This window comes from Choloepus didactylus, chromosome 15 (assembly GCF_015220235.1).
Source record: "Choloepus didactylus isolate mChoDid1 chromosome 15, mChoDid1.pri, whole genome shotgun sequence".
In the NCBI taxonomy this organism is placed as follows: Eukaryota; Metazoa; Chordata; class Mammalia; order Pilosa; family Megalonychidae; genus Choloepus; species Choloepus didactylus.
In genome coordinates this window covers 41,199,849-41,455,077 of record NC_051321.1, presented here as the reverse complement: position 1 = coordinate 41,455,077, position 255,229 = coordinate 41,199,849, and the positions used below count along the sequence as shown (strand labels likewise).

At 37.2% G+C, this 255,229-nt stretch overlaps 2 protein-coding genes and 1 non-coding gene across 4 annotated transcripts; 2 read left to right on the top strand and 1 right to left on the bottom strand.

The window, feature by feature from the left end:
• Positions 1 to 15,470: 15,470 nt before the first annotated feature.
• BTAF1 (B-TFIID TATA-box binding protein associated factor 1) lies at positions 15,471 to 147,336 on the bottom strand. Of its 2 annotated transcripts, XM_037804151.1 has the most exons (38): positions 147,204 to 147,336; positions 136,392 to 136,515; positions 130,268 to 130,382; positions 128,532 to 128,678; positions 109,143 to 109,306; positions 106,846 to 106,982; positions 103,044 to 103,173; positions 102,702 to 102,770; positions 101,481 to 101,570; positions 100,725 to 100,820; positions 100,450 to 100,626; positions 94,656 to 94,796; positions 91,949 to 92,073; positions 89,369 to 89,489; positions 72,100 to 72,204; positions 71,183 to 71,332; positions 70,749 to 70,891; positions 69,718 to 69,892; positions 68,063 to 68,266; positions 61,006 to 61,432; positions 59,661 to 59,851; positions 58,021 to 58,174; positions 57,542 to 57,651; positions 55,932 to 56,133; positions 54,744 to 54,892; positions 45,236 to 45,388; positions 44,881 to 45,002; positions 44,623 to 44,790; positions 42,992 to 43,069; positions 42,746 to 42,875; positions 40,830 to 40,971; positions 40,611 to 40,741; positions 38,802 to 38,927; positions 37,156 to 37,308; positions 24,441 to 24,652; positions 23,003 to 23,162; positions 22,439 to 22,609; positions 15,471 to 18,106 (listed from the first exon to the last, which is right to left on the bottom strand). In XM_037804151.1, the coding sequence occupies exons 1-38, from the start codon at positions 147,215 to 147,217 to the stop codon at positions 17,963 to 17,965; spliced, it is 5,550 nt and encodes a 1,849-aa protein (XP_037660079.1). In that variant the 5' UTR covers positions 147,218 to 147,336; the 3' UTR covers positions 15,471 to 17,962. The 2 variants fall into 2 exon arrangements, with proteins under 2 accessions (XP_037660079.1, XP_037660080.1); XM_037804152.1 differs by lacking the exons at positions 106,846 to 106,982; positions 109,143 to 109,306; positions 128,532 to 128,678; ... (1 more) ...; positions 136,392 to 136,515; positions 147,204 to 147,336 and adding an exon at positions 105,625 to 105,795 and having other exon boundaries at positions 17,963 to 18,106.
• Positions 147,337 to 149,506: 2,170 nt separating this feature from the next.
• Positions 149,507 to 149,613, top strand: LOC119511035. The gene has a single exon (XR_005212124.1). It is a non-coding gene; the product is annotated as a U6 spliceosomal RNA (small nuclear RNA).
• Positions 149,614 to 168,840: 19,227 nt separating this feature from the next.
• On the top strand, positions 168,841 to 170,177 carry FGFBP3 (fibroblast growth factor binding protein 3). The gene is made up of 2 exons (XM_037804870.1): positions 168,841 to 168,972; positions 169,321 to 170,177. The coding sequence occupies exon 2, from the start codon at positions 169,416 to 169,418 to the stop codon at positions 170,157 to 170,159; it is 744 nt and encodes a 247-aa protein (XP_037660798.1). The 5' UTR covers positions 168,841 to 168,972; positions 169,321 to 169,415; the 3' UTR covers positions 170,160 to 170,177.
• Positions 170,178 to 255,229: the final 85,052 nt, after the last annotated feature.

Here is a 255,229-nt window from a genome sequence, read left to right as displayed (position 1 = left end):
GACATAGAGAACAAAAAAACAATAGAAAGGATAAATATCACCAAAAGTTGGTTCTTTGAGAAGATCAACAAGATTGACAAGCCCCTAGCTAGACTGACAAAATCAAAAAGAGAGAAGACCCATATAAACAAAATATTGAATGAAAAAGGTGACATAACTGCAGATCCTGAAGAAATTAAAAAAATTATAAGAGGATATTATGAACAACTGTATGGCAACAAACTGGATAATGTAGAAGAAATGGACAATTTCCTGGAAACATATGAACAACCTAGACTGACCAGAGAAGAAATAGAAGACCTCAACCAACCCATCACAAGCAAAGAGATCCAATCAGTCATCAAAAATCTTCCCACAAATAAATGCCCAGGGCCAGATGGCTTCACAGGGGAATTCTACCAAACTTTCCAGAAAGAACTGACACCAATCTTACTCAAACTCTTTCAAAACATTGAAAAAAATGGAACACTACCTAACTCATTTTATGAAGCTAACATCAATCTAATACCAAAACCAGGCAAAGATGCTACAAAAAAGGAAAACTACCGGCCAATCTCCCTAATGAATATAGATGCAAAAATCCTCAACAAAATACTTGCAAATCGAATCCAAAGACACATTAAAAAAATCATACACCATGACCAAGTGGGGTTCATTCCAGGCATGCAAGGATGGTTCAACATCAGAAAAACAATCAATGTATTACAACACATTAAAAACTCGAAAGGGAAAAATCAATTGATCATCTCAATAGATGCTGAAAAAGCATTTGACAAAATCCAACATCCCTTTTTGATAAAAACACTTCAAAAGGTAGGAATTGAAGGAAACTTCCTCAACATGATAAAGAGCATATATGAAAAACCCACAGCCAGCATAGTACTCAATGGTGAGAGACTGAAAGCCTTCCCTCTAAGATCAGGAACAAGACAAGGATGCCCGCTGTCACCACTGTTATTCAACATTGTGCTGGAAGTGCTAGCCAGGGCAATCCGGCAAGACAAAGAAATAAAAGGCATCCAAATTGGAAAAGAAGAAGTAAAACTGTCATTGTTTGCAGATGATATGATCTTATATCTAGAAAACCCTGAGAAATCAACGATACACCTACTAGAGCTAATAAACAAATTTAGCAAAGTAGCGGGATACAAGATTAATGCACATAAGTCAGTAATGTTTCTATATGCTAGAAATGAACAAACTGAAGAGACACTCAAGAAAAAGATACCATTTTCAATAGCAACTAAAAAAATCAAGTACCTAGGAATCAACTTAACCAAAGATGTAAAAGACCTATACAAAGAAAACTACATAACTCTACTAAAAGAAATAGAAGGGGACCTTAAAAGATGGAAAAATATTCCATGTTCATGGATAGGAAGGCTAAATGTCATTAAGATGTCAATTCTACCCAAACTCATTTACAGATTCAATGCAATCCCAATCAAAATTCCAACAACCTACTTTGCAGACTTGGAAAAGCTAGTTATCAAATTTATTTGGAAAGGGAAGATGCCTCGAATTGCTAAAGACACTCTAAAAAAGAAAAACGAAGTGGGAGGACTTACACTCCCTGACTTTGAAGCTTATTATAAAGCCACAGTTGCCAAAACAGCATGGTACTGGCACAAAGATAGACATATAGATCAATGGAATCGAATTGAGAATTCAGAGATAGACCCTCAGATCTATGGCCGACTGATCTTTGATAAGGCCCCCAAAGTCACCGAACTGAGCCATAATGGTCTTTTCAACAAATGGGGCTGGGAGAGTTGGATATCCATATCCAAAAGAATGAAAGAGGACCCCTACCTCACCCCCTACACAAAAATTAACTCAAAATGGACCAAAGATCTCAATATAAAAGAAAGTACCATAAAACTCCTAGAAGATAATGTAGGAAAACATCTTCAAGACCTTGTATTAGGAGGCCACTTCCTAGACTTTACACCCAAAGCACAAGCAACAAAAGAGAAAATAGATAAATGGGAACTCCTCAAGCTTAGAAGTTTCTGCACCTCAAAGGAATTTCTCAAAAAGGTAAAGAGGCAGCCAACTCAATGGGAAAAAATTTTTGGAAACCATGTATCTGACAAAAGACTGATATCTTGCATATACAAAGAAATCCTACAACTCAATGACAATAGTACAGACAGCCCAATTATAAAATGGGCAAAAGATATGAAAAGACAGTTCTCTGAAGAGGAAATACAAATGGCCAAGAAACACATGAAAAAATGTTCAGCTTCACTAGCTATTAGAGAGATGCAAATTAAGACCACAATGAGATACCATCTAACACCGGTTAGAATGGCTGCCATTAAACAAACAGGAAACTACAAATGCTGGAGGGGATGTGGAGAAATTGGAACTCTTATTCATTGTTGGTGGGACTGTATAATGGTTCAGCCACTCTGGAAGTCAGTCTGGCAGTTCCTTAGAAAACTAGATATAGAGCTACCATTCGATCCAGCGATTGCACTCCTCGGTATATACCCGGAAGATCGGAAAGCAGTGACACGAACAGATATCTGCACGCCAATGTTCATAGCAGCATTATTCACAATTGCCAAGAGATGGAAACAACCCAAATGTCCTTCAACAGATGAGTGGATAAATAAAATGTGGTATATACACACGATGGAATACTACGCGGCAGTAAGAAGGAACGATCTGGTGAAACATATGACAACATGGATGAACCTTGAAGACATAATGCTGAGCGAAATAAGCCAGGCACAAAAAGAGAAATATTATATGCTACCACTAATGTGAACTTTGAAAAATGTAAAACAAATGGTTTATAATGTAGAATGTAGGGGAACTAGCAGTAGAGAGCAATTAAGGAAGGGGGAACAATAATCCAAGAAGAACAGATAAGCTATTTAACGTTCTGGGGATGCCCAGAAATGACTATGGTCTGTTAATTTCTGATGGTTGTAGTAGGAACAAGTTCACTGAAATGTTGCTATATTATGTAACTTTCTTGGGGTGGAGTAGGAACATGTTGGAAGTTAAGCAGTTATCTTAGGTTAGTTGTCTTTTTCTTACTCCCTTGCTATGGTCTCTTTGAAATGCTCTTTTATTGTATGTTTGTTTTCTTTTTAACTTTTTTTTCATACAGGTGATTTGAAAAAAGAAGGGAAAGTTAAAAAAAAAAAAAAAGAAAAGAAAAAAGACAAACAAGGGGAAAAAAAAAAAAAAAGATGTAGTGCCCCCTTGAGGAGCCTGTGGAGAATGCAGGGGTATTCGCCTACCCCACCTCCATGGTTGCTAACATGACCACAGACATAGGGGACTGGTGGTTGGATGGGTTGAGCCCTCTACCATAAGTTTTACCCTTGGGAAGACGGTTGCTGCAAAGGAGAGGCTAGGCCTCCCTGTATTTGTGCCTAAGAGTCTCCTCCTGAATGCCTCTTTGTTGCTCAGATGTGGCCCTCTCTCTCTGGCTAAGCCAACTTGAAAGGTGAAATCACTGCCCTCCCCCCTACGTGGGATCAGACACCCAGGGGAGTGAATCTCCCTGGCAATGTGGAATATGACTCCCAGGGAGGAATGTAGACCTGGCACCGTGGGACGGAGAACATCTTCTTGACCAAAAGGGGGATGTGAAAGGAAATGAAATAAGCTTCAGTGGCAGAGAGATTCCAAAAGGAGCCGAGAGGTCACTCTGGTGGGCACTCTTATGCACACTTTAGACAACCCTTTTTAGGTTCTAAAGAATTGGGGTAGCTGGTGGTGGATACCTGAAACTATCAAACTACAACCCAGAACCCATGAATCTCGAAGACAGTTGTATAAAAATGTAGCTTATGAGGGGTGACAATGGGATTGGGAAAGCCATAAGGACCAAACACCACTTTGTCTAGTTTATGGATGGATGTGTAGAAAAGTAGGGGAAGGAAACAAACAGACAAAGGTACCCAGTGTTCTTTTTTACTTCAATTGCTCTTTTTCACTGTAATTATTATTGTTGTTATTTTTGTGTGTGTGCTAATGAAGGTGTCAGGGATTGATTTAGGTGATGAATGTACAACTATGTAATGGTACTGTAAACAATCGAAAGTACAAAAAAAAAAAAAAAAAAAAAAAAAAAAAAAAAAAAAAAAAAGAAAGAATGGGGAAAAAAATTGAAAAACTCGAAATGGACCTCAGGGATATGATAGATAATATGAAACGTCCGAATATAAGACTCATTGGTGTCCCAGAAGGGGAAGAAAAGGGTAAAGGTCTAGGAAGAGTATTCAAAGAAATTGTTGGGGAAAACTTCCCAAATCTTCTAAACAACATAAATACACAAATCATAAATGCTCAGCGAACTCCAAATAGAATAAATCCAAAAAAACCCACTCCGAGACATATACTGATCACGCTGTCAAACATAGAAGAGAAGGAGCAAGTTCTGAAAGCAGCAAGAGAAAAGCAATTCACCACATACAAAGGAAACAGCATAAGACTAAGTAGTGACTACTCAGCAGCCACCATGGAGGCGAGAAGGCAGTGGCACGATATATTTAAAATTCTGAGTGAGAGGAATTTCCAGCCAAGAATACTTTATCCAGCAAAGCTCTCCTTCAAATTTGAGGGAGAGATTAAATTTTTCACAGACAAAGAAATGCTGAGAGAATTCGCTAACAAGAGACCTGCCCTACTGGAGATACTAAAGGGAGCCCTACAGACAGAGAAACAAAGAGAGGACAGAGAGACTTGGAGAAAGGTTCAGTACTAAAGAGATTCGGTATGGGTACAATAAAGGATATTAATAGAGAGAGGGAAAAATATGGCAAACATAATCCAAAGGATAAGATGGCCGATTCAAGAAATGCCTTCACGGTTTTAACGTTGAATGTAAATGGATTAAACTCCCCAATTAAAAGATATAGATTCGCAGAATGGATCAAAAAAAATGAACCATCAATATGTTGCATATAAGAGACTCATCTTAGACACAGGGACACAAAGAAACTGAAAGTGAAAGGATGGAAAAAAATATTTCATGCAAGCTACAGCCAAAAGAAAGCAGGTGTAGCAATATTAATCTCAGATAAAATAGACTTCAAATGCAGGGATGTTTTGAGAGACAAAGAAGGCCACTACATACTAATAAAAGGGGCAATTCAGCAAGAAGAAATAACAATCGTAAATGTCTATGCACCCAATCAAGGTGCCACAAAATACATGAGAGAAACATTGGCAAAACTAAAGGAAGCAATTGATGTTTCCACAATAATTGTGGGAGACTTCAACACATCACTCTCTCCTATAGATAGATCAACCAGACAGAAGACCAATAAGGAAATTGAAAACCTAAACAATCTGATAAATGAATTAGATTTAACAGACATATACAGGACATTACATCCCAAATCACCAGGATACACATACTTTTCTAGTGCTCACGGAACTTTCTCCAGAATAGATCATATGCTGGGACATAAAACAAGCCTCAATAAATTTAAAAAGATTGAAATTATTCAAAGCACATTCTCTGACCACAATGGAATACAATTAGAAGTCAATAACCATCAGAGACTTAGAAAATTCACAAATACCTGGAGGTTAAACAACACACTCCTAAACAATCAGTGGGTTAAAGAAGAAATAGCAAGAGAAATTGCTAAATATATAGAGACGAATGAAAATGAGAACACAACATACCAAAACCTATGGGATGCAGCAAAAGCAGTGCTAAGGGGGAAATTTATAGCACTAAACGCATATATTAAAAAGGAAGAAAGAGCCAAAATCAAAGAACTAATGGATCAACTGAAGAAGCTAGAAAATGAACAGCAAACCAATCCTAAACCAAGTACAAGAAAAGAAATAACAAGGATTAAAGCAGAAATAAATGACATAGAGAACAAAAAAACAATAGAAAGGATAAATATCACCAAAAGTTGGTTCTTTGAGAAGATCAACAAGATTGACAAGCCCCTAGCTAGACTGACAAAATCAAAAAGACAGAAGACCCATATAAACAAAATAATGAATGAAAAAGGTGACATAACTGCAGATCCTGAAGAAATTAAAAAAATTATAAGAGGATATTATGAACAACTGTATGGCAACAAACTGGATAATGTAGAAGAAATGGACAATTTCCTGGAAACATATGAACAACCTAGACTGACCAGAGAAGAAACAGAAGACCTCAACCAACCCATCACAAGCAAAGAGATCCAATCAGTCATCAAAAATCTTCCCACAAATAAATGCCCAGGGCCAGATGGCTTCACAGGGGAATTCTACCAAACTTTCCAGAAAGAACTGACACCAATCTTACTCAAACTCTTTCAAAACATTGAAAAAAATGGAACACTACCTAACTCATTTTATGAAGCTAACATCAATCTAATACCAAAACCAGGCAAAGATGCTACAAAAAAGGAAAACTACCGGCCAATCTCCCTAATGAATATAGATGCAAAAATCCTCAACAAAATACTTGCAAATCGAATCCAAAGACACATTAAAAAAATCATACACCATGACCAAGTGGGGTTCATTCCAGGCATGCAAGGATGGTTCAACATAAGAAAAACAATCAATGTATTACAACACATTAAAAACTCGAAAGGGAAAAATCAATTGATCATCTCAATAGATGCTGAAAAAGCATTTGACAAAATCCAACATCCGTTTTTGATAAAAACACTTCAAAAGGTAGGAATTGAAGGAAACTTCCTCAACATGATAAAGAGCATATATGAAAAACCCACAGCCAGCATAGTACTCAATGGTGAGAGACTGAAAGCCTTCCCTCTAAAATCAGGAACAAGACAAGGATGCCCGCTGTCACCACTGTTATTCAACATTGTGCTGGAAGTGCTAGCCAGGGCAATCCGGCAAGACAAAGAAATAAAAGGCATCCAAATTGGAAAAGAAGAAGTAAAACTGTCATTGTTTGCAGATGATATGATCTTATATCTAGAAAACCCTGAGAAATCAACGATACACCTACTAGAGCTAATAAACAAATTTAGCAAAGTAGCGGGATACAAGATTAATGCACATAAGTCAGTAATGTTTCTATATGCTAGAAATGAACAAACTGAAGAGACACTCAAGAAAAAGATACCATTTTCAATAGCAACTAAAAAAATCAAGTACCTAGGAATAAACTTAACCAAAGATGTAAAAGACCTATACAAAGAAAACTACATAACTCTACTAAAAGAAATAGAAGGGGACCTTAAAAGATGGAAAAATATTCCATGTTCATGGATAGGAAGGCTAAATGTCATTAAGATGTCAATTCTACCCAAACTCATCTACAGATTCAATGCAATCCCAATCAAAATTCCAACAACCTACTTTGCAGACTTGGAAAAGCTAGTTATCAAATTTATTTGGAAAGGGAAGATGCCTCGAATTGCTAAAGACACTCTAAAAAAGAAAAACGAAGTGGGAGGACTTACACTCCGACTTTGAAGCTTATTATAAAGCCACAGTTGCCAAAACAGCATGGTACTGGCACAAAGATAGACACATAGATCAATGGAATCGAATTGAGAATTCAGAGATAGACCCTCAGATCTATGGCCGACTGATCTTTGATAAGGCCCCCAAAGTCACCGAACTGAGCCATAATGGTCTTTTCAACAAATGGGGCTGGGAGAGTTGGATATCCATATCCAAAAGAATGAAAGAGGACCCCTACCTCACCCCCTACACAAAAATTAACTCAAAATGGACCAAAGATCTCAATATAAAAGAAAGTACCATAAAACTCCTAGAAGATAATGTAGGAAAACATCTTCAAGACCTTGTATTAGGAGGCCACTTCCTAGACTTTACACCCAAAGCACAAGCAACAAAAGAGAAAATAGATAAATGGGAACTCCTCAAGCTTAGAAGTTTCTGCACCTCAAAGGAATTTCTCAAAAAGGTAAAGAGGCAGCCAACTCAATGGGAAAAAATTTTTGGAAACCATGTATCTGACAAAAGACTGATATCTTGCATATACAAAGAAATCCTACAACTCAATGACAATAGTACAGACAGCCCAATTATAAAATGGGCAAAAGATATGAAAAGACAGTTCTCTGAAGAGGAAATACAAATGGCCAAGAAACACATGAAAAAATGTTCAGCTTCACTAGCTATTAGAGAGATGCAAATTAAGACCACAATGAGATACCATCTAACACCGGTTAGAATGGCTGCCATTAAACAAACAGGAAACTACAAATGCTGGAGGGGATGTGGAGAAATTGGAACTCTTATTCATTGTTGGTGGGACTGTATAATGGTTCAGCCACTCTGGAAGTCAGTCTGGCAGTTCCTTAGAAAACTAGATATAGAGCTACCATTCGATCCAGCGATTGCACTTCTCGGTATATACCCGGAAGATCGGAAAGCAGTGACACGAACAGATATCTGCACGCCAATGTTCATAGCAGCATTATTCACAATTGCCAAGAGATGGAAACAACCCAAATGTCCTTCAACAGATGAGTGGATAAATAAAATGTGGTATATACACACGATGGAATACTACGCGGCAGTAAGAAGGAACGATCTGGTGAAACATATGACAACATGGATGAACCTTGAAGACATAATGCTGAGCGAAATAAGCCAGGCACAAAAAGAGAAATATTATATGCTACCACTAATGTGAACTTTGAAAAATGTAAAACAAATGGTTTATAATGTAGAATGTAGGGGAACTAGCAGTAGAGAGCAATTAAGGAAGGGGGAACAATAATCCAAGAAGAACAGATAAGCTATTTAACGTTCTGGGGATGCCCAGAAATGACTATGGTCTGTTAATTTCTGATGGATGTAGTAGGAACAAGTTCACTGAAATGTTGCTATATTATGTAACTTTCTTGGGGTAAAGTAGGAACATGTTGGAAGTTAAGCAGTTACCTTAGGTTAGTTGTCTTTTTCTTACTCCCTTGCTATGGTCTCTTTGAAATGTTCTTTTATTGTATGTTTGTTTTCTTTTTAACTTTTTTTTTCATACAGTTGATATGAAAAAAGAAGGGAAAGTTAAAAAAAAAAAAAAAGAAAGAAAAAAGACAAACAAGGGAAAAAAAAAAAAAAAAAAGATTTAGTGCCCCCTTGAGGAGCCTGTGGAGAATGCAGGGGTATTCGCCTACCCCACCTCCATGGTTGCTAACATGACCACAGACATAGGGGACTGGTGGTTTGATGGGTTGAGCCCTCTACCATAAGTTTTACCCTTGGGAAGACGGTTGCTGCAAAGGAGAGGCTAGGCCTCCCTGTATTTGTGCCTAAGAGTCTCCTCCTGAATGCCTCTTTGTTGCTCAGATGTGGCCCTCTCTCTCTGGCTAAGCCAACTTGAAAGGTGAAATCACTGCCCTCCCCCCTACGTGGGATCAGACACCCAGGGAAGTGAATCTCCCTGGCAACGTGGAATATGACTCCCGGGGAGGAATGTAGACCCGGCATCGTGGGATGGAGAACATCTTCTTGACCAAAAGGGGGATGTGAAAGGAAATGAAATAAGCTTCAGTGGCAGAGAGATTCCAAAACGAGCCGAGAGATCACTCTGGTGGGCACTCTTACGCACACTTTAGACAACCTGTTTTAGGTTCTAAAGAATTGGGGTAGCTGGTGGTGGATACCTGAAACTATTAAACTACAACCCAGAACCCATGAATCTCGAAGACAGTTGTATAAAAATGTAGCTTATGGGGGGTGACAGTGGGATTGGGAATGCCATAAGGACCAAACTCCACTTTGTCTAGTTTATGGATGGATGTGTAGAAAAGTAGGGGAAGCAAACAAACAGACAAAGGTACCTAGTGTTCTTTTTTACTTCAATTGCTCTTTTTCACTCTAATTATTATTCTTGTTATTTTTGTGTGTGTGCTAATGAAGGTGTCAGGGATTGATTTAGGTGATGAATGTACAACTATGTAATGGTACTGTAAACAATCGAAAGTACAATTTGTTTTGTAAAAAAAAAAAAAAAAAAAAGTAAATGAATAATATGGGGGAGGAGGGGTATGGGATGTTTTGGGTGTTATTTTTACTTTTATTTTTAGTCTCATTTTTGTTTTTTGGAGTAATGAAAATGTTCAAAAATTGATGCGGTGATGAATGCACAACTATGTGATGATACTGATACTGTGAACAATTGTTTTATACTTTGGATGATTGTATGGTATGTAAACATATTTCAATAAAAAATAAATAAACACACACACACACACAAAAAAAAAAAAAAAAAAAAAGAAGAAAGGAAGAAGCATGGGTGGTGGGGTGGCATGTAATGTGTTTGGGTTGAAAGTCCAGATTCTCCCTGACCTTGCTAGATGCCAGTGGAGGTCACATGACCCCCCAGAGCTAAGCTTAGGCCTCTTTCCTGTCATGAAGCAGCATGTTGAGAAAGAGATTTTGTTTTTTTACTAGAACATTTCATTGATGAGGTAAAGAGAGGCTTTCCCTTTGAGTTCTTTATTGAGTTTAAGGAATTGCTTTTTATGAACCACTGTGTTTTTAAATGTAGAAAACGGTTTTTTAAAGTGTACATATAATTTCTAAATCCGTAGATGCAGGTTCATTTTAAAGGCCATGTAAAAAGTGAATGTAATGCCATATCATGCCAATTTATTCAGACTATGTACATCTTTATACTGGGATGAAAAATTAAAACCTCACTGTAAAACTTAAGTATGTTTTTAAGACAAAACTATAGCTTTTCTTCATTGTAGAGTTATTAAGTACCTTATAGAACAGGATCTTAACCTGCTTTTGCTTTTCCGCTTCCCCCAAAAGTTAATACAATTGTTGAGGCTTTTAACCAAGAAACAGCTTAAGGAAAGAACTAGGGTATGGCTGCAAGTCTTTCCCCCGTTTGGATATTGCTTAAATATGGTAAAAGCATTTCTAGTTTTTATTACCAAGTTGAAGAAAATGATTTTTATTGTTGGCTTATGGATTTCTGTGGTCACTGATGCCAAACATAGCTGATCTGTGGTATAAAAATGGCTCCTGTTCTGCATATTTATTCACATGCCAGAAATAGTATATATTATATAAAAAGTATACAGTTTTCAGAAGCCTTTATATGTCAAGCTCTTTATTTAAACACTTGGAATTTGTGATGTCAACTTTCTTTCATTTATTTAATAAACTTGAGTAATAATAATAATAAAAAGAGTGCATTGTTTATTTCCACTGTGAATTTTTCATTTCTCTACTACTAGCCTCATTCTATTGTGGTCAGAAAAGATATTTATATTTCAAGATTTTTGAATTTGAGACTAGTTTTGTGACCTGACATATGGTCTATCCTGAAGAATGGTCCATTTGTACTAGAGAAGAATGTGCATTCTGTTGCTTCTGGGGTGAAGTGTTCTGTATACATGTGTTAATTCTAGCTGGTAGTATTGTTTAAGTCATCTATTTCCATACTGATCTTCTATCTGTATATTCTACTCATAATTTAAAGTGATATATTGAAGCTGCCTACTCTTAATGTGGAATGGTCTGTTTCTTTGTATTTGCTTCATACATTTTAGGACTCTACATTAAGTACACATAAATTTATAATTGTTGTGTCTTGTTGAATTGACCCCTTTATCAGTAAATAGTGGCCTTCTCTGTTCCTCGTAATATTTTTTCATTTAAAGTCTATTTTATCTGATGTTAGAATAGCTACTCCAGGTTTCTTGTGGCAGCTATTTGCATGAAATATTTTTTTTTCCCATCCTTTCAATTTCAGTGTACTTGTGTCTTACGATTTAAGGTTGCATGTCTTGTAAACAGCATATAGTTGGGTCACGCTTTTTAATTCATTTTTCCAATCTCTAACTTTTGCCTGGAAAGTTTAAACCACATACATTAAAACTATTAATAATCCAGGACTTCCTTCTGCCATTTGCTATTTGACCTTTGTAACTCTTATACCTTCTTTGCCCCTTAATTTTTCATATAGATTTGATTTTTTTGTTGTTGTTTTGTACCATTTTGAGTCCCTTCTCATTTCTTTCTGTATATATTTAAATATTTTTTGTGCTTACCATGGGACTTAAATTATCATCCTAAACCTATAACGATTATGTTTGATTTATACCAAGTTAACTCCAATAGCATACATATACTTTGTTCCTATACCCCTCCATCCCTCCACTATTGGGTACTTATTACAAATTGTATCTTTACACATTGTATATCTAAAACAATAGATTTAGCATTTTTAATGTATTTACATTTTAGAACCTGTAAGAAGTAAAACGTGGAGTTACAGATCCAAAAGATACAATAGTACTGGCATTTAAAAGTAACCTATATGGTTACTTTTACTGGAGGTCTTTCTTTATGCTGCTTTGGCCCATTATCTAGCATCTGTCCTCTCCTCTCAGTCTGAAGAACCACCTAAAATTAGCATTGCTTACAAGGCAGGTGTAATGGTTACTAACTTCCCAGATAAACACAAGCTAAGGAATATCTTAATCTCTGCCTCATTTTGGAAAGAAAGTCCCACTGAATATAAAGTCTTTGGTTGCCTCACATTTTCTCTCAGCATATTAAATATTGTGTCAACTGCCTTCTTGCCTCAATGGTTTTTTATGAGAAATTAGCACTTAATCCCTCTGGGACCCGACCCCCTTGTATATAACATATTGCTTTTCTCCTACAGCTTTCAAAACTGTCTTCTTGACCTTGGCATTTCACGGTTTGACTACTATGTGTTTGGGCATGGTTTTCTTTGAGTTATTCTATTTGGAGTTCATTGGGCTTCTTACATATGCTTATTCATGTCCTTCGTTAAATTTGGGAAGTTGTATTGCCATTATTTCTTTAAATATTTTCATTCTCTCACTCATTCTCTTTCTTTCTTCTCTTTCTGGGATGTCCATAGTGCTTGTATTGGTACACCTGGATGTGTCCCACAGGTCTCTTAGGTTCTGTTCTTTTTTTTCATTCTTTTTTCTTCTTCTCAGCCTGAATATTTTCAGTTGCCTTGTCCTTGATCCTTTTTTCTTCTTCTTTCTTCTTCCAACTCTAATCTGATGTTGAAATCCCCTAGGGCATTTTTTATTTCAGTTATTGTGCTCTTCAAGTCCAGTATTTCTGTTCATTTTATTATTTTTAATTTTGTAACTTTATTTATAGAAAAATTACAACAAAAAAAGCCACAACATTTCAAACAAAACAAAGGATTAAGAAAAACAAATAACCTAAAATAACTACTTTGCTTACAACATGTTCCTACCATATACCAAGAAAATTAATAAACCATATCCAAACTGTTCATTTAAAAAATTTTCTTTATTGAGGCTCTTACATCATTCATTCATGGTTTTCCTGAGATCTCCTGAGCATACCGAAGATCTCCAGTACGTCCAAAGTCTGCCTTATTCATTCTTTTCCTGTTCCTTTGGATGGACCATCATTTCCTGTTTGTCTTGTAATATTTTGTTGCACACTGTATGTTTTAATATTTTAAAGTGTAAATTCTGTGATTCAGTCTCTGAATTGCCTTTTCCTTAAGTTTCTGTCCAGTTAGTGATATGACATATATTCCCTTTAGTGCCAAGAGATAAAAAGAATCTGGGCAAAAAAACACCTTGCATAGTCTTTGCACACTTGCTTTGTTCTCCTTCACAGTTTTAGCACTCCTAATGAGAAGATCAGCCCAAGGCAAATGTGAAGTTCAGGGTTTTCTCCATCTTCTCTTGTAGTTGCTCATGGCCTTAGGTATTCTCCTGTTTAAAGGTATTTGAATAACCCCCTTTACTCCCTAAGAAATACTTTCTTCCTCTCCCAGCTACTCTAGTTTATGACTTAAAGCAGGTAACCCATTGTCCCAGCCTACTTTGACTTAATTCTTATTCTGCTTTAGCTGTCTGTAAACACTGCTTTGCCTGTAGGAAACTTCTGAGGCAGTAAGCCCCAGGCAAGTTTTCTGGTTCCATTTTTCAGGCCGCCATCCAACAGATTGGCACCAATGTACAAGCACCCCAGTATGGTGGTTACTGTACTACCCCTGGAACAGGCCCAGGGACCCATAACGGGAGTGCATATTGGTTCCATGCTGTGCAGGGGCAGGGTTTGGGGAGAGGCCAGCAGGTGCATGATGGGTTTCTTCTACCATTTTTAAAGCTGTGTTTTCTTGATTAGCAACCTGTCCAGTTACTGCAACCCTTTAACTGTTAACTGGCATGTTGGGGAAGACGGCTCTGCCAGCTTTTGCAAGTTGTTCACAGTATCTGTGAAAGAACCATATCCTGGAGTATTTTACACCACCATCTTGGTTGACAGAAACCCTAATACCTAATTATTTTAAACATATTTATTTCACGATGTTCGGATTATTCTATTTGTAGTTCTTAAAGAACTGTTTCTTCTATTTGTATCTCCCCATTCTTACTCCTATTGTTCATTTCCTCTTGTAAATCGTGTGTATGTGAGGGTGTGTTTTTGAGTTTAATCTTACCAAGAATTATCCCCCTCTGGTAATTCTGTGGGACCATGTCTGAAGTTGACCATATAGGATAATTCTGAATCTCCACTGATTCTGCTGGGGTTCCAGAGTTGCTTTTTCTTGTCTTATGGTTCTGATAGTATACACTTAATATAATCCCACACTTTAAACTTACCTGCAGGCCTGGGATTGTGGTATTTCATAAAGGTGTTTTTGGGCCCATGGACAGTTTTTCTAGTCTCTCTGAATAAATAAGCCCTCTGAGAATTTATTAAGTGTTCCCCCATTTTCTCCCACAGGCCTGGAACCCTGTCTCTTTTCCCTACATGAGCATTAGGATCTCAGCCTGTATATTGTTGTTCAAATGGTCTGAGTAAATTTGTTGGAGATTCTTATGGATGCTTTCCTGTGGCAGGAGGCCATTTTATCTCAGAGATTGGTGGCTGACACTGCCACGAGTACACAGCATACATTTTCTGTTGATCGGTTTAACTGAAATTTTTGTTTCACTGGTTTACAGTGAACACTCTTTTGCACTTGCTAACAGACATTCTACCAATTGATTAAAACTCTAGATTCCACTTATGTTAGCATGTTTTTCTAGAAAAAGACTGCATTGGGATTGTATATTTGGGGCATATGTGTGACATTATTTTACTATGATTTCTATTATGTTCCTGTAGTTTCTCCACTTTTGCCTCTAAGTGGCCCATTATCAAACAGCTTTACTTGAATATTTATTTATTTACTTGTGAATAAGCTTATGTAAAGCATCCAGAAGGAATAAAGTTAGTTCAGTCAGTCCCTATTAGTCGCAAAGGCGTTCACCCAATGTCACCAAACATAACAAGATCTTATTGAAAGACTAAAATACTTTTTAGATTAGTGTATGTGGATATATGTACATTTAAATGTAAAGAAAACAAAAATTATACCCAGAAACCCAAGTTTAATATCTTTAGTGCTAAAAACTTAAGATTCTCCTCCAGTAGACACTATTGATGGCTCTGTTAATCTCTGAATCTATAATTATTATTTTTACTGTATGATCACACCCACAAAATTAACAGCATTTCTTTAATATCATTATTCAGTTCAACTTCCCCCATGTATTCATTATTCTTAAGCTGTACAATGGTGACCCTAACTGGGTCACTTAATTGAGAATACTTAGTTCTTACCTGTTTATGTTAAAGCTGGGACAACATTTTATTTTTACAATTCAAAAGATTACGTATTTTTTTTAAAGTTTACTCACACTAAGTATTCCTCTTACCCTGATTCCCATGTCCCTCTCATAGGTAACCGCTATTACCATTTTCTTGTCTATCCTTCTAGAAATACTTTATTTAAACATATACACACACATTTTCAGATTAAACTCTTAAATTTCCTAAATATCTGACTTCCATCACTGTCTGACCCTAAAAATTGCAAAGTACTTTAGCCCTTTTTGTTGTGGTTTCTTCTGCTTCCTCCTATTCCTTTAATGATATATTGTTCCCTATACATTCTTAAATACAGTAAGAATTTAAGAATGTAAATTCTGTATTCCTGCATTCTGGTCTAAGTGGAGTACATGACAATAAGTGGGGATAATCAGCAACCTAGCACACCAAACTAAAAGAGAATTTTCCTAGAGAAAAAACAGAAAGAGTTAGCAGCCAAAAAGGATAAGGCCACTGTCTCTTTGGTCCTTAGAAAACTACTAATTACATGTCTGATCACCAGCAGCCCCCTCAACCCTGCCCAATCTAAATTCTACTTTATATTCAAGATCAAGGGAAAACAAAGTACCTCATACATTACTTATCAGAAAATACCAACTACTTTGGGCTATTTTAAATAGCTGGTTTATGAAAATAGCAGGTAAATGGTTAATAAAAACACTCAGTGCAAGTATACTGGCTTAGCTCCCCAATGCTCTGTACAATTGATGGTCTACATAAAGTCAAGAGGTTCCTTTTGGTTTCCTACAATTTGAATATAAATCCTAAAGAATTAAGAGATAACATTTTTCATTTAGTAATTCTAATTTTTAGAACCTTTATATCTGAAATAATAATTCCAATGTTTCGCTTTTTTAGTGATCATTTCCTAAAAATAACAACACAGTTGCATATATTTTACAGTTCCAATCTTATTTTTTTTATTCTCTTGTGGAATGCTAGGTTTAATGTTACAGTATGGTTGTCAAAGCAACTGAGATGTCCATGTCTAAATGCTGCAGAACAGTATAACTTTAATGATTTTAAATAAACAACTGAGGTCTGGTTGTTTTTAAATTGATGCCTATGGGTATGGCCAGCCACAAACCTTGAGGATGCTTATTATGTCTACATATATATAACAAATATAGCCTGTACATATGTGTACACATAGGCATGTATTAATTTATGAGTGTGAAATTTATAAAATTATATATATATATATATACATGCATGCATATCTATATACATATACCCACACTCACGACTGAGCTCACTTCTCTAACACTAGTTTAATCAGTTCCATGCCCAATTATTATTGCTGCCCAGTACAACTACATGATTTTAGTGCCAATACTAGGCACTTTTTCGGAAGCAGGATAGGTATATCTGTGCATATAGGTATGTATATTATGTATGTTTTTGTATATAAAGTAATTATTTCTCCCTTTTATACTTCAGTCCTGCATCACTACAATAAACAGTTTTTTCGACATAGGTTTTAGAATTCTAAACAGTGTAAAATCTACTTCTGGAAAACTGTTCATATATGTTCATAGTTACAAAAAATATATGTGTATGCATGTGTGTGTGTATATATATATATATATGACTGAAACCTACTGAGTACATACTTCTTTGAATCTGGCTATATCCTAGCCATTAGATAAATTAAAAACCACCCTCTTAATAGGATGTTATGGTAGCTTTAAATAGACCATTACCTGTGTTTAGAATAGTTGATATATTTTAGAAGTTGACAAAATGATGTTAAAGATTTGAAAAACACTATGCATCTGCATTAAATATATAAAGGTTTCTACTAACAGCTGGTTCAATTCATTGTCTAAGATTCTTTCATGTTCCAAGACTGACCAATATCGCAGTCATTATTCTTAAAATTATGGCTCATTAAGGCTTTTATACAAAGAAAGCCTACTTTTTAATTAATTAGAAAAACAAGTTCCATTTGAAAGAAAAAAAGTACACGAACACTTAAAGTACTCATGGATATTATCCTGTACAAAGTGACTTATGTAAAGATAGGAGGCTCTTTCCCAGTAAGAACACCTCTTGGTAGCACATGTAAACCTGGTTTGGTTCTTCTGCTCTGCAGCTATTCAGCAAGTAAAATTTAAACCATTTCACATTAACATTTAATTTAATACAGTGCAAATATCTGAGAATAACTTGCTCCCTCCAGTGAAACAAGTACCAGCATTATGCTGAGTTCTCTTCAAATCTATTTACACATTGAGCTAAAAGTTTGCAATAAACTTTCAAATTTGCTGAATATCAGCAGAAATGTAACTAAACTAGCAGCAATTGCTTATACAATATTTGATAATTACTTGAGAGAATGCATAAAATTTTCCAGGCTGTACTCTGAATCATACTGCTCTTGATCCCAAAGATCACTCAGGTTTTCAAGAATTGATTTCATACTTGCTTTTCCAGAAGTAGAGGTGTCAGCTTTTTCTGCTTTACCATCCTTAAGGAAAATTGAATGAAAGAAAAAAAATGAAAAATTATTAACTTTAGAAATTATATTTTCTATTAAAATATCACACTTTTTTCTAACAATGCGCTTATCAGTGTTGAACACTTCAAATGACTGGGACGTTCATGATCTCCATTCTATTTTCCCATAGCTTTAATAATTATTTTTAGCTTATTTGGAAAAATTTCAAAATTATAAGAACATTACAAAGACCTCATTAATTCTGTCATATTTGCATTGCCATTCTCTCTTGCATTGTCATATGTATGTATTAGATATACAGCTCAATAGCTATTAGTTTTTTTCCTAAGTCATTTGAGAATAAGTTGTAGACATTATGCCCCTTTATCAGCATTTATTCCTAAGAAAAGGTACATTCTCATAACCACAGTACAAAGATGAGATTATGGGGAATTTAACTTCGATATATTAAAATTATCTAATATATAATTTTTAAATTTTTCCAGTGATCCCAACAGTGTCCTTTAGGGAAACAGCTCCTGCTTCCCTGGAACATACACCTGAGCCCAGTTTTGTTCCCTGAGAGTCACCCTTAAGAATATACTCTCAAACAGAATAAAAGATATTTGGAGATAACTATCTGGTTTCTTTGAGCCTTCTTTTTTTCTAGGTTAAACATACCCAATTGTTTACTATAATTTAGACTGTGCGTAATTGATTTTCTGAACCTATGAAAGATTTTAAATTCAACTTTTACATTATTAGATTTACCAGTATTTCCAGCTAGTACTTCCTTTTAATTATGGATTGTTATCTAATGTATTAGTTCCATCTCCTAACACTATCATGCACATATACTACGTACCCTTCCTAAGTGCTTACATATATTTCATTTTATTCTCACAGCTGTGTATAAAACAGGCATTGTTAGCCTCCCAAGGGCTTAGATGCACAGGGAAGTTAATTTACCTAAGACTGCCTGTTAATAGGAGGTAGGGCTAGAGAGTCTGACCCAGGTCCAGAAATAGGCTGTCCTTTAGCAGGAAAAGAATAAAGAAAGAAACCTTGGGACAAGACATGGAGACATCAATCAAAAACTCAAAACTCCTAACACCCTCTAGTTGCCTAAGCACCAAAAATTTCTTCAAGGTGGTATCTAGTAGATACTAAAGTGAATATCTTTTGCTGCTCCTTTATTTTATTTTGAAATAAATTCAAAATTACATGAATAGTTGCAAAAACAATACTAGCCCCATACACAGAATTCCATCATACCCTGACCCCCCTCCCCCAATAGCTCAATCCACCAACTTTAACATGCTGTCACATTGTTATTTCTTTCCCTCCCTCCCTCCCTATCTTTCATCATATATTTCTCTGTCTTCTGAATATATGAGTTAGCTGCACACATCCTTGAACAGCCACTATAATTCACGTATGTACTCCCCATGAACAAGAACATTCTTTTATGTAATTCCATTAAGCCCAGCTAAGAAGTATAACAGATTCAACAATGATACAATGCTTACATTCTATATTTCCTTTTCCTTATGTCTAAACTGTGTCCCTTCGAGCCACCTGTCCTCCACCCTCCAATCCCATCCAAGTTCATCCTTAGCATTCAATTGTCTAGTTAGTCTTTTTTTTTTTTTCTTTTTTCAATTGTGGAAACATATATACAGCCTAAATCTTCCCATTCCGCTCCTTCCCTAGCCTTCCATTAGTGGGATTAGTTAGTGGGAATTCTAAATTCCATTTAGAATGATGTTATGCTCTTTCCCACCATCCATTACTAGAAATTTCCCTTCACCTCAAACAGCAACCCTACACTCCTTTCTTAACTTCCAGTTGCCCCTTCCCCCATTTCTCTTAATCCAGACTCCACTTTTCATCTCTATGGTTATATTCTCTGATAATTTCTTTGTGTTTACTGTGGGGCTTAAAATTAACCTCTTAAATCCCTATCAATCTGGTTTTTCTTTGATACCACCTTCACTTCAATAGGGCACATAAACTATGTTCCTATACTCCTTCATTCTCCCACCTTTATATAGTTGTCTAAAATTACATATTTTACATTGAGTTCAAAAACCACTGATTTGTCCTTAGAGTTTGTGTATTTTTTATCATGTAGGAAGTAAATAGTGCAGTTATAGTTCAAAAGTTATTGACTTCTATTTGTATTCCATTGTGTTTGGAGAATGTTCTTTGAGTATATTCAGTTTTTTTTTTTTTTTCTCAAATTTCTTGAGGCTTGTTTTATGTCTCAGCTTATGGTCCCTTCTGGGGAAAGATCTGTGATCACTAGAGAAAAATGAGTGTCCTGGTGATTTGGGATGTAAGGTACTATATATGTCTGTTAAAATTCTCTATATCTCTTTCTCCTTTGTCTCTTTGTTGGTAGGACTTCCTTTAGAATCTGAAGTAGGGCAGGTCTTTTATTGGCAAAGTCTCTCAGCATTTGTCTGTCTGTGAAAAATTTAAGCTCTCCCTCAAATTTGAAGGACAGTTTTGCTGGATAAAGTATTCTTGGCTGGAAATTTTTCTCTCTCAGAATTTTAAATATGTCATGCCACTGCCTTCTTGCCTCCATAGTGGCCACTGAGTAGTCACTACTTAGTCTTATGTTGTTTCCTTTGTATGTGGTGAATTGCTTTTCTCTTGCTGCTTTCAGAACTTGCTCCTTCTCTTCAGTATTTGAGAGTCTGATCAGAATATGTCTTGGGGTGGGTTTATTTGGATTTATTCTATTTGGAGTTCACTGGGCATTTATGCTTTGTGTGTTTATATTGTATAGAAGGTTGGGGAAGTTTTCCCCAACAATTTCTTTGAATACTCTTTCTAGACCTTTACCCTTCTCTTCCCCTTCTGGGACACCAATGAGTCTTAAGTTTGGACGTTTTACTTTATCTATCATATCCCTGAGATCCACTGCGATTTTTTCAGTTTTTTTCTCCATTCTTTCTTTTGTTCTTTCATTTTCTGTTCTGTGGATTTCTAGGACACTGAGATGTTGTTCAGCTTCCTCTAGTCTTGAATTGTGAGTATCCAGAGTCTTTTTGATTTGGCCAACAGTTTCTTTTATTTCCATAAGATCTTCTATTTTTTTATTTACTCTTGCAATGTCTTCTTTATGCTCTTCTAGGGTCTTTTTTATGGCGCTTATATCCTGGGCCATGGTCTTCTTGATGTCCTTTAAATCCTCTGCCATGTTTTCATTCTTCGATTGTAGTTCTTTAATTAATTTTGCGAGGAATAACGTTTCTTCCGAAATCTTGATTTGTGTGTTTGGAGCTGGATTCTCCATATCATCTGGTTTTATCATATGCATTAAGATTTTCTGTTGTTTTTGGCCTCTTGGCATTTGTTTTGCTTGATAGGGTTCTTAAAGGATATCGATCTAATTTTTCAGAGACGCAGCTTGGTGACGTGCACTTTCTCTAGGTAACCAGCAGATGGCGTCTGTGAGCCACCTATATCCCTCCAGTCAGTAGTGTGGGGAAATGATTCTTGTATGTTCAGTTTGAGAGCTCAGCCTGGGTGCGCCGCTGGAGTCGCCCGCCCTGAATGTGGGGTGTGCGCACAGGTGGTCAGGGAGGAGGGGCAGCTCTCTCTCGGTGTCCCATAAACCACCAGACGTGGTGTAGCGCCTCTGGGTTCTCCGAGCGGATCCCCCCTCCCAGCCGCAATCCTCCCTCAGCCGAGAGAAAATGCCGTGCTACGTCATCAGTGTGTGCCGTCCCTCTAGGGAAGGCCTGGGCCGCTTGGCTGTGCCGCGGGGCTCTCAGCTCGCCTCAGAATGCAGATTGTGTGAGGCCGTCTCCACTGCAACTCCTTGTGGCCTGAGAGCAGCCGAGGTTTTCTCCAGAGAGAGAGAGCGGGAGACAGAATATTTCCCCCGATTCTCCCAAGGTCAGCCATCCCCAAAAGCCTCTGTCTGCTTGTTGAGGATTCGCTGTCTGTATTGAGCTGTTATCAGTAAAACCTCACTTGGAGCTGGGCTGAGAAAGTGCACGGCGCAGCTTTCGTGAGGGAGGGGCTCCCGGCTCTAGGTTCTCGGCTCTCAGCGCGGGTCTGCAATTTTACTTACAGATTTTATGCTGTGATCTCAGGCATTCCTCCCAATTCATGTCAGTGGATGTTGAGTGTACAGTCACATTTGTCTCCCCGCTACCATTCCAGGTTATTTACTGTTTTTTTGTTCATTTATGAATTGTTCTAGGGGAGACTAGGTCTTCCACCTCTTTCTATGCCGCCATCTTCCCAGAATCCCCCCTGCTGCTCCTTTTAATACTTTCACTAAGCAGTCCCAAGGAACCTGGGAACTCATTAAAGATACAACAAATTGTACAAGTACTTTACCTTATCAAGAGTAAACAGATCAAGAAGTTGATCAGTTCCCATACTTTGCAAACTGGAATTCTCTTGGCTAATAACAGTATTTGCTATGTTCATCTTGAATTTCTGCAAACCCATTATTTTCTCTTCCAGTGTTCCTCTGGTTATCAATCGGTACACGTTAACCACACGTTTCTGAATGAGAAAAACAGTTAAGCAATAGTACACAAAGAAACTGAAGTTCTGAAGTCCACCAAGTTAGAGGGCTTGCATACTCTTGTACTGTACGTACATAGTATTATATAATTAGGGTTGGGTTTTCTTTATTTGTGTCTGGCCCTCATAAGCTCAAAATGTTTGCAGAGAATCACAGAATATTAGCACTGGACAGTATCCCAGGTTTTCTTAGCTCAAGCACCTCTTTGAACTCATGAAGAAGTAGTGACCCAGAGAAGAATTAAGTGATTTGCCCAAAGGTCACAGCACTTTTTAATATCAGAGCAGGGACTTTAACCAAGGCTTCTTGACTTTTTTGGGGAATATTTTTCCCAGTGTGCAGGTTAACACCTGTGAGAGGTGACTCTTTACCTGCCCAATGCGATGGGCCCGGTCCATGGCTTGTAGATCTCGCATGGGATTCCAGTCATGCTCCACAAATACCACTGTGTCAGCGCCTGTTAAGTTAAGCCCCAGGCCACCAACGTGAGTTGTAAGTAAAAGGACGTCTATGGATGGATCATTGTTAAACCTAAGGTAATATTAAAAAATAAAATTAATACACTTTTTTCTAAGGCTTCTATAATAGAAACTGGGCAGTTTAATAAAAATTGAAGAGCATACATGAGAACACTGCTTTAAAAATCTATGATGTAGACATTTCCATAACCACTTGAAATGAAAATATACATAATGTCTTCATTAGTGGAAAGACTATATTCTACAACTTGTCAAAATTTCATAAACAGAAATAATAAGGCCAACTGGGTTCTATTTTAGGATAAAGACAAAGTTATAAAAATATTACTAAACACTAAAAATAAAACTCAACTATGAATTTTTAAAGTATGGAGACAGAAGGGATATATCATTCAGGAAAGGTAGAAAATGAGGGTGTTAGGTACTGCTATCCTTGTACTAGTCCTAGAAGATATATTGACAAAGGGCAACTAGTAACTTCCAAGAAGAAATACTAACTTTACTATTCCCTAACATTAATAACAGCAGTTACCAAGCTATCACTTATTACATTTTACTACCAGACAAGTAATGGGTTTTATACTTTAAATGCATTACCTTATTTATTTGTTTTAAGTATAAGGATATTATTATTATGCACATTTTAGATAAACTAAGGCTGTGTGGATGACAAACAGGCCCAAGAGAACAAACCTTAAATAGAAGAGTCAGGAGTCAAATCTGGGTCTGTCTGCTTCCAAAGCCCATTTAAGGGCCTCTAACTATTTTGTGCATAACAATCCTATAGAGATGCTTGTTAAAAATGTCCACTCTTCAAGTATGCACTTCTGAGTTAGAACCAAGAATCTGAATTTTTAAAACACAACCCCTGAGATTTCTAAAGCAGAAGCTATAGCCCATACTTAAGAAACACTGCACAAACCAATTCTGCTTCCTAACTGGGGGTAACGTCCAACTTGTTTTCAGCAGAGGAAAAGGAATGAAGAGATTGATTTTAGCTAAGCCAACAAACATTGTTTGTTTCTTACTCCCAGCAACCCTAAAAGATGAGGTGAAAAGTAGTTGTCCCTATTGTTTGTTGATGCCTTAAATTTCTTTCATGCCCTTCAAAGTTCTTTCCTGATGCAGTCACACCTTTTCATTTACTAAACAAACTATTCAATTATTTCTCTAGTTCATTTTAAAAAGGGTTGACTTATAAAAAAAAGAAAACACATTTGCAAATATCTTATTTATCCAAAGAAAATACTTCATGGAGCAAATTTTTATTTAAGTAATAATAAATTTACTATAGCTTAATTTATGAAATAGAGTTTTACTAGCCACTTACCGTGAAACAATGGAATGCCTTTGACCAGGGGGTATGCTGCCATCTAATCTCAAATAAGTGACAGAGGGCAAGTGAGGTTTGAGAAGATCATGTTCTACAATATCAAGCATGCTTTTAAGCTGACAGAAGATCAGTATCCTGTGCTGGGCCACAACGGATTCTGTGCCGCTCTCTGAAGTGCTACCATTTCCCAAACCACAATCCAACAACAACTTGGAAAAAAAAAATGAAAACAACTGTTACATGGGTGTTCAATAAAAGTAGAGACAGACATCTCCCTTTGTGGTGATAATAGGTTCAATTTACCTGTAACCTGGATTCTTTTAAGTATATCCAAATGAAATTAGCACTTTGGGCTGCAGTCTGTCAGCCTGGAGCATCTGTAACTAATTTTTGAGGTGCTTAGGCTTAGTATTCTTAGAATTTCCTGGTCACCTCTTCAGGAGGTTATCTAATGGGCCTCTCTCCTGTTAGAGGGAGACTAGAGGGAACATATAGGTGGTGCTCAGTAACTACTGAAAGCAATGACAATGAAGATGCTCTGGGAAAAATGTTTCATAAAGGATTATGAAAGTACAGACTGTGAAGAAAAAGTAATGGTGCAGCTAAATTTGGCAAAGATCAAAACTACAAAAAGGAAAGAAGAGAACCAAAAACATCTAGCTAGATCTTCTAGATCTCCTGGATCCCAGATAAGATAGATTACTATGATGTCTGCAGACCAAGATCTTTTAATGGCAAGAACCACACTGCTATATATCTTTTGCATTTCCTATTACTTAACTGGTTCAGTGCCTGAGACGTAGCAGGTACAGTAAATAGTTCAGTGAATAAAATTCAAGAAAATCAGGTGATTATCACCAAGGTAATGGATTAAGACGCAACAGAATCTTTAAACAACTAGTAAAAACTAGCAGATACATCCTTCTTAGAGGTGTGAAAAACAGTAAAAGAGTTGTGGTAACTGAGTAGTGCTGAATCAATAAAAGGCAACTGTGGTGCTATTGGCCCTTCCCTCACCCTCTCCCTGGCATGGTGTTGAGCCAGCTTGTATTCTCAGTGAGGGTTCCTGGCCCTGATCCTTAGGGAGCAAGTAACCCCTATGGACATACTGGGGTGCATTTATGTTTGTACCAGTCCATCTGGTGACAGCTTGAAAGACTGAACCAGTATTCTTGTCTTTGGCTTGCCATCCCAGAACTTACTCTACACGCAGAAGCAGCTTGTAGATGGCTGAATCAATGTTAAGAAACAATCAAACTGTGGCAGCCTAGGGCAAAGGATTACCAGCTTTAAGAAATAAATACAGTGCCCATAACTGGGACGAAGGACTATTTAATAGAGATGAGGGGGCTTACAGATACTTCTAAACAGGAGAATTCCTAAGGCCACAAGCTCATGCCCGGTACAAAATGCATGCTCAGAAAAGACTGCAGTAGGCCCTATACTTTTTTGTTGTTGTCGTTTTTCCATCACCACAATTTTTTTTTTCAATTTTTAGAACATTTTCATTACTCCAGAAAAGAAATACAAGACACACAAAAAAGGAAACGCAAATCCTCCCATACCTCTAACCACCCCCCTCCATTACTGATTCATAGTATTGGTAGAGTACAGTTGTGACTGTTGATGAAAGAATGTTAAAATACTACTAACTATAGTGTAGTTTGCAAAAGGTATGTATTTTTTCCTATATGCCCCTCTCTTATTAACTTCTAGTTATAGTGTCATACATTTGTTCTAGTTCATGAGAGAGATTTCTAATATTTGTACAGTTAATCAGAGACATTGTCCACCACAAGATTCACTATTTTATACATTCCTATCTTTTAACCTCCTACTTTCCTTCTGGTGACATACGTGACTCTGAGCTTCCTCTTTCCACTACATTCACACACCATTCAGCACTGTTAGTTATTCTCACAACATGCTACCATCACCTCTGTCCCTTTCCAAATGTTTAAGTCCACCTTAGTTGAACACTCTGCTCATAATAAGCAACCGCTCCTCATTCTTTAGCCTCAGTCTATATCCTGGTAACTTACATTTCATGTCTATGAGTTTACATATTATAATTAGTTCATATCAGTGAGACCCTGCAATATTTGTCCTTATGTGTCTGTCTTATTTCACTCAATATGGTGCCCTCAAGATTTCTTCATCAACTCATTTTTTTAAGACGGTTTTATTCATGCACCATACATTCCATCCTAAGTAAACAATCAGTGGTTCCCTGTATAGTCATGTATTTATGTATTCACCACCATTGCCACTATCTATATAAGGACGTCTCCATTTCTTCCACAAAGGAGGAGGAAGAGCCCAAGAAGGTAAAGAGACAAGAGAAAAGGAAAAAGAGAAACAAAACATGACAGCTAGGAGGCAACAAAAGGAAAGACAGCATTAAACTAAAGTAGAATAAAGAGTCAGACAACACCACCAATGCCAAGAGTCCCATAACCTTCCCCTATGCCCACCCCCTCCATATGCATTTAGCTTTGGTATATTGCCTATGTTATATTAAAGGAAGCATAATACACTGTTTCTGTTAACTGTAGTCTCTAGTTTGCATTGATTGCATTTTCCCCCAGTACCACCCCATTTTTAAGACCTTGCAATGCTGACATTCATTTGTTCTCCCTCATGTAAAAACATATTTGTACCTTTTATCACAATCATTGAGCACCCTGTTTTCACTGATGATATAGTCCCAGTCTTTATCTTTCCTCTTTCCTTTTGCTGTCCCACATGCTCCTAACCTTCCTCTTTCAACCATACTCATAGTCATCTTTGTTCAGTGTACTTACATTGCTGTACTACTGTCTCCCAAAATTGTATTCCAAACCTCTTACTCCTGTCTTTTCATTTCTGTCTGTAGTGCTCCCTTTAGTGTTTCCTGCAGAGCAGGTATCTTGTTCACAAACTCCGTCATTGTCTGTTTGTCAGAGAATATTTTAAGCTCTCCCTCATATGTGAAGGACACTTTTGCCAGATACAGGATTCTTGGTTGGTAGTTTTTCTCTTTCAGTTTCTTAAATATGGTTTGTAGTTTTTCTCTTTCAGTATCTTAAATATATCACCCCACTTCCTTCTTGCCTCCATGGTTTCTATTGAGAAATCTGCACATAGTCTTATCAAGCTTCCTTTGTATGTGATAGATCGCTTTCTCTTGCTGCTTTCAAGATTCTCTCTTTATCTTTGACGTTTGATAATCTGATTATTAAGTGTCTTGGCGTAGGCCTATTCAGATCTATTCTGTTTGTGGTACGCTATGCTTTTTTTAGATCTGTAATTTTATGTCTTTCCTAAGAGATGGGAAGTTTTCATTGATTATTTCCTCTATTATTGCTTCTGCCCCTTTTCTCTTCCCCTCTGGGCCACCCACTACACGTACATTCCTGCATTTCATTTTGTCCTTAAGTTCCCAGAGATGCTGCACATATTTTCCATTCTTTTCTCTATCTGTTCTTTTGTGTGTAGGCTTTCAGGTGCCTTGTTCTCCAGTTCCTGAGTGTTTTCTTCTGCCTCTTGAGATCTGCTGTTGTATGTCTCCATTGTGTCTTTCAACTCTTGTGTTGTGCCTTTCATTTCCATGGATTCTGCCAGTTGTTTTTTCAAACTTTCAATTTCTACCTTATGTACACCCAGTGTTTTCATTATATGCTTCATCTCTTTTGCCATACCTTCCCTAAACTTTTTTAATTGATTTAGTATTAGTAGTTTCAATTCCTTTACCTCAGTTGAAGTGTAAGTTTGTTCCTTTGACTGGACCATAACTTCATTTTTCTTAGTGTAGGTTGTAGTCTTCTGTTGTCTAGGCATCTGGTTTCCTTGGTTACCCCAATCAGGTTTTCTCAGACCAGAAAGGGCTCAGGTAGATTTTCTGCTGTGATCTCGGGTATTCCTCCCAATTCCAATTGGTGTATGATGAGTGGACGGTCACGTTTCTCCCCCTATAGTTATTCCAGATTATTTACTAGTTGTTCCTGGTTGTTTATTAGTTGTTCCAGAGGGACTGACTAGCTTCCACTCCTCTCTATGCTGCCATCTTCTTCCGCCCTGGATGCTACACTTTTGCCTCAAGCTGCTCTTCAGTTTCATTGTTAGGAAAGCTAAACTCTGAGTGAGAGCACCAACCAATATGGAGCCAATCTGCAAAGACTGTGAAGGGTGTATTCAGTTTGTTTTTGTTAGTTCTTGGCATTCAAGGAAATCTCTATCATATCACTACCTAGATACAAACTTAAGAAATAGATGCCTTATTCCAGAGCTAACACATTAAAATATTAAGAGGTACAGTGTGCAAAAAAGATTTCAAGGCATACCAAGAAATGGGAATTGATGGCCCATCAAATAAGCAAAGGAAAACATCAGAAGCCATCAACGAAGAATACCAGACTTTGGGCATCCTAGGCACTTAAAAAAAATGGCCTTAAATATTTTCAGAAATTTAAAGGAAAGCATGAACAAAAGAGCTAAAGGATATCAGGAAATCAATACATGAAATTGAGAATTCCAATAAAAGAAATTATAAAAAGGGACCCAACAGAAATATTGGAGCTGAAGACTACAATAATCGAAAGAAAGAATTCCATAGAGGGGTTCAACAGCCCATTGAAGCTGGTGGACAAAGAATCAGTGAACCCAAAGATAAGACAATTAAAATCAGTAGGAGGAGCAGAAAGAAAAAAGAATGAAGGAAAATGAACAGTGCCTAAGAGACCTGTGTGACACCGTCAAGGAGTCAATAGTGGCATTATGGAAGTCCCAAAAGAAGAGAAACAGAAAAAGGCAAAAAGAGTATTCAAAGAAATAATTGCTGAAAACTTCCCAAGTTTAATTAAAAACATGAATATACACATTCAAGAAATTCAACGTATCCTAAAAGGATACCCTCAAAGAGACCCACACCAACACACATTTATAATCAAACAGTCAAATGCCAAAGATGTAGACTCCTGAAAAGTGCAAGAGAAAAGCAATGCAACATGTACAAGGTAATCTTAATAAGATCAAGTACCAATTTCTCATTGGAGATCATGACTGCAAAAGACAGCAAACAACATATTCAAAGTGCTGAAAGAAAATAATTGCCAACTGTAAGAGAGAGGTTTCCTGTAAAGGTAAGTACATGAGTAATTATAAACACGAGTACTATTATATCATGATTTATAACTCCATTTTCATTTATTACAGGATGTGAAATTCTAATGCATAAAAAGTAATGACCAATCTATGGTCTTGGATACACAATGTATAAGGATGTAATTTATGAAAGTATGTAATTTATAAAGGTAGAGAAAAGGGGGTACAGGACAACAGATTGTATATGCTATTTGTTCTAGTGTGCTAACGCTGCTGGAATGCAAAACACCAGAAATGGATTGGCTTTTATAAAAGGGGGTTTATTTGGTTACAAAGTTACAGTCTTAAGGCCAAAAGTGTCCAAGGTAACGCATCGACAATTGGGTACCTTCACTGGAGGATGGCCAATGGTGTCCGGAAAACCTCTGTTAGCTGGGAAGGCACATGGCTGGCGTCTGCTTGCTCCCAGTTGCATTTCAAAATGGCATTCTCCAAAATCTCTGCATCAACTTCCAATGGCCATCTTCAAAATGTCTGTCTGAGCTACAGCTAGCTGTAAGCTCCTTCTGTCTGAACTTTTATAGAGCTCCAGTGAACCAATCAAGGCCCACACTGAATGGGCAGGGCCACGTCTCCATGGAAATTATCCAGAGTTATCACTTACAGTTGGGTGGGTCACATCTCCATGGACACAACCTAATCCCAAGGTTCCAACTTAATCAACACTAATATGTCTGCCCCCATAAGATTGCATTAAAGAATAGGGCTTTTTCTGGGGGACATAATATATACAAACCAGCACACTATTGAATTTAAGTTGGTATCAAATCAAATAGATTTTTATAGATTTAGGATGGTAAAAATTTAAGTCCCACGGTAACCACAAAGAAAATATCGGAAAATATTCACAGAAAAAGACTCTAAATACTTCACTACAAAAGATCAACTAAATAAAAACATAGTCTATAATGGAATAACTAGGGTACATAAACAGTATAAACATGACTTACTAACACTGAAGAGCACAAGGCAGATGTCCTGCATTATTAATAGCTACTTTAAACATAAATGGATTAAACTCTCCAGTAAACTGGCAGACATTAGCAGAATACAAAAGCATGACCCAACTAAAAGCTGTTAAAAAGAGATTCACCTTAAATTCCGATACTAGAAGGCTGAAAGTGAAAGGTTACAAAAAAAATTTTCCAGGCAAAGAATAACTAAAGAAACCTGGGGTGTGGGAAAAAGAATCTTATATATTGATAAACAGGTCAATTCATCAAGAAGAAATAACAATTATAAATATATATGCACTTAACAGCAAGCCCAAAAACTATGATGTAAAAATTGACAGATCTGAAGGGAAAAACAGATGGTTCTATATTAATAGAGGGAAACTTCAATACACCACTTGCAGTGATGGATAGAACATCTAGAAAGAAGATCAATAAGGAAGCAGAACACCTGAACAACACTTAAACCAGCTAGATATAACAGACATATAGAACACTTCACCCAATAGCAGCAAAATACACATTATTTTCTAGTGCACATGGATCATTCCCCAGGATAGGCCAAATGTTAGGTCACAAAACAAGTCTCAGAACAATTGAAAAGACTGAACTCATACAATGTAACTTCTCTGACCATAATGGAATGAAGCTAGAAGGCAACAGCAGAGAACTGGAAAATTCACAAATCAGTGGATGTGCCGGTTTGGATGTATTATGTCCCCCAAAACACCATGTTCTTTGATGCAATCTTGTGGGGGCAGACATATTAGTACTGATTAGATTGGAATCCTTTGAGTGTTTCCATAGAGATGTGACTCAATCAACTGAGAGTGAAACGTTTGATTGGATAATTTCCATGGAGGTGTTACCTTGCCCATTCAGGGTGGGTGTTAATTGGATCACTGGAGCCATATAAAAGTGTTCACAGACAGACAGAAGTGCTGCAGCCAAGAGGGACACTTTGAAAAATGCACAAGAGCTGAGCAAGGAGCTGAAACGTAACCTGGGAGCAAGCAGATGCCAGCCATGTGCCTTCCCAGCTAACAGAGGTTTTCCAGACACCAGTGGCCTTTCTCCAGTGACGGTACCTGTTGTTGCTGCCTTACCTTGGACACTTTGTGGCCTTAAGACTGTAACTTTGTAACCAAATAAACCCCCTTTATAAAAGCCAATCCATTTCTGGTGTTTTGCATAATGGAAGCATTAGCAAACAGGAACAGGAAATATCAGACAACATGCTCTTAAACAACCAATTGGTCAAAGAAGAAATAACAAGGGAAGTTATGACATATCTTGAGGCAAATGAAAATAAAAACACAACATACCAAAACTTATGGATGCAGCAAATGCAGTTAGCTATAAATCCATCCATTAAAAAAGGAGATCTCAAATCAGAATCCTTACCTCACAGCAGGGGGTACTAGAAATGGAATAGCACACTAAACCAAAGGGAGAAGGAAGGAAATAAGATTAGAGCAGAAAGAAATGAAGAATAAAAACAAAAACAGAATTAACAAAACCAAAAGTTGATTCTTTAAAAAGGTCACTAAAACTTACAAACCTTTAACTAGATGAACAAAAAAAGAGAGGATGCAACTAACTAAAATCAGAAATGAAAAGGAGGACATAACTACCAACCCCACAGAAAAAAAAAGGATTATGAGAATACTATGAACAACTGAATGCCAACAAATGGAAAAATGACAAGAAACACAATTTAACTAAAGTGATTCAAAAAGATATAGAAGCCTCCAGAGACCTTTAACAAGTAAAAAGAGACTGAATAAATAATCCGAAACTTTGCAACAAAGACAAGCACAGGACCAGATTTCTTCACTGTCAAATTTTGCCAAACTTACCAAGAATTAACACCAATCCTGCTCAAACTCTTCTAAAAAACTGAAGAGGAGAAAACACTCCCTAACTCATTCTATGAGGCCAACATCACTCTAATACCAAAGTCAGATAAAGACATCACAAAAATGAAAATTACACACCAATAACCCTTATGAATGTAGATGCAAACATCCTTAACAAAATACTAGCAAACAATCCAACAGCATATCAAAAGATCAAGTGGGATTTATCCCAGGTATGCAAATGTGATGCAACATAAGAAAATCAATCAATACAACAATCAAAAGTCCAATAGCCATCTTCACAGAACTGGGAAAGCCAATCATCAAATTTACATGGAAGGACAAGGGGTGCAGAATAGTGGAAACCATTGTGGAAAAGAACAACAATGCTGATCTTTGACTTGAACTTCCCAATTTTAAAACTTACAACAAACAAAGCTGCAGTAATTCAGACAGTGTGGTACTGGCACAAGGACAGACATATAGAATAATGGAATAGCATTGAGATTTTGGAAATAAACCCTCACATATGACCAACTGATTTTTTTTATGAACTTTAACATATATACATAACAGTGATAACTTTCAAAGCATGATTCAACAAGTAGAGAGCAAACTTCAAAGAATGTCATGGATCACAGCTCCACAACTTCAACTACCTCCATTATTGTAAAACATATCACACACAAAAAGATGTTAACTTTTGATGTACAGCTTGACAAGCAGTTATACAGGTAATTTCAAAAACTGTTATGGGTTACAGTTCTACAGTCTCATTTCTTTCCCTATTATGCAATATAAGATATACAAAAAGGTAAAGACTTTCAAAGCACAATTCAATGAGCAGCTATAGAGCAAATTTCAAAGGATGTTATAGGTTACAGTTCCACCATGTCATTTTCCTCCTTCCAGCTATTCCAACACCCAGTATCTAAAAATATATATATATTTATATAAAGTTTCACTATTCATAGAGTTTCGTTAAATCTTATCTTTTTCGTTGCTATCCCTTCCTCTTACTTAAGTATGAGACCTGATTTTTGACAAAGTTGCCAAGTCCACTTAATGGCAAAAGAATAGTAATTTCAACAAATGGTGCTCAGAAAATTGGATATCCATATGCAAAAGAATGAAAGTGAACCCCTAAACCTCACACCATATACAAAAATGAACTCAAAATGGATCAAAGACCTAAATATAAGAACTAAATTATTAAAAGTCCTTGAAGAAAGAAAAATATCTTCAGGACTTTGTATTATGCAATGGATTGTTATACTTTACACAAAAAACATGAGCAACAAAAGAAAAAGTAAATTGGGTCCCATCAAAATTAAAAACTTTTGCATCTCAGAGGACATGATCAAAAAAGTAAAAAGACAACCTACAGAATGGGAGAAAATATTTGGAAACCATTTTTGATGAGGGTTTAATATATAAAATATATAAAGAACTCTACAACTCAACAACAAAAAGACAACTCAATTTAAAAACTTGAATAGACTTTTCTCCAAAGAAGATACACAAACGGCCAATAAGCACATGAAAAGATACTCAACATCAAAAGATGCTCAACATCACTAGCCATTAGGGAAATGTACATCCAAACCACAATGAGATATCACTTCACACCCGCTAGGATAGCCGTTATTTTTATTTCGAAAAAAGGGAAAATAAGTGTTGGTGAGAATGCAGAGAAATAAGAATACTCATTCATTGTTGGTGGGAATGTAAAATGGTTCAGCCACTGTGGAAAACAGTTTGGCAGTTTCTCAGAAAGTTAAGAATAAAATGTACCATATGACCTGGCAATCCTACTTGTAGGTAAATACCCAGTAGGAACTGAAAGTAGGGACTTGAACAGACATTTGTATACCAGTGTTCATATCAGCATTTATTCACAGTAGACAAAAAGTGAAAGCAACCCAAATGTCCATCATCAGATGAGTGGATAAATAAAATATGGTATATATATACATACAATGGACTATTATTCAGCCATAAAGAGGAATGCAGCTCTCAGACATGTTACAACATGGATGAACTGTGAAGATACAAAAGAAAGGATATCGTATGATCTGATTTACATGAAATAACTCAATTATGCAAAAAGTAGATTAGAGGGTGCTAGTCAGGGGTGAGCATGGGGAATGAGGTGTTAATACTTAAAGGTACAGTTTCTGTTTGGGGTAATGGAAATGTTTTGGTAATAGACGGTGATGGTGGTACAACATGTGAACATAACTGTATAAAGTGTTTGAAATGGAAAATGTTGTTTTGTACATGTTACTACATTAAAAAATTTTTAAAAACCCAAGAGAATCATGTTTATAACACTTAGGGAAATTAGTGTATGCACTAGTAATCTCTTTCATCCTCAGGATCTTAGATATTGAATTATGCTCAAAATATAATACCTTAAGGCAGATACTTTCTCTGATTAATAGAAGTTACTTAGAAAACCATTATCCCAGATGTGAAAGATAACCAAAGGTCATTCAGGCAATCTCCAAATTCGATATAAAATCTTACTGAAAAGAGTTAACATGGCAGCCCTGAGATTGCCATCTTTAGAAAGGCCTGCTTGCAAGGTTGGCTGCTGACTGGCAAATAAGAACTTCATTTGCAGAGCGTTCCCACCATTTCCTTACTGAAAAGGGTGGTTTACTATGCCTAAACTGTTTGTGCAGACCATATGATTTATGCTGAACACGTACTTTCCTTCTAGCAGTCTGGAATTTTGGTATGTGCTAGACAGAGGGTACCTATCCAGCCCCCAATAAAAACCTTGGGCCCTTAGTCTATAATAAGTTTCCTTGGTAGACAAAACTTCAAACGTGTCACAATTCGATGCTGGACGAATTAAGGGTATCCTGTGTGATGAAGGCTATTGGAATCTTTTGCCTAACTTCTATTGGGCTTCACCATATGTGCCTTTTCTCTTTGCTGATTTTGTGCTGTATCCTTTCACTATAATAAATCATGGCTGTTTGTACGATTATGCTGAGTCTTTGATACATATCAAATCTCCAAGCCTGGGGGTAGTCTTGGGGATCCCCGTCATATATATCACTAAAGATGGCCCCTTATCCTCTGGGTAAACACTTATAGTGGCAGAGGTCCTTCTTTATATTCTATAACATCTCAAATAAAGAACAAAGAACAAATTCTTTCTCTTCTACCTACCTAACAGAGCTTACAATTTGAATTTTTACTAGATTCCCATAGGGTTTTCCTTTCCCTTTTAGATAGTATGTGTATGATAAGGCACTCCTCTAAAAGAAATAAAGAAATTTGATAAGTGTACTATCCCCACTCCTCTCTCCCAAATCTGTAATCTGGTTACTATCAAAGCTACGTTTTTAAAAAACCCCTCCTAAACTGTCTCAGGAGAATATGACTGAATAAGTCCCCAATGTGTGGTACCCAATATAAAGGATATGATATCATCAGTGGGACAGTCTGCATGAATTCTATAAAAGGAGAGTTCCAGTGATAATTTGTCAGTATGTCTGTGTCAAGCACACTCAATTTATCGCAATAATTACTTATTCCCAATAACCTCTCATAATCTGTGTCTGCCTTGAGACACTGATGAAGTCTAGGTATCCTGATAAAATCTAGTTTGGGCCTTGAAAAGCAGATTACTAGATTTTAGAAAATCGTTACCAAGACCACTTTCTATGGATGTCTGAGAGGCCAGCTTTTGCCTCTTAAGATATAACACTTCAGGTTTATCTTGACCTAAATTCAGTATAGGCTAAATTACCCCAGGCTTTCAATTATTCCCCATATAAAATGGTTTCTAGACCTCTTACCATTCTTATCTTCTATTTAAAGTATAGTGCTCTGAAATATAAATGATGCCCAGAATTTGGCCTGATCAGTATTGAATACAGTAGAACTACAATGCCCTCAGTTTGGCCATTACACTATTATTAATTCTATCCAAGATCGTATTAGATTTATTTACTGGCAACTAGATACTATAGGCTTATAGTGAACTTGCCATCAAATCAAATTCAACTTTCCCCCTCACCTAAAATATGTGCCAAGTCTCATAAAATCTATATTTACCTAAATGTCTTTTAAAATTGATTCTTCTTATCTCCATTAAATTCCATGTAGTTTCACTTCATCATTCCAGTACCCTGAAATTTTTGAATTTTGTCCTTGGCAAAATTAAAAGCTTCTCCTGGCACTATTATTTGCTGATAACATATTGCTATATTTCTAGTGACAGATTTTTAGAAAACAAGACTTCTCCACTATTTCAGAGAATAGATATGTTTAGGTTAAAAAAAAGAAGAAATTTCTCTCCTAAGATAGAACTTTCACTCTGATGGCTAAAGTGAAATAGAAAATGGAAAAGAAAGCTACCAGAAAAGCCTTCCATGAGTGTGGCCAGAAAAAATGTGGGCTTGAATATATCTCAATAAAATTGCATTAAAACACACACACACACACACACACACACACACACACAAAGACTAGCTATAGCTAAATGGTTAAAACTAACATTTTGTTGCTTGAAATTAGTTCAATTAAGCCTTTTGAAATCTTAGAATTTTTTTAAATTCCATTTCTAAAAGCACCCAAAATAAAACTGCACTTATTACAAAACAAAAAGCCAAACCAAATTAAAAAAAAAAAAACAAAATAAATAATGAAACACCTCAGTGATCTTTTGGAAAGCAAATTTATGTAGTGTTAAGATCAGGAATGCATGATACACATCAAACACTTAAAAGTTATACTCACTTGTTTCAAAGCTGAGAGTTTAGGAGCATGTTGAATATCATGAAGAGAAGAATTCTGAGTAGCCAGTTTTTCAGTCGTGTTCTTGAACTCTGGATGTTGAGGTGTCAATACTAATGCTGGATGGTTGCACAGTTTACGTAAGTACTGTAATGCCTTTAAGAGGAAAAAAATGCAAATACAAGTCCACTCACATACCAAATGCTTGTAACTTTTTATCTTTTCCTATACAACTCCATGCAACTGGAAAGCCTTTCTTCCTCTTTTTGTTTTGCAAACTACTACTCACTCTTTAAAAATCAACTCTAATGTCTCATCTCTGATGCCTTCCTCAATTTCCCTCTGTGCTTCTTGCTTATATTTATTGTACTGTTTATTTCTATCTTCCTCTGCCCCTTGTAGACAATGAGCTTCTCATGGAAGAAAGAATATCTTATTCATCATCTCCTATAGCTAACCGTCTCCCACTCCAAGGGCCTGATAATGCTTACAGAACCCAGCACCATTTCCTAAAAAAGCATTTCTCAAATTTATTAAATTGCAAATCTCTTCCTTCTACACATATTCTGACTTGGTAGGTCTAGGGGGAGGGAGACAGGTGATTGTTTCAGGTGGCTGTGATTGAGAAACAGAATCCTAAAAGGTGTCTTCCTTCTTTTCTCTGATTCAGCTACACCCTTTCTTTTTTGCTTTTACTTGGCTCATAATCTGGGTCTCACTTTTAGCACAGAGTTTTGTATTACTAAGCTCTGCTAACAAGGCTCAAGAGACTGCTGACCATTACAGTAAAAACTCTGGGAGTGGTATATAAGCATTCAGAACCATCTTTTCCCTTTCTTATGTTTTAAAGTGCTATAGTTTTTAGTTTTATTGGTGGCAAGGGGGCTTGGGAAATTTTCTATGGTAGAATATTTCAAGAGGTAAAGAAGTGAGTTGACATTTTCTACCTCTTTTTCATTGGTGTTCCCTCAAGAACATAAGGCATGCTCCTGTCTCGGAACTTCTGTATTTTTTGTATCCTTTGCCTGGAATCCCTTCCTTCTAGATATCTGAATGCCTCAGTCCCCTTCAGATCTTTGCTCAAACATCACCTTCTTGGTGAAGAATTCCAATTCCTCTATTTTAAATCACAATGTAACCTCCAACCTACCCTTACACTCTATAACCTCCCTCTCTCTACTTTATTTTCTTAAATAATAATGTATTTTACTTCTTTATTTTTCATCTACTCTTTCTAGAATATTAACTCCACAATGGAAGGAAACTATTTTGTTCATTGCTTTATACACAGAACTTAGAAAAATTACTGCCATGTGATATGTGTTTTAATATTTTTTGAATGGATGAATCAATTGGATGAATGAATAAAAGCAAAGATCTCTTATTCTAAAACCCCTCTTTTCAGACATGTAATATACAAAACTATTGAATTCTGTACATTTAATTTTAACATACAAGTTCAAACTAGAAGCTATTTTAAACAATTTGCCAAAGTGTTTTCTGCATGTATACCTATTTTCAAGAATATATATATATATACAATATTGAAAAAATTTAAAATAAATTCTTATTTCAGTGTTCCATGTAAAAAGTACCCCATTAAAGAACACTCTAAAATTACATTTAAACAAAAGGACTGTAATCTATACCTGGAATACATGGCCTGTAGCCTTAAGCTTTGGTTTTTCAGTTTCTTCAGAAAATGCAGCTGAAGAAACTGTTTCATCGACATCACACTTGGCACGAGACTTAGCAAAATCTTCATAGAGCTGAACCTGTGAAATTATGAAAATGCCCCCATAAAAGCAGTAAGCATATTTTCCATCTTCACGTCTTATAACTAGCAAGTTCCAATAAGCACAGTAATGTTCAGCCTGCATTAAAGGAAATAAATTGATACCTATACTTGACTACTGACATTACAGATTACTCACTGCATCTTGGTAAGTTTCTCTGAAATAATATTTAGAAAGCGAATATAATATATTATGTTTGGCTGCTAAAATATTGAAAATACTAATCAAGTGATCTTAAACTCAATATTCCCACTCTTTCAGAAAGATAAATATTTTATCTAAAAGAACCTAAACTCTTACAAATAGAAGAGAAAATATTCCTTACGTGAAGTTATATGGTCAAGACTCCATACTATTTTCCAATAAAACCAAATTTTAAAAGAATATTAGTGCCAGCCTAACTCCTATCAAGGTATTACCTTGGGGTCTAAGTTCCTATCTTATTCATACTAAAATAATGTGAAAGAGAAGAAAATCTAGAAAGCTAAAGAACAGAAATTAGTGAAATCGAAACTAAGCCCAAACTTCACTTCACTCCCCAGCTCCCTTCCTCTAGTCTAATAAAAGCTGCTTTATGCCTATATTATAGCATCACCACAGACTTTTCATATGGTACCTTTTCTTTATTGTACTTAATTTAAAAAGTCTTCATCTCATTACCCTTAAACTATTTCTTTCAAGAAATGTTAATTAAATTTTTTACAAATGAAGGAATGGAGGCCCAGAAAGATGCAGTAGACAATACAGAAGATCTCTCTGCATCTAGACTAGTGCCATGCCTACTAAACTCAATTTGAATAGATAAATACAGGCTAACAGGTTTACTGTCTATCACTAGAAGGGAAAAAGATAAGTTTCTGGATGTGTCTGTATATTTTTTATTCATTTGACTATATTAAATCAACTCATAATACTGAAATAGACTGATACATACTAACCTACAGCATAAAACAAACATGAAGCAGAAAATTCTGACTAGCGGACCATGTCTTACTAAGACGAAAGAAAGCTTCTTTTTATATGCTTAGAAAAGTACAACACAATGAAAGGCACATAATGTATCCTTGGATACTAGTCTCTGTGTACAAAATCAGGTCTGCGCAGAAGCCAACATTTATACAAAATAGTTACAGGCAATGTAATAATACTTCAAAAGGGATGAGGTCCCACTTGACTACATTTGAAGGCCAGCTCTGATATATGTTAGCTGTAGGATCTTGGACAAGTTACTTAACCTTTCTGAGCTTCACTTTACTTGCAAAAATGGGATTTAATAATACCCATGCAATTGTGAGGATGATATGACAACATTAATAGGCAAATATTTGGCCCTTATAAACCATGAAACCATGATTTATTTCCTCATCAGTTTAATTATGCAAATTTTCAATTAAATAGTCATATTAGAAAGCAACTATGATACTGGATTTTGTTTTAATCCTATATTTAAATGCACATATGCAAGCAGATTCATTTGGACCTTATCTACATCTGCTTGAAACAAAATATTCCTAGTCTAGGGAAAGAGAAGCTAGATTAAAATGATAAGGCCAAAGGCTAACCCCTTTGCCCAATACCTTTGTGTTCAAAGTATTAGACTACTTTATCAAACATTCTTATGATAAACATACCACCAACCACCACAGTCACCATATTCCTAACCTGGAGAGGACTAAGTGTACAATAATAGTCTTGAATAATTTTGGGTGGAAGATCCTGCAAAACATCTTCTTTCATTCTTCTCAAAAGAAACGGAAGGACTTGGCGGTGCAGTGCATCCATTGCAAGAACGCCTGTTAAAAACAAGATAAAATGGTTTTTAATAAGTTAAGAATAAGTTACATTCACTTTCATAGAATTATAATTATATCTCTTTCATACCTGCTTCTTGTTCTCGACTGGAGCTTCGAGCATCCCTACTTGCTAATATAGGTTTACCATATCGAGCAGCAAACTGGCGTTCAGTACCCAAAAATCCTGGCATAAGGAAATCAAATAATGACCAAAGCTCCAAAACGTTGTTCTGAATACAAGAAAAGAACACAGGTTATCTTTTCTACTGAGAATATTTCTTATACTTAAAAAAACAAAAAAACTCAGAACATTAACAAAGGCCCATTATGATTACACAGATGAGAAATGATCACCACATTTTAGGTATATGGTGTACATCTATTTGTTAACGTGTAAAATTCAGGTCGGTATCCTTGGAGAAAATAATTCTGTGCTATTTAGGAGAAATTCTCAAGTCCTCTCCACTAGAATAAGTCTTGGTCCATGGTATTTATACTCACTGTTGGCATCTATCAAGTAGTAAATAAAAGAGTAGAAACATGTATAAAACTTTCTGATTATTTTTGAGACTCAAATTAACAGCTAGATTTAAGGAATTTGGCTAACATCACTATTTCTTCAACAAAAGAAAACCTAGTAATTTATAGCAGGTTACAGATAGGTTGTAGGCTGGTTATAGGTTATAGTAGGTTATAGATCAAACCTACCAAGAATTTCAGTGCCATGAGGCAAAGGCAGCCATCCTTTCCAATTCTACTGCTGATGTTTTGTGAACCAAAAGAAATCAGGACTTTTTCATTTTGAAGGTTTTCTCAACAGGTTTGGCACTGCCTACTGAAGCTGTCCACACCCTGTTCAGGGTCTGGCCTTACCATGCTGGGCTGCCTCCTTTGTGAACAGCTGTTCTAATCCAACACAAATCTCTGTCACCCACTCTGGGCCACATACCCCTGAAGTGCAGAGACCCACATTATAGCTTTAGAATTAAATTGTTTTGGTAGATAAGTGGGAAAGAGGGCCTTTAAACCAACAAAAAACCAAAACAGTGTTTTAATGATATCTAAACCAAGTTAAAGCAATACCTTACTTAAGAAAAGTCCAATTTAAGTAACCTGTGAAGTTTCCATTTAAGCTTAAATCAAAGCAAAACAAATCTTGATAATTCATGCCTAAATAGTCTATTTTCTACTTTACTATTTAATAGTCTGTTTTCCCCTTTTGTTAAATTTAGAAAGGCTTATAATTAAGTTTCTCTCTTGTGGTTGCTAAAATCCATAGTGTTCACTTAATAGATACAACCCTAACACTTTCTAATGATTAGTTCTTCGCCAAAAATAAATTTATAAGAAAAAGCAATAAGTAAATAGCCATCAATTCTTGGATTTGAAAAGATCCTTACAGGTCACTTGATGTTTACCACAATAATAGAATGATTGAGGGTATCTTCCCAGGATAGCTGGCTATGAAGACAGGTATGAACATTTCCAACTAAGCTCTGGTTCCTCTGGAGGAGAAAAGAATCTCTCAAAAGATCTAAAGACATCTGTATACCCACCCATTTCCTTCTACTCCTTTTTCCAATGTAAACTTCTACAACTGCTTTCTATCAAATGTTTCCTTATATGAGACACTCAGATCTTTGCTATATAATGATTAATCTGTGAATCAGCTCTAGCTTTTTAATGCTAAATAAGACTGTGGTGTAACACTATAGAAGGGGAATGGCCAGTTTGAAGTAGAGTCAGACTAATCTCTCACATATTTTGGACACGAGATGATTTTATGTATATAGTCTAAAATTATATTTTAAGTATGAATTTGAAACTTGGTTTGCTCACATACTACTATGTACTAAAAGAACTGTTATGAAAGCAAGATAACTGCTAGAAAAGTATCACTGCTGGAAACTTAAAAATCGACTTCTGTAATTCACTGCCAAATGCCAAGTCGACTTACCACATAGCAAATGTAAGAACAACATAGAAAGAGTAGTAAATAATTACCTGGATTGGTGTTCCAGAAAGAATAATCCTATAATTAGCAGTCAGTTGTTTTACTGCTTTTGACAATTTTGTTTTTCCATTTTTGATGATATGCCCTTCATCAAGAATACAGTAGTTGAATTTAATATTTCTAAGGGAGAATAAACAAAATTTTAGTAATGTTTACTATGTCTGGAACTTAATGAATATAAATTATGTAAATCTTCAAACTTGATACTGTCTTCCTAAAGAAATTTTTAATCTTACCTAAAGAAATCTATGTCATTCCTCACAACATCATATGAAGCCACTATCAGATTGTGCCTTTTTACTTGATGCTGTAACCTTTATTTAAAAATAAATAAAATAATGAAACAAGGAATTTGCAGAGTCTGTAATATAGACAATTTCAAAGGGACAACTATAGCTACCCATCATATAAGATGCTTTCAATCCGCCTTCTATGGCCAACATTCTCTTCTGTTTACTCTATATCCATGACCCCACCCCACCCCCACCTGAAAGCCATTCTTTTTATGACTTAGACCTGCTGCCCTATCTCAGACTAATTAGAAAAGAGATGGGCTCCTGACACGAAATGTGGTGGACATCTTAACTTGATCTGCCAACATCTCTTCCTTGAGGGCGCTATTCCTTCACCACCTTGTCCTGCAGAGTTATCAGTCACATGCCCAAAAAATCACCAAAGAGAAGAGACATTTGAACCAGGTTGAGTCATTCACAATATTTTATTCCCTGACCACAATGGCCAATTTGGAGGCATGACCCAAACAAGGCCAGGCCGTCATCTCTGGTATTGATATATGCACGATGGTGGAGGAATATCTCTGTCTACTGTAAGTGCCAAGCTAGGAGGACATGGTCATTTCACTCACCAACTGCAGAATGAAGTCTAGCAGAGACAAACAGTATAAGTAATGCAGAGAAAGAGTGAGTGAGAGCAATGTAGCTGTGTCCAAAGCAATTAAATGAGTTAATCAATGTCCTGTCTGCTCAAGCTAGTTTATGTTGCTTTTCCATTGTTTGCAAATGAACAAATCCTAACTAAGAGGTACTACAGTAAATTGGTAAAGACTGAAAGTTGTTGAGCTGTCTGCATTCAAATCCTCACCATACCCACTTAACTAGCTGAGTGACTGTGGACCCAGGTCATGCCTTAGACAATAATAGTACTTATACCTCAAAAGTGTATTATGAGCACAAACAATACACAATTTTACATATGTGTTAAATTTCTTAGAATAGTGCCTGGCCAGTCAGTGCTCAAAACATGTTAGCTATTATTAATATAAAGGGCAGCAGATCAATGGTCCAAATGTTAAAAGAGGAACTGAAATCAATCAGCTTCCACTCTTCAAAATTTATATTTAGGAACATAACAGATGTATTAGTTAATAGGGAGGAGGTAAAGCTAAAATAACACACTGAATGTTGCCATGATATAGGGGCAGCTAGAGCAGCTACTGCAGACAAAAAGTAACTAACTTTTGGGGAGAGGGAAGAAGGGGTAAGGAGTGAGGGGTGAAATGAACCAGAGCCCTTGTGGAATTAAAGAGAGTGACAACAAAAGCACCAAGAGCAGAGATAATCACATCGTTCCCAAAAAGGGCATACAGTATGACCTTAGTTCCTGATAGTTTCCCTGTTTCACTAATCTGGAAGCCCAACTGATTGTGCAATGGCTCAAGTCCTTAAAACTTTATGAACCTCACTGATCATATCTTATTAATGTATAGTCATCGTTTTTAAATAAATTGAGGAAGTTTCTATCATAACCAAAAAACCTAACTAGAACATTCATTTCATTTAATAAATTTTATTCTTTTAAATTACTTAAAATAAAAGATGAAACATGTTTTTGGTTGTACAGCTATTACCTTACTCTTTCAGTGGGAGGTCCAGTATAGTGCAATGGATTGAGATATTCTCTGGAACAAAATTTACCTACTTCATCCACCCAATGACCTGTTAAAGTTGGTGGACAAACCACCAAGGAAGGAAGTGGCATACATTCTGCCAATTTCGATTTTGCATATTCCTGAGCCCTTTATAACAAAAGCAAAACACAATAAATTAACCAGCATGTTTACATTTCTCAAAATCTGGAAGCCTTATTTCAAAACATTTAAAGTTACCTGTGACAGTGATCTCCTGCTAGAATGCAGATGGACTGTAAAGTTTTTCCTAAACCCATGTCATCACACAGAATTCCATGAAGTTTATATTTATTAAGAAATGCTAACCAGTTCACTCCATCCTATAAGGTTAGGGAGTGAGAGAAAAATTACAAATGTGAAGAGATCATAACTTTTTTAAATGTAAAAAACATGTATGCACAAATCAAAAATCTGTAATTTTAAAGATAAAGGAAAAATAACTGGGTATAAGACACCAAACACAAGATTTTACTAAACCAATTCAAAAGCGCTTCAAGATAAATCTGAAAGGAAAAACCACTATTCCTTTTTCAAGATAAGTATAAAACTTTACCTGCTGATATTTTCTGAGTTCAGCTTTGATTGGTACTGGAATGTTGTAATTTTCTAATTTCTTCCCATCTAGCAATTGCTCCAAAAAGTGTCGTTCCTTGGCTTTCAACTGGATTAATTCTTCAGACATATTTGGAGGATCTGGAATGCCTGCCTAAAATGATTTTTAAATTGTGTATTAAAACTATTTATTCAGAATTCAATTGTAATCCTAAGTATCAAATTATTTCAAGACTTTTTTAAAAAGTCTTATTTGAAGAGTCATTCAAAATCGTATAATTTTGAAGGCAAACAAGTTGAGTTTAAAGAATATGACAGAGGGTCAAAATGCTATAATTAGACTACTAAATAAATACATTTAAGGTATTTTAAAGAAAACAGCTACAATTTAATTTTCCCACACAATGCATTCATTGATAAAAAAACAAAGTTGTATAATAAAATTAGGACATTATTTTCCCTTTTCACTGTGTTGACATTTGCACTGATCATGCAAAAGTATGGTGGGTAAAACTGCTGATGCCTCAGCAAGAATCAAGGCAATGGCATTGAAATGTCCTAGAAGTCGCTGTATTCCTCACTAGTAGTTTAAAAAAAAAAAAAAAAAGCCAGTTTCACTTAAAAACGTCCTTGATGAAGCAGCAAAAGTGATGAATTTCATACATCAAAATGTGAAGAACACCTAAAGTAATTCTATAGCAAATCAAAGTACATAGTCTTGAGGAAAAGCACTTGTGAGACTGTTTAAATTGCAAGCTGAAGTAGCCCTTTCACAAGGAACAGTCCTCTCACTTAAAGGACTGACAAACTATGGTTATCTGCCTAACATTTTCTCACAAATGAACAAGATGGAGCCTGTCACTTCAAAGAAAACAAGTGACATACTGTTACTGATGATAAAATTCAAGCACTAAAGAGAAACTTAGAATTGTGAGCTTGAGAGCCTTCCAATATTTAAAAAGTTTCTCTAGGTGATGTTAATGAATGTAATTTTAAAAATAACATATGATTAGAATGTGTTGACCTTAAAATATCTACATAATACAATGAACTAATATTTTCCATATGATAGATACATAATGTCAAAAAACATATGGCTAAATATCTATTCAAAAGTACAACATATAGCAATGAATTATAATGTAACAGTATGAAAAGTTCACTGATGGGATTTTAGATTCTGGAATGCAAAAAACATTTAACAAATTTCCTCTTTTCAAGTTTTGGCATGCTATCAGCTAGAAGAATATCCACAATTATCTAAAAAGGCTAATAAAATACTGCTCCTTTTTCCAACTACATGTCTCTTAAAGCTGGATTTTCTTCATATGTCTGAACCAAAACAACATATTGCAACAGACTGAATATCCAATTACATGTGAGGATCCAGCTGTCTACTATTAAGCCAAACAAAAGAGATTTGCAAAAATGTACAATAATGCCATTCACTAATTTATTTTTGTATTAGAAAAGTTATTTTTTCTTTAAAAGTGTCACTTATGATAACAAGTAATGGGTTTATTGTTATTTAAATGAATTAAATGTCTCTAAATTTCTCAATTTTCATTTCTATTAAAGAAAATATAATAAACAGAAGGTATTTGGTTCTAAATTTTTAAGTGTAAAAGCTATGCTGAGAACAAAAAATTTGAGACTATTGCTCTAGGGTGTCTCTAAAGTTAGAAATGTAAAATTCTGAAAAGAGAATTTCAATTAAATTTAATTAAAATGTATATTCCAGGATGGTGGAATAGGAAAGACAACTTCTCCGTAAAAAAAAAAAAAGGAAAAAGAAAAAAAGGCAGAAAATGCATGAGAGACCTATTCCAGAGGGGCTCCAAGCGGTCAGAGAAGGACTTCTACAACACATAATGGAGACTTGGCTGAAAAGTGGAGATATCATGTCTGAAAGAACTGGGTGAGTTTATTCCACCTGGACCATCGCCAGGGGCTGCCAGCTGTGAGCAAGCCGCCTAGCAGAGGAGGGAGCAGCTATCCACTCCCACATACCCATCTCAGCAATTAGCTGAGGAGATAATCCTCCTCAGGCCCATGACTGTGAAATAGCGGACCTGTGTTGACCCCATTTACTCTTCTTCCATGGAAGTAAGAGGAGTGCACAGGCAAGAGGCAGGGATAAGCAAAGGCGCCACGTGGAAGCACCAGGAGCCCCTCCCCTAACCCAGAGGCTTGCAGCCACACAGCAGACAAGAAAAGAGCACATGTGAACTCGATGGTGTGAGGTACAGCCCTACAGCCTGGGAGTGATCCACTCAGAGGCCTGGGAATCACCAGACCAATGTACCCATAAGCGGACTCCCTGCCGAACTGCACAGGGTCCACCCCCTACCCCAGGGCTAGCAGTCCACAGTGCACACAGAGAACGGGTTTGCTGATTGGATTTCCACCTAGTTTGGACTCTGATCAGCACCCATGCACAGTTGGGGAAAAGCTGTCTTGAGTGTAAGAGCTGGCTCAAGAGCACCATCAGCTGGGAAGACAGGGAAGTGCACTCCAGCAAGCTGTGGTTCTGCCAAGTTTTAAATAAATGTCCAGCTAATCCTGCATTTCCCAAAATAACCTTATCAAGATAAGCAAATGCAGAAGTCAACAGAAAATCACAAAGCACATGAAAATTCAAGAAGACATGAACAAGCCAAATGACCAAATTAAAAAGCCAGAGGAGACATAAAAATTGGAGCACTTAATCAAAGAAGTACATACAAATCTCAAAAACAACTTCAGTGGGTTGGCTAAAGACATAAAGGACATCAAGAAGACTCTAGAAGAGCATAAAGAAGAATTTCAAAGAGTAAATTAAAAAATAGATTTTATGGAAATAAAAGACTATAGATCTATTTAAAAATATACTAATGATATACAACAGCAGATTAAAAGAGGCAGAAGACAGAATAAGCAAATTAGAAGACAGGGTAATTGAATGCGAATGCACATAAGAAGAAACGGTGAAAAAAATGGAAAAGGGAGCTCAGGGAAATGATGGACAACATGAAGCGCATGAATTTAAGAATCACTGGTGTCCCAGAAGAAAAGTAAAAAGCTAGGAAGAGTATTTGAGGACAGAGTTGGGCAAACCTACCCAACTCTTATAAATGACATGAATACACAAATCAACAAAGCCCAATAAACTTCAAACAAGATAAATCCAACTAGATCTACTCTGAGACAAATACTAATCAGACTGTCAAATGCTGAAGAAAAGGAGAAAGTCCTGAAAGCAGCAAGATAGAAGTAATTCACCACATACAAGGGAACCCATATAAGACTAAATACTGTCAACCCAGCGGGTACCATGGAGGTGAGAAGGCAGTGTATGACATATTTAGGAGTCTGAAGGAGAAAAACTGCCAGCCAAGAATTCTTTATCCATTAAAGCTCTCCTTCAAAATTCAGGGAGAGGTTTAAATTTTCACAGATGAACAAATGCTAAGAGAATTTGTTAGCAAGTGACCTGCCCTGCAAGAGATACCAAGGGAGTTCCACCAGCTGAGAAAAAAAGAAAGGAGAGAGAGGTATGGAGAAGAGGACAGAACGGAAGACTATTAGTAAGGGTAACTTAAAAGAAAAAAAAGAGGGGGCAGGGAATAGCTCTGAAAAATAAAAACCAAAGGATAAGACAGTTGGTTCAAGAACAGCCCTCACAGTAATAACTTTAAATGTGAATGGATTAACCCCCTAATTAAAAGACACAGACAAGCAGAATGGATTAAAAAGTATGACCCATCAATATGCTGTGTATACGAACTCATCTTAGACCCAGTGACACAAAGAGATTGAAAGAGAAAGGATGCAAAAAAAAATTCCATGCAAACTGAAGCCAAAAGAAAGTAGAAGGAGCTATACTAATGTCAGACAATATAGAGACTTTAATGCAAAGATGTTAAAAGAGACAAAGAAGGACACTATATATTAATAAGAGACAATTTACCAAGAAAAAATAGCAATCATAAACTGTTATGCACCCAATCAAGGAGCTCCAAAGTACACAAAACAAACATTAGCTAAATAGAAGGAAGCAATAGATTTTTCTATGATAATACTGGGAGACTTCAATACACCCATCTCTTGTATAGATAAAACATCTAGACAGAGGACCAAAAAGGAAATAGAGGACCTGAACAAGGTGATAAATGAAAAAGACTTAACAGACATATATAGATCATTATACCCCAAAGTACCAAAATATACATTCTTCTCTAGTGCTCATGGAACGTTTTCCAGGATAGGTCAGGTGCCAGGGCACAAAACAAGTCTCAATAAACATAAAAAGATGGAAATTATTCAAAATGACATTCTCTGACCATAATGGAATGCAGCTAGAAATCAATAAGCACCAAAAAACTAGAGCTTTCACAAATATATGGAGGTTAAAGAACACAAAGACATTTGCACACCGATGTTCACAGTAGCATAGTTCACAATTGCCAAGAGATGGAAACAACCCATGTGTCCCTTAACAGACAAGTGGATAAATAAAATGTGGTATGTACATACACAAAGGAATACCATGCAGCAGTAAGAAGGAATGAGTCCTGAAACATACGACAACATGGATGAACCTTGAAGACATAATGCTTAGTGAAATAAGTCAGAAACAAAAGGAGAGATACTGTATGTTATCATTAATATGAACTCCCTGAACAAGGTAAAATCAGTCTTATAATGTAGAATACAGGGGACCTAGAGTATTAGTGTAGCTAGAAGGAAATAACAGACATGGTGGAACTGGAACCCATAACCTCCTTTGAAATTTACACACTAACTCCTTGTTATATCATACTTTGAAAGTTATCACTTTTCTACATATATATTTCACAATAAAAAATGTAATATATATATATATTCCATATAATACCAGAAATAGTAGTGAGGAAGTGAATTAGGTACATTGAGTCTTCAAAATGAGTGAAGGGTATATTTTCAAATTATTTTAGATTTAACAGCTTTATCTAATAAGATCAAAATATTTTAGCACACTAACAATATAATGATAATCATCAAAATGAAGCTTTTATGTACAATGCCTTACCAAGAAATTACAAAATTTTCAAACATATATATCCTCCTGGAATTTTTAATAAATAACAACCAGACATAAAACCATATCTAAGTCTATTCCCTAACAATGAAACCCAAGGCTCAAGAGTCATAATTTTGCTCAATGTCAGGAACCTCTAAGTGTCTTCTACAATACAATTCCTATATAAACAGCAAGAATCAGAAACAGTTCAGGTGATTAGAGTTCACTTATCTTCATTCTTTCTCCTTTCTGCTCCTCAAACTGCATAATAATTGTCTTATCTTCAAGTTTATTTACTCTTTCTTTTGCCAGCTCCAATCTGCTGTTAAACCTCTCTAAGGAATTTTTATCTTCTGTTAACTGTGGTCTTCAGCTGTTGGGTTTCTTTTCATAATTTCCATTTTCTATTAAGATCCTCTTTGTGCTCATCTATCGTACATGATTTTCCTGATTCCCTTTAGTTCTTTGTCCATGTTTTCTATTAGCTCTTTGAGCACCTTTAGGACCACTTTTTAAAAGTCTTGGTCTGGTATGTCCCAGGTTTGGTCCTCCTCGTTGATGGTTTCTAATGCTTTAATTTTTTCTTTTGCCCTGGGCAATCACTTCCTGTTTCTTTGAATGTTTTATAATCTTTTGTTGGAACCTGGACATTTTGGTATTTTAATGTGATTATCTTTAATGTGTAGGCTCTGAGGCATCTGTTCCTTAAGCTTGTATCCAGCTAGTGCTATAAGAGAGCTTTCCTTGGATGCCAAGATCTAACCCAAAAAAACAGAACACCTTTCCCAGTCTTTCTAAATTGACCTGTGCTCTAGTGTTCTCCTTCAGGGCTTATCCATACACAGGGTTTAGAAAATGTATAGCCCAAAGCATAGCAGCCTCCCTGATCCTTTCTATGAGTGCATCTTGTCTTGGGCATGCACGTGTGGCCTTGGAATTCCTCCATGTACACAAATACAAATGTCCCTTGTTCCTTAGGGAAGTTTCCATTGCACTGTATGTCCTATAGCCAGCAATCCATTTCCCCAGGCAGCAGGACTTGACTCTTCTCCCACAGCAGTCTGTAGGTGAGTTCTTTATGTCACTTTCCACAGACAGGGCAAGTTCTGGGACAGCAAAATCCTCAGACCATCACCAGGAAAAATGCGCTAGACATACCTGCTCCCAGTATTTACCAAAGGGTTACTCTGCTGCTCCCTCTAGAACCTGGAACAGGGATCTGTACATTGGAGTATGGGCTGGCTCCTCAAGCCCGTGAGGATTGGGGGAGGAGCCAGCTAGGGTACCAGGAGATCCTATCACTTTTAAGTAGCCTTTTTCTTGATTCAGTACTTTCCCTGTTAACTGTAGTCCTTATTCTTTTTTCTGGAGCTTTGAGAAAAAGATATTTCTGCTAGTTCTTCCTGGTTGTTCAAACTTCTGTGGGAGGACAAAGCCAAGAAGTATCCCACATCACCATCTTGATTGTGGCAGGCCCTATGGAATGTATTTTAAAGTTCTTGGATACTAATTCTATCTATCATCTAGGTCATTTTGGGGTCTCTTTCTATTGACTGATTTTTCTCCTTGTTATTTTCATGCCTGGTAATTTTTTAGTTGGATGTTAAACATGGTAAATTTCACATTGTTGTAAAATGTCTGATTTTACTACATACATTTTATATTTGGATTGTTTTATTCCTTTAAATATTTGGAGGCTATTTTCTTGGAACATGGTTAAGTTACTTGAAATCAGTTTGAACCTTTCAAGGCTTGTTTTAAACCTTTGTTAAAGCAAGTCCAGTTCAGTATTTAGTCAAGGGCTAACTTGGTCCCACTACTTAAGGGAATATATTCCTGAGGACTCTATCCCGTGCCCTGTGTGGTACAGTGTCTTTCTACTCTGCTAGGAGGGAACATAAACTAGTCCATAGGCCTTATCTGAACTCTGAGAATTACTACACTTACTCTTTTCTGGTGATTCTTTCCTCGGCCTCTGAAGCATTCTCATTTGCATGCACAGATGCATACTCAAAATCAAATACCTGAGGGCACACCTGTGCAGACCTCTGCAGGTTTCCCTCTGTACTGCTACCTCCTCTTTGGTACTCTGCCTTGCAAACTGTAACCATCTTGTGTTCCTGAAACTTCCAACTTTTGACTCTTCAATTCAGCAAGACTACTGGGCTTTATTACGGTTTCCCTTCCCTGTGCTTCTGGTTCTTCCCTTGCTTCAAGCCACTTCTGTTTCCTACATTAGCCCCAGATATTATTTCTGCCCTGTGAACGTACACCAAAATGTTCCAACTTCAGCCTAGTTCTAGTTTTGTCCCACATGCCCACCATGATTTCATTTGTTTTTCAAGTTTCAATTATCATCTCTACTCTAAAATTTACCTTTCATCTAAACTTCAGTTTAGGATCTTTTTTTTCCCCCCACAGATAAATACTATTTTGTTGGGTATCCTTCTATTTCTAAAAACTTGGTTTTGAAACCTGCTTTTTTCACTCTATAATTATAAATACTTTCTTATGCATTCAATGCTCTTCTGAAATCTCATGTTTAATGGCTGCATAGTATATTCCACTCTATGGACTCTCCATACTTATATAAGTAATCCCCTATTGTTCAATATTTTAAGTGGTAGAAGCCACTTAAGTGGTAGTTTTTCAGTGTTATAAATAATGTGGAATGAATATTCTTGATCCAACATAAATCTGTGGTAGTATTTCTGATTTCTGTGTTTTTTGTTTGTTTTAGTTATGGTAACATATATAAAAAACACAAAATTTCCAACCCAGATTCTTTACCTAGATATCACAAGGAATCTTAGGAACTTAATGTTTTTCTATTTTAGAATAGCAATGAATTATTATTCTTTTTCAGGAATGATAAAGTCTGATTTCTTCGTTTATTTAAATCAAAAATGGTCACACACTCCCTATCAAGTTTATGGGCAGATGAGTAATAAAGACAAAAAATATATAAATAATAGGGGGAAATATGGGGTATGGGATGTTTGGGAGTTCTTTCCGATTTTTATTTTTTTATTTTGGAGTAATGAAAATGTTCTAAAATTGATTGAGGCAATGAATACACAACTATATGATAATACTGTGAGCCAATGATTATAAACTTTGGATGGATGATATGGTGTGTGAATATATCTCAGTAAATTGCATTTTAAAAATGGTCACAAAAGAAAGAAGAATGTAAAATGGTACAACCACTGTGGACAACAGTTTGGCCATTCCTCAGAAAATTAAGTATAGAACTACCATATGACCCTCCAATCCCACTTCTAGGTATATACTTAGAAAAATTGAAAGCAGGAACTCAAACAGGTATTTGCACACCAATGTTCATAGCGACATTATTCATAATTGCCAAAAGATGGAAGCAGCCCAAGTGTCCATCAACTGATGAATGGATAAGCAAAAATGTGGTATATACATAAAAAGGAATATTACATGGCAGTGAAAAGGAACAGGGATCTGATGCATGTGACAACATGGAAGAACCCTGAAGACCTCATATTGAGTGAAACAAGCCAAATACAAAAGGATAAATATTGTATGCTATCACTGACATGAAACAATGAAAATAAACAAATTCAAAGAGTCAGAAACTAGAATTCAGATTACCAGGGATTGGGGAGTTAGAGAAGGGCAAGTTAAAGCTTAATTGGTACAAAATTTCTCATGGGGATGATGGAAAAGTTGTGGCAATGGATAAGGGTGACAGCTGCACAACACTGTGAATGTAACACCAATGAATTATGAATCTGAATGTGATTACAGAGGGACAATTTATGTTGTATTTTGTTACTAAAATGAAAATTAAAAAAACAAAAGATCAGTAGTTGCCAAGGGGTTCAGATTGGGAGGGATGAACAGGTGAAGCACAGGAAATTTTTAGGGCTGTAAAAACTGTATGATACCGTAATAGTGAATACCTGACATTACGCTTTTATCAAAACTCACAGAACTATGTAACACAGAATGAATCCTAATGTGAACTAATGTACGCATATCAGTTCATCAATTGTAACAAATGTTCCATGCTAACGCAAGATGTTAATAACAGAGGAAGCGATGTGAGGGAAGAGGGACCACATGGGAAATTTATACTTTCTGATCAATTTTTGCGTAAATCTAAACCTGCTTTAAAAAGTAAAGTCTATTTTTTAAAAAGTCACAAAGGGTTTTTATATTAAAACCCTGTGTGATAAAAAAAAAAGAAAGAAAAAGGTACCCATTGAAGTATGAAAATCTTCATGCTTATAGTGTAAACCTTTCCAAATGCCTTTTTTTTCCCCAATCTGATATTTTTTTGAAAAGGGTTACAACCTGTACACTTTGGAGGATTGTATGTTATGTGAAGATATCTCAATAAAATTGCATTTAAAAAAAAAAGAAAAGGGTTACAATTATTATGGATGAAGTTATAGAAAACGTTAAGTCCATATACCAAGTGTCTTCAACTTACCTCAAGTGGCATGAGTCTAATTAGCGTTGCAAAGCATTGCGTAGCCATGAATCTTACACTGTCTGTTTGATCACTCATTCTTCCCAACACAGGCACAACTAAAAGGACAATATATGGAACAATGCCAACATCAAGCTGTTCCATTACACCTGAATAAATGATTAAGGAAATTTCCAAATGGTTCTCAGATGTTTTCTCAAACATATCGATATACAAGATTTTCATTTTTGATTGAAAACACTGATACATAGGTTTTCATTTTTTCATCTATATTACAAGGGAAGAAACTGTCTTTTACGCTCCATGATTCATTTAAAACAGTATTTCCACACTGCTGCTCCTCTGTAAACATGATTAATAACTTTCTTAGGATTAAGAATATAAAATTATGTTTTTCACCTGGGAAAGAATGGGGGAAGATTTACTAATCAAAATTTTTCATAAGGATATTCCTATGAGCTTCTAGAATTCCAATGCCAAAAGAAAGAGAGTTGCTTTGCAAGTAAGGGAGCATAACTCAGTGTCACTCAAAGATTAATTCCAAATTTCCCATCAGGATCTTGGATCTTGACAATCAAAAAGTGGACAAATAAGCTCAGTCCTTCTGCAATCTTTACCATTTTTGAGCCAGAGAGTTTCTACTGACATGTTCTTCAACCAACTTTCTTGTTCTTATAAAGATCTTTCAGATATTTTGAGTTAAAAGAATGTCAGTGGCTGTTATGCCCTTGGCAAAAGGCTTGCCTGTTTATTTCTAGTATCTAGTACTTTTTGTTCTTCCTCCCAGATAATGGAAACATAATGTTTATAATATGGGGACTACCTACCTATATAGTAATAGTCCCTGATTAGTATTAATAGCATTGATAATTATTAATTAGCATTGATTATAAACCGGAAAAAAAAAAAAAAAACAGATCAGTTGCCAAGAAGATATACAGTTCATACAAGTACATAAAATTATTTTTGCCTATTAAAAAAATCTATTAAGGTTAATAGTAATTCTCCAAATTTCCTATGGGAAAATTTTCATAATAAAATGTTATAAAAAATTAAAAGTTGTTTCCTCTTTGGAACAAAGCAGATTATTTATGTGCATATTTGTATAATTAAATCACTTTAATTTAGTCACTCTGAAATAACATTACTATCATTTCTGAATAGTTTGTCAAAATAAAAAAAGGATACAGGCAAGCGCTTCAATTGCGCCTTCTTGTTTGATATTGTCATCAATTGCTCCCAGCCACGGAAGAACCTTCTCCAAAAAAATATTCATTGTTTCCATAGTAGCTATTTTGCTCATGACACCTATACAACGAGCAGCCATGTGCCTCACTGCAGTGCTGGGGTACTGGAGGCACATGTAAAGATGAGGCAAATGCTGTACCAACTGAAAAAAAGTTTAAAGAAATCAGAATACTCAATAGGGAATCTCCTGTTTAAAACGTAACTGTAATAGCCCATACCCACAGACGTTCTCAATATTCAAGTGACTCTGAATCCAAGAACATTTCCAATAACCTCAAAACACAACCCACAAAACAGCCTCAACAGAAAATCTAAATCCAGACTCATGTAGAGCTCTTTTGAAAAGAAAAGAAAGAAAAGGTACGGAACTTCTTCCCTGTCCTCTCTTTGGCAACCAGGAAAGCTGGATTTCTTTCCAAAATCAATGGGGAACATACCAAAAGGCACTTGGAACATTCTCCTACTGAAGCTGGAAAATGGCACCACACATCACCAGTCCCCTCCAAATCTGGTAATACTGGGTTAGGTTTAGGTACATACTTTTTTTCATTGAGTTGAGTGTTCCTGATTTTGTTCTAGGCACCATACTTCAGTAGGTATTTTCCACTTTAACTTATTGGCTTACCATAGTCATGATTATGCCATAACATATCCCATTTTAATTGCCCACTGCATGGAACACCAGGATTAATGTTGGTGAGAGCCAGACACCTGCTCAGCAATCAGACTAGCCTTACAGCTCAGTTGAATGCATGCTGCTGATCATAGAAGATAACAGCATATAGATGGATTCTGTGTCTTCTTTATTAATAACAAATTAGCAAAATTTTAACAAGCAAAAAGACATACTTTGTTAAACAGAAAAAAAAGTCATTCTTCTCTATTCTCTCCTAGATTCTCCCTTTTATGTTAGACAAAATAGCTTGTAGCCTTTATAACACTATAAACGGCAGAGCTTCCTATTTCAGATGTATGGAAACAATAATACTCTCATCTCTGGAAAAAACAGATAATTAATTCTTTAGTTCATTTTTCCCATACCCTCTGTCCTAATTCTTTGTGTAAGAAATATTTTTAGAAACAAAAATCACAAACCAGTGTTTCCTCATTACCATTGAGTAGTTTTCTCTTAGATGACTTCCTTCTACCTTTATACTTATTTTGGAAAGAGGTTTTATTACCTGTGATTTCCCTTTCTTGGAACTATATTATTAAGAATGTAAGGCTGAATAAAAACTTAGGCTGTAGCTTTCTTCCCTGTTCACCCCCTGAATCCTGTGTTATCAGAGCCCTGTCCCCACTGCCCCATATTCTGAGCTCCCCAGAGCAGATTTTCTATCATTCATGCACCCAGCTCTACTTCAAAGCCCACAGCCAAGAGTTGTGCTATCATTAAAGCGGGGAATCAAGTTATACCATATTAAAAAAAAAAAAAAAATGCATGCAATTACTAGAGATGACACAGGTGGTACATTTTTCAAGTCTTAAGACTTTTTAATAAGACCATCTACTATATGAGAAGAAATACTGTACTTGTTTTAGTTACCAACCAAGGGATGAAGCTCAGAATCCATTGAAGCTGCTGCTGTTTCAAAAACTTGCAGAGAATTCACCAATTCTTGGGCAGGACCATCTCCCTTTTCCAGGAGGGACTTTCCATCTATTAAAATACATTATTTTAAGTCCGTAGCACCTTGCGAATAATTTTTCAAAATCTAGAGACCTCAAACATTTTTATCACCTCCCCATCTAGCAAGGGAGAGTCTATTTTGCTTTTTAATGTAAAATTTAAGTGGCATGCCCTCAATTTAAACCAAAGAAGTTTAACATAATGATCCATTTCAAATGTCTCTTTTTAAATTTGCAACAGAAAAAAATAAAAAGTAAAATGAACGTTTTTAATAACCTTACATTTTAAAAATTACCAGGCTGGTTTGGGGCAAATAGGTATAGGCATTTTTATTTTATAGGGTATATTTAATTGACATCCATTCAAATTTATTAAAAAAAAAAAAAAATGTGTACACACCAAAATTATTTATGTTAATTGTATTCCTCAGTGGGCCAACCATAGCATCCCAGAGATGGGGCAACTTCACTGCCATTTCACTACCAAAATGCTTCACTATTGTTGTCAAGGCAAATTCAGCTCCTCTCCGTTGTACCAGGTAAGGCTTCTGGGCCTAAAATTCAATGTTAGTTGAAAACAGAATTTCAGAAAAAAATATAATGCATTTGAAATTATCAAGAGAATTTAAAAGTCACTAAGAATTCAGTGTTAACATTATCCAATTCAGCAATGATTAGACATTTATCACAGCTGTAAACATTTTTCAATAATTAAATTTACACGGGCAAAAAACTCCAAACTAGATTTTTATGTCCAAAAAAAATAATAATAATACTTTTTTTTGGTTGGGAGTGAGGAATAGAAGGATATGAGCTCCTGACAGAGACAAACCTGTGACAAGATAGTTTTTCTTCTACCTACCCCAAAGGAACTTACCAGCTAGAGAGAATATAGGGAGATAAAATGATTTTCCCTATTTATATTCACTTAAGAAATAGACTAACTGTTCACGCTAACCCTAAGACAAATAACTTCTTATTCAGCAGCAATTACAATCCATAAAACTGTTCCAAAAGAGAAAGATACATAACTATTTTAAAAATTATTCTTCAGTGAAGTATGTAAACCACAGAGTTGCATAAATATAGAAATCAAAGTAAAATTTTGATTAAAATTATTAAGGGGAGGAATGGTCAGTAAAAAAAGCCTTCATTCATAGACATTTAAAAGATATATAAATCAAAAGCTAAGATTTTAATTTTAAAAAGAAGCTTAAAATAGACCTATATTTTACTGAAATGTATTGAACACAGCTAGGTTACTGATGAACCCAGGTATTTCTTATGTCTTGCAGTCAAAAGAGCTAACTAGTGTATTCATTTCATTCTTTAAAATGTGCTTGTATGATTTATAAAACCAAACACTTTTTTGATCATTGCATATTATCCGTCATTAAAGAAGACTTTACTGTAGAACAAGTAGACCAATTGAAACAGCATACAAAGCCCAAAAAGATCCTCATATATATGAAGCATGATATATAATTAAGCTGCCATGATATATCGGGGGGAAAGAATTTGGTAAGTGGGGGTGGGATAGCTGGCTGTTCATATGGAAAAGTAAGTTTACGTCTAAATCCTGACCTCACACGACATATTTAATAAATTCCAGGTTGACTAAAAGTTAAGTGAGTGACAATTATTTGACATTTATAAACCTATCCAATAAGTATCCAAAGAAATTCCTGAAAAACATAAGACTGGGGAATAGTTGGCCTTCACTGTCATTTAACTCCTCTCTGCAGTCATTGCTATGATAGTGAATTATTTTGTATTTATGAATAACTTACCCACTATCTAGAAGGTTTCTCGCCTACAAAGATGAAGTTAAGCTGGGAAAAATTACAAGAGCATGAAAAATTTGAAGAAGTTTGCAGTTTTTCTGGATCATGGTATTGGAGTACTCCAAAAGCTTATTTAACCCCCAGTCCTTTTACTTAAAAATACAGTTGTCGAAGCTGACATAAAAATTTCAGCTCTCAATCTTGGAGCCAGATACTTATTTAAAAATCATAGCATTTAAAAGAAAAAACTATTTACCTCATCAAGTTCAACAAGGATATTTCCGCTACTTCCTGCAGGAAGATCTGCTATTTGAGCTTTTACTGCTTTGGGGGTAGGACCGCGCCTACTTGTGATAGCAAAAGCAGCTTTTTGATGCCTATAGAGTGTAATTATACCTCTGTTCTTGGTGACAGTATGGTGCATTCCATCTTTTTCGGAATTGGATCCTAATAAGGAAAAAGTTAAAGAACCTTCTTTTAATCATAATATAGGTGACCAAAAGCTTCCTAGCTTCCTCCTCCAAAAGAGACACAACATGTTTTAAAACTATGTCTTTTAAGCATCAATTTTTATAGGCCAATTGCATTTTCTTTAGACAATGAAATGGTAACAAAAGAGCCTATAATGCTTCAGTTAAATGTTATACCTTTGCAACGACTCATACCTAATATACACAAGGTTGCAGAATTGTTATCAAGGAGGAACATCACATGCAAAAACGATTGTATCTATTAAACTTCAGTTAAAGTGTATTAATTAAAAATAAAATGAATGATTCTGCCTAGAAATAACAAGAAACACTAAAAATCTTTTAAGCCCAGTTTTTTCTAAAATAACTGTCCACAGTCACCATGAAGTCAAAAAAAACATCACCCATTGCAAAATATTACTGCCTCACATAGCATTAGAGGAAAAATAAATCACCCTATAAAATTTTGAAGATGTTAATATTCAAAATGTCCATTTTCTTCTTCCAGTTCGTTGTATTTTTCTCAAGATCTATATCATGCCCAAAATGTAAATAAATCTATTACATTCCAACAACTTGTTTTTCAAAAATCTTATTAACAAAAATAATAATAATAATAAATTATATAGGACTTAGTCACAAAGAAACACTGGTCCTTGGGACCAGTCTACAGTTTTTATTTTCCATATAAATTCTCCATATGAAAACAGAAAACCATTACTTGCAGAAGGTAATAGAGTTCACATATAAGACATGCACTAAATCTAGAAAACCAGAGGTTATATAGAAAAAATTTTTCTTTCAATAACATTTGATAAAATTAAGTTTTCTAGCCTCAGTTACAGTAAATCCTATAATGATGGTTTTGAAAAAGGTAAAGGTAAACACTTAACAGATTTCAATCATCTTATATCACATATCAGCTCTCTTATGAATGGCTTATTTGACTTTAGGAGGCTGTACAAATTCATGTAGCAAGGAATTTTGTTATAACTAAACTTTTATTCTCAGAATGGTAAAACACTCTAATACAAATTGGAAATGTGCTTAAATTATGCCTACAAATACCTGAAAACAAACTTAAATGGTTAAATTCTTTCTCTATCTGAAATGATGGTTTATAATATATACCTTTAGAAGTTTCCTGGCCACTTTGTGTTGGTACTGGACATGTGACACAAGGAGTCAGATATGGGTCCACACAAAGTGAGCTACACAGGTTTTTAATAATCTTTGAATTGGGACAGGGCATCCTTGCTGTGCACTGCTGGAGTAGTTTAGCTATGCACTGAGCTGCATAGTTTTGCACTAGTGTATTGTCTTCTTTTTTAATTGTCTCCATTAATGGTTTTATGACAGGATTTAATTTCTCTGGAAGCTGCTGCAGGCTCACAACCGCACATGCTGCAAAAGTATGCACTCTCAACTGCAACACTTGCCACTCCTGGTTGGTCTCTGTAACTGTCATTTGCACCTGCTGTCGTTTACCATCTAACTGCTGTAACACTTGAGGATTTAGATCAAAAGATGATGTGACTTCATTAAAAACAGTAGTAACCTATTTAAAAAAAAGAAATTAAAAACCATTAATGCTGTATTACCTCCAAAGAGATTGTAACTTCCTAAAGGACACAAATCAAGCATTCTGTTTTGACTGGAAGTTCCACAATACCTATTATAATTTTAGTACTCACTAAACTAATACCTAAACATTCCCAACTAAACTTTATTTTAATCTCACTTAATGTAATATTAGCATTATTTTCTTCAAGAAAGACACATTTTCTTGAAAAGAACAAAATTACCTATCCTTTAAATATATCTAATGAGTCTGAGGGAAAATCACACTCAATGACCACACAGTACTTTGGTGAAATGAGAAAAATATGAGCACATATGAACTGTTAATTAAGAACCCCAAATTCAAACTTCCTTTTAGGGAACAGGACAAGTACAGGAGTATTTCCAATTCAAAAACTTTTAGGGTAGCTGTTGCTAAGTGGCCAGGTGCTGCTGATGGGAGTACTTTCTTTCCTTCTTGGACCTCCCTCATGGTGCCAGGCAATTGGAGGGGAAGGGGGAGAAAAGATGGCAAAAGTAATTAACATTTTAATTTCCAAGAGCCATCTAGATTACAAGGCTATTTATTGCATTAAACCACTTTACAAGTCCCATTAAAAGACTGTTCAATCCATCTTTTATAACAGCTTTACTAAGAAATAATTCACATCACATACAATTCATCACTTAAAGTGTATTATTCAATAAAGTGTATCATTCAATGGTTTTTAGTGTAGTTATAGAGTTCTGCAACTATCACAATTCTAGAACATTTTGATCACTCCAAAAATGAACCCATACTCATTTGCAGTCACTCTTCATTCACACTCCATTTCCAGCAATGTGCAACATGTCTACATTCTGTCTTTATAGATTCGCTCATTCTAGACATTTCATATAAATAGAAACATACATTATGTCCTCATTGTGATGTTATAGCATGTATTAGTACTTCATTCCGTTATGACAAATAATACCACATTGTATGGATATGCCACATTTTACTTATCCATCGGTTTACAAATGCTTGTGTGTTTCTATTTTTGGCTATTATAAATAATGCTGCTATGAACATTTATGTACAAGCTTTTGTGGAGGTGTATGTTTTACATTTCATTGTTAAACCACCATTTAAGATTATGTAATGGCCTACATAAAAAAACTAATCTTGTTTGATAGGTAATCATCAGAGCCTTCATAAATAGATCCAGTCTGAAAAAATAAAAATAAAAAAATAAAACACAAACCAGAAAAAATAAAAAAATAAAAAAATAGATCCAGTCTGATCAATGCTGGTCAAAAAGCCCTGTAACACTGGAGAATCTAATTTGTAAGACTTAGAAACTATCAATTCCATTACGGATAATACTGATAATGCTGGCCTTTTATTATGAAAATACAATAGGCACATAAAGTATTCTTTTAGCACTATAAAACATCAAAGACTTTAAATTGAGCTATACCTGTTTAACCTTTTTGATCTGCTCACCACAAAGGAACAAGATCACATACATTCTAGCTTATATGCTATACTGTTTTTGTCTGTTTTATATATTTGAGCTCTGCATAAAATTTATTTGAAACAGGTTTTCACTAAAATTTTGAAAACATCCTTAACAAATATCCTCCTATCAATTTTCAGTCATTCTAGGCAATGAAGAAAAGCTTTCCAATTACCCCCATATGAATTAAGTAGCTCATACAACCAATATTTATTGAGTGCGTAATAAAAGATGAGTAAGACCAAATGTCTTAACATACTCAAAAAAAGTGCAGAGGAGGGAGGGTGGGGCAAGATGGTGGCATACGGAGATGTGGAATTTCGCTAGTCCTCTAGAGCAACTAGCAAATAGCCAGAAACAACTAGTAAATAATCTGGAACAACTGTTTGGGGGACATCCATGACTGGACAGACATTGTACACCAATCTGGAATAGGTGAAAGGACTGAGACCACAGCGCAAAACTGTAAGTAAAGCCCCCAAAACCACAAAGGTGGTGCCCACCCCTCCTACCCCTCCCACCCCCCCACCCCCACTGGCACAGCAGGCTGAGTTGGAACACTTCCCTGTGGGAACAAGGAGGAGTCTCTGCTGGGAGCAAGGGAAGGTAACTCAACTAAGCTCCGACTGCAGTTTTAATTAACAAATTTTTGAATACAAGCTACAAGCACAGATAAATCCGGAGCAGCCAGGAAAGGAACCCTGAGATCTCTCTCCACAGAGAGGAGGTAGGGTTGACAGAAAAAAAAATAATAATTAATAAAAACAGAGGCTTTTGGAGGTGACTGAACTCAGAATACTGGAAAACAGTTGTGTCTCAAGAAAACGGGCACACAGAACCAGGTACCAACTCTGGCTCTTGACTAGGGGGCTGGGGACTGGGGACTGGCTCTGAAAAGGGGATTTCTTTCTTTTTTCTTTCCTTTTCTCTAACTAGCTCATTAGAGAAAGCCTCAGCCATTTTCAATTGTCAGCTGACACAGAAAAGGGTGGAGTTAAGAAAATCAGAGAGACAAAAGAAGTTAAATGAAGGAGATAATTCCCTCAAGGGCATATCTTCCCTAAGAAAAGAGTGGCTGCCCTCCCTTAGAAAATTCATACCTCAGGGCCTAGGGTGGGGGTAAACAGAAACAGTTTAAGCTTGGCTTCTGACCACCCTCCTCCTGAGAAGGGACAGGGTCTGCTGAGAATTAAAGGCACCACACCTCTTTTCACCAGTGAGGAGGTACATGCTGAGAAGCGCCACCTGCTGGGCAGGATAGGAAAAGCACAGAGTCTAGAGGCCTCACAGGAAAGTGACAATCTGCTGGGACACTTCCTCAGGGAAACTTGATACTGATTACACTCTCCTCCTGAGACCTAGGCCCATCTGGTCTGGGAAAATCTGACTAGGGTAATCAAGGAAACCAGAAGCCTAGACAACAAAAAATTACAAGTCACATTTGGAAAAATGAAGATATGGCCCAGTGAACAGAAAAAGCTTACACTTCAAATGAAATACAGGAGTTGAAACAACTAATTAAAGATGTTCAAACAAATATGCTAAATCAAATCAACAAGCTGAAGGAAAATGTGGCAAAAGAGATGAAGGATATAAAGAAGACACTGGATGGTCATAAGAATTCGTAAGCTTGAAAAAAAAATGGCAGAACTTATGGGAATGAAAGACATAACAGAAGAGATGAAAATCACAATGGAGACATACAACAACATACAAAAGCAGATTTGAAGAGGCAGAAGAAAGGATTCTTTAACTATAGAACAGGACATCTGAAATCCTACGAACAACAGATAGGGAAAACAATGGAAAAACATGAGCAGTCTCAGGGAATTCAGTGACAACATGAAGTGCACAAATGTACATGTCATGGGTGTCCTGGAAGGAGAAGAGAAGGGAAAAGGGGCAGAAAGAATGATGGAGGAAATAATCACTGAAAATTTCCCATCTCTTATGAAAGACAAAATTACAGATCCAAGAAGTACAGCATACCCCAAACAGAACAGATCCAAATAGACCTACTCCAAGACACTTAATAATCAGATTATCATTTATCAAAGACAGAGAATTCTAAAAGCAGCAAGAGAAAGGTGATCCATCACATACAAAGGAAACTCGAAAGGACTGTGTGGATTTCTCAGTAGAAGGCAGTAGTATGACATATTTAAGATACTGAAAGAGAAAAACTGCCAACCAAGAATTCTGGCAAAACACTCCTTCAAAATGAGGGTGAACTTAAAATATTTTCAGGAAAACAGACACTGAGAGAATTTGAGAACAAGATACCTGCTCTACAACAAATACTAAAGGGAGCACTACAGGCAGATAAGAAAAGACAGGAGAGAGACATTTGTAAGGCTAGTAGTATGTATGACACCAGAAGGAAAGATAGAAGATAATGAATGGAATTGTATAGTTTAGTGAAACCTAGAGTAGTCAATGATGGTGACTGAATGTACTAATATAAGAATGTTTTTACATGTAGAAGAACAAAAGAATGTCAACATTGCAAGGTGTTGAAAACTGGATGGTACAGGGGAAAAAATACAATCAATGCAAACTAGTGTCTAAAGTTAACAATATTATTGCAATATGCTTCCATTAATTGTAACAAAAGCAACATACCAAGGCTAAATGTAGGTAAGACAGGTAAATAAGGGAGTGGTATGGGATTCTTGGTGGTGGTGTTCTTGTATGACCTCTTAACTGTATTTTATTTTAACTTTTTCTTCTATGTTTTATTTTTTTATTCCTCATTTTTTCTTCTCTTCTTCCTCTTTCTTTGAAGTAGAAATGGAAATGTCCTCATATAGATCGTGGTGGTAAATGCATAACTATGGGATCATACTGGAAATCAATGATTGTTTACTTAGGATGGCTGTATGGTGTGTGAATTAAACTTTAAAAAATAAACAGAGGGATACAAGTGCTGGAGAAAATGTGGAGAGAGGTATGTACCTATTCACTGTTGGTGGGGAAGCAGAATGGTGCAATAAGGTGGGATGGGGGGATGGAATGTTTTGGGTGTTCTTTAATAATTTTATTTTTGTTCTTATTTTCATCTTTCTTTGGAGCCGTGAAAATGTTTAGAAATTGTGATGATGTATACTGTGGATGATTGTATGGTATGTGAATATATATCAATAAAACTGAAGTTTTAAAAAAAAATGATGCTAGAAATCTTCATATCTATATGAAAACAAACAAAATTCAACCTCTACTTTACACTATATACAAAAGTTAATTTAATACGGGTGAGAGACTTAAACATAAAAACTAAAACTACAAAACTTTATAAGAAAACATATGCGAATAACCTAAACCACTTGGGGGATGACAGAGTTTCTTTAACCAGAAGATCTGAATAAACACTTCAGAAAACAACATGTACAAATGGCCAATAAGACATAAAAGTGTTCAACATCATTAATCATCAGGGAAACACCAACTAAAACCAGAATGGTAAAAATGAAAAAGACTGAGAACATCAAATATTGGTAATAATATGGAACAACCAGAACTCTCATAAATTGTTGGTTGGAGGGTAAAATTATAACCAATTTGAGAGACAGTCTACAGTTCTTTAAAAAAACTAAACACATACCTACCCTATAATCCGGCAATCCCACTCTTAAGCATTTACCCAAGAGAAATGAAAATACATGTCCACAAAAAGACTAGTACAAGAATGTTAACAGCAGTTTTATTCATAATAGCCAAAAACTGGGAACAATTCAACCAAGTATCCATTGATAGGAGAACAGCTTAAACTAATTGTGGTATATTCATACAACGGAATAAAATTCAGCAATAAAAAAGTATAAATTACTGATATATGCAACAACAAGGATGACTCTCAAAAGTATGCCGGGAAAAATCCTGACACTAAAAAGCACATAGTGTATGGATCCATTTATATGAAATTCTAAAACTGGTAAAACTAATCTATGGTTGTTAAAAATCAGAAAAATGGTTACTCTGAGGCAAGGAAATGGAGACACTGACTGGGAAGGGATGATGGTAATGTCTTCTATCTTGCTAAGGGTTTGGGTTTCATGAGTGTCAAAACTCATCAAAAACTCCATTTAAAACTTGTACATTTCATGGTATATAAATTTTATCTCAAAGAACAAAAAACAATCACAAATACTGAACTCTAGTTGATATACATATTGCAGTGCTTAGGAGTGAAGTATACTGATGTCTGCAACTTAGAAATGTGTCAAAAAAGTAAGACAGATTGATGGTCAGATGGGTAGATAGAGGAATAAAGATGTAACAAAGCAAATTTAGTAAAATGTTACATGTATAATCTATTTGGTGGATATATGTATTCATTGTGTAACTGTTTCACTTTTTCTGTATGCCTGTATATTTCTATTATAAAATATTGGTGGCTGTTTAAGGAGAGTAAAGGTCTATAAATACTTCATATCTTAAATAGATTAACTGTTTGGTTCAATTTCTTACTTTTTTTTATTAAATATGTATAATTCTAAGAGTTTTATTGAAGTTGCTCACTATAGTTGCATTTCTAAAATTTTAAAACATATTTAGCAACTATGATTTTGATACATATACTTTTAGGACTGTTATATTTTTTTCCACATACCATGTTACATATCATACATTATGCCATTCTTCATCTTTCTTAGTGATTTTAACCGTTAATTGTACCATATCTGATATTATTGTCACTTGACTTTTTTTGTATTTGCATTTGCGTGATATCTCTTGGCCAATCAATATGTTTGCAAGCTTAATTAAAAAAAAAAAAATGTTGAGTGTAAGGAGAAGAATAAAGAAATACCCAAGGACTTGTTAAAGCAATTTTTCCTATACTCTGCCAGTCTTCAGGCTAAGAAACGAGGGGGGGGAAAAAACGTAATAGCTTTTCCTAACTAAGGTACATTTGTTTGTCAGAATGAGAGGGAAAATATTCCTCTCCCATCCTTTTACTTCATAAAGTCAATACAACGAAATAACCTTTCTAAAAGATAAGAGTGAGAGGCTGCCAAGTCACAAACAGACTCAACAAATTAGTGTGATTATGCGTAAAGATGACAGGACAAATCTCTAATTTTATTTTACGCTTTATCGAAAATTAAGAAAATTATTTCTTTACTCACCAGGTCATTAGCTTGATCTATTGTAAAAACACTGTGGTTTACTCTACTACCAACTTCAATATGCGCATCAGCTAATGATGAAATAAGCTGTTTACACTCATTCTGCATTCGTGTGAATGGAATGGCAATTTCATCATAATATAAATGTTCTGAAAGGATATCAAGTAAACGTGGCTGCACAGCTAGGGTAACAGCTTTACACTCCTAAAATATAACAAACAACAAATAGTCAGGACAAATATATATAAACAAAATTTTATTGATGCTTAAATCTTCAGTTGCAGATTGTCAACTTCTAAATTCCTATTGAGCTTGAATCTATCTTCTGTAATCTCCCAGAACAAAATAGTTGCACAAAGAGAAATGGTATTACACTCAAACTACTCTAAAATTTTAATATGAATGACTATAGAACATGCACATGGAACTCTTACAGTTCCATTAAATTTTCTACCCAATTATTCTCACTTTATTCTAAATAATTTATAGCACAGATTTTCAAGTACAAAACTGTAAAAACAAATCTGTCAGAAAAGAACACGTAGCATGCAACTAAAAATGTTATTTAAAAACTCATTATTTAACAGTTGAGCCCATAGCTTCACATGCCATATTGCAGAAATGGATATATAATTTAAAAGCTACTCACCTGCCCCCAAATTTAACTAACCCTTCTCCCTCTCTCTGGTTGTTGCCTGCCCCAACCAGAGGGGGAATGGCCTCAGTGGTGAGCCATGAGGGGTTCTGTGAGATCTGGGTGATCAGCCTGGGCTTCACAGAGTAAGTCCAGAGAAGCTCTGTGAGGGTCCAGAAACCGAACTGTCAACACTTGCTGCTGAGTCTGAGAGGCACAAAAACACAGCATCACTGCCTCTCCAGCACACCGAGTCCTGCCTAAAATCAGATAGATGAGCCTTGCTTCTTTCCAGAGGCAAAGCTGGGGTCTCAGTTACAACAGAGCATGGCTCAATTACTTTTAGACACAGTTTGACATACTGCTAAGAGGCAGTAATAGGCAACTCTCACAGCACACAGCAAGTGCAGACAGTTAAATTTCTAGAATTCCAGCCAGTGGAATAAACAAAGCCTGCAGGAGTTTCTTTGATTTACAAAAGCAAGTCTTATACAAAATTATACATCTTACTTTCGAAGTTAAAGGGACTACAAGAGAATGGCTTATTTGGAAACATGAAGATTTTGAGTTAACTGTGGAGGTTTTATTTTTCCTGTGACCAGAAATTCTGTCCTTGCTACTACTAACACAAACGGACCTCTGATATGCAAAGCCTCTTTTGTAGTTTTCAGTGACATCTGAGAGATCTACAGGAATGAATGAACAACAGTTTCTGGACTACCTCCATACATACACGTTTTTAATAGTGACATTTTTTAACAAACTGTACAATTAGAGCAATTATTAAGTAGGGCATAACTAGTCTCAGGTTTGCAAGCAGGGGTCCTATGAAAAAAGTCTGGAGTTAAAAGTAAATAAGAGAAACGTTTCAAAATAATTTGGAATACTTTTCTTTAACTGTTGAATTTTAGAGAGAAAAATTTCACTTTTCTGTTATAAAATATAACACAAATAATCCTAACCACTACTGGAAATTGGTTTACTAAATTTGTCTTTATTACTTTTTTTAGCAAAATCTTACCTTTTGTAAAGCAGCCCATTCATAGATTACCAAAGCAACACTAATCCTCTGTAAGGCAGATTTGGAGTTCAAATGGAAGAGTAATAACTGGCCAAGGGATTCAGCTGGTTTGATTTCTTGGGTTACTGTGTTTACACCTGGATCACAAATACAGCAACAGAGTGCTCCTAACAACCTAGTAGGGAGAAAAGAAGGAGTTACTATAAAAATTAATTGATACATATTCTTATACACTATACAGATAAACATTTTTTAGGTTTTAGTGTATTGGAATAGCTAGAGGTAAATACCTGAAACCATCAAACTCCAAGCCAGTAGCCTGGACTCTTGAAGAAGATTGTATAACAATGTAGCTTACAAGGGGTGACAATGTGATTGTGAAAACCTTGTGGATCGCACTCCCTTTGTCCAGTGTATGGATGAATGAGTAGAAAAGTGGGGACAAAAAACTAAATGAAGAATGGAGTGGGATGGGGAATGATTTGGGTGTTCTTTTTTACTTTTATTTTTTATTCTTATTCTGATTCTTTCTGGTGTAAAGAAAATGTTCAAAGATGGATTGGGGTGATAAATGCACAGCTATATGATGATGCTGTGAACAGTTGATTGTACACCATGGATGACTGTATGGTGTGTGAATATATTTCAATAAAACTGAATCTAATTAAAAAAATTAATTCACACAACTAAGTGATAATACTGTAAGCCAGTGATTGTATACTTTGGATGGTTTGTATGTGTGAATATATCTCAATAAAACTGCATCAAAAAAAATTAATTGATGCAAAACTGCCCCTATTGAAGCCATAACTTTTCCCAAGGAACAGATAACTCCTATCTTATCTCATAAAATGACAGAAATCCTGTTCTAAAATTTCAAAAAACATTTTTAAATTTCTTGTTCTTTAATTCTTTCTTACTCTGTATCCAGTATGACGGAGAAAGGATTGATATACAAGTCAAAGGAATCATCTGGCCCTTGAGGGCCAGAGTAGTTCATTTATGACACCCAACACATGGTGTATACTCACTTGGCTGCCATCATTCTGGCCCTCATAACCACAAAATCCCTGGTGGCTGAGTCTTCCATGATGGTGTCTGCACCTGCAATATACTCTTGAAGTACTTCTTTACTCTGGCTTTGGCCTTGGCGTACCTTGCCACCTGTTTTTTCCTAGACAGAAAGAGGAAAAATAAACCCCAATAATTAAAAAATATTATCATTAAAATTTGACAAGACTAAAAATACTATCATCTGTTATAATTCCAGTAAAATACAGTTCTTTTCACAAAATTTTAATGATAAAAACACTATGCATTTTGTCAGGCTTCTAATAATTTCCCCTTATTTATGTTAAATTAATGAAATTACACTTATAAAATATCAATACACAGTTCTGACAGAGTTAGCATACTGACAATTATGAGCTGAATGTAAAAACACTCTATATTCCTCTACACTTACCTTGGCTCTAGCTTTTACTTCCAGCAACATATTTAAATCAATAGGTAAATGAGATGGCTGCATCATCAAGCAAAGCCAAGCACCCATCCATGGGCAAGCAGCTGCTACCACATACTGTACTGAAGCTTTGCTCAATAGTTCCATCCAAACCTACAGATTAAAACAGAAACATGAAAGTGGAATTCTTCTAATAAATCCCTGTAAAACCTAACACTTATTTTTAGATATTAGAAAAATAACAAAAATAAGCAGGAAATAGCACAGAGATTAATTTTAAAGTTCAATAAAGAGGCCTTTATTTATTGAAATAAATAAGCCTTTATTTTGAAATCTGTAATTTTTAATAGGTACCGAACGTTAAATGGGCTAGGACCAGAATATAGAAATAACACCAATGTTAATCCAAGTCTGTTGATGAGCCACCTCATAGGCCACAATTCAAGACTAACAGATTCTAAAGGTACAAGGTGCCATTTCCTCTATAAATGCTATTCAATAGCAAATGGCTCTTCCTTAAAAGACTCCAAGACATTATAGCCAATCTTGCTTAAAAAGGTAGACATCAAACTATGAAAATCATATTCTATTTATCACCAGTAGATTCCAAAAGATAGTCTTCAGGATCAATAATAGAGAGATTGAGAAATGAACAAAGAAAAAAAGCAGTCTTCCCCTTCATTTTATGTTTTGTATTCAGGATATCAGAAAATACTTCACAGAATAAGAGGAGGAAGAAGCATGGCCAATAAGGACTTAAATATTATATTCTGTAAGAGCCTATTTTCTCATCTCATTCTTGTAGATAGCCACACTTTCCAGATCTCTTGGGTGATTACTAATTTCTTAAAACCCATGACCAACAGGACGGCAATTATGAGAACTGTCTTTTAAAAATCTACAACTGTTTCAGCATGTACCTTGTGAATGAGGTCCAGAATTTCCTGGCTGCTTTCTAAAACGCAAAACTGAAAAATGTGTCGCAGCATATCAGGTAGGATAGGTATGAGCCAAGATGAAGAGTTCTGAAAACAAAAATAGATCAAATTTATGGCATTAAATTCTTGGGTGTCAGCTTACCCAACATCTTATAAGCCAAATAACAGAAATATTACCATGAAAAGATTGCATGGTTTTATGAAAAAGGTTCAACTAGTGATAAATTTTGACAAGATTTTGTGGTATTAAGTACCTTATTTATTATTCCAATGGTTTAGAGAAATTAAATAGCATATAATTACAGTGGAGCTGAAGAAATCTGATTATGACTAACACCAGTGAACTTTGCCTCAAATAAGTTCCATCTTCCATATGTAACCAGCAATATCTCCTTGGTTACATTATATATTATTACTTTGTTAGTGAAATTTGAAAAGATTGTCATTGCTGTGCTAAGTGATCAGAGTTAAGTTCTATGTACTCACCAATAATCTAAGTAAGGAATTATAAAATAACACCCAACCTAGAAAATTGTATTTTGTGTTCACTACAAAGTTAAGGCAAATGTTCTTAAACTATTTTGGGTCAGGAACTCTTTGAAAATCTTATGAAAGCTACGAACACTCTCTTCTTAGAAAAATGCACATGTATACAATATTTTGCTTCCAGTTTCAGGTTGTTCTGGAATCCCATTAAGCCCCAGGTTAAGAACCTCATTCTAAGGGATTTCTCAATAATTTAACAGCCCACCTAAATCATGCAACCAAATAGACAAAGTCTAGAAAGCGTTAATGTCGAATATTATTAGCCTAACTTAGTGAAAACCAAATACAGAAAAATTTCTACTCAAGACTGTTTACTTCACTAAGTCTAAATAACTGTAATCTTGACCTCCACAACTCTAATTATAATCAATTCATGTTTTAAGGGTTTTTTTAAAATTTATTTTTCTTTGTGCTACATAATCAACATAATATTAGCGTCTTACGCTAACGTTAAAATGTATTTTATAGTCCCTAACTTTTTTGTAATGATGATCAGAAGGGAGTGGGTATGGGGGGCTTGAGAATTACTCAGGGAAATAAATGACAGTTGTTAAGTATAAGACAGGGATGGGGTACTCTCATCCTAGCTGCTTTATTCAGATTATTGTGACCTCCTGTGTTCTGCCTTACTGAAATTCAGACTAAGGATGGCTAATGATGAACAGAAGTAAGAGTGTCAGCTGAAGCTTCCTCATACTCTGCCCTCCAGCCAGGCTAATTTCCTTTCACTTCCTCATTAGTGTCAGCATGCTCTCTCTTACCTTCAGACATATACTGTTCCTTCCTCTGACCTGGGATTTTTACATTCCCACTCATCTTTCAGGCCTCAACTTAAACTTAACTTCTAACAGGATGCCTCCCCCTGACCATCACCCACCCCACCAGCTAGAATATAATAGCACCTCCTACTTCCCCTACAAGATACTTACCTCATTATGTTATTACAGCTTGTTTAGTTATCCGAGATATCTTGTTTAGTTTCCTGTTTTAAGCTCTGAAGGTCAGAGACTGTGCATATCTTATTTACAAATATCTAGAAAATTGTAGTCGAAGTAGCCCTTAAATATTTGTTGAATAAATCCATCTTGCCTACTAGAAATGGTTCAAAGTCACAGGGAGTAGTTGGAAATGTGCAAAATTTCCAGCAATTGTAGTTAGTAATAGATCCCTAGCTGGGAGAATTGGAATTGGCACATTACGTGGAGTAAGCTCTTGCCAGTATTCTTTTGCTTTGTACTCCCCCCACCTCTACTTTTTTAAATCTTCCCACAAGCGTTCTCATAAAATGGGTAGATGTGGAAAAAAGCAATGACCTGATAATCATTATCACAAACACCTGATTCCTGCCTGCAGGCAAATTCATTATAATTTCTACCAGCATTTCAAATGTTCTTGGATGACAGGGAAGGAGACCAGGACAGAAGCTACAACTCACTGATGAATCACATTGAGTCCTTTCACTAATTTTCTCCAAAACCCTATTTGTCCCACTGCCAAAAAAAAAAAAAAAACCTCCATTATTTAGATGATTTAAATGCTTTCTTTTATTAATTTGTCCAACCAACATTTATTGAAAGTCAACTAAACATTTAAACTTCGTTCTTTCCTTTTTGTATCTTCATAAACTCGAGACGATACCTAACTATGCTAATGGTATCTAAGGTCAAAGTCTTAGTCAAGTCGATTCTTTTGATCTGTGTACCCTTCTCTACATATGTATAGCTTAAATTTTCTTGTATCCTAGATTAAGTATGCCTCAGATTCCAACTCAATCTCATGTATATCTTTCATGCAAATGACTAAGCTTGCCCTTCAAATAAAAGTCACTACCAAATGCATTGGTAACTGAAATTCTGGAATGACTCTCAAGTGACTGTAGTGCAAATGGAATGCAAAAGTTGATCCAATCAGAACATGGCAAAATAGAAGATCAATGTCTCGGAGTGTATCTTTCTAGATCCTGCCGTCCAGTACTGGCTGTAACAGTTAGTGGTTATCATGACTGCTTATTTCAGTAGTTTAGTGATAAAGACATTCATAGATATACTCTTGTATATAAACACAGTCATAGGCTAAAGAGACAATATAGAAAGGAAAAACAAGTGGTAAATTCCCTAACTTTGATTGCCAAGCTGCTTGCAAAAAAGATTACACCTTGATTATAAGTCAGTACCAAATGAAAGTAGTTTGGTTTTCTTAAGAATTCCTATTTCATACTCCCCAGGAAGTCAAGCTAGCCAATACTTTCACATTAACATCACTGATAAAGGCACAGGGATTAAACAATTTATTTTCTGAGATGCCACAGGATGCTGCAGTGATATATAATGGAAATAACATTTCATAATATTTCATAAGTAACTTTATGGTTCCATTTAAGGACATTTAGAGGTATGCATGCCTGCACCTGCATATTTATGATGGGATACGTTTTATGAATAAGCTCATCATCCTTAAAAGTTTTCTGGTTTTATAAAGCAAGAAAAAACAAAACAAAAAAAGAATTATTAATGAAAATCAAAAGGATACTTTCAGAGCAACAGAAGCATTAGTCTTTATGAGGTAGAGATCCATTAAGCTACAGCCAAGTTTGGCTTCACCAAATTACTCTGGAATTACTGAAAGAGCGTGAAAAGTTAGAAACTAAAGTCAGAACAGAGCTATTAATAATTCAGAGATGAGGTTCACTTTTTCACTTTGAATGTAAGATGATTTTATGTTCACATGTGGGGAAGCAATTCAGTAGACATTTAATCCATTTTGTCTCCAGGTATAAATTTAGTTAAAAGCTGAAAGTCAGTCAGCATTGGATTTGAATCTGAGCTGAGCCATTTACTGTGACTGAGCTGTGAGCTTGGTAAAGTTTCTTAATATATGATCATTAATTCTCTCACCTGCACAATAGGAATGACAGTAGCCATCTTATTAAAAGTGCTTGGCAGAGTCTCTAGCATAAAGCACTCAGATTAGCTCAGATTATTATTATCACAATTAAATATTATTCCTACAACCCAAAATATAAATAAGATGTCTAAATTGTTAGAAAAGAAGTCCCAAAAGTAGAAGTGCTAATTCTTGTTCTTACTACCCGTATTATTATGTATATTTGTGTAGCATTAACATTTTTGAAGCACTTTCATATACATTATCTCACTTGAACCGCATAACTCTGAGAAACGCTGTTTGGGAGTTAAGTAAACTTGACCAACGTCATAGTTAATAAACGGTAGAACTAGAGTTAAAACCTACAGCCACTGTCTAGTAGAGGGATCTTTTCATTACAACATTGAAAAGGTAACAATAGTGATAAAAGCCCTAGTAGACTCCTCTTTACATTAAGATTGCTTCCATAAGAGAATGCTGACTAATTAGCAATACTAGGCAGGGATCAAAAGGCAAGACTGCAGGGCAGAAGTACAGGAAAGACAAGTTAAAGTGGGGGTAGATTTTATTATCACCACAGGCCCATCATCTCTCATCCATATTCCCTGGGGCCAGATGTGTCTTGGAATTCAGGATTTCTCAAATTTTAGAACAATGAGGTTGTATATGCCAAAAGTTATATAATATCCCAAGCAGGGTCTGAATAAAATGTATTAATTTCTGAAACAAAATGTACAAATAGGCAAGTTATGTGGGATAGAGAATACAAACAGCTTCTTTTCACACTGGTCAGGTTTTGCCACCAAATATGTAATTCTATAAGTTGACCCAACTTACAAAAAAGCTTTGGATTTCAAAACTGTGGACCTGCATACAAAAGCAGGTTTGTACACAGCTGTGAATCAATCAGTAAGTAACCATGAGGCACTGTGATGGAAAGGAGTACAATCACAGAAAAAAGCATCATATATAGTTATTCTGATTACTCCTCAGAGAGCAAATAATGTTGCTGGGATCATAAGATTAACAATGAACATTAAATAAACAAGTTTTTTTCTGCATAATAATAACTTTAAATAATAGATTAAAGAAAAATCACAGTGAGTTGTAGAATTTGGAACAGCTTGTGACACTAGAGATTCGGTCTGTTCCTTGTAAGAAAGGAAAGAGACAGGAAGAAGAGGGATGGGAACAAGAAGTTATGACCCATGTGCAAAGACACTTGTATCAAATGAACATAACATGCTTACAGCTCAGAAATGGGCATGGGTTGGGGAATTTTCTTGATTTCAGCATCTGTATCAGGAAATAGTAGGGGAAAAGATTGACAAAGGCTGAAAGACAGAAATTTAATTAAAATGTAGGAGGCAAAATAAAATTCTATCAGTTTGAGTGTAACTGAGGCTATGGTCCCCAAAGTCATCCTGAGACTCACCGCAGATTCTCTCGTTTTAGAAATATTATGACTGTGTAGAAATTAAAGATACTAAGCCTGATTCTAAACTTTTTAAAATAAATATATAGAAAGAAGAGCGGGTGGATTAGAAAACAAGTGATAGTCTAAGAGGATTACAAGTTTAAAATAAATTTATTACCAAAACACAAAGCAATTAGCACAAAACTGTAATTAATGACAATTATGGGTGGTGGAAACATAAAAATTTGATTTTGTACTATTATTTGAAAAAAATAGAATGAGAAAATGAACAAAACTAATGAAGGTTACATGTGAGGGCCAAAAGCAGAACGTACTGAGGGTGGGTAGTTAGTGCCATAGCCATAGTCTCCAAGGGTAAGGATACTGAAAAGCAGAGCTCAGGGCATCGACAAGGCACAAAATGATCTACACACATCAATATTAAGTTACCCTGATGTTACTTCTTTCAGTGAAGAGACACTCTGAAGATAGAAACTAGATAGAAACAATGGGAAATTTCATTAAGGATGCTACTAAAAAGGTTAAAAGGGAAGAGAAAAAGAAATCAGAGGCATAGATAATCAACAAAAGCAACAGATTATAGGAAATGCAATAAGTATTAAGATCCAAAAATCAAAGGATCATGAATATACCAGAATAATTAGAAGGAAAATATGGAAGGAGAATATATTTAAAAATCTAAAGAGAGTACATGGGAAAAGCTCTTTTGGCCTCAAGCATACGCTGTACACTTTCCAAATATGAAACTGACATATTACTCAAAAAAATGAGAGATATTCATGAAACACATACAGAAGATACTATATTAAACAGAGAGAGGTTAAGAAAGATTAGTTTTCTTGGAACCTTTATGACCCTAATCCTCCTGATCTTTCAGCACCCAGTCTGCTTTTCAATTCTGCTTCCTTACATCTCTCATATTCTGGTGTTATATTATTTAACTCTTTTCAGAGGTTATCAAACTTATCATGTAAATGACTCATCATAGGCACACTATAAAGTTTTCCAAGATAAGAACCATGCAGGCTTTTTTTTTTTTGGTATTTCCTAGAACACCCAGCATATAACTTCATATTAATTAATTCAGCAAAATACTGAGGGCCTGTGAGTAAGTGGTAGCTGACATACCACAAATTACATACAAAGTGAATGGAGTTCTAGTACAAGAAATGATAATGGGTCACCATCATCAATTCTTTATATATGCTTGGCCAAAGCCTTCATTTACAAGCCAGCAAAGGCAAATTCAAAAGACAAAGAACTCTTGGACTGAAAATCAACACCAGAGAACAGGAAGAGATGTTTTCATAACCACATATTTTAATAACCAATATCCACAATCATCGAGGAGATTTGGAACCATCTTGCAAGTGTTATTGAAATTGTAAAAATTTTTAAAACAAGGGAAGGGGGCACCAAATTACAAGTCAGGACTACCAGAAGTGAGAATCACGATTCACAGTTGAGAGAAGAAAAACCTTGGTAAAAGCAATTGAAAAAGAAAAGCAAAGCCATTGAGTAGTGACTCTCATCAATCAATATTCCCATAGTATACCATTATATAATCAGCACAGGATGAGGAGAAAAATAGGGGAAGGAAACAAACAAACAAACAAACAGAGGTACCCAGTGTTCTTTTTTACTTTAATTGCTCTTTTTCACTTTAATTATTATTCTTGTTATTTTTGTGTGTGTGCTAATGAAGGTGTCAGGGATTGATTTAGGTGATGAATGTACAACTATGTAATGGTACTGTGAACAATCAAATGTACGATTTGTTTTGTATGACTGTGTGGTATGTGACTATATCTCAATAAAATGAAGATTAAAAAAAAAAAACAACCAGTAACCAGCAAATAACATGGATGACTGATCCACCAAAAAGTGTTAGTTTCAATATAATTTAAGATGATGATCAGAGTTGTCTATCATTTTAATGGGTAAACTGTTTCAGTGCTAACAAAGTATGTTTCAATTACTTGGAAATTTAAATAGAATACATTATTTCCTAAAAATGTCAAATAAAGTTGATGTTACTATATAAATAATAAAAGGCCACAAAAGTAAATTAAAAAGAGCCTGCAGGGGGTTTAATCATCTTATAAGGAACAGAGGGCATAAAAGAACAATGCGGAAGGAAGAAATTTGATAATTTCATGAGGTCAACCTGAAGTAAACTTTAATAAAATACTTAAATCAAAAACATTTAGGTAAATAATAATAATAATAATAAAAACATGTAGGCAAAATCACAAAACTAGAGAAAAAATGGAATGAAAATTCAGAATTACCCATGCAAGTTTTGTCAGATTAGCTCATGCCTGATCAACTGAGTATTATGAAACAGATATAATTTTTCCTCAAAGAAGATTCTGATTAGACAAAATCAAAAGGATACTTCAAAACAAAATTTACAGATGTTGATTCCCAGTTCAACACAATATCATGCTGCAGACTAAAGCAAATCTACATGGAATATTCCAAATTCACATTGAAACACAAGGTTAGTGAACACAACAAGGACTTTAAACATGCCATAATCTATTCTTTTAGAAAATTAACCACTTTGCTTTAAAAGATGATTGGCACCTGAAAGTCAGAGCTAGAGCTAGGCAGACATGAATGCCAGTATTAATGCATACAGCAACTGTTAAGAAAGAAAAAAAAAAAAAAAGCTGAAAAACAGCCCAGACTTCAATTAGAGATATGAATGAAGCAGATCTGGTTAAGACTAGGGCAAATCAGGCCAAAGGGTAAAGGTTGAAACTGACTGTGTGTTAAAACTTCAACTTCCATGTGAGACCAAGGGAAGAGATGTTTATTTGGTACAGGATCTATATTTTCTAAACAATATAACTTCTACAATCAGTTTGTTCAAACACCACAATTGCATGGAACTTGGAATAGGAAATGAAATATGGTAGGTTTGTATAGGTTAAAGTGAAATAGCAACACATCCCAAAGTAATTTGGCCGGAGAATAACAATATATATATGCCGGGGCCCCCCTGAGGAGCCAGGGGAAAATGTGTAAGTGTTGGACTTCCTCACCTGTATTGTTGCTGATGTCCTCACAAACACTGAGAACTGACAGCTTGGTATGCCAAGCCCTCTGTCTTGGGGCTTGCCCTTATGTAGCTTGTTACTGCAAAGGAGAGGCTAAACCTGCTTATAATTGTGCCTAAGAGTCTCCTCCTGAGTGCCTTTGTTGCTCAGATGTGGCCCTCTCTCTCTATCTAAGCCACCTCAGCAGGTGATCTCACTGCCCTCCCTGCTAGATGGGACCTGATTCCCAGGGGTGTAAATCTCCCTGGCAATGTGCAGGATATGACTCCCGGGGATGAATCTGGACCTGGCATTGTGGGACTGAGAACATCTTCTTGACCAAAAGGGGGATGCAAAATGAAAAGAAATAAAGCTTCAGTGGCTGAAAGATTTCAAATGGAGTCGAGAAGTCACTCTGGTGGACACGCTTACGCACTATACAGATAACACTTTTTAGGTTTTAATGTATTGGAATAGCTAGAAGTAAATACCTGAAACTATCAAACTCCAACCCAGTTACCTTGCCTCTTGAAGATGACTGTGTAACAATGAAGCTTACAAGGGGTAACAGTGTGATTGTGAAAACCTTGTGGATCCCACTCCCTTTATCCAGTGTATGGATGGATGAGTAGAAAAATGGGGACAAAAAACTAAATGAATAATAGGGTGGGGGGGGGGATGATTTGGGTGTTCTTTTTTACTTTCATTTCTTATTGTTATTCTGGTTCTTTCTGGTGTAAGAAAAATGTTCAAAAATAGATTGGGGAGGAGGCGGGGCAAGATGGCAGACTGGTGAGCTGTATGTTTTAGTTACTCCTCCAGGAAAGTAGGTAAAAAGCCAGGAACTGCGTGGACTGGACACCACAGAGCAATCTGTCTTTGGGCATACTTCATACAACACTCATGAAAACGTGGAACTGCTGAGATCAGCGAAATCTGTAAGTTTTTGCGGCCAGGGGACCCGCGCCCCTCCCTGCCAGGCTCAGTCCCGGGGGAGGAGGGGCTGTCAGCTACAGGAAGGAGAAGGGAGAATTGCAGTGGCTGCTCTTATCAGAAACTCATTCTACTGATTCAAACTCCAACCATAGATAGACTGAGACCAGACACCAGAGACTCTGAGAGCAGCCAGCCCAGCAGAGAGGAGACAGGCATAGAAAAAAAACAACATGAAAAACTCCAAAATAAAAGCAGAGGATTTTTGGAGTTCTGGTGAACACAGAAAGGGGAAGGGCGGAGATCAGGCCTTGAGGCGCATATGCAAATCCCGAAGCAAGGCTGATCTCTCTGCCCTGTGCACCTTTCCTTAATGGCCCTGGTTGCTTTGTCTATTAGCATTTCAATAACCCATTAGATCTCTGAGGAGGGCCGTTTTTTTTTTTGTTTTTTTTTTTTTTTTTAAATCCTTTTTGCTTTTTCTAAAACAATTACTCTAAGAAGCTCAATACAGAAAGCTTCAAAGAATTGAAATTTGGGCACGTCAAGTCAAGAGCAGAACTAAGAGAGCTCTGAGACAAAAGGCAATAATCCAGTGGCTGAGAAAATTCACTAAACAACACAACTTCCCAAGAAAAGGGGGGTGTCCGCTCACAGCCACCATCCTGGTGGACAGGAAACACTCCTGCCCATCGCCAGCCCCATAGCCCAGAGCTGCCCCAGACAACCCAGTGTGACGGAAGTGCTTCAAATAACAGGCACACACCACAAAACTGGGCGTGGACATTAGCCTTCCCTGCAACCTCAGCTGAATGTCCCAGAGCTGGGAAGGGGGAGCAGTGTGAATTAACAGAGCCCCATTCAGCCATCATTTGAGCAGACTGGGAGCCTCCCAACACAGCCCAGCAGCCCAGAACTGCCCTGGGGGGACGGCACTCACCTGTGACATAGCACAGTCATCCCTCAACAGAGGACCCGGGGTGCACAGCCTGGAAGAGGGGCCCACTTGCAAGTCTCAGGAGCCATACGCCAATACCAAAGACTTGTGGGTCAGTGGCAGAGACAAACTGTGGCAGGACTGAACTGAAGGATTAGACTATTGCAGTAGCTTTAAAACTCTAGGATCATCAGGGAGATTTCATTTTTAGGGCCACCCCCCCTCCCCGACTGCCCAGAAACACGCCCCACATACAGGGCAGGCAACACCAACTACACACGCAAGCTTGGGACACCAATTGGGCCCCACAAGACTCACTCCCCCACTCACCAAAAAGGCTAAGCAGGGGAGATCTGGCTTGTGGAGAACAGGTGGCTCGTGGACGCCACCTGCTGGTTAGTTAGAGAAAGTGTACTCCACGAAGCTGTAGATCTGATAAATTAGAGATAAAGGACTTCAACTGGTCTACAAACCCTAAAAGAACCCTATCAAGGTCAGCAAATGCCACGAGGCCAAAAACAACAGAAAATTATAAAGCATATGAAAAAACCAGACGATATGGATAACCCAAGCCCAAGCACCCAAATCAAAAGACCAGAAGAGACACACCTAGAGCAGCTACTCAAAGAACTAAAGATGAACAATGAGACCATAGTACGGGATATGAAGGAAATCAAGAAGACCCTAGAAGAGCATAAAGAAGACATTGCAAGACTAAATAAAAAAATGGATGATCTTATGGAAATTAAAGAAACTGTTGACCAAATTAAAAAGATTCTGGACACTCACAGTACAAGACTAGAGGAAGTTGAACAACAAATCAGTGACCTGGAAGATGACAGAATGGAAAATGAAAGCATAAAAGAAAGAATGGGGAAAAAAATTGAAAAACTCGAAATGGACCTCAGGGATATGATAGATAATATGAAACGTCCAAATATAAGACTCATTGGTGTCCCAGAAGGGGAAGAAAAGGGTAAAGGTCTAGGAAGAGTATTCAAAGAAATTGTTGGGGAAAACTTCCCAAATCTTCTAAACAACATAAATACACAAATCATAAATGCTCAGCGAACTCCAAATAGAATAAATCCAAAAAAACCCACTCCGAGACATATACTGATCACACTGTCAAACATAGAAGAGAAGGAGCAAGTTCTGAAAGCAGCAAGAGAAAAGCAATTCACCACATACAAAGGAAACAGCATAAAACTAAGTAGTGACTACTCAGCAGCCACCATGGAGGCGAGAAGGCAGTGGCACGATATATTTAAAATTCTGAGTGAGAGGAATTTCCAGCCAAGAATACTTTATCCAGCAAAGCTCTCCTTCAAATTTGAGGGAGAGCTTAAATTTTTCACAGACAAAGAAATGCTGAGAGAATTTGCTAACAAGAGACCTGCCCTACTGGAGATACTAAAGGGAGCCCTACAGACAGAGAAACAAAGACAGGACAGAGAGACTTGGAGAAAGGTTCAGTACTAAAGAGATTCGGTATGGGTACAATAAAGGATATTAATAGAGAGAGGGAAAAATATGGCAAACATAATCCAAAGGATAAGATGGCCGATTCAAGAAATGCCTTCACGGTTTTAACGTTGAATGTAAATGGATTAAACTCCCCAATTAAAAGATATAGATTCGCAGAATGGATCAAAAAAAATGAACCATCAATATGTTGCATACAAGAGACTCATCTTAGACACAGGGACACAAAGAAACTGAAAGTGAAAGGATGGAAAAAAATATTTCATGCAAGCTACAGCCAAAAGAAAGCAGGTGTAGCAATATTAATCTCAGATAAAATAGACTTCAAATGCAGGGATGTTTTGAGAGACAAAGAAGGCCACTACATACTAATAAAAGGGGCAATTCAGCAAGAAGAAATAACAATCGTAAATGTCTATGCACCCAATCAAGGTGCCACAAAATACATGAGAGAAACATTGGCAAAACTAAAGGAAGCAATTGATGTTTCCACAATAATTGTGGGAGACTTCAACACATCACTCTCTCCTATAGATAGATCAACCAGACAGAAGACCAATAAGGAAATTGAAAACCTAAACAATCTGATAAATGAATTAGATTTAACAGAGATCTACAGGACATTACATCCCAAATCACCAGGATACACATACTTTTCTAGTGCTCACGGAACTTTCTCCAGAATAGATCATATGCTGGGACATAAAACAAGCCTCAATAAATTTAAAAAGATTGAAATTATTCAAAGCACATTCTCTGACCACAATGGAATACAATTAGAAGTCAAGAACCATCAGAGACTTAGAAAATTCACAAATACCTGGAGGTTAAACAACACACTCCTAAACAATCAGTGGGTTAAAGAAGAAATAGCAAGAGAAATTGCTAAATATATAGAGACGAATGAAAATGAGAACACAACATACCAAAACCTATGGGATGCAGCAAAAGCAGTGCTAAGGGGGAAATTTATAGCACTAAACGCATATATTAAAAAGGAAGAAAGAGCCAAAATCAAAGAACTAATGGATCAACTGAAGAAGCTAGAAAATGAACAGCAAACCAATCCTAAACCAAGTACAAGAAAAGAAATAACAAGGATTAAAGCAGAAATAAATGACATAGAGAACAAAAAAACAATAGAAAGGATAAATATCACCAAAAGTTGGTTCTTTGAGAAGATCAACAAGATTGACAAGCCCCTAGCTAGACTGACAAAATCAAAAAGAGAGAAGACCCATATAAACAAAATAATGAATGAAAAAGGTGACATAACTGCAGATCCTGAAGAAATTAAAAAAATTATAAGAGGATATTATGAACAACTGTATGGCAACAAACTGGATAATGTAGAAGAAATGGACAATTTCCTGGAAACATATGAACAACCTAGACTGACCACAGAAGAAATAGAAGACCTCAACCAACCCATCACAAGCAAAGAGATCCAATCAGTCATCAAAAATCTTCCCACAAATAAATGCCCAGGGCCAGATGGCTTCACAGGGGAATTCTACCAAACTTTCCAGAAAGAACTGACACCAATCTTACTCAAACTCTTTCAAAACATTGAAAAAAATGGAACACTACCTAACTCATTTTATGAAGCTAACATCAATCTAATACCAAAACCAGGCAAAGATGCTACAAAAAAGGAAAACTACCGGCCAATCTCCCTAATGAATATAGATGCAAAAATCCTCAACAAAATACTTGCAAATCGAATCCAAAGACACATTAAAAAAATCATACACCATGACCAAGTGGGGTTCATTCCAGGCATGCAAGGATGGTTCAACATAAGAAAAACAATCAATGTATTACAACACATTAAAAACTCGAAAGGGAAAAATCAATTGATCATCTCAATAGATGCTGAAAAAGCATTTGACAAAATCCAACATCCCTTTTTGATAAAAACACTTCAAAAGGTAGGAATTGAAGGAAACTTCCTCAACATGATAAAGAGCATATATGAAAAACCCACAGCCAGCATAGTACTCAATGGTGAGAGACTGAAAGCCTTCCCTCTAAGATCAGGAACAAGACAAGGATGCCCGCTGTCACCACTGTTATTCAACATTGTGCTGGAAGTGCTAGCCAGGGCAATCCGGCAAGACGAAGAAATAAAAGGCATCCAAATTGGAAAAGAAGAAGTAAAACTGTCATTGTTTGCAGATGATATGATCTTATATCTAGAAAACCCTGAGAAATCAACGATACACCTACTAGAGCTAATAAACAAATTTAGCAAAGTAGCGGGATACAAGATTAATGCACATAAGTCAGTAATGTTTCTATATGCTAGAAATGAACAAACTGAAGAGACACTCAAGAAAAAGATACCATTTTCAATAGCAACTAAAAAAATCAAGTACCTAGGAATAAACTTAACCAAAGATATAAAAGACCTATACAAAGAAAACTATATAACTCTACTAAAAGAAATAGAAGGGGACCTTAAAAGATGGAAAAATATTCCATGTTCATGGATAGGAAGGCTAAATGTCATGAAGATGTCAATTCTACCCAAACTCATCTACAGATTCAATGCAATCCCAATCAAAATTCCAACAACCTACTTTGCAGACTTGGAAAAGCTAGTTATCAAATTTCTTTGGAAAGGGAAGATGCCTCGAATTGCTAAAGACACTCTAAAAAAGAAAAACGAAGTGGGAGGACTTACACTCCCTGACTTTGAAGCTTATTATAAAGCCACAGTTGCCAAAACAGCATGGTACTGGCACAAAGATAGACATATAGATCAATGGAATCGAATTGAGAATTCAGAGATAGACCCTCAGATCTATGGCCGACTGATCTTGATAAGGCCCCCAAAGTCACCGAACTGAGCCATAATGGTCTTTTCAACAAATGGGGCTGGGAGAGTTGGATATCCATATCCAAAAGAATGAAAGAGGACCCCTACCTCACCCCCTACACAAAAATTAACTCACAATGGACCAAAGATCTCAATATAAAAGAAAGTACCATAAAACTCCTAGAAGATAATGTAGGAAAACATCTTCAAGACCTTGTATTAGGAGGCCACTTCCTAGACTTTACACCCAAAGCACAAGCAACAAAAGAGAAAATAGATAAATGGGAACTCCTCAAGCTTAGAAGTTTCTGCACCTCAAAGGAATTTCTCAAAAAGGTAAAGAGGCAGCCAACTCAATGGGAAAAAATTTTTGGAAACCATGTATCTGACAAAAGACTGATATCTTGCATATACAAAGAAATCCTACAACTCAATGACAATAGTACAGACAGCCCAATTATAAAATGGGCAAAAGATATGAAAAGACAGTTCTCTGAAGAGGAAATACAAATGGCCAAGAAACACATGAAAAAATGTTCAGCTTCACTAGCTATTAGAGAGATGCAAATTAAGACCACAATGAGATACCATCTAACACCGGTTAGAATGGCTGCCATTAAACAAACAGGAAACTACAAATGCTGGAGGGGATGTGGAGAAATTGGAACTCTTATTCATTGTTGGTGGGACTGTATAATGGTTCAGCCACTCTGGAAGTCAGTCTGGCAGTTCCTTAGAAAACTAGATATAGAGCTACCATTCGATCCAGCGATTGCACTTCTCGGTATATACCCGGAAGATCGGAAAGCAGTGACACGAACAGATATCTGCACGCCAATGTTCATAGCAGCATTATTCACAATTGCCAAGAGATGGAAACAACCCAAATGTCCTTCAACAGATGAGTGGATAAATAAAATGTGGTATATACACACGATGGAATACTACGCGGCAGTAAGAAGGAACGATCTGGTGAAACATATGACAACATGGATGAACCTTGAAGACATAATGCTGAGCGAAATAAGCCAGGCACAAAAAGAGAAATATTATATGCTACCACTAATGTGAACTTTGAAAAATGTAAAACAAATGGTTTATAATGTAGAATGTAGGGGAACTAGCAGTAGAGAGCAATTAAGGAAGGGGGAACAATAATCCAAGAAGAACAGATAAGCTATTTAACGTTCTGGGGATGCCCAGAAATGCCTATGGTCTGTTAATTTCTGATGGATGTAGTAGGAACAAGTTCACTGAAATGTTGCTATATTATGTAACTTTCTTGGGGTAAAGTAGGAACATGTTGGAAGTTAAGCAGTTACCTTAGGTTAGTTGTCTTTTTCTTACTCCCTTGTTATGGTCTCTTTGAAATGTTCTTTTATTGTATGTTTGTTTTCTTTTTAACTTTTTTTTTCATACAGTTGATATGAAAAAAGAAGGGAAAGTTAAAAAAAAAAAAAAAAAGAAAGAAAAAAGACAAACAAGGGAAAAAAAAAAAAAAAAAAAGATGTAGTGCCCCCTTGAGGAGCCTGTGGAGAATGCAGGGGTATTCGCCTACCCCACCTCCATGGTTGCTAACATGACCACAGACATAGGGGACTGGTGGTTTGATGGGTTGAGCCCTCTACCATAAGTTTTACCCTTGGGAAGACGGTTGCTGCAAAGGAGAGGCTAGGCCTCCCTGTATTTGTGCCTAAGAGTCTCCTCCTGAATGCCTCTTTGTTGCTCAGATGTGGCCCCCTCTCTCTGGCTAAGCCAACTTGAAAGGTGAAATCACTGCCCTCCCCCCTACGTGGGATCAGACACCCAGGGAAGTGAATCTCCCTGGCAACGTGGAATATGACTCCCGGGGAGGAATGTAGACCCGGCATCGTGGGACGGAGAACATCTTCTTGACCAAAAGGGGGATGTGAAAGGAAATGAAATAAGCTTCAGTGGCAGAGAGATTCCAAAACGAGCCGAGAGATCACTCTGGTGGGCACTCTTACGCACACTTTAGACAACCTTTTTTAGGTTCTAAAGAATTGGGGTAGCTGGTGGTGGATACCTGAAACTATTAAACTACAACCCAGAACCCATGAATCTCGAAGACAGTTGTATAAAAATGTAGCTTATGAGGGGTGACAGTGGGATTGGGATTGCCATAAGGACCAAACTTCACTTTGTCTAGTTTATGGATGGATGTGTAGAAAAGTAGGGGAAGCAAACAAACAGACAAAGGTACCTAGTGTTCTTTTTTACTTCAATTGCTCTTCTTCACTCTAATTATTATTCTTGTTATTTTTGTGTGTGTGCTAATGAAGGTGTCAGGGATTGATTTAGGTGATGAATGTACAACTATGTAATGGTACTGTGAACAATCGAAAGTACAATTTGTTTTGTATGGCTGCGTGGTATGTGAATATATCTCAATAAAATGATGATTAAAAAAAAAATAGATTGGGGTGATGAATTCATAACTATACGATGGTACTGTGAACAGCTGATTGTACATCATAGATGACTGTATGGTATGTGAATATATCGCAATAAAACTGAATTTAATTAAACAAAAAAAAAAAAGATGACCCACTCAAACTATAGAACTTATCTATAACAACATTCTGGAAGAATGGATTCCTTACTGATGTTTCCCCAAATACAAGAAATTTGTTTGCCTCCATTCACACATTGATATTACATGAATGATCTCTGTAACCATTTCATTGTGACTCCCTAAAGTACACTATCCTTGAAAATACCATGTCTTAAATTTGAGTAATCCTTAGGAGTCATATTGCAGAGCTATAAAATACAGCCTTCAAACCTGGGATGAGTTCTGCCAACCACCCAACTACTGATCATACAGAGAATGTAATAACAGGACCCCAACAGGAAGGGACTATTTAATCAATCATTCATCCAACAAATATTTACTGAGGATCTCCTATGTGTTATGCATTATTCTAAGTGCCAGAAATGTAACTCAGCATGTAACATTAAAATACTTCTGCTATCGTGATGATTATCTTCTTATGTATTTACATAGTCAGCACACCATTTCTATCAGGCCCACACTCTCCTGATCTTTGAATATGTAGCAAGAGTAAGCTGGTGGTTGTTTTATTTTATAAAATTAATTTATATAAATTTCAAGATTGCTATACCTAGTTGTTAATTCTTACCTGGTCCTGTGTTGATAATAACGTAAACAGAGTTTCCAATGCTGCTCTTCGAACTGATGATATAGTGTGATGCAGAAAAGGCCAGACACGTGGAACTAAAACTGTGAGTGACTGTTGAATGCTAATAAAGAAGATACAAGTTAATCTTACTCATTCTCAGTTGAAACTCTGTTGATACATTATCTAAACATAATTCCCCTGTGGACCTAGCAATGTTAACATTAAGTATATTTTTCATAAATAAAGTAAAAAAGATAATAAATTTTCATATGAACATTCATTCAAAACTAGCATTAGAATAGCCAGAGCAAACAGGGCCATAAAAATGGGTAGAAATATCAACATTAGGCACATCTAAAGCATGAAAGCCATGAATTATTTTTAAGTTAGAATTTTCCAAAATAGCTGCCCCTATTCCCAATCTGTTCTTACTGAGGAAAAATGGGACATAGATCCTAGTTAATCAAGAGCCTACAAGATCAGCATTGCTAATGCCCGTGGGTAATCACTAGATGCACATAACTTCCATCTCCTTTGGGGCCATCTCTGCCACATATCAAATAAGCAAGAGGTGGCACAGTGGAAGTTTTCAAATTTGTTATCCCTGATTTAGCATTACCAACTTAGGAAAACTCAAATTTCTTCCCTTTTACAGAGCAGATTTTAAAGGGGAAGCAAGCAAAGCCAAGTTTAGGCTAATTTGGACCACAGGATTCCCGTCACATCCACGAGTCGTGTACAAAAGTTACCTGGAATTAGGAAATGAATCATAAGTAGTATCTGAAGTATACACCTCTGAAGAAAAAGGCATGGACAAAAAAGAATATAACAGTGTAACTACTATTCTCCTTTGGTGGTTCCTCTTAGGAGGCCTATCTTTTAACATTACTTTCATTACTTGCAGGTTTGTATGTAGCTACTTCTTATCACTTTATTTACACATTTAGTATATATTCACTTATAAAATTCTAATTTAGACATGCACACACGGACATAAAACAGACTCAAAATACATAAAAGCATTATAACAAATTTTTGTTAATAATGTAAATGTTCATGCTCCAAATGGCATGCTGCATTTCATCTTCCATAAGCTGGAAAGTATTTGTCACATTATCATAATATAAGCAGCAAATTTTCTAATATGGCAATTTTGGGGGGAAAAAATGGTCAAAAGCTATGTTATTTCACATTGAATTAAAATTTTCACTACATTCTTTCTTTTTTTAACATTTATCTTCTGATACCATCTACCTGATGATTTAAAAAACTACGATTAAGTCCCTTATTTAGGGAAAATTATGGCTGATAGGTTAAACCCAGACTACTCCTTTTTTTGTCAAATTGTACTGGGACACAAGTCATGTTCATTTCTATAGGTACTGACCATGGCTACAACAGTAGAGCTGAGTAGTTCTGACAGAAATTATATGGCATACAAAGCTGAAAATATTTGTTATCTGGGCCTTTACAGAAAAAGTTTGCCAACCTCTGACTTAGGATAATTAAAAACCCCTATATTTTGCAGTTTGAAAAGAGCTTTCACATATATTAACTCATTTAATCCCTATCGCTTTCATTACTAATAGACCCATCTGAAATTAGAAAAACCCATATATGCACCTCCACTTCAACTTTCTCTTCTGCTTTTCAGACATTTAAATTGCTATACCAATTTGTGGACTACTCTACTAGACTAAATTTAGCATTAAAGTACTATCAGTCAATATTATTTGAATTACTCTCTACATGTTTTTCATACATCTATAATTTTAATTGAAAACAGACTCATTCATAGAGCCAGAAATCATTTATAATCATAATCATATGAACATTCACTTAACACCCTCACTAGGATAAGAACAGTAATTACTTTTCTCATCTGGAAATTTTTAAAAGTAGCAAAAGAAAGAATTTTTCTTCAATATCTCCAAAGATACTGTTAATAGAAACAATAATACAAAGGAGCCAGTATAAAAGGTAGGGAATGCGTTAATTTGCTAAGTTTCACATCAAATAACCATACAGGAAAATAAGTTGTACTTTAAATTTTTGGTATATGATTTTGGTTTCATTAGAACTCCGCCTTTAGATAAATAATACATTATTATGTATTCCCTTCCTGATGAATAATTACTGAAATCAAGAATAAGAATTGAGAAATAAACATTACAAAGAAAAAGCTCCCAGAAGGGCAAGTTTTAGAAAATGTAAATCTGATGGTCAATTATACCATACTACTAACAAATGTCGTTAAATATGCTAAAATTCTACATTCTGGGGCTAGAACTGGAAATAATATATGAATATGCTTCTAAAGTAACCTTTTATAAGACAAACAAGATTAAGAATTACATAGGAAGTAACTCAAAGGTAAACATGACCTCTTTCAGCTCCTGCCTCAAATGTGCTGGTGGCTAGAGCACAGAAGAAAAGTCCTCTTGAAAACAGTAGTATTTGGCAGTACAGTATTTTACAGTCCTGTTCTTAAAGGTGATAGGATATTATGTTTTTAGGCTTAATTATCTGGAAATGTATGTGAAGACTTTCCTCTGTATTACACTATTTAGAAATAATTACCTGCACTGTTGGACTTGAGGATAAGTTAACAAGGAAGAAAGAAGAGTCATAATACTATTTGTTGAAGCTGTCAGATCATCGAGTTCCAGAAGAGCATCCCATAATGTATTTATAATGAAGGGCACCTGTAAGATCAGTTATCAAGAAAACAGTTATCAATTTTATAAATACAAAATATTCACAACCCTTCCAAATTACATCCCAGGAGTCCCTATTGCTTCAACAAAATGTACAACCCCTATATCCTGGACAGTGCCAGTTCTGAGTAAAATTAAGGAGATAGTATTTGCTTTTAGCAATTCTCTGTCTTTCCTTTTAGTGACATTCCAGTCTACTTTGGCCATTCCCTTCCTAACCAGGCTCACAACGGGCAGGTAAATTAAAAAAAAAAAAAAAAAATTATTTTATGTAAGAAACTTAACTTTTTTTTTACACCCTTCTATGTAAAGCAATTTTAATGCATTTAAAATTCAACTAAAAATGAGGAAAAGGCAAATTTATTTTTTGAGTTTTTAAAATATGGCTTGCAGCACTTCCAAATATATGTATTTTGTTTTTGACAATACAAAAGAAAGTCAGCTAGACCTTAAAAGAGGCAATTTTTTTTTTAATTCAGTTTTATTGAAATATATTCACAAACCATACAGTCATCCATGGTATACAATCAACTGTTCACAGTATGATCACATAGCTATGCGCTCATCACCACAATCTATTTCTGAACATTTTCCTTACATCAGAAAGAATCAGAATAAGAATAAAAAATAAAAGTGAAAAGAGAATACCCAAACCATCCCCCCATCCCACCCTATTTGTCATTTAGTTTTTACTCCCATTTTTCTGATTTTTTTTCAATTTTTTAACTTTGTCTATCAAAAAATTAAAAACAAACAGGCAAACAACAACCAAAAAAACCCCACAACATTTCAAACAAAGCAATGGATTAAGGAAAACAAATAACCTAAAATAACTACTTTGCTTCCAATATGTTCCTACCATACCCCAAGAAAATTAATAAACCATGTCCAAACAGAGGAGTAAGAAAAACAAATAATCTAAAATAACTACATTGCTTCCAACATGTTCCTACCATACCCCAAGAAAATTAACAACCCCTAAGAAAACAAAGGAATAAGAGAAAAAAAAAACCTAAAATAACTCTATTGCTTCCAACATGATCTTACTATATCCAAGAAAGTTTACAAACCATAATCATTCCTGAGCATTCCCATAACATTGAGATTACCCTCCATAGTTTGTCTGTTCTTATTAGATTATCATTCCCCCTCCACTAATTGGTATCTCTAGGTCCCCTACATTCTATAGTATAAAACATTGTACATTTTTCACAGAATTCACATTAGTGGTAACATACAATGTCTCTTTTTTTGTGCCTGGCTTATTTTGCTCAGCATTATGTCTTTTTTTTTTTTTTTTTTTTTTAAATCTTCATTTTATTGAGATATATTCATATACCACGCAGTCATACAAAACAAATCGTACTTTCGATTGTTCACAGCACCACCACATAGCCGTACATTCATCACCCAAATCAATCCCCGACACCTTCATCAGCACACACACAAGAATAACAATAATAATAATTAGAGTGAAAAAGAGCAATTGAAGTAAAAAAGAACACTGGGTACCTTTGTCTGTTTGTTTCCTTCCCCTATTTTTCTACTCATCCATCCACAAACTAGACAAAGTGGAGTGCGGTCCCCATGGCCCTCCCAATCCCCCTGTCACCCCTCACAAGCCACACCTTTATACAACTGTCCTCGAGATTCATGGGCTCTGGGCTATAGTCTGATAGCTTCAGGTATCCACCACCAGCCACCCCAACTCTCCAGAACCCAAAAAGGGCCGTCTAAAGTGTGCGTAAGAGTGCCCACCAGAGCGACCCCTCGGCTCCCCCTGGACTCTCTCTGCCACCGAAGCCCACCTCATCTCCCTTCACATCCCCCCCCCGGTCAAGAAGATGCTCTCCGTCCCACGACGCCAGGTCCACACTCCTCCCCGGGAGTCACACTCCACGTTGCCAGGGAGACTCACCCCCCCGGGCGCCCGATCCCACGCAGGGGGGAGGGCAGCGATCCCACCCCTCAAGTTGGCCCAGCCAGAGAGAGAGGGCCACATCCAAGCAACAAAGAGGCATTCGGGAGGAGGCTCTTAGGCACAACCATAAGGAGGCCTAGCCTCTCCTTTGCAGCAACCGTCTTCCCAAGGGTAAAACCTGTGGTAGAGGGCTCAACCCATCAAACCACCAGTCCCCTATGTCTGTGGTCATGTTAGCAACCATGGAGGTGGGGTAGGTGAATACCCCTGCATTCTCCACAGGCTCCTCAAGGGGGCACTGCATTAAAAGAGGCAATTTAAAAAATGAGACCAGATTGAAAAACCAAAAAGCAAAAGCAAAATCAAATCAAAACCCCGTATGTCTAAAACCCAGTAGTAAAATAAAGGAGAAATGACTGTGTTCTTCTCAAGGAAGTTCCCTATGTATTGAAAGAGAAGTACATTAATACAGACACAATTCACTATGCCGAAGAATTATACATATATGTGTGTATATATATATAAAATGTCTGCCATAAGAAAGTTGAAAATGAAAGGGAAAAAAGAACTCAATGTTTTTCCTAACACTCTAAACCCCAAATGTAAACAAGCCTTATATAAGGAGAAAATGCAAAAAGATTTAATTTACCTTTTGTGTCTGAAGATAAACAAGGCTTTCTACGACAGGTACTAATGATGCTGCAGCAACAGCTCTTACATCATCATCAAGGTCTTGGAGTCCTTCAATTATTCTAGTTAAAACTTTAGGCAATAAAGTATTAATTACATCCTGTAAAACAGTGCATCAAAATAGATTACTTTCCTAGAGTACAATTTCTGTGCTCAAACATGTTATTAAATTTGCCATATCAAAACATAAATGCCAGAATTTTTATTTATTAAAATAGGATCACATAAAAAGAACGGAAAAATAACACCAACAGAAGCCTACATAACTAATCCCATTTAAAAAAGACCACAGTGGCATCATGTACGTTATTCATTGTAACTTAACATATCAAAATTTGTTTTCTAAGTAAGACTATAAAACACAACTAGAATTTCCTGTGTGAACACATACACATACATAACCCATGCTAGAACCTTAGCTTCGAGTTTTAGTTCTTATTAAACACCACAGAAAACCCAAAAGGGACATAACAGAAGGATGGGAAAGCCATCCTTCCCTACTTCTCACTATTCCAATCTACTTTTTCTGCATTCACTCCAACACAGCCAGCCAAATAGGGGCTACTCCTGTGATCATAAACTAGGAATCTTGCTGAGAATTGGTCTTGCTATGAAACAGATTCCAGCTTTTCAAAAAACCAGTAAGTTATTTTCCATTTGCATGTATTTCTGCTATTTTCCACAGAGGTTAGACAGCAGGAGATAGAGAAAAGCTGGGTGTTTTTATTTGGGAAGAGGAACTGTCAAGAGAATAAGGGGCTAAAAGAGGTCAGGAGAAACAAGGAAAGAAACAGAGGTGGAGAGAGAACATGAATCTAAGAGCAGAATCAGAAGGGAACACTTTATTGCTGCAGTTAAAAAAGAAAAGAAAACCTTCGAAAAGGCCTGTGAGCTTGTCTTTAGGAATAGTATGGGAGGTTCCATTCTGTCATGGAGAGAGCAAGGGAAGAGAAAAAAAGCTGGTCCCAAGCTTTAAGTAGTCATTATGGAAAGCGAAATGGGTAGGCTAATCTCTGAGGCCCTGACAGTGTTGGCCAAATCTGTGAAGTATTCAGGGGAGTTAACTATAAAAGGTCCTGGTCTCTTCCAGCTCCTCATTCATAATCTCCCCTCTACTTTCACTCATCTTTTTTCTCCTCAACACACACGCATGCACGCACACACACACACACACACACAGACTTCGCTGGCACCATTATCTCCAGCTCAAGGCAACTACTTAGGACACTGGAAGTCCCTAATTCAGAAACCAGATCAAGAGTGGGTAAATAAGGCTAAAAAAGAAGTTTTACTGTTCTCTCACATTGGAATTCTGAACCATTCTCCCACAAAACCATGCTAAATATGTAGCTAGACCATATAATGCTATTCGTTAGTAATAAGACTTCAGATACATTAGAAATGAAATACTTTTATGGGCCAATCTAAGAACCTACTACATCTTGGCCATAACATGAGAAAACAGCATCAGAGTTTTCAATAACCTACTACTAAGAGCATAAATGCCAATAAGTAGGAGACTAATTACATGTGTGTATTTGCATCCTAGATGAAATATAACAATATAAGAAATACTGGACTAGAAGACACACAATCTAGTTCATAAGTTCTGGTGCAACCGCTATCAAGTTTGTGACCTTGAGCAAGGCATCTAACCTTTCAGAACCTGTTTCTTTACAAGAAAATGGTAATACTAACTGCAATTCTTTCATAGAAGACTTACTATAAAGGATCCAATAAGAAAACACTGACAGTAATTGTGAAAAGTACACAGCCATACTGGCTGCCTGCTTTTACACCTACTCAAAAAAGTTTCCTGAAGTAGGTTTTATGTCTCTTTTAGTTGAATATATCCCTGTGTCACTCAGTACAGTGCCTTAGAGCCCTCACAGTATGTATTCAAGATTAAATGAATCAAAAGTTAAGCTAATCACAAGTAAAGACATCCAATCTGTCTTCAAAAAGCTCTCTGCAAATAATAGCCTACGGCCGGATGGCTTCAAAGGGTAATATTACCAAACATTCCAAAAAGAACTGACACCATTTCTGCTCAAACTCTTTCAAAAATGTGAAGAAAAAGGAACACAACCTAACTCATTTTATGACACTAACATCACTCTAGTAACAAAACAAAATAAAGATACTATAAGAAAGGAAAATTACAAGCCAATCTCCCTAATGAATAAAGATGCAAAAATTCTCAACAAAATACTTGCAAATCAAATCCAAAGACACATTAAAAGAATCATACACCATGACCAAATGGGGTTCATCTAGGCATGCAAGGGTGGTTCCACATGAGAAAATCAATTACTGTAATAAAGTACATTAACAAATCAAAAGGGAAAAATCAAATGATCATCTCAATAGATGCTTAAGCATTTGACAAAATTCAGCATCATTTTTTTTTATAAAATCACTTCAAAAGGTAGGAATTGAAGGAAACTTCCTCAATAGGATAAAGGGCATATATGAAAAACCAACAGCCAGCATAGTACTCAACGGTGAGAGACTCAAAGCCTTCCCCCTAAGATTGGGAATAAGACAAAGATGCCCACTGTCACCACTATTATTCAACATCCTGTGAGAAGTTCTAGCCAGAGCAATTCGGCAAGACAAAGAAATAAAGGCAACCAAATTCGAAAGGAAGAAATAAGACAGTCATTACTTGCAGATGACCTTGTATTTGGAAAATCCTGAGAAATCAACAACAAATCTACTTGAGCTAATAAACAAATTCAGCAAAGTGATGGGATACAAGATTAATGTGCAAAAGTCAGTAATGTTCCTATACACAGGAAATGACCTGAGGACACTCAAGAAAAAAATTCCATTCACAATAGCAACTAAAAAAAATCAAGTACCTAGGAATTAACTTAACCAAGGATGTAAAAGACCTCTACACAGAAAATTATAAAACGTTACTAAAGGAAATCAAAGAGAACCTAAACAGATGGAAAGATATTCCATGTTCATGGATAGAAAGTCTAAACATCGTTAAGATGTCAATTCTACCCAAATAGATCTACAGATTCAATGCAATTCCAATCAAAATTCCAACAAACCACTTTGCAGACTTGGAAAAACTAGTTATCAAATTTATTTGGAAGGGAAAGGGGCCTCAAATTGCCAAAAACATTCTAAAAAAGAACAAAGTGGAAGACTTATACTTCCTGATTTTAAAGACTAGAAAACCACAGTGGTCAAAACAGCATGGTACTGGCACAAAAACAGATACATTGATTAAATGAATCAAACTGAGAGTTCAGAAATAGACCCCCAGATCTATGGTCAACTGATTTTTGATAAGGCCCCAAATCCACTCAACTGGCACAGAACAGTGTCTTCAACAAATGGGGCTGGGAGAACTGGATATCCATATCCAAAAGAATGAAAGAGGACCCCTACCTCACACCTTATACAAAAAATAACTCAAAATGGATCAAAGACCTCAATATAAGACACAGTACCATAAAACTCCTAGAAGATAATGTAGGAAAAAATCTTTAAGACCTTGTAATAGGAGGTACCTTAGACCCAAAGCACAAGAAACAAAAGAAAACAATAGATAAATGGGAATTCCTCAAAATCAAAAGCTTCTGCGTCTCAAAGTGATTTGTCAAAAAGGTGAAGACACAGCCAACTCTATGGGAAAAAATATCTGGAAACCATATATCTGATAAGAGACAGACACCCTGCATATATAAAGAAATCCTACAACTCAACAACAGTAGTACAAACAGCTCAATTATAAAACGGGCAAAAGATATGAAAAGATGTTTCTTCGAAGAGGGAAAAAACACAAGAAAAAATGTTCATTTTCACTAGCTATTAGGGAGATGCAAATTAAGACCACAATGAGATATCATCTCACACCAATAAGAATGGCTGCCATCAAACAAACAGGAAACTACAAATGCTGGAGAGGATTTGGAGAAACTGGAACTCTTATTCATTGCTGGTAGGACTATAAAATGGTACAGCCACTCTGGAAGACAGTTTAGCAGTTTCTCAGTAAGCTAGATATTAAATAACCCTATAATCTGGCAATTCCACTCCTTAGTATATACTCAGAAGATCTGAAAGCAATGACACAAACAGACATTTGTACACTGATGTTCATAGCAGCATTGTTCACAATTGCCAAGAGATAGAAACAATCCAAGTGTCCTTCAACAGATGAGTGGATAAACAAAATGTGGTTTATACATACAATGGAATACTATGCAGCAGTAAGAAGGAACAAGGTCCTGAAACATCTGATAACATGGATGAAACTTGAAGTGAAATAAGTCAGACACAAAAGGAGAGATATAGTGTGCTATCACTAATATGAACTCCCTGAACAATTGAGAGTGATGATGCTTGTACAACTAAGTAAAGATAATGTGAGACAGCAGTGATTGTTTATCTAGTACAGAATATATGCTATGTGAAATTAGGAACCCCCTACCCAATTAAGTCAAACCCTCGATCTTGAGGCTTGCTCTTGTGAAACTTATGGCAGTAAAGGGGAGGCTAAGTCTACCTATAATTATGTTTTGTTGCTCAGATTGTGGCCTTCCTCTCTCTAAGCCCAACTTGGCCAATAAATTCATAACTGGGACATGACTCCCAGGGAGTGACTCTCCCTGGCAATATGGGACACAACTCCCAGGAAGGAGTCTGGCCCTGGCATCAAAGGATTGAGAATGCCTTTTGACCAAAAAAGAAAAAGAAAGGTAACAAAATAGGTTTCAGTGGCTAAGAGATTTCAAATAGATTAAGAGGTTATCCTGGAGGTCTCTTAAGCAAGCCCCAGCTAGTTATTCCAAATGCCCACAGTATGCCAAGCCCTAATCAACAGTAATCCTGAAAATACTAAAGAATACCTAGGTCCCTATCTGAGACTCTATAAAAGCTTCACCCACTAAGTTTACTTTTCAGAAACTTAAATCCTCCAGTGTTCTTATGCCAGGTAAGTCCCAAAACTCAGAGACAACAGCCTCTCCAAGAACATCACCCAGATGCATTGCCCTTCCATGATGTTGACACCCCTTTTCAATATGAACAAGTTAGGGTGGTCCCTGCCCAGATATCCCTGAAGATTGACAAACTGATCAAACAAGAGAGAGGGGTAGCAACAGACATGATACAATTTAACAAAGGATTACGAATACTAAATCTTTACAATACAAATTTTATTTTAATTTCTGGGATACCAGAATAGCTAGAAGAAAGAAATGACATGGTGGAACTGTAACACATACCATGCTTTGAAATGTGCTCTATAAGTACTTGTTAAATTGTACTTTGAAACTTATCACCTTTCTGTAGATATATATTATATCTCATAATAAGGAAACAACTGAAATTGTGGAACTGTAACCCATAACATTCTTTGAAATTTGCTAACTACTTGTTAAATCGTACTTTGAAAGTTATCACTTTCCTGTGTATGTGTTATATTTCACAATTAAAAAAAAAAGTTAAGCCAACCACAAGATGCACTGGATTAATTGTAGTAATGAATTAAAGGAGGAAAATAATACTTGACATTAAAGAGCTAGCACCACAACTAATCACTTTGTACTTAAACTCTTATTAGCATCACCTATTTCTATGATAACACCTCCAGAAGTGAAATTTTGAAAGAGTGCCTTATCTGTAGCACTGAGAATATCTAGGGCCATTTCATATAGCCAAAATTAATGAAAATAAACTAAGGTTGGGGGGGACCTTTCAACACATGCATCAAAAACTGAAATGTTTACCTGACGAACTGCCAAAGCATATTTTATTCCGAGCAGACCACCATGTCTAACTTCCCATTGTTCCTGTGTGAGTAATTTAAGCAGCACATCCACAGTCTTATGAACTCCTGTTTCATTCATGTGTTTTAACACCACACCTAATGTTTGAGCACAAGTTTCACGAACAGGTGCCACAACCTACAAGTGAGAAGGAAAGAAAACTCACATTTGCAAACAAATTTATTTTGTAGAATTTGAAATTTGATTAGGCAAAGCCTCCCTCAGGTGATACTTACTTCATCAGAAACAAAGTCTCCAAATCTATCTAATGCAAAAACACAAAGGAGTCTAATAACCAAGTCTTCCAACCACTCCTGATGCTGCTGAATCATCTATTAAAATATAATCGTTTTTAATAATAGACATAAATTATACTTTGAACTAGGGGATGGAGAATGGGGGAGGGGACCTTAGGTTCAACATAAGAAATAAAATATTAGGGATAGATTACTTAGCTGTAGGAACCAAAATCTAAAAGCAGACTAGTCCAATTAATATCTTTACTATTAACCACATCCTCTTTGATGATTACTTTGATTCAGATAAACTGTACCAACATCCTTAAAATTAATGGATTCTGTTATGTTACTTGTACTCAAAATGAAATTAAGAAACTGCTTAAGTCTCCTCTGATATCAACTATGTCTATCACTTATCTACTTTCTCTATTTACCAGTGACTTCATATGCCACACCACTCATATTCTTGACTGACCTTTCTACTATCTTCTTATTCATCAAATTCTAGTCCATTAAATCCTCCTCAAATATTCTTGCTTCTATATGTTTTTCCACTCAATGTTTCTGAATGTCTTTTCCATGAACATAGTCTTCCCTCTGTCTATAAATAGATTTCTTCCTATCCTTATCTTTCTTCCTCATATTCACCTTTCCCTATTTCTTCCTCTCCATTTACCTCTCATTTCTACTTCATGACACATATTTGCCTGTCTTAGAAAAAGAGGCCAACTACTGTTGCTTTAATACACTTACCTCTTCTAAAGTGCTGTCTCCCATTTTACCACCACTTTTCCCATGAGCTTTAAGGATTTCCCTAAGTCCAGTGCCTGCACCATGTCGAACCTACAAGTAAAAGCACAAGAAGTTAATGTCAGAGGCTAAATTCTTAAGAAACTGAGTTGAATTTTTCTTAATATTTTTTCATATCAAAGAAAAGAAATTAGAATAACAAAGTGACCCCATACAAGTATTTTTCTTCTATCCAAGGGGAACTACATATATTAATTTCATAATTTTTAAAATTTATTTTTAAATCAAAATAAGAAAACAGTTGCTCTGAAATCCTTCTGAGATATAAATCCATATGGCTGTCACTCCTTTACTCTCTACTTGCATTTAACGTTATCTACAACAAGGATGTAGAAGCAAAGTATCATATATTGTTTTTCATAGCCCCAACACCAATTATTTTTGAAACATACGCATAAAAGTTAAGCTCTAAAGCTCTCAGTTGTAAGCACTAAAGGAAGACAATTCTAACAAAATGTCTCATGACTAAAGCTTTACTATAGCCCTAGGGTAAATTGCCTTCTTAGATAAGGTGAGGATATTTCTGCAGTGTCATCTGGAAGAGATGAAAACAGGCCACTGACACTGCACCCACTTATTCAAGACCCATTAGAGTTAAAACTTGAATAGCTTTAAATACAAGTACTTTAAGGAGCAGAAAGGCTGCTAAAAGATATTCCAAACCAATTTTTTTTTTTTTTTTTTTTTTTTTAATTAACCAGGGGCCAACAGAAGAGAGACAGAATAGCTTTAAACACCAATCCCCAACTTTGACCAGAGTTGCTTCACTTTCATCTCTATTACATATTGGGATGTGTTCAAGACTTTCTTTGAAGAAATATTTCTGAGGCTAAAAAGCTAGTTTGGAAATTACTGCTCTTCAGCAATCAAAACTGTTTACCTCCAAAGGAAAACAAAGCAATTTTTACTGCCTGGAAGCTTTAGATTATGCCTAAAGAATGAAAAGAAACAATCAATTCACTAAAGAAATATGATGAAAAGGTATTTAAAAAAGAGGTGAAAATTAGTCTAAAGTTTTTCTACTAAGAAAGTCAATGACATGAAGTGCCCTGAAAGGGACACAAGAGAAGAACCAGGACTCTGCCAAAGTAGATTATTCTTGACATTGTTTCCTTCCATGCACAGAAAATAGAGCTGATAAAAATTGTAATGAAGAAATCTTACCTCCCAAGATGGATTAAAAAGGTCATTACAAAGCTCTTCACAAAAGCTTTCCAAAGGCCATTCATTTGTCTGTATGAGAAAAATAGAACAGTAACTCAAAAGGTCTATTTTATGCTAATAATTTAAGTAACTTAATAAATTGTATTTATAAGTCCAGCAATAATCAGCCTTAAAATTTTAAAAAAATTAAGATTTTTACTAATAAAATACTTAAATATATGATAAGATTTTTACTAATAAAATTTCTTTCAATTGACAAATCAGTAAATACTGTCTACTGAAACATTAGTTTGAAAAAATTATAAAAAATTTAATGGACACTTCAGGGCATTTTAGCAGTACCTCTTCAATTAAGGAAGAGCTGTCTGGAACATTATCAATCAAAACTTTGGAATCAGCTGCAGACTGATTAATTACAACATTCGCTATTTTCCGTCTCTTTTCTTCTGGCTCCCCATCAGTGCTATCATTGCTAAAAAATAAAAGTCACTATTTAAAAAACTGAATAAAGGATAACATGAATCATAATGAATATAAAAGAACCCATCATACGAACAAATGTTTAACCATATTCTGCTTATATGGTTTACTTAAAATTTCATGTAACAAGAAGTATATGGGAACTCGGTACTTTTTATATGACTTTTCCATAATTCTACAGTTTCTCTAAAAAATTCATGTATCAAATATCAAAGATTAGCTGCTTAAAATATTTTCAGCAAAAAATATCCTCCATTTATTGCTGAATACAAAATAAGTTAGGAAATTCTTGCTTTCAAATTGGATCTCAAATTTATCAAGTCTCTGTTTCTCTCCCTCCCTACAACCAGACACCCTCCTTTTTATTACAATCCTTGGCCCAACAACCTAAATCTGGCCCAGCACTAATTTTAGGCTTTTGAACTTGGGAGAAAATTGATATACTGAGTAATAAAATACAACAATCTTTATTTGTTCCTATCACTCTTCCCCTAATTCTCTCTAATCTAGTCAGACTGACCAGTCACATTACTGTCTAAACTTGTTGGGCAAGCTTCCACCTCTAGGCATCTGCCCTTACTAGTCCCTCTGTTTGGAAAGCTCTTTTCCCAGACATACACATGGCCAACATCCTTATCTCTTTCAGATCTTTACTCAAAATTCACCTCTGTGAAGACCCCCAATCATCTATCTAAAATTTCAAACCCTCTCCTTACAAAATATTTCATATGTTCCTCCCTTTATTTATATTTTTTTCTCCCCAGCCCTAATCATTAACATACTACATATTTTACTTCTTTATTTTGAATCTGATCTATCCTTCCATCCAGAATGTAAGCTCCACAAAGGCAGACAGTTTTATCTATTTTATTTGCTATTCTACCTCTAGGGCCTGGAACAGTCCCTGGCACACAGTAGGTATTTCAATAAATATTTGTAGAATGAATAAACCATGAACTCTGAAAAACAAGGTCTAATATTTCTAATAATTCACACCTTGGAATAAAAGTACTTCTATGAATAGAGGCCAGTAGAAACACTTACAAGGGTACTATATGATTTTCATGAGCTGTTAACCTGATAGTTACTGAGCTCAATAAAGGGTATATACTTAAAGGAAAATCTTAATCCCAAGTAGAAATTTCTATCAAGTAAATGTACATTTTTATTTATCCACCCTCTTTGTGCCCATTTGTTAAGTAAACCCTGTTTTAGCTTCTTGTGAATGGAAAGGACAACAAGAATGATGGCAAAACCATATTTTCACAGCTTTTAAGTGTTCATTAATTCATCACTTACTCAAACACTTCTTGAACACCACTAAAGATTCTGATTTAACAGATCTTAAAGGGGTCAAAGAACTGCATTTTAACAAGCCCCTCAAGACACATTAAAGCAAGTTGTTTTTGTTTTTTTTTTGAACTTTTTATTGTATATATTTTCAGTAATATTTAATACTGTAAACTTATTTGGCTTTTGAAATAAAAAACATAATTTTGCTACAAGAACAACTAGATAAGCAAAATAAATATTTCTCCAAATTGAGCACAGCAAAAATTGGTGCCTTACAGTGACTTAATAATTGTCAAGTCTTCTGATTTACCATTTTTAAAAACATCACTTAGCATTTTCATTAAGAATATTCAGATGAAAAAACAGAAATGGGGACACCCATCTCCATCAAGACAGCAGAGTAAGATACTTCAGGACACCCTCCCTCCACAGAATCTTTCAACAACCAGCAAGTATTGACAGAAAGATCTTTCTCAAAGCTTCAGAAAAGAGTTAAAGGACTACAGTAACAGGGCAAGAGCAAAATTAATAAACAGGCACTTAGAAGTGATAGAATGTCATGGGCCACTGACTGGCCCCTCCACCATGTCTCATGAGCTTAGTGCTGAACCAGTCCACACTACCAGTGTGGGCCCCTGGTCCAGGTTCCAGAAGGAGCACAGTAACTCTGAGGCACACACTGGGAGCATGTATGTCTGTACCAATTTGTCTGGTGGTAGCCCAAGAGACTCACCATCCCAAAAATTGCCCTGTGTGTAGAAAGTAGCTCAAGAGACTATCCTACAGAATGTTGAGGGAGGGAAATCCAAGATGGTGGGATTAGGAGAGACAGAGCAAAATTCTCCTCTGTGAAAAACACTACATAAAACACAGAAAGGGCTCCTATTCCAGGGTTCCACCAGCTAGGCAGGGACTTTATATATCCATAGAGATTGAGCACTTGGAGAATCCAAGAGACCTCGTTTGGAGTTGTGTGTTTGATCCAGAGGGCAGCTGAGGAAACAGCAGCCAGACTCATGCTGTGGTGGGGAGAAACTCAGACTGTGTTTGGAGGCGGGCTGGAGTGGGACCCTAGAAGCAGACAGGGAGCCGGCAATGGGAGCCGCGGTCAATCGCAGCAGGGAGTGCCTTCCACATCCCAGGCACCCACCTCGGTATCTGGCATGGGTGATAAGCCTTTGGAAACCCACAGATGAAGGACCCCGAGCCAGGGATGAGCCACTGCAGCAGGCAGACGATCACAGAAGTGGGTGGTTTCCACACCCTGGGCAGCCATCTTTGCAGAGGGCTGGGAGACACCCTTTCGTAGCGCCGGGGCGAAATGCTTCCTTAAGTGAATTCAGGATTTGGCCAGCTTCTGGTGGCACACACTCCTCCAGAGAAGCCCATGGGGTGCACAGCCTAGAGACAGGGGTGCCACACGGAAGTGACCCTGAAGAATGGTGATGGCATCTGGAACACCTCTGTCAACTGGGAAGGCATGTGGCTGGTGTCAGCTGGTCCTTTGCTCCTGGACTGTGTTTCACAATGGCTTTCTCCAAAATGTCTCTGGGCTTCTGTCTTCGCTTCTCTCTCTCAGTTCCTGTGAGTCCTTGCTTCTTTCTCCTGGGCTGTTTCTCTCTGAGTATCTGGGGGTCCTCTCTTGGCTTCTCTGGGGCAAACTCTGAACTTCATCTCGTAGCTTAGCATCTTCAAACATTCTTCTGTCTGCATCTCCAAGCATCTCCAAGAGTTAACTTTGTTTTGTTTTCAAAGCATGTTGTTTTGAACCACCCTTTGGGAAATGCTCCTACAAGCCATGCACAGATATCACTTTTATACATCTATTAAGAAACTGAGAACAGTAATTTTACCCACATAATTCATTCCTACAACAGGAGGTAAATTAGCCTAGATTGATACCAAGTACTAGGTATGGCACGCAGCCAAGGCAATAGGTGACATTACACTGTAACAATAGTTTTCACTTTACTAATGCAGTATTCTTAACTTATGGCCCTAGACCACCTCTCTCTGACTTCTCTACTACTCTCCCTTCTGCCAACGTACTCCAGCCATAATTAACCTACTTTCTGTTTCCTGAATATTCCTTGATTAAGGCATTTACAGTTTTTCCCCTGCCTTTGAAGTTTTTTACCCCTCATTCAGAGCTGATAATCAGTAAACAAACAAACATGTATGCGGGTTTTTCTGGGAAGGTAGTCCTAGTCACTAGTAATAGTAAATAAGACTCCCTGACAATTGAGCAAGACAAACCAAAAGGAATTCCACAGTTAAAGACAATGAGAGCAAAATGTTTTATATCAAGCTGACAAAGATAAAGCTACAGAGCATTTCTATTTTAAATGAATAAGCATAAAAAGATTACTACCTCTTCTCATTAGTTTCCACTGCATCTCTGGATCTCTGTTTTGCAAATAATTTGGCCATTCTTTTAGCTTTATTCTTTTGTCTATTGCTCATTCCTGCTCGAAATTCTGAATCAATCAATTCAGCTGCCTGGAGAGTCTAAAAGAATAAAAAAATGCTGAGTTTGAACATCCGACGTTAAAATAATCAGAGTGTCAGCCTCAGAAAAGGATTGAACCTATAAATTTCAATATCCTAACCCACAGATAGGGCTTTGAAGAAGTGTGACTTCAAAATAAACATAATGTCACCCAAAAGTTACGATGCCAGTAAAAGAAACTGATGATGCCCATCATCTGTTAAGAAAAAAAAAATTATAACCATAAGTGAACAGTCCAGCATCCTGGTCATTTAACCCATATGCTCTGTTCCTCTCAACCACTCACTACCTTTTGTTCTCTTTTCCTTTCATGAGAGGCACTATAAAGGCTGTGTGACCTAAAACTGTGCACCTAACTGTAAAATTCACCTGAATTTTACAATTCTTAAATCAATGTGTGGATGCCCTGCAGCAGTTTTGATCCAGGAATCACTGGAAAGGCAGCAGAGATGAGTCTATGGCAGCAACTAACCTTAAGCAACTCCCCACAAAGGTCTATGACATATAAGACCAATCTGACCTGGCTCCTACAAGTCAAATTGGTTGTTCGCCATCCCACATCCAACTATTCTGATGTCTGTAGCCCACTTTCTCTAATATACTTGCCCATTCATTTTCTTATACCTTATCCAATCGCCATATACTATGATCACATTACTGCATTTTTCCGCACTCTTTCTTTTCTTTTCTTTACCTATGCTTACATGTTATGCTTCTTCCCTGCAGACACCATGTTTCCTTCCATTACTTCCTGGTTGCCATTGTATTTTCTGTCTCTTTATATTTTCTCCTTTTTTTCCTCCTGTACCTGCCATTGTTTTCCTAAGAAGTTATTCATCACATCATTACAGACATCCCCAATCCTAAAATATATCCTTTATGAATTCCATTAGGTTAGAAGGGAATTAGTATAAAGGCAAACAGAATCATTCTTCACTTAAGCAAAGGAAATGAGAAGATAAAGGATTCAAGACTGAAAAGCAGGAATTCTTAATAGAGTCCACAGGCCCCTAAAAGGATTGGGCCTTTTAGAAGAATAGTTTACTTTTAGAAGAATAGTAAACTCCATGAAATGTAATTATTTTACTGTATGTCTTTTTTATGAGGAGAGATCAGCAGCTTTTACTGGAACTTCAAAAGAATGTGTGCCACAAAAATAGTTAAGGAGCAAATGAGCATATGTGGGACTGGATAATTAGGGAAGAAGGAGAAAGAAAGAGTGCAATTATTTCAGGCATACAACAAAATAGCATGAAGCTGTCAGAAAAGATTATGATCAAAGGTCATGGCAGAATGACTGCAAATGGCCACAAGGGATCCTTTTGAGGTGACAGAAATGTTCTAAAATTGGATTGTGGTATTCATAATCCTTTGTTAAATTCATTCTTGTCTGTTGCTACCCCTTTCTCTAGTTTAATCGCTTCCCCAATCTTCAGGGATGTATATAATTTTCTTTTTCTTAGTTGCTAGGGTATTAGAATAGCTAGAAAGAAAGAACTGAAATGTTGGAACTGTAACCCGCAGCATCCTTTGAAATTTGTTCTGTAGCTACTTGTTAAATTGTAATTTGAAAGCTATAACTTTTTGTATGTATGTTATATTTCACAATAAGGAAATAATTGAAACTATGGTACCATAACTCATAATAATTTTGGAAATTTCCTATATATCTACTTGTTAAAATCATACTTTGAAAGATATTACCTTTTTGTATATATGTTATATTTCATAATAAGGAAATAACTGAAACTGGAATTGTAACCTATAAAATCTTTGAAATTTGCTCTCTAACTACTTATTAAATTGCACTTGGAAAGTTATCACTTCTATGTATATATGTTATATCCCACAATAAAAAATATGATAAAAAACAAAACAAAGGAAAGAACAATCAGTGCACTTAGGATCTTAATTGCTAGCTAGACGTTCCTTGAGGGTCTACCACTTTTACCTAATAGTCCAGTGTCCAGGAGGTAGGCTGAACTCCTGTCTCTGTAAAATCTGTCACCAGACATCCAATTTATGAACACACTAAATTATGGTGGACTAAGCAGCAATGAGAATTAAAGCACAGCATTGAAAAAAAATTGCAATTGCATAAGCAGAGGAAACAAACTCCGTGCATTATTTGCAATCAAACAACCAAAGGTTTTACCTACAGGTTGTTTATTTACAAGGGCTGCTGAAGTTGGGGTATAATCCAAATCTTCATCATTGAAGAGCTCTTCAGTACTCATTCCAATGGCTTCTCCCATATTAAGGCCAAGTTTCTTCTGTAATAGTTTTCGCTGACGTGCTATCCTTTCTTTAGGATCCACTTCACCTTGAAACATATAGAAATACATCCCCCACTCCAAATTAGTAAAGGTGTTTTCTAATTTATGTGTAAATCAGATTCCATTAAACACACACACACCCTTATTAAAACATCTTGAGTGCCCAAAAAACAAACCACATTCACAATCTATGAACATACCATAAACTCTACTAATTATTTAATCATGTTTGGAAAACAGTATTCTACCTAACAAAACAACCTAAGAGTTTTCATTGAGATTCCCCCATTGCCACACTGTTAGTTATCAAGTATCTATAAAGTAAAGAGGTTAATTTCCATCCAAATAAATCAATCTTATTTCATGACTATACCTTGTACCCTCTGAAAGAATATCTAATTAGGCTTAAAAAAAAAAAAGAAAAGAAAAGAAAACACACAAACAAAACTAATAATATGTTTGGAGAAAAAGATCTCAACAAATAAATGTTTATTCCAAGTGCTGACTTTATGTATTCTGAGATGACATAGTTCTAACAGCCCAAATAACAAAACTATAGGAATAAAATTATACAGATTTTGAATGTCTCAAATAAAACTTTCATTACTTCAGTGGAAAACAAGAAAACAGCACACACTGCAAAAACTCTGGCCTTAACGCAGTTAAGCTGCAAAAAAAGGGCTCTGTGCTACTGAAAAAAATACTTAGCATTTTAAAAGCAATGATTTGTTTCCAATAATGGCTGGGTAAATTCCTATTGGACTAACCCTCCAACAGATATCTATAAACTGTGGGCAAAATATAAAAACCAACTACCCAGGAGGCACTGGAAAGTGAACAAAAGAAGGCATATACTTAAAGAGGAGAGGAGTAAACACTTGGAAGAAAGGCACGGCACTAGGTGAGTTTCACGTTTTTCTAGCTTTTAGAGTAAGAGTAGGTTAGCTAAAACTTGGATAAAAATTCTCCAGTCTTTCTAGTTTCAAAGTTAGGGGGAACTAAAGCCCCTGGAAGGTTGAAAGAGAAATCCCAGAAAGGAGAGAGCCAGAAAGAAACCCCATATTCTGTATAAATTTGGCCCAAATCTCTGGCTAACACCTTAACCCTAAACAGGGCACACTCTAAGCAGCCCTGCTAAAGTTAAAAGAACTGAATTGAGATTTTTGAGTTGCTGTCCACTGCAGGGTACACCAAGTTTGCAATCTGAGTTCAGCCAAATTAAATGCCTGCTAAAACAAATAGCCAGGAAAAGAGTCAAAACTCTTTGAAGGAATATAACGAATCCAATCTCCATAGCACAGTAGTCACAATGTATAGGACAAGATCCAAAATTAACCAACATACAAAGAAACAAGAAAATATAACCCATTCTCAAAAGGAAAAATAATCAATGGATCAACTCAGACATGACCAGATGTCGGAACTGAAAGACAAGATTATAAAGCAGCTAATATAATGATACTCAATTGAAAGGAAGACATCATAACAATGAATAACAAACACAGAAAACCTCAGCCAAGAAATAAAAACTATTAAAAAAGAACCAGATCTCGATTACTAGGATCAAGATGGTGAAGAGAGAAGTTTCAGTGCTCCCTCCCACCACAAAAGTACTGAACAATTAGCAAGAATTGGCAGAAACATCCTTCTCAAACCTCCAGAAAACAGAAAAAGATCTGAAGGAACAGGGTGAGTGCTGAATCATGGCACCCTGGCTTCCCTCTTCTACCCCTCAGTAGCTCCATGCAAAGCAACCTGAGTTCCCAGTGCAGCTCCCTTGGTCCCAGTACCTGAGGTGGCAGACTAACTTTCGTTCACATAATGGGAGCATGTATGTCTAGTCCAATCTGCGGTGGCCTGAGGGACTCGCTGTCTGACAACTTGCCCTGCTCACAGAAGGCAGCTCACAGAGCTCTCCTACAGACTGCTGTGGGAGAAAAATCAAGTGAACCTGTAGAAAGGAATCACTGGCTACAGGACATATAACAGTGCCCAGGACCATGAAGAAACTCTTTCCTAGGAGTAAATGGGTAAAAACCTGGAGCCAAACATGCACACCCAAGACAAGATGTACAGGCAAAAAGGCCCAGAGAGGCCCTATACTTTGGCTTGGAGCTATTAAGTAAATTCTTTGTATGGATAAGCTCTGAAGGAGAGCAATCACACAGGTCAATATGCAAAGACTTAGAAAGGTGTTTTCTTTTTTCCTAATTTTATTTTTTTTGTTTTTAGTGCCTGGCATTCAAAGAAAGCTCTGCTATAACACTAGCTAGATAAAAACTTAAGGAACAGAAACCTAAGAGACTAAATTTCAGCAATAACATATTAAAATATCAAGATATCCAAGTTTCAATAAAAGATCACAACACATTCAAAGAAACAGGAAGTGATGGCCCCAGCAAAGGAGAAGATTAAAAAATTAGAAACCACCAATGAAGAGGTTCGGATCGGGGACATTCCAAATACTTAAAAGAAAGTGTGTGTGTGGGGGTGCCTAAATATGTTCAAAGAGATAAAGGAAAATATGGCCAAAAATTAAAAGAAATCATGAAAATAATAGATGAAAACAAAGAGAATATCAGTAAAGAAACAGAAATTATGAGAAGGAACCAAACAAAGCTGAAGACCACTGTAATAGAAATTGAAAATTTCCTAGATGGTTTCAACAGCAGCTTGGGACTGGCAGGAAAAAAAAAAATCAGACAACCAGAAGACAAGACAACTGAAATCATTCAGTCCAAGAATCAGAAAGAAGAATGAAGAAAAGTGAACAGAGTTTGAAGAACCTGTGGGATACCATAAAGCGTACGAATACATGCACTGTGGGAGTCATAGAAGAAGAAAGAGAGAAAGGAGCAGAAAGAATATTCAAAGAAATATGGCTGAAAACTTCCAAAATTTAACAAAAGATGTGAATATACACAACCAAGCTACTCAACAAATTCCAAACAGGATAAACCCAAATAGACCCATACCAGGCCGTGTTATGCCAAAGATGAAGACTTCTGAAAACCACAAGATAGAAGCAGCATGTCATATGCAAGACAGCCTCAGTAAAAGTGCTGATTTCTCACCAGAAACCACAGAGGGAAGAAGGCAGCAGGAAGACATATTTAAAGTGCTGAAAGCAAAAAACTGCCACCCAAGAATTATTCATCTGGCAAAACTGTCTTTCAAAATGAAGGAGGGGTATATACCCCAAAGAACTGAAAATAGGGACTTGGACAGATATTTGCACACCAACGTGTATCACAGCATTATTCACAATAGTCAAAAGGTGGAAGCAACCCACCAAGAGATGAATGCATGAACAAAATGTCTATTCATAAAACAAAATATTATTCAGCCATAAAAAGAAGTCCTGGTACATGCTACAACATGAACCTTGAAGAATCATGTTGAGTGAAATACGCCAGACACAAAAGGACAAATATTGTATGATTTCTCTTATAATGGTGAAAGTTACACAGTATTGTCAATGTACTTAACGTCAAAGAATTGTCACTTAAGATGGTTAAAATGATCTTTGCTGTATATACTTTACCACAATTAAAAATAAATAACTTATTTAAGAAAATGGAGGAAAAAAAAATGAGGGAGCAATTAAGACATTCCCAGGTAAACAAAAGCTGAGGGACTAGATCACCAGCCCTACAAGACTGGCCATAAAAGAAATGATAAAAAGAATGAAGGATGAAAGAAAAGGACACAACAATAGACAAGAACCATGTGAAGAAATAAAGATCTCCAGTAAAGATAATAACATGAGTAAATGTAAATACCAATACTATTGTATTTCTGATTTGTAACGTCACTTTTTACTTCCTACAGGATCTAAAGAGCAAATAAATAAAATGTAATGATAAACCAGTGTAGTTTTGGATTCATAATATATAAACATGTAATTTGTGAAAAGGTGGGGTGACAGAAGGGTATAGGAAAATAGTTTATGTGTGCTACTGAAGTTAAGTTGGTATCAAAGCAAACAAGATTGTTACAGATTTAGGATGTTAAATATAAACCTTCGTATATTTTAAGCCAGAGTCTCTATTTGGGATGATGGAAAAGCTTTGGTAATGAATGGTGGTGATGGTAGCACAACATTGTGAATGTAATTAACAGCACTGAGTTATATATTTGAATGTAGTTAAAAGGGGAAATTTTAGGTTGTATATATGTTACTAGAAGAAAAATTAAAAGAAAAAAATCTATGGAACTGAACAACACAGAGTACCCTAAGTTACATCATGTACTATAGTTAATAGAACAATTATAAAAACGTGCTTTTATCAATTGTAATAAATGTCAATGCAAAGTGTTAATAATAGGGTGGTATATGGGAAAATGTATTTTATGCATGATTGTTCTGTAAGCCCACAGAAATAAAAAAGGAATAATTTGTAAAACTATGTAACTGCAATATCTATATTTGAGTTGGTGAAAATACTGAATGGCATAAAGGTCCACCTTTAATGGATAATAGTTGCAGGAATTGTTTTTTAAAATAATTTGTAGAGTTCTAGTGTTCACTTCTGAAACTTAAAAGTTAAATAAAGTACTTTAGAGATGCCCTTATATCTATACTGTTTGCCTCAACTGGAATCCAGCAGTTAGAGATACTCAAAAAAGTTTATAGAGCTGAAATGAGACATCGATCATATATCTATTTTATTTCATTACAAAAAATGAAATACACATTAATGAAATTCTCTCATAAAACAAACAAAAATTTAGGCCTCATTGTAACCAGAAAGAAAATGTCAGAGAATATGCAAACCCATACAAACAGAAAGTAGAGTACAGGTTACTGGGTGGGCAAGAGGCCAATGGAGAGTTAATGCAAATAAGTAGAATTTCTGTCTGGGAGAAGGGAAAATCTTAGTAATGGATGGTAGTACAACACTGTGAATATGATTATTACCACTGAATAGTACGCTTGGCAGTGGATGGAATAGCAAAATTTGTGCTGTATGTATTTTCCCACAATTAAAAAAAAAAGAAAGATAAACTTAAAGAGATAACGACAATTAAATGCAACACATGATATTGGATGGGATTTAAGGACTAGAGGAGAAAAGGCTAAAAAGAACATAACTGGGGCATAAGAAAAAACTGGAATATAGAATATAAGCTTTATATCAATGTTCAATTTCTTGAACTTAATAACTGCACTTGAGGTGATTACATAAGTGAATATCCTTTGTAGGAAATGTACATGGAAGTATTATGTTCAAGGACTGCCATATGTGCAATCTATTCTCAAATGTTCAGTGCATGGATGGATGGATGGATGGATGGACAGACGGACGGACAGATGGATGGATGGACAAGCAGGCAGGCAGACATGCAGATAGAAAGAATGACAGAATGATACATAAGAGGTGGCAAAATGTTAAGACTGGTGGGTTTGGGGAGATCACCGCAGAGCCCAGCAGTGTCAGAGACTATTGAAACTCGTGAATAAGAGTTTCTAATTTCGCACACTCGCCAATTTGTGGAAGATGATCAGAAATGGAAAAAGAATAAGAGGATCTATCCTGGAGAATGATCCCTGGGTGCTAGAAAAGGATGTGTGTTCAGTCCTTGTTGGGGACAGTGGTAGCTCTGAAGTTCATCCACTTGACAAAGTAGCTTGACCTCATCTGGTGTGACTAAAGCTCTGGCCACCCCACGGTCCAGCAGTTCCAATCCCAAGAAAACTTGCACACACACACAACCATGAAAGAGACTTGAGATTCAGAGTAGCACCGCCCTGGAAACAGTCAATACCCCTCAAACATGGAGTGGACAAACTAATACAGTGAAGAGAAGCAAAGCCCAGTCATGCTCAACAATGTGACGGTTCTTACAGGAGAGATGTGGAGCCACACATGCAAAGCACAGTGTGGACGTTTAGACTCCAGTTCTACAGGGATTTCTGAAACAGACAACATAAACTCAGATTTGGGTGAAATAAAAACTCTACAGAAACTCAAGCAAGTCATTCCCATTACACTTCAGCATCCCTGAGGGGTAACAGGAAGGGTAAATGGAGCAGCCCTGCTCTGTTTCTCAACTGCATGGGCTCTGTAGTTATTCGCTCTACTAAACTTTCATTTTAGACATGTTTTTCTATTATATTTCAAAAAAATATTTTTTTAATTAACTAAAGTCCATCCTTTATTTTGGGGTTCACTCATTGTGTTGTACAGTTCATTGGGTTTTGGCAAATGAATCAGGTCATGAAGCCATTACAGTATCATACAGAAATAGTTTCCCTGCCCTAAAAATCCCGTGCTCCACCCACTCATCTTTCTCTTTCCCCAAGCCCCTAGCAACCACTGATCTTTTTACTATCTCTACAGTATTTGCCTTTTCCAGAACATTATAAAGTTAGAATCATCCAGTAGGCAGCTCTCCAGACTGGCCTGTGAAAGAACAAAAAGAGAAAAAAGAGAATGAATCCTGTACATGAGGAAAGCTGCACCTAAGTAACAGAAGTCATAGGAAAAGCTACTAATGAAGCTGAATGTGTGGTCAGGAAACTAGCCCCACTGCAGGACACTTCCTAGTTTCAGGCTCATGCAGGAGGCTGCCTGTTTGAAAGCTTGGCAGCTCACATGGGGGAAGCTGCTGCTGCTGAATTTGTGGTCATGAGTCACTAAGGATCCTACTGGTTCAAGGTCTGGGAGGAACCCATGGCATCAGAATGAGCAGTAGCGGGGCGGAGCTGCTCCAACTACTGAAGAAGCCTCTGCAGCATTTGAGAGCAGGGAAGGTTTTGTGCCATGGCCAACTTTCACTGTAGTTCCAAGTGGTGTATCCTGGGGAAGCAAATGCCTGATAGAACTTTTTTCAGCAAGAACCTCAAAACTGGAGTATGCTGAAACTGCATGAATATCCTGCTTCTCACTGGTGGAAATAATGTCAGGACTGAAAGCTTAAATCCCTTGTGTCCCTTCATCTCCAGTACAAACAGGCTGATGAAGCTCTTGGAATCCAATGTCTTTATTATAAGAATGTCAATGTCTAGATTTTTACTCCACTGGGTGGTGGGCATCTTTCAAAGATGGCCCATGGCAATCCCCATCTCCTGGTCTTCACATCCTCAGGCAATCCCCTCCCTTTGAGCGTGGGCAAGACCTTGTGACATGCTTCTGGTACACAAAACAGGGCAAATATGAGGGGACGTTCCTTTCAGGAGGAGTCAAAAGGCTGGGACATCCCACTTGCTGGACTCTATTTAGCCCTCTCAGCTGGCATGTTTTGATGAAGTGAGCTGCCACGTAGGAGAGTCCTATGGGGCAAGGAGATGAGGATGGCTTTTAGCTAACTGCCAGTAAAAAGCTAAAACCCTCAGTCCAACAGCTGCAAGGAACTTAGTTCTGCCAACAGCCACCTGTGTGACCTTAGAAGCACAGCCTTCTTCAGTTGAGCCTTCAGATGACACCACAGTCCAGCAACCGCCGCTAAAGATCCAGCTAAGCTGCACCCAAATTCCTGACCCATAGAAACTATGAGATAAACATGTTTTCAGTCAAAAAAAAATTGACAATAGGGGATACAAAAATCCAATCTGAGAAACAGAGGGAAAAAAAGACTTTTAAAAATTCAAAAATGAAATTAAGAAAGCAATTTCATTTGCAATAGTATCAAAAAATTAGTAATACATTTAACAAAATATGTACAAAACTTACATTCCAAAACTACAAAGTATTGTTGAAATCAATTTAAATAATCTAAATAAACAGAAAAGCATGACACTTGTTAAAATGGGAATACTTCCCAAATTAATCTACAGATTCAATGCATTTCTTATCGAAATCCTAGCTGATTTTTTTGTAGGAAATGACAAGCTGATCCTAAAATTAATATGGAAATGCAAGGAATGTACAACAGCCAAAACAAATCTTTAAAAAGAACAAAATTAGAGGACCAGCCATTTTCTCTTTTAAACATTTTTTTTGGTACAGAAGTTCCAAATCTACAGAAAAATCATGGAGAAAACAGAATCCCATATATTTTTCTCCCTCATTAACACTTTACATTTGTGTGGTAACATTGTTACAAATAAAGAAAAAATATTATAACTGCCACTATTGATTGATATTATGGTTCCCTGGTTGTATCATATAGGCCTATTTTTTTAAATTTTTATTCTATACAACCTAAAACATATATACAACCTAAAATTTCCCCTTTTAACCACATTCAAATATATAACTCAGTGCTGTTAATTACCTTCACAATGCTGTGCTAACATAATACCTTCTATCACCAAAACTTTTGTATCACCCCAAATGGAAATTCTGTACAATTTAAGCATTAACTCCATTCCCTACCACACCCTGGCTCCTGGTAACCTGTATTCTAGTTTCTATCAATTTGCTTTTATTCTAATTATTTTGTATCAGTAAGATCATACAATATGGTCCTTTTATGTCTGGCTTACTTCACTCAATATGATATCTTTGAGGTTCATCCATGTTGTAGTATGTATCAGAACTTTGTTCTTTTTTGTGGTTAAATAATATTCCACTGTATGCACATACAACATTTTCTTTACCCAATGACTGACACTTGGGTTGTTTCCACCTTTTGGCTATTGTGAATAATGCCACTTGGAATGCTGGTGTGCAAATATCTGCTCAAGTCCTGCTTTCAATTATTCTGGGTATATACCTGGAAGTTGGATTGCCAGGCCATACAGTAATTCTACATAACTTTCTGAGTAACCGCCCAACTATTTTACACAGCTGCTGCAGCATTTTACATTCCCACCAACAACGAACAAGTGTTCCTATTTCTCCACATCCTTTCCAACACTTAGTTTCCATAGGGGTGTGAAAAGTATCTTACTGTGGTTTCCATTTGCATTTCCCTATTGGCTACTGATTGTGAGTAACCTTTCATGTGCTTTTTTGCCATCTGTATATATTCTTCAGAGAAATGTCCATTCATGTCTTTAGTCCATGTTTTAATTTGGTTGGTTGTCCTTTTTTTGTGGGGTTGTAGGATTTCTTTATATATTCTGGATATTAAACCCTTATCAGATACATGGTTTCCAAATATTTTCTCCCACTGTGTAGGTGGTTGTTTTACTTTCATGATAAACTCTTTGGATGCACAAAATTTTTTAATTTTAATAAAGTCCCATTTATCTATTTTTTCTTTTGTAGCTTATGCTTTTGGAGTAAAGTCTAAGATACCATCGTCAAACATGAGATCCTGAAATACTCCCCTGTATTTTCTTCTAGAGTTTTATTATATCTAGGTTTTGATCCATTTTGAGACAATTTTTCTATATGGTGTGAAGTAGGGGATCTTCCTTCCTTCTTTTGCATATGGATATCCAGTTTTCCTAGCACCATGGGTTTTTTTGTTTTGTTTTCACTATTATTGTTTTATTAGAGAAGTAGTGGGTTTTCAGAACAATCATGCATAAAATACAAGATTCCCATGTACCACCCTATTATCAATATCTTGCATTGGTGTGGTACATTGGTTACAACAGAAGAAAGCATATTTTAAAAATTGTACTGTTAACTACACTCCATGGTTTAAATTAGGGTTCACTCAGCACCATGTTTTGAACAGTATTCTTACCAATTGAGAGGATTTGGCAGCTTTGTCAAAAATCGATTGGCCATAGATGTGAAGGTCTATTTCTGAACTCTGAATTTAATTCCATTTGTCTATATGCCTGTCCTTGTGCCAGTTCCTGATGTTTTGACCACTGTGGCTTTAAAATAAAAGTTTTAAACTCAATAAATACGAGTCCTTCAACTTCATTCTTATTTCCTATAATGTTTTTTTTTTTTCTCTTTGGGCCCATTTACCCTTCCATATAAATTTGATGATTGGCTTTTCCACTTCTGCAAAGAAGGCTATTGGAATTTTGATTGGGATTGCATTAAATCTGTAAATCACTTTGGGCAGAATTGATATCTTAACAGATTTAGCCTTCCAATCCATGAACACTGAATGGTCTTTCCATTTATTTAGAAATTTAAATTATTAAATTATGTAGAAATTTAAAAATTTTTTTAGCAATGTTTTATTTCCGCACATAAGTCCCTTAAATTCGTAGACACTTGATTCTTTTAGTTCATATTGTAAATGGAATTTTTTTTTCTTGATTTCCTCTTTGGATTGTTCATAACTAGTTGTGCCAGTCTGAATGTATCATGTCCCCCAAAACACCATTATCTTTGATGCAATCTTGTGTGGGCAGATGTATTAGTGTTGATTAGATTGTAATTCTTTGATTGAGTGCTTCCATGGAGATGTGACCCACCCAACTGTAGGTGATAACTCTGATTAGATAATTTCCATGGAGGCGTGGCCCTGCCCATTCAGCATGGGCCTTGATTAGTTCACTGGAGCCCTGTAAAAGCTCAGACAGAAGGAGAGAGTTTGCTACAACCAAGAGGGACACTTTGAAGAATGCACAGGAGCTAAGACAGGAGCTACAGCTTACAGAGACATATTGGAAACAGACTTTGAAAGCAGACTTTTGCTCCAGAGAAGCTAAGAGAGGACAAATGCCCCAAGAGCAACAAAGACTGACATTTCTGAGGAGCTGCAGCCTGGAGAGGAACATCCTGGAAGAATGCCATTTTGAAACCAGACCTCTGGAGCAGACACCAGCCACATGCCTTCCCAGGTAACAGAGGTTTTCCAGACACCATTGGCCATCCTCCAGTGAAGGTACCCAATTGTTGATGACTTACCTTGGACACTTTATGGCCTTAAGACCGTAACTGTGTAACCAAATAAACCCCCTTTATAAAAGCCGATCCATTTCTGGTGTTTTGCAAAAAGTCAGCATTAGCAAACCGGAACACTAGTGTAGAGAAATACTACTGATTTTTGCATGCTGATCTTGTACCCAGCCAATTTGCTGAATTCATTTCTTAGCTCTAGTAGCTTTATTATGGATTTTTCAGGACTTTCTATACAAAGAATCTGCAAATAAGGAAAGTTTCCCTTCTTCCTTTCCAATTTGGGTGTCTTTTATCTCTTTTTCTTGCCTAATTGCTCTGGCTAGAACTTCTTGTACAATGTTGAGTAGCAGTAGTCAAAGTAGGCATCCTTGTCTTGTTCCTGATCTTAGGGGAAAAGCTTTCAGTCTTCCACCATTGAGTATGGTATTAGTTGTGAGTTTTTAATACATGCCATTTGTCATGTTGAGAAAGTTTCCTTCTATTCCTAGTTTTTGACATTATTTATCAACAATGGGTGCTAGATTTTGTCAAATGCCTTTTCTGCATCAACTGAGATGATCATGTGTTTTTTCCCCTTCATTCTGTTAATGTTGTATAGTATACTAATTTCTTATGTTGCACCACCCTTGCACACCTGGGATAAATCCCACTTGATCACGGTGTATAATTTTTTTAATGTACTATTAGATTTGGTTCACTAGTCTTTTGTTGAGGATTTCTGCATCATAATTCATAAGGGATACTGGTCTGTAATTTTGTTTTCTTGTAGTATCTTTATCTGGTTTTGGTACGAGGATGATATTGGCCTCATAGAATGAGTTAGGGTATGCTTCCTCCTCCTCAGTTTTTTTGACAGAGTTTGAGCAGGACTGGTGTTAATTTTTCTTGGAATGTTTGGTAAAATTCACCAGTGAAGCCATCTCATCCTAGGCTTTTCTTTATTGGGAAGTTTTTTTTCGTTTTGTTTTGTTTTTTAATATTCATTTTAATTGAGATATATTCACATACCATGAGGTCATACAAAACAAATCATACATTCGATTGTTCCCAGTACCGTTACATAGTCGTGCATTCATCACGAAAATCAATCCCTGACACCTTCATCCCCACACACACAAAAATAACAATGATAATAATTAAAATGAAAAAGAGCAATTAAAGTAAAAAAAGAACACTGGGTGCCTTTGTTTGTTTATTTGTTTGTTTCCTTCCCCCATTTTTCTACTCACCCATCCATAAACTAGACAAAGGGGAGTGTGGTCCCTAGGGCTTTTATTGGGAAGTTTTTAAATTACTGATTCAATCTCTTTACTTGTGACCGATTTAAGATCATCTATTTCTTCTGAAGGCAGTGTACATAGTCTGTGGGTAGACTAGCACTGAATGGTGTCAAACTTACTACAAAGCAATAGTAACTGAGACAGTGTGGTACTCATCTAATGACAGACATATACACCAACAGCATATAATTGAGAGTCCAAAATTAAACACATCTCTGTAGTTATGTGGTCAAGGTCAACTGATTTCTGAAAAGGGTGCCCCAGCCATTAAATAGGGAAAGAACAGACTTCTCAACACATGACGCTGAATTACTCAATATCCACATGCAAAAGAATGAACTTGACCCTTATCTCACACCACAAAGAAAAATGAATCCAAAATGGATCAAGACCTAGATATAAGAGCTATAACCATAAAACTCTTAGAAGAAAACATAGGGTTAAATTTTTATGACCTTAGATTTGGCAATGAATTCTTAGATAAGACACAAAAAGTACAAGAAACAAAAAAATAGATAAATTGGACATTGTAAAATTTAAAAACTTTGTGCTTCAAAGGATTTTGTCAATTAAATGAAATGACAACCCACAAAACTGGAGAAAATAATTGCAAATCATGTACCTGATAAAGGCCTTGCCTCTAGAATATGTGAAGAATTCTTAAAACTCCATAATAAAAAGAAATATACCAATTTTTTTAAAAAGGCAAAGGATCTGAATAGACATTTCTCCAACAAACACATAAAAAGATGCTCACCATCATTAGCCATCAGAGAAATGCAAAGCAAAACCATAATAAGATACTACTTCACACCCACTACAATGGCTATAATCACAAAGTCAGATAATAACAAATCTTGGTGAGGATGTAGAGAAATCAGTACTCTCATACACTAACAGTAGGACTGTAAAATGGTGCGGTCACAGTTCCTCAAACAGTTACCATGTGTCCCAGCAATTCCATTCCTAGGTATCTACCCAAAAGAAACGAAAACATATGTCCATCGAAAAACATGAATGCTTACAGCAGCATTACTTGTAATAGCCAAAAGTTGAAAATAATCCAAATGTCCACTAAATGATGAATGGATAAGCAAAATGAGATAGCCATACAATGAAATGTTATTTGGCCATAAAAAGGAATGAAGCACTGATTGATGCTACAGCATGGATGAACCTTGAAAACATGGTAAATGAAGGAAGCCAGTCACAAAAACCACATACTATATTATTCCAAATTTATAGACAAATGGAAACTAGTGGTTGTTTAGGACTAGGGGAAATAATTGCTAAAGGGTACAGGGTTTCCTTTTAAGGTGGTAAATACGTTCTAAAATGTACTGTAGTAATGGTTACACATAGCTCTGAATACATTAAAAACCAGTGATCTATACACTTTAAATGGATGAACTGTATAGTATCTGAAGTATATCTTAATAAAGCTATTAAAAAAAAAAAAGGAGCCTCAGGACCCGTGCGACAATATCCGAGGGTCTAACACACATATAACTGGAGTCCTAGGAGAGTAGAGAGAATGGGGCAGAACCAGTAGCTGAGGAAATAATGACCAAAACCTCCTGATTTTTGGTAAATGAAAAACACTGACAGATTCAAGATGCTCTGCAAACCCCCAGCAGAATAAATACAAAGAAATCCAGACTTAAGTAGTCAATTGCTGAAAACTAAAGATAAAGAGGAAAAAAAAACTCAAAAAGCAGCCAGAGAAGAACACCACACTACATACAATGATTTGAATGACTGCTGACTTCTGAAGCAGTGGAAACCAGAAGCCAGAAGTACAAAACAACTATTCATTTGATCCTATATCAGAGTTTATAATTTTTTCCTTATCTCTTTCCAGCAGAGGAATTAATTATCTAAAACAGATAATTGGCAGTATCCATAGAAATGAAATTAAGTGATTATTACAAATTATGCTTTTGTAATTCATAACCTCAAGCAACTAGAAGTCTTCCTTCAGAAAGTGAGAGCAATAACCAGGGACAGCAATTACACAGACAGGAAGCAAAAGGAAAGGACATAATTCTGAAGGGCTCTCAACCCCACAGCAGCAGAAAGTCCTCTCACTACAGGAGGATGGACGCTTACTAATTACCTTCTCTAAAGGATAGTAGCTAGACAGAAAATCCTATAAGCCTAACTTAACATGGGAAAAGGTCAAAGAAAAAAGGGATGCTTGGTTTCAAAGCACATGAATATATTTTACCTCTGATGAAAACAATGAGACATGACTCGTTTTTTACCATTAAATTAATATGGGGCTAATACAGCACAATGCTATATAAAGCATTAAAAATAAATAGGAGAGGAGGGGGCAAGATGGAGACATAGAGAGGTGTGGAATTTAGTTAGTCCTCTAGAGCAACTAATAAACAACCAGGAACAACTAGTAAATAGTCTGGAACAACTGCCGGGGGAAAACCACGACTATCCACACATCGTACACCAGCCTGGAATGGGTGGAATGGCTAAGATTGCAGTATAAAAGCAGTAAGTAAAAACTGCAGAACTGCACCAGGAGTCCCCTCCCCCCACCGCAGGCTGAGTTGCAAGACCTCGATGTGGGAGAAATCTGCAGTCCTGGAGCAAGCGAATATAGCTCAACCTAGCTCCAACTGGGGTTTTAATTAACAAATGTGGACTGTTGATTAAAAGCTACAAACACAGACAAACCCCTAACAAGCAGCAAAGTACCCTGAGGTTGCTCCTGGTGGAGAGGAAGTGGGACTGACAGAAAAAGAAAAAAAAAAAAAAAATACAGAGGCTTTTGGAGACCGTTGACCTTAGAGAGCCGGAGGGCACCTATGTCCTAGAAAGGGAGCCCAGGAGACTGGTTGCTGTCTCTGGCTGATGAGCGAAACCAGGGGGCTGTGGACTGGCTCTGAAAAGGGGCTTTCTTTCCCTTTTTTTCCCTCTCTCAATCTGAGTGGCTCGGTGGAGAAAACCTCAGCCATTTTCAGACCAAAGCTAAATGCCTATAAGAGGGGGATATAAGGGAGGGTATGGCACTCTTGGCATTGGTGATGTTGTCTGACTCTTTTATTGTACTTTATTTTAATTCTATCTTTTCTTTTGTTGCTTTTTAGCTGTCATTTTTTTTTCTTTCTTTTAATTTTCTTTTGTCTCTACCTTTTTTGACTCTTCCTCTTTCTTTGTGAAAGAAATGGAAAAGTCCTTATATAGATACTGGTGGTGGTGGTGAACGCATAACTATGTGATTAAACAAGGAATCACTGACTGTTTACTTAGGACAGAATGTATGGTGTGTGAACAAAAGTGTCAAAAAAACAAAAAAAACAGGTGGATGAATGAACCTTGAGGGCATTATACTGAGTGAAATAAGTCAGACACAAAAGGACAAATTTTGTATGGTCTCACTGACATGAACCAATTATAATATATAAACACATAGTCACAAAATATGGGTTACCAGGACATAGAATGAGGCTAAAGAACGGGGAGCAGTTGCTTATTATGAGCAGAACGTTTAACTAAGCTGAACTTAAGTGTTTGGAAATGGACAGAGGTGACAGTAGCACGTTATTGTGAGAATAACTAACAGTGCTGAATAGTGTGTGAATGTGGTGGAAAGGGGAAGTTTAGAGTCATGTATGTCACCAGAAGGAAAGTTGGAGGTTAAAATATGGGAATGTACAAAACAGTGAATCTTGCGGTGGACAATGTCCGTGATTAACTGTACAAATATTAGAATTCTCTTTCATGAACTAGAACAAATGTATGACACTATAACTAGAGTCAATAACAGAAGGGAATATAGGGAAAAAATATACCTATTGCAAACTACGTATACTACAGTTAGTAGTATTTTAACATTCTTTCATCAACAGTAACAAATGTACTACACCAATACTATAAGTCAATAATGGAGGAGGGGGGTGAGGATATGGGAGGATTTGAGTTTTTTTATTTTTATTTCTTTTCTGGAGTAATGAAAATGCTCTAAAAATTAAAAAAAAATTAATTGTGGTGACGAATGCACAGTTACGTGGTGGTGCAATGAGCAACTGATTGTACACTTTGGAAGATTGTATGGTATGTGAATAATCTCAAAATTGAACTTAAATTTAGGAATTTATTCAGATATGACAGAACATGGAATTCAAAAGGCACAGGGTAAGAGTATAAAAAAGGAAATGGATAAGTCTATATATTCCCATCTATTATCACACCTGATACTCGGGGAGCTATTATTACTTACAGTATGAATAACTGTGGCCCTGTAGTATAAGAAGGTCACCTGTTACCTGACTGAACAAGAATATCTTGGAATCATTTCAATTCATATTCGCTGATGCCCAATTCAGTTGGTCAGGAAGTTTTCTGTGAGTAATCGTGTGTCTTTGGGTAGTGGGGGCTTGTGTATGGCATATATCATTATCCACTGAAAACCAAAGGTACTTTTCTAAAACAATTATTTTCTTTGTATGGCTTTTTAATTCTCATACATGTATGCCTAGGAATTAAAACAAAAAAAAAAGAAAAACTTAAGTATCTCTATTTCAAATGTCATTTTTGAAGTGAGTGATTTTGTTTTCAGAGTCCTAAGAAAAGACTTCTTAAGCCCTTTTATTATTTCTTAAATTCTTTCCTAAAGCATAAGTCTGGATCAAGACTGCAGACTAAGCATACTCACTGTTCTCTCTCAGCCCATATCCCTTAAAATGGCAAATACATGTGTGTAGTAAAAAGAAGAATGGACTCATATTAATGTTTAAAAGGAGATGGAGATGTGAAGAGTACAGTAAGGAAAGAGGGAAAAAGAGTAACTGTACAGTAGAGAAACGTGATGGACTACCTAAGCCAGGTGATCAAGGTCAACATCAACAGCAATAAATCACGTCAATAATATGTACCCTTAATATGATACGATGTAAATGGCATTTTACCTCTGTGGTTTTCCTCCCCAAAACTCACAGCCCTAGTCTAGTCATGACAAACACCAAAAAATTTACAATAGAGGGGCATTCCACAAAACACCTAAGCACCACTCCTCAAGGAAACCTGAGAAGCCAAGAAGACATGACAACTACATGTAATATGGTATCCTAGATGGTATTCTAGAATAGAAAAAGGTCATTATAGAAAAAGCAGGTAATCCTGAATAAAGTATGAGCTTCAGTTAATAATAAATATTGGTTCATTTATTATAATAAATGTACTATACTAATGTAAGATGTTAATAATGGGGGAAACTGGGTGCAAAGTATATGAGAACTCTCTGTACTACCTTCTCAATTTTTCTGTAAATCTGTAACTACTTCAAAATACAAAATCTATTTAAAAAAAAAGGAAGAGATGCAATCAATAAACTTAAAAATATAAAGAACTCTCAGAAGACAAAACAAATGGCATTATATTGACATGAACAGAACAAACAAAAGTCCAAGTATACATATAAGAACAGAGCTTAGAAATACTATTAAGGTCAAAGTGAACAAACAGAGAAAGGGGCCATGGACCATAGTCATCAAAGTAAAGTTTGTTTTTGTTTATGTTTTTTTTTGTTTTTGTTTGTTTGTTGTTTTGTGAATGTAAGGTTTTCACTACCTAATAGGGAAGGAACTAGTTGGACCTAATCCTCTTCCCCATTTCTATTCACGCTGAGCTTTGAGAAGCAATAGTATTTGATCTCAAGGCAAAATATCAGAGCTATGCTCTAAAGAAAATGAGGTATCTGCCTATAGAGAGTCCCTAGAATGAATACAGAGGCCAAGAGATAAGTAATGCAAAGCTGAAAGTAACCTGGACCTTCACAACAGACACAGAAGAGGATTAAAAAAAACAAAGAATGCTCTATCCAGGAGGGAAAAACACAAGGCAGACAAAAGTGAACCCTGCTGATTCACAGCCCCAAAACACTTACACAGAGCCCAAACCTGGTCCTGCCATTCTAGAAAAAGTTCTAATAGGAGAAATAACCTACACAACTGCAAAGGAAACTCAGACCGGCATCTATAGTAATCATACGTGTGTCATTCATAAGTAAGACAAACCCAGATTGGCAGACATTTAAGGAAAACCTAGTTACAGGGTTCTAAATGAGCACTATTCAGCACTCTGTGATTTATCAGAACTAAAATCTGAGTTCCCAGGAAATTAGGGTTCCCAAGACTGATTACATATCACAGTCAAATTTCCTACACCTCTATTAAATTGGAATCTCAAGAATAAAACACAAACATACATTTTTTTAAAGGAGCACAGGTGATGCTGATTTTTACTCCTGGGTGTAGACCAATGACTTTTGATAATGTTTATGGGTATATCAGTAACACAGCTAAGCTCAGTAATCTTACAATTTAAAGCACTTTTCTTCAGATGTATAGTTTTTGAAAAAAGTTCTACCACCCTTATTAGAAAAACTATACTTTTCTTGAACTTAAGCAAATTCTTCCTCTTAATTTCCTTCAAAAATAATTAAACTAAAATAAGTAAATAAACAAACTAGATCTTTCAATAGGAAGAATGGGTATTTGACCTTTTTTTAAAAAAAGAACAAATTGAAAATTATTGCAAGATTAACTAACTTAACACAATATGCTCTGAATAATGATTAATTAGCAACCAAACAAAACACTGTTCTGTTTTGGTTTTTAGTCAAAGGGGCAATTTATTTACTTACAGAAATCCATTAAAAACATCAAGGTTTTTTCCACTCAAGGCATCAATCTTGAATGGCCAAAACATTTGTTTTATATCCAGATGGATTCTGTAAGTTTAAAGATAATAGGACAATTACCTATCCAAGTTTTATTTTTTATTTTTATTTTTGCTTTGGTCACCAGCATGAGATACAACAATATTTAAAACACTTGTGATAAAAATAAAACTATCATATAGCCTCTCAAATATCCAGAACTGTGAAAACATTACCATGCTCTATACTAATCCTATCTCTTAAAAAATCTATTAACTGAGGCGCTTGGGTAACATACTTCACAATTCCTATATCACAAAATTATTACTGAAATATTCATATTTTTCCATTAATAGTGCATACATATAGTACACAGACATTCATGTAGGGGAAGAAAAATAATCATACATCAGTCAGTTTTATACCCAATACTTCTGGTTACCTTCCCCACTCACAACACCCCCCACCCCGCCATCTGCAAATTTCAGTCATTTTACACTTGATGACATTTGTTAGATCATGCATAGATGATACATAGCACAAATGACAAATTAGTTTGCAAAATACACAAGTATTTCAGACTTTATTCTATAGAACTACTACATACCTGATTTTTCATCTTGGACTTCAAATTCTGCACCAGCAGACCCCAAAAGTGATGCCCCATGTTGTAACAATCTACATATATCAAATCTGTCAAAGTTCAATCGATCTGTAGTAGATGAATCTTCCATAGAACTTTCTGAAGTAGGTTCTAAGATGAGATTTAAAAACATTTAATTTGACTATACAGAAAAAGTGTACAATGAAAGAAAACAGCATATCATTACTTGGGGTGGCTAAGTAATATTTTAAAAAAATTAAAAGTTGGAGAAGTAGAAAAGATAGTGTTAATTTATTTATGATCAGTTCTTAGTTATCTGTGAATAAACTATTTAGTTAGTAACTCCCCTTCTACAAACCATCAAAACATTAGTGGGTGTATGTGTAACTGTTTTTGACTATGAAAGCACAATGTTATATGAAAACTGCATTCCTCTGTAGAAATATTTATGTTAAATGTATCTCCCCTTAATGTAACAGTTTAAAAATCCCAAGGTTAACAGCATGAATTCACTATAGTGCTAAGTTAGAAGACAAAAATTTCACTAAATATATTCATAAAAAAGTCTAACAAGCATCGTTGATCCCTATACCTGAGGAATATATCTAGGACACAAAGACACCACTCATTCAATAGGACCTCCTACTCATAATCTGAACAAATTACAACCTCCTGGAAAACTGCTAAAATTATATATCCATCCGAGGCCCAAAAATATCCACAAAATTTTCTGTATTCCTCACAAGAAAAGGTTATACATTTATAAATTTTAAAATATATTGTAATTGTCCAATCATTTAATAGTTTCTTTACCTAGCATTTGCATCTAACTCATCTGTATTCTTAAGTATTATTGTTTATCTTAGATTAAAAGAATGGTTACAGATATTCTGTAAGTTTACTAGTAATGACAAGCAACCTCACTTACTATAAATTTTAATGCTAATATAACTAATTAATAATTAAAAAAAAAGAATTTGAGGTCTAATATCTCTATATACCAAAATAAGCAGGGATAATAAGCTGGAAAAGAAAAAGATCTTTCCTAAAACAAATTGTAACTTCTGCTTATATACTTTATTTTGAGAGAAGACAAAATGAACACAATCACTCAAAATAATAGGTAGCAGCAAATCAAAGCAAAAATTCCAGGCAAGCTATGACTTATGACAGAAGTGATGTTATATTCAAAGTGACTTGGAAATGAAATTCCAGTTGTGTCATACTAATAAACTTTCACTTAACTAAAATGTACACCTTTACAACTTTTCAAAAGCATAAATCATTTTCAAATATCATTACATACAGCCAGAAAATAATTTTCCACTACAAGACATCTGAAGGGCACACAAAAAACTACGTACCTACCTCTCCAATTTCCAAACCCATTGTGCTTAAATTTTGAAAATAAATTACACAGTCCTATTGATCCAACAACAAATAAGAAAAAATGAAGACTGTTTTCAAAAATTTATACTACACGAATTTAATTTCTTTTTTTAGGATGTAAATTCCTTGAGGGAAGAAATAATCTATCAATCAAGCACACTCTAGAATAATTAAAAATATATATGCACATGATACATAAATAATAGCACTCATTTATCCAGCAAGGTCTCACCTAAAAACATGAAAAGTAGGCTTTTAAATTAAAGTTATTGAAACATAAGATGTATATTAGAATTAATTCTACAATTAGGTTTTCACTGCAAACTATTACTTTTGCCAATTAAAAGCACCTTGTTTTGTTCTTGGCACTGGATTCCACTCAGGTACATTTTTCACTATAGCTTCAACAGCTTGTCCTGCTGCAATTCGGGTATCCCAATTTGCACTCCTCAAATATATCAACACCTTAAAAATTTATAAAAATAGAATAATTACATACCAAAATACATTGTTTAAGGCAGCTGAAACAGAAATAAAAATTCACTTGTTATTAATTTATAATTTAGCAGCCATCCAAATATATACAAAACACCATGGAATTATTAAAATCATTTACAAGAGTCTATCAGTCACAGAAAATATTACTATCATCTTCCAAAAGGGAAACAGGAAACTTTTAATAAAAGAATGCGAGATTTAATTTAAAAACAGTATAACTACTTAATATACTAAAAGGCAAAGTACATATTATTCATTAAGCCCCATTACTTATTGCAGGGTTAAAAATTATGTAAAATCTATTAACAAAAAATTCAAAAACAAAATTAATAACAAAAAAAGGAAAAACAAAGAAAGAAACTAATAGAAATAACCAGAGTTTAGCAAGGTTGCAGGATACAAGATCAATATGCAAAAATCAACTGCATTTCTATACTGTATCAATAAAAGATCTAAAAATGAAATTAAAACAATTCCATATACAATAGTATCAAAAAGAACAAAACACTTGGGAGTAAGTTTAACAAAAAAAAGTGTAAGATTTGTACACTGAAAACCACAAAGCATTCAAAATATTGTTGAAAGACTTTAAAGATCTAAGTAAATAGAAGACATCACATGTTTATGGATCGGAAGACAACATTTTTAAGATGGTAATACTCTACAAACTGATCTAGAGATTCAACTCAATTCCTATCAAAATCCCAACTGGATTTTTTGCAGAAATTGACAGATGATCCTAAAATTCATACAGAAATGCAAGACACTGAGAAATGCCAAAACGATCTTGAAAAAGAAGAGTAAAGTTAGTGGGCTTGCATTTCTTGATTTCAAAAGTTACTCAAAGCTACAGTAAGCAAGACAGTACAGTGCTTGCAAAAGGAAAGACATACGGATCAATGGCAAAGAATTGAGGACCCAGAAATAAACACACACACTGATGGCCAATTGATTTTTGAGAAAAAAAGCAAAGACAATTCAGTGAAGAAAGAACAGTATTTTCAACACATGGTGCTGGAATAAATGAACATATGCATATAAAAGAATGAAACTGAACCTCCACCTCACACCATCAACAAAAATTAACTCAAAATGGATCATAGGCCTAAATGTAGTGCTAAAACTATAAAACTCTTAGAAGAAAACATAGGCATAAATCTTTGTGGCTTCTGATTAGACAACAGATTCTTAGATACAACCCCAAAAAGAGAAGTGATAAAAGAAAAAACAGATTGGACTCATTAAAAGTAAAAAACTTTTGGGCTGCAAACAATATCTCAAGAAAGTAAAAAGACATACTACAGAGAAAGAAATCATTTGTATATCATATATCTGATAAGGGATTTGTGTCTAGAATATATAAAGAACTATTACAACCCATAATAAAAAGACAAATAAAACCCAACTTAAAAATGGTCAAAGGACTTGAATAGATATTTATCCAAAGAACAAATACAAATAGCCAATAAGCACAAGAAAAGATGCTCAACAGTATTGGTCATCAGGGGAATGCAAATCAAAACCATAATATCACTTCACACCCACTAGGATGGGCTATTATTTTAAAAAACAGGAAATACAGGTGTTGGCGAGCATGTGGAGAAATAAGAAGACTCACACATGGCTGGTGGCACTGTAGAACGGTGTAACCAAAGTGGAAATCAGTTTGGCAATTCCTCAGAAAATTGAAAACAGAAATATCATTTGGCCTAGCAATCCCACTACTTGGTATATACCCAAAGGAACTAAAAGCAGCAACTTGAACAGATATTTGTCTATCAATGTTTATAGCAGCATGATAGCCAAAAGGTGGAAACAACCTAAGTGCCCATCAATGGATGAATGGATAAACAATATGTGGTTGCTTTAATGTATTTATCTTGTACAGATAAGCCCAAAAGAGAAGTGCTCACTAATGGAGTTACATTACCACAATGTTCTCTTAATAGGCTGTTTACAGCGTAAACTGTTGAATGATATTATTTGAGCTATTTAAAGCTTAATATATTTTAGTATGAACCAAATGATGGTTAAAACATGATTTAGAAAAATGCACTGATTTTTGCAATATATGTACAGTATTGGACAAAAAAATGAAAGTTATACTTATTTATGACATTGCTTAATGTGATATATATATATAGTGGAATATTATTCAGTATAAAAATCAATGACGTTTTGATGCATGCTACAATATGGATAAACCTTGAAGATATTATGTTGGATGAAATAAGCCAAACACAAAAAAACAAATATGGTATGATCTTGCTTTTATGAAACACTTAGAAGAAGCAAACTTTATAGAAACAGATGGTGGTTTATAGGTTATCAAGGGCAGGGTGGAGGGGCAGGGCAGAAGAGCGCGTTAATAGCTTAAGTGAGTAGTTTCTATTTAAGGTGACGAAATAGGAAGGGTAATGGATGTCACTGATGATAACACAATATTGTGAATATAATTAATACTACTGAATTGTACATTTACATGTGTTAAAATGGGAAATTTTGTGCTTTATGTCGGTTATTACAATAAAAAGTTACAAAAGCAGAACAGCAAAGCAGCTGAATATATGTTTCTCCAAAGAAGATATACAAATGGCAATAAGCATATCAAAAGATGTTCAACATCATTAGCCCTTAGGAGAATGAAAATCAAAAACACAATGAAAAACCACTTCACACTACCAGGATGGCTATAATCAAAAAAGTGCTGGTATGCTAAAACATGGATGAACCTTGAAGATATAATGTTGAGTGGAATAAACCAGACACAAAAAGATAAATAATTGTATGATTTCACTTATATGAAATAATTAGAATATGCAAATTCATGGAGTCAGAAATTAGAATACAGGTTGCAAGGGTGGGGTGGGGAATGGAGAGTTAATGCTTACTTGGCACAGAGTTTCTGTTTTGGATAATGGAAAAGTTTTGGTAATGGATGGTGATGATGGTAGCACAGCGATGAATTGTATACTTGAAAGTGTGGCTAAAATGATTAATTTTAGGTTGTATATACGTTATCAGAATAGAACTGCACAACACAAAGAGCAAACCCTAACAAAAATAAAGGACTATAGATAATAATATAATTATATTGTCTCATCAATTGTAACAAAGATACCATACAATGCAAAATGCTAATGAGAGGAAAAACTGTGAGGGGGTGGGGGAGTATATGAAACTCTGTACTTACAATCTGTATGATTTTTCTGTAAACCTACAACTGCTCTAATAAACATTTTTTAAAAAAAAGTGTTGGTGAGAATGTGGAGAAACTGGAAACATCACGCACTGCTGGTGGAAAGATAATATGATATAGCCATTTTGGAGAATAGTCTGGTAGTTCCTCAAACAGTTAAACAGAGTTACCATATGACCCAGCAATTTCACTCTTAGGTATATACCTAAGAGAAATACAAACAAATATAATATCCACCCCAAAATGTGTACACAAATGTTCATAATAGCATTATTCAGAAAAGACAAAAAGTGGAAGCAAACCCAAACATGCATCAACTAATGAATGGATAAATAAAACACGGTATATCAGTATATTATATCTATATTCATAAAAGGCAACTGAATATCATTTGGCAACAAAAAAGAATGATGTACTGATACATGCTATAATATGGAAGAACCATGAAAACATTATTCAAAGTGAAGGAAGCCACTCACATAAGATCACATATTATGATTCCATTTACATAAAACGCCCAGAATAGGCAAATAGAGACAGAAAGTAGATTAGTGGTTGCCTAGGAATAGGTATGAGAGGGGGAATGAAGAGTGATGGCTAATGAGTACAAGGTTCTTTCTGGAATGACAGAAATGCTCTAAATTTAGGTGGTGATGATGGCTGAACAACTCCGTCAATGGACTAAAAACCACCGAATTATATATTTTAAATGGGTGAACTGTATGGTATGTAAATTATATCTCAAAAAAGCTGTTTAATAAACAAAACCGTAAGACAGCATGAAAACACTGAGGGCAAAGAAAAGAGGACAGGAGGTGAGAGTGTTAAAGACGAACTCCGCCTCTCATAATTCTTTGATGTCAGCCAGTTTGCTGGTGTCTAAGTTAAGACAACTAGAACTCATTTGGAAGGCTGGAAACCTTTTCCCAATTCAGCACAGGTAGTACTATTCATTATTTCCAGTTTCATCTCTATCCCCCCGAATTACACATGAGTAAAATACTGCCTAATATGTGTCCTCCATTCTGAGAATGTGTAGCTAGTAGGTATCATATCACTGTCTCTCCATCCACATCTTGGTTAGAAAGGTCTGAAGACAATTTCTAAGTGGGAAGTATGCTAGAAAGAGTCATTCTTAGCCCTTATGCCAGCAAAAGTGCAGGTCTGTGTATGTCAAGAAAGGGCTTAGAACTCCTATCTTCCCACTCCTACCAGTCAGGGAGGGACAAATGAGAATAAAAAAAGGGGATCAGACTAGGTAGGAGACATATCTTGGGGCTTTCACTATCTGGGCAATCATACTGTTCCCCCACATTATCCTCTAATCAATTCCCCCCACCAACCCACACACATACAAAGCACTCCTGTTTTACTTTGCATGCCAGGGAATTAAAACACATGGAATTTGCTATTAACTATACAGACACAATTCTACAGCCCCAAAGAGTTCAGTAAAAATACAGCTATTGCTTCGGGAAAGAAGATGGACTAGGATCACGAAGACACTAATCCACCAAAGCAGAGAGCATTCACTTTCACACAGTTCATAAGAATGTAATATGGCAACTAGCTTTTCATATATTTCAATCATTGCCCATGAATACCATCCATTTGAAGATAGTCAACTACAATATAATTATTAGACAGTTAAGACCAAGGAGACTACTAACAATCCATATTAACAATTCAGTTCATTACCAAATTGGGTCAGATTCAAATTTATGCCCAAGGCAAAAGATTTGATATTGTCAGATCCTTTAAACAATTAAATTTGAGACTCCCTGCAAAAATATTTTAAATCTCATGGCAAACAAAAAAAAAGGTAGGAATAACAAAATTTTAAATATATACATTTGACATGCTAATACATGGATGAATCTTAAAGACATGTTGAATGAAATAAGTCAAGACACAAAAGGACAGATATTATATGATTCCACTTAAATGAAATAGCTAGAATATGCAAATTCACATAGACAGAAAGTATAATACAAGACTGCAGCAGGGAGAATGAGGAATTAATGCCTAAAGGGTATAGGGTTTTTGTTTGGGGTGATGGAAAAGTTCTGTTAATGGATGGCGGTGAGGATAGCACAGCATTGTGAGTGGGATTACTCTCAATGAATGGTATGCTCAGGAGTGATTAAGAAAGGAACATTTCTGTTGTATACAGTTCACACAATTTTTTAAAAGTGACTAAAGAGACCATGGCAATTAAATGCAACACATGATCCTGGACTGGACCTAATAATGGAGGCCCTAAAGGACATTATCAGGACATATGAAAAAACTGGAATATAGACTGTAAGCTTTATAGCTAACGTCAAATTTCTCGAACTTAATAACTATACTTAAGGTGGTTACATAAATGAATATCAGAAATGTACATGAAGTATTATGATGCATAAAACCTACTCTCAAATGTTTAGAAAACAGATAGACAGACAGAAGGACTGATGGATGGGTGAATAGATGGATAAACAGACAGAATGACAGAGCAAATATAGCAAAACATTAAAAGTTGGTGGATCTGAGTATCTAGGGTAGGAGGAATGTTGGTGTCCTCTACATGGGTTTTGTATTATTTTTGCAACTGTCTTGTAAGTTTGAAATTATTTCAATATAAATAGTTTATTAACAGTAAGATATTTAATGGAATTTGGAGATCAGGAATTGTAACTAAAATAAAAAAGACAATTTCTACCTTTATTTCTATGCTCCTATTCATGGATAAATCTCTACAATTGTATTATATTTTAAAAAAAAAGAATTCTTACTTTAGATAAGAGACTATTTAGTTCATGCGGATGAAGCTTCACCACTTCTCCAAGTTGCTGTGCAGCAGCTTTTCTTGTAACTGGAGTAGTGCCAGTATCCAGTAAGATAAAAAGACGATCAAGCCTGAAACAACAAAAATATAATGAGTTTTCTCATATTTTGAAATTCTGAGTTATTCTGAGTTTTCTCATATGTAACATTTCAGTCAATAAATGTACTGAGAATCTATGAACAAAGATCTAGAGCTGAAGATACCTAATCTCTCCCTCTAAAGGAATTTGCCATGGGTGGTGGAGGGTAAGGCAAGTATATAAATAATAATATGGGGTACAATAAAATATGTGTCATAAAAAAGTAAAAAATGCTTGGAGGAGTTGTCCAAGAAGGGAGCAAATACTGTATCCCCATCTGCGTATCACCAAAATGGTTTCATGAAAGAAATCTATATGAAATGGACCTTAATGGTAGAATAGGATTTCAATACTGGTAGAGATGAGGTAGGAAAAGGGAAAGGGGGAGAAACATCTAGAAAAGGGACTATCAAGAGCACAGCGATAAGAAAAGAGGGGGTATATTTAGAGAAGAATGAATGACATAGCTTGGTTGGAATTCAGAGTAAATTTAAGGGAACATTGGAAGATACAGCTACAGACGGGTAGGCTGGAGCCCTATAGTGGAGACCTCTGAATGTATAGTGTGAACATGAAGGTCTTGCTTGGGTCAAGAAACTGATGGGCATGGAGCTACACTTTAGGAAGATTAATCTGAGAACAATATGAAAGCATGAACTAAAATGGAAGGAAACTCATAAAAAATTTTAGGCTAAAAGTACAGACCTGACCTAGAATCATGGTAAGAAAATTAGCAAATAAAAATAAACAAAAAGAAAAACTAAAAAAAGAAAAAGTTGAACAGAAGTTAGAAGAAATGATAAAGGAAACACACACCGTGTAGTAACAGTGAAATGTCAAACATGTATGGTGTGGTAACTAAAAGAAATGTCAAGGGTATTGGGAGGATTCTAAGATTTTTAATATTATGGAATGAAGACGTCATTTTTTAAAAATGGGCAAAACTAGTGGAGAAAATGTTATGGGAAAAGATGATAAGCTCACTAGTGGCAGGGGTAAGAAAGATAGGAGGCACCAAAGGATAGTTGGAATAGAGATCTAAAGTCAGGAGAAAGTTGGCACTAAAGGTATATAGGTATCTGAATCATTTGTAAAGAGGTGATAAATATGGGAATAAATAAAATCCCTGAGCAAAGAATTTATGGCACAAATTCCAAAACCACAGTGCTTAGGTTCAAATCCCAATACTGCCACTAACCCAATGAACAAAGTTTGGGTAAAATCACAATGCCTTATATGCAGAATAAGTGGGGGAAAATGGAAGACTATTGCTTTTTTTCTGGAATACAGGAAAATTCTAAGATTTTAGAGAGGCAAAGTCACGAGTAAGTACCACCATCTGTCCATATATCACATAGGCCTAACTCTCCCACCACACTACTAATCAGGTTCAATGAGGCAAAGTGGACCCACAGGTAATGAAAGGAAGGAGGCTTTAGTCTTGAAATAAATTACTTTGAACAAGATGGAAGGTGACAAAGGACAAAGTTATACTGTCTCTGCCCAATCCTATGTGAAGGAAGATTTAAGTGAATAGGCCTTCAAATCTTATCAAATGAAGAAGAGAAAGAAAGCAAGGTCCCAGGGCTAAGCATGAGCATGAAGCATTAGTAAACTGCAAAGAGGCTCAGATTTTACTTCTGAGATTCTTTTTCTTTTACAAAAAGCTAAAAAGTTACAAAGCAAATCTGAAAGCCTTTTATAAATAAAGATAAGACTAACAGGGGGCAAGGCAAATGAAAAAGGCAGTTTTTCCATCAAGGTGCTATGAAAAGTTTTCAACTGCTTCACACAAAACACCAAGAGGCAAGGTCCAAAGTTAATAAGTAACGGCATATAAGAAATATTTCTAGAAAAATATTTTAGTCAATTAAGGTTAGTGACAAAAAGAAAAAAAGAGGAATGCAACACAGTTTTTCCTTCCAATATACTGAATGGCACACAGAGTAATTATAAAGCAATTAATTTTCTTTATAGTTACATTGTGCACAGACACATCCCACTTTTTGATATCACAATTCTCCTTACTCATTCAAGGCTATCTGAAACACTTGTCTTTACCCATTCATCACTTTTCTCTATAGAATTCCTGTGAACAGTGATTCAGAGATGAGAAAATGAAGGAAAGGGAGAAAAAAACTGTTTTCTGACAGTTGGCATTCCTAAAAAGTTCTAAGACTCAGTTAACCCCCAAATCCCCCTCCCTACATGACGACTTCCCTTATCCATACCATATATAACCCTTAGGATGCCTTTTGACTTATTTTGTCTTTAAGGCAGGCTCTGATGTTAAAGTTCATGAGAACAAAAATCCTTAGGAATGCCAACAACTATCTGTATACTGTAATGATTTTAAATGCCTCTATTCAATGAAGAAAAATTTGCAAACAGAAAAGAGATCATTTTAAACATCTATAAACAATTTTCTGTAAGTATCAAGAGATAAGTTTTCATTTTAAATCTTCTACATTCTATAGCGGCAAAATTATCAAAACTTAAGTATTTAAGTTTTATTTTAAAGAATGTATTTGTCTTAGGTTGAATTTATGTTACAGAGGTTTTATATTTGTATATGCTACAGATACTCTTTAAAAAATACGGAGCTCTCTTGTAAAATGCATACAGTTCACTTAGATCCAGGACCTTCCTAAAAGCAGCAGCAGTAAATGGAAAAAGAACTAGACTAGAAGTTAGGAGACCCTTAAAAATCCTACTTTTGTCATTCAGAGGACTTGGGCATGCTCATTTATCTTCTTACTCAGGAGGGTAAAACTAGATAATCTAGCAACATTTTATAGTTTTATATCATTACAATGATTTTTTTCTTATATAACAATGTTTGTTATATCCTTGACTTATTTGATGCCTTAGACTGTACCTCTGAAAAAATTTTAAGTACTTCATAATTCCTTTTCCATGATGGATTTCTACTTATTGTGACCAAAAACAAGGCTGGTTGCAAAATGAACACTCTAAGGAAGTGACAATACTAACCTGTTTGTAAATCCATATGTAAACAAGTTAGAAGAAAATCAGTAGGTTCCACAAAGATGTCTCAAATAATTTCTACCTCCCTCAAGCCCTAATTACCATTCCCTTTTCCTTAAATAGGAATGGACTAATTCACTGAGTAGATTTTTAGGATATGAAACACAAATTATTTCATGTTCTGTCCTTAATACCTCTCAAAGTTGGTCTCTACACTTATCTGCTCTTTCTATTTCAAATGAAAAGACAGTCCTCACTCTTCTTCAAGATTTAGATATTGTCCTACTGTTTTCCTGAAACCATCCCCTTCTATTATCTTTCAATTATTCTTTCTCCAGTATCTTAAATCAATGCTCTATTAATTGATTCTCTTCTGTCTTCCAATATGCACAGGTCTCTATTTAATGAGCAAACGTGCTTGACCTCCATCTTCTAGAACACTTTACTGACAAAATGTTTAAAACCACTTCTTTTATGTCCTCACCAGAGACTATTTAATCCTTGTAAATCGAGTTTCTATCCTACTACACTATGAAAATAGCATACTTTAAGGTCCACCAATGAACTCTTAAATCTTCAAAGTCAATTTTTTAATATAAATCAAATTTTTCTTGACTCTTCTGCAATATCTCACAGCAGTAAGCACTCCATTCTTAAAATACTTTCCTTCCTATGTTTTCACATCAGATAACTGATGATTCCCTGAACTCAACAATTCTTCCACTGGTTCTCCTACTCTTACCACTGTTAATATTCACATTCTCCTAGTTTCAACCCTTGGCTTTTCATCTCCTTTTACCAATTTCTCCTCAAAGAAATTGTATTGTTATTTGGTTACCAATAACTCAATACAAGTAATTCCCAAATCCAGCCCATCTGGGAGCTCCAGTGCCACACTTCCAACTGCCTGGTGAGCATAACCCCATACTACATGTGATACTGTGGCACCTTTTGATCAAATCACTTGTATTCCTTCAAAATGTCCACTTTTCCCTAAACTCCCCATTAGACCCTGCTACCTAGCTTCATTTAGAACAACACTCCTGCCAAAGGCTTCAGGACTATTCTCTAATTGAATGCTGATCCTGTTCCACAGCCACAGAGTTCTTCATGGCTCTCCTTTCTGCAGAGCCTTTTATCCCAATGTCATGTCATGTCACCTCTGCTACCTACCAGCCAACTGCCCTGAAGGTAGCAGGTCAGCTTACTCTCACATCCAGTTCCAGGCCTGTTCATCCGTACATCTTCCACATTAATGGTAGCCAAACTTGCCTCCCTGAATAAAGCCTGAATGTTTTTTCTGGCCCTCTTGACTCAAAGCCCCTTTGAAGCTCTCCATTCCTCTCACCAGGACAACAGATTAGACACCACACAAAAGGAAGGAGCAGACCAGAAATCTTACAAGAGGGCAGTATGAACTGTTACCCCAGTGCAGCCAGCTCTGAGGCAAGCAGGTAAGCACCAAGGCTAGGCCACAGTGGAAAAGCAATGGAAAAGGTTGATGCAGTTATCTGGTGGGGAAGGGGGAGAGGCATGAGACCGAGTCAATATTATGTTAGAGCGCAGACAGGACCCTTGATGAGGGAGAGGTCTGAAGGAGGCTAAGTAGTCAGAGAAGGGAAGTTAAAAGAAGAACTGACTGAGGGAACACAGTAGTTACCATAATACTTAATTTGGCTAAACTTTGTCTAACAGAAAAAAATACATAATTTTTAATTCTCTGAAGGATGAAGACAGGGTAACAGATGTCAAGCTAAATAGAAGGTTTAATGGTACCAAAAATGGCAGAAGAATAATTTAAACAAAACATAAGGCAATTATATTTTGATAATATCCATTGGTTATTAATCTATTAATGATAAGAAATCTGGTCCATTTTCAATTCGGATTTCAATTCAGAGAGATAACTACGCAAGAGAAAATTTATATTTATTTTGCCAACCTGTGATTTCAGGAAAATGCTCTAAAGAATGCCTAGAAAAAGGAAAGAGTAAATGGAACTTTATAGAGGCTATGCTGGCAGCTGCATTCTAACCTTCATTCTCTCCAACTGTTTACATTATGATAATAACAACAGTAAAGGTATAGAAAGAAACTGAAAGTAGTAGTATACATTTTGAACTATGAAACCTACCCTAGATTACTAGTTCATAGTTAATTAACAAGTACATACTGTCTTTCCACTTGAAGGCCACTTGGGAGATGAATAAATGAATGAATGAATCAATGAATGTGACCCAACTTCCTCAACAGACTTCCAACCTCAGTGATAGTCTCAGAATAAATTAATCTCTCAAAAACTGTGGAAGGTGGAAGGTCAACTGACAGAATACCTCATAAAGACAGTTGTGTAGCTTTAACTAGGAAAATGATCAATCAAGTTTGTCCATTTTGTTATTCATTTTTTATGTTTGGTGGAAGTGTAGTAAAATTTAAAATAGAGACTGTTACTTGAATTTTTACTTTTCTGTTTTACTTAGGGAATTAGAAAAGTGAATGGATATTTGATATAAACACTGCACTAAGTTTCACATATCACTAGGGAAGAAAATTATGGTCAAAATAAACAAATTCTAAGAAATTTTCTAGCCTAGTGTTCGGATATGTAAATATCCTAGTTCACACTTTGAGTAATGTGAAACTATGTAATGAATGGTTCCTTTAAACAAAAAGTAGATCAATTTAAGATGCAAGTTAGGACACTAAGAATAAATACGATGATGTGAAACACCACCAAAGCCAGGGGCAAGGCCTGGTGCACAGTAGTCAAGTACATTTCTACCACTAAGACATAAACTCCATGAGAATGGGGACTCTACTTTTGTTCACTATTGTATCTCAGCACCTAGAACACAGAAGGCATTCAGTAAATACTTGTTAATGAATGCAAAACTCTGTAAAAGTACAACCAAGCTGTGTTATTTGCTTCAGTATATTTTTTCCTACCCACCATCCTTGACCCAACAACACAAAGCCTCTTGCATCACTTTTTCTTAAAGATAAAATATACTAGTCCAGGTTCTTTAGCAGAAATATCTAGTTTTAAAACTTCATATGAAATTGTACTTTAAAACAGTTAAATGGTGAATTTTATGCTACGTGTATTTTACCAAAATTAGAAGAAAGAAAGGAAAGGGGGAAAAATACTTTCTATGACTATTCTGAGTAACAAACCAGGGATGGGGAGGAATTTACTATAGAGGTTGAAATGGAAAAGCTTCTATAAAGCCTCCTCTACCTTTCCTGGCTTTTTAGAAAATCCCTAAATCTTTTACATTTGAAATATTCAATGTATATAATTTATAATATTCCCTCCTGTCAATCTTACAATAAACTGAATGAACAGTAAGGGAAGAACAGCAAAGACAAGAAACCTATGCTGTCCTAAAGGTTAAGATCAGTTTTTTCTACATTAGCATTTCCCCTGTTAGTAGAAAGGATCTCATCTCTGGAACTTCCCCTACATCATGAAACTTCTCTTTATTTAGCAGAACAGACATGCTAAAACAATATTTCTCTTAAGTATCAGCAGTGCAGAGAGAACAAAATTGAGCAAATTTCTGTTCAAATGTAGCAATTTGTTTCTTCTATAAGAGGGTTTGTTCGGTTTTTTTCTGCATCCTTACTAAACAACTGTTATCATTTTTTGAATGCAAAAATAAATGTCAGGGGCCTAGCATATGGCTTCTAAAACAGTCAAATCACAAGTACTCTAGAAATGTTCAACATGACCTTTATAGCATAGATCAATGAGGAAAAACTATCTAAATTGTATTTTTAAAATTCTCCCTATAATGTATGATCAAGAAAAAAAGATTTTCACATTAGCTAGCCAATGTACTAAAGTCAACTCAATCGACTGTAGTATAAAGAGGTATCAAAACGATGTTAAAAAACAAATCTATATTAGGTCCTGCAACCCTACACAGTCAGTCACAAATTCAACGTTTTCCGTAATGAGCATAAATCTTAACCCCTCCAAGGATGCCTTCACTGTTGTTGGCCCAACCCCAACCAGGTGACAGATGATAGTGGGAGAAAAGCTCACAAAGCAAAGAGGTATTCAAAGATTTAACAATTCTGATTTCAATTGTTTGCAAGCAATACTGATAGCCTGTAACATATAAATTTGTCTTTTTGCTGAGGTTTTTTTTATGGGAGCAAGTCAAGAAGCTAGTGAGTGAGCTTAGCTAACTTCCCAGCATCCACATCTTAAGGGCAACATTGTTCTCCACTCCTACATTTGTAATGGGGTCTCTTTCACTATGGGTCTAAAAATGTCATATATTTTGCAACATTTTAGGGACAACATCAAATGATAAGATTGTACTTGCAATTTTAGAGCAACACAAAGTTATTTGGAAGATTTAATTCACCCATGGATCAAAAGTTGACTGTGTATTTTATAATTTGCCACATCTTAAAGTACAATAAAACTCGGCCTTTATAAAGTTCCAAGTGGGGTTTAAAAAATTCGATCATACAAAATGCAGGGTTATGTTTATCCAATTCACATTATAAAAGGCCTTGTTATCACAGAATTGTACTTTTATTGCAGAACTTTAAACTTTAAAAAAAAAAGATTCTGACAATATTTACTATTTTTTTAACTGGCATTTAAAATTGGTATCACAGAATTTTAAAGTTTAAAAATGGTTCTGGTGATATTTACATATATATATTTGTATATATATACATACATATATATGTAAATATATAATATTTATGTAAATATGTAATACATAAATATTATATAAATAATATATAATACATATATTTAAATTATAACCCTGACCAATATTCAAAGCTATAGTGAAAGTCTTTCTGAGGAAAAATTATAACTAAACTCAGAAGCACTCATTGAAAAATATTGGAAATATTCTACTACACATAAAATATGCTAAATCTTTACAGATGGTTAAATCAAGAAGTAAAATTTTTTTAAACGTATTGAGTACTTAGTAGGTGCCAGGCACTCTGCTGGAAATCGAAAAAACCAGACACATTCTCTTCTCTTACAGAGTTTATCTTAACCCAGCAAGGAAGATAAACAATCAACTACAAAGTATGATAATTACTATGACTGACAGTATGCTTTGGTGCAAATAACTCAAAAGTAAAACCAGAAAAGGTTTCCCAAGCAACATGACATACAGGCTTATAGGCAAAAATTAGCCAGACTTAAGGGGGAGAAAAGAAGTGTTCCAAGTATAAAGGCAGGGAGCTGAGAACACAGGTTCAATATGAGTGGAGTGTGTGCATGTGTGTTGCAGACGAACTTGACACAAGATGAAGCAGGAAGCAGATTACAAAGGGTTCGGGTGAAAAAGTCAAGGAATTTTTACTTTATCCTACGGCAACAGGAAACAAATAAAGGGTTTTAAGCAGAAAAGTGAACACATTAACATCTTTATATTAGAGAGATCACTCAGGCCAAATGAATAATAAACTGGAATGAGGCACCATGGAAAGCAGGAAGAGCAGAGAGGTTGCTGTTGCAGATATCTGGACTAGAGATGATGGTGACATGGAATAGGATTGTGGTAATTGGCATGGAAAGAAAGCAGATGGACTGGAGAAAGATTTAAAAGGTAGAATTGACAGGATTGGATGTGGTAACTGACTGGATGGGAGGGAGAGGGGGAAATCAAAAATTATTTCCAGGTTTCTGGACCTGGCAATTGAAAGAATATTATTTTCCTTCTGTTGGAAATGTTCACTAGGTCCTAAAAATATTTCAGTTTCTTTTCAGTTATGCACATTGATAAACAGAGCAAAAAATATGTTAGACTCGATTCTGACAAATATGATTTTTTAACTCTTGAATTATCCTCATCCATTTTGCATAAAATCATATTCAAAATGAGCCTGTACTCCACAAGCATACACCAACCAGGAGAGGGAAGGAAAAAACAGGCTGTAATGTACCACTCTGAATGGTAAAATTAAAGTTACCATTAAACTGAATCCATAGATGAAAAAGTCAATAACTGACAGTACCTCAAAAACATACAGGGTCTTAAAGCATTTTCTTTGAACCTATCTATTACCAAACTAAATGCAGGAGGTACTCACAAAATGTCAGGTTTTTTTGTTATGTTAAATTTAACAGAATTTTGGCAACATGAATAAGAAAGATCTACAGGGGGAAACAAGTAGTATCCTTCCATACTCAATGTCAAGAAATAAAAGGCAGTAGCCTTCAAAACCCAGTCACTCATTCGGAAATATAAGGTGCCCTAAACTTCTGCAAATAGATTAGTACTTGCAAAGCAGATTAGGCTCTTTTAAAATACCTTCATTTTGTCTCTATAAAGCAACAACCAATACTGAAAATATACACCATCTGCTCTAAGAAGGCAATATCAAGAGCGTCTCATACCCTTAAACTTTGTATCACCCAATAAACAAATCTCATATTAAGTTTATGTATCAACTTATAACTTTATGTATTTATATGGAAGGAACAAATTAGATACATCTTTCTGTATCTGCAGAAACTGAAAATACCACTTGTATTCTCTGAAGTCAGTTCTACATGTCATGAAGTAAGAATTTCCTCACATTGAACAGACTGAATTAACTCATAAAATAAAAATTGGATGCCCTTTTCTACAGGTACCTAGCAACCCCTTCACCCAACCCCCACGGGCTTCTCCCACACACTATTTCATCACTGTCTAGGGATTTTGTGAGGGATGGATTATCCTTTCCCTTGCAAAACAGATGAAGCTTGAGCACATGTGTTCAGGAACATGTTGATTAATTACAAAAAAATGAATGAAAAGTATTGTTTTCTGAACTATCCTCATTTTTCCTCCAGCTCTAAATGGTAGAAGGACCCATTCTGATGAAAACTTATCTCAACAACTCCAAATAACTTGGAGAATTCTGATCACTATTACAGAACTACCTACACACAATACATCTGGTCACCAAAATCAAAACTCTGACAAAAAGTTTTTCAACCATTCTGTTATCCTGGAGAAAAGAACTTCATATAGCTGTAATATCTTTGGTTTTTCTAAAGTTTTCTTAGACTTTCCTCTTGACAGATAATATTTTAAAGTAATTTAGGATTTGTGAGACTTCCTTCACCCCTTAGCAAAGGAAGATGGTGAGAATACAAGAATTTGCTTAAGATTACAATACTGGCGACTAAATGTTTACTGCTAAATAAAAGGAAGAATTACATTGCAATGTAAGAAAGAAAAAAGAACTGAGGAGGGAACATAGCTTTAAAGGTGTAAATTAAAAGTTAATAAAATTAGGTCACTTAGATAACAGTAATTCAAGTCTCCCCTATTTCGACAGCTTAGAACCAAAGTTTTCCTGTGAAATGGAGGTTAAGGATCAACCTTAGTATTCTGAGAAAGATAAAAAAACTTACTCTCCTAGAACTGAAAGAGGGAAGAGAAACCAGAGAAGAAAAAACATGCTGAGGAATGAGAAAAACTAGCTCTAACGTGCCAAGGATCTACTCAACAAGAAAAAAAACATTCTTGAACCGATTTATGAGTAGTAACCCGAGACGAAAGCCCCGCACACCGAGGGGCGAACTCAAAAGTCTGAGAAAGGAGGCGCCCTAGCCCGCTGACAATGGGAAACGCTCCTTTCTGGGAGCAGAGGCACTGAGGAGACCGTGCCTCGCCTGGGCTGCTTTCCCGTCTGCTCGTCAGAAGCAAGACCCACCTGGAGACCGCCATGGCCAGGCGCTGGCGGTTCGGATCCCCGCGAGCTACACGCCGCGCCGCGGAGGTGCTAGTTTCCAGAGAGCAGAGCGGCGCAGGCCCAAGCCACAGAGCACAAGGGAGCGGCCGGTGCGGCGCGGAATGTCCCAGCGCGGGCCTTCAGGCATCTGCCCGGCCGCCAACCGGAGCTCGTCCCCGCAGCGGCCAGGGAACCCGGGTCCAAAACGACAACGGAAGCGGCAGTTCTCCCACCCGCACGACTTCAAACCCGGTGCCCCCAGCCCCGCTCTTTGCTGACGCAGGCGTCCACACGCCGGCCAGAGCGTCAACGCGCCGGAAATGACGTCACAGCGCCACGGGTGGCTCAGCGCCGCGGGTGCACTGAAGGAACGCGGCTAGATGTTGCCAACGTGCGCCTAAAAAAAAAAACTCTTTATGCTGATCGGGAGAGGGTCTCTAGTTTTGAATAAAGGCGGGGAGGTGAAATAGGATCCCATTATTTTCCAGAAAACGAACAAACTAGCCAACAGTCTGGAAGTTCAAAACCTTGATTTCTAACTTCATAATGCCTTGAGCCTCATCAAACCAGGCTGTCTCCAAAGAAAGCAGCATCAGAAGAACATAAAAATGTTCTCATCCAAGTGGCGATGCCAGCGGGAGGAGTGAAATCAAAAAAGCTCTGCAGTGGCATTTAAGCGACTTAATTGTTTGCCATATTTGCCAGAATTTCTGCAAATGGGACCTCAGACATAGGTATTGGAGACAATGTCTTCTGCCAACGATTTTTACCAAGTTATATATCTTCATGATATTGGTATCATTGTTTTCTCAGTCGACCAGATTTGAGAACTCGAGTCTTGGGGAAGGGGGGGCGGGGTGAGGCAGGAGGCTTATCTGGCTATTCATTCGTTAAACTTCATTGACTCTTTAATGAAGGGTCAGTGTTCATTTGTTCAACAACTATTTATTTGGAACCTCCTCTGGGTCCGACATTCTGCTAGGCATTGATTATACTATTAGACAAAATCTGATAAAACACATGTTCAAGTTCAGCAGTGTCCAAAACAGAAAAAGGTACCCTTTCTGGTTGAGCTTACATTCTAATGGAAAGAAAAAGAAAGTCAAACAGATAAACAAGAAAATGTCACGGTTGAGTGCTATGTAAAATGGAATGATGAAACAGAATGATTAGGGACCTACTCTAGATTAGGTTATGGGGGTGTGGGGAGGACAGGGACTGAAGAAGAGATTAAGCTGAGGCCTGAATGATGGACAAGAGGGAGCCAGCTGTGTGAAGATCTGGGGCATCTTCCAAGTGGGGGATACAGCTAGTGCAAAGGCCTAAGAGAAGATTGTTGTACTGTTGAGACGAGATGGGAGATGCACAAAGGGACCATTGTAAGAAATTTGAATTTTATTTATGAATGCAGTAGAAAGTCATACGCTTTCAAGCATTGGAGTAAAATGATCTGATTAACATTTTAAAAATGTTAATCTTTAATATCTAAAGGGTAATTAGATATATAGTTCTTAATGACATGTAGAAGAGAGGAAAAGACTGATACTGATTTGTAAGAGACAATGTTATAATGAAATCCTTTATCACCACACTTAACACTTGTGTGTCCAGAGGAGATGCATAACCTCTCTAAACTTCAGTGTCTTCATCTGGGAAATGGGGATAATTCATAGGGTTGTTGTCAGGATTAAAGGAGATAATATAAAACATTTAACCATGTGAGTGAACCAAGAAGCACTCAAAAAATATTACTAACCACGTGATTCTCTTTTGTTAACTTTGAGCAAGTGACTTAACATATAGGTCTCAATTTCCTCAGCTGTTAAATGAGGATAATAATAGTTTTAGGTCACAATCCTTATCTGAAGTGCCTGCCAGATGTTTTTCTGAGATTAGAATTTTTCAGATTTTGAAAACTAACCCACTGTATGTACAGCTTCTAGGGCAGCATCCTATAATGAAAATCATTTGTAGTTCTGCAGCAAAATATATGAATACTCACACCAAGAGGAATAAATAGAAAACTAGCCATATGTCAGTTCTGGTCAGGTTTTGTTGCCATGTGAGTAAAAAAAAAAAAGAAAAAAAAAAAAAGAGTATGGTTTCAGACCTTTTTTCAATTTCAGAATTGTAAATAATGGATCATAGACCTGTGGGTCTAGGGTTGTTGTAGGATTAAATGAGTTGAAACACAGAACATATTAGCAAATACTAAGTACTAAATAAATATTAGCTATTATTTTTACCATCAGAAAGATGCTTCAAAAATCAGTGGCAGAGTGCTTGCTTTGCCGCACATATACCCATTACTAAAATTAGAATGAAACAGTGAAGATCAGCATGGTCCCTGCACAAGGATGACATGCAAATTCATGAAGCGTTCCATATTTTTAGAGAATGGGGAGCTCATGCTTAATTTGTGCAGAATTTCTATTTAGGTTAATTGTAAATGTTTGGAAATGGATAGTGGTAATGGTAGCACATTATTGCAAGTGTAATTAACAGCACTGAATTATGTTTGTGAATGTGGTTGATGAGGAAGTTTGGGGACATGTATGTATTAGAAGAAAGTTAGAAGATAAAACATGGGACTATATAACACAGTAAACCCTGTTGTGGACAATGGACTGTGGTTAATAGTAAAACTATAAGAATATTCTTTCATGAATTACAACATACATATGACACTATTACAAGGTATTAATAATAGGGTGGTATATGGGGGAAAATGCACCTATTGTAAACTATGGACTATAGTTAACAGTAATATTTTAATATTCCTCCAACAATTGTAACAAAGGGACCACACTAATGCAAAGTGTCAACAATAGCAGGAGTATATGGGAACATTGTATTTTTTACGTGGTTTTTCTGTAAACCCACAACTTCTCTAATTAAAAATAATAATATTTTAATGTTATGTTAAGTGAAAGAAACCACACAAAGTACTACATATCGAATTATTCCATTTATATAAAATGTAAATATAAATAAATCTATAGAGACAAAATTAGATTAGTGGTTAATGTAGTGCTGGGGAAGGATAGAGGGATTGAAAGGTGACTGCTAAGGAGTATGGGGTTTTTCTTTTTGGAGTAATGAAAATGTTCTAAAATTGACTGTGGTGATGATGCATTACTCTGTTTATACGTCTACACTAAAAGCCACTGACTGTACACTATGGATGGAATGTATAGTATATGAATATATCGTAAAAAAAAAACTGCTTTAAAAAAAATCAGTGGCAGAAGGAAGAACTATTGAACAAAGAAAGTTGGAAAGTTGACTATATGGAAGGAAAAATCATATTCCTACTTCATACCATATGCCAAGATGGGTTAAAGATCTAAAAATTAAAAACAAAACTTTAAAACTACTAGGGAGACTATATTGAAGAATATTTTGACCCCAGAGGAGCAAAGGATTTCTTAATGCACAAACATATTTATCATTGAGGGGAAAAACAGATAAATTTGAACCATGAAACTGTAAGACTTCTATATTGCAACAGGAAAACATCCAGGAGAAAGGGGAAGAAAACTGGCTTAACATACTTCTCTTTGGTTTTTATTTTTTTTTAATTTTTTTTCATTAGAGAAGTTGTAGGTTTATAGAAAAATCATGCAGAAAATAGAGTTCACATATACCCGCTCCCCCAATATTACCCATTATTAACAACTTTCATTAGTGTGGTACATTTGTTACAGTTGATGAAAGACTATTATTATAATTGGATTATTAACTATAGTCTATGGTTTGCATTAGGGTTCATTGTTTGTGTTGCACATTCCTTTTTTTTTTTAATTTTATTCTAGTAACACACATATAACCTAAGATTTCCCCTTTTAGCCACATTCAAATGATAACTCATGCTGTTAATTATGTTCACAATGTTGTGCTGCTATCATCACCATTCATTACCAAAACTTTTCCATCACCCCAAATAGAAATTCCATACAATTTAAATAAGCATTAACTCTTCCACTTCCTACCTCAACCCTGGTCACTATTAATCTATTTTCTAGTTTCTGACTCTATGAATTTGCTTATTCTAATTATTTTATATCAGTGAGATCATATTGTTCTTTTGTGTCTAGCTTATTTCACTCAAGATGATGTCTTCAAGTTTCTTCCATGTTGTTGCATGTGCCAGAATCACTCCGTTTCACGGCTGAATAATATTCCATTGTGTGTGCATACCACATTTTGTTTATCATTCATCAGTTGATGGGCACTTGAGTTGTTTCCATCTTTTTGCAATTGTGAGTAATTTAACATGCTTCTCTTTTAACAGCAGGGAAGAACTTTCCAAGAAGCTGACAGCAGACTTCTTAAAATGTGTAGAATTGGGTCAAACCTGTTATTAAACCTGGTACAAAACCAGACATTGGCAATGGGGATGGAATTATCCTTAGACAACCCAGGAGATGAGGGTGGAGTCAGTTTCCCCTGAGACACAAAGCTATTGGGAGAGATGGAAAAATAGCCTACCCCTCGCTGCAGGTATCACACTTCTAAGAAGAATGAAAAGGTGGGAGGAAGTGATAGTGTCTTGCCTGAAGAAAGCAAAAATCTTCTCATCAATTCTTAGAAGAGTTCTACTTACATCTCATGGACCAGAACTTTGTCACATGCCCACCAAAACTGCAGAGGATTCTGGAAAGATAGTGGAATATACCAGTACTAACTTTAGACTTTTTATATGATCAAAAGTACCTTGATATGAATATAAAAATATACATTATCCAGTTAAATTATTTAAACTTTTAGAATGAAATTATTAGATCTACAGTTATAATGTTGCCTCCTGCTAAACATAAAAATAAATTTTAGGATGAGACTTCCAGGAAGATGGTGGAGTAGGTGAGGCAGAGGGGCTTCTCCTCTATCAGAGTAACTAGAAAGGTGCTGGAGGACACCAGGGACCATGGTTCCAGGATGTGACAGTACGTGGAGGGGACACCTGACAAAAACGGAGCAGAGATGGTGGCTGGAGGGACGGAGAGCGTGTGTTCCCCTACTGGACCGTACCCCCCCCCCACACACAGGCTGGTAGCAACAAAACAGCCACCAAGCAAGGGAGTGAGCAGTGGCTCTCCACTCCCATCCACCTACCTTGGTGGTTTGCTGGCGAGGTGCTCCTCTGCAGCTGGAGGGCAGGGAACTCCCATGGGGGAACCCAGTGGGTGGCGATTGCTCGCCCCCCACGGAGGTGGGGGGGTGCAGCGGCAAGAGGCAGGGAAGAGAGAGGTGCATGCCAGCGATCAGGAGGCCTTCCCTTGCCCCAGAGACTTGTGGGTGCAGGGCAAGCAGAGAACTGGTGGGCAGGGACCACATCCCACCTGTGGGGTGCCCTTGATCAGGCTCTCTGCCTGCCTGCTCGGGGCCCACATGGGGCCTCATGACTGGGATTCTCAAGAGCATATGGAGATCCAGTGCATTGATTGGTTCCCCACCCGGTTTGGACTCGCCCACCAAAAAAAAGTTCCGGGAAGTCCTACCTGAGAGCACCACCTGCTGGTACATTAGAGAAACTGCATTCCAGTAAACTGTACCTCAAGAGTGCCACCTGCTGGTACATAGGGAAACTGCACTCCAGTGAGCTGTGACTCAAGAGCATCACCTGCTGGTTGGATTGGGAAACTGCATTCCAGCAAACCAAATTATATATAAATGCTCAATTAATTCTGCACTTCACAAAATAACCCTACCAAGACAAGCACATGCCCTGAAGCTAGAAGAAAATTACAAAGCACTTAAGGATATAGAAGATATGGACAAGCCAAATGAACAAATTAAAAAGCCAGAAGAGACACAAAATTTGGAGCAATTGATCAAAGAAATACACACAAAAATCAATATTATGGCTCAGGATGTAAAGGACATGAGGAAGACCCTAAAAGAGCATAAAGAAGAATTTGCAAGAGTAAATTAAAAAAAAAAAAAAAACCATACGGATCTTATGGAAATAAAAGATACTGTTGCTCAAATTTAAAATATTCTTGAGACACATAACACCAGATTTGAAGAAGTAGAGGAATGCATTAGCAGCCTCAAAGATTGGGTAATGGAAAGTGAAAGCACAAAAGAATGAATGGTGAAAAAAAATTCAAATAGAGCTCAGGGAAATGATGGACAACACGAAGTGCACAGATACAGAAATCATTGGTGTTCCAGAAGGGGAAGAGAAGAGTAAAGGGCTAGGAAGAGTATTCGAAGAAATTGTTGGGGAAAACTTCCCAACCCTTCTAAATATGCAAGTTAAAGATGCCCAATGAGCCCCAAAAAGAATAAATCCAAATAAACCTACTCCAAGACATATACTGATTAGATTGTCGAATGCTGAAGAGAAGGAGAGACTTCTGAAAGCAGCTAAGAGAGAAGCAATTCACCACATACAAGGGAAACAACATAAGACTAAGTACTCACTACTCAGTGTGCACTATGGAGGCAAGAAGGCAGTGGTCTGAGGTATTTCAGATTCTGAAAGAGAAAAATTGCCAGCCAAGAATTCTTTATCCAGCAAAGCTCTCCTTCAAAATTGAGGGAGAGTTTAAAAAATTTTCCCAAACAAACACTGAAAGAATTAGTTAGCAAGAGACCTGCCCTGCAAGAGACACTAAAGGGAGCTCTATCAGCTGAGAAAAAAAGAATGGAGAGAGAGGTCTGGAGAAGAGCACAGAAATGAAGAATTATTAGTAAGGATAACTTAACGGAAAAAAAAGAGAGAGGGAAAAAAATAGATCTGACAACTAAAAACCAAAGGATAAGATGGCTGGTTCAAGAACTTCCTTCACAGTAATAACTTTGAATGTGAATGGATTAAACTCTCCAATTAAAAGACACAGACTGGCAAATGAATTTAAAAATATGACCCAGCAATATGCTGTTTACAAGAGACTCATCTTAGACCCTGTGACACAAGAGACAGAAAGTGAAAGGATGGAAAAAATATTCCACACAAAATGCAATCAAAAGAAAGCTGGGGGACTAATTTGGGCAGATAATAAAAAATATATTTACAGCCTCCCCGTCCCCAGCCCCGAGGATCTGGGGGAACGTGTGGATGTGTTGGACATCCTCGCCTGGACTGGTGTTGATGTTGTCACAAACATTGGGACTGGCGATTTGATGTGCCGAGCCCTCAATCATGGGACTTGCCCTTATGAAGCTCGTTACTGCAAAGGAGAGGCTAAACTTGCATATAATTGTGCCTTTATAAAGGGGGGTTATTTGGTTGCCAAGTTACAGTCTTAAGGCCATAAAGTGTCCAAATAATGCATCAACAGTTGGGTACCTTCACTGGAGGATGGCCAATGGCATCTGGAAAACCTCTGTCAGCTGGGAAGGCACGTGGCTGGCATCTGCTCCAAGTTCTGGTTTCAAAATGGCTTTCTCCTAGGATGTTCCACTCTAGGCCACAGCTCCTCTTCAAAATGTCACTCTCAGTTGCTCTTGGTGCATTTGTCCTCTCTTAGCTTTTCTGGAGCAAGAGTCTCCTTTCAACGGCTGTCTTCAAACTACAGCTCCTCTCTCAGCTCCTGGGCGTTCTTCAGAGTGTCCCTCTTGGCTGTAGCTCCTCTTCAAAATGTCACTCTCAGAAGCACTGAGTTCCTTCTGTTTGTCAGCTCATTTATATGACTCCAGTGATTTAATTTAGACCCACTTGAATGGGTGGGGTAACACCTCCATGGAAATTATCCAATCAGAGTCATCAGCCACAGTTGGGTGGGGCACATCTCCATGGAAACACTCAAAGAATTACAATCTAATCAACACTGATATGTCTGCCCACACAAGATTACATCAAAGATAATGGAGTTTTAGGGGACATAATACATTCAAACTGGCACACCATGTATCTGATAAGAGACTACTATCTTGCATATATAAAGAAATCCTACAAGTCAACAACAATAGTACAAACAGCCCAATTATAAAATGGGCAAAAGACATGAAAAAACATTTCTCTGAAGAGGAAATACAAGTGGCTAAAAAAAAACACATGAAAAAATGTTCATGGGGAGATGTAAATCAAGACCACAATGAGATATCATCTCACACCAATAAGAATGGCTGCCATCAAACAAACAGGAAACTACAAATGCTGGAGAGGATTTGGAGAAATTGGAACTCTTACTCACTGCCGGTGGGACTGTATAATGGTATAGCCACTCTGGAAGACAACTTGGCAGTTTCTCAGAAAACGAAATATTGAATTACCCTATAATCTGCCAATTCCACTCCTCAGTATATGCCCAGAAGATTTGAAAGCAGTGACAAGAACAGACATTTGTTCACTGATGTTCATACCAGCATTGCTCACAATTGCCAAGAGACGGAAACAATCCAAGTGTCCTTCAAAAGACAAGTGGATAAACAAAATGCGGTATATACATACAGTGGAATACTATGCAGCAATAAGAAGCAACAAGATCTTGAAACATATGACAACATGGATGAACCTTGAAGATATAATTCTGAGTGAAATAACAGACACAAAAGGAGAGACATTGTATGTTACCACTTCTATGAACTATCTGAACAATGTAAAATCTATGTCTTATAATATAAGAATATTGGGGACCTAATGATAAGACAGTAGCTTTTGAGGAGGAATGATAATCTAATATGTTCAGATATGTTAATGATGGTTAAAATCAAAGGTATGGTAATGCATAGGATTGACAATTGTTTTTTAATAGGATTATAAGTATCAGAGCTGTATTGAAGGCAAATAGGAATGAAAGGGGTTGTTTAAAGGCATGTTTCCCACAGATCAGCACCACAAATATAGATAGGTACCCGCATAATATACTTCTAAGGTATGACACTAGCACAGAGAGTTGACAACAGAGGGGTACATGGGAAAATTCTACACATTGCCTACTAGAGACTATAATTAATACAAATACCATACTAGTATTATACAAATACTAGGGACAAATAATTAATGGCTGACAAGAGCTATGAGATTTTTGGGTCATGAGAATTGTTAAAAATAGAGAGTGATGAAGATTGTACAACTAAGTGATGATAATGTGAGATATGGATGGACTATCATGGATATAACATATGCTATGTGAACTTAGGAACCCCCTACTTTATAAGTCAAGCCCTTGATATTGAGCCTTGCTCAGGTGAAACTTATGGCTGTAAACAGGAGGCTGAGCCCAACTATAATTATGCCTAGGAGTCACCTCCAGAGAACCTCTTTTGTTGCTCAAATGTGGACTTTCTCTCTCTAAGCCTAACTCTGCAAATAAATTCACCACCCTCCCTGTAACATGGGATAGGACCCCCAAGACAGATGAGCCTTTCTGGTGATGTGGGACATGGATTCCAGGAATGAGCTTGACCTTGGCATCGAGGGATTGATCCTTTTGATCAAAAGAGGGAAAAGAAAGGCAACAAAATAAGGTTTTAGTGACTAAGAGAATTCAAATACAGTCAAGTTGCTGTCCTGTAGGTTACTCCAATGCAAGCTTCACCTAGATATGCCAAATGACCACAATATGATAAGCTCAAGTCAACAGTAGTCCCCAAAACCTTAAAAAACACCTGGATTCCTATCTGAGACTCTATAAAAGTTTCATTCACTAAGTTTATTCATTAGAAACTTAAATTCTTCAGAGTGCTCTTCTGCCCACTAAGTCCCCAAACTCAAAGGCAATAGCCTCTTCAAGAACATCAACTAAATGTGTCCCCTTTGCTCATAAAGTTGACACCCTTTTTCAACATGAGCAGGTTAAGTGGTCACTGCTTAGACATTCCTGAAGATCGGGAAAGTGATTAAACCAGAGCACGGGGTAGCAACAGACAAGATGGGATTTAACAAAGGATTATGAATATGGAATCTTTATATAATTTTCTTTTTCTTAGTTGCTAGGGTATTAGAATAACTAGAAGGAAAGAATTGAAATGGTAGAACTGTAACCCATAGCATCCTTTGAAATTTGTTCTATAGTTACTTGTTAAATTGTAATTTGAAAGCCATACCTTTTTGTATATATGTTATATTTCACAATAAGGGAATAACTGAAACTATAGTACTGGAACTCATAATAACTTTGGAAATTTCCTATATATCTACTGTTAAATCATACTTTGAAAGATATTACCTTTTTGTATATATGTTATATTTCATAATAAGGAAATAAACTGTGGAATTGTAACCTATAATATTCTTTGAAATTTGCTCTCTACTTGTTAAATTGCACTTGGAAAGTTATCACTCTTATGTATATATGTTATATTCTACAATTAAAAATATTATAAAAATAAATTTTAGATGGGCTAACAGTTTCAGATAAAATGCACATATATTAAATTTTATGTATGAAATCTCAAATGAGATTTGGGAAGGATGAGAACTATGCCTTTCCATAATGAAGTGGGGGAAGTGCAACTGTAAAGGAGGTAAAAAAGAAGTAGCATTATACCTCAGCTATAGGCCCATTCTCAGGCCTATGGTTGAGGTAAACTATGGAGAATGAGGATTTGAAAATTGATCTTAAAACTTTTCATGCCTGTAAACTTCTTGAAAAGCTTTCGAGTATCCCCAGGGGTACATGTTCCCCAGTTTAAAGATTCTTGATCTGGAGAAACATTTGTGTACAGTAGATCTCTACAAAGGTATTCACTGCAGCACTGTTCATCTATCAAACAGAAAATAGGGAAATAACCTAAATGTCCATAAGTAGAATAATAAAATGTAATAAAAATAAAGACAGGTGATGGGATGCCAAACAGCAGTAAAGCAAAAAAAAAAAAAAAAAAAACTAGATCTGCATAAGCCAATGTGGACAAGGTTCAAAACCATAAGTTGAGTAAAAAAAGCAAGATGCAGAGCAATATTTACAATGTACAATTTCTATGATACAGTTTCTAAAAACCACAGTCACAGAGCAATGCTATTAATATTTATAAATTTATGATGTATTTCTAACACAAATCTATGGAGTATAATATGCACCCATGTACTCACCACCCTAGGTTAACAAATGTTAGTATTTTGCCATATTTGCTTCAGATAAATTCTCAAGAAATTAAAGATGTAATTGAAGTCTTCTTTTACCCCTCTCCAATTCCATTCCTTTCCCTACCGTCCCAGAAATAATTCTTATTATGAAATTTGTGTGAAGACCTCCTGGCCGTGTTTTTATCATTTTACTACATATATGGATATCCATAAACAATAAAGAGTATCATTTTGTAAGTTCATTTTAAACATGTTTCCAAGATCTATTCCATTATATGAAAATGCTTTAATTTATCTATTTCCCTACTGATTGATATTTAGGTTTTTCCAATATTTAATTATTATAAATAAAGTTGTAATGAATATACTTGACATAAGCTCTACATATATTGCCATAAACAAGTATAAAATTATTAGAACTGGATTGAAAGAATACATCCAAAACTAATGATAACATGATGGCTATGCCTACATGGGAAATGGGTGGGGAGTAAAATGGGATTTGAGAAGAGTAATGGAAGTAGAAGAGTTATCTATCTTTATTTTCTTTTAAAAATTGTGGGACACAAGCCCACTCAACTGGTACAGAACAGTCTCTTCAATAAATAGTGTTGGGAGAACTGGATATCCATAACCAAAAGAATGAAAGAGAACCACTATCTCACACCTTATACAAAAAATTAACTCAAAATGGATCAAAGACCTAAATGTAAGAACCATACCATAAAACTCCTAGAAGAAAACATAGGGAGACATCTCCAAGATCTAGTGACAGGTGGTAGCTTCTTAGACTTTACACCCAAAGCAGAAGTAATGAAAGAAAAAATGGGTAAGTGGGAACTCCACAAAATCAAATATTTCAGTGCTTCAAAGGACTTTATCATAAGGGAGAAAAGTCAACCAACTCAATGGGAGAAAATATTTGGAAACCACATATCTGCTAAGGGTTTGATATTTTATATATATATACACACATATATATATAAATATATAAAGAAATCCTACAACTCAACAATAAAAAGACAAACAATCCAGTTAAAAATGGGCAAAAGACACGAATAGACATTTTTCTGAAAAGGAAATACAGGTGGCTAAAAAGTACATGAAAAGATGCTCAGCTTCATTAGCTATAAGGAAAATGCAAATCAAAACCACAATGAGATATTATCTCACACCTCTTAGAATGGCACTATTAAACAAACAGGAAACTACAAGTATTGGAGAGGATGTGGAGAAATAAGAACATTCTTTCACTGCTGGTGGGAATGTAAAATGGCTGCTGTGGAGGACATTTTGGTGATTCCTTGAGAAGTTTTACGACCCAGCAAAACAGCTACTTGGGATATACCCAGATCTGAAAGCAGGGATGCGAACAGACATCTGCATACCAATGTTCATAGCAGCATTATTCACAATTGCCAAAAGATAGAAACAACCCAAGTGTTCATCAACAGATGAATGGATAAACAAAATGTGTTGTATGCATACAACAGAATATTATTCAGCAGTAAGAAAAAATAAAGTCCTGAAGCACATGACAACATGGATGAACCTTAAGGATATTATGTTAAGTGAAATAAATCAGACACAAAAGAACAAATATTATATGATCTCACTTGTGCCAGTTTGAATGTATTATGTCCCCCAGAAAAAGCCATATTCTTTAATGTAGGCTTGTGGGGCAGATGTTTTGATGCTGATTAGATTTGCTTGGAGATGCACCCCACCCAACTGTAGATGATAACTGATGGGATATTTCTGTGGAGGCATGGCCCCACCCATTCAGGGTGGGCCTCGATCAGTGGAGCCATATAAATGAGCTGGCTCAAGGAGAGGAAAAAGAGTGCAGCTGTGAGTGACGTTTTGAAGAGGAGCAAGCTTGCTAGAGAGGAATGTCCTGGGAGAAAGCCATTTTGAAACCAGAACTTTGGAGCAGACGCCAGACACGTGCCTTCCCAGCTAACAGAAGTTTTCCGGACGTCATTGGCCATCCTCCAGTGAAGGTACCCGATTACTGATGTGTTACCTTGGACACTTTATGGCCTTAAGACTGTAACTGTGTAGCCAAATAAACCCCCTTTTTATAAAAGCCAATCCATCTCTGGTGTTTTGCATTCCGCAGCACTAGCAAACTAAGACAGATTTTGGTACCAGGAGTGGGGTGCTTTTGCTGCTGAGTTTGCAAATACCAAACATGTTGGAATGGCTTTTCAAATGGATAAGGGGAAGATTCTGGAAGAATTGTGAGGAGCTTGATAGAAAAGGCCAAAACTGCTTTAAAGAGACTGTTTATGGAAATATGGAGTCTAAAGATACTTCTGACGAGGCCTTGAACAGAAATGATGAATATGTTGTTGTAAACTGGAAGAAAGGCGATCCTTGTTTTAAAGTGGCACAGAATTTGGCAAAATTGAGTCCTGGTGTTAGATGGAAGGAAGAATTTGAAAATGACAACCTGGAATACTTAGCTGAGGAGATCTCCAGACTACATGTGGAGGATGTAGCCTGGCTTCTTCTTACAGCTTATAGTAAAATGCGAGCAGAGAGAGATAAACTTAGAACTGAACTCTTGGGTTCAAAGAAACCAGAAGCTGATGGCTTGGAAAATTACGAGCTTCCAAGGGGTGGAATCCCAGAAGCTACAGCCCAACATGAGGATGTAACCAAACATGGAACCCAGCTGCCATTTCAGTACAAGCCAAGATTGGAGATGGAATTATCCAGAAAGGATTTGTGGAAAGTCCTATTGTCTGATGGCTTTGACCCCTGCATGCTTCATGCAAAGCCAACAGAATTTTTGCAAGATCTTTACAGACAGAGCCGTTGCCAGTCTGGACTGGAGGAGACAGACAAGGAACAAATTGCAGGAAAAATTTCTTCAAAGACAGAGCCATGGAAGTTGAGGGCTGGAGTCAAGAGGTTTGGGGCTGGGAGAGCGAAGCAGCCCACATGCATGGAAAGGGTGAGTTTGCCTCAGAGGTCGAGGGTGGGCATTCCACCTCGATGCTCTGGAAGAGTTTTGCCACCCGAGGTCCCAAAGAGGGTGGAGCACATTCCCAGGGAACTGGGGAGAGCCTGGCTGCCACCACACTGTTCTGAAGGGGTTGAGCGTGTGCCCCAGAGATGGAAGGGAATCCGGGAGCAGCCCCGATGTTTGAGGAGGGTGGGGCCGAGAAGGTGGTCTCCCCAATGTGTGGGTATGTTGGAGCACTCACCTAAGCATTTGGAGAGGAAAGGGCTGCCACAAAGGCCCTTAGGAAGGGTTAGACTCTCTCTCTCTCAAGCCCCAAGGATGCAACGTTGTTCTATAAATGACTCTCAGACTTTGAAATCTAATGAAGTTTGTCCTGCAGGTTTTAGGAACAGTTTTGGTCCTGTTAACCCTGTTTTCCTTACTCTTTCTCCCTATGGCAATTGAAATGTTTATCCTATGAATGTCCCTCCTTTGTATATTGGAAGCATATAACTTGTTCTAAGTCCACAGATCCAAAACTAAAGGAAAAGTATGCCTTAGGACTGACCACGCCTATATTTGATTTTCATGGGATCTTGTACTTAACTATTGTTACTGAAATGATTTAAGTTTCTGTGGTATTGTGGGATGAATGTGTTTTGTATTTGGAAAGAATATGTTTTTCTGGGATCCAGGGGGTGGAATGTGCCAGTTTGAATGTATTATGTCCCCCAGAAAAAGCCATATTCTTTGATGTAGGCTTGTGGGGCAGACGTTTTGATGCTGATTAGATTTGCTTGGAGATGCACTCCACCCAACTGTAGATGATAACTGATGGGATATTTCCGTGGAGGCATGGCCCCACCCATTCGGGGTGGGCCTTGATCAGTGGAGCCATATAAATGAGCTGGCTCAATGAGAGGAAAAGGAGTGCAGCTGTGAGTGACGTTTTGAAGAGGAGCAAGCTTGCTAGAGAGGAATGTCCTGGGAGAAAGCCATTTTGAAACCAGAACTTTGGAGCAGACGCCAGACACGTGCCTTCCCAGCTAACAGAGGTTTTCCGGACGCCATTGGCCATCCTCCAGTGAAGGTACCCGATTACTGATGTGTTACCTTGGACACTTTATGGCCTTAAGACTGTAACTGTGTAGCCAAATAAACCCCCTTTTTATAAAAGCCAATCCATCTCTGGTGTTTTGTATTCTGCAGCATTAGCAAACTAAGACATCACTGATATGAAATAATTATAATATGTAAACTCATAGACATAAAATACAGAATATGAGTTACCAGGATATAGAATGAGTCTGAAGAATGGGAGCAGTTGCTTAATATGTGCAGAATGTTTAACTAGGTTGAACTTAAAAGTCTGAAAATGGACAGATGTCACAGTAGCACATTATTGTGAGAATAATTAACAGCGCTAAATAGAGTGTGAATGTGGTAGAAAGAGGAATTTAGAGTCATGTATGTCACCAGAGGAAAAGTTGGAGGTTAAAACATGGGAACGTATAACACAGTGAATCTTGTGATGGACAATGTCTATGGTTAACTGCATAAATATTAAAAAGTTCTTCCATAAACTAGCACAAATGTATGACACTATTACAAGGAAATAATAACAGAGGAGTATATGGGGAAAATGTACCTATTGCAAACTATGGACTATAGTTAACTAATATTTTAATACTCTTTCATCAACAGTAACAAATGGACTACACCAATACTATGGATCAAAAATAGGGGGGATGGGGTATGGGAGGATTTGGATTTCCTTTTTTATTTTTATTTCTTTCTTGGAGTAATGAAAATGTTCTAAAATTGATCATGGGTTGTAGGCATCACTATGTGATGATACTGTGAGCCAGTGATTGTACACTTTGGATGGTTTGTATGCTGTGTGAATATATCTCAGCAAAACTGCATTAAAAAATTGTGGGCCAGAAATATGACAATATATTAATATATGTTAATTCTGTGTGGTAGGAACACAATTTTTATTATGTTCATTTTTATTTTCTATTTTTCCAACCTTTTATTATGAAGTTTTTTCAAAAATACAGAAAATTTGAAAGCCTTATGCAAACACTCATATACCTAACACCTAAACTTTACAATTACACAATTACAAATATGTTACTGTTTGCTTTATTACATAATTATTATTCATTTATTTTTATTCATATCCATCCATCTTGTTTTTCTTATGCATTTCAAAGTAAGTTGCAAACACCAGTCAGTACACTTCACCTCCTAAATATTTTAGTATGGATATCATTAACTTTGGTTCAACAATTGTTTAGAGGGTTTTGTGTGTTTTTTTAGGTAAAATGTATATTGAAATGCACAAATCTTAAGTGTAACTCAAACTCCTACCAAGATATAGAATACTACTATAACTTCTAGAGAGTTCCATTATATCCCTTCTTGGTCAATACAAGCCTACACCCACGCTCAGAAACAGCCCTATTCTGATTTTTTCCACCATGGATTATTTTTTATTTTTCTAGAACTTCATATAGATGCAACCCTACACTGTGGGCTAGTTTGTGTATGGCTTCATTTGCTCAACATTATGGTTATGGTTTATCCATGTGGTTACATGTTGCAGTAGTTCATTCCTTTTTATCACTGAATAGTAAACAGATTGTATCATAATTTATTTATCCATTCAACTGTTTATGGATATTTGGGTTGTTTCCAGTTTGAGGCTATTATGAATAAAGTGCTATAAATATTCTTGTACATGTCTTTTTTTTATTGTATGATGTTGATTTTTTAATTCAATTTTATTGAGATATATTCACATACCATACATCAAGAGTGTAAAATCAATTGATCATAGTACCATCATATAGCTGTGCATTCATCACCCCAATCTATTTTTTGAACATTTTCCTTGTACCAGAAAAAGTGAAAATAAGAATAAAAAATAAAAGTAAAAAAAGAACACCCAAATCACACCCCCCACCCTATTTTTCATTTAGTTTTTTTGTCTCCATTTTTCTACTCATCCATCCATACATGGGATAAAGGGAGTGTGATCCACAAAGCTCTCACAATCACATTGTCACCCCTTGTAAGCTACCTTGCTACACAATCGTCTTCAAGAATCAAGGCTACTGGGTTGCAGTTTGATAGTTTCAGGTATTTATTTCCAGCTATTCCAATGCATTAAAACCTAAAAAGGGTTATCTATATAGTGCATAAGAATGCCCACCACAGTGACCTCTCGACTCCATTTGGAATCTCTCAGCCACTGAAACTTTATTTTGTTTCATTTCGCATCCCCCTTTTGGTCAAGAAGATGTTCTCAATCCCATGATGTCCAGATTTATCCCCGGGAGTCATATCTCATGTTGCCAGGGAGATTTACACCCCTGGGAGTCAGATCCCACTTGGGGGGAGGGCAGTGAGTTCACCCACCGAGTTGGCTTAGTTAGAGAGAGGGCCCCATCTGAGCAACGAAGAGGTACTTCTTAGGCACAATTAAAAACAGGTTTAGCCTCTCCCTTGCAGTAACGAGCTTCACAAGGGCAAGTCCCGTGATAGAGGGCTCGGCACATCAAACCACCCATCCTCAACGTTTGTGATGAGAGCATCAACAACAATCCAGGTGAGGAGGCCCAACACCTCTGCATTTTCCCCCAGCTCCTCAGGAGGCCCCTGCATATATATTTTTATTCTCTGGCCAAATTACTTTGGGATGTGTCACTATTTCACACAAACCTATGCATACCTATCAGATCTCACTTCCTATTAAAAGTTCCATGTAATTATGGTATTTGAACAAACTGTATCAGTTAAATTGTTAACGAAATATAGATCTTGCACCAACTAAACATCTCTTCCCTTGGTCTCACACGGAATTTGAAGTTTTAAAATGCAGTAAGTATTGTCCTTTACCCTTTGGCCTGATTTGCCCTTGTCCTAACCACATCTGCTTCATTCATGTCTCTAGTTAGAGTCTGGACTCTTTTTCAGCTTTTTTAACAGTTGCGATATGTGCTAATACTGACATTCTTATCTGCCGAGTTCTAGCTCTGAGTTTCAGGTGTCACACAGATACCCAAAATTGCAGGGATCGATCAGGTTATACACAAAGGGATCAGCATCTCGGAATCTGGAGATAGCCATTACAATTCAGGAATAGATGTGACTGCTGTAAGAGCTTACAACCTAGGGACTGTTACAATAAGCATTCCCCTGATAAGCTATGCTCTAAGGTTCAATTCTGAGTTTACACATTGTAGTTAGTCCATATTGGTGAGGCATTATAGCGTTTGCCTTTGTTTCCGGCATACTTCACTCAAAATGCTGTCTACAGGTTCCATTCACCTCGTTGAGTGTCTCACAGCTTCACTCCTTCTCACAGGTGCTCAATATTCCATTGTATGCATACACCACAGTTCACAATTCTGTTCCTCAGTTGATGTACTCTTAGGCCACCTCCACTCATTGCAAATCAGGCATACTGTCTCCATAAACACCAGTGTGCAAATGTCCATTCATGTCCCTGCTCTCAGATCCTCCAAGTATATGCCCCCTAATGAGGTTGCAGGACCTTATGGCACTCACATACTTAGCTTCGTGTAGAACCACCCCACTGTCCTCCAGAAAGGCTATACTATTCTGCCTCCTAACCAACATAAATATGTACATTCCTCTTTCCATGTTTTCTCCAGCACTTTTATCCGTGTTTACATTTTTTCATACAATTTTATAGAGCTATATTCACATACCATATAATTATCCACACAGTGTATAATCAGTTGTTCACGGTATCATCATATAGTTGTACATGTATTTTTGCAGTAGCATGTTTTCATCTACCTTGGATATATACCTAGGAGTGGAATGGTTGGGACATCAGTATGTTTTTAACTTTATAAGAAAATGTCAATTAGTTTTCCAAAGTGATATTATCATTTTTCATTTTATACACTGTTCTAGTTTGCTAATACTGCAGTTAAGCAAAACACGTGAAATGGATTGGCTTTTATAAAAGGGGGTTTATTTGGTTACACAGTTACAGTCTTAAGGCCATAAAGTGTCCAAGGTAACACATCAGCAATCGGGTACCTTCACTGGAGGATGGCCAATGGTGTCCAGAAAACCTCTGTTAGCTGGGAAGGCATGTGGCTGGTGTCTGCTCCAAAGTTCTGGTTTCAAAATGGCTTTCTCCCAGGATGTTCCTCTCTAGGCTGCAGTTCCTCAAAAATGTCACTCTCAGTTGCTCTTGAGTTATTTGTCCTCTCTTAGCTTCTCTGGAGCAAGAGTCTGCTTTCAATGGCCATCATCAAACTGTCTCTCATCTGCAGCTACTCTCTCAGCTTCTGTTCATTCTTCAAAGTGTCCCTCTTGGCTGTAGCAAAGCTCGATCCTTCTGTCTGAGCTTATAATGCTCCAGTAAACTAATCAAGGCCCATTCTGAATGGGCGGGGCCACACCTCCAGGGAAATTATCCAATCAGAGTTATCACCCATAGTTGGGTGGGGCGCATTTCATTGGAAACAACATAATCCAAACATTCCAACTTAATCCCCACTAATATATCTGCCCCACAAGATTGCATCAAAGAACATGGCTTTTTCTGGGGGACATAATACATTCAAACTGGCACATACACCCACCAGTAATGTATGAGAGTTCAACCAGTCAAAATTTTAACTTGAGCACTGTAGTAGATACACTAGAGTGCTAACAAATTATCCTTGTCTAAAAAACTTACAATATAATTTGGGAGATTAGGCTAACACACATGAAATGAAGAAAATTGAATACTAAACTGTGCAAAGCTGATTTTACATGCAAGGATAATTATGTAGTCCTAAGAAATCAAGAGGCAGAAGTGCTCCCCTCTTGTCTCCTCCCCTACAGAAGTTTATTGGGTAAGGTGCTCCAGCTCACCTTATCTGAAGGGAAGAAGGGAAGGAGGTGCTACATGGACTCTTGTTCCTTACGGTAAGATTTCTCCTTTATGGGTTTCAAGGACAGGAGCAAGAAATCACTGAAATTTTCAAGAAATTTAACCTCATTTTGTACTAACAGGTGGTATATGGTAATAATCCAAACAGACCTATTGGATCAGTGATTAATGATTACTTAATAATCAATAATAAGATATACATTTCATGTTTTATTACATATTTCACATCATGATATTTTTTAAAGTAACTTCTTCTGACATGGCACAGCATACCTTGTATGCTTTCTTTTTCCTCTGGTAACAATGTCTCTGACAGAGAGCATGGTCTTAAATATCACTCAATAATTATGACTGTTCAGATAACAAATGGTTTTCTTTGTAATAGTGCAGAATGCCACAAGATGTCACTCTTCAGCTGAAAAACTATTCCAATTCAGTACAGGCGCTGACAATACCTAATACCAGAGCAACAGACAAAAACCGCTAACTACCCTCAGTAGTTTATCCATACAAATACAGTTTTCTAGGGGAAGAGAGGGTTTCCATCTGTGAAATCTACACGTAAGATACTCTTATTTATGAAACATATATTAATATTTCTTAGCTTTATAGGTACTAATTGGTTTTCATTATAAATTGTATTAAGACAACTAATTTAATGAAATACAATAGTAATGAAATACAAAGCTGAAATGTAAAGATCATTAATCATTGAAAGTCAAGAAACTTATGGCTTTATCACTAAATAGACATGTGACCTTGGGCAAGTCATTTAATTTCTGATTTCATCAGGGTGGTAAAAACTTCCTTTCTTAGATTAATATACACTACTATATATTTGATATATACTACTACATATTTAAATATAGTCTTCTAATTCTAAAGCACTTTGCTTTTATAGAAGTAATCAAATTATAACTATTCAAGTATGATACCACTAGGGGTTCAGTACTAGAAAATATTGTACCTAAGAAGACATTAAGAAATATAGTGAGACTTCTTGACATATTGGGGACATATTTTAGGAAAATATTTACTTTGTATAAAACAATATAGTCAGAGTTATAAACTCTTGAAATAAAAGAACACATTTATTACAGAGAAACTTTTTTAATGATAGAATATTCTGAAGTTAAAAAAATAGATTTGCTTAAACATAAAATTTTCAAGATTCAAGAATAATCAGTTCTTAAAAGTTGTATATACCATTTTAATTAGTAATACTGCCTTTCAACTATAATCCAAATAATTTTTTTAATCTTCTAATTTTTGTAAGATATTTATAGCTGATTTACAATATATAAAAATATACAAAAGTACAAGTGCCTCCCTCAACTGCTCTACACTACCGTATGTTAATGAAGTAGAATATATTTCCATTACTAGTAACAGTTATTAGGATAAAAATTGTATTAGGATAAGAAGGACTATCGGAAACGATAGGATTCAGAATGATACGTAAACTACCAGAAGGTAGTGTGCTTGTGCAAATAGCGCCTAGTTCAGAATGTTAACAGTTTTTTTTTTTTTTTTAGCTCAAAATTCACCTTTCTATTTAAGAAAATACAATAATGATTTGTCAATATTCCCATGGTTGTTTCCAGCATTGGAAACAAAGTAAACGATTTCCATTTCATTTTACAGTACTTTTTCTAAGGTGCATCTGCGGTGTGTGCGTGTGTGTGTGTGTGTGTGTGCGCGCGCGCGCGCGCGTGTCGTGGTGGTGGGAAATCTCTCAGTGTGAGAGAGGTCTGGGAGGGGCATAGTGGGGGAGGCCCCTCTGTCCCATTGATAAGTTCGTTCACAGGGAGCCGGCTAAAACAGACCAAACCCTCAAGCCGTCATTCCCTCTACTCTAAAAAGGTTCCACCACCTCTCCCAGAACTCGGTAAGTTCGAAGTGCAGCAAAAGTGCATGTTTCCCAAGAATAATCTGAAACGGTTTTGTAGTTTATTGGAGGGTGGAGAGGGAAGCAGATGGAAGTTGTAATTAATTTTCAGGCATGGTTCTGCTGTCGTATTTGCACGGGGAAGAAAACCTCAATGCACGAATGGTTTCAAAAGATTATTTATACAGTAAGCCGTTTAACCCAGGAAAGCTTCAGAGGGGTCCCTCACTGGCTACTGCTGCTGCCCACTGGAAACCAGCGCCCAGACTATCTGGGGAGAGGAGATTCGTTGCCTAAGCGCAGGCTGCGCCTGACTCAGCCGCTGGCTGTCTCTGCCTCTGTCCGCAGGTCCGGGGAATGTTCCTCACCTGGCCCTGCCTGGGCTGAAGCTCCATGTGATCTTAGAAAAGCCGAGAGGACCGCGTAGGCGAACATCGCCGGCCATGAGTCCTCCCAGGCTGCAAGCGTCGCTCTCACTGCTGCTGCTGCTGGGCGGCTGTCTCCTCGAGGCCGCCCGGAGGGACACAGGGGCGGCTAGAAGCGAGGTGGAGCCGGCCCCGGGCCCCGCGAGCAACTCCGGCCGCTTCTTCAGCCCAGAGAAGCACGAGTGCAGCTGGCAGCTCCTGCAGACGGTCCTCGGGGCCGCGGCAAGCAGCGAGCTGGCGCTCAGCTGCCAAGACCCGGACGGGGCGCGGTACCAGTGCGCCTACCGCGGAGAGCCGCAGCGCTGCGCCGCCTACGCGGCCCGTGGCTCCCACTACTGGAAGCAGGTGCTGAGCCGACTGCGCAAGAAGCTGCGGCCCTGCCACGATCCCGCGCCACTCAAGGTCCGCCTTTGCGCCGGCAAGAAGGGTCACAGCGCTGAGCTGCGCCTGGTGCCCGGCGCGCCGCCGCCCACGGGCCCCACTGCCGTGGGCTTCCCTAGGAAGCCCAAGCCCCTGACCAGGGGCCGGGGACTGATCCGGAAGCATGCTTCCGGCTCAGCCGCACCGGCCCCGACTCCCCCGAGCGCAAGGTCCAAAGTGAAGCCCTCTGAGAAAACTAAAGGGAGCAAGAGGAAGGAGCTACTCTTGGGGACCAGGCCCGATCCGGACGGCCTGGACGAGAACGCGGAACTAACGGAGACCTACTGCGCTGAGAAGTGGCACTCCCTTTGCAACTTCTTTGTCAATTTCTGGAACGGCTGAGGCTGCCGGCCTGGGGAGGGGAAGGGGTGCTTTGGGGGTGGGAGTCTGCGCAGCGGGGGAGGGAAAGCTAAGAGCATTTTTACGCCAAGGGATACGAGGATGCAGATTGGGGTGGATTCCAGATTCTAGAGTTGGGGTGGGATGGGATGCTTGGGATGAGAATGTAAGGAGTATGGAGAATTTCGGGGACAGCAGAGAAGTTAAAAAATTTGAAGAGTCTCCACCCTGATTAAGAGCATAAGAAATAGAGGAAACAGAAGTAGGCATATCTTAAATGTGCAAAAACTGTAGACTGAGGAAACAGATAGGTACAGAGAGGCTGAGAAGGAGAAAATAAAGTGATCTGAATTTTGGGTGGGAAGCAAGGATACTGTTTAACACATTAATACTAAAATGTGATCACAAGCAATTGATAACCTAATCCAGGTTGAATTGTTCACAGTCTTCTCATTTAATCAGCTGACAAGATAACTGACTTTTTCCCCCTTTCTGAATTAGGTACAGACTTAGATGCCTCTTTGTGTTATAGATGACCTCTGTGGGGATAGAAATTATTCAGAGGTGAAAACTGACTCCAGGGAGATTTTCAGGATGGCTGCCTTTCAATCAATTATTTTAGAAATGCTACTTTTTAACAGAGTAATGCTTAAGTTCTGCAACTTTCCCATTAACTTTCAAAATTCAGATGTGAATTGTAGAAGCTGAGCGCTCCAGCAGATTATTTTCAACAATTCTCTATATTTGATACTTTTAAAACCAACTAAGGTTTGTAAGTATGTATCTCAGAGTATTTAGAAGTTGTGTCTACTCTATGTTTCATGTAATTAATTGTTAAGATATTTCATTTTTTAATATGATGTAAAGATAGACTTTGTACATGTTAGGTGTTCAATAAAAACTGATATTGATGTCCACTTTCTCCAAAAAGCCTGGCAAAATGTGAGCAGCATCCAAAAAAGGAATTGGAGATGAAATAGCACTATCTGGAATCATGGTTTTACCTTTCCAAACAAGACAACTGTCAATTCCTTCCTCTGTGTCCTTTGGTAGTCTGATGAACTTACCTCTGTGAAAGAGAAAAAGGCCAGACACTGGAGGCACAATTTCGTAGTGCAGGTTGCTAACCGCCTCTGCTCCTTTACTCTTAAGAAGAGTTGTACCAGATTTGTGCTTCAGGAACAGAATAGGGATGGACAGGGACCAGCCACTTGCAGAGGAATGGAAAAGGACAGATCCCGGGCACCACCAGCTTCCTGAGTGATCTTGGCTAAGTCCCAGTATCTCTGAGTCTGTACATCAAGTGAAGTTGGTTTGGGTTAAATCTGAGGTCCCTGAGGCACTCAGCCAGCATTCTAGTATCCTATACATAGTTTTGCATAAAGAGAATAATAAGTGGAAATCAACAAATGTTATATGGGGAGTATACTACATGCTATAACCCCAACAAGATCATGAAGTTGGAAAAGATCCTGAAAAAGGCAACCAAAATCGCTAGGGAAATAGAGGAGTCTTGTGTATCTGGAGCATCTAGAAAGATTTGGAAGGATAGGCTAAAAGGATAAATCTGCAGTGGAAGAGGACAGGATTAAAATCTTTAAAATAACAAGGAGGACTGACATGGGGAACATGGGTATTTCCCTCTGGAAGTGCCATTTGTTGTAAGGGGAAAGTTGCCAGGGCACATCTGGGTTTACTGTCAGAGCTGGGTTCTGCAAGGCGTCAGAAGTAGCATAGTGCCAGTGGCTTGGTCCATGGGAGGCAGAGAATTTATTTTAAAACATTGGACTATCTTGTTCTAGTTCTACTTCTCAAGTTATTTAGGAATTACCGCCATACACGTATAGATAGACCCAGTTTACCTTCCTTCTCTCACCTTGGCTAGGCAAATTCTTTACAAACTTCAAAGTCTTCCAGACTCTCTTTCAGTTTACCCCACATACTACATACTACCAACATATTAATCTTCCTAAAACATCACTTTCATCAAATACTCAGCTTACAATTTTAAATAAAGACAGGATCAGTAATAGTGTCATATTGTTGTATTGTTGGAAGCCATATTGGAGCCTGAGGCAAAAGAAAATTCAAGAACAATTATCCCGTCTTTATTTAAAATTTCAGTGTTTTGTTCAACACAAAGTTTTTGGATTAATTTTGATTTTTAAAACTATTGTATTAAAATATTATGTATTTTTTGACTGAGTTTGTTGGTACTCCTTATATTTTGTACCCAAGGCGGGAGCCTCACCCACCTCACTTGGCTTATCCTAGGCTCAGCTCTACGAGGCAGCTCTGGGGTGTGGGCAAGCACTGGTATTGCAGTCAGACAGAGCTGGTTTGAATATTGCTTCTGCCTGCCACTTACTCTTGAGAAAGTTGCTTAATCTTTCTGTGTTTCTCTTTCTCTTTTCTTGAATAAGGGTGATGGCCAACGTGTGAGGTCATCTTGAAGAATAAATTATGTGACAATATTGAATATTGCCCACTACTATAAAATGCTTTACACATGATAGGTACCCAATGAATAATACTTCTTCTTCCCTTAGAGAGTGATAAATTTAAAAATCAATTTAATTAAACAATAAACAAGTAATTTTTGACATTGTGCTAAAATGCCCTGGACTCTGGTACTGGGGAAGGGGGGCAGAGATACTTTGTCATAGTACCAACCTTCAACAAGCTTTCAAGTTAAGATTACACCATGAAGTCATTGGAAAACAATAGGAAAATTAGAAAATAAGTTTCTACAGAGGAAGGAATTGAGTGTAGGTCTGGTTATCTGGGAAGACAATCCAGGGCTGTGGGCTTGAGATAAACTTGGGTGTAACTCAAGAAACAGAGGTCGGGGAGAAAAGAAATGATGTAAACCCAAAAGTGCTGGGCCAAGCCTGGGCTCTTCCACTAACTCTAATACTGGGCAAGTCATAAAAATTTTTGTGTCTCAGAATGGTATAAGGAAAAATTATATAATATACTACTGAGGGCTCCAGGAAGCAACTACTCTCAGATATCACTGGTGGGACTGTAAATTGATATAACCCCAAAGAAGGGCAAGTTGGCAACTTATTTTATCAAGATTTAAAATACACATACCCTTTGACTTGATTGTTCCAATTCTAGGACTTGATTCTAAAGATATATTAGGTCAAGTGCACATAGAAACACAAAGTTATTACTTGCAACATTGTGTACAGTAGTGAAAGTCAGAAATAAACAATTTCAATCAATGGGAAGCTGGTTAAATAAATTAACAGTTCATTTATATTAGATTGAACCACCTGAAACTGCTGATATTTGGCTATTTTTTGACCTGTGAAACATGGAAATTTTATATGGTTCAATATAATACAATACAATGCTATGTAACCATTTTAAAGATGAAACATCTGCACATAAAATGATATGCAACACTATCAAAGATACATAATTAAGAAAACCAAGTGCTGAACAGTTTGTAAACAAAAATATACTTATATCTGTAACTTTATTGCTTTCTGTCTCTTTATATATATTTCTCTTTCTCACCTCTATAATATATGTGGATATGTATATCTGCATAGTAGTTTACATAGAGAGAAAGAGAAAGAGGGAGAGAGAGAAAGAGAGAGAGAGAGAGGGAGAGAGAGAGAGAATGCACCTAATAATTATTAGTAGAAACCTCTTAGAAGAATGCAAGGATCTCATGTGGTGACTACTTACTCCCAAGCTTTAAGTTGAGTCCTCATGGTCATTCTCTTCTTAACAAGGTGGGATAGTTTATTCTGAGAATTCTAGTTTATACTGAGAATTCTTGTTCTCCATTTGAAACATACCAAACAGTAAACAATAATATTGTTTAAACAATAAAAAAACAGTAATATTAAAACAGTAAGTTCTCCATTTGAAACATACCAAACAGTAAACAATAATATTGTTTAAACAATAAAAAACAGTAATATTAAAACAGTAAGTAATATTAAACACTTACGATCTAAAACAACAAAACAAAACAAAACAAAATCTATCTAAGAGAAATCAAAGTTAAAGCTGAATTCTTCAAATAAGAGTAAAATTTATTTTATTTTAGATTAGTCTAATTTATTATTCTCTTAACTCTACAAGTTATATACCAAGGCAGACATTATATATACATATATATACACACACACACACGTATATATGTGTATGTATTATATTTGTGTGTGTGTATTATATATATGTGTGTATATTATATATATATATATATATATATATATGTTATATGCACTTACATTTAAGTGTATAAGGAAATATAGGATGGCCCCCAATTATCTCTGATATTCACACCCCTGTGTAATCCCCTCCCCTTGAGTGTGTTCAGAACCTGCGACTTCAATAGAATATGACAAAGGGGATGGGACGTCACTTCCATAATTACATTACGTAATATTGTAACTTGTATCTTGCTGTTGACTCTCTCTATAACTCTTTCTCTTCCTAAGCCACCATATGGAGAGGCTCACGTGGCAAGGAATTGAGGGCAGATTCCCACCAACAGCTGACAAGGAGTTGAGGCCTCAATCTGACACCCCACAAGGAATTGATCCTAACAACTATGTGATCCTGCCCCAGTTGAGCCTCAGGTGAGCCCCCAGCCCTGGCTGATGCCTTGATTGTAGCCTTGTGAGAGAACCTAAAGCAGAGGACCCAGCTAAGTCATGCTTGACTCACGGACTGTGAGATAATAAAAGCTGCTAACTTTATGGTAGTTTGTTATACAGCAATAGATAACCATACACACACACACACACACACACACACACACACACACACACAGAAAACCTTAAACTTATTTTGTTGTGCACATATGCATGTTTATCTGCAAAATAAATTCTTATACATGAAATTTGTGAGTTAATGGATATATGCACTTAGGATTTTGAAAGACATTGCTAAATTGCCCTCCATAACAGTTTTTTTTTTCCCTCTTTGATTTATTGATGTGGTGTACTACATTAATTCATTTTCTTGTTTTGAACCAGCCTTGCATACCTGGAATAAATCCCACTTGGTCAGGTGTATTATTCTTTTAATGTGCTGCTCAATTCAATTTGCGAGTATTTTGTTGAGGATTTTTGCATCTATATTCATTAAAGAGATTGGTCTGTAATTTTCTTTTTTTGTAGTATCTTTGTTTGACTTTGGTATTAGGGTGATGTTGGCTTCATAGAATGTGTTAAGTAGTTTTTCCTCCTCTTCAAATTTTTGAAGAGTTTGAGCAGGATTGGTAATAATTCTTTCTTGGATGCTTGGTAGAATTCACATGTGAAGCCAGCTGATCCTGGGCTTTTCTGTTTTGGGAGCTTTTTGATGACTGACTCAATCTCTTTACTTGTGATTGGTTTGTTGAGGTTGTCTTTTCCTCTTGAGTCAGTTTTGGTTGTTCATGCTTTGCTAGGAAGTTGTCCATTTTGTCTAAGTTGTCTAGTTTATTAACATATAGTTGCTCGTAGTATCCTCTCATTATCTCCTTCATTTCTGTAAGGTCAGTAGTTATGTCCCCTTTCCCATTTCTGATTGTATTTATTTGCATCATCCTATCTCTCTCTCTTTCTCTCTCTCTCTCTCTCTCTGTCTCTCTCTCTCAGCCTAGCTAAGGGTCCATTAATTTTATTGATTTTCTCAAAGAACCAACTTCTGGTTTTGTTGATTCTTTCTATTGTTTTCCTGTTCTCAATTTCATTTATTTTTGCTCTGATCTTTGTTATTTCTTTCCTTCTGTTTATTTTGGGGTTAGTTTGCTGTTCTTTCTCTAGTTCCTCGAGCTGAGCAGTTAATTTCTTGATTTTTGCTCTCTCTTCTCTTTTAATATAGGCATTTAGGGCAATGAATTTCCCTCTCAGCACCACCTTTGCTGCATCCCGTAAGTTTGGATATGTTGTGTTTTCATTTTCATTTCCTCGAGATATTTACTAATTTCTCTTGTAATTTCTTCCTTTACACACTGGTTGTTTAAGGGTGTGTTATTTAGCCTCCATATATTTGTGAATTTTCTGACCTTCTGCCTGTTATTTATTTCCAGCTTCATCCCATTATGATCAAGAAAGTGTTTTGTATAATATCAATATTTTTTAATTTGTTGAGACTTGCTTTATGACCCAGTGTGTAGTCTATCTTAGAAAATGATTCATGGGTACTTGAGAAAAATGTGTATCCTACTGTTGTGGGGTGTAGTGTTTATAAATGTCTGTCAAATCTAGTTCATTTATCATACAAACATACAATTCAACATCTCTGTTTCTTTATTGATTCTCTGTCTGGATGTTCTATCCATTGAGGAGAGTGATGTATTGAAGTCTCCACCTATTATTGTAGAGATATCTACTTCTCCCCATGTTGTCAGTGTTTGCCTCATGTATTTTGGGGCCCTCTGGCTTGGTGCTTAAATATTTATGATTGCTATGTCTTCTTGGTGAATTGTCCCTTTTATTAATATATAGTGTCCTTTGTTTCTTTCAATAGTTTTACTTTTGAAGTCTAATTTGTCTGATATTAATATAACTACTCCTGCATTTTTCTGGTTGTTGTTTGCATGAAATATCTTTCTGCAACCTTTACTTGTGTCTAAAGTGAGTTTCTTATAGACAGCATAGAGATGGGTTTTGTTTTTTAATCCATTCTGCCAGTCTATGTCTTTTTATTGGGGAGTTTAATCCATTAACATTTAGTGTTATTACTGTAAAGGCAGTACTTTCTTCTATCATTTTGTCTTTTGGGGTTTATATGTCATATCTTATTTTTTTCTCCCTCTCCTTTTACCCTTTCTGATAGTCTTCACTTCTACAGTCTTCTCCAAACCTGTCTCTCCTGTCTTTTCCTATCAGCCTGTAGCACTCCCTTTAGTATTGCTTGTAGTGCAGCTCTCTTATTAACAAACTCTCTAAGTATCTGTTTGTCTGAAAATATTTTAATCTCTCCCTCATTTTTTTTAATTTGCATTTTGTTTATTAACAAGGTTGACCAATATATTGATTCTTTTGATCTGTGATTAATGAAGCAAAGCTTTTAGTTGTTCACAGTAACATATTTATGTATGTACTACTGATAAATAAAAATCTCAAAAACTTCCCCAAATACTACTTCAAATTACATACATTAAACTCAATTTTCATTAGAATGTAGAATACTATTCTTCATACTTAAAAAAAATCCTCCTCCAGACTGATTTTATATATGTTTGTATCTGTAAGCAATTATTGAGCCTTATCTTCTGGACAAAATACCAATATTGTCTCTCTTCGTAAAGAGTACTTAAAATCTGAGAACATTCATGGTTGCTTGTTGCCAGCACCAGTCCAGTATCATTTAAATCTTTCCATTTCATGGAAAACATTTTCACTGCTATCTGTGGCAAAGTCTTTTTGGTTTGTCAGCAGACTTTGATTTGCTGTCATCAAGTTCACTGTCAAATAAAGATTTTCTTTTGATGCCATCTTTTTCTTTACCAGCTTTTTGAAAATTAAAAAATGGACAATCTGACATTCTCTTCAGATTCCAAGTATTTCAGAATCCCTTCCATTGCACTCCTTCCCATTCACTCTGCATCAGTCCAGGACCTTTTTCACCACAAATTACGTGTCTGCTTTCTTGACCTTTATTTTATTTTTTTTTAATCTTCATTTTATTGAGATATATTCACATACCACGCAGTCATACAAAACAAATCGTACTTTCGATTGTTCACAGTACCATTACATAGTTGTACATTCATCACCTAAATCAATCCCTGACACCTTCATTAGCACACACACAAAAATAACAAGAATAATAATTAGAGTGAAAAAGAGCAATTGAAGTAAAAAAGAACACTGGGTACCTTTGTCTATTTGTTTCCTTCCCCTATTTTTCTACTCATCCATGCATAAACTAGACAAAGTGGAGTGTGGTCCTTATGGCTTTCCCAATCCCATTGTCACCTCTCATAAGCTACATTTTTATACAACTGTCTTCGAGATTCATGGGTTCTGGGTTGTAGTTTGATAGTTTCAGGTATCCACCACCAGCTACCCCAATTCTTTGGAACCTAAAAAGGGTTGTTTAAAGTGTGCGTAAGAGTGCTCACCAGAGTGACCTCTCGGCTCCTTTTGGAATCTCTCTGCCACTGAAGCTTATTTCATTTCCTTTCACATCCCCCTTTTGGTCAAGAAGATGTTCTCGGTCCCATGATGCCGGGTCTACATTCCTCCCCGGGAGTCATATTCCACGTTGCCAGGGAGATTCACTCCCCTGGGTGTCTGATCCCATGTAGGGGGGGAGGGCAGTGATTTCACCTTTCAAGTTGGCTTAGCCAGAGAGAGAGGGCCACATCTGAGCAACAAAGAGGCATTCGGGAGGAGGCTCTTAGGCACAGCCATAGGGAGGCCTAGCCTCTCCTTTGCAGCAACCGTCTTCCCAAGGGTAAAAACTTATGGTAGAGGGCTCAACCCATCAAACCACCAGTCCCCTATGTCTGTGGTCATGTTAGCAACCATCGACGTGGGGTAGGCCAATACCCCGGCATTCTCCACAGGCTCCTCAAGGGGGCACTACGTATTTTTTTTCCTTGGTTTTCTTTTTTAAATCAACTGTATGAAAAAAAAGTTAAAAAGAAAACAAACATACAATAAAAGAACATTTCAAAGAGGCCATAACAACGGAGTAAGAAAAGACAACTAACCTAAGATAACTGCTTTACTTCCAACATGTTCCTACTTTACCCCAAGAAAGTTACCTAATATAGCAACATTTCTGTGAACTTGTTCCTACTATATCCATCAGAAATTAACAGACCATAGTCATTCCTGGGCATCCCCAGAACGTTAAATAGCTTATCTGTTCTTCTTGGATTATTGTTCCCCCTTCCTTAATTGCTCTCTATTGCTAGTTCCCCTACATTCTACATTATAAACCATTTGTTTTACATTTTTCAAAGTTCACATTAGTGGTAGCATATAATATTTCTCTTTTTGTGCCTGGCTTATTTCGCTCAGCATTATGTCTTCAAGGTTCATCCATGTTGTCATATGTTTCACGAGATCGTTCCTTCTTACTGCCGCGTAGTATTCCATCGTGTGTATATACCACATTTTATTTATCCACTCATCTGTTGAAGGACATTTGGGTTGTTTCCATCTCTTGGCAATTGTGAATAATGCTGCTATGAACATTGGCGTGCAGATATCTGTTCGTGTCACTGCTTTCCGATCTTCCGGGTATATACCGAGAAGTGCAATCGCTGGATCGAATGGTAGCTCTATATCTAGTTTTCTAAGGTAACTGCCAGACTGACTTCCAGAGTGGCTGAACCATTATACAGTCCCACCAACAATGAATAAGAGTTCCACTTTCTCCACATCCCCTCCAGCATTTGTAGTTTCCTGTTTGTTAATGGCAGCCATTCTAACCGGTGTTAGATGGTATCTCATTGTGGTCTTAATTTGCATCTCCCTAATAGCTAGTGAAGCTGAACATTTTTTCATGTGTTTCTCGGCCATCTGTATTTCCTCTTCAGAGAATTGTCTTTTCATATCTTTTGCCCATTTTATAATTGGGCTGTCTGTACTCTTGTCATTGAGTTGTAGGATTTCTTTATATATGCAAGATATCAGTCTTTTGTGAGATACATGGTTTCCAAAAATTTTTTCCATTGAGTTGGCTGCCTCTTTACCTTTTTTTTTTTTTTTTTTTGGAGAACCAAGATAGTATTTATTTGTCCCAAACAGTTACATCAAATCTTGCCCTAAGCATTTTTTTTAACTCAGTTTTATTGAAATATATTCACAAACCATACAGTCATCCATGGTATACAATCAACTGTTCACAGTATGATCATATAGTTATGCGTTCATCACCACAATTCTATTTCTGAACATTTTCCTTACATCAGAAAGAATCAGAATAAGAATAAAAAATAAAAGTGAAAAGAGAATACCCAAACCATCCCCCCATCCCCACCCTATTTGTCATTTAGTTTTTACTCCCATTTTCTACTGATTTTTTTTCAATTTTTTTAACTTTGTTTATCAAAAAATTAAAAACAAACAGGCAAACAACAACCCAAAAAAACCCCACAACATTTCAAACAAAGCAATGGATTAAGGAAAACAAATAACCTAAAATAACTACTTTGCTTCCAATATGTTCCTACCATACCCCAAGAAAATTAATAACCATGTCCAAACAGAGGAGTAAGAAAACAATCTAAAATAACTACATTGCTTCCAACATGTTCCTACCTACCCCAAGAAAATTAACAACCCTAAGAAAACAAAGGAATAAGAGAAAAAAAAAGAGCCTAAAATAACTCTATTGCTTCCAACATGATCTTACTATTTCCAAGAAATTTACAAACATAATCATTCCTGAGCATTCCCATAACATTGAGATTACCTCCATAGTTTATCTGTTCTTATTAGATTATCATTCCCCTCCACTAATTGGTATCTCTAGGTCCCCTACATTCTACAGTATAAAACATTGTACATTTTTCACAGAATTCACATTAGTGGTAACATACAATATCTCTCTTTTTGTTGCCTGGCTTATTTTGCTCAGCATTATGTCTTTTTTTTTTTTTTTTTTAATCTTCATTTTATTGAGATATATTCACTATACCACGCAGTCATACAAAACAAATCGTACTTTCGATTGTTCACAGTACCATTACATAGTTGTACATTCATCACCTAAATCAATCCCTGACACCTTCATTAGCACACACACAAAATAACAAGAATAATAATTAGAGTGAAAAAGAGCAATTGAAGTAAAAAAGAACACTGGGTACCTTTGTCTATTTGTTTCCTTCCCCTATTTTTCTACTCATCCATGCATAAACTAGACAAAGTGGAGTGTGGTCCTTATGGCTTTCCCAATCCCATTGTCACCCTCTCATAAGCTACATTTTTATACAACTGTCTTCGAGATTCATGGGTTCTGGGTTGTAGTTTGATAGTTTCAGGTATCCACCACCAGCTACCCCAATTCTTTGGAACCTAAAAAGGGTTGTTTAAAGTGTGCGTAAGAGTGCTCACCAGAGTGACCTCTCGGCTCCTTTTGGAATCTCTCTGCCACTGAAGCTTATTTCATTTCCTTTCACATCCCCCTTTTGGTCAAGAAGATGTTCTCGGTCCCATGATGCCGGGTCTACATTCCTCCCCGGGAGTCATATTCCACGTTGCCAGGGAGATTCACTCCCCTGGGTGTCTGATCCCATGTAGGGGGGAGGGCAGTGATTTCACCTTTCAAGTTGGCTTAGCCAGAGAGAGAGGGCCACATCTGAGCAACAAAGAGGCATTCGGGAGGAGGCTCTTAGGCACAGCCATAGGGAGGCCTAGCCTCTCCTTTGCAGCAACCGTCTTCCCAAGGGTAAAACTTATGGTAGAGGGCTCAACCCATCAAACCACCAGTCCCCTATGTCTGTGGTCATGTTAGCAACCATCGACGTGGGGTAGGCCAATACCCCGGCATTCTCCACAGGCTCCTCAAGGGGGCACTACGTATTTTTTTCCTTGGTTTTCTTTTTTAAATCAACTGTATGAAAAAAAAGTTAAAAAGAAAACAAACATACAATAAAAGAACATTTCAAAGAGGCCATAACAACGGAGTAAGAAAAAGACAACTAACCTAAGATAACTGCTTTACTTCCAACATGTTCCTACTTTACCCCAAGAAAGTTACCTAATATAGCAACATTTCTGTGAACTTGTTCCTACTATATCCATCAGAAATTAACAGACCATAGTCATTCCTGGGCATCCCCAGAACGTTAAATAGCTTATCTGTTCTTCTTGGATTATTGTTCCCCCTTCCTTAATTGCTCTCTATTGCTAGTTCCCCTACATTCTACATTATAAACCATTTGTTTTACATTTTTCAAAGTTCACATTAGTGGTAGCATATAATATTTCTCTTTTTGTGCCTGGCTTATTTCGCTCAGCATTATGTCTTCAAGGTTCATCCATGTTGTCATATGTTTCACGAGATCGTTCCTTCTTACTGCCGCGTAGTATTCCATCGTGTGTATATACCACATTTTATTTATCCACTCATCTGTTGAAGGACATTTGGGTTGTTTCCATCTCTTGGCAATTGTGAATAATGCTGCTATGAACATTGGCGTGCAGATATCTGTTCGTGTCACTGCTTTCCGATCTTCCGGGTATATACCGAGAAGTGCAATCACTGGATCGAATGGTAACTCTATATCTAGTTTTCTAAGGTACTGCCAGACTGACTTCCAGAATGGCTGAACCATTATACGGTCCCACCAACAATGAATAAGAGTTCCACTTTCTCCACATCCCCTCCAGCATTTGTAGTTTCCTGTTTGTTTAATGGCAGCCATTCTAACCGGTGTTAGATGGTATCTCATTGCGGTCTTAATTTGCATCTCCCTAATAGCTAGTGAAGCTGAACATTTTTTCATGTGTTTCTTGGCCATTTGTATTTCCTCTTCAGAGAATTGTCTTTTCATATCTTTTGCCCATTTTATAATTGGGCTGTCTGTACTATTGTCATTGAGTTGTAGGATTTCTTTATATATGCAAGATATCAGTCTTTTGTCAGATACATGGTTTCCAAAAATTTTTTCCCATTGAGTTGGCTGCCTCTTTACCTTTTTGAGAAATTCCTTTGAGGTGCAGAAACTTCTAAGCTTGAGGAGTTCCCATTTATCTATTTTCTCTTTTGTTGCTTGTGCTTTGGGTGTAAAGTCTAGGAAGTGGCCGCCTAATACAAGGTCTTGAAGATGTTTTCCTACATTATCTTCTAGGAGTTTTATGGCACTTTCTTTTATATTGAGATCTTTGGTCCATTTTGAGTTAATTTTTGTGTAGGGGGTGAGGTAGGGGTCCTCTTTCATTCTTTTGGATATGGATATCCAACTCTCCCAGCCCCATTTGTTGAAAAGACCGTTATGACTCAGTTCAGTGACTTTGGGGGCCTTATCAAAGATCAGTCGGCCATAGATCTGAGGGTCTATCTCTGAATTCTCAATTCGATTCCATTGATCAATATGTCTATCTTTGTGCCAGTACCATGCTGTTTTGGCAACTGTGGCTTTATAATAAGCTTCAAAGTCAGGGAGTGTAAGTCCTCCCACTTCGTTTTTCTTTTTTAGAGTGTCTTTAGCAATTCGAGGCATCTTCCCTTTCCAAATAAATTTGATAACTAGCTTTTCCAAGTCTGCAAAGTAGGTTGTTGGAATTTTGATTGGGATTGCATTGAATCTGTAGATGAGTTTGGGTAGAATTGACATCTTCATGACATTTAGCCTTCCTATCCATGAACATGGAATATTTTTCCATCTTTTAAGGTCCCCTTCTATTTCTTTTAGTAGAGTTATGTAGTTTTCTTTGTATAGGTCTTTTACATCTTTGGTTACGTTTATTCCTAGGTACTTGATTTTCTTAGTTGCTATTGAAAATGGTATCTTTTTCTTGAGTGTCTCTGCAGTTTGTTCATTTCTAGCATATAGAAACATTACTGACTTATGTGCATTAATCTTGTATCCCGCTACTTTGCTAAATTTGTTTATTAGCTCTAGTAGCTGTATCGTCTATTTCTCAGGGTTTTCTAGATATAAGATCATATCATCTGCAAACAATGACAGTTTTACTTCTTCTTTTCCAATTTGGATGCCTTTTATTTCTTTGTCTTGCCGGATTGCCCTGGCTAGCACTTCCAGCACAATGTTGAATAACAGTGGTGATAGCGGGCATCCTTGTCTTGTTCCTGATCTTAGAGGGAAGGCTTTCAGACTCTCACCATTGAGTACTATGCTGGCTGTGGGTTTTTCATATATGCTCTTTATCATGTTGAGGAAGTTTCCTTCAATTCCTACCTTTTGAAGTGTTTTTATCAAAAACGGATGCTGGATTTTGTCAAATGCTTTTTCAGCATCTATTGAGATGATCAATTGATTTTTCCCTTTTGACTTGTTAATGTGTTGTAATACATTGATTGATTTTCTTATGTTGAACCATCCTTACATGCCTGGAATGAACCCCACTTGGTCATGGTGTATGATTTTTTTAATGTGTCTTTGGATTCGATTTGCAAGTATTTTGTTGAGGATTTTTGCATCTATATTCATTAGGGAGATTGGCCGGTAGTTTTCCTTTTTTGTAGCATCTTTGCCTGGTTTTGGTATTAGATTGATGTTAGCTTCATAAAATGAGTTAGGTAGTGTTCCATTTTCTTCAATGTTTTGAAAGAGTTTGAGTAAGATTGGTGTCAGTTCTTTCTGGAAAGTTTGGTAGAATTCCCCTGTGAAGCCATCTGGCCCTGGGCATTTATTTGTGGGAAGATTTTTGATGACTGATTGGATCTCTTTGCTTGTGATGGGTTGGTTGAGGTCTTCTATTTCTTCTCTGGTCAGTCTAGGTTGTTCATATGTTTCCAGGAAATTGTCCATTTCCTCTACGTTATCCAGTTTGTTGCCATACAGTTGTTCATAGTATCCTCTTATAATTTTTTTAATTTCTTCAGGATCTGCAGTTATGTCACCTTTTTCATTCATTATTTTGTTTATATGGGTCTTCTCTCTTTTTGATTTTGTCAGTCTATCTAGGGGCTTGTCAATCTTGTTGATCTTCTCAAAGAACCAACTTTTGGTGATATTTATCCTCTCCATTGTTTTTTTGTTCTCTATGTCATTTATTTCTGCTTTAATCCTTGTTATTTCTTTTCTTCTACTTGGTTTAGGATTGGTTTGCTGTTCATTTTCTAGCTTCTTCAGTTGATCCATTAGTTCTTTGATTTTGGCTCTTTCTTCCTTTTTAATATATGCGTTTAGTGCTATAAATTTCCCCCTCAGCACTGCTTTTGCTGCATCCCATAGGTTTTGGTATGTTGTGTTCTCATTTTCATTCGTCTCTATATGTTTAGCAATGTCTCTTGCTATTTCTTCTTTAACCCACTGATTGTTTAGGAGTGTGTTGTTTAACCTCCAGGTATTTGTGAATTTTCTAAGTCTCTGATGGTTGTTGACTTCTAATTGTATTCCATTGTGGTCAGAGAATGTGCTTTGAATAATTTCAATCTTTTTAAATTTATTGAGGCTTGTTTTATGTCCCAGCATATGATCTATTCTGGAGAAAGTTCCGTGAGCACTAGAAAAGTATGTGTATCCTGGTGATTTGGGATGTAATGTCCTGTATATGTCTGTTAAATCTAATTCATTTATCAGATTGTTTAGGTTTTCAATTTCCTTATTGGTCTTCTGTCTGGTTGATCTATCTATAGGAGAGAGTGATGTGTTGAAGTCTCCCACAATTATTGTGGAAACATCAATTGCTTCCTTTAGTTTTGCCAGTGTTTCTCTCATGTATTTAGTGGCACCTTGATTGGGTGCATAGACATTTACGATTGTTATTTCTTCTTGTTGAATTGCCCCTTTTATTAGTATGTAGTGGCCTTCTTTGTCTCTCAAAACATGCCTGCATTTGAAGTCTATTTTATCTGAGATTAATATTGCTACACCTGCTTTCTTTTGGCTGTAGCTTGCATGAAATATTTTTTTCCATCCTTTCACTTTCAGTTTCTTTGTGTCCCTGTGTCTAAGATGAGTCTCTTGTATGCAACATATTGATGGTTCATTTTTTTTGATCCATTCTGCGAATCTATATCTTTTAATTGGGGAGTTTAATCCATTTACATTCAACGTTATAACCGTGAAGGCATTTCTTGAATCAGCCATCTTATCCTTTGGTTTATGTTTGTCATATTTTTCCCCTCTGTCTATTAATATCCTGTATTGTACCCATACCGAATCTCTTTAGTACTGAACCTTTCTCCAAGTCTCTCTGTCTTTTCTTTGTTTCTCTGTCTGTAGGGCTCCCTTGAGTATCTCCAGTAGGGCAGGTCTCTTGTTAGCAAATTCTCTCAGCATTTGTTTGTCTGTGAAAAATTTAAGCTCTCCCTCAAATTTGAAGGAGAGCTTTGCTGGATAAAGTATTCTTGACTGGAAATTTTTCTCACTCAGAATTTTAAATATATCGTGCCACTGCCTTCTTGCCTCCATGGTGGCTGCTGAGTAGTCACTACTTAGTCTTATGCTGTTTCCTTTGTATGTGGTGAATTGCTTTTCTCTTGATGCTTTCAGAACTTGCTCCTTCTCTTCTGTGTTTGACAGTGTGATCAGTATATGTCTTGGAGTGGGTTTATTTGGATTTATTCTATTTGGAGTTCGCTGAGCATTTATGATTAGTGTATTTATGTTGTTTAGAAGATTTGGGAAGTTTTCCCCAACAATTTCTTTGAATACTCTTCCTAGACCTTTACCCTTTTCTTCCCCTTCTGGGACACCAATGAGTCTTATATTTGGACGTTTCATATTATCTATCATATCCCTGAGGTCCATTTCGATTTTTTTAATTTTTTTCCCCATTCTTTCTTTTATGCTTTCATTTTCCATTCTATCATCTTCCAGGTCACTGATTCGTTGTTCAACTTCCTCTAGTCTTGTACTATGAGTGTCCAGAATCTTTTTAATTTGGTCAACAGTTTCTTTAATTTCCATAAGATCATCCATTTTTTTATTTAGTCTTGCAATGTCTTCTTTATGCTCTTCTAGGGTCTTCTTGATTTCCTTTGTATCCCATACTATGGTCTGATTGTTCATCTTTAATTGTTTGAGTAGCTGCTCTAGGTGCTGTGTCTCTTCTGGTCTTTTGATTTGGGTGCTTGGGCTTGGGTTATCCATATCGTCTGGTTTTTTCATATGCTTTATAATTTTCTGTTGTTTTTGGCCTCGTGGCATTTGCTGAACTTGATAGGGTTCTTTTAGGATTTGTAGACCAATTGAAATCCTTATCTCTAATTTATCAGATCTACAGCTTCGTGGAGTACAGTTTCTCTAACTAACCAGCAGGTGGCATCCACGAGCCACCTGTTCTCCACAAGCCAGTTCTCCCCTGCTTAGCCTTTTTGGTGAGTGGGGGAGTGAGTCTTGTGGGGCCCAATTGGTGTACCAAGCTTGCGTGTGTAGTTGGTGTTGCCTGCCCTGTATATGGGGCGTGTTTCTGGGCAGTCAGGGAGGGGGGGTGGCCGTAACAATCAAATCTCCCTGGTGATCCTAGAGTTTTAAAGCTGCTGCAATAGTCTAATCCTTCAGTTCAGTCCTGCCACAGTTTGTCTCTGCCACTGACCCACAAGTCCTTGGTATTGGCGTATGGCTCCTGAGACTTGCAAGTGGGCCCCTCTTCCAGGCTGTGCACCCTGGGTCCTCTGTTGAGGGATGACTGTGCTATGTCACAGGTGAGTGCCATCCCCCCAGGGCAGTTCTGGGCTGCTGAGCTGTGTAGGGAGGCTCCCAGTTTGCTGAAATGATGGCTGAATGTGGCTTTGTTATTCACACTGCTCCACCTTCCCAACTCTGGGACAATCAGCTGAGGTTGCAGGGAAGGCTAATGTCCACGCCCAGTTTTGTGGTGTGTGCCTGTTATTTGAAGCACTTCCATCACACTGGGTTGTCTGGGGCAGCTCTGGGCTATGGGGCTGGCGATGGGCAGGAGTGTTTCCTGTCCACCAGAATGATGGCTGTGAGCGGAAACCCCCATTTTCTTGGGAAGTTGTGGTGTTTAGTGAATTTTCTCAGCCACTGCATTATTGCCTTTTGTCTCAGAGCTCTCTTAGTTCTGCTCTTGACTTGACCTGCCCAAATTGCAAGTCTTTGAAGCTTTCTGTATTGGGCTTCTTAGAGTAATTGTTTTAGAAAAAGAAAAAAGGATTTAAAAAAAAAAAAAAAGGGCCCTCCTCAGACATCTAATGGGTTATTGAAATGCTAAGAGACAAAGCAACCAGGGCCATTAAGGAAAGGTCCACAGGGCAGAGAGATCAGCTTTTCTTCAGGATTTGCATATGCTCCTCAGGGCCCTTCCCCTTTCTATGTTCACCAGAACTCCAAAAATCCTCCGCTTTTATTTTGGAGTTTTTCGTGTTGTTTTTTTTCTATGCCTGTCTCCTCTCTGCTGGGCTGGCTGCTCTCAGATTCTCTGGTGTCTGGTCTCAGTTGGAGTTTGGATCGGTAGAATGAGTTTCCAATAAGGGCTGCCACTGCAGTTCTCCCTTCTCCTTCCCGGAGCTGACAGCCCCTCCTCCCACGGGACTGAGCCTGGCAGGGAGGGGCATGGGTCCCCTGGCCACAAAAACTTACAGATTTCGCTGATCTCAGCAGTTCCACGTTTTTATGAGTGTTGTATGAAGTATGCCCAAAGTCAGATTGCTCTGTGGTGTCCAGTCCACGCAGTTCCTGGCTTTCTACCTACTTTCCTGGAGGAGTAACTAAAACATACAGCTCACCAGTCTGCCATCTTGCCCCGACTCCCTCATTTTGGAAGGACAGTTTTGCTGGATATAGAATTCTTGGTTGGCAATTTTTCTCTTTCAGTATCTTTAATATATCATACCACTGTCTTCTCACCTTCATGGTTTCTACTGAGAAATCCATGCATAGTCTTATTGAGTGTCCCTTGTATGTGATGGATTGCTTTTCTCTTGCTGCTTTCAGAATTCTCTCTTTGTCTTTGACATTAAACAATCTGACCAGTGAGTGTCTTGGAGTAGGTCTATTGGGGTCTATTCTGTTTTGAGTACACTGTACTTCTTGAATCTGTAATTTTATATCTTTCATAAGAGTTGGGAAATTTTCAGTGAACATTTCTTCTATTATTCTTTCTGCCCTTTCTCCCTTCTCTTCTCCTCCTGGAACATGCATAACATGTATATTTGTGTGCTTCATATTGTCTTTCAGTTCCCTAAGACCCTGCTCATACTTTTCCATTCTTTTCCCTATCTGTTCTTTTGTGTGTATGATTTCAGATGTCCCATCTTCCAGTTCACTCATCCTTTATTCTGCCTCTTCAGATCTACTGATATATGTCTCCATTGTGTTTTTCATCTCTTCTATTATACCTTTCATTCCTGTAAGTTCTGCCATTTGTTTTTTCAAGCTTACGAATTCTTCTTTATGATCACCCAGTGTCTTCTTTATATCCTTCACCTCTTTTGCCACATTTTCCTTCAGCTCATTGATTTGATTTAGGAGATATGTTTGAACATCTTTAATTAGTTGTTTCAATTCCTGTATCTTAGTTGAAGTGTCAGTTTTTTCCTTTGGCTGGTCCATATTTTCATGTTTCTTAGTATGGGTCATTATTTTTAGCTGTCTAGGCATCTGATTTTCTTGATTAGTTTATTCTGGAGCTCATTTTCACTCTTTTGCCAAGTGTTTTCTTGTTGGTTGCCTTTGTTCCCTATCTGATCTTTAGTTTTCAGTTCAACTTAGTCTAGACCTCTAACATAGCTTCTGTTTAGTTGATCAAAAATTTTCAGCTCTTATTTTTCAGGTCCATGCCTCTATGTAACCATTTTGTGAGAGGTCCTTCCCAGATATCATCAACTCCAGTCAGATTTTCCCAGCCTAGACAGGCCCGGGTCTCAGGAGGAGGGTGTTCTCAGTATTATGTTTCCCTGAGAATGAGACCCTGCAGGTTGTCAGAGCCTCCTGTGATGCCTCTAGACTCTGTGGTTTTCCTATCCTGTCCAGCAGGTGGCAATTATCTGCCTGCAGCTCTCCACCAGTGTAAAGAGGTGTGGTGCCTTTAATTCTCAGGAGACCCACTCCCTGCCAGGGGTGTGGCTGACTCAGCTCTTTCTGTTACCCAGCCCCTGGGGTCTGAGTTCTTTCAAGGAGTACCACCACTTGAGCTGAGCTCCACCCTGCCTTGTCTTGGGGAAGTTATGTCCTTTTCCATGGTAACATTTTACCAATTAAAACTCACATATAGAATTTTATTAAAAATTAAATAGATGGATAGATAGATACATGTGAAAATTCCTATTCCCCCTTGCTGTGCCTCCCTCCTTCTCCTCTCCCTAGTAGTAACCACTGACTGCTACAATTTGGTGTGGACCATCAGAATTTTACCTCTGAATGTGAGAGATATTCAAACCAATTTTCAATGGTTTACAGCTGAGGTTCTTATCCCAGGGTATCTGTAAATGTTCAGACTTGTTCTATGTGTTTGCATGTATATATTTACATTTACAATTATGTCAATATTTTTCTTCTTACATAAATTAAATTGTAGTATACATATTGCCCTATAATTTGCTTGTTCACATAATATATCTTGGAGACCACTCTAAATTAACACTTGTGAATATAAATATACATCATCCTTCTTCATTGATAGATATATTACAAAAGTGTAGGATAAAGGAACTAATAGGAATGGTGGCACAACCTGGAACTAGAAATAGGGGGGAGCCATTATCAGCTCCAGGGTTAAAGGGAGAGAGCATTTTCCAGAAAACAGAGAGAAACCTGAAGCTATAGGGAAAGGGCTACTCAATGGGAACTATAGTCTTGGGTAGATAAATATAGCCACTGTCAAAATTTGGCCTTCAGGAAGGTCTCGAGAGAATAAATACCTCAATCTCTCTCTCCCATCCTTCAGCCTACCATCTGGACCCAATCAGAAGCCATATTTGGGGGTCTGGTTGTTGCAGTGCTTTAGTGCAAGCCTTCTGGGCCCAGAGAGGGTGGATGGAAAAGGATTGAGAGTGAACCTGAGGGAGGGGAGCAAACAAAGACTATCTAGTCCAGCATACATTCCCCTCCTTAAACACATTAACATCTGAACTCAGGATTCATTTCATAATCAATGGAATGGTATGATGGTATGGTTTAATTTACAGTATCTCTTTTTCTTTATTACTATAATCATATGTAATACAGTTGATAGCACCTTACACTGAATGAAATATATTATTAAAGGCTAAGTACGTAGGAGAGAAATATACACATATTAAACATTATTCTATGGCTCCTATCCAGGTGAGGAAACAGGTGTAGTAAGAAAAAAATTCCAATAATAATAGCAACTAAAATAATCGAATACCTAGGAATAAATTTAACCAAGGTTGTAAAGGACTTATGCATGGAAAACTATAAAATATTGCTAAAAGAAATAAAAGAAAACCTATATAAATTGAAGAACATTTTATGTTCATGGATTGGAAGACTAAATATTGTTAAGCTATCAGTTCTACCCAAAGCTATTTAAAATTCAATGCAATCCCAATCAAAATTACAACAGCCTTCTTTGCAGAAATGGAAAAGCCAATCATCAAATTTATATGGAAGTGTAAGGAGCCCTGAATAGCCAAAACCATCTTGAAAAAGAACAAAGTTAGAGGAGTCACACTACCTTACTTTAAAGCTTATTACAAAGCTACAGTAACTGAAACAGTATGGAATTGGCACAAAGCAGACATATAGACTGATGGAATTCAATTGAGAGTTCAGAAATAAACCCTTACACCTATGGCCAACTGATTTTTTTCCCCACCTTATCCATTTCATTTTTAATTCATACAAATAGTCTTATTACAAGAGCATCTCAGAACAGGGAAAGATAGAACAAGTGGAGTCTCCTGATGGGTGAGCACCTGGCTTCTGGGCTAGGGGTCACCTGCCTTGTAAGATAACACCATTCTGCTGTTGTGCAGTTTTCCCTGTTAGTAAGGACTTCGTATCAAAATGAATCTGCCTCTCTAGTCATTGATCTTCTTGGGACCACAAGAATAAATCTTGTCATAAAGAAAATTTAAAAGAGATCTAGAATAACAGTGGGAAAGAATAGGCTTTCTATTTCATAAATCACTTCCAAATTGTCCAAGTAGAGGCCTCTGCCATCTGATAGTCACTCCTCCATAAAGTCAGAGATTAAAGGATACTGGAGATCTTTATTTCTTCATGTGGCTTCGATCTATTGTCTGTTGTCCTTTCCTATCAACCTGCAGAATTCTCTTTAGCATCTCTTATAGGGCTGGCCCAGTAGTGATGAACTCCCTCAGCTTTTGTTTATCTGGGAAAGTCTTAATCTCTCCCTCATTTTCATAAAAAGTTCCACTGGGTATAAAAATCTTGGTTGTTGTACCGGTTTGTATATATTATGTCCCCCAGAAAAAGCCATGTTCTTTTATGCAATCTTGTGAGGGGAGACATATTAGTGGGGATTAAGATGGAATGTTTGGATTAGGTTGTTTCCATGGAAATGCACCCCACCCAACTGTGGGTGATAACTGATTGGATAGTTTCCATGGAGGTGTGGCCCCGTCCATTCAGCATGGACCTTACTTAATTTCCCAGATCACTATATAAGCTCAGACAGAAGAATTGAGCTTGCTACAGCCAAGAGGGACACTTTGAAGAACACACAGGAGCTGAGAGAGTAGCTGCAGATGAGAGACAGTTTGAAGATGGCCATTGAAAGCAGACTCTTGCTCTGGAGAAACTAAGAGAAGACAGACGCTCCAGAGCAACTGAGAGTGACATTTTGAAGAGGAGCTGTGGCCTAGAGAGGAACGTCCTGGAAGAAAGCCATTTTGAAACCAGAACTTGGAGCAGATGCTAGCCATGAGCCTTCCCAGCTAACAGAGGTTTTCTGGACACCATTGGCCATACTCCAGTGAAGATACCTGATTGCTGATGCATTACCTTGGACACTTTATGGCCTTAAGACTGTAACTGTGTAACCAAATAAACCCCCTTTATAAAAACCAGTCCATTTCTGGTGTTTTGTATTCCGTCAGCATTAGCAAACTAGAACAGATTTTGGTACTGGAAGTGGGGTGCTGCTGTGTTTGCAAATACCAAACATGTTGGAACAGCTTTTTAAATGGATAAGGGGAAGATTCTGGAAGAACTGTGAGAAGCTTGATAGAAAAGGCCTAAACTGCTTTGAAGAGACTGTTTGTGGAAATATGGACTCTAAAGATACTTCTGATGAGGCCTTGAGCAGAAATGATGAATTTGATGTTGTGAACTGGAATAAAGGCAATCCTTGTTTTAAAGTGGCAGAAAATTTGACAAAATTGAGTCCTGGTGTCAGATGGAAGACAGAATTCAAAAGTGACAACCTGGAATGTTTAGCTGATGAGATCTCCAAGCAAAATATAGAAGAAGTAGCATGGCTTTTACTTGCAGCTTATAGTAAAATGTGAGAGGACAGAGATGAGCTGAGAAATGAACTCTTGGTTTCAAAGAAACCACAAACTGATGGTCTGAAAGACTCTGGGCTTCCAGGGGGTGAAACCCAAGAAGCTACAGCCCAACGTGAGGATATAACCAAACATGGAACCCAGCCACCATTTCAGTACAAGCCAAGATTGGAGAAGGAGTTAAGCAGAAAGGATTTGTGGAAAGTCCTATTGTCTGATGGCTTTGACCCCTGTGTGCTTCATGCAAAGCTAACAGAATTTTTGTGAGCTCTTTACAGACAGAGCCGCTGCTGGTCAGGAATGGAGAAGACAGACAAGGAACAAATTTCAGGAAAAATTTCTCCAAAGACAGACCAATGGAGGTTGAGGTCTGGAGTCAAGAGATCTCAGGCTGGGAGAGTGGAGTGGCCCACATGCATGCAAAAGGTGAGTTTGCCACGGAGGTTGTGGGTGTGTCTTCCACCTAGATGTTTAGGAAAGGTGTTGCCACCTCAGGCCTCAAAGAGGGTGGAGCACATTCCCAAGGGACTGGGGAGAGCCTGGCTGCCACCCCACTGTTCTGAAGGGGTTAAGCATGTGCCCCGGAGATGGAAAAGAATCCTGGTGTTACCCCAATGTTTGAGGAGGGTGTGGCTGAGAAGGTGGTCTCCCCCTTGTGTGGAAATGTTGGAGCACTCAGTCCAGCGTTTGGAGAGGAAAGGGCTGCCAAAAAGGCCCTTAGGAAGGGTTAGACTCCCATTCTCTCAAGCCCCAGGGATGCAACATTGTTCTGTAAATGACTCTCAGACTTTGAAATCTAATGGAGTTTGTTCTGAGGGTTTTAGGTCCTGTTAACCCTGTTTTCCTTTTAGTTTCTCCTTATGGCAATGGGAATGTTTATCCTATGACTGTCCCTCCTTTGAATATTGCAAGCACATAACTTGTTCTAAGTTTATAGGTCCACAGTCAAAAGGGAATTTTGCTTTTGGACAGATTTTGTAAATGATTTTGATGGGATCTTGTACATACTTATTGTTATTGAAATGATTTAAGTTTTTGTGATATTGTGATGGGATGAATGTATTTTGTATATGGAAAGATAACGTCATTTTGGGGTCCAGGGGGTGGAATGTGCCACTTTGAATGTATTATGTCCTTCAAAACACCATTATCTTTAATGTAATCTTGTGTGGGCAGACGTATCAGTGTTGATTAGATTTTAATTTCCATGGAGATGCATCCCACCCAACTGTGGGTGATGACTCTGATTGGACAGTTTCCATGGAGGTGTGGCCCCACCCATTCAGCATGGGCCTTGATGAGTTTACTGGAGCACTATATAAGCTCAGACAGAAGGAGCAAACTTGCTACAGCCAAGAGGGGTATTTTGAAGAATGCAAAGAAAGCTGAGAGAGTAGCTGCAGATGAGAGACAGTTTGAAGATGGCCATTGAAAGCAGACTCTTGCTCCAGAGAAGCTAAGAGAGGACAAATGCCCCAAGAGCAACTGAGAGTGACATTTTGAAGAGGAGCTGTGGCCTAGAGTGGAACATCCTGGGAGAAAGCCATATTGAAATCAGAACTTGGAGCAGATGCCAGCCACGTGCCTTCCCAGCTAACAGAGGTTTTCTGGACACCATTGGCCATCCTCCAGTGAAGGTACCTGATTGTTGATGTGTTACCTTGGACACTTTATGGTCTTAAGACTGTAAATGTATAACCAAATAACCGCCCTTTATAAAAGCCAATCCATTTCTGTTGTTTTGCTTTCTGGCAGCATTAGCAAACTAGAACAGTTGGCAATTGTTTTCTTTCAGCACTGTAACTATTTCATCCCACTTCCTTCTTGCATCCATGGTTTTGATGAGAAATTGGCACTCAATTTTATTGGAATTCCTTTCTTGTAATTCATTGCTTTTCTCTTGCATCTTTCAGAATGCTCTCTTTGGTCTTGGCATCAGACAGTTTGATTACTGTGTCTGGAAATAGTTCTCTTCAAGTTTATCCTTTGGGGTTTTTTGGGTTCTTGAATGTACATATGCACATTGGGAAGTTTTCTGTCATTCTTTGTTTGAATATTCTTCTGTCCCTTTCTCTCTTTCTTCTCTGATGAGGATTCCCATAATGTATATATTGTTTTTTATAATGCTTTAGTGTCTGGAAGCTGATTCTTTGCCTTCAGGACAAATTCTGGGAGGGCAAGTCCAAGACAAGTTTTCTGATACAGTCTTTAGGCTTCCATTGGATAGACTGGCACTGACATACAGCCACTCTGGTATACACATAGAAGATACTCAACTCCTTCTGGAACAGGGCCAGGTATAAACAATGGGAGCACAGGCTGGATCTACACCATACAGAGGAGAGAGTGGGGAAGGGGCCAGCAAGGGCATCACAAGCTTCACCTACCATTTTTCAGACTACTTTTTTTCATTTGGTACTTGCCCAGTTACTGTAACCTTTTAAGTGTTTTCTGGAGTTTTGAGGAAGATGGCTCTGCGAGTTTTTGCTAATTGTTCATAGATTCTATGGGGGAATGACCCTGGAGTGTCTTATGTCACCATGTTGGTCAACTAGAAGTCTAGCATCTCTCATTTCTGAAAGACAGGATTCCTGGTTGGCAGGTTTTTGGTGTTTTTTTTGTTTTTGTTTTTGTTTTTTTGCTTCCAGTACTTTAAATATGCCATCCCATGGTTTCCAATGAGAAATTATCACTTAATCTTATTGAAGCTCCCTTGTATGGGACATGTTGCTTCTCTCTTGTGGCTTTCAGAGTTCTCCCTTTACCTTTGGCATTAAACAGTTTGATTATAATATGCTGCAGCATATTATATTAATATGTTGTGCATCTTGGATGTGTATATTCATGTCTTTCAGTAAGTTGGGATGTTTTCAGTCATTATTTCTTTGAATATTCTCTTTGCCCCTTTCTCTCATTCTTCTCCCCTTGGACTCCAAAATGCATATTTTGGTAGGCTTAATTGTGTCCCACAGGTTCTTCCATCTTCTACTCAGACTGAATGATTTCAATGGTCTTGTCTTCAAGTTTACTGATTCTTTCTTCTGCCAGCTCCAGTCTCTGTTAAACCCCACTCTAGGGAATTTTTAATTACCATGGGAACTTTTACTCTAGGGAATTTTTAGTCACTGTAGTCTTCAGGTCTGTCTGATTCCTTTTTTTAATTTCTATCTCTATCAGTATTCTCTTTGTGTTCGTCTATTGTTTTATTGATTTCTTTTAGTTCTTCCATGTTCTCCTTTTGATCTTTGAGCATGTTTTTGGACCATTTTTAAAAAGGTTTTTGTCTGTTATGTTATAGGTCTGCTCCTCCTCACTAAAATTAATGCTTTAACTTTCTCCTTTGCCAGGGCCATCACTTCCTGTTTCTTTCTATGTTTTGTAATCTTTTGTTGAAAATCCGGACATTTTGATATTTAAATGTGTTATCACTCTAATTTAGACTCTGAAGGGTCTGTTCCTTAAGCTTGTATCCAGCTACTATCTTCTGGCCAACTGATTTTTGACAAAAGTACCAAGTCCACTCAGTGGGGAAAGAATAGTCTCTGTAACAAATGGTAATGGGAAAATTGAATGCCCATATGTAAAAGAATTAAGGTGGACCCCTACCTCATACCATATACAAAAATTAACTCAAAATGTATCAAAGACCTAAATGTAAGAACCAAAACTGTAAATTCCTAGAAGAAAACAAAGAGAAGCATCTTCAGGACCTTGTGTTAAGCAATGGTTTCTTAGACTTTATACCAAAAGCATGAGCAACAAAAGAATTACAGATAAATGGAACTGAATCAAACTTTAAAACTTTTGTGTGTCAAAGGATTTTATCATGAAAGTAAAAAGATAACCTACAGTGTGGGAGAAAATATGTGGAAACCACATCTCCAATAAGGGTTTAATATCCAGAAGATATAAAGAAATCCTACAACTCAACAACAAAAGTGAAAAAACCCAATTGAAAAATGTGCAAAAGACTTGAGTAGACATTTCTCCAAAGGAGATACACAAACGGCCAATAAACTCATGAAAAGGTGCTCAACTTCATTAGCCATTAAGGATACACAAATTAAAAGTACAGTGAGATATCATTTCTCACCCACTAAAATGGCCAGTATTTAAAAAATGGAAAATAAGTGTTGGAGAGTATGTGGAGAAATAGAACTCTCATACATGGTTGGCGGGAATGTAAAATGGTATAGCCATGGTAGAAAATAGTTTGGTGCTTCCTCAGAGGGTTAAGTATAGAATTACCATATGATCTGATAATCCCACTTCTAGGTATATACCCATAATAATTGAAAGCAGGAACGCAAACAGATTTTTGCACACAAATGCTCATAGTGGCGTTATTCACAATTGCCAAAAGATGAAAGCAACCCTAGTGTCCTTCAACAAAGAGAGGATACACAAAATGTGGCATCATATACAATGGAATATTATTCAACTATAAAAAGGAATGAAGTTCTGATACCTGCTATAATATGGATAAATCTTGAAGATGCATTGAGTGAAATAAGCCAGACACTAAAGGACAAATATTGTTTGATCTCACTTTTATAAAATAAGCAGAAAAAGCAAATTCATAAAGTCAGAAACTAGAATACAGATTTCCAGGGGCAGGGTGGGGGTAGGAAATGGGGAGTTAATGTTTAATTAGTATAAAGTTTCTGTTTTGGGTCATGGAAAGTGGTAGCAGTGGATGATAGTGATGGAGGCACAACTTTGTAAATGTAATCAACACCACTGAATTGTATATTTGAGAGCAGATAAAATGAGAAATTTCAGGCTGTATATAAAGTTACCAGAAAGAAAAAAACATAGAACAATACAATGTGAAGAGTGAACCCCAATGTAGGCTATAAGTATAGTTAAAAATGTAATAATAATAATAATAATAATGTAATTATAATAATAAAACATTATTGTTATATAGATACCACACTAATGCAAAACGTTGATGATAGGAAAAATGGGGGGGGCATACAAGAACTCTGTACTTTCTGAATGACTTTTCTGTAAACCTACAACTGCTCTAATAAAAAATAGGATATATTAATAGCACAGTTCCACTGACAAATGAATTTTTAAAACTGAGTATCTACATGCTCAGGCATGACTGTCCTGTTGAGGACTGGACCAGAGGTTCATGTTGCTTGTGACACAAAGGCAACATGAGTGTAGAATCTGTTACCAGTGGGATGCTCAGTTCTGGTCAGACCGTAGCATCATGTCCCATTCCAAGGCAGAGAGGAATATAGACACTTTGAAGGGTATCCATAAGGCAGCCACCAAGATGACAAGGTCTGTGAGGAAAGGTGTATCAGTGTGGGTCCTCTGAGAAGCAGATGACAGATTTTATTGAGGTAAATGCCTGTAAGGGATAAGGGGCAGGAGGAGGAATAGGTGGGGAGGACCTCTGAGTACTGTGCAGGGAGAGAGAGGAGGAGGAGGAGTGGGTAGAAAGAACCTCTGACTGCAGTACAGCTGTGAATGTCTCAGCCAGGCCTCTGGGGATTGTCTACTGGGGGAGTCCTACATTACACAGAAATGGCCTGGCGCCAGTTCCCCTGCAGGCTCCGTCACTGGTTAGGAGTAGCCCAGCGAGAGCAGGCTCTTGGTGGTGGACTCTGAATGTGCTGTAGCTGGACACTGTCAGCTAGCTACACTCCTCACAGCAGACTCTCACAGGGAGATTTGAGCAGTGCTCTCCCATGGCTGTCAAAAAGTTTAATAAAAGACTAATGTTTCCATTTGGCTGAGGCATGATTTGGGTCTTTCTATTCCACCACCACAAAGCTTTATTGTGCCTAAAAGCTACTAAGAGTGTAAGTAACAGAGACTAACAACCAGTTGTGTGACCTCGGACCATTTGTTTCATCTCTCTGAGCTTGGTTTTTTCATTTGTACAAGAGGGAGGATAATAATAGTACTTTCCCCATATAGGGTTTTTTGGGGGTGGGGGGATTAAATGAGGTGCTCATATAAAGCAGAGTGCCTGGAACATTGCAAACATGTAGTCCTCCCTCAGTGGTAGCATTTCCTTTAGCACACAAATGCAGGCATCTGTAAAGACCTTCTAGTCTTAAAGGGCACTTACACAAACAAGTGATCAGCAACTCTCCATTTCAGCTGGGGACAGCATAAGAGGAAATAAGCAGGAAATGTGCAGTTGTAAAAAAGAGAATTATCTGATGGTGACAGCAATATACACGTACTTGTATGCTTCATGTAGAAGACAGGAGGGTTGTGAGATCTCCTTCAATGTGGAGGTCTTGAAAAGAGATGAAAATCTCCAGGAAAGTATATATGTGGTCTTGGAGGCTAGAGGACAACAGCTGACCTCCCAGCTCTACCGCTTTCTTGCAACTTCAAAGAGCAACTTTCCTTAGTTCTAGACCAGTGCTAACAGCTGCAGGGCTTTGAGGAACTAACCCCAAGTTTTGTCCCTCTTGTGACCTCCAGCCCATTGTATTCAAACTTTTACCCATTTCAATTTTAAGAAGCAGCCACAACAAAAACAAAAACAAAAAACAAACAAAAGGCAGCCACAAAAGCAGACCAAACTTCCTCTTTCTTTTAAAGCAAGAAGGCTGTTTTTGCCATATTAAATTGATTTAGCCATCATCATATATAGACAATGAGCAGTTAGAAAATGCAGTGGAAGATACCATCGATAATAGCAACACAAAGGTAAAATACCTAAGAATAAACTTAACAAAAATATACAACAGCTATATGAGGAACATTGAGATAGGGCTGAGGGCAGAAAAGAAAGACCTGAATAAATGAAAACATAAATGGATTTATTACTATTTTTATTATTAGATGAAAAGCCTTAATGTTATTAAAATTGTCATTTCTCCCTATATTTATTTATAAATTTTAATATGATTCCGATAAACTACTAACAGGATTTTCAGACGTGGGAACTAGGCAAACTGACTCTGAAGTTCCAATGGAAATACCAAAATGAATTTGGCTTGTGAGGAGAGGGAGGGCCTGGTGGATGGTGGGGTTGTTTCTATGTTTCAGAATAAAAATAGAAGGATTCCTTCATTAAGGGGTACAGCTTAAAACGGCTAAATACGTCATTTTAAGGAACGTAATCAGCACAACGCAAAACGATGTAAGTGACAGGGGGAGCTGTTTCTAGTCACAAGGGACGACTCAAACGCCAGAAGCTCCTACTAGCGCTTCAGTTGACAGTCGCCACCTTTGAGCTGGGTGATCATGTGATCACAGTGGGGCTGAAGACCCTAAACCTTTGATCCATGTGTTCTTTGTTCCCATGCACAAAGATCACAATGAGAACAATTCTGCTCCAAGTGGAGCTTGTGCTCTAATGTTGAAGATGTGGGGAGAGAGGTGAAGGGAAGACGGCCAATGTGGGATCCCTGAGAGGTGGAGAAGTTAACATTTATGTTTAACCATATAGAAATATCCCTTGGAAGGATTTAGAGGCAGCTATTTACCCTCCTCTCCTCTTATCCCTTACTAGAATGCTCTCAATTAAAATGAAAAAAAAAAAAAAAAGCAAAGCAAAGCAAAACAACACAAACACAGACACACAGCTTCAGTAGATTTATGGATTGGAGCATTTAAAAATGGTGTGTGTCTAGAGGAAAGAGGATGTTTAGGACAGCCGCATCTTTAATTCCTTAGCTCACACCACCTAATTTGACTATATTGTTATGGACCCAGTTTCTTTGATGGGTTTGGATGTTCTTGCAAAGCACTATTAAAACCCACAGCATGAACTCTAAGGAGGCTAATGTTTAATGAAGTAAATAACTGAAATGGTGGAACTGTAACCCATAACATTCTTTGAAATTTGCTCTATAGCTGCTCATCAAATTGTACTTTGAAAGTTATACTGTTATGTATATAGGTTAAAGTTCACAATAAGGAAATAACTGAAATGGTGGAACTGTAACCCATAACATTCTTTGAAATTTGCTCTCTAACTATTCGCTAAATTGTACTTTGAAAGTTATACTGTTATGGCTATATGTTAAAATTCACAATAAAAAATGCATTAAAAAAGGCTATCACAAGGATCAACAAAATAAAAGTATTTTGTCAATTAGTCTATGCTACAGGAATGTTACTTCTTACTGTCCTAGATTGTTGTTTATCCCTGTGAGTTTGTCTGGTCCATGGCTAGGTAGCTCCTCATCCCCCTCCGTGTAGAACTGAGTAGGTCCCTGACTGGACCTGAATAATCAGTTACTCTAGATGAATAAGTCAGGTGTCTCCTGGGATAGCCCAGTCCTGGAGAGTCAGCTGAGGCACTGCACGTACCACATGGGGTCCCAGCAGCCTGTGCAGACACTGGCCACTGTTGATTACCTATTGTCTCACATTCAGGAAACCACAACAATAAATAAATGATTTTTCAATATGTTAAAAAAAAAAAGTTTTCCTCCTTAAACATTAAAAATTATTTATCTATTACATTAAAAAGAAAATGCAAACTATAATTAATGAATTTTAAAATTTAAGTCAAAATTATTTAAATAAAGCCCAAAACTTATTTGTTTGAAGTTTAATTAAATCATTAAATATTCATATAAAAATAAAATGAATTCCAATTTTGGCATGCAATGTCGAGTTCTAGTTACCAGCGCTATCAAGCTTCATGCATGTTTCTCTAGACTCACACATTTGCAAATTTAAGAGTAATATGAATTGTTTACTATTGAGAAAATGTTTTTAGCTGGCCCTCCCGAATGACAGAGGTAAGCATACTTGCTTTGTGTATTTATGTGTTTGTTTGCTCATTTATTTTAACTGTTAAAGAAAAACATTTTTTGTAAATGTGTTTATGATATGCTGGCCCCTCTAGAGGCCCAGGCAGAGGTTCTTTCCATCTGCTCCTCCTGGGAGCATAGGCTGCTCCCCTGAGCTTGGGCACAGCACAGTCACTGGCTCTTGATCCTGGTGCAAGGTAGTCCTCTGCCTTGAACTGCAGCCCATCTCCCTCAGTCTCCAGCCCTTGTATAGGGCCTGACAGACTGGGGCTGGTACTGACTTAAGACTGAGAGGACTGTATTCTACGCATTCCTAAGAAGGAGATCTCCAAGCACCTCTGCTCTGTTCTCCAACTTGTATAAAATCTAAGTAATGCTCCAAAATGAAATCTCTGCTCCTCCAGAACTGTGTCACACATATTTGTTCTAACCCCTTTAACAGTAAAAAACTTAACCTGTAATTATAATTATAAATTCCTATCATTTATATTTGCTTTTTAATATTTTATGGATGAGGAAATAGGTTCGGAGATGTTCAGTGATTTCTCAGAGGACACAGAGTTGGAACAGGAACTAAGTTCTTTCCATTTACTGCACAGCTGTCCCATACTCGGGCCATAGAATTTGAGCACCTTCCACCAATACTTCAGCCCTCCATCCTCTATAAATCATTTGTTTCTCCACAGAGTGACCTTCTGCCATTCCCACATCCATATGCTTACAGATGCATCAGACCTTTCCCCTTAATTAGGGAGAAACTACACCCAGTGGTTTTGTTAGGAGGATGGGCCTAATCTCTTCCATTTTGATTTATAGATTCCATAAATATAAATTGTTTAGATTCCATAAATTAAGTTACATGGGTAACATAAAAATGTGTCTGATGAATCATTCCCTTCCTCTGGATCTCAGTCTCCTTATCTGTAAAATGATAGACTTCACAGATACAGACAGACCCCCGAGTCAGTTCATGATGAGGTTTTCTACAGCAAAATGAGAAAAACAAGGACAATATAGTGAATTTCAATAGAGCAGAACTTAGATTAAAGATTTTCACTGTTTTGTTTTGTTTTGTTTTGTTTTGTTTTTATGGAGGTACAGCAGTATGGGCTTAAAGTATCCTTTCTTTTATAAAATGCTGTTAGAATTATAGATGGTAGTTTAAAAAAAATTAATGTCCTCACATGGCAAAGAAACAAAGTGGCAACCTTATGTCTTTCCCCAAAATGTGTTAAGAGGTTTTATTGGTCTTAGAATTCCAGACTTCTGGAAACCACTGGTTTAGGAGATAATCTAACATTCTATGACTCCCAGGAGTATCACCAGTGGGAGTTCTATAGTCTCAATGAGCCAACAGCTGATGTGGGCCCCCAAATGTCAATTGGTTAAAATGTTTGCCCTGTGCTCAACATACAGCTCTGGCATGTGAGTGTCCCTAATTTCTACCAAATGCCTTATGAGGATAGTGACATGGCTGAGTAACCTGATGGATGAAAATCGTCCCAATTATACAAACTTGCTAAGCATGCCTCTTTACAAAGGCAGGGCTATAGATGTGGTGATACTCAAAGGTAGTACATATTTTTAAGAATTTAGACTTGAGTCAAATAACCAGGTTTCAAGTCCCAGTTCTAATTCTCACCATAAACACCTACTACACAAGTTACTTATCTATCCTCTAAGTCTTGATTTCCTCATCTTTGAAATGGAAGTAAAATTAATGGTGCCAATTCTATAAGATTGATCTGAGGGTTAAATGAGATATGTGTAGAGGACTTAATAAAGTGTCTGGCACATAGAAAGCACTCAATACACATTTATTGTAGATAGGCTAGGAGCGAAAGGCAATAGAACTATAGGAAAAGAATTTTGTGATCCACATTTGGGACAAGAAGAAAGACAGGACTTGGAGAAGTTTTTAAATGTTATTAAACTTCCATCTAAGGAAGAGAAGGGAGAATGGTCTGTTTTAGGTTTGGTCAGCATTGCTGTAAAGCAGCAAGGAAGTCACTGGGAGCCAAGGAGGGGTCAGTGAAAACAGAAAGACTAAGAAAGAGAGTTTATGGAACACTGCTCTGGAGTAAAGGGCCTGGGAAAGGGAGCTTTGTTGCATCAGGATTGGATCAGAGCCTAGGGCAGGGAAGCACGTTGGATTGTATATGCTGGATTGTATACGATACCCAAGATTTGTACCAGAAGCTCAGCAACAAAGGGTTTCTCTCAAAATCCTGGCTGAATATGCTAACAAGCCTCGAGGAGACAAACCTAGAATAACCAGGAACCCAAAATTTAAACTTAAGAAATGTACTATGGAGGGCTAAAATAATAATAATAATTGTAAAAGAAAATTACCATAAAAAGCAAATTACATAGCTACATACAGTACATGAAATTTTATTGGATTCTGGATTTTAAAGAATTAGTTAAAGGAAGTTTTGGAACAACTAAGAAAATTTAAATGTGGCCTATATTTTAGGTGACATTATTGAATTGTGTCAATGTTCTTAGGTGTGATAACAGTATTTTGGTTATGTAGGAAAATGTCCTTATTCCTAGTTGCAGCAGGTGAATTATTTCTGGGAAAATGTCATAAGGTCTATGTCTTAATTTCAAATGATTCAGGAAAAAGAAAGCTCTCTATATAGATAAACGATAAAGCAAATGTGGCAAAATCTTAAGTGGTGAATCTAGGTGAAGGTTACACGAATGTACACTGCATTATTTTACTACACATTCAACTTTTCTGTAGGTTTTGAACATTGATTTTCTAAATAAAAAAGTCCGTGGAAACTGGAAACTGACCACACCTTTACTTTCCAAACACAACAAACTCAGAGAGAGAAAAGGGGAGAAAAGTAAAAGGCAGGGAAGACAGCCCTACGGTTCCCAAGCGCAAAGTATGAAGGTGGAGGCAGTTTTGTGTGGGCGCTCGCTGGCTCCCTCTACTGGGAGCTGTGCTGGCACTCCCAGTGCGCGCGAAGCAGTCACCTTGCCTCGGCTTCCTCCGCCCCGCTGTCACCTTGAAATATTTTCCAAATTATTTGAATTGTGGCGAGAGTATGGGGTTCTGGGGAATGTAATAATGGTGATTAAATGGAGAGATTATTAAAAAAAAAAAAAAAAAAGACAATACCAAAAGAGCCTCCCAGAGGCGTAAAACAAACTGAAACGAAACGCTAGCCAGCCGCTCCTTGGTGCTCGGAGCTGCGCGGCGCGGCGGGCGCGCACAGGGTTAACCGCGGCCCGAGGAGGCGGTGCGGTCTCGGCCCGCCCACATTCCCCCGCTGAATGGAGGCGGTGGCCTGACGCGGGTGGGGTGATTTCACAGTTCCGAGTCCGGCCTTCCCACTGGCCAGCTTCGCGCTCCGCTGTCATGTTCCTTTCTCCGCCATTCATGCGGTCCGGCGGGATTACAAAGCGGGACATTGAGAAGTCTGCGGGCATCGCAGACAGGGGAAATGAGGTGCAAGGAACGTGGGGACAATTACCGCGGCTCTGGAGGCTCCGGTCCCCTAAGCCTTGTAATCTGACCCCTCCCGTGATGTTAGAGGGGCCTGTGTTTGGGGATCGGTTTCTTTGTGTGAACTGGGAAATAAAGCGTGGTAGAAATTCAGAAATGTGTGTGGGGGTGGCTTTGTGTGCGCGCCCTTTCATTAAATCCGTATGAATCCCTTTTGGTGAAAAACCTTTGTCTAATTTTGTAAGGCATATTTTATAAAATGGAAAGTTTTTTCTTTATTATTATAGGAGAAAAACCAAATTTTAAGTCAACTGAAACAAATGAAAATACATGTTTTCACAAAGAACACTCCTCGACGGAGTCTAAGCATTTAATCTTTCCTTGGGAGGAACCACATTATTGAATCTTTTATTTGTTAGCTTCTGCTAGCAATATTTCCTAAAATATTTTTTAAGATAATATAAAATATAAAAGTTGTAAATGCTTCATTCTTATTACATGATCCAATGAGCATGAAAATTAGAGAATGGGTAAGTGGGCAATACAACATAGTATTTATCATCACCAGAGAAAGCAATTTGGCACTTACAGAATGCATAAAATGAAATCTCCAAACAGAATATTAATTCACTCATTCAACTCATACTTATTGAGAACCCAGGGTGTGCCAGACTCTGGGATTCAAGATGCTTAGGACACATTCCTGCCCTCCAGGCTCTCTCAGTATTCCCGAGGACGAGTGTTAGAAAAAAGTACCAGGTGTGTTGGGAGAGGATGGAGGGCCACCTCACTGGTCAGGGTCCTGGGGTGTGTGGGGGGGGGAGGTGATGGGGAAGGGACAATCTTGGAAGGTTTCCTGATGTTTTGAAGAAACACTGGGCTGAAACCTGAAGAACAAAAGTTAGGCCTGTGGTTTCCCAGTTTTGTTGCACATTAGGATCACCTGGGGAGCTTTTTAAACTCCCTATGCCCAGGTCTGGCACCAATTAAATCAGAATGTCTTGGGGTAGGAGCCTGGCATTCAGTATTTTTTTAAAGAGCCCCAGGTGATCGTAATATGCAGCCAAGTTTGGAAACTAGGCAAAGGGAAGGAAGCTGGTGTTTTCAAGTTTTTTGGAAGAAAACGTTTGCCTAGCCGGATACCTGGCACATAGTAAGTCCTAATAATTGTCCTTTGCTTCCTCGTCTTGCACTGCCTTGCCTCTAGTAAACACTCAGGAACTGATTACTGAAATTGGAGCCAAAGGGCTCCAGTCAAAAGAATTGTTACCATCTTCAAATGGCTTCCCCTTTTGAATAAAAAGGCCAAAATTATGAGTACCTTAGTCCAGAAAAGTGGAGGCTGACCTAAAATGAAGAGAGCCTCAGACTAAGTCCACTGACAAGGAAGGAGAGTATGTTGACTAGAAAATAAGTGGATTTTGAAGCAGGTTCCACCAAGGGCAGTTGGGAGCTGTTGCTGAGCCCTGAAAATAAACCATGCTCTTCCAAATGTCATTCTTCTTGGGCCCGGTAAGAATGCCTCCTCACGTTTATATGCAGTCTATAATTTGCCAAGTGTTTTTGCAGACATTACCTCACCTGAGCCTTATAGCTACCCTGTGAGGTTGCCAGGGCATATATGACCTTTTCCATCATTTTAGAACTCAGGAACCTCAAACCCAGATCTGACTCTGAAGTGCTCTTATCACTCACTGACGTTTCTTCAAATTTGGGCTGAGCATTAGCTATATCTGAACCACCCAGGGAGCTTGTGAAAAGTACAGATTTCTCGGCCCCATCCATCTTCTGAATCTGACCCCTTGGGGCAAAGCTCAGGAACCTGTACTTTTTTTTCTTTTTAAAATAGTATCTATTTTGAATAGGTAACATGTTCATTGTACAAACTTTAAAAGGAACAAAAGAGTAAACATTGACGAGTTAGTCTTCCTCCATCTTCTGTTCCCTTAGCCATCCTCAGAGGTAACCACTGCTAACATTTCTCCTGTATAACTGCAAACATAAATTTATATATTTTCATTTTCCCAATGCACAAGTAACAGTTTATACACTGCACCTTTTTTTTTTTCTTAAGAATAAATCTTAAAGATCTTTCCATATAGAACAGCATATATAGAGCTTTGGAAGCCCTATATCTAACCACTAAACAAACAGGGAACCTTCTGAATTTTATACTATGTGCATTTTACTTTTCAGATTGCACTTTGGCTTCCCTCCTTGACTCCCTTTGACAACCAATCCCACTTCTGGGACTTGATCCAATAGATATACCTGCAAAAACTGATGAGACCACAGAGTTAACTATTCAAATTAATTAATTAAACTTTAAAACAAACAAATAGAAAAAAATTACATTCCAGCTTCCCCATCCTTTTCTACAAGCACTGCCATTATGATTTTGCTTCAGGGCCAGGAAAAAAAAATCTTTTATAGAAGCCAGTCCTGGGGACTTCCTTCCTCCTCTCAGTGACTTGTAGAAAATCCAATTCAGCCAGCATCTCTTCCCTCCGGCTTCCTAGTCTTCCAATTGCTCCATGCCAGCTTTTTAATCTCCCCTCTCCTTTACTCCCCCCACCCCCACCCCCTTGCCCTTGCCCACACTCAGTTCTCATCAGTCTTCCCTGGGCCTTCCCTCTGAACACTGCTGTAGTCACCAGAGCTCTGATTTATAGCACAACTTCATGCATGGAATCGTAAGAAAGCAAAAGTACAGTGCTGAATCTGGGTGTCTCAATAGCTCCCTAGGCTTTGCTAACTCCTGTCTCTATCACAAGCTCTTTACTGGGCCCACATCTCACTTTCCTTATATAATTGACATCCCAGGATCCTTCAAAAGATAAATAAATGCCCTTCACACTGAATCAGTGTTCCTACACTCAGGGCCAGCTATGTCTGCCCCAGACCTTGCTAAAATCCTCACATACCCTGATTGCCCATTACATACTTATCCTTAGCTGTCTTCTGCAGTTACTTCCGAATTTGACTTCAACCAGCTCTCAGAGCCTCCAGTCCCCGAAACAGCCAGTTATGGGTCCAATGATGCTGCCACTCAGGCCTTGAATCAACGAGTTCCAAGGGCACTATTGCATTCATTTAATACAAATATACCCTGCTTTGTACTGGATGCACAGTCATGAGCAAGACTGACATGGTTGGGGAGATGATTTAACAAGGGATCGGGCACAGCAATTTGTCAGCCCTGGCTGCACACTGGATTTTCTGGGGATGCTTTTAAAATATATGAATACTCCAATCCACTCTTGATCAATTGAATCAGAATCTCTGGGGGTGGGGCCCAAACGACAATACTGTTTAAGCTTCCCAGGTGATTCTAATAACAGCCAGGATTGAGAACCTCTCCTCTAACAAAATGCTTTTACAAGCAGCTTCCATTTAACAATACAATCGAAATGATTCCTGGGTGCTAGTCCTTAACTGAGTCATTGAAATGGAATTTATTTTCTATAGGTAAAAGGCTAAAACCCATTTCATACCACAAACAACACAAACCAACATCAACTTGACCTTGAAAGTAAAAGACAAGAAACCAAAATGCATATTTTAAAAAATAATGGCAGGACCACAATATTATAGCATACCAAGGAGGGATCAGGGCTTAGCCACTAGACAGGATGGACTACTTTTGGTGGTGAGAGTCCTGGAGAATTAGGAAGGCATTTTCCAACCTTTTTACCCACGATTTGGGATTTCTTGGATTCACTCCTTTTTTTTAGAGAGTTCCACGAGATTTCAACTAAATAAAGAAAATTCTACCACCTGAGTCATCCCCTGCCTCAATGACGAAGTGTTATTAATTTCACGTGGTCTCGGGTAGGTTAAATTGTGAACCCCAAAAACACATGTTCTTAATTTTCTTCCATGTCCCTGTGGATGTAAACCCATTGTTAACGGGCACTCTTGTTATTTTTAGTTAAGGTATGGCCCAATTTAATGCGCCTGGTTCTTATCTGGGATTACCGAAGGCCTTAAAAGAGAACCAGGAAATCGCAGACGTGAGCATGAAGGGAACACGGCGTCTTGACAGAAAGCAGAGCTATGAGCAAAGGAACTCCATGGATTGTGACAAGTCGGCACCAGAGCACTACTGACCCGGGAAGAAGCAAGCCTTCCAGCCTCCGAACCTGTGAGACAATACATTCCCTTTGTTAAGTCAAAGCTAGTTTGTGGTATTTGTGCTAGCAGCTCAATAACTGAGAATATAGCCAAAGTATGTGGTGATGTAACTCTTCCACCAGTGGGCCTTACTGTACAGACTCTTCCCAGTCTCTCTGGGTGCCTCTGAAGATTTGGGAAGGTCAGCTGAAGAACTGTAGTGAAGTTTTTTTCCTCTAAAGCTTTATTTTGGGGGTGAGGTGGGGTTAATGCTTTTTAATTTATCATCTTCCTTAGGGCCCACTCAGACCAAATTGGGGAGAAAAAAGCAATATAAGGGAGACAATTCATTGTCAGAACGATGAAATATATACTGCTTTCAAATATTTAACCCCTAGTTTCCTCACCTGTAAAATGGGCATAATAATGGATAATCACATAGGTTTGCTGCAATGATTAATAGAAATCATTTAGGTAAAGTATCTGGTATATAATACAGTAGATGATATTTGTTCTAATTGCTTTTGATATCTGAAAAGGAGGGCTGGGAAATGCTCTTTTGTGATTGGGAGAGGAACCTGACATCCTATTTGCTGATTTTAAATACACAAAACCAAGGCTGGTGATTGTGTCTGTCAAACCCTGGTAAACATGGGGGGTTGAAAAGCAAATTTGAAACCAAATCTCTGATTTTAAGCCTTAGGTACAGCTTCGTTTGCGCTGGAGGTAGAAGGACACTGAGTTTAGGCTTTGGGGGCCCCTGTTGCTGTTTCAGTGCTCTATTTACTCAAAAGACAAGTTTTGTGCCTTCTCAGGAATTTCCTGTGTGGAATTTTTGGGAGGAATTAAAATATTTTTTTCTTTTTATTGGCTTAAAATATTTCTTCTGACTATCAAACTATTGTGTTAATTGTAGAAAATTTTAAAAACACAGAAAAGTGCAAAGAAAGATGTTTTAAAAATCACTGAAGTTCACCACTCAGAGCTGATGTTAACTTTGGCATTTCTCTGGTAATTTTTCTGTACACATATGTACATATAGTTTTGCAATATTCAATCATATTGAACATCTGGAATTTCTGATATACAAATTTTTTTCTTATTCAACAAATTAGCATAAACACTTTCTGACTTAAAAATTTTCATAAAATTTTTTGCCAATAACTGCATGGTATTTCGTCATCTGAGTTTCATAGTAAAATAAGTCCCTGGAAGTGAAATGATTTGGTCAAAGGCTTTTGAGACTTACAAATTACACCAAATTGTACTCCCAGCAGCAGTGTATGAGAGTACCCATTTCAGTGCCTCCACCACGCTATTAGTCTTAAAGCCACCAACAAAATCTTTGCCAATTTGATAGATTAAATTGCTCTTAAGTTGTTTTAACTTCCATTCATTTAATTCTAAAGTTGAACTTTTTATTTCTTGTCATATTTGGACTATTTGTATTTTTTTGTGACTGGCTAAACATGTTCATTGCTTTTTTTCTATTGAGTGTTACCTTTTTCTTATTAACTTAAAAGTTCTCATTAGACACTAATTAAACTTTATTATAAATGTTTCAAAAATTTCCCATAGGTTTTGACTAGTTTCATTGTGAAATTTTTTTAAATGGAGGATTGTGTTTATTTGTACTCATCTTTAATCTCTAATTTATAATATCTTTTAATGTTCTAATTTACAACTTCTTTTGCTTTTATGCTTCTTCAATTTGAGATTATATAAATATTCACCTTTGTCATCTTCTAGTTGTATTTTTTAAATATTTGACTCTTCAACCCATTTGAATTTATTCTAGAATATAGTGTGAAATAAAGGTTTTTTTAATTTCTCCCCAAATAGTTATTTAGATGCATTAGGACCATTAATTACATATCCCATTCTGTCCATATTGAAGGAAATATGATTTTCTTTGTTTCAATGATTGCACTAATTGCACATTTTAACTAATTATTGTAATTTTATAATAGGTTCTAGTATTAGGCCACACAAATTCATAGGGAAAGTCTTAATACTGTATCTTGCTTGTGTGAAATACATTTATTCATACACATTATCCCCTGATGTAAAAACATTACTTTGGCTAGTGCAACCTAAGTTGAGGTGCTTTATTCTATATGACAGAATACTATGCAGTCATTAAAAATAACTTTTCAAAGAAGATATTTAGTAACATAGGAAAATGCTTTGGATATAATAAGAGAAAAGATTCAGGATAAATGATATGATTTTGTTTAAACAAAAACAAAAAAATCACCTGTATATATGTGTACAAAACAGATTATAAATATACCAAAATGTTAACAGTAAGTTATTTCCAGGTGATGGGAAAATGGGTAATTTTTTTCTACGTATTTTTCAGCATTTTCCAAATTTTCTACAATTACTATTCTTTGTTATAATCAGAACAACCATAATTAGTATTACTTAAATGGATGTTTTAAGGCCCATACAGGCCTTGTTAAGGCAGTTAGTGGAGTCAATCCCAGAAGACACAGCCGTTCCTCCCTGTGGGGAGTTATGGACAGGCATCCAGCCCTCAGAAGGGGCCGGCCCTTTGGGAGATGCTGCTTAGAAGATGCCAAATGCATCTTCTGGAATCACATGGTGATGGCTTTGTGTCTTCAACTGGGAGAGGGGTGTGTGGCACCCTATTCCCTGTCTCCCAATCTCACCCAGAAAGGCTGGGAAGACACAAAGCTGGTATGGTGAGTCAGGGCAGTATGCAAATACCGGCATGTCTCCCCTCTAATCCTATCAGGAATGCTCAGGTTGTTAATTTGATCATTTTCACAGCTCATAAATCTAGTTTGGGCAAAGCCCAGCTGCCAGATGCCATCAAGCAAAACTCCTCCTGAGGCTGGCTGTTTGAGTAAAGCAGCTGGGATCATGCCTCCAAGTCCATTAATGAGCTTTGTATGTGGGAGACTGGAAAGCAGCTTCTCACATTTGGATACAATAGAACAAAACAGTGGGAAATGTGAATGTCTGATTAACTGGGCTAGTGGTCTCAGCTGTGTGTGGCCTGTGCACTGGGCCATGGACCCTTATTCATTCCCCATTCTTCGCATGCAGATGGACCTAGCTTGCTCCCAAACAATTGCCTGCACAGACTCCGGTCAGATTAGTGTATTTAATCCCTGTCTATAAATACAAAATGACTATATTTGCATCCATTGGAATCTGCTAGCCTTTTTATATGAAAATTCATTAAACTTAAACCAGGTTGTTTCTGCCCAATTCGTTCTCCCTTTATTTAGTGGTCAGAACAGAAAGTTTCTCTTTCTGGGACAGAATACTGCCCTAGAAGAGTTCCCACTATCCATCCTTGAAAATATGTGGGGTTCAAACTGTCAACAGAAAGAGGTACAGGCACACCTCAGAGATACTGTGACTTTGGTTCTAGACCTCCACAATAAAGTGAGTAACATGAATGTTTTCATTTCCCAGTGCATACAAAAGTTATGTTCACACTATACTGTAGTCCATTAAGGGTGTAACAGCATTATGTCTCAACAATATACATACCTTAATTTTAAAGTACTTTATTGCTAAAAAATGCTAACTATCATCTGAACCTTTAGCAAGTTGTAGTCTTGTTGCTGATGGAGGATCTTGCCTTGATGTTGATAGCTGCTGTCTGAAGAGGGTAGGGGGTGCTGAAGGTTGGGGCAGCTGTGGCAATTTCATAAAATAAGGCAACAACGCAGTTTGCCCCATTGATTGACTTCAATTCACAAAAGATTTCTCTGTAGCATGTGATGCTGTTTGAAAGCATTTTACCCGGAGAAGAATTTCTTTTAAAACTAGTCAGTCTTCTCAAACCCTGCTGCTGCTTTATCGACTAAGTTTATGTAATATTCTAAATCCTTTGTCATTTCAACAATGTTCACAGCATCCTCACCAGGAGTAGATTCCATCTCAATAAACCACATTTTTTGCTCCGTTGGCAGCAGCTCCTCATCTGCTAAAGTTTTATCATGAGACTGCAGCAACTCGGTCACATCTTCAGGCTTCACTTTTAACCCTAGTTCTCTGGCTATTTCCACCACATCTGCAGTAACTTTCTCCACTGAAGTCTTGAGCCCCTCAAAGTCATCCATGAGGGTTAGAGTCAACTTCTTCCAAACTCCTGGTAATGTTGATATTTTGACCTCTTCCCATGAATTATGAATGTTCTTAATGGCATCTAGAATGGTGCATCCTTTCAGAAGGTTTTCAATTGACTTTGCCCAGATCCATCAGAGAAATCACTACCTATGGCAGCTGTGGCCTTAAAAAATGTATTTCTTAAATAATAAGACTTGACAATCGTAATGACTCCTTAATCCATGTGCTGCAGAATGGATATTGTGTTAGCAGGCATGAAAACAATGTGAACCTCACTGTAATCTCCATCATAGCATTGAGTGACCAGGTGCATTGTCAATAGGCAGTAATATTTTGAAAGGAATCTTTTTTTCTGAGCAGTAGGTCTCCGCAGTAGGCTTAAAATATTCAGTGACATAAATTGTAAACAGATATGCTATCATCCATGTTTTGTTGTTCCACTGATAGAGCACAGGCAGAGTAGACTTAGCATAATTCTTAAAGGCCCTAGGATTTTCAGAATTGTAAATGAGTACTGGCTTTAACTAAAAATCACCAGCTACATTAGCCTCTAAGAGAGTCAGCCTGTCCTTTGAAGCCTGGAAGCCCCACATTGACTTCTCCTCTCTATGAATGTCCTAGATGGCATCTTCTTCCAATAGAAGGCTGTTTTGTTTACACTGAAAATCTATTGTTTAGTGTAGTCACCTTTAATTATCTTAGCTAGATCTTCTAGATAACTTGCTGCAGCTTCTACATCAGCACCTGCTCATCACCTTGCACTTTGATGTTATGGAGACAGATTCTTAAAGGTCATGAACCAACCTCTGCTAGCTTCAAGATTTTCTTTTTTTTAAATGCAATTTTATTGAGTTATAGTCACACACCATATAATCCATCCAAAGTATACAGTTAATGGCTCACAGTGTCATCATATAGTTGTGCATTCATCACCACAATAAATTTTAGAACATTTTCATTACTCCAAAATAAAGAAAAAATAAAAAAGAACACCCAAAACAGCCCATATTCCTTATCCACCCTCTTTATTATTTGCATATTTTCATTTCTATTTTTATTACTCATCTGCCTATACACTGGATAAAGGGAGTGTCAGTCACAAGGTTTTCATAATCACATGGTCCTACCATAAAAGCTATGTAGTTGTACAATCATCATTAACAATCAAGTCTACAGGATTACAGTTCAGCAGGTTCAGATATTACCTTCTAGCTATTCTAATACACTAGAAACTAAAAAGGAATACCTATATAATGCATAAGAATAACCTCCAGAATGACTTCTTGATGCTATTTGAAATCTCTTAGCCACTGAAACTTTATTTTGTTTCATTTCTTTTCCCCCTTTTGGTCAAGAAGGCCTTTTCAATCCCACAATGTCAGGGCCAGGCTCATCCCTGGGAGTCATGTCGCACATTGCCAGAAGACTTACACCCCTGGGAGTCATGTCCCATGTTGGGGGGAGGGCAGTGAGTTTATTTGCAGAGTTGTCAAGCTTTTCTTTTGCAGCCCCTCACCTCTCTTGGCCTTCATAGAATGGAAGAGAGTTAGGGTCTTGCTCTGGATTAGGTTCTTAAGGGAAAAGCAATAAGGCTTTTTCACTTTCTTATCATTCATGTGTTCACTGGAGTAGCACTTTTAATTTCCTTGAGCTTTTCCTTTGCATTCACAACTTGGTACAAGAGGCCTAGCTTTTGGCCTTGTCTTGGCTTTCCACATGCCTTTCTGACTAAGCTTAATCATTTCTAGCTTTTGATTTAAAGTGAGAGATGTTTGACTCTATTTCACCTGAACAATTGTAGGCCATGGTAGGGTTATTACTTGGCTTAATTTCAATATCATTGTGTCTCAGGGAATAAGGCCAGAGGAGAGGGAAAGAGACTGGGAATTCCCAGACACAACATTTATTGTTTAAGTTTGCTGTCATATGGGCACAGTTTGTGGCATCCCAAAACAATTACAATAGTAACATCAAAGGTCACTGATCACAGATCATAACAGATATAATAAATAAAAAGTTTGAAACCTTGCAAGAATTAATAAAATGTGAAAACGAGAAATGAAATGAGCACATGCTGTTGGAAAAATGGCACCGATAGGCTTGAACGTCACACAGTGTGGCCATAAACCTTCAATTTGTTAAAAAAAAAAAAAAATGCAATATCTGTGAAAGACAGAGTGAAGCACAATAAAAGGAGGTATGCCTGTATCAGCCTCAAGATTATAGCTTCATCCTGAATCCATCTGTTCCTCAAATTGATCAGTTTAAAATTCAACTGATAAGGGATTCTAGGTAAAATTATCCTTTTAAGCATCCATTGTAAAGGGGAGGCATTGAAACAGGCATTGAAGCAGGTTTTCATCAACTTCCTCCTAGGTTCAAACCTCGTTGCAGGCAAGTGGGAGCAGGAGTTCCCCCCTTTTAGGGACACGAAGTTCCTTGACCTGATCCATACACGGACTGGGGTGCAGAGGAGGTGGTGGCTCCAGGAGAGGCACACAGCGGTTACTGCCCCACGATCTGAGACCCTAAGCACCAAAAAACAAGAGAGCCGAGCAGCCTCTGTCTCCACAGTACAGGCCAACAGTGACATTCCCACAGATCCACAAGGAAAGACTCCTGTCTCGTTAGGGCTGATTGCACACCCAGGGCACAGCACACTGACAAGGAATCAGGAAAGACCCTCCACTGACCAGCCTCCATCCTTGTGAAGCATATATTTTAGTGGGGGAAGGCTAACCAATATAATGAATAAATAATGAATTTAGAAGGTGATGAGTGCTACAGGGGGAGACAGAGCAGGGTAAGGATGTTTGGGAGCGGGTTCTGGAAGAAAGGGCAGGATGTAATGAAATTCAAAATAAAGTGGTCCAGGAAGCCTCCTCAAAAAGGTGATATTTGAACAATCCTAGTGGGAAGTAGGAAAAAAACATGGGGATTGCTGGGGAAGAGCATTTTGGGCAGCAGAGATGGCATCTGCAGGGGCCCTGATGGGGGAGCATGTCAGTGTACTCAGGAGAAAGCTGGAGCAGCCAAGCAGAATGAGCTGGGGGAAAGGCAGAAATGTGTCCGAGTCGGGCAGGGGCCAGTCTCTTAGGGTAAAACCGGGGGCTTCAAGGACTTTGGCACCAACAGTGGCCTTTGCAGTCCCCCTGATTTTCTTCATTCTGTTCTTGTGTTCCTTTTGCTGTTTTCTTGAGTTCTTTTTCTTCTCACACAGACCACGTCTTGCAAGTCTGTGTTTGGGTTCATTTTATTTGCATGATCCAAGGAATCATAAAATCATGCAAAAGCCAACTGTCTTGCCATCACCAAAATGGGCTCTGAATCCAAACACAAGGTTGACATCTGGTGTAGTTTTGTGTGCTTTGGGTAGTGTTTCCCCAATTTTTGTCTTAGGTACTGTTGCTCTTCAAGGTGAAGGACACAGATGACTGTTTGTTTCCATGGAAATAGTTAGTTGGTTGTGAACTTCCTGGTCTGGATAGTTACTGTGTCATTCATGTTGGCAGCCAGGGAGGAAAAGAACATTACAGTGTGTTCAGTTTGCTAAAGCTCCAGAATGCAAAACACCAGAAATGGATTGGCTTTTATGAAAAGGGGTTTATTTGGTTACACACTTAAGGCCATAAAGTGTCCAAGGTAACACATCAACAATCGGGTACCTTCAGTGGAGGATGGCCAATGGCGTCCGGGAAACCTCTGTTAGCTGGGGAGGCACGTGGCTGGTGTCTGCTCTGGAATTCTGGTTTCAAAATGGCTTTCTCTCAGGACGTTCCTCTCTATGCTCCAGCTTCTCTCTAAACTGTTACTCTCTGTTGCTCTTGGGGCATTTGTCCTCTCTTAGCTTCTCTGGAACAAGAGTCTGCTTCCAATGGCCGTCTTCAAACTGTCTCTCATCTACAGCTCCTCTCTCAGCTCCTGTGCATTCTTCAAAGTGTCCCTCTTGGCTGTAGCAAGCTCCTCCTCCTGTCTGAGCTTATATAGTGCTCCAGTAAACTAATCAAGGCCCATGCTGAATGGGTGGGGCTGCACCTCCATGGAAATTATCCAATGAAATCTCGCCCACAGTTGAGTGATCACATCTCCACAGAAACATCCAATCAAGTCTCCAACCCAATCAACACCAATATCTTTCCTGCCCACATAAGACTGCATCAAAGATAACAGCATATTGGGGGACATAATACATCCAAACCAGCACAAAGGGTTTTGAGCAAGAGGAGTAACAATGGTTTGACATGCTTTAACAGGATCACTCTGGCTCCCGAGTTGAAAATAGAGCATGAGGGTGGGGGCAGCAGAGAGGGGCAGTGCGGTGGTGAAAGCAGGGAGACCAGCGAGCGGATTGGATGTGGGCTGTTACAGAAAGAGAGGATGATGACTCAAGGTTTTAATTTTGAATAACTGGAAGTGCTGAAGGGCCATTAACCAGGATGGGGAAGACTGCAGGAAGAGCAGGTTTGGGGGGAAGATGAGGAGTTCAGTTTTGATCACACTACTGCAGATTTACAACTTAAAAGAACCCTTAAAATATTACCTAGCTCAAATCTCATCTTTAAATGAATAATATTTTTAAACTGATAATACATGCACATAGTACAAAATTCTAAGTATGATGAGTATGGAGTGGAAAGTTAGCTTTCCTTCCATTTCTGTGCCTCCTGTTTTGCAGGCCTCCTCAGATTACTGTGACCACTTACTTTACTTTTTTTTTTTTTTTACTTTTTAAATCTATTTTCCAGAGATAACTCATGTACCTGCAAGCCTATGTGTTGACATTTCCTCTATTTTTTTTTTTTTTTTACAATGGTGGCCTGCTTCAGATACTGTTCTGAACCTTGCCTTTTTTTTATCTTCATTTTATTGAGATATATTCACATACCACGCAGTCATACAAAACAAATCGTACTTTCGATTGTTTACAGTACCATTACATAGTTGTACATTCATCACCTAAATCAATCCCTGACACCTTCATTAGCACACACACAAAAATAACAAGAATAATAATTAGAGTGAAAAAGAGCAATTGAAGTAAAAAAGAACACTGGGTACCTTTGTCTGTTTGTTTCCTTCCCCTATTTTTCTACTCATCCATCCATAAACTAGACAAAGTGGAGTGTGGTCCTTATGGCTTTCCCAATCCCCTTGTCACCCCTCATAAGCTACATTTTTATACAACTGTCTTCGAGATTCATGGGTTCTGGGTTGTAGTTTGATAGTTTCAGGTATCCACCACCAGCTACCCCAATTCTTTGGAACCTAAAAAGGGTTGTCTAAAGTGTGCGTAAGAGTGCCCACCAGAGTGACCTCTCGGCTCCTTTTGGAATCTCTCTGCCACTGAAGCTTATTTCATTTCCATTCACATCCCCCTTTTGGTCAAGAAGATGTTCTCCGTCCCACGATGCCGGGTCTACATTCCTCCCTGGGAGTCATATTGCACGTTGCCAGGGAGATTCACTCCCCTGGGTGTCTTATCCCACGTAGAGGGGAGGGCAGTGATTTCACCTTTCAAGTTGGCTTAGCCAGAGAGAGGGCCACATCTGAGCAACAAAGAGGCATTCGGGAGGAGGCTCTTAGGCACAACCATAGGGAGGCCTAGCCTCTCCTTTGCAGCAACCGTCTTCCCAAGGGTAAAACTTATGGTAGAGGGCTCAACCCATCAAACCACCAGTCCCCTATGTCTGTGGTCATGTTAGCAACCATCGAGGTGGGGTAGGCCAATACCCCTGCATTCTCCACAGGCTCCTCAAGGGGGCACTACATCTTTTTTTTTTTCCTTGTTTTTCTTTTTTTTTTTTTTTTTAACTTTCCCTTTTTTAAATCAACTGTATGAAAAAAAAGTTAAAAAGAAAACAAACATACAATAAAAGAACATTTCAAAGAGACCATAACAAAGGAGTAAGAAAAAGACAACTAACCTAAGATAACTGCTTAACTTCCAACATGTTCCTACTTTACCCCAAGAAAGTTACCTAATACAGCAACATTTCTGTGAACTTGTTCCTACTATATGAACCTTGCCTTTTTTTTCCCCCTTCACTTTCCTTTCTCTATCTTGTAGAGACTCTAGAGGAGTATGCAAAGGGCTGGCTCATTCTTACGATTGCAGAGTCTTCTAGTATAGGGATGAACTATAATTTATTTAAACAGTCTCCTATTGATGGACAATTGTGCTTTTTATAACTTGGCTTTATAAACAATACCATGATGTATTTCCTTTACCCTGGGTCCTTTTACTCAAATGGTATCTGCATTTAAAATTGGGACAGGTCTTGCACAGTTTTCCTTCTAGAGGTTTCCCAATGATGCAGGGAGGTATGCTTCCCCAGCAGGGCTGATAGATAGCTGTTTTGCACCAGTGGAATACACTGGTTGTTAAAATATTGGAATACTTCTTTATCCACTGGAAAAGAGCTCCTGCCCCAAGCCCCTCTAGTGTCCCACTCTGATGTCTCAGAGACTCTTGTCCCCCCACAACTTCTTACAATCTGGCAACTAAAGGATTAACACTAGCAGAAGAGGGAGACTTCAGAATCTGTTCTGACTGGGTGTCAAATATTTTGAATATCATTCCTTGGATCTTTATTAATACGAAAAGTGAAAAATAGTATCACAGTATAGTTAATTTGCTTTTCTCTTCTTTAAAATGCTATTTCTCTTTTTTGCATATTAATTTTTTATTGGCTTGGTTGTTTTACTTCTTGATATTTGAGTTTTTATGTTACAGAAAATCAATTCTTTGTCTGTGTTGAAAATCTTTGTCAGTTTGCCGTTTATTTTTATTTTGTTTGCAGACATTTTTATGAAGTTGAATTTATTAGTCTTTAGTTTCATGGTTTCTGGATTTTGTGTTATACTCAGGTCTTCTCTATACCAAGACTATTAGAAATTTTTGATGCTGTCTTGTAGTTTCATTTTCTATTCTAATGTGTTTGATTTATTGGAAATGTATTTTTTAAATTAAATTCAGTTCTATTGAGATATATTCATATACCATACAGTCATCCATGGTGTACAATCTACTGTCCATAGAAGCATCTATAGTTATGCATTCATCACCCCAATCTACTTTTTTTTCCTTATTTTTTATTTTTATTAGAGAAGTGTGTTTACAAAAAATATGCAGAAAATACAGGGTTCCCATGGTAACCCCTCCCTCACATACTTAGTTTGACTATTATTAACACTTGCATTAGTGTGATACCTTATTATATTGATGAAACAATGTTATTATAATTAATTATAGTCATTAGTTTACATTAAGGTTCACTGCCTGTTATACACACCTATGGTGTTTTTTTTTAAATTCAGTTTTATTGAGATATATTCACATACCATATAATCATCCATGGTACAATCAACTGTTCATAGTACCTTCAAATAGCTGTATATTCATCACCCCAATCTATTTTTTTTCAATTTTGTTGAGATATATTCAGATACCATACAATCATCCAAAGTATACAATCAGTTGTTCACATTACCATCATATAGTTGTTCATTCATTACCCCAATCTATTTTCTGAACATTTTCCTTATAACAGGAAAAGTGAAAATAAGAATTAAAGAGTAAAAAAAGAACATCCAAATCGAGCCACCCCTCCTGCCCTTAATTTTCCTTTAGTTCTTTGTCCCCATTTTTCTACTTGTCCGTCCATACACTTGATAAAGGAGAGTGTGATCCACAAGGCTTTCACAATCACATTGTCACCCCTTATAAACTACATTGTTAAACAATCGTCTTCAAGCTTCAAGGTTACTGGGTTGTAGTTTGAAAGTTTCAGGTATTTACTACTAGCTATTCCAATTCATTAAAACCTAAAGAGTTACCTATATAGTGTGTAAAACAGAGTGACCTCTCTACTCCATTTGGAATCTCTCAGCCACTGAAACTTTATTTTGTTCCATTTAGCATCTGCCTTTTGGTCAAGATGTTTTCAGTCTCATGATATCTGGTCCAAGTTCATCCCCAGGAGTCATATCCCATGTTGCCAGGGAGATTTAGACCCCTGGGTTTCAGATCCAACGTAGGGAGAAGGGCAGTGATTTCACCCGCCAAGTTGGCTTAGCTAGAGAGAGAGGGCCACATCTGAGCAATGAAGAGGCATTCTGGGGGAGACTCTTAGGCACAATTATAAGCAGGTTTAGCCTCTCCTTTGTAGTAATGAGCTTCACAGGGGCAAGTCCCGTGATAGAGGGCTCAGCACATCAAACCACCAGTCCTCATTGTTTGAGAGAACATCGGCAACCATCCAGGTGAGGAAGCGCAACACCTCTGCATTTTCCCCAGCTCCTCAGGGAGGCCCTGCATTTTTTTCATTGTATTTCTTTTTTTTAAATTAACTTTATCAAAAATTGAAAAAGACAATAAAAAAACATTTCAAACAAAACCAAAACAAAGGAATAAGAAAAAACAAATAACCTAAAATAACTACATTTCTGCAAACTTGTTCCTACCATATCCCCAAGAAAATAACAAACCATAGTCATTCCTGAGTATTCCCAGAACATTAAGTTTACCCACAATAACTTATCTGTTCTTATTAGATTATTGTTCCCCCTTCACTATTTGGTGTCTGTCACTAGGTCCCCTACATTCTATAACATAAACCGTTTATTTTATATTTTTCAGTGTTCACATTAGTGGTAACATACAGTATTTCTCTTTTTGTGCCTGGCTTATTTTGTTCAGCATTATGTCTTCAAGGTTCATGCACATTGTCATATGTTTCACATCGTTCCTTCTTACTGCCATGTAGTATTTCATCATATGTATATACCACATTTTGTTTATCCACTCATCTGTTGAAGGACATTTGGGTTGTTTTCATTTCTTGGCAATTGTGAATATTGCTGCTATGAACATTGGTGTGCAGATATCTATTCGTATCACTGCATTTAGATCTTCTGGGTATATACTGAGAAGTGCAATTGCTGGATCGAAGGGTAACTCTATGTCTAGTTTTCTAAGGAATCGCCAGCTGTCTTCCAGAGTGACTGTACCATTATACAGTCCCATCAACAATGAATAAGAGTTCCAATTTCTCCACATCCTCTCCAGCATTTGTAGTTTCCTGTTTGTTTAATGGCAGCCAATCTAATTGATGTGAGATGATATCTCATTGTGGTCTTAGTTTGCATCTCCCTAATAGCTAGTGAAGCTGAACATTTTTTCATGTGTTTTTTGGCCGTTTGTATTTCCTCTTCAGAGAACTGTCTTTTCATATCTTTTGCCCATTTTATAATTGGGCTGTCTGTACTATTGTTGAGTTGTAGGATTTCTTTTTATATATAAGATACCAGTCTTTTGTCAGATACATGGTTTCCAAATATTTTTTCCCATTGAGTTGGCTGCCTCTTCACCTTTTTGACAAATTCCTTTGAGGTACAGAAGCTTTTAAGTTTGAGGAGTTCCCATTTATCTATTTTTTCTTTTGTGGCTTGTGCTTTGGGTGTAAGATCTAGGAAGTGACCTCCTAATAGAAGGTCTTGAAGATATTTCCCTACATTATCTTCTAGAAGTTTTATGGTACTGTCTCTTGTGTTGAGGTCTTTAATCCATTTTGAGTTAATTTTTGTGTAGGGTGTGAGATGGGTGTCCTCTTTCATTCTTTTGGATATGGATATCCAGGTCTCCCAGCCCCATTTGTTGAAAAGACTGTTATGTCCCAGTTCAGTGATTTTGGGGGTCTTATCAAAGATCAGTCAACTGTAGATCTGGGGGTCTATCTCCGAATTCTAAGTTCAATTCCGTTGATCAATATGTCTATCTTTGTGCCAGTACTGTGCTGTTTTGAATATTGTGGCTTTATAATTTTCATAATCAGGGAGCATAAGTCCTCCCACTTAATTTTTCTTTTTTAGGATGTTTTTAGCAATTCGAGGCACCTTCCTCTTCCAAATAAATTTGATACCTAGCTTTTCCAAGTCTGCAAAGTAGGTTGTTGGAATTTTGATAGGGATTGCATTGAATCTGTAGATGAGTTTGGGTAGAATTGATATCTTAATGACATTTAGCCTTCCTATCCATGAACAAGGAATGTTTTTCCATCTTTTTAGGTCCCTTTCTATTTCTGTTAGTAAGTTATGTAGTTTTCTATGTATAGGTCTTTTACATTTTTGGTTAATTTTATTCCTAGTTACTTGATTTTTTTAGTTGGTATTGAGAATGGTATCTTTCTCTTGAGTGTCTCTTCAGTTCTGTCATTTCTAGTGTATAGGAACATTACTGATTTATGTGCATTAATCTTGTATCCTGCTACTTTGCTAAATTTATTAGTTCAAGTAGGTATGTCATCGATTTCTCAGGGTTTTCCAGATATAAGATCATATCATCTGCAAATAATGACAGTTTTACTTCTTCCTTTCCAATTTGGATGCCTTTTATTTCTTTGTCTTGCTGGATTGCTCTGGCTAGCATGTCTAGCACAATGTTGAATAGCAATGGTGGCAGTGGGCATCCTTGTCTTATTCCTGATCTTAAAGGAAAGGCTTTCGGTCTCTTTCTATTGAGTATTATGCTGGCTGTTTTTTTTTGTTTTTTGATTTTTTTCATATATGCCCTTTACCATTTGGGGAAGTTTCCTTCAATTCCTACCTTTTGAAGTGTTTTTATCAAAAAAAGATTCTTGATTTTGTTGAACACTTTATCAGCAGCTATTGAGATGATCATTTGTTTTTTCTCTTTTGATTTGTTAATGTGTTGTATTACATTGATTTTTCTTATGATGAACCATCCTTGAATGCCTGGAATGAACCCCACTTAGTCATGGTGTATGATTTTTTTAATGTGTCTTTGGATTCAATTTGCAAGTATTTTTATGAGAATTTTTGCTTTACATTCATTAGGGAGGTTGGCCTGTAGTTTTCCTTTCCTGTAGCATCTTTACCTGGTTTTGGTATGAGAGTTATGTTAGCTTCATAAAATGTGTTAGGTAGTATTACATTTTCTTCAATGTTTTGAAAGAGTTTAAGTAAGATTGGTGTCAGTTCTTTTTGGAAAGTTTGGTAGAATTCCCCTGTGAAGACCTCTGGCCCTGGGCATTTATTTGTGGGAAGTGTTTTGATGACTGATTGGATCTCTGTGCTTGTGATGGGTTGGTTGAGGTCTTCTATTTCTTCTCTGGTCAGTCTAGGTTGTTCATGTGTTTCCAGGAAATTGTCCAGTTCCTCTATATTATCTAGTCTGTTGGCATACGGTTGTTCGTAGTATCCTCTTACAATTTTTTAAAATTTCTTCAGGATCCATGGTAATAGTGCCTCTCTCATTCATTATTTTGTTATTTGGGTCTTCTCTCTTTTTAATTTTGTCAGTCTAGCTAGGGGCTTGTCAATCTTGTTGATCTTTTCAAAGAACAAACTTTTGGTTTTATTTATTCTCTATTGTTTTTTTTTTGTTCTGTATGTCATTTATTTCTGCTTCAATCCTTGTTATTTCTTCTACTTGGTTTAGGATTAGTTTGCTGTTCATTTTCTAGCCTCTTCAGTTGCTCTATTAGTTCTTTGATTTTAGCTCTTTCTTCCTTTTTAATGTATGCATTTAGAACTATAAATTTCCCCCTCTATACCACCTTTGGTGCATCCCATAAGTTTTGATATGTTGTGTTCATTTTCTTTCGTCTCTAGATATTTAGCAATTTCTCTTGCTATTTCTTCTTTAACCCACTGATTGTTTAGGAGTGAGTTGTTTAACCTCCAGATATTTGTGAATTTTCTAAGTCTCTGATGGTTATTGACTTCTAATTGTATTCTATTGTGATCTGAGAATGTGCTTTGAATAATTTCAATCTTTTTAAATTTATTGAGGCTTGTTTTATGCCCCAGCATGTGATCTATTCTGAAGAAAGTTCCGTGAGCACTAGAGAAGAATGTTTATCCTAGTGATTTGGGATGTAATGTTCTATATATGTCTGTTAATTCAAATTCATTTATCAGATTGTTTAGTTTTTCAATTTCCTTATGGTCCTTTGTCTGGTTGATCTATCTATAGGAGAGTGAGATGTACTGAAGTCTCCCACAATTATAGCAGAAACATCTATTGCTTCCTTTAGTTTTGCCAATGTTTGTCTCATGTATTTTGGGGTACCTTGATTGGGTGCATACACATTTGATTGTTATTTCTTCTTGTTGAATTGTCCCTTTTATTAGTATGTAGTGACCTTCTTTGTCTCTCACAACATCCTTGCACTTAAATATTGCTACTCCTGCTTTCTTTTGGCTGTAGCTTGCATGGAATATTTTCTTCCATCCTTTCACTTTCAATTTCTTTGTGTCTCTGGGTCTAAGATGAGTCTCTTGTAAGCAACATGTTGATAGTTCATATTTTTTAATCCATTCTGCCAATCTATATCTTTTAATTGGAGAGTGTAATACATTCACATTCAATGTTATTACTATGAAGGCATTTCTTGAATCAGCCATCCTATCCTTTGGTTTATGTTTGTCAGATATTTTTTTCCCCTCTCTTAATTTCCTTTAATGTACCCTTACTAAATCTCTTTAGTTCTGGACCTTTCTCCATACCTCTCTCTCCTTTCTTTGTTTCCCTGGTGGTAGAGCTCCCTTTAGTATCTGTTGTAGGGCAGATCTCTTGTTAGCAAATTCTCTCAGCATTTGTTTTTCTGCGAAAAATTTAAGCTCTCCTCAAATTTGAAGGAGAGCTTTGCTGAATAAAAAATTCTTGGTCAGCAATTTTTCTGCCTCTGAATTTTAGATATGTCATACCACTGCCTTCTCGCCTCCACGTGGCCACTTAGTAATCATTACTTAGTCTTATGCTGTTTCCGTTGTATGTGGTGAATTGGTTCTCTTGCCGCTTTCAGAACTTGCTCCTTCTCTTCAGCATTTGGCAATCTGATCAGAGTATGTCTCAGAGTGGGTTTATTTGAATTTATTCTGTTTGGAGTTTGTTGGGTGTCTATGATTTATTAATTTATATTGTTTAGAAGGTTTGGGAAGTTTTCCCCGACAGTGTCTTAGAATATTCTTCCTAGACCTTTACCCTTCTCTTCCCCTTCTGGAACACCAGTGATTCTCATATTTGTGTGCTTTATGTTGTCCACCATATCCCTGATATCCGTTTTGATTTTTTTTTGACTTTTTTCCCCATTCTTTCTTTTATACTTTCACTTTCCATTCTGCCCTCTTCCAGATCTCTGATTCTCTCCTCAGCTTCCTCTAATCTAGTACTGTGTGTATCCAGAATCTTTAATTTAATAGTTTATTTCCATAAGATCATCTATTTTTTTCATTTACTCTTGCAAATTCTTCTTTATGCTCTTTTAGGGTCTTCTTCAGGTCCTTTATATCCTGTGCCATGACCTCATTGTTTGACATTTGTTCTTTGATTAATTGCTCCAAGTACTGTGTCTCCTCTGATTTTTTGATTTGGGTGTTTGGGTTCAGATTATCCGTATCTTCTGGTTTGTTCATATGCTTTAAAATTTTCTGCAGTTTTTGGCCTCTTGGCATTTGTTTATCTTGATAGGGTTCTTTTAGGAGATATAGGCTTATTTGAAAAATTCTCTCTAATTTTTCAGAGCTACAGCTTGGTGGAGTGCACTTTCTCTGACATACCAGCCACCTATTACCCTCAAGTCAGTTCTCCTCAACTTTATGTGGTGAGTGGGGGTCTGAATCTTGTCAGGATCCAGTCAGTGTACCAAATTTCTGTGTGTGTAGTTGGTGCTTCCAGCCCTGAATGTAGGGGTATGTCTGAGCAGTAGGAAGGGAGGACAGCTTTAAGAATCAAATCTCCCTGGTGTTCCTAGAGACTTAAAGCTGTTGCAGGAGTCCAAATTTTTGGCTCAGTCTCCCCACAGTCTCTCTCTGCCACAGACCCACAAGTCCCTGGTATTGGTGTAGGGCCCCTGGGACTTCCGTGTGGGTCCCTCCCCCAAGCCGTACCCTCCAAGGGCCTCCATGGAAGGAACACAATGCAATGTCACAGGTAAGTGCAGTCCCCAAGGGAAGCTCTGGACCACTGCACCACACAGGGGCATTCCCAGCCCACTGAGAGGATGGCTGTAAGAGTGTGGTAATTTCCCCCTTCAGCTGGCCTTGACCTTCCTAGCTCTGGGATGATTAGCTGTGGGTGTGCAAAAGGCTATTGTCCAAGCCAGATACTGAGGCAGAAGCCCAGGGCATGGAAGGCATTCTCCACCGTGTGCGACTGTGCGGTTCTCACTACCGGATCTGCAGCTGCTTTTGGGGTCTTTAAACTAATCCATCTCCAAATGCCAACCCCTGGTTTCTCCCAACTCCAGTGTGGCTCTAGATCCCCAGCAGGCTCACTCACTCATTTCTGAATGCAGTCTCTCGGTTTCACCAAGTGCACAGTCCCTGTGGATTTAGCAGGCCTTGTTCAGCTGGTGCAACACTGGAACTGGTATTCTGGAGCACTTTCTGTCTTTTATCTAGTGTTTTTCCTGGAGACATTTTTTGCCCTGTCTCTCCTAATCTGCCATCTTCTACCTCCCCTCCCCAATCTATTTTTAAACACTTTCCTTACACCAGAAAGAATAAGAATAACAAATAAAGGTAAAAAAGAACACCCAAATCACCCTATTTTTCATTTAGTTTTTGTCCCCATTTTTCTACTCATCCATACACTGGATTAAGGGAGTGTGATCCACAAGGTTTTCACAATCACTGTCACCCCTTGTAAGCTGCATTGTTATATAATCATCTTCAAGAATCAAGGCTACTGGGTTGCAGTATGATAGTTTCAGGTATTTACTTCTAGCTATTCTAATACCTTAAAACCTAAAAAGCATTTTCTATATAGTGCATAAAATGTCCACCAGAGTGACCTCTCAACTCCGTTTGAAATCTCTCATCCAGTGAAACTCTATTTTGTTTCATTTCACACCCCACTTTTAGTCAAGAAGATGTTCTCAATCCCATGATGCCAGGTCCAGATTCATCCCTGGGAGTCATATCCCATGTTGCCAAGGAGATTTACACCCCTGTGAGTCAGGTCACATGTAGAAGGGAGAGCAGTGAGTTCACCTGCCAAGTTGGCTTAGCTAGAGAGAGGGGCGGGGGGAGAGGGCCACATCTGAGCAACAAAGAGGTATTCAAGGGGAGACTCTAAGGCACAATTATAAGCAGATTTAGTCTCTCCTTTGCAGTAACAAGCTTCATAAAGGCAAGCCCGAAGATAGAGGACTCGGCATACCAATCTGCCAGTCCTCAATGTCTGTGAGAACATCAGCAACAATCCAGGTGAGGAAGTCCAACACTAATGCATTTCTCCCCAGTTCCTCAGGGAGGCCCTGCATATGTATTTTTATTCTCTTTCCAAATTACTTTGGGATGTTGTTGCTATTTCGCATTAACCTATACAAACCTACCAGATCTCACTTCCTATTCAAAGTTCCATGTAATTATGGTGTTTGAACAAACTGACTGTAGAAGCTATATTGTTTAGAAAATATAGATCCTGCACCAAATAAACATCTATTCCCTTGGTCTCAAATGTAAGTTGAACTTTTAACACATAGTCAGTATTGAACTTTACCCTTTGTCCCAATTTGTCCTAGTTGTAACCAGATCTGCTTCATTCATATCTCTAATTGAGGTCTGGTCTCTTTTTCACCTTTTTTTTTTTTTTTTTTTAAACAGATGCTGTATGCACTAATACTGACATTCATATCTGCTGAACTCTAGCTCTGAGTTTCAGGTGTCACACAGATACTTGGCGTTCCAGAGACTGATCAGGTTATACACAAAGGGATCAACATCTCAGAGTTTTGAGAGAGCCATTACAATTCAGGAATAGAGGTGACTGCTGTAAGAGCTTACAATCCAGGGACCATTACAATAATTGTTCCCTGATAAGCTGTGCTCTAAAATTCAATTCTGAGTTTACACATTATAGTTGGTCCATATTGGTGAGGCATTATAGTGTTTGCCTTTATTTCTGGCATACTTCACTCAAAATGCTGTCTACAGGATCCATTCACCTGGTTGCATGTCTCACAGCTTCATTCCTTCTCATAGTTGCTCAATATTCCATTGTATGCATACACCACAGTTCACCAGTCTGTTCCTCAGTCGATGTACCCTTAAGCCACCTCCACCCATTGCAAATCATGAATACTGCCTCCATAATCACCAGTGTGCAAGTGTCCGTTCATATCTCTGATCTCAGGTCTTCCAAGTACATACCTCATAATGAGGTTGCAGGACCTTATGGCCCCCACATACTTAGCTTGTGGAACCACCACTCTGACCTCCAGAAAGTCTACACCATTCTGCCTTCTCATTAACGGTAAATAGGTACATCCCTCTCTCCATGTTTTCTCCAGCACTTTTATCCCTATTTATATTTTTCCTACAATTTTATAGAGATAAATTCATCTACCATACAATTATCCACAATGTACAATCACTTGTTCATGGTCTCGTCATATTGTTGTGCATTTATCACCACAGTCAGCACTTGAAAATATTGATTACTACAAAAAAATTTTAGCAAATAAAAAAGATCATAAAAAGAAAAATAAAATGTCATACAATACAGTACAATAGTAAGGTCAGACAACACCACTACCAAGAATCCCATATACCTCCCTTACATCCCCTCTCATACACATTTAGTTTTGGTATATTGCCTTTGTTACATTTAATAGAAGCATATTACAATGTTACTGTTGACCATAGACTCCTGTTTGCATTGATTACATTTTTTCCCAAATGCCATCCCTTCTTCAACACTCTGCATGGGTGACATTCATTTGTTCTCCCACATATAAAAATATTTTTATATTTGTACATTTAGTAACAGTCACTGGCCACTCCAGTTTTTGCTAAGTTATACAGTCACAGTTTTTATCATCTATCTTTCCCTTTGGTGTCATGCATGTCCCTATCCCACTTCTTTGTTTTTCTCACAGACATCTTTGTTCAGTGTACTTACAATATTGTGCTACCATCACACGGTTTTATACTATCTATTTCTGGATCTATACAATCAGTCCTGCCGAACATTCTGCAGTCCTTCAGCATCAAAAGCCTGATCTCTACCCTCTTTCTGTCTCCTGGTAGCCTGTGTTATCAGCTTTTAACTCTCAAAGTTTGCTTATTAATGTTAGTTCATATTAGTGAGACCATATAGTATTTGTGCTTTTTTTTTTCTGACTAACTTCACTCAACATAATGTCCTCAAGGTTCATCCACATTATTATATGTTCTGTGGCTTTGTTTTGTCTTACAGCTGTGTAATATTCCATCATGTGTATATACCAGTTTGCTTATCCACTCATCCATTGATGGACATTTGGGCTGTTCCCTCTCATGGCAATCATGAATAATGCCTCAATAAACATTGGCTTACAAATGTCCATTCATGTCTTAACTTTCAGTTCTTCTGATAATATACCTAGCAATGGAATAGCTGGGTCATATGGCAAATCCATACTTAGCGTCCCGAGGAACCTCCAGACCATCTTCCAGAGTGGTTGCACCATTCTACATTCCCACCAACAATGAATAAGTGTCCCTCTTTCTCCACATCCTCTACAGCTCTTGTAATTTTCTGTTTTTTGGATAATGGCCTTTCTGGTAGGTGTGAGATGATACCTCATTGTGGTTTTGATTTGCATTTCCCTAATAGTCAGTGAAGCTGAGCATTTTTTCATATGTTTTTGAGCGATTTGTATTTTCTCTTCAGAAAAGTGTCCATGTCTTTTGCCCATTTTTAAAATGGGTTGTTTGTCTTTCTGTTGAGTTGTAGGATCACTTTATATATTTGGGATTTAAACTATTATCTGATATGTGGTTTTCAAATATCATTTCCCATTGAGTAGGCTGCCTTTTTACTTTTCTGACAAAGTCCTTTGATATACAAAATTGTTTCATTTTGAGGAGATCCCATTTGTCTATTTGTTTTTTGGTTGCTTGCCCTTTGGGTGTGAGGTCTAGGAAACCACCTCCTATCACAAGATTTTTAAGATATTGCCCTATATTTTCTTCTAAGAGTTTTATGGTCTTAATCCTAATGTTTAGGTCTTTGATCCAACTGGAGTTAATTTTTGTATAAGGTGTGAGATAGGAGTCCTCTTTCATTCTTTTGGAAATGGATATCTAGTTCTCAAAACAGTTTATTGAAGAGGCTGCTCTGTCCCAGTTGCTTTGGCTTGACGGTCTTATCAAAGATCAATTGTCTGTAGATACTAGGGCCTATTTCTGCACACTCAATTCAAGTCTATTGGCTGGTATATCTATCCTTATGCAAGTACCATGCTGTTTTGACCACTGAATTTTATAACATGTTTCAAAGTCAGGTAGTGTGAGACCTCCCACTTTGTTCCTCTTTGTCAAGATATTTTTGGGTATTCGGGGCACCTTCCCTTCCAAATAAATTTGGTTATTGGTTTTTCCATTCTGCAAAGTAAGTTGTTGGGATTTTAATTGGTATTGCATTGAATCTATAAATCAGTTTAAGTAAAATTGCCATCTTAACTATATTTAGTCTTCCAATCCATGAACATGGTATGTTCTTCCATTTGTTTAGGTCCTGTTCAGTTTCTTTTTTTCAGTTTCTTGTAGTTTTCTTAGTACGGGTCTTTTGTGGCCTTGGTTAAATTTATTCCTAAATAATTGATTCTTTTGGTTGCTATTGTAAATGGAATTTTTTTCTTGATACAGATTTTTGCATGTTGATTTTGTAGTCTGCCACTTGCTGTATTCATGGACTATTTTAGTAGCTTTGCTGTAGATTTTTCTGTATTTTCTACTTATAGAATCATGTCATCTGCAAATAGTGAAAGTTTTACTTCTTCCTCTCCAATTTGGATGCCTTTTGTTTCTCTTTCTTGCTAAATTGCTCTAGTTAGAACTTGCAGCTCAGTGTTGAATAACAATGGTGACAGTGGGCATCCCTGTCTTGTTCCTGATCTTAGAGGGAAAGCTTTCAATCTTTCCCCATTGAGTATGATGTTAGCTGTGAGTTTTTCATATATTGCCTTTATCATATTGAGAAAGTTCCCTTCTATGCCTATCCTTTGAAGTGTTTTCATCAAGGAAGGATGTCGAATTTTGTCAAATGCCTTTTCTGCATTGATTGAGATGATCATGTGGTTCTTTTGATTTGATTTATTGATGTGGTATATTACATTAATTGATTTTCTTGTGTTGAACTAGCTTTTCATACCTGGAATTAATCACACCTGGTCGTGTATTTCTTTTAATGTGATGCTGGATTCAATTTGTGAGTATTTTGTTGAGGATTTTTGCATCTATATTCATTAAAGACATTGGTCTATAATTTTCTTTTTTTGTAGTATCTTTGTCTGATTTTGGTGTTAGGGTGATGCTGGCTTCATAAATGGATTATGTAGCTTTCCCTCTTCAAAGTTTTTGAAGAGTTTGAGCAGGATTGGTACTATTTCTTGAATGCTTGGTGGAATTCACATGTGAAGCCATCTGGTCCTGGGCTTTTCTCTTTGGGGAGCTTTTTGATGACTGACTCAATCTCTTCACTTGTGATTGGTTTGTTGAGGCCATCTATTTCTTCTTGAGTCTATGTTGGTTGTTTATGGTTTACTAGGAAGTTGTCCATTTCATCTAAGTTGTCTAGTTTTTTAGCATATAGATGCTTACAGTATCTTCTCATTATCTCCTTTATTCTGCAGGATCAGTAGTTATGTTTCCTTTCCCATTTCTGATTGTATTTATTTGCATCTGCTCCTGTACTGGTTTGGATGTATTATGTCCCCCATAACTCCATGTTCTTTGATGCAGTCTTGTGGAGGCAGACATATTAGTGTTGATTAGATTGGATTTCTTTGAGTGTTTCCATGGAGATGTGACTCAATCAACTGAGTGAAATGTTTGATTGGATAATTCCCATGGAGGTGTTACCCTGACCATGCAGGATGGGTGTTAATTGGATCACTGGAGTCATATAAAGGAGTTCACAGGGGCAGACTGGTGAGCTGTATGTTTTAGTTACTCCTCCAGGAAAGTAGGTAAAAAGCCAGGAACTGCGTGGACTGGACACCACAGAGCAATCTGTCTTTGGGCATACTTCATACAACACTCATGAAAACGTGGAACTGCTGAGATCAGCGAAATCTGTAAGTTTTTGCGGCCAGGGGACCCGCGCCCCTCCCTGCCAGGCTCAGTCCGGGGGGAGGAGGGGCTGTCAGCTCCAGGAAGGAGAAGGGAGAATTGCAGTGGCTGCTCTCATCGGAAACTCATTCTACTGATTCAAACTCCAACCATAGATAGACTGAGGCCAGACACCAGAGACTCTGAGAGCAGCCAGCCCAGCAGAGAGGAGACGGGCATAGAAGGAAAACAACACGAGAAGCTCCAAAGTAAAAGCAGAGGATTTTTGGAGTTCTGGTGAACACAGAAAGGGGAAGGGCGGAGATCAGGCCTTGAGGCGCATATGCAAATCCCGAAGCAAGGCTGATCTCTCTGCCCAGGGCACCTTTCCTTAATGGCCCTGGTTGCTTTGTCTATTAGCATTTCAATAACCCATTAGATCTCTGAGGAGGGCCGTTTTTTTTTTTTTTTTTTTTTAAATCCTTTTTGCTTTTTCTAAAACAATTACTCTAAGAAGCTCAATACAGAAAGCTTCAAAGAATTGAAATTTGGGCACGTCAAGTCAAGAGCAGAAATAAGAGAGCTCTGACACAAAAGGCAATAATCCAGTGGCTGAGAAAATTCACTAAACAACACAACTTCCCAAGAAAAGGGGGGTGTCCGCTCACAGCCACCATCCTGGTGGACAGGAAACACTCCTGCCCATCGCCAGCCCCATAGCCCAGAGCTGCCCCAGACAACCCAGTGTGACGGAAGTGCTTCAAATAACAGGCACACACCACAAAACTGGGCGTGGACATTAGCCTTCCCTGCAACCTCAGCTGAATGTCCCAGAGCTGGGAAGGGGGAGCAGTGTGAATTAACAGAGCCCCATTCAGCCATCATTTGAGCAGACTGGGAGCCTCCCAACACAGCCCAGCAGCCCAGAACTGCCCTGGGGGGACGGCACTCACCTGTGACATAGCACAGTCATCCCTCAACAGAGGACCCGGGGTGCACAGCCTGGAAGAGGGGCCCACTTGCAAGTCTCAGGAGCCATACGCCAATACCAAAGACTTGTGGGTCAGTGGCAGAGACAAACTGTGGCAGGACTGAACTGAAGGATTAGACTATTGCAGTAGCTTTAAAACTCTAGGATCATCAGGGAGATTTGATTGTTAGGGCCACCTCCCCTCCCCGACTGCCCAGAAACACGCCCCACATACAGGGCAGGCAACACCAACTACACACGCAAGCTTGGGACACCAATTGGGCCCCACAAGACTCACTCCCCCACTCACCAAAAAGGCTAAGCAGGGGAGATCTGGCTTGTGGAGAACAGGTGGCTCGTGGACGCCACCTGCTGGTTAGTTAGAGAAAGTGTACTCCACGAAGCTGTAGATCTGATAAATTAGAGATAAGGACTTCAACTGGTCTACAAACCCTAAAAGAACCCTATCAAGGACAGCAAATGCCACGAGGCCAAAAACAACAGAAAATTATAAAGCATATGAAAAAACCAGACGATATGGATAACCCAAGCCCAAGCACCCAAATCAAAAGACCAGAAGAGACACACCTAGAGCAGCTACTCAAAGAACTAAAGATGAACAATGAGACCCTAGTACGGGATATGAAGGAAATCAAGAAGACCCTAGAAGAGCATAAAGAAGACATTGCAAGACTAAATAAAAAAATGGATGATCTTATGGAAATTAAAGAAACTGTTGACCAAATTAAAAAGATTCTGGACACTCATAGTACAAGACTAGAGGAAGTTGAACAACGAATCAGTGACCTGGAAGATGACAGAATGGAAAATGAAAGCATAAAAGAAAGAATGGGGAAAAAAAATTGAAAAACTCGAAATGGACCTCAGGGATATGATAGATAATATGAAGCGTCCGAATATAAGACTCATTGGTGTCCCAGAAGGGGAAGAAAAGGGTAAAGGTCTAGGAAGAGTATTCAAAGAAATTGTTGGGGAAAACTTCCCAAATCTTCTAAACAACATAAATACACAAATCATAAATGCTCAGCGAACTCCAAATAGAATAAATCCAAAAAAATCCACTCCGAGACATATACTGATCACACTGTCAAACATAGAAGAGAAGGAGCAAGTTCTGAAAGCATCAAGAGAAAAGCAATTCACCACATACAAAGGAAACAGCATAAGACTAAGTAGTGACTACTCAGCAGCCACCATGGAGGCGAGAAGGCAATGGCACGATATATTTAAAATTCTGAGAGAGAGGAATTTCCAGCCAAGAATACTTTATCCAGCAAAGCTCTCCTTCAAATTTGAGGGAGAGCTTAAATTTTTCACAGACAAAGAAATGCTGAGAGAATTTGCTAACAAGAGACCTGCCCTACTGGAGATACTAAAGGGAGCCCTACAGACAGAGAAACAAAAAAAAGGACAGAGAGACTTGGAGAAAGGTTCAGTACTAAAGAGATTCGGTATGGGTACAATAAAGGATATTAATAGAGAGAGGGAAAAATATGGCAAACATAATCCAAAGGATAAGATGGCCGATTCAAGAAATGCCTTCACAGTTTTAACGTTGAATGTAAATGGATTAAACTCCCCAATTAAAAGATATAGATTCGCAGAATGGATCAAAAAAAATGAACCATCAATATGTTGCATACAAGAGACTCATCTTAGACACAGGGACACAAAGAAATTGAAAGTGAAAGGATGGAAAAAAATATTTCATGCAAGCTACAGCCAAAAGAAAGCAGGTGTAGCAATATTAATCTCAGATAAAATAGACTTCAAATGCAGGGATGTTTTGAGAGACAAAGAAGGCCACTACATACTAATAAAGGGGCAATTCAGCAAGAAGAAATAACAATCGTAAATGTCTATGCACCCAATCAAGGTGCCACAAAATACATGAGAGAAACATTGGCAAAACTAAAGGAAGCAATTGATGTTTCCACAATAATTGTGGGAGACTTCAACACATCACTCTCTCCTATAGATAGATCAACCAGACAGAAGACCAATAAGGAAATTGAAAACCTAAACAATCTGATAAATGAATTAGATTTAACAGACATCTACAGGACATTACATCCCAAATCACCAGGATACACATACTTTTCTAGTGCTCACGGAACTTTCTCCAGAATAGATCATATGCTGGGACATAAAACAAGCCTCAATAAATTTAAAAAGATTGAAATTATTCAAAGCACATTCTCTGACCACAATGGAATACAATTAGAAGTCAATAATCATCAGAGACTTAGAAAATTCACAAATACCTGGAGGTTAAACAACACACTCCTAAACAATCAGTGGGTTAAAGAAGAAATAGCAAGAGAAATTGCTAAATATATAGAGACGAATGAAAATGAGAACACAACATACCAAAACCTATGGGATGCAGCAAAAGCAGTGCTAAGGGGGAAATTTATAGCACTAAACGCATATATTAAAAAGGAAGAAAGAGCCAAAATCAAAGAACTAATGGATCAACTGAAGAAGCTAGAAAATGAACAGCAAACCAATCCTAAACCAAGTAGAAGAAAAGAAATAACAAGGATTAAAGCAGAAATAAATGACATAGAGAACAAAAAAACAATAGAAAGGATAAATATCACCAAAAGTTGGTTCTTTGAGAAGATCAACAAGATTGACAAGCCCCTAGCTAGACTGACAAAATCAAAAAGAGAGAAGACCCATATAAACAAAATAATGAATGAAAAAGGTGACATAACTGCAGATCCTGAAGAAATTAAAAAAATTATAAGAGGATATTATGAACAACTGTATGGCAACAAACTGGATAATGTAGAAGAAATGGACAATTTCCTGGAAACATATGAACAACCTAGACTGACCAGAGAAGAAATAGAAGACCTCAACCAACCCATCACAAGCAAAGAGATCCAATCAGTCATCAAAAATCTTCCCACAAATAAATGCCCAGGGCCAGATGGCTTCACAGGGGAATTCTACCAAACTTTCCAGAAAGAACTGACACCAATCTTACTCAAACTCTTTCAAAACATTGAAAAAAATGGAACACTACCTAACTCATTTTATGAAGCTAACATCAATCTAATACCAAAACCAGGCAAAGATGCTACAAAAAAGGAAAACTACCGGCCAATCTCCCTAATGAATATAGATGCAAAAATCCTCAACAAAATACTTGCAAATCGAATCCAAAGACACATTAAAAAAATCATACACCATGACCAAGTGGGGTTCATTCCAGGCATGCAAGGATGGTTCAACATCAGAAAAACAATCAATGTATTACAACACATTAAAAACTCGAAAGGGAAAAATCAATTGATCATCTCAATAGATGCTGAAAAAGCATTTGACAAAATCCAACATCCCTTTTTGATAAAAACACTTCAAAAGGTAGGAATTGAAGGAAACTTCCTCAACATGATAAAGAGCATATATGAAAAACCCACAGCCAGCATAGTACTCAATGGTGAGAGACTGAAAGCCTTCCCTCTAAGATCAGGAACAAGACAAGGATGCCCGCTGTCACCACTGTTATTCAACATTGTGCTGGAAGTGCTAGCCAGGGCAATCCGGCAAGACAAAGAAATAAAAGGCATCCAAATTGGAAAAGAAGAAGTAAAACTGTCATTGTTTGCAGATGATATGATCTTATATCTAGAAAACCCTGAGAAATCAACGATACACCTACTAGAGCTAATAAACAAATTTAGCAAAGTAGCGGGATACAAGATTAATGCACATAAGTCAGTAATGTTTCTATATGCTAGAAATGAACAAACTGAAGAGACACTCAAGAAAAAGATACCATTTTCAATAGCAACTAAAAAAATCAAGTACCTAGGAATCAACTTAACCAAAGATGTAAAAGACCTATACAAAGAAAACTACATAACTCTACTAAAAGAAATAGAAGGGGACCTTAAAAGATGGAAAAATATTCCATGTTCATGGATAGGAAGGCTAAATGTCATTAAGATGTCAATTCTACCCAAACTCATCTACAGATTCAATGCAATCCCAATCAAAATTCCAACAACCTACTTTGCAGACTTGGAAAAGCTAGTTATCAAATTTATTTGGAAAGGGAAGATGCCTCGAATTGCTAAAGACACTCTAAAAAAGAAAAACGAAGTGGGAGGACTTACACTCCCTGACTTTGAAGCTTATTATAAAGCCACAGTTGCCAAGACAGCATGGTACTGGCACAAAGATAGACATATAGATCAATGGAATCGAATTGAGAATTCAGAGATAGACCCTCAGATCTATGGCCGACTGATCTTTGATAAGGCCCCCAAAGTCACCGAACTGAGCCATAATGGTCTTTTCAACAAATGGGGCTGGGAGAGTTGGATATCCATATCCAAAAGAATGAAAGAGGACCCCTACCTCACCCCCTACACAAAAATTAACTCAAAATGGACCAAAGATCTCAATATAAAAGAAAGTACCATAAAACTCCTAGAAGATAATGTAGGAAAACATCTTCAAGACCTTGTATTAGGAGGCCACTTCCTAGACTTTACACCCAAAGCACAAGCAAGAAAAGAGAAAATAGATAAATGGGAACTCCTCAAGCTTAGAAGTTTCTGCACCTCAAAGGAATTTCTCAAAAAGGTAAAGAGGCAGCCAACTCAATGGGAAAAAATTTTTGGAAACCATGTATCTGACAAAAGACTGATATCTTGCATATACAAAGAAATCCTACAACTCAATGACAATAGTACAGACAGCCCAATTATAAAATGGGCAAAAGATATGAAAAGACAGTTCTCTGAAGAGGAAATACAAACGACCAAGAAACACATGAAAAAATGTTCAGCTTCACTAGCTATTAGAGAGATGCAAATTAAGACCACAATGAGATACCATCTAACACCGGTTAGAATGGCTGCCATTAAACAAACAGGAAACTACAAATGCTGGAGGGGATGTGGAGAAATTGGAACTCTTATTCATTGTTGGTGGGACTGTATAATGGTTCAGCCACTCTGGAAGTCAGTCTGGCAGTTCCTTAGAAAACTAGATATAGAGCTACCATTCGATCCAGCGATTGCACTCCTCGGTATATACCCGGAAGATCGGAAAGCAGTGACACGAACAGATATCTGCACGCCAATGTTCATAGCAGCATTATTCACAATTGCCAAGAGATGGAAACAACCCAAATGTCCTTCAACAGATGAGTGGATAAATAAAATGTGGTATATACACACGATGGAATACTACGCGGCAGTAAGAAGGAACGATCTGGTGAAACATATGACAACATGGATGAACCTTGAAGACATAATGCTGAGCGAAATAAGCCAGGCACAAAAAGAGAAATATTATATGCTACCACTAATGTGAACTTTGAAAAATGTAAAACAAATGGTTTATAATGTAGAATGTAGGGGAACTAGCAGTAGAGAGCAATTAAGGAAGGGGGAACAATAATCCAGGAAGAACAGATAAGCTATTTAACGTTCTGGGGATGCCCAGAAATGACTATGGTCTGTTAATTTCTGATGGTTGTAGTAGGAACAAGTTCACTGAAATGTTGCTATATTATGTAACTTTCTTGGGGTAAAGTAGGAACATGTTGGAAGTTAAGCAGTTATCTTAGGTTAGTTGTCTTTTTCTTACTCCCTTGCTATGGTCTCTTTGAAATGCTCTTTTATTGTATGTTTGTTTTCTTTTTAACTTTTTTTTTCATACAGGTGATTTGAAAAAAGAAGGGAAAGTTAAAAAAAATAAAAAAAAATAAAAAAAATAAAAAAGACAAACAAGGGGAAAAAAAAAAAAAAAAAAAAAAAAGATGAAGAAGGAGTTCACAGACAGAAGGACCTCAGAGCAGCTACAAGTGACATTTTGGAGAGGAGCTGCAGCTGAGACGGACATTTTGAAGATGGCTGTTGAAAGTAGACTTTTGTTAGTCCAGAGTTTGCCTGGGAGAAACTAAGAGAACACCCCCAGATTCCTAGAGAGATATGTCCTGGGAGAAAGCCATTTTGAAATCAGAACTCTAGAGCAAACACCACCCATGTGCCTTCCAGCTAACAAAGGTTTTCCAGATGCTATCGGCCATCATTCAATGAAGGTACCTGATTGTTGATGCCTTACCTTGGGCACTTTATGGCCTTAAGACTAACTTTGTGACCAGATAAACCCCTTTATAAAAGCCAATCCATTTCTGATGTTTTGTGAAATGGTAGCATTAGCAAACCAGAACAGCTGCCCCCCACCTTTTTATTAATTTTCTCAAAAATCCAACTTCTGGTTTTGTTTAGTCTCTCTATTGTTTTCCTGTTCTGAATTTCATTTATTTCAGCTCTAATCTTTATTTCTTTTCTTCTGTTTGCTTTGGGGTTGCTTTGCTGTTCTTTCTCTAGGTCCTCCAGGTGAACAGTTAATTCCTCAATTTTTGCTCTGTCTTCTCTTTAATATAGGTGTTTCAGGCAATAAATAACCACCTTTGCTGCATCCCATAAGTTTTGATATGTTGAGTTTTCATTGTCATTTGCCTTGAGATATTTACTAATTTCTCTTGTAATTTCTTCCTTTACCAACTGGTTTTCTAAGAGGGTGTTGTTTAGCCTCCATATAGATGTGAATTCTATGACCTTCTGCCTGTTATTTGTTTCCAACTTCATTCCATTATGGTCTGAGAAAGTGTTTTGTATAACATCAACATTTTTTAATTTGTTGAGGCTTGCTCTGTGACCCAACATGTGGTCTATTTTAGAGAATGTTCCATGAGCACTTGAAAAAAAAGTGTATCCTGCTATTGTGGGGTGTAGTGTTCTATAAACGTCTGTCAAGTCTATTTCATTTATCATACAATTCAACATCTCCATTTCTTTATTGATCCTCTGTCTAGATGCTCTATCCATTGATGAGAGCAGTGTATTGAAGTCTCCAACTATTATTGTAGAGGTATCTACTTTCCTTTCAGTGTTCTCAGTGTTTGCCTCATGAATTTTGGGGCACTCTAGCTTGGTGCATAAATATTTATGATTGTTTTGTTTTCTTGATGAATTGACCCTTTTATTAATATATTGTATCCTTCTTTGTCTCTTTTGTTTTACTTTTGAAGTCTAATTATTCTGATATTAATATAGCTACTCCTGCTTTTTTCTGGCTGTTGTTTGCATGAAATATCTTCTTCCAACCTTTCCCTTCTAGCCTATTTTTGTCCTTGTGTCTAAAGTGACTTTCTTCTAGACAGCAAAAAATGAGCCCTGTTTTTTTAATCCATTCTGCCAGTCTATGTCTTTTTATTGGGGAGTTTAATCCATTAACATTTAGTGTTATTACTGTAAGAGCAGTATTTTCTTCTACCATTTTATCTTTTGGATTTTATGTCATATCTTATTTTTTCTCTCTCTCTCCTTTTACTCTTCCTGATAATATTCATTTCTACACTCTTCTCCAAACTTCTCTTTCCTGTCTTTTCCTATCAGCCTGTAGCACTCCCTTTAGTATATCTTGTAGTGCTGTTCTCTTACACACAAACTCTGTGTCTGTTGTCTGAAAATATTTTAATCTCTTCCTCATTTTTGAAGGACATTTTTGCTGGATATAGAATTCTTGGTTGGCAGTTTTTCTCTTTTAGTATCTTAAGTATATCATACCACTGTCTTCTCACCTCCATGGTTTCTTTGGAGATATCTGTACATACTCTTATTGAGTGTCCCTTTTATGTGATGGATTGCTTTTCTTTTGCTGCTTTCAGAACTCTCTGTCTTTGACATTGGACAATCTGATCAGTAAGTGTCTTGGAGTAGGTCTATTGGGATCTATTCTGTTTGTGTTAAGTGGTACTTCTTGAATCTGTAATTTTCTGTCTTTCACAAGAGTTGGAAAATTTTCAGGGAATATTTCTTCTTTTCTTTCTGTCCCCTTTTCCCTCTCTTCTCCTTCTGGGATACCAATAACACATATATTCATGCACTTCATGTGGTCACTCAGCTCCTTTAAACCCATTTTTCCATTCTTTTCACCATCTGTTCTTTTATGTGTATGAATTCAGATGTCTTGTCTTCCAGTTTACTGATCCTTTCTTCTGCCTGTTCAAATCAGTTGTGTCCCTCCATTGTGTTTTTCATCTCCTCCATTGTGCCCTACATTCCCATAAGTTCTGCCATTTGTTTTTTCAAGTTTGTGAATTCTTCTTTTTGGTCATCCAGTGTCTTCTTTACATCCTTCATTTCTTTTGCCATGTCTTCCCTGAGTTCACTGATTTGAATTTTGAATTGATTTAGGAGATCTGTTTGATTATTAATTATTTGTTTCAATTCCTGTATCTCAACTGAAATGTTTGTTCCTTTGGCTGGTCCATATTTTCACATTTCCTGGTATGGCTCATTATCTTAAGCTGTCTAGGCATCTAATTTTCTTGATTAGTTTATTCTAGAGCTTGTTTTCACTCTTTCACCTATGGTTTTCTTGTTGGTTGGCTTTGTTCTCTTAACCTTTGGTGTTCAGTTCAAATTATTCTAGACCTCTAACTTAGGTTCTATTTAGTTGATTAGATTTTTTCACCTCTTGTTCTTCTGTTTCTTGCCCTGCCTCTATGTAGCATTTTTGTGAGAGTGTATTCTCAGATATGGTCAAACCCAGTCAGGTTTCCCCAGTCCGGAGAGGCCCAGGTCTCAGGAAGAGGATATGGAGTTTCTCTGAGAATAAGACCCTCCTGTGAGGCCTCTAGACACAGTGCTTTTCCTAACCTGTCCAGAAGGTGGTGCTTGCCAGCCCACAGCACCCCTACCAGTGTAAGGAGTTGCAGTGCCTTTAGTTCTCTGCAGACTCTGAGCCTGTCAGTGGTGTGGCTGACTGGAGCTGGTTTCTGATTTCCAGCACCTGGGGTATGAGTTCTTTGGAGGAGGGCTGCCACTTGAGCTGGACCTCCCTTCCCTCTCTCAATCCTAGGAACTCAGCTGTGTCCAGCACTATTTCCTTCTCCCCTATCCTCTTTGGGGCAATCCATCTTAATTCCTTGGTCAGCCTGACTTGCCAATTAAAGCCTGGGGTGGGGACTTTCTTCAGAAGTGAATCTGGAATTCAAAGAAGTTCTGGGTACTCCATCTCCCCCCAAGACTAGCCTAGGGCTTCAACTTGGGTTGCCTAATAGAAAATAATCACATATGTTACTTTAAATTGTCGAGCCACATGTTACTTAAAAAAAAAAAAAAAGAGAGAGAGAGAGAGAAAAGAAAAAAAGAAGTCTCTTTTTAAAGCCTGGAAGTTTTGTCAGTGTCAGAATACAGAATTTAAAGATGTGCTTTGGACTATTATCTGGATAATTAGTCTCCAACAGCTTTAATTCCTCCCTTGCCAGGGTGGTATTGAAGTGTAAAAAGATAAGGAGTCAGAGAGCAATAAAGGAGAAGGGACAAAATGTAAGAAAACAAACAAAAAGCCTTTCTGGAGCCAGGGAATGGGTGCCCACTTATATGTGTCCCTTCCTTTCCCAGAACCCAGCCCTTCTCTAGCACCCCAGCTCCAAAAGTTAATTAATTTGTTAATTAATTCTGCAGTTGAGGCTGGATTGAGCTCCCCCCTTCTTGTCCCCAGCAGATGTTTTTTTTTCCTTTCAGGGAGCCAGCGGCAAGACAGCCCCTGGGTTCTGGATGGGGTGGGGCAGCAGACCCCTGGTTGAGGGAATTTACAAATTTTGCTGCGAGCTCAGCTTTTCCACCCATTACAGCCTTGTGTATGATGTGTGACTGGTCACTGGAGACCCCAAAAACAATGTTTCATACAGTTCCTGGCTAATTACTAGCTGCCCTAGAGGAGAGACTAAATTCCACACCTCACTACTCCACCATCTTGCCCTGCCCTGCCAACCATCAGAAATGTATTTTGGTGTAAGGAATATGGTTTGAATTCAACTTTATTTTTACCAGCTGGCTCTCACAATGTTGTGAAATCACCTTTCTTACACATAAAGATTATACTGTCTTTATCCTGTAATGTACATTTCAGACTACTTCTGGATTCTGTATTTCCTTGATTAGCCTGTTTGTGCCAGTATTACTGTTTTAAAAACAGTAGTTTCAATGTGTGTGTGTGTGTGTGTGTGTGTGTGTATTTGCTCTTTTGTTTTTATAAGAGATAGTTTTAGAATGGAAGAGACAAAAATAAATATTTATATTGATGATCTAGATGAGAACACACCGAGAATAAGTAAAATATTGTTGTGTTGCTGGATGCTAACCATCCCAAGGGCACACACCAGCTCTGTTAGGAATGCTTGCCCAAGACCCAACAACAGGATAACAAAATAAGGAAAAAATGATCTTTTCCAAACTTCTCACCACTTGGGAAAGACTACTTTCATTTTTTGTAAGCTTCCTTCCTAGGTCAGTGGTTCTCAAAACTTTGGTTTCAGGATCCCTTTATGCTCCTAAATATAATTGAGGATTCCAAAATGCTGTTTTGTTTTGTTTTGTTTTGTTAACATTCAGTATTGTGAAATATAGCATATATACAGAAAAGTGATAACATTGAAAATATGATTTAACAAGTAGTTACAGAGCAAATTTCAAAGAATATTATGAGTTACAGTTCCACAATTTCAGTTATTTCCTTATTGTGAAATATATATAAGAAAGGCAATAACTTTCAAAGTACAATTTAATGAATAGCTATAGAGCAAATTTCAAAGAATGTTATGGGTTACAGTTCTACCATATCAGTTATTTCCTTCTAGCTATTCTAATACCTTAGTAACTAACATAAAATAAAATAAAATAATAAAACATTTATATAAAGATTCAGTATTCACAATCTTTTGTTAAATCCTATCTTGTCTGTTACTGCCCCTTCCTTTAGTTTAATCACTTTCTAAATATACAGAGATGTCTAGGCAGTGCCACCCTAAATTGTTCATATTGCAAAGGGACCTCAACATTATGAGAAAAGTGGAAGCATCTAGTTGATGTTCTTGAAGAGGCTGTTGCCTCTGGGTTTGGACTTATCTGGCATAGGAACAGCCTGAAAAATTTCAGTTCTTGAAAAATAAACTTAGTGAATAAAACTTTTATAGAGTCTCAGTTAGGGATCCAGGTATTCTTTAGGATTTTGGGGACTACTGTTGATTTGGGCTTGTCCTACTGTGCCCGTTTGGCATATCTAGCTGAAGCTTGTATATGAATAACCTCCAGCATAACCTTTCCACTCTAATTGAAATCTCTTAGCCACTGAAACCTTATATTGTTACCTTTCTTTTATCTCTTCTGGTCAAGAAGGCAGTCTCAATCCCTTGATGCCATGGTCAGGCTCATTCCCGGAATCTATGTCACATATTGCCAAGGAGATTCACTCCCCTGGGAGTCATGTCCCATGTAGGGGGGAGGGTGATGAATTTATTTGCAGAATTGGGCTTAGAGAGAGAGAGAGAGGCCATATCTTAGCAACCCAAAGAGGTTCTCCAGAGGTGACTCTCAGTCATAATTATAGGTGGACTTAGCTGCCCCTTTACAGCCATAAGTTTCAGAAGAGCATGCCTCAAGAACAAGGGCTTGGCTTGTACAGTATGGCATTCCTTTTTACATAGCATATATTCTGTCCAAGACAAACAATCAATATCTTTCATTATCTTCACTCAGTTGTACTATAATCATCACTCTCAATTTTAAACAATTATCATGATCCAAAACACCCCAAACTTATCAGCCCCTATTTATTTTTTTTTAATTTTATTTTGAAATAAATTCAAAGTTACAGGAACAGTTGCAAAAACAATACAAAACCCATATACAGAACTCCAGCATACCCCAACCCCCCTCCCCCGATACCCCAATCCACCAACTTTAACATCCTGTCACAACACCATTTCTTCTTTCCCTCCCTCCCTTCCTCCCTCTCTCCCCATCTATCATCCATCATCTATTGCTCTGTCTTCTGAACATATGAGAACAGGCTGCACACATCCTTGAACAAACAATATAATTCACATATACGTTTCCGATGAACAAGAACATTCTTTTATGTATTCCCATTAAGCACAGCTAAGAAGGTCAAGAAACTCAACATTGATACAAAGCTTACATTCTATATTTCCTTTTTTTTTTCTCCTTATGTCCCAGCTGTGTCCCTTTGAGCCTCCTCTCCTCCATCCTCAGATCCCATCCAGGATCATCCTTGACATTTAATTGTTATTGCCTATTTAGACTGTCTTTTTCTTTTTCTTTTTTTTCTCAATTGTGGAAACATATATACAGCCTAAATCTTCCCATTCCAACCCCTCCCTAGCATTCCATTAGTGGGATTAATCACATTTAGAATGTTGTAATGCTTTCACCTTCCCACCATCCATTACTAGAAATTTCCCTTCACCCCAAACAGCAACCCTACACTCATTTCTTAACTCCCCATTGCCCCTTCCCCCACTTCTTGTAACCCATACTCTACTTTTTCATCTCTATAGTCATATTCTCTGATAATTTCTTTGTGTTCACTGTGGGGCTTAAATTTAACCTCTTAAATCTATAACAATCTTGTTTTTCTTTGATACCAACTTAACTTCAATAGGACATGTAAACTATGTTCCTTTACTCCTCCATTCCCTCCCCCTTATGGAGTTCTTGTCAGAAATTACATATTATGCATTGAGTCCAAAGCCACTGATCTGTCATTAGAGTTTATGTATTTTATATCCTGTAGGAAGTAAATAGTGGAGTTACAGATCAAAAGTTATTGACTTCTATTTGTATTCCATTGTGGTCAGAGAATGTGCTTTGCATATATTCAAATTTTTTTTTTTAATTTATTGAGGCTTGTTTTATGTCCCAGCATATGGTCTATTCTGGAGAAAGATCCATGACCACTAGAGAAAAATGTGTGTCCTGGTGATTTGGGATGTAATGTTCTATATATGTCTGTTAAATTTTTTTCTCTCTCTCTCTTTTCTTTGTTTCTCTGTCAGTAGGGTTCCCTTTAGTATCTGAAGTAGGACAGGTCTTTTATTAGCAAAATCTCTCAGCATTTGTTTGTGAAAAATTTAAGTGCTCCCTCAAATTTGAAGGAGAGTTTTGCTGGATCAAGTATTCTTGGACCAAGTGTTCTTGGTTGGAAATTTTTCTCTCTCAGAATTTTAAATATGTCATGCCACTGCCTTCTCGCCTCCATAATGGCCGCTGAGTAGTCACTACTTAGTCTTATGTTGTTTCCTTTGTATGTGGTGAATTGCTTTTCTCTTGCTGCTTTCAGAACTTGCTCCTTCTCTTCAGTATTTGACAGTCTGATCAGAATATATCTTGGAGTGGGTTTATTTGGATTTATTCTATTTGGGGTTCACTGGGCATTTATGCTTTGTGTATTTATACTGTGTAGAAGGTTTGGGAAGTTTTCCCCCAAAATTTCTTTGAATACTCTTTCAAGACCTTTATCCTTCTCTTCCTCTTCTGGGACACCAATGAGTCTTAAATTTGGATGTTTTATTTTATCTGTCATATCCCTGAGATCCATTTTGATTTATTTGATTTTTTTTCCCCATTCTTTCTTTTGTTTTCATTTCCTGTTCTGTGGTCATCAAGGATGCTGAGTCACTGTTCAACTTCCTCTAATCTTGTATTATGAATATCCAGAGTCTTTTTAATTTGGCCAACAGTTTCTTTTATTTCCATAAGATCTTCTATTTTTTTTATTCACTCTTGCATTTTCTTCTTTATGCTCTTCTAGGGTCTTCTTTATGTCCTTTATATACTGTGCCATGCTCTTCTTCATGTCCTTTATGTCCTGTGCCATGCTCTCATTGTTTGATTTTAGGCCTTTGATTAATTGTGCCAAGTACTGTGTCTCTTCTGATCTTTTGATTTGGGTGTTTGGGTTTGGGTTCTCCATATCTTCTGGTGTTTTCATATGCTTTAAGATTTTCTGTTGTTTTTGGCCTCTAGGCATTGGCTTTACTTGATAGGGTTCTTTCTGGATATAATACCGATCTCTAATTTGTCAGATCTACAGTTTGGTGGCATATACTTTCTCTAACTAGCCAGCAGATGACATCTGTGAGTCACCGATTCCCCTCAAGTCAGTTCTCCCCAACTTTGTCTTTGTGGTGTGTGGGGATCTGATTCTTGTGGGGTTCATTTGGTGCACTAGGTTTGGGTGTGTTGTTGGTGCTGTCCGCCCTGAATGTGAGGCATGTGTCTGGGTGGTTAGGGAGGCAGGGCAGCTTTAATAATCAAATCTCGCAGGTGTTCCTGGAGATTTAAGACTGTTGCAAGAGTCTAAGCCTTCATTTCAGTCTTGCCACAGTCTCTGCCGCTGACCCACAAGTCCTTGGTATTGGTGTAGGGTCCCTGGGATTTCTGAGCGGGTCCCCCTTCCCAGCTGTGCTCTTCCAGGACCTCTGCTGAGGGAAGGCTGTGCCACATCACAAGTGCGCGCTGGCCTCCAGGGAAGCCCTGGGCTGCTGGGCCATGTAGGGGCGTTCCAGCCTGCAATAAAGATGGTTGAATGGGGTGTGTTAATTTCCCCCTCTTTGCACAGCTCCACTTTCCCAACTCTGGGACAATTAGTTGTGTATGCACTAAAGGCCACTGTCCATGACCAATATTGTGGCATGTGTGTGGCACTGTGGGAAACACTCTTGGTGCGGCTCTGGGCTATGGCTCCATCCCTGGGCAGGAGTGTCTCCAGCCTGCCAGGGAGATGTCTGCAAGGGGCACAGTTTCTTTCTCCTTTTGTCTCCCCTCTATCCCCTGGCCCTGAGACAATCAGGAGCGGGTGTGGGGAAGGCTCTCCTCCATGCCAGACACTGAAGTGTTGGCTACAGTCTGCTCCTGCAGTGCTTCACTGCGCGGTTCTCACTGCCATATCTGTAGCCGCTCCCAGGTTTTTTTTTTTGTTTGTTTTTGTTTTTTAAAGAACTAGTCCATCTCCAAACGCCAATCTGCGGTTTCCCCACACTGCAGCATGGCCGCTGGACTTTCTGCCAGCTTACTCACTCGTTTCAGAATGCAGACTCCCAGTTTCACCAAGTGCTCGGTCCCTGTGGATTTAGCAGAACTTGTCTGGCTGGTGCATCACTGGAACTGGTGTTCTGGGACGCTTAATGGCTTTTATCTAGTATTTTTCACGGAGGTGTTTTTTTTGCCCTGTCTCACCTAGCTGCCATTTTAGGTTCTCTACCAGGCCATGTTCTTTTAATCCATTCTTGTGGGAGGCAGACCTTTTGTGCCCCTATTTATTTTATCCCTAGTATTTGTATGATACCAGTAAGGTCTTCCTATTATGTATAGTCCCTAATATGCAATAGGTAGTCTTTCCCATATACTACTCTAGTTAACTCTTTGTACCAATGTAATACCTTAGAAGAATATCATAGAAACACTTATTTATATTTGTAGTGCTAATCTGTGGGATGCATGTCTTAAAACCACCACTTTCAATCATGTTCACCTTCAATGTGGCACTGATACTTATAATATCATAAATGAACAATCATCACCCCTGCCCATTTCCATACCCTTACATTCAACCTCATTAACATGTCTGTACATATAAGGTTATCATTCCTCCTTCACTAGCTTTTGTCTATCTCTAAGTCCCTTATATTCTATATTATAAGGCACTGATTTTACATGATTCAGGGAGTTCACATTAATGGTAACAAACAATATCTCTCCTTTGTGTCTGACTTATTTCACTTAACATTATGTCTTCATACTGCTGCATAGTATTGCACTGTATGTATATACCACATTTTATTTATCTACTCATCTGTTGAAAGACACTTCGATTGTTTCCATCTCTCGGCAATTGTGAACAATGCTGCTGTGAACATCAACAAACTGTCTTTCATAGCAGCTGTACGATTATACATTCCAACCAGCAATGAATAAGAGTTCCAGTTACTACACATCCACTACAACATTTGTAGTTTCCTGTTTGTTTAATGAGCCATTCTTATTGGTCTGAGATGATACCTCATTTTGGTTTTGATTTGCATTTCCCTAATAGCTAGTAGAGATGAACAATTTTATGGTTTTTTTTTAGTCATTCATATTTCCTCTTCAGAAAAATGTCTTTTCATATATTTTACCCATTTTATAATTGGGCTGTTTGTACTATTGTTCAGTTGAAGGATTTCTTTTTATATGCTTGATATCAGTCTCATATGGTTTCCAAATATTTTCTCCTATTGAGTTGGCTGCCTCTTCACCTCTTTGACAAATTCCTTTGAGATTCAGAAGCTTTTGATTTTGAGGAGTTCCCACTTACCTATTTTTTCTTTCATTGCTTGTGCTTTGGGTTTATGGCCTAAGAAGCTACCTCCTATTACTAGGTCTTGAAGACGTTTCCCTGTATTACCTTCCAGTGATGCACCAGCTGGACAAGGTCTTTGATCCACTCTGTGTTAATATTTGTATACGGTGTGAAGCAGTGTTCCTCTTTCATTCCTTTGGATGTGGATGTCAAGGTCTCCCAGCTCCACTTGTTGAAGAGACTGTTTTGTCCCAGTTCAGTAGATTTGGGGGCCTTATCAAAAATCATAGATCTGGGGGTCTATTTCTGAACTCTCAATTCAATTGTATTGATCAATATGTCTGTCTCTATGCCAGAACCATGCTGTTTGACCACTGTGGCTTTATAGTAGGCTTTTTTTAAATTTATTTTTTATGAAATTTTATTGAAATATATTCACATAGCATGCAATCATCCAAAGTATACAATCAATTGTTCATAGTATCATCACATAGTTGTGCAATCATCACAATTTTTTGAACACTTTCATTACTCCAAAAAATAACAGTAAGAATAAAAGTAAAAATAAAAGTAAAAAAGGACACCCAGAACATCTTGTACTCCTTTCCCCCCACTCTAGTATTCATTTACTTTTTGTCCCCCTTTTTTCTACTCATTTGTTCATACACTGGATAAAGGGAGTGTGAGCCACAAGGTTTTCATGTTCACATAGTCACACTATATGAATTGTATAGTTATACAATTGTCTTCAAGAACCCAGGATACTGGATTGCAGTTCAATAGTTTCAGATATTACCTTCTAGCTATTCTAGTACACTAAAACTAAAAAGGGATATCTATATAATGCATAAGAATAACCTCCAGAATTACCTCTTGACTCCTTTTGAGATCTGTTAGTCACTGAAACTTTATTTCATTTGATTTCTCTTCCACCTTTTGGTCAGGAAGTTTTCCTCAATCCCATGATGCCAGGTCCAGGCTCATCCCAGGAGTCAGGTCCCATGTTGCCAGGGAGATTTACACCCCTGGGAGTCACGCCCCATGTAGGGGGGGGGAGGGCAGTGAGTTTTACCAGCTGAGTAGGCTTACAGAGAGACAAGCCATATTTGAGGAACAAAAGAGGTTCTCTGGGGGTGACTCTTAGGCACAAGTATAAGTAGGCTTGGCTTCTCCTTTGTAGTAACAAGCTTCATAAGGGCAAGCCCCAAGATTGAGGACTTGGCCTACTACAATTATAGTCCCCAGTGCTTATGAGAATATAAGGAATTCCCCAGGTGGGGAAGTTTAATGTTGCCACATTTTCCCCCAGGCCCTTGAGGGGGCTTTGCACATACTTTTTATTCTCTGCCCAAATTATTCTGGGATCTATCTGGGCTTCCATTAAGCAGTAGAAACCAATCAGATCTCACCCCCTATTCAAGGTTCCATGTAATTATTTTGTTTGAATAAACTGACCATACAAGGTAAATTATATGGCATGCTACAGAAAGTATGGATTTTGTACATAAACATCTCTTCCTTTGGTTTCACACAGAAGTTGAGGTTTTAAAACAGTCAATATCATCCTTTTCCCTTTAGTCAGCTTTATCTTAGTTCTAATCAAGTCCATTTCATCCATATCTCTAATTGAAGTCTGATCTTTTTCATTTTTTAAACACTTTCTCTATGGGGTAATGCTGACATTCATAGCTGCTGAACTCTGGGTGTGAGTCTCGGGTGTCACCCAGATACCCTAAGTTATAGGGACCAACCCACTCAGAATCTAAGAATTTAGAGATAACATTACAACTCATGAATCGTTATGACTGCTGTAAGAGCTTACAATCTAGGAACCTTTAACATAGCCTTCCCCTGATAACCTATGCTCTCAGATTCAATTCTGACTTTGCACATTATAGTTAGTCCATATTAGTGCAGCATTATAATGTTTGTCTTTTCGATTCTGGCTTATTTTGCTTGACATACTGTCCTCGAGGTCCATTCACCTGGGTGAATACCTCACAACTTTTTTTCTTCTTGCCACCACTCAGTATTCCATTGTGTGTATACACCACAGTTCACCGTTTGGTTTATCAGTTGATGTGCCCTTAGGACACCTCCATCCATTGTGAATCATGAATATGGCTGCCATAGATACCAGTGTGCAACGTCCACTCATGTCCCTGTTCTCAGTTCTTCCAAGTATACATGCAGTAATGGGGTTGCAGGACCATATGGCAACCCCAGTGTTAGCTTCCTGTGGAAATACCACACTGCCCTCCAGCTGGGAATAAGTAAATCCCTCTTTCCACATTTTCTCTAGCACTTGTATCCTTTTTTTTTTTAACTTTTTAACAGTTTTTTTTTTCACACACCATACAATCTACCCTAAGTACAATGATTCCCAATTGTACCGGTTTGTATATATTATGTTCCCCAGAAAATGCCATGTTCTTTGATGCAATCTTGTTGGGACAGATGTATTAGTGTTGATTAGATTGGAATTCTTTGAGTGTTTCCATGGAGATGTGGCTCAATCAACAAGTGAATGCAATGTTTGACTGTATAATTTCCATGGAGGTGTGGCCCTGCCCATTCAGTATGGGCCTTAATTAGTTCATTGGAGTCTTATAAAGGGGCTCACAAACAGAAGGAATTTAGAGCAACTGAGAGTGAAAATTTGCAGCTGAAAGAGGACAAAATGCCCCAAGAGCAACACTTTGGAGGATGCCATTTTGAAACACAACCTGGGAGCAAACAGACCCCAGCCACATGCCTTCCCAGCTAACAGAGGTTTTCCAGAGGCCAATGGCCTTTCTCCAATGAAGGTACCCTTTGTTGATGCCTTACCTTGGACACTTTATGGCCTTAAGACTGTAACCAAATAAACCCCCTTTATAAAAGCCAGTCCATTTCTGGTGTTTTGCAAAAGGGCAGCATTAGCAAACTGGAACACCAATATAATCAAATAATTATGCATTCACCACCACAATATATATGAGGACATTTATGTCTCTTCCCCAATGAAAGAGAAGGAGAAAAAAATGAAGAAAAATAAAAATACAATGAACAGGTCAGACAACGTCACCAACACCAAGAATCCCATATCACTTCCTTATATCTCTGTCTATTTTACAACGTTATTGTTTGAACTATAGACTCTAGTTTGCATTGATTGTATTTTTCCCCTATACCACTCAATTTTCACACAATGTTGATACTCATTTGTTCTCACTCATGTAAATACATTCTTATATTTGTACATTCAATCATCATCATTGACCACTCTAGGTTTGCTAAGTTATACAATCCCAGACTTTGAGGTACAGAAAGCTTTGGATTTTGAGGAGTTCCCATTTATCTATGTTTTCTTTTGTTGTTTGTTCTTTGGGTGTAAGGTCTAAGAAGTGACCTCCTATTACAAGGTCTTGAAGATGATTCCCTACATTATGTTCTAGGAGTTGTATGGTGCTGTTTCTTATATTGAGGACTTTGGATTTAATTTTTGTATAGGGTATGAGGTAGGGGTCATCTTCCATTATTTCTGTTATAGCTATTCACTTCTCCCAGCCCCATTTGTTGAAGAGACTATTCTGACCCAGTTCAGTGGATTTGGTGCCTTATCAAAAAATCAGTCGTCTGTATATCTGGGGGTCTATTTCCAAACTCTCAATTTTATTCCATTGATCAATATGTCTATCTTAATGCCAATACCATGCTGTTTTGACCACTGTAGCTTTATAGTAGGCTTCAAAGTCTGAAAGTGTAAGTCCTTCCACTTTGTTCTACTTTTTGAGGATGTTTTTGGCAATTTGAGGCTGTTAACTCTTCCAAATAAATTTGACAACTAGCTTTTCCAAGTCTGCCAAGTAGGTTGTTGGAAATTGGATTGAGATTGCATTGAATCTATAGATCTGTTTGGGTAGAATTGACATCTTAACAATACTTAGTCTTCCTATCCATGTGCATGGAATATTTTTCTACCTATTTAGGTTCTTTTTTATTTCTTTTAGTAAAATTTTGTATTTTTTTGTGTAGGTGTCTTTTATGTCCTTGGTTAAATTTATTCCTGGGTACTTTATTTTTTTTTTTTTAGTGGCTACTGTGAATGGAATTTTTTTATTTCCTCTTCAGTTAGGTCATTATTAGTGTGTAGGAACATTACTGACTATGTGCACTAATATTATATCCCACCACTCTGCTTAATTTATTAGCTCAAGTAGCTTTGTGGTTGAATTCTCAGGATTTTTTATATATAAGATCATATCATCTGCAAATAATGACAGTTTTACTTCTTCCTTTCCAATTGGATACCTTTTACATCTTAATTTTGGTGAATTGCTCTGGCTAGAACTTCTAGCACAATGTTGAGTAACAGAGGTGACAGTGGGCATCCTTGTCTCATTCCTATCTTGGGAAG

What these genes read in the sequence shown, in the direction of transcription:
- BTAF1 (XM_037804151.1), bottom strand. An exon ending in TGGCCAGGAAACTTCTAAAG is followed by an intron (nt 59,852 to 61,005) that starts GTATATATTATA and finishes TTTCCTTATTAG; the next exon opens with GATCCAATTCCGAAAAAGAT. An exon ending in GGGCCCATCGCATTGGGCAG is followed by an intron (nt 22,610 to 23,002) that starts GTAAAGAGTCAC and finishes TTTCTCATTCAG; the next exon opens with AAACGTGTGGTTAACGTGTA.
- FGFBP3 (XM_037804870.1), top strand. Translation starts at nt 169,416, where the DNA reads ATGAGTCCTCCCAGGCTGCAAGCGTCGCTCTCACTGCTGCTGCTGCTG.